At 36.8% G+C, this 261,524-nt stretch overlaps 13 protein-coding genes and 2 long non-coding RNA genes across 16 annotated transcripts; 11 read left to right on the top strand and 4 right to left on the bottom strand.

Moving 5' to 3' along the window:
- The first annotated feature begins 3,768 nt into the window (after positions 1 to 3,768).
- Positions 3,769 to 17,107, top strand: LOC139143540 (tripartite motif-containing protein 2-like). Its single transcript, XM_070713967.1, has 3 exons — positions 3,769 to 4,562; positions 9,652 to 14,569; positions 15,531 to 17,107. The coding sequence occupies exons 1-2, from the start codon at positions 4,228 to 4,230 to the stop codon at positions 11,273 to 11,275; spliced, it is 1,959 nt and encodes a 652-aa protein (XP_070570068.1). The 5' UTR covers positions 3,769 to 4,227; the 3' UTR covers positions 11,276 to 14,569; positions 15,531 to 17,107.
- A 2,611-nt stretch (positions 17,108 to 19,718) lies between these two features.
- Positions 19,719 to 21,524, top strand: LOC139144357 (tripartite motif-containing protein 3-like). The gene has a single exon (XM_070715058.1). It carries the CDS (start codon positions 19,719 to 19,721, stop codon positions 21,522 to 21,524), a length of 1,806 nt encoding a protein of 601 aa, XP_070571159.1.
- Positions 21,525 to 30,866: 9,342 nt separating this feature from the next.
- LOC139144356 (tripartite motif-containing protein 2-like) lies at positions 30,867 to 31,896 on the top strand. The gene is made up of 2 exons (XM_070715057.1): positions 30,867 to 31,196; positions 31,414 to 31,896. The coding sequence occupies exons 1-2, from the start codon at positions 30,867 to 30,869 to the stop codon at positions 31,894 to 31,896; spliced, it is 813 nt and encodes a 270-aa protein (XP_070571158.1).
- A 4,439-nt stretch (positions 31,897 to 36,335) lies between these two features.
- Positions 36,336 to 39,773, top strand: LOC139143539 (tripartite motif-containing protein 2-like). The gene has a single exon (XM_070713965.1). It carries the CDS (start codon positions 36,346 to 36,348, stop codon positions 38,575 to 38,577), a length of 2,232 nt encoding a protein of 743 aa, XP_070570066.1. The 5' UTR covers positions 36,336 to 36,345; the 3' UTR covers positions 38,578 to 39,773.
- Positions 39,774 to 40,938: 1,165 nt separating this feature from the next.
- Positions 40,939 to 44,496, top strand: LOC139144355 (tripartite motif-containing protein 2-like). Its single transcript, XM_070715056.1, has 2 exons — positions 40,939 to 40,943; positions 42,240 to 44,496. The coding sequence occupies exons 1-2, from the start codon at positions 40,939 to 40,941 to the stop codon at positions 44,494 to 44,496; spliced, it is 2,262 nt and encodes a 753-aa protein (XP_070571157.1).
- Positions 44,497 to 61,239: 16,743 nt separating this feature from the next.
- LOC139144354 (E3 ubiquitin-protein ligase TRIM56-like) lies at positions 61,240 to 62,220 on the top strand. The gene has a single exon (XM_070715055.1). It carries the CDS (start codon positions 61,240 to 61,242, stop codon positions 62,218 to 62,220), a length of 981 nt encoding a protein of 326 aa, XP_070571156.1.
- A 15,068-nt stretch (positions 62,221 to 77,288) lies between these two features.
- Positions 77,289 to 77,906, top strand: LOC139144353 (E3 ubiquitin-protein ligase TRIM56-like). The gene has a single exon (XM_070715054.1). It carries the CDS (start codon positions 77,289 to 77,291, stop codon positions 77,904 to 77,906), a length of 618 nt encoding a protein of 205 aa, XP_070571155.1.
- A 170-nt stretch (positions 77,907 to 78,076) lies between these two features.
- LOC139144352 (protein lin-41-like) lies at positions 78,077 to 79,015 on the top strand. The gene has a single exon (XM_070715053.1). It carries the CDS (start codon positions 78,077 to 78,079, stop codon positions 79,013 to 79,015), a length of 939 nt encoding a protein of 312 aa, XP_070571154.1.
- Positions 79,016 to 99,115: 20,100 nt separating this feature from the next.
- Positions 99,116 to 112,921, bottom strand: LOC139143537 (transcription initiation factor TFIID subunit 5-like). Its single transcript, XM_070713964.1, has 18 exons — positions 112,733 to 112,921; positions 111,080 to 111,186; positions 110,577 to 110,655; positions 110,046 to 110,124; positions 109,146 to 109,269; positions 108,107 to 108,225; positions 107,359 to 107,436; positions 106,860 to 106,960; positions 106,246 to 106,337; positions 105,648 to 105,767; positions 104,760 to 104,936; positions 104,045 to 104,151; positions 103,411 to 103,492; positions 102,635 to 102,746; positions 101,779 to 101,892; positions 101,121 to 101,298; positions 100,646 to 100,739; positions 99,116 to 100,338 (listed from the first exon to the last, which is right to left on the bottom strand). The coding sequence occupies exons 1-18, from the start codon at positions 112,895 to 112,897 to the stop codon at positions 100,224 to 100,226; spliced, it is 2,043 nt and encodes a 680-aa protein (XP_070570065.1). The 5' UTR covers positions 112,898 to 112,921; the 3' UTR covers positions 99,116 to 100,223.
- Positions 112,922 to 113,027: 106 nt separating this feature from the next.
- Positions 113,028 to 119,247, top strand: LOC139143538 (uncharacterized). Its single transcript, XR_011554630.1, has 4 exons — positions 113,028 to 113,164; positions 113,271 to 113,297; positions 116,305 to 116,327; positions 118,613 to 119,247. It is a non-coding gene; the product is annotated as an uncharacterized lncRNA (long non-coding RNA).
- A 1,134-nt stretch (positions 119,248 to 120,381) lies between these two features.
- LOC139143534 (protein phosphatase 2C-like domain-containing protein 1) lies at positions 120,382 to 137,040 on the top strand. The gene is made up of 3 exons (XM_070713963.1): positions 120,382 to 120,695; positions 127,491 to 128,701; positions 134,011 to 137,040. The coding sequence occupies exons 2-3, from the start codon at positions 127,513 to 127,515 to the stop codon at positions 135,207 to 135,209; spliced, it is 2,388 nt and encodes a 795-aa protein (XP_070570064.1). The 5' UTR covers positions 120,382 to 120,695; positions 127,491 to 127,512; the 3' UTR covers positions 135,210 to 137,040.
- On the bottom strand, positions 125,712 to 127,245 carry LOC139143535 (uncharacterized). Its single transcript, XR_011554629.1, has 2 exons — positions 126,956 to 127,245; positions 125,712 to 126,634 (listed from the first exon to the last, which is right to left on the bottom strand). It is a non-coding gene; the product is annotated as an uncharacterized lncRNA (long non-coding RNA).
- Positions 137,041 to 140,519: 3,479 nt separating the features above from the next.
- Positions 140,520 to 155,896, bottom strand: LOC139143533 (ras-related protein Rab-5C-like). Of its 2 annotated transcripts, none has more exons than XM_070713962.1 (6): positions 155,765 to 155,896; positions 151,388 to 151,656; positions 150,292 to 150,443; positions 148,320 to 148,446; positions 143,511 to 143,600; positions 140,520 to 142,843 (listed from the first exon to the last, which is right to left on the bottom strand). In XM_070713962.1, the coding sequence occupies exons 2-6, from the start codon at positions 151,545 to 151,547 to the stop codon at positions 142,731 to 142,733; spliced, it is 642 nt and encodes a 213-aa protein (XP_070570063.1). In that variant the 5' UTR covers positions 151,548 to 151,656; positions 155,765 to 155,896; the 3' UTR covers positions 140,520 to 142,730. The 2 variants fall into 2 exon arrangements, with proteins under 2 accessions (XP_070570063.1, XP_070570062.1); XM_070713961.1 differs by lacking the exon at positions 155,765 to 155,896 and adding an exon at positions 155,521 to 155,661 and having other exon boundaries at positions 151,388 to 151,655.
- A 353-nt stretch (positions 155,897 to 156,249) lies between these two features.
- Positions 156,250 to 167,640, top strand: LOC139143532 (EF-hand domain-containing family member B-like). The gene is given in 9 exon segments (XM_070713960.1): positions 156,250 to 156,535; positions 157,241 to 157,447; positions 158,000 to 158,180; positions 159,131 to 159,371; positions 159,684 to 159,990; positions 160,749 to 160,953; positions 160,956 to 161,054; positions 161,646 to 161,827; positions 165,701 to 167,640. Coding segments are annotated over 9 exon segments (1,671 nt in total). The 5' UTR covers positions 156,250 to 156,448; the 3' UTR covers positions 165,863 to 167,640.
- Positions 167,641 to 174,654: 7,014 nt separating this feature from the next.
- Positions 174,655 to 242,202, bottom strand: LOC139143531 (1-phosphatidylinositol 3-phosphate 5-kinase-like). The gene is made up of 43 exons (XM_070713959.1): positions 242,028 to 242,202; positions 240,995 to 241,215; positions 240,045 to 240,367; positions 239,113 to 239,293; positions 238,227 to 238,416; positions 229,917 to 230,037; positions 227,506 to 227,663; positions 226,713 to 226,824; positions 226,415 to 226,559; positions 225,352 to 225,480; positions 224,312 to 224,401; positions 223,927 to 224,038; positions 223,202 to 223,316; positions 221,898 to 222,038; positions 221,361 to 221,465; positions 221,069 to 221,209; positions 220,419 to 220,542; positions 220,002 to 220,096; positions 219,295 to 219,421; positions 217,930 to 218,774; positions 216,994 to 217,094; positions 216,419 to 216,490; positions 215,535 to 215,706; positions 214,913 to 215,091; positions 213,701 to 213,814; positions 213,025 to 213,133; positions 212,388 to 212,502; positions 211,544 to 211,634; positions 210,906 to 210,996; positions 210,205 to 210,463; positions 209,574 to 209,747; positions 208,812 to 208,907; positions 203,898 to 204,066; positions 202,822 to 202,914; positions 202,098 to 202,285; positions 200,602 to 200,796; positions 199,896 to 200,156; positions 199,118 to 199,221; positions 197,160 to 197,288; positions 196,430 to 196,526; positions 195,762 to 195,923; positions 194,908 to 194,982; positions 174,655 to 176,361 (listed from the first exon to the last, which is right to left on the bottom strand). Exons 3-43 carry the CDS (start codon positions 240,252 to 240,254, stop codon positions 176,240 to 176,242), a joined length of 6,309 nt encoding a protein of 2,102 aa, XP_070570060.1. The 5' UTR covers positions 240,255 to 240,367; positions 240,995 to 241,215; positions 242,028 to 242,202; the 3' UTR covers positions 174,655 to 176,239.
- Positions 242,203 to 261,524: the final 19,322 nt, after the last annotated feature.

The raw sequence follows: 261,524 nt of genomic DNA, 5'->3' as shown, positions 1-261,524 counted from the left end.
AGATTCCAAATGTATAATTTTTTCAGCAAGAGTGAAGTATACTTGGTTCATACTGAGTACAAATCAACATAATGCTAGGGTGTTCTTTTGATTTCTAAAGCTATGAGAGGTTCCCCTAGGAACACCTGAATTGTTTTCATTAAAAATGATTGGCTTCAGATGTGTTGAATCTATCACTGATCTCTTTGCCGGATAATTTGTCTCGATAAAAAACAATTATAAAGTGGTATTTTTTAAAAGAGTTTGAAAGAAAGAAAACTATCGTGATTGTGAAAGTCATTTCTCTGAAATGTCAGAAAAGTTAAATGTGGAAACGTACCAATCATTTAGGCAAATTATTGAAAGCTAACAAAGGAAGTGTGAAGACAAAGTGAAAAGGGATTGCCAGTTGCACAGCTTTATATCAAAACTCTGTGATAACATTGATGATTTCGTGAATTGAAAAGGAAATTATAAAATTATTTATCAAGTGTGCAGTATGACCATTTTCTGTAAATAGGAAACGACTTCATCTGTATATAGTTTGCTCTAGATTGTATATCTGTTGTGGTTTGTAATATTTATGAAAAAGATTCTTGAAAACTTGGCTTGCAATGTACAACTTTGGTTTAGGAAGCACCATAATACTGTCATTCTATTATAGCAGAAATTCTTTTCTAGAAATGTGACATAGATTGTGCTCACTTTTGGGTTTTTTTGTTTGTCCTGGATGATTATAAGAACTAACCAACTAACTTGTATATTTATTTTTATTTTTACACTGAAAATAGTATGCTCATGTATATACTATTGTTATGTTGAAATGCTTTGGCTAACAATTTTGACAATTTGTCCAAAAAGATTCTTGTATTTGAAATTCTCAGAATTCAAGAGAATACCTTTTACTGAGCACCATCATTCATTCATAAAACAGAAGTATGTATGGATGGCAGTAATGTCCAAGTAAAATTACAAATTTGGAGCCATATTTACACTACAAAAGCTATCGTAGGATAGTATAATACTGCAGTGTAATTTTGGGAAAGCTATCATGATTAAATTTGCTCAGAATCTTTACAGAATCTGATTTGCTCGCAAATTCAACTCATTGCCATTGAAAGTGCTCACTATGTTTCCGTCCCAGCTTGTGTGAAGAGCTATAAATGTATTTACACTGCTCGTTGCTCTGAGCAAATTTGAATAATAATTGGTTTTCTATGTGCACTGTTTTCAAATTTTTACTCATAATTTTCATTTTGAATTTAGGGACATGAACTGTAAAAAAAATGAATTTATAAGTTGCCAGGGTCAGCTCAACCAGACTCAACATGTTGATTTTCAAATCATGTGACAAAATACAAAGAATGTAAATGAAAAAACTGATTGATCAGTCATCACACAACAAAGATTTGTACAGTAGTGCAAAAATGTTCTTCAAACATTTTTCCCATCCGTCTGACAAAGATTTGTAGTCAAAAGTGCCGAGTTTTCTCCCATTCATTATTGTTTATTTCATTAGAATGTTGAAAAATATTTGTATGAGGAAGGTCAAAGTAATTTGCCACACCAAGGTTTTCAAGTCTGTGACAAATTCAAGGATGTTGTTACTCATTGAAGATTTTATTTACTCTATGTCATATGTGAGGTACAAGAACTGATATATAAATACAATGTACGGGAACATACATGTAAATGCCATTTTCATTATCAGAGTTTTCTTGGCTCATATTTCCTTTTTTTCTTTTCCTCTTTGTTTTTGAGCTGTTTGGTAATTTTCTTTTCATAACTACTGCATTTTAGAAATTCCATGAAGAAAAATCTTGTGACATTGTTCAATGTTTTTCGTTTTCATGAAAACCGGGTCAACATCAGAGCTAAAAGGTTATGTAAGGCCTCTCTAAGCGATATCTCTCATATAAGCCACTAAGATGAAGTAATTAGACAAAGACAAATCTTCTACAAGATGGTCTCTTTTAATCATGAAGTTTTTTTATGAAATTCTCAAATATTTGCTTTTTCTGATGACTTCAGTGTATCATAGAAACTGAGAGATGTCAACCTTGTTCCTGTGTTCCCAAGGTCAATCTTCCAAGGCTGGAGAAAGATTGTTCCATTTTGTGAACAGGGGTGTGCAAGTTACATGCCATCTTGATTTTATTTGTAAATATATGTACAGGTGTGCAATTTTTTTTCCTACACTTAAGAAATGTTTGTACATAGTCACATGCTATTACTTCTGTGAATACCACTTGGCAAGATATTTACTATTTAAACTCTGTTATCATTTATTGAAAAGTACGTGTCAAAAGGACAAATATCACTGAAAATAAACTCTAAGAAGCAAAGTGAAACTAGAGTTGCAAAACATTTTGCTTGTTGTTCCTCTTTATCCAGAATGAGTGATTTCAGCTGTCTACTTATATGGCAGCCATAAAGATTACTCATACCAGAGTGGGTCCCGCTAGTATTGTAATGGCAGCCGCCTGTAACTGTTCCAGATACTGCTATATAATCAATATTTATGAAAGACAAATTACACCTCATGGAGTTTCTGATTAATACTTCAAACAGAGTCAGGTGTAAAGAGTTGAGATAAAGCACAGATGTGTAAATAGCTTCCACATATGTATCAATTTTGAAATATTTTCAATTTGATGGAGACACTCAATGTAAGCATGAAATGCTGGTATTATTCAGAATGTGAAAACTAATTATTTGAAGTATGAATGAAATATGTCACCTGATATCTGTACCTATTATTTCTGACTGATGAACCTCATTGAAAAATTCTCTTATTTATGACAATGCCATCAGTGGAGGCATAGTGCTCTAATTTTCATGGAACTTCTATTCATGATCAATATTTGTCAATGAAGATTTCTATCAGCAAACCAAACACAAACCTAATAAATCTAAGCTGTAAATTATCATTTTTAGACATTTCATTTTGGCTGTACAAATATCATTGACAAATGTGTTTTATTCTGTCCTGGTAGCAGAAGTCAGTTATCGAGTGATGCAGATGCCTGGTACTGGTAGGCATTGACCTGTATGCTCACCCCTGAGTAAATATGGCGCGTTCTATATTCCTGATAGAAACAATTGGAATACCGTATTTTGTGCAGTTAGAGAGGGATGGCAGCATGATGAGGACGATGGAATTCATTTCCTTTGTCCTGCTGGGAAAGTTGTCCATCCCCATGTCTAGCAGAGAGGTTGGTAATTGTACAGTAACTTCTCAAACCCGGTGAGATATCTACCAGTGCTGAGCTCGTCCTCTTCTTAGTTACACCACGTACCATATTTGTGAATCAGCAGATAACAGTAACCATACCACATTCTTGGCACAGTTCCATGCAAGTGGACCAGTTCATTGAGAGCAGAGGGGGTTGGGGGCCACATCAGGTGCCAAGTTGTCATGACAATGACAGCCGTCGACCTTATGGTCATTCTGCCAGTTTTATTAGTTTCACCCAATCAGGTTTGAAAGTCATAAATTTCACAATTGCTGTCTGAAACCACTTCAAACAAGAATCTGAAACACAAGATTCTGAGTTGTAAAGACAAATGTATAGCTTGATTAATTCAAAGCTTTGTTATTCCAATTGACTAATTTGAGATATGTGTTCTTTTGTAAATTAAACAATATATTGTAATAAGCAGCAGTGGATTGCAGTTGATAAAATCAGCCAATCACGGTCAAGATAGGAGAGATCATTTACCCTGCATAATAAAAAAAGTGACAGTTGTATAGTGAAATCCAATTGGCTGAGAGTGTATGCCTCACCAAATCTACTGTATTTCCTGCTAACAGAGAAGACACTGTGGAGTGAAAAGGAATTTTGGAAGTTTTCAGGACGATTGGTGTATATATTTATTTTTCAAGTCAACAGTATCTTTACTATTAGTCTTTTTTGTTGTCTGTCAGTTCTGTCAGATTTTTTTATTGGTAGTATACAAGCAAAAAAGTTTCATGTACATATGTCATTTTCAAACACAGGAAGATTTTTAAAATGTCTTTCCTGTCTTTAGAAAGTTTCATATACTATAGTAGCATCCTGCATGTCATGCATGTGCAGTGTGTACTTTATTACCCGGTATCAGGCATTATATCTTTTGCTAGGGTACTTGAAACATGGGTGTGTAACAGTCGGTAAACAGACCGAGGTCAGAGTTCAACACTTAATATTTACCCATGCCCAGTGTAATATTGGGGGAAAAAAACCAGAGCCATAGCGCCTGGCTGTCATGGCCGCTGGAATATCCACCCAACTGCTGGATGAAATCGGAGAGGATTTCCTGACCTGTACCATTTGTTACAGTCAGTTCCGAACTCCGAAAACCCTGCCGTGTCTCCACACGTTCTGCGAGTACTGTCTGATTCCGCTGGTGGCCAAGAATAAGACCCTCAGGTGCCCAACATGCAGGAAGCCGTTTCAGCTGCACAAGGGCGACGTCTCCCAACTCCAGACCAACTTCTTCATCAACAACCTGATGGATTTGCTGCGGAGGAGGCAGAAGGAGGAGAAGGAAAAGATGACGGAGAAAAGCCTGGAGAACAAAGAAGAGATGACCAACAGAAGGTAATATTAACAACGGAAATATGTCCAGTGGTTAGATAAACATCAAGCGGAATTTGCACACAGTGAACCTCTGCTTTGGCGGTACAAGGTCCACTTTTATCTTTGTCAGCTGCCTGTACAGCGTATCTACTCCACAGATAAATACAGTCTTCTGTTGTCAGTTGACGTACTCAGCTTCAGTGTGGACTCTTATGCTGTATACTGTGATGCACTGTAGTCTAGTATATTGTCTGTATTACCTCGGTTTTGTACCATATGAGGGACAGATAGTAGACAAGGTGTTCTCAATCTTGTCGAGATCACACTACCATTCTTTTATCTTTGTGTACAGGTCTGTGTGCTGTTTCTGGCAGCACCCTCAACCAGGTAACAACACACATGCCTGCACGCATAACAACCATTATAATTGTTTTAAATGATGTACAGTACATGTATGGCTGTGGAGTTTTCTTCTCTCATTTCGTACCGTATTGTTTTAGATATAGGTCATACTTTTGTAATGTTATTATTATCAATAGTTTTGAGGATAGATAGGAAAACTGAGAAAAAACCTGCATGTAGTAAAAAGTACAAGAGTTTGATATAATACTGGTTGGACCTTGGGCCCATAGGGGCTTTTTTGTGGGTCTTAGGTTAAACAAAACGGGAAAGTATTGGTTTAACATTTTGAGATCAATGGCCGTTTTTATACATGTACATACATGTACTATATAAAATGCATGGTTTTCTATGTAGCCAAATTAGTTAATTACTGGCAGTACCATCTCATGAATTCAACATAAATTTAAGTTTTTGAGAAGGACTTTTGGGAAATTTTCCTCAAAGTATGCTGTCATTTTTGTACATGTAAAATACTGACAGCATGCAAGTAATTTAAAGTTTTGTTATAAATAAATACCAACTGCAGTAAAAAGTAAAATATATCAAATGTTTGAATAAAGTCTAACACAGGAAAATTGCCTTCTTTGATGTAATTTAGGCTTTCCACAGTTTGAACGTGACTGGCTTGACCTTAGTACTGAGATGTTGCTGTATTTTATCTACAAGGGTATCTGTGATTATGAAAATTAAATAGAACACTGCATTGTCCAAGGTCAAAGGACAGGATATGGCTTTAAACAGTGGGTTTTCACATGTGACGACAAAATTTCTTCATTTCTCAATGATAAAACAAACAATAGTATTGAATCCTCTTTTGTCTTATTTGACACAAAGAGTGTGCAGCCATGAAATGTCTTTTTTACTATAATAGCAGATTGTCACATAATTATTTCAGTCACTATTTTCAACTTTACATTGAACTGTTTTGGCCCTGTAGTGCAAAAATGAGCAGACACATCTCATGTTTTAGTTTAATTTCAGTTAAATATCATGATTACATTACTCAATCTACAAATAAGAGGTCCATTGATATGCCTTACGAATAGTTGCTTGCTGAAAACAAAATTCAGTATTAAAATTGGAGTTTGAAAAAAATTTCGAAAAAACTTATACCTAGTGCATAGACATGTTGAAAGTGGAATTTAATATCACAAATCTTTCATAGAAACAGTAAGTTTCAGGATTTTGTTTCATGTCAATGAATTACTTATTAATGTAAAGTTCTGGTGAAAAAAAGTTTATCATGAGAAGTTTAAGCAATAGAGAACAATACATTACATGTAATTGGAAAAATTACCATCAGACGTCCAGGCAGGACACTTTCCAAATTTTTCTGTCCAAGCAAGATAATGCTTGCCCTATATCTCACATACTGTACACCACGATACCTTGACTGTGATTTCAGCAAACAAAAAACCAACATTGATTTCCACCTCTACAGTGACCTTGTAACTATAATTTCACCTATCCGGCCAAAAATTTACCATTTTCTGTGTTTGATGGTTAATTATTTGATATTGCTAAATTACAAATCTATCCGCTGGAGTCCTTTGTTTTCCAAAGAGAATTTCATTTGGCTTTAAATTTTTTCCTTTGATTAGAAACATGGAAGCAAAACCCACCACTCATGTTATCAGTAAAGATACACACTTCAACTCACATGACCTTCAAAAACTCATAAAAGGTGGTTTTATGAATCATTGAAGGAAGAATTTACCCTTGGTTTTATTCCATTGACATTGAAATTCCAGAGTTGCATGCCTTTTGTGTTTGCTGAGACTGATTAAAGTTTTATTCTATTTTTTCACTGTGCACTTCTTTGTAAGGTCAAAAATCTTCATATGGCTGCACCCGTATACTCTAGAGAGACAGGGTCTGTGCTCAACAACAGAATGAGTTTGCAGCTGTTCTCACGTCATGAATTATCTTTTTCTCAGTCCTTCAGTTTATATGTACCTGTGTTTAATGTGAAAAATTTTAAACTTTTAAAATGATCAATCGTTTGGTTAACATTGTTGGCATTGTGTGTATCCAATTTAGACAAAGCAGATAATGGTTCCCACCATGTTGTGAACTAATTTTTTTCAGTGTGATTTTAAAGTTTTTTTTCTATTGTTGCTTAATATAGCTATGTCATAAGCTTATATGTAAGTGTATTTAAAATCTTTCTTCAAAATCCCTCAATATTTAGTTTACAATGCTAATCATTGCTCATGCACTCACAGGACATAGCGATGAGTTTTTGTGTCTGTGAGGTTATAGGCTGGTACACTTACTGTTGTCAAACTTGTAACATTGGAATGTGTGGAACACCGTTGTGTTTCTGATTACCAAAGGGCATTCCTCCAGCATGGCACATCATCTCGACATGTCTGCTAGCTTTTAATGGTCCATAAGTATTTTAGTAGCTCACAACCAGTGAATGGAATCTACCCACGAATCTCAATCTAAAGATTACCCTTTAAACTATCTATTAGTTTGCACTTCAAAATTTTGTATAGATAGATATGAAAAAGGGATTTTACAATGATTTTTTAGCTCCCATAGCCATATGTATATATGGCAATGGAAGCTATTCTTATAGGCTAGGAAAATGTCTGTATGTATGTATGTCTGTATGTCTGTATGTCTGTATGTCTGTATGTCTGTCCGTCAACATCAAAAACTCCAAACCGCTGCACATTTCATCTTGATATTTGGTGTGTACATGGATGATGGGCTGTAGATGAGATTTTGTTCAAATGAAATTGTCATTGCCAAAAATATGCAAATTAGTGCCAAAAAAGGCGTTTTCGGTAAAAAATCTCCTTCTTCATAACCGCTGGTCAGACAGCTTTGATATTTGGTATACAGGTCCCTAGCGATAACCCAACTTGGATTTGTTCAAATTGTGATGAAATATGCAAATCTGTATTTTTAAGGAATTTTTTTGTCATTTTTGGTCAAAAATTTATTTCATCAAAACCGCTTGTCTGACAGCTTTGATATTTGGTATACAGGTCCCAAGGGATAGCCCAACTTTGATTTGTTCAAATTGTGATGAAATAAGCAAATCTGTATTTTTAAGGAATTTTTTTGTCATTTTTGGTCAAAAATTATTTCATCAAAACCGCTCGTCTGACAGCTTTGATATTTGGTATACAGGTCCCTAGGGATAGCCCAACTTGGATTTGTTCAAAATGTAATGAAATAAGCCAATCTGTATTTTTAAGGAATTTTTTTGTCATTTTTGGTCAAAAATTTATTTCATCAAAACCGCTCGTCTGACAGCTTTGATATTTGGTATACAGGTCCCTAGGGATAGCCCAACTTGGATTTGTTCAAATTGTGATGAAATAAGCAAATCTGTATTTTTAAGGAATTTTTTTGTCATTTTTGGTCAAAAATTTATTTCATCAAAACCGCTCGTCTGACAGCTTTGATATTTGGTATACAGGTTCCTACAGATAAACTAAATATGATATACAGAATATATGATGAAATCTGCAATTTTGTATTTTTGGTGCAATTTTTGCCAATTTTGGTCAAAAAATGTTTTTCTCAAAAACTACTTGTCTGATGCCTTTGATATTTGGTATACAGGTTCCTGGGGGTTCTCTTAGTGTGATATAGTGAAATTTGATGAAATCTTCAATTTTTGTATTTTTGGGTCAGTTTTTGCCGTTTTTGGTCAAAATATTTGTTTCTCAAAAGTTACTCATGTGATAGCTTTGATATTTGGTATACATTTTTATACATAATTATGATGAAATCATCAATTTTGTATTTTTGCAGCTAATTTTGCCATTTTAGGTCAGGCCATCCCGAAATGAGCTATCAAAGATCTCAACCTTCTTCATCAATACATATGTCACAAAACGTTGCTCTCTTTATAACACAGCAGAGCTCTGTCGACCATTGGGTCGTTTGTTGGCTCCCATAGCCATATGTATATATGTTTACAAGTTTACATTTTATTGAAAATCTCAATAGCCACTGAGCAGATTAGATGAAAAATTAGCATGTAAGTACTTTGGGCTGACCTGAAATGATTGTGCACATCTTGGGTCAGTATCTTGGACTTGCTATTTTTCATGAATTTTTTTGTAATTTTCTCCCATTTTTGGTCAAAAAATCTTCTTCTCTGAAACCACAAGTCTGATTGATTTGAAACTTGGTATGGAAGTGCATAGGAGTGACCTTTCTCAAATCTGGGCAAATCGTTGTGAAATTTGCATATTTGCATTTTTTGGCTATTTTTTTCATTTTTGATCAAAAATTTTTTTTAACTCTGAAACCACACGTCCGATTGAGTTGAAACTTAGTGTAGAGGTTTTTACGGGTGACGTCAGTAAGATTTGATCAAATTCTGGTGAAATTTGTATAATTTTATTTTATTGGGGGAATTGTTTCTATTTGTGATAAAAAATCTTTTAGCTTGATTTTAGCTTGTTTTGATAACTATATGGGAGCGACCAGTGACATTGTCACTATTTTTTCATTTATGGTTACCATTTATTACATTTGTGGTTCGTGTTTTATTACATTTATGGTTGATTTTTGTTACATTTATGGGCGATATTACATTTTTGGGTGCATTTTATTTAATCTGTTAATTGTCTTTTGTCTAGACATACATTGGTATTTACATTACTCTAATTATTCCATGGATATGCCAGAGTGGTAGCATTTTGTGTTATTTATTGAGTATATTTTAATTTATTTTCAGATCGAGAATAGAATATGACTCATGGGATACATCAGAAGACTACCTGGATCTGCTCCAGGTGAAGATGAAGGAATTGAAGATGAAAGAGCAGGAAATCTGCGACAGCATCACTTCGGCGGAGATGATAAAGTCAGACCTTGAGGAGAAACTGAGGGAGGAAGAAGACAAAGTGGAGGACATTGCCGAAGAGGTGATGATGAAAGTGGCAAATGAGAAGGAGAGGGTTTCGGCTGAGCTGAATGCAAATTATGAGCCAAAGGAGAAAATACTGCAGGATTACATTGTGAAGATGGAGAAAGTGCGAAGTGATATCGCGAGTACGTCTAGTTACGTAGAAACGATGATGTGTCACGGTAACACCAATAAGCTGTTGTCGACCCAGCAGGTGACCATGAAGTGTATGGAGCAGTTGATTTCCCTGGATATCAAGCTGCAGACCGGCGAGGACTTGTTGATCTTCAAGGCCAAGGAGGACTTCTCGGAGCTGGGAATGCTGGGATCGTTGAAATCGGATGTGAATGCGTCCAAGTACAAAGTGAGCGTTAAAAACGTGCCCGATCAGCTCATGAAAGGGGAGTCGGTGAACCTTATCATGACAATCAGGAACCCAGAAGGTAAAGTGGTCACGCCCCTCGTGGAAGTTGTAGCAAAGTTACAAACCCCCGACAGACCCGCAGATATCATTCAAGCAGTTGATAACAGAAATGGCACGCAGACTCTGACAGTGTATGGAGAAACCGAAGGCAAGTATAGACTGGAGATCACCATGGCTGGTAAGCCAATCCCCGGGTCACCGTTTAAATTTCCAGTGGTCAAGGGACTGGTCAAGAGATTGGGCACATTCGGCTTTGGGGAAGGTCAGTTCAATGACCCCTGGGGAATTACAATTAACAGGGATGGAAACATCGTCACTGCTGACCGAGGGAACAAGAGAGTGCAGGTGATTGACTGGGATGGGAACTGTCAAAAGATCTTTCAGTTCCGGTCACTTCTCAATAAAGTGTTCTGTCCCTGTGATGTGGCGGTGTCCGATAACCTGCTGTTCAGCCTCGATGTCAACAACAAGCAAGTTATCGTCAGCGACGAAAACGGGCATCGAATCAGATGTTTCGGACAGAATGAACTCAAGAAGCCGAAGGCAATCGCCATCAGCCCTCTCGATGGCTCTGTGTATGTAACGGACAGGGCGTACAACAACTCGTACATACGAATCTACTCACAAGACGGAAGCTTCGCCAGATCCATCAAGTTCAGAGGAAAGCCAACTGACTGCTGCTTCAACAGCGAGGGCATTCTCTACGTTACGGATAAAACGGTCCTCGACTACCAGGGCGTCAAAGTCTTTGACTCCAATTCCAGATATTTACGCAAGATTCGGGATATCGGTAAAGTCCCACTGTTCAACAACCCAAGAGGGGTTGCTGTGGATGAGGACGGATATATTTACGTGTGTGACGAGCACCGAATCATGAAATTAAGCAGCACAGGGGATTTCGTCTGTCGGATCGACAGTCGCAATGATGGACTCTCGTATCCGTCTGGAATCGTTGTCACTCGCACTTCGCCAAAGAAACTGGTTGTTGCTGACAAGGGAAACCACTGCATCAAAGTGTATGTCTTGTAAACGGCCATCTCAGAGAACAAACATTTCTCTCCAACGACAGAAACATGCTGTCTTTGGAAAATATGTCGGCCATGACGACAGCAGATTTAGAATACAAATACAATGTATAGGTGGACAGCAGTGTTGAAAGAGAGCAACTATGTTCAAGAGTGTCCCTAGAAATGTCACAAAAATAGTGGCAACGCCTGTTGTGACAGGAAAATTCGTAGTAGCTTAGTAAAGTTCATATTTAAATGTATCCCCCTTGCACAGGTATGCAAGAACATGCGAACTCCATACCCCCCTGAAGTTGTTGAACTCATTTTCAAAACCTCTGATGTCTTCCCGTCAGACAAATAGTGTAATGTGACTGTAATTATCCATGTTGCAGACATGAAGCCACAAAATCACAGGTTTATTAACCATTTTGTGGCATCAGTAGTCACCCTTATGCCTCTATATATTCTTATTCATTTCCACCATTTGGAATAATGAGTTTATATACCTGTAGCTGTTAACTGAATGTGGCATCAAAGAGTTACTTGCCCCATTACTACCAAAGTTTAACACTTTTTTTACAACCTTTATGTAGCTCCTATTTTCCGGTCACACTTTTTTAGTTAAAATGTATTTTTCACAAGTCACCTAATCATAGCACTTACCACTGCATGATATTTTGTTCTAAATATTCATTTACAAAGTAGAGTTAGAACTAAAAGCCATTGTAAGCACTGAGCTTGCTCAAGCTTCAATCTATTTATTCATTATCTTCTTCAACAACTATGATCACTTGTAAGCTGATATACATTTTCTATCAGATGATGTAGGCTGGGCCCAAGTCAAAATTTCAGTAAAGAGATCTGTAAATTCAATGAAAATGTAAAATATTGATAAAGTTGTGAATGAAGTTTACAGAATCTTCTTTATATGAAGATAATTGCTTGATATTTCTTTTAACATTTCATTGGAATCTGAGATTTCCACCAATTTTTCTGTTTTCAGGTTAACAGTAACTATAGCTAAGCCCCATTAGCTGTATCTTTTTGAGTTTTTTTAATAAGATGGTTTGAAATCAAATGCAACTTATGTTTAAGGAAATGTAACCATATGATGTTTTTCAAAACATTGGTGATGAACACACAACTAAATAATTTTTTTGAGTCACAACTCAAATATGGCCGCTGCAAATTTATGTGTAAACTGCAGAATTTAATCGACCAAATGTGAATCCAAAGGATTAAAATAGTGACATTTTCAAAGACAATGTGGCGTAATAAAGGAACCCATAACATTTCTCTGAAGATTGGATGGCATTTGTTTGGTCAGTAAAATGCAAAAATATACAGCCAATGGGGCTTTAATAGTTTAACTATATTGCATGAGTACATGCACAGATAGTGTTGGTGACATGACAACTTATCATGAATATGCAAATTATCTGGAAGTCCAGGTTATTAAAGGTAAATACATGTATGACAATGTTTACAAATGGTACTTCTCAGATACAGCACTGAAGTCTTACAACTACTTTAATTGTTATAGTTTTGTGTACTTAACATGGCGCTAATAATGACATTTCTGGCTTGCCCTATGTATGCAAATGCAAATACTTTGTCAAGATTTCACAAATCAATGATTGCAGAGAATGCGTTTGATCCCGTTCACAAGTAAAATTTTTTTTTTTGTAGGAAACTACCAAAAAATAAATGTTAACTCAACACTATGTCTTCCATTTACAAAAACACATGATTATAACGTTGTGATGTATGTAAATCCTTTTTTAGAAAAGAACTGGCTGATTTGCTGGACAAACATCAATTAATGCACATTAATATTGTTAAAAGCAAAATGGAAACATTCAAACAGTACTACTCTAAATTGAGTTTTAACACTACATTAACAAGTCTTTCTAATATTAATATGAAATATGGGAATCTTGCAGAATTAATAGTACCACGAGTAACATGAAAAATATTAGATTAACCTTTGTCTCCTACCATGATGTTTCACTTCAGTGATTTCACTTTTCAATTCAGATTGAATCATTAGACAAAAGACTATGTTCATTTGCATGTATGGCTTGTATGATGAGTATGAACTGTTATAGATATTGTCATCTACCTCAATGCTACTAAGTACCCAATGCAATGTAACCCGAGTAATTTCCTACATAAATTTGTTGATAATGCATTTTCTATCCTTTTGCTCTCACATTAGTCAGCATGAAAGGAAAAAATTGAAAAAGATCTTATCATTTGCTTTATCTGATCGGCAAATTTCCAGAACAGCAGAGATGAAAATGCCAAGTTAACCCTTTGAGTGCCAAAGTCGATTTTTATTGCCTTTATACAATATAACGCCACTAACTTCTTTCAGATCTACACAATTTTTTTCTGATTTTTCCCAAATTTTGGTCAAAAAGTGTAGGCCATGAAAATTTACGTCCATTCGGTCCAAAATCATGGACAAAATTACAGAAAAATTCATAGCAATAGGTAAAATGTTGCCCGAATTTTTTTGGAAAAATTACAGTACTCAAAGGGTTAATATATCCTTTTCATACTCTACCTTTCTTCAATGTGTCACATTTCTTATGATCAACAAGTCATATATGCTTCACTTTGTTGGGGTAACCATAAAGTCATTCTGTTTTAATTTCACAGTTTAATAAATGCTGGCAGTTTGGTTCTGTGTGCAATGATTTTACACATTTTCCTCATGTTGGAATTGTTTAAAATTCTCCTCAAGGAAAGAATCAGTAAATGTATGATAGGAAAAAATGGGCAAATGTAGAATCTGCATAGTCTGCATTTGCATAAATATGAACATTAAAGTCGAGGGTCAAAGATCAGTTTAGTTCAACTTAGATATTCTTGCCTGATTATGTGGTATGCATGCCACAACTTATCATGCCTTTCAAAATTAAAAAAAGAACATTGGCTTTTGTCAATTTTTATATTTGACATTTGCAATGAGTTGGAACTTCTAAAAGAGCAATAATCTGTATCAATTATATTTTTTTCCATTTTGTAGAAAAATACATTAGGTATCAAAATTACATGATTGAATAGAATCAGGTCCATAGTTTGATGTTGTGGATAATTGTTGAAGTGCTTTGGTGGCCATTTAGTGATTGCACAGCAGGTACTGAGAATAAACACAGCAGCTTCCCATATGAAACAAGTTATCGAAAGAATATTACTACCAGCAAGTGAGGACAGTTCTTCAAAGCACTGTTTATAGGTGTAACTTTTGATGTATCTTCCAATATTTTTTACCTTTTTGTAAACTGCTGTTTCTCTTTTTGCTCTTAAGGTAGCGGTAAAGGCTAGAGCGTCAGTTATAAACTTCAATAAAACTATTAAAACATGAAAGAAGTCAACATTCTCTGTGGAATAAAAAAACTAGACATTTGGGGTCATAAGCATTGCAGAGTTATAGCCCATTGAAACTTCTGAAAAACTGACCAAATAAGAGGAAGTTGGGGAGTCCTTAGTGTATTAACTATGGTAGAGGTCCCCTAGCTTTTAAAAAAATGTTTGAAAAGGGAAAGTCATTTTTTACTGTTTTTTAGGAAAGTTTGACAAGGCAGTGCTTGCATTCAGAATGCGTGACTGCTATTATAAATGCATTTTTAGATTCTTTGAGTGTCAAAGAGGTGTCAAAAGTGAGATTAACCAAAAAGACTGCTCTTTGACTTCAAAAGAGGGGTGCAAATATGGCTTGTTTCAACAATTTTGACAGAATAACAGTTTTCCTACATAATTTTATACCAATTAAATCCAACCTTTGAAATGAGATATGGACATGGAATTTTTACAGCCTATAACAAGGTTACAGATAAGATTTGTACGGCACAATTTTCCTGTATTTGAAGTACTTTTTGAAAAATCACATTTTGAAATTTGAAAGAATTTTTAATAATTTTTTGATATGTAAACCCATGTAAAATCATAAAAACAAATTTTATTTACAAATCCTGCCGTACAAATCTTACAATTAATAGTGTCAACATATTTATAACTAATTTGGTAATATTAATTTATTATTAAATTGAAAGATGTAAAAAAAATATGAAAAATTAAATTTTAATATTGATTGGTGTCATATTTCAAAATTATGGCTACAACATACAATTTTTATATCTTTGGAGAAAGTATTAACTAAGGAGTTATCCTGAAAATTTGAACTAAATATCTTGATTCTAACACTTGAAACTTGACATTAACTCTGAGAAAAGAATTGGTGCAAAAATAGCCTTTACCGCTACCTTAAGATCATGTCAAAATGGTAGTGTTCAGCTTGTCACCACAGCCTGTATGTGTGAAATGTGCAAAGTAATTGTTGACAACAGAACTTTAGTCCAGACTTGAATTCCTGTGTCAATATTAACCCTTTGAGTGCTGTAATTTTTCCCACCAAAATTTTAGTGCAACATTTTACCAATTTTTATGAATTTTTCTGTAATTTTTTTGATAATTTTGAACCAAATGGTCATTACATTTTATCGGCTACAGTTTCTTATCAAAATTTTGGCAGAAATCTTTAAAAATTTGACTTGCATTTATTTTTTAAAGGCGACAAAAATTGACTTTGGCGATCAAAGGGTTAAATAGCACTGCATGCATTCTATACACAACACCTATTGTATTTGCAAGGCTAATTAATACCACTCTTTAGGAAGACAATTGAAAACAAAATCTGTTTCATAGAACAAAAATAGAGAATCCCCTTGAAGGAATACATACGGAATAATTGAAAGAGTGATGCTATTGGAAGCTGCACATAAAAAACTGGTTTGTGTTGTAGGCATATTTAGTGAGTAGAGTGAGTAGATCAGATCATAGATATGATTCCTAGAACTTAGTCTCTGTACATTTTTACAATAAGCACAGTTCTTTCATAGCAACAAGATTTCATATTTTATAAAAGTTATGCATATAATTGTATTAGCTGCCTGTAACGTGTTTCACCATATTGAAAAAGTACTGTTTCTTGATCATGTGACTTTTTTACAGTCAAAAAATGTATTATTGGTATTTCAAAAGTCATTTACTGCACTGTTGTTTAGATAATTTCTGTATAACATACACCTATCAAAAGATTATATGTAGAATTTTTACAGCATCATTGCACATTTTGAAATGTACCGGTATTGTAGAGAAAGTTCATTTGAACTGATGTAATAGGTGCATGTTTATCCAATTTCAATATGCAATATATTTCATCTAAACTTCGTTTAGCACAAGGTTTACTGTTCGATATTTTAAATGGTTCTGTTCCAGAACAAAAGCATGCGTGGTGTTCTTCTCGACTCAATATGCCCAATAGATCACATGATGGCGGTACAAACAAACCCAAGTGTACAAGCTAGCGCAGATGGAATTATACATATTTCTATGTAGGTTTGACATGTAGGTTTGTTGTACCATAATTGGTACATTCAAATTCTGCGTTTAACCTAAACATATTCTGATGCAACAAAAAGAACTTAATTTCCTGTTCTACAATACATGTAACTAACATTTCACAACAATTTTGAATACCATTTCTTTGACCAAAAAAATAGACGTGATGGAACTGAAATATTTGAACCAGACAGTGATTAAATACAATGTCCAAACAAATGCTGGCCAATCTCTGTTATCTATGCACAGATGGAAATTTATACTCTGTTGTCATTGTACATTTGTCATGGAAATAGAATAAAATATCATGTACAAATAGAATGTGATAAGCCACTAGGAATCATACAATCACTTTAATATGAGTATGAATATTTTGTAGGAAACATGCACAGTAAGTCATATTTTCACCACAAAATTTGAATAAAAAGATTTATTCATACCACAATATCAGTAATAACTCAAAATTTTGTGATGTTGCAGTCAATACACTACATCAATACATCCAAGTATTTCATGTCATGAGAAAATGCACAGAACATTTGTGTCCTATTAGTGGGAAAAGATGGAATTGCAGGGCAATTAATTAACTTAAAGTGTTTAATTGTAAGGGCTTTGGTATCTATCACTTTTTTCATCATTTGATACAATCACCAGGAAAACATTTTGAACAGTTTCATACAAAGACTTTGGCAATTTGCAGAAATTTGTGAATCTCTATCATGTTCCATAAATAGCTATGCCCCAATACCCTAATGTCCTGCATGGAAGTCAAACTTCATCATAGAAAATGCTACATAAGATCAAAATGTGATGGAACATGGATTACTGAATTAGATTTTGGGGTTTTTTCACTCGAGTCCGTAATTGACTTTAAAACTCAACTAACAGCAAACTATCCTAGATTATTAGTCGTGTTGTTGTTGTTGTTGTTGTTGTTATTGTTGACCAATAAAATTCAACGAAGATAATTGTTGTGATTGTTTCAAACACAATGTAGATGTCATAAGAAACGCTACAAGGACACTACACCCGTGACCACTTTACTGTTGATCAAGCCCACGTGATACAGTCAGAAATTCTGCTTGTCTATGAAGAGAGTGTACGTTGGCATAGAGTTACATCGGGTCAAAGAATGAAAGTATCCTTGTTGTAGTGACCTTTCTTCTGACATCTACATTGGGTTTGAAATAAACCACAACAAATGTCTTCGTCGAATTTTATTGGTCAACAATAACAACACGACTAATAAACATAAACAACAATACAAACAACAACAACAACAACCAGATTTCTGGGTTCCTTATAACGGTACCAGAGACACACCGAACTGGACGAGTATAATCTATTGCCGCCAGGAGAGTTTCCTGCCTCTGGAGGGCGTATGTCAAAGTGATACCAATTTAAAATCGTAGCGGTTGAGGGACCGTGGGGTACTATGGCTCTGTGCTGGTTTGTTTGCGAGTTGGTTTATTTGATCCATATGATTTGTTCAAAAGCATCAATAAAGAGTTGTATTTATTTTCATGTTTGTTTGTCAAAAAAGAGCTGTTTTTGTTTATTGGTTCACAAGCATATTAACAAATGATGCTTGCTAAAAATTTCATATACAATCCAACGTATGCCATAAATAGATGCTTTCTTTGCTATAAGCACAGTCGTTTGGTGGGCTATTCAGCTCTGGGACCATTCAACCCATAGACGAGTACACTCGTCTATGGGTGGAATAGTCCCAGAGCTGAACGACTGTGCTATAAGGAGTAAATACTTCTGTGTCCTCCACGTTTTAATGCAAGAACACACTCACTTTACATCCTTGGGTGCACATTGAGGGAGTATCTCTCCGATAAAATGTCGCATGGCATGGATACTACCGAATATAAATAGTAAAGCAGTGGTTCCAATCAACCTCTACAAATCACTCGAGACCGTTTCAGGTCAGAACCCACACCTGGGCGATTCTCTAGAAAGCATGACTCCTCATTGAGTAGGGTACGGTGTCGCAATTGCCAGGTAGCTTTATAGTATTCAACTGGTACAGTTAAATATATTCCATTACCTCTACATGGCCATTCAAGCTATTCCGAATCTCCAAATGACACTTTAAAAATAACCATCTGGAAATGGCTACCAGCTAACCTGAGCTGCGGTGAGTTAAGGCCTGACACGTCAACAGTAACAGGGTATTAGCTTAGAGAATGGTCGGTTTCTTCGACTATTGGGGAGGGGAGTGATCCTTTTCTACTGTGAGGAGGAACAAATGGCTGTCACAAATATATTTTATGATTCATTTATGACATGAATTTTTGAAATAAATAAATGATGTACGCCTTCATTATTGTCTTATTTCCCCAGCCTTTTTAAACTTAGTATATGTAAAGGTTATCACCAAAAATGATAATATGATAAGATTGGCCATCTGCCTAGAGCGGACCTCCAGTTGATATATTTAAATTGGGATTTATACTAATGCCATCATCGCTATACTTTCAAGTGCAGTCTTTGTCTTGAAAAATACAGCAGGTATGAATGTAACACTAACTTGGAGCCATAGATGCGGATTTATTGAAAAGGCCTTTTTGTGAGTGATATTAGTTTCCAAATTAGCAATGTGTGTATCGCAGTGTGGTTTTCGTGTGACTTTTATGCCGTAGCAGGGGCTGCCCGGCACAATACCTTATCACAAGCAACTATACTTGAATGGTATGCTGCATCAATATACAAATTAAGAACACAATCTCAAGTGAAAGAAGAGCTGTCTTACTCTGGGTTTATGGCAATTCAAGTTCACGAACAAACGAACTTTCCTATAATTTTTTTCAAACTTTGAAGTTAACAGCTTCAGGGCAAATTGGAAATTCAATGTACGCACAAACGTCAACTCTATGATCAATTATCTACCACAACTAACTAATTGTACGCTACACATGTATGTAGATATCATGCAAAGTAAGTTATCTTATCTGTTTCTATTTTGATCTCATCTAAGTGAATTAACCTGGAGGGCCTTTATAACATTACATGCTGGTTGACAAGCTTAAACAAGTAACGATAGCACCATGGCAGCTGCAAATTCGAGTGTTGGGAAAGTTCTAGACCAGATCGGAAAGGATTTCCTTTCTTGCGTCATTTGTTTTGAAAGATACACCAATCCCAAAGTCCTGCCATGCTTGCACACATATTGTGAGCAGTGCCTTCTCAATTTGGTGGAGAATCAAGGTGTTTTAAATTGCCCAACTTGTAAAGCGCCATGTCCACTTCCTCTTGGTGGAGTGCAAGCGCTGGAAAGCAATTTTTTCATGGCTGGTCTCATTGAAGAATTCCAGGCAAGAATGAAAGGAAAACTCGCGAAGTGTGAAAGCTGTGAAGAAACTGATGCAGTAATGAGGTGTGTAGAATGCTCGCAATATTTGTGTCAGCCTTGCGTAAAAATCCACAAAGATACTGCAGCGTCAGGATCACACCAAATTCTATCTATTGGTGAGTTTTCGGAACAAGAGTACCCTTGCGCACCAAACCTGACAGACCAGTTACCGTACTGTGACGTGCATCCCGAGAAGGAGATCAAATCCTTTTGTGACACTTGCCAGGTACCTGTCTACATTGATTGTACTATGGATAATCATCGCATACCACAACATGTACACAGAGACTTGCACAATGCAGCGGACGAGTACCTTGGCGACTTGGAAAGAATGCTCAGCCAGTTGGAACTGAAAGAACACGGAGCTCGGAAAATCAGATCAGCCTTCATGCAGGCTCGCACTCTACTGCAGAAAAGAGACTACGAGACTGGAGAGCAATTGAGATCTAGGGCTAAGAAAGTCATGCAGCAGGTCAAACGCGAAGAAGAGACTCTCGCAGATGAATTAAAGAAGCTGTATGACTTTCAATTAAAAGGAGTTGACGCCAATATCAGTGAGATAGAAATGGAGCTAGAGTTGATCAGCAGCACCTCAAGTTACTTGAAGAGGCTTATTTCAAATGAAAATGCTGCTCTGCTGCTTTCTACCAAACAAGAAATCAGTCGACAAATCAGAAAAATACTCTTTTCAGAACCAAGACATCCCTTCCAGCCTGAACTTGTGCTTTTCAAGCCTGCAGAGGGAGATGCAAACTGTGTACTGGGTCAGCTGGCGAGTGATGCGTGTCCTTCTCAGTGCACAGTAGAGAATATCCCTAAGCAGCTTATGAAGGGAGAGACTATTGACTTGGTGATAACAACAAGAAATTCAAGAGGGAAACGGGTGATCACAAGTGGAAAAGTCAGAGTCACTGTAAAGGAACCAGCCGGATTGTCACAAGACGTGAAAGTCCATGATAACAGAGATGGTACGTACAAATTAACATATCGAACAAGCATGGATGGGACATACATAATAACTGTACGGATAAACGACGAACCGATTGTTGATACACCACTGGAAATCCCTGTCATGAAAGGGTTTGCGAAGAGACTAGGCAGAAAGGGCACTGAGAAAGGGGAGTTCTCCGATCCACGAGGTGTTAGTATTAACAGGGATGGTGACATAGTGACGACTGACTATAGGAATAACAGATTGCAAGTACTTGACACAGATGGTAACTGTAAGAAAGTCATAGAATACACACATTTCAGGAATCCTTTCAAACCAATAGATGTTGCTGTTTCAGATGAAAACCACTTATACTATAGTTTAGACGAGGGCAATAAACAGGTAGTTGTCAGTGATATGGATGGAAATTTGAAAGATTGTTTTGGTCAGGGAAAGTTAAGTAATCCAGTGTACATTGCGGTCCACCCACTTACTGGAGATGTGTACGTTGTAGATAGAGTTCTTTTTTCTCAAAAGATAAAGGTTTTTGCAGCGATGGGTCTTATGTAAGTTCATTTTCAATAAAAGATATATTCAGTGCTATTTCTTCGATCGCCATTAGTAGAACAGGCATGATACTCGCTGTCAACAAGAACACCGGAGAAGGTTACATTCAGGTGTTTCACGATCATGGCAAATATTTGAACAGATTTGGTAGAACATGTAAGGAAGGTGATGTACGTGGGGCAGAGAAGGGCATTGTTGTTTACAATGAATATGTCTATGTATGCAACAATAATAGCATTATCAAATATGACTTCCATGGTAACGTCTTGGCTACCATGGGAATCAGTGAGGGCCTAAAATATCCTGGCAGTCTGGCAGTCATTGGTGGAGACCCATTGAAAATAGTTGTTGTTGACAGTGAGAAATGCTGCTTGAAAATGTTTATAGAATGACAACACTTAGCCATCAGGTAAGATGTATCATACATGGAGAACACTTGAGACGACATTTTTGATCACGTGACATGGCAAAACGGCCTGTTTCTTGATGACGAGGCAGTAAGTTGATGTAATGCAGTCTTGTGATTGTGTGAAATGATGCAATTATCTAACTTGTGCCGTTAAATCATTAACCAGTGGTTAGTTCTAAACAACAGGGCAGAAAAGATACAAAGCAACTTGTATTAATTTCCATTGACAGTTGCAGCTCCATCGTGATATGACTTACTGTCAATCTCTTTGATGGCTTTGACTTTTATGAATGTCCTGTCAGTGAAGAATAAGTTACTGTTATCTACTTCAATTCTAGTGTTTTTTCCATTGTATTATAGAGTAAACAATACTTTATTTTTACTTATGATGGAAAACCTTCATTGTTGCACTGGTAATAATGATAGTTTTAAATGAACTGTTAATTATTGATATTTTGATATATTTGTGTTGTAAATATACTAACTTTTGTATACACTGGGAATGCAAAACTTCATTTTCACTTCTTCACGGTGGAGTGCAACATCATGCGATTTGCGATATTCTTTATTTGGACCTATCCATTCAGAGACATGATCATTTGACATCTTTATACTGCTGTAGACATTTTACATTTCTAATTATCGAACGTTGTTGAATTTGACCTGGTGAAGGTAGCCTAAACTCTGTTGGGCTCTATGAGAACAGAAGTATGTAAACCTAAAGTGATATCAACGTCCTTCATCTCCATGGCAATACGGCAGTGTAACCGACGTTAATTTTCCGTGACTTATTCATTAATTTTACGTTTATTCAATATTTTTATTGATTTTCAAAGACAAATGCACTGGCAACTCTTTCATAAAATTAAGACTGGTGATCGTCTTTACTCTGAGTTTAAAAATATTAAAGTCATGAGTTAGTGAACATGGTGTTACGATGCCATAACACAAATTATGTCAGGTCGCCTCAATGATGTTTGTGACTTTTACGACTCAATAGGTGCTAAATATGGGGCTCGATGAAACGGTACCTTTGATTCTCAATCTTTTTCTGACATCTGAAGCATATATTACAGCTTTTTACACGGGTTTATATATCTCGTGGTTTCCAGTTGCTTCTTTTGCGCATGCCATTACGTTTCCATGTTGAGATTTGAGATATGTTTGGAATTTTAGCCTAAATGAATGAATGTAACTTCGAAAATCTTGCAGTGATTTTGTGCTATGTTACTTTCTAGTCTTTGGTCTGTTTGTCAATAACACGATTGGAACTAATTTTCGATAATTGGATTTTCATTTTTTTCAAATTTCTCAAAAATGTTAGGCTATAGCTTAATTTTGCAATATTACAAATTACTCATAAAAACAAGTGTGTAATGTAAAAAGAAAAGCAGATGAGATTACATTTATAGATTAAATCGACATTACTTCACCATCTAATTATCCCAAATTAGTTCCAATCGTGTTTAATGTGCATTGAAATACAAAGCATTCCGCTTGACATTGAAACATCTCGATGTAAAGGGCGCAGTGCTACCATTGACAATATAATTCATTAATCTATACTTTAATTAATCAGTACTCTGTGTTATTACCACCAAGGTTAACCATACATCTACCGCCTTCATTGATCTGCAATTTTTTTAATGCAACACCACTCTCTATCGTTATGTAATGATTTTCGGAGAAATGGAAAAGGGCAATCTTATATAGTATAAATAAGACGATACTGCAGGAAAATCGCGACGTAAAAAAGACAGAACGAAAGAGGAACTGGGGGCTATAGGTGTTTCTGTCCAATCACAGTCTGCGCTTATCAGAATAGGGCAATATGATTATTGTAATTGCATTTTTTAGCAGTTTTGAGAATTTACTATTCAAATAAATCAAATACATTAAAATTTCTAATTGTCGATTTGATCTTATTAAACCGTGTTTGCCTTTCTGTATGTTAAAGAGGACATTTCAATAGAAAATGTTCTTCGTCGATGTTATCTTTCATTGTTCCAATATTGCTAATATATACTGAGAGAGTCCTGTCATTTTGTTCAGATATGATGAGCCAATATTTCGATATTGAACCAAAACTCATATACACAGACGACAGACATCGGTACGACAACAGATCATGAGTTTGAACATGCGAGTTCAAGTTGCAGACATTAATAACACAATCGAAGATATATCGATGGAAATTCCGTTCTTTATAGGGATAATGCAGTGCGGTAATGGGGTAGGATCTCAAAACATGGGGTTATACGAAGAGGTTGAACATTCACAGTACGGTAGTCGGGACATGGCAACGGTGGACTATGGCATGGGAATGGCAGATTACAAATACTTGACACTGATGACAACTGTACCATACTCAATCAGGAACGTTTTTCGAAAAGTAGGATCCTATAGGCGTCTGATTGTACGATCAATCATGAATATATATATATATATATATATATATATATATATATATATATATATATATATATATATATATATATATATATATATATATATATATATATATATATATATATATATATACACACACACACAACTGACATTGAAATTGCTCCACTGCATACTACTCCATCATATGTCCCTGGTCATTTGCAATCTCTCTGGCATTTCTCCAACTTGATACGGGGTGAAAGATTACTGTACAAGGTACTACTAGATGCTTTCGAACATTCAGTTTGCACCGATGGTCACTTTAGTTCGTTCAAGGCTGTGCCAAAAAGAGTATTTCAACTTCAAGAACAAAATTGTCCCTATTCTCGTCAGCTAAACCTTAAGATTTAAATCAGTCAAACAATCTTAGTGCATTCGCTTTTCATTTATATTCAATATTTATACTGATTTTTTAAGACATTGGCGTTACAGGCAATTCTGTCGCTTACGCTTTTGATGTTTCTTTCGTCATAAGCCAGTTAATTTTAATATGGTGAGGACATACTTGAGAAAAATGACGTGCAGCTGAGATACGGTCTATGGCATTTATATTCATTTACCTACTTTATGACTCGCATAGATTGGTGTACCATGAGCTCAGTTCCATCTGAAATAAGATATTTAATCGTAGAGTATGCCTAATGTACATGTGTTTTGTAGGACAGAGTTAATAAAACTCATTTACATAAGGTGATTACAATTTTATTCATTATGGTAAATGCTCATTAGATGGCTTAAAATAAGTGTCGGTTTCTATCGATTGATTCCATCTTGGCACATCTTGCTTTGCCAAGTGAAATGGCTTCCAATGCTCAACATCAGGGTCTATTAATGTCTGTGTGTGATCGAAATTTGAACGATATTTTCTTTAAAAGCACAGACACATGTTACAAATTTTATACTGATTTTAATATTCTATCATTGGCATTATGGTGAATTTTATTCTTAAAAAGTCTTTCAGTTACTGTATTCATCAAAGTATATGGACAACTCTGTTGTCAAGAAAAATGTTCGTTGGCAGTCATGGCTGTTATTTTCGTTGTGCTCTCTGTTCAACTATGGATAGCAGAACATCATTCTATCGGTACTTGAAGATGCATCTGAATGCAATTGCAGTTGAACGGATGAATGACAAGAAATTTCGATTGGTCAGAAGTACGATCCATAGCGTTTAGGGAGCGTTCAGTTTTACGGCCGGGGGGGGGGGGGGGGCCGGCAAAATCTTGTCGCCGTGTTTAAAAAATATAGACCCCCTGCATTTTTTGTGAAAAAAGATGACCCCCCCTTTGTCAGACGAAAAAAATTTAATGACCCCCCCCCCCTGAAAGATAACCAAAACCCATATGTCAATTACCCGCATGGTTTGGATTTGAACTCCGGTACGCGGCGCACTTTATTCGTGTAGCAGAGATGCTAGTGCACAAACTTCTCAGCCACATCCATTGAAACGTCTGTTAATTAGGACGACTGTAAGGCAATTTTTAACTTCATTTCCATAGACAACTCATGTCCATGGACATTGTATAAAGTAAACTTTATTGGAGTGGTTCGCCAAAGGCAGCCCTCCGGTTAAGAGGGTCATGGGCCATTACGTAAAGTCAACTTTATTCTAGTGGGCCACCAAAGGTGGCCCGCCGGTAAAGAGGGTCGATCATGGCTATTGCATAAAGTAGACTTTACTGGACAGGGCCACTGAAGGCACGCGGCCATTACTATTATTCAGTGCATGATCCCAGGGGTCCCTCAATACAAGCCGTTGCTTCAATTGGGAATTTTACTGTAAGATTGCCGTGGGGTATTACATAAAGTCAATTTATTGTAGTGGGCCGCCAGGCGGCCCGCCGGTAAAGAGGGTCGGATCATGGCCATTGCATGAAGTAAACCTAATTGGAGTGGGCCGCCAAAGGCGTCTGCCCATTAAGAGGGTTATGGGTAATACATAATGTATATTTATTGTAGTGGGCCGCCGAAGGCGGCCCGCCGGTAAAGAGGGTCGATCATGGCCATGGCATAAAGTGAACTTTATTGTTGGTATTATGTTTTTGAAAATGTGGTGACCCCCCCCCCCTTTCCTACCAGTGAAAAAGCGATGACCCCCCTTTGCGGATTCCAAAATTACGATGACCCCCCCCCCCCGGATTTTGCCGGCCCCCCGGCCGTAAAAACTGAACGGTCCCTTAAATGTTCAAGTAATTGTTGAGTGATACATGCAATACTTACTATTACAGGGAGATGAGCATCTGCAATCAACAGCGTTCGTGTGGAAATGTAGCCATATAGTAGCAAGTCAAAACTCGGCTATGGCAGCCCACGTACGGGGATGAGCTGTGCTTTGCTCTATTTTGTTGACACATGGACTGGTAAGATGTGGTCATGTTGCATAACAAAATGAGGGTTTTTGTGTTTTTCTGGGTATGTTAGCATTATATTGTTGTACGGAACTTTATACATGTATCATGATGACGACATAGTCATCATAATCACTACGATGTCCTGCCGTATGTGGCAATCTTTAATTCCTTTATGTTCTTTGTAGTGCTTTATTTTCCAGAGCTGAATGCACCAATGTTGATGCAGTTAATCAAGCCAATTTTTTTGAAGCAAACCACCTCTTTCTCTAAGGTCTGTGGTTAAGGGAAAGGTTTAAAAATTACCTTTTTAAATATTTGTCCAAAGAGTATTTCAATAACGTGACAAGCAATCGACATTTTCATATGATAGGCCCAATTTACTCTTTTCACTGAAAACAATTAGGTTCAAGCAAATATTGACAATGAAAGTTTATGACAATTTCTTAAGTACCATTATACTGTTAACTGGTCAGACTTCATCATTATGACGTTTGATTTAATATGTTTGTCACTCAGTGTGACAGAAAACTTGTTAATTAGGTTTTCATCGTCGATCTTTGGTCTTATGATCTTTTTCTAATGCTTATATTTGACTTTCTGCAAAGGAATTTCAGTATTTGGACGTAGATACCAGATAAGAGACCTGTGAACATGAACCACTCTCAAGTCAACCAACATGTGCCTTACAGCAAACAAAACATTTGAAAGTCAGAACTCTGGAAACGTTTGCGTATTTTCATTCAACCAGTACATGTTCCATCATGGCTTCAAACATACTGCGCCGCTGAAAGAATCAAGTGAGCAGAAACAGGTTGTATTTACAACCACCAATTTAAAGTGAAATGAACTATTTTACTGGCATGGTGTGCATCGAAATGCAAGCTATGCACATGTGTGAACTTGCCCTAAATTCTAGTTAAACAGCCCAAGAGAAACTTGGAATAACAAATGCTTTCCCAAGTATAGCTTGTTTTTTCTGTGTCAGTATCAGTTTTTATCACATCTATTCAGAAACTGACGTATAAAAGAATGCCAACGAGCCTTATTCATAAAGTGGGTTTTCAGCTGTTCGTACAAACAGATGAATAACACGAGCATTCCTTTTGTATTTTTTACTAAAGCAGTAACCTAGAGGGCCTATATCACATGACTTTCCGGTTGACAAGAGCTTATCAGTTCACTAGAAAGCAACATGACAGCATCAGCATAAAGTGTTGGGAAAGTTCTTGACCAGATCGGAGAGGATTTTGTGCGTCATTTGTTTAGAAAGATACACCAATCCCAAAGTCCTTCCCTGCTTGCACGCATTTTGTGAGCAGTGCCTACTCACTTTGGTGGGGAAACAAGGTGCTCTAAAATTGCCCAACCTGTAAAGCTTCATGTCGTACACCTTTCATATGCCTATTCCCCCAGCTCACATGACTGATTATGTTGATCGTTGATGACAAATGTAGGCATCTCTGTCGAAATCGAGATCAATGAATTTCTTACTCTGAATTTCTTCAAATGTTATCGCCATGAGTTTGTGGACGTATAGTGTTAGTATGTATATCTCAAAAGATATCAGATCACCAAAGACATTTTTTGATGAATTTTACAACTTGGTGCAAAATATGGGGCTCTATAAGGTCATCTCTTTTGAAGTTACTGTACAATTGATTCTTACTTTTACACTACAAGCTCCAGTTTATGAAGTAGGATTTTTGACAGTTGTTCGTTAAAGATGTGAAGATGCATTTGTTTTACAGTCAGGTTTTTGTGCTGTCGTGCAGTATTATACATGTTATGATGTAATTAAAGCCTAAATGAGTTTAATTTTGGACACTTTTGCTGTAATGTTTTGTACGTGTATCGTCCTAAATTTCATTGTCTTGTAATAGAATCATAGTACAATACGAAATACTCAGAATGTCGACTCATTATAAATATCTGCAACGTACAGTGTCACTTTTGACAAGAGAATTCATTTCTGCATTTAAATAATTCATTTATCCGCTGACAGTACTAGATTGAGCCATACAAAGAGGCTAGATACCTGTAAAAATTCATACCTTTCTCTAATATTTCTGATGCATACTAAAGGGTGTTAACTTTCGTACTAGAATACCCAAGTGAAAACTGATACCCTAGACACGAAGAACCTCTGAAACATGGTTGTGATAACTAGATATCATATCGATCATCCTCATCATGTTAATTGGCTGCCGTAACATGGCTTTTGATAAGTGGTTGATCAAGAGAGGAAATGTTTAAGCTTACTAACTTCAAGGCAAGTGTAGCTCCCATGAAATTACAGAATTAACATTTTATTCCCATTTTTCGACATTTCTCTGTGCTGATGCCACCAAACGAGAGGCAGAGTGACTTTGGTATTACATACAAGAGCGTTGATGGGCAGAGTTTAGGAGTTGGTACGACCTGTAGGGTAGTCAGGACTCGCGATTGAAGAATGAGATTGCAAGATTAGATAGCAATCGGTAATGTTGAATAAGACGATTGACAGCTCATTGCTTTTCCATCACCCAAACTGCTTGAGTACCTCATTCTGCAAAGTTATTTTCCTTGGTTTGGGAACGCCTTTCTCAAGGAAGATTGCATCAGTATAAAAAAGTCACATGACTGGGAAACTCTGATTATACCGGCAAATACGTTTATAGAAACTGCTGCATAAATAACACATCATGAAAAGGATGTTACTCGATGAACACGAAGCCCAGACACGGAGGTAAAACTTTGTTTGGATAAACAGTTTTGGTTGTTATTGTGGTTGACTCGACTGCCCTTTATGAGTAATATATGCTTTATTGTGCTTTTTGGCAACTACTATATTCGATAGCCCAGTGCAAGAGGGCGTATCGCATGTGTTAAAGAATGGAGATACGCCCCTCTTGCACTAGGCCATGTTGTTTATTTATTGACCACTTGGTCGAGAAATAAAGCTTTAAACGCGTACCTGTTATCATATGCCATCCATCATCTAACAGACCGAAATCAAATAACATGGCGAGTTACGGCCGCATTGTATTTCCATACTTATGACAAGCTCGAGAGTTCAAAGGTTGTTACACAACATCGATATCAGCTTTATGACCCATAGACCTACTCCACTCGGTTTTAAGACTATGCCACGTATACAAAGAGATACAATTAACGTAATACTGTTCACACAATATTTGTCTTGAGAGATGTTTGTCTTGAGATTTCATTTGAAAGTAATTTAAATATGGAAAATCCCACGACCTCTGCAGCTCAAAAAGTTCTTATTTACATCCCATCGTCCTTGTGGTAGATTCAACCTTTATTCACCGAAATCGACAAGTTAAACAAAATTTTGCAGTGAAAGCTGTTGGAGAGTTTGATCAATATTTGGGACACTGCTGTTTTTCTCATCAGTTGGAAATACAAGTGAAATATTCTGCACATTTTCATTGAAGCTGATGGCACTGTGAATCTTTGGTTCATCCGTTCATTTTCAATTTTCTTGTCGGGTTCATTGAAAAACATCTCTTCAGTACATTAGCATGAAGTACTTATGAACTGTAACAATGTAAATCACATATTTAGTTCCACAATTTCTCGAACACCAGTAAATGCAAATGAATGTAAGAAGTGAGACGAATGTTAGAAGGTGATTCAGCGAGTCTTTCCCTAATTATACATTATCTCAAAGGAATACCATCTATATATAAGTTCAAACACATATTGGATAGAGTCATTGGTTAAAAAGCAAAAGTTAACTATGCTAACACCCGACTGTAAGTGCTTTTAATGCTAAGCTACTGTCAAATCTGGAACGTGTAGGAAAAAAGAACATGGCGTTCGCTTAAAATGGACCCGTTCAATGTCAAAGAAAAACCATTGACCTCTTAGCTTCAGGGGCATATTGACCCTCATGAAATGATGGTATGATAACTAGTAATCATTGCAATGTTTTCAAAAGATATTTTCTTCTTGTACAAACTTTGATTAGTCCAATTTGCTGCTCACCTAGCTAAGACCGTTTCCTGTCACCAGCATACTGCATATCAATGACAACCTCTTCTATAATTTCCCATTTGTCATCCAGAGGGCCTTTTCATCGAATGAAAGGCTTCATGCCCATGTTGACAAGAAGTAGCCAGATCACTGAACAGCACAATGGCGGCAGCAGCATCAAGTGTTGGGGATGTCCTAGGCCAGATCGGAGAGGATTTCCTTACATGTGTCATTTGCTTCGAAAGATACAGGAAGCCGAAAAGCCTTCCGTGCTTGCACACATTTTGTGAGCAGTGTCTTCTCACTTTGGTGGAGAATCAAGGTGTCTTAAACTGCCCAACTTGTAAAACTTCGTGTCCACTCCCTCATGGTGGAGTGCGGGCACTGAAAAGCAACTTTTTCATTACTGGTCTCATTGAAGATCTCAAGGCCCGACAGAAAGAAGAAAAGAAACCTGCTGAAAAGTGTAATAGCTGTCAAGAAAAAGATGCAGTAATGAGGTGTGTAGAATGCTCCCAATATCTCTGTCAGCCATGTGTAAAAATCCACAAAAACATCGCAGTAAACAAGATCACATCATATCCTACCAATTGGCGAATTATCAGTACCAAAGTCTAAGGACACGGCAAAAATATTAATGACACACGAATCAGTTCACTTTGATGTGCACCTGGACAAGGTGGTTAAATTCTACTGTGACACTTGCCAGGTACCTGTCTGCATTGACTGCACCATCGTTGATCATCGCATACCACAACATGTACATAGAAATTTGAACACTGTAGCAGATGAGTATCTGGCACAGTTGTCAAATATACTAAGCAAAATGGAACTGAAAAATCATGAAGTTGAGTCTAGACACAAAGCCTCAAAGCAGGCTCGTTCTTTGCTTCAAGAAAAAGACAAAGAAGCACAAAAGCAGTTGAAGAATAGGGCAGAAAGCGTTAAGCAGGTCAGACGTGATGAAGAGAAGCTTCGAGATGAATTATGGGAACATTATGACTTTCAATTAAAATATGTTGATACCAATATAAGTGAGATAGAAATGGAGCTTGACATGATCAGCAGCACCTCAAGTTACCTGAAAAAGCTTATGTCCCACGGAAATGCTGCTCAGCTGCTCTTGACAAAGATAGAAACGACGCGGCAAACTGAAAGAATATTGTCTTCTGAATCAGTGCGCCCCTTTTAGGTTGACATTATGGATTTCAAGCCCGCAGAGAAAGATGTGCCTCAGATCTGTGGACAGCTGATATCCCATGTAAACATCTCTCAGTACAGAGTGGAAAACATACCAAAGCAAGTACTAAAAGGAGAAATCATAGATCTTTTGGTATCAGCGAGAGATTCTGATGGGAAAAAAATCAATGTGCATAGAGATATCAGAGGCACTGTAAAGAAACAAGATGGATCGTCTGAAAATATGGAAGTCCATGATGCCAGAGATGGTACATGCAGATTATCAAGTTTTGCTGGCATGGCTGGTCAATACACTATCACTGCAATGGTTAAAGGAGAAGCCATAGAGGGTACACCAATTGAAATTCCAGCCATCACAGACTTTATAAGGGTGCTGGGGAAAAAGGCAATCAGAAAGGGGAGCTCTCTGATCCAAGAGGTGTTAGTATCAACAAAGATGGTGACATAGTGACGGCCGACTATGGTAACAACAGATTACAAGTACTGGACACAGATGGAAACTCAAGAAGGTCATAGAATATACACACTTCAAGAAGCCTTTCAAGCCAGTAGATGTGGATGTTTCAAAGGACGACCACTCATATAGTTTAGACGATGGCAATAAACAGGTAGTTGTCAGTGATATGGATGGAAATTTGAGAGCTTGTTTGGTCAGGGAAAGTTAAGCAATCCTTCACACATGCCATCCATCCACTTACTGGGGATGTGTATATCGTTGATATTGGCGTTTTATCTGAAAAGATAAAGATTTTGAAAAGAATGGATCTCATTTCAGGTCATTTTCAATGACGGATATATTCAGTCTTATTACTTCGATAGCCATCAGTAGAAGGGGCATTATACTCGCTGTCTACAAGAACACAGGAAAAGGTTACATTCAGATGTTTCATGATAAAGGCGAATACTTTAGGAGATTTAGTACAACATGTGCGGAAGATGGTATACGTAGGATGGAGAAGGGAATTGTTGTTGTTTACAATGAATATATTTATGTATGCAACAGTGATAGCATTATCAAATATGACTTTCCATGGTGAAGTTTTGGCTACAATAGCAATCAAAGAAGGGCTAAAATATCCTGTGAGTTTGGCAGTCATCAGTGGAGAACCACTGAAAATAGTTGTTGTTGACAGTGATAATTGCTGCTTGAAAATGTTTGTAGAATGATAACACAAAGTCATAAAGTACGGTGTCTCATAAGTGAAGAACAGCTGCATTGACATTTTTAATCACTGAACATGATGAAACAGTCATGTTTTTGATGATGAAGCAACTTAGTTGGTTTAATTTTCATTTGCATTTATTGGGGATATGTACGTAGCAGATAATGATTGGTAAGAGAGAAACACGTCAATCAACACAGAGGATGGGTCCTTTGTCGAGTCATTTTCAGTGAGGGTTTTCTAAAGTGTGATGTCTTCTATTACAATAGCCAATACAGGCATTGTATTTGTGATCAAGGCTCATACCCAAGAAAGCTACACGCAAATGTTTTGATGAGAATAACTACATATCAAAAGTTTAGTTTAGGTTAGATTAGGATGAAAGAGGCATTACTTTTCACTAAGAGGTTATCTTTGCATGTTATAATGACAATATTATCAAATATGACGTTTATCATGGTAATTTCTTGGCAACAATGGGAATCAGCGAGGACCTGAAGAATCCTGTGGGTCATTGATGCATGGAGTAACCGTTAAATAGTAGTTGTCGACCGTAACAACTGCTGTCTGAAGTTGTTTGTTGAGTAAGAATAGTGACTAGGGAGCACTCTGTCCTTATCTACACATGATAATACTCACTTACTGTGACCTGCAAATATGATTTTTTTTTGTTCAGGACTTCTTTAGGCAGGGTATATTAAGCAGAGGTGTGCACACCCAGAATATTTCTAAATCAATATTGAAGCACAGAGAATCGATGGCCCAGTGCCAGAGGGGCGTATCGCCTGTGTTACAGTATAGGAGATACGCCCCTTTTGCACTGGGCTATCGAATTTTGTAACTTTCCCTCGTTCTTTCACTTTGTATATAGTATTGGCAAATCATCTCGTTTTTTACTTATCTGGTACATTATTTGTGCTATATAAAGATTTATTTTGCATTTTGTTCGAAACAGAACAGTATTGTGTATTAATTACGTCTTCAGCAGTTGATAGTGAGTAGATAAGCATTGTGTGTACTTCTTAATTTGACCGCTTTTTCGTATTGTGTAGCCTTCATTGGTACAATACAGGTTTACCTTTCTCTTCAGTTGCTTTTCATTAATTAAAGAAAATCAACTGGTCGTAATAATTTACCCAACCGCACAAGTCTAATTCGGGTCAGCTTGCAATGTTTTTTCACTGTTTCAAAACTCAGAATGACATTTCAATCAACTAAATATTTGCTCTTGGCGTATGCGTGTCTTTTTGCTGTGTTTGCAGTATGTTATTAATTTGTATTTCTCAACCACTATGGTCTGTATGCTTCATGAAAGGAAAACTTTGCATGAAAAATTCAAATCCCTTTTAACAGTCAACCATGAACTATATTGATGTAGGAAGTATATAGCAATACACCAGCATCTGTAATTCATTAAAATAGCCATTAACTAATAAGCATATATTTCAGATTGTTACAATAAAATGTTTTGCTTTCTTTGTTGTTAACAGGTGGTGATAAAGACCTTTTGCACCATCGTTTTCTCGCATGTTTCATTATTGTGTGCCACATCTGTTGTTAATTTGACATTGTAAATAAGCTATGTATAATTATTAATCATAGCCTTGCTCTCTATTGTGGTGAGGTGCCATGGAAAGAGGGTGAGTGAACCTGACATTGACCAAATGGTTCACAACTCTACTTAGGGTGCCATCATTATCTATATCACTGGCATGTTTATTGACTGTGACTCTGATATCAGACGGGCAAAAAGATGAATACCAGAAAGGTCTTCTAATAATAAAACATTGATAAATATCTGAACTGAAAAAAAGGAACAAAGCAAAAAAAATTTAATACAAACTACACAGTCAAAACAAAAAATGTTCTGGAATAGGGACTAAAATACATGAGTTTAGTAAGCACCTAAGTCAATGACATTGAACAGAATGGCGAGTTATTCGAAACTAAAAGAACACAAAGTGTACCTGTGATAGACAAAACGTGACACTTTTTTCTGAAATTTGATATTTCACTTGAAACATGAGACATGTAGAAAAAAAGACTATTTTAATTTGTATTATCTGTCCCCATTCTAAAATGGCATGGGTTGAAAGACTGACACTTAAAAAGTGATTAAAATCATGATATGAAAAATTAAAATGACTCTTATTCAAAATGTAAGAACTATACTGCCAAACAAAATACTGTTTTGTTAAAGAGTATTCAAAGTACAGTTATAATTTCAGAGAAGTTGACCCAGCCAGAGAGCAGATATTTTCTTTAGAAATCTTGAAATTGGGAGAAAAGGAAAGCAAGGAAATCGGGTAATTTGCATAAATTTAAACTTTTTATGACCCATCTTATGCCTGCTTGACAATCTAAAAGGTGAACCCAACCAATATTTAAATCTTGGATTAATAACTTCCTTATAATTGAATGAATATTTGCATACAACTTATTTTGAGCAAAATACGCCCTGTACTGTAACCTGCAGAGCCCCTTTATATCTAATCCTGACAGTTAAAGTTTATGACATTCTTAAGGTACCATAATATCGTTAACTGGTCAAACTTTATCATTGTACATTTGTATAGTACGTCTGTCACACAGCGTGACAGAAAACTTCTGAATTTAGCTTTTCAATCTTTGATCATATCCTTTTTTTCTGATACTCATATTGAACTTTCTTCAAAGGACTTTCAGTATTCCCTTTTGACGTACATTCCGTATATAAAACCCGTGAACTTGAACATTGTCAAGTCAATCAGCACATGTGTTACAAAAATATTTGAAAGGCACAAGTCAGTAGAATTCAGACAACTGTGACCCTGCCATAGTACGCCAAATGTATATATATGATAAACTTTTTTGCTTACTTTTATTCAACCAGTACATATGCACCACTGCTTCAAATATAACACCACCACAAAAAACAATGAAACAGAAGCAGTTTATTAGAACCATCAAAGCAAAAGAAACTATTCTACTGACATTGTCTGCATAGAAATGCAAGCCTAAGCACAAGTGTGACCCTGCCCTATAAAATCTGGTTGACAAGCAAAGGTTAAACTTTGAATGAAAAATGTTTTCCCAAGTATAGCTTGTTTTTTCTGTGTCTGTATAATCTTTTATCACATCGCGAGGATATCAACGAATGCCAACAAGCCATATTTATAAAGTGGGTTTTTAGCTGTTCGTACTAACATGAATAGTTAACACAAGCATTGCTCTTGTATATTTTGACAAGAGCAGTAACCTAGAGGGCCTGTATCACATGACTTTCCGGTTGACAAGAGATGATCAGTTCACTAGAAAGCAATATGGCAGCTCCAGCATCAAGCGTTGGGAAAGTTCTTGACCAGATCGGAGAGGATTTCCTTTCTTGCGTCATTTGTTTTGAAAGATACACCAATCCCAAAGTCCTGCCATGCTTGCATACATATTGTGAGCAGTGTATTCTCACTTTGGTGGAGAAACAAAGTGTTTTAAATTGCCCAACTTGTAAAACTTCATGTCCACTTCCTCTTGGCGGAGTGCAAGCGCTGAAAAGCAATTTTTTTATTGCTGGTCTCATCGAAGATTTTCAGGCTCGAGCCAAAGGAGATGAGAAACCTGCTGCAAAGTGTGATAGCTGTCAAGAATCAGATGCGGTTATGAGGTGTGTAGAATGTGTTCAACATTTGTGTCAGCCTTGCGTAAAAATCCACAAAAATATCGCAGTAACAAGATCACATCAAGTACTACCAATTGGTGAGTTTGCTGAATCAAAGTCCACCTACACACCAAACATGACGAACAAAGCGGTATACTGTGACGTGCATCCAGACAAGGAGGTCAGATTCTACTGTGACACTTGCCAGGTACCTGTCTGCACTGACTGCACCATCGTTAATCATCGCATACCACAACATGTCCATAAAGACTTGAACAATGCAGCGGATGAGTACCTGGGATACTTAGCAAGAATGCTCAGCCAGTTGGAACGGAAAGAACAAGAAGCCCAGAAGAGTAAAGCAATCACCCTGGAGGCTCGTGCTCTACTACAGAAAAAAGACGAAGAAGCTGGAAAGCAGTTGAGCTTGAGGGTTCAGAAAGTCATGCAGCAGTTAACACATGATGAAGAGAGACTAACAGCTGAGTTAAAGAAACTGTATGACTTACAAATGAAAGAAATGGACACTAATATCAGTGAGATACGAATGGAACTTGAGTCTATAAGCGTTACCTCAAATTACTTGAAAAACTTAATGTCTCATGGAAACGCTGCTCATGTGCTATCTACAAAGCCAGAACTTGATCGACAAATAACAAAATTACTGTCGTCAAAATCAGCGCCCCCCTTTCAGCCAGATATTATGAATTTCAAGCCTTGTGAGGAAGATGTGCAGGGAATGCTGGGGCAGCTTATATCTAATGTGTCTTTCTCCAACTCAACAGTGGATAATATTCCTAAGCAGCTTCTGAAGGGCGAGATTTTTGACCTGCTGATAACACCAAGAGATTCAAGAGGGAAACAAGCCACTACATGTGGAAAAATTAACGTTACTGTAATAAAACCAGACAGATCAATTGAAGACATGAAAATCTATGACAACAAAGATGGTACATACAGAATTACAGGCCGTACAGAAATGGATGGTAACTACACCATAATTGCAACGATTAACGATGAGCCAATTATGGGTACACCAGTGGAAATTCCAGTCATTAAAGGGTTTGTAAAGGTACTAGGGAGAAGGGGTACTGAGAAAGGGGAGTTCTATAATCCAAGAGGTGTTAGTATTAACAGTGATGGAGATATAGTGACGGCCGACTATGGTAACAACAGATTACAAGTACTAGACACAGATGGTAACTCTAAGAAAGTCATAAAATATACACATTTCAAGAATCCTTTCCAGCCAATAGATGTGGCTGTTTCAGAGGAAAACCACTTATACTATAGTTTAGACGAGGGGAATAATCAGGTAGTTGTCAGTGATGTGGATGGAAATTTGATTGATGTTTTGGGCAAGGGAAAGTTGACCACTCCTCTGTATATTGCCATACATCCTATTACTGGGGATGTCTATGTAGCCGATAAAGGTGTGTTGTCTCAGAAGATCAAAATCTTTGCAAAAGATGGCTCTTACACAAAGTCATTTAAAATGAAGGGCGCTCTCAGTCTTATGTCTTGCATTGCTATTAGCAGTTCTGGAATAGTACTTGCTGTAGACACGAACACCATCTCTGATGGCTACATTCAAATGTTTCAGGAGGGTGGGAAGTATCTGAGCAGATTTGGTACAACATCAAAAAAGGGTGACATGAGTATGAATGAACGGGGTATAACTGTATACAAGGAGTATGTCTATGTGTGTGATAATGACGGGATTATAAAATATGACTTACATGGCAATCTTTTGGCAACTATTGGAATCAGAGAGGGCCTAAAATATCCTGTAGGTCTGGCAGTTATTGGTGGAGAACCATTGAAAATAGTTGTTGTGGACGTTTGTAATTGCTGCTTGAAAATGTTTATAGAGTGACAACACTTAGCCACCGAACAAGGTGCCTCATGAGTGTAGAACAGAGCATGGGACATTCTTGATCACTGAATAAAATTTGCCATTTTTCAATGATGGAGAAACCTAGTTGATGCTATGTTTCTCGTAAGTAGTACAAGTGCTAGTTTCATGCAAGTAGTGCTCTATTGAAAATTGTACCTGTATTTGGTAATGTTGTGGTAACAATGAAGCAGAAACAACAGGGCAACTTAAATTCCCATTGACTGGTTCCTTAGTGTTTTGTGACAAAACCAGCTAAATATGAATTGGCCAGAGGTCCATATATCTTTCTTTCATGAATTTGACTTTGTTTGTACCGTCTATTTACTGTCTGTTTTGTGCTGTTTTGTGTCTATGTTTACAACTATTGTCTTACAAATTTTGACCTAGTGTTATTGGATTATGGATTGGTATGATTGCGATTATTTTATATATATTTCCCTTTAATTGTAATGTCCTTTTTGTGAAGTTATTCTTATATTGTATTATTTTAGGAATGATATGATTCTTTTACGTTTAATGTGTCCGTCAAGAGACTTTTATCCTTTGATGTTTTTAACCAACGTGACTATTTTACTTTTAACTACAGCTGTCTACGATTTATTCATCTTCACACATGAAATTTAACTTAGAAAAAGATTTACTATATTTCTGTTAAGCTCAACGACAAAACAAATTGGAAATTTCATTGGCATTAATTGTCCTCATAGTCATAACACGATGATGGTGTTGGAGTCTTTCATGTTCTTATTCCCTAAGCTCACACAACTGATTTTATATTTATGTTGATCACTGATGATAAAGGTAGGTATCTCTCTCAAAATTGTGATCAATGAATTTCTTACTCCAAATTTCTTTAAATGTTACCGTCATGAGCTTGTGGACGAATGATGTTAGTATGTAAATGTCTAAAGATATAAGCTCACCTAGGACATTTTTTGATGTGTTTTACAACTCGGTACAAAATATGGGGCTCCATAAGGTCACTTCTTTTGAAGCAACTGTACAACTTATTCTTACTTTTACACTACAAGCTCCAGTTTATAAAGTAGGATATTTGTCAAGTACTTTGCAAAACATGTGACGATGAATTTGCTTCACAAACATTTTCTTGTGCAGTTGTGCATTATGTATACATGTTATGATGTCATTAAAGACTAAACGAGTTTAACATTGGACACTTTGGCAGTGATTTTTTGTACGTGTGTCGTCCTAAATTTCATTGTCTTTTAACGGAATCATAGTGCAATACGAAATATTCAGCATGTAAACTCATCATAAATGTGCAGTGTCACTGTTGACAAGAGAATTCATTTCTGCATTTAAATTCATCTATCCACGAACAGTACTAAAGCTAGCCATACACATAGGCTCTAAATTCATACACTTCTCCAATATTTTTGATACATACTAAGAGAGTTAACTCTCATACCAGAATGCAAGAGTTAAAACTGATACCCTGGACACTAAGCACCTGTGAAACATGGTTACGTTGTGAAAACTAGATATCATATCGATCATCCTCATCATGTAAATTGGCCGCCATAATCAGGATCTTGATAAATGGTTGATCAAAAAAGGAAATGTTTACTTAACTGCAAAGCATGTGTAGCTCCCATGAAATTACAGAATTAACATTTTCTTCCCTTTTTCGACAATTCTCTGTTCTGATGCCACCAAACGAGAGGAAGAGGGGCTTTCGTATTAGATAAATGATCGTTGATGGGCAGAGTTTAAGAGTTGGTTCGACCCGGGTAGTCAAGACTCGTCATGGAAGACTGAGATTAAAATATTAGAGAGAAATCTGCAATGTTGAATAAGACGATTGACTGCTCATTGCTTCCCCTCACCGCAACTGCTTTGGTATCTCATTCTTTAAAGTTATTTTCCTAGGTTTGGGAACCCTTTCCAAAGTAGGATTGCATCAGTTTACAAAATAAATCCTGGTCATATGACTGGGGAACTCTGGTTATACCGGGAATCACATTTATAAAAACTGCTGGATAAATAACACATCACCATCATGAAAAAACTTGACAAACACGAAGCCCGGACACGAAGGTAAAACATTTGTTTGGATAAGTAGTTTTGGTTGTTATGTTGGTTTGCTCCACTGCGTTATAAGAGTAAGATAGGCTAAATTGTGCCTTTCTTAGCAACTTCTACATGGATGGCCCAGTGAGAGAGGGGCGTATCACCTGAGTTAAAGCATAGGGGAAACGCCCTTCTTGCACTGGGCCATCGAATGTTGTTTGTCTATAAAACACTAGGTTGAGAAATAAGGCTTTCAACGCGTAGCTGCTATCATGTACCATCTATCATCTGACAGGCCGAAATCAAATCATGAGGTGAGTTACGGCCGCATTGTATTTCCACACTGATGACAAGCTCGAGAGTTCAAAAGTTGTTGTGACAGTTTTGGTCGATTCGGTGGTTAACTGTCATTTAAGGGCAAGATATACTATTCATTGTGTGGACTTTTATGCAATTACTACATGATGTTGTTTGTCGTAAATCACTTGGTAGAGAAATAAAGCTTTCAACGCGTACCTGCTATCATGTACCATCCATCAAATATCAAATTATGGGGTTACGGCCGCATTGTATATTTACATACTAATGTCCACCTCGAGAGTTCAAAGGTTGTTACACAATATATGTATCGATATCAACTTTGTGACCCATAGACATACTCCACTCCATTTTAGTTGTAACATTAAAGTGTAAACAGATATAATTAACGGATTCATTCATACGATATTTGCCTCGATAGGGATTTGTCTTCAGACTTCAATTTGCAAGTAATTCAACGATGTATTGTTTAATTTTGTCAAGGGACATACCCCACAGGTTCTGCAGCACAATATCATTTATTTCCAGTAGATTCAACCTTCATTCACTGAAATCGACAAGGCATTAACAAAGTTTGGCAGTGAAAGCTGTCGAAGACTTTTAGCAATATTTGGCACACTGCTGTTTTTCTCATCAGTCGAAAATATATGTCCATTTCCTGTGAAAATATTTTGCACATTTTTTACAGAACCTGATGGCACTGTCAATCTTTGTTCAATCAACTTTGTTCATCCATTCACTTTCAATTTTCTCGTCGGGTTGATTGAAAAACATCTAAGTATACATGTATGAAGTACTTATGAACTGGAACAATGTAATCACACCTTTAGTCTCACAAATGTATATAAGAAGTGAGACGAACGTTGCACGATGATTTAACGAATCTTTGCCTAATAATACATAATCTCAAAGCATCAAGTTCAAATACTAACACCCGACTGTCAGTGTTTTTAAAGCTCAGCTACTGTCAAAGTTGGAAGTTTATGATGAATGTTGAACACGGCATTCTACAGTTGATCCATTTAAAGTGAAAAAGAAACTATTGACCTCGTTGTTAACTACAAAATTAGTTTCAGGAGCATATTGGCCCTCATAAAGTGATGGCCTGACAACTTGCAATTATCATTGCCATGTTTTCAAATGCTGTTTTTCTTTTTAAACAAACTCTGATGTGACCAATATGCTGCTCACTTAGCTAAGACCGTTTCCTGTCATCAGGATACTTCATAACAATTACAACTTCTTCTCGGAGTTGCCACCCGTCACCTAGAGGGCCTTTTCACAAATCAAAGGTGTGATGCCGCGCCCCTGTTGACAAAAACTATCCAGGTCACTGAACAGCATAATGCGGCGGCAGCAGCATCGAGTGTTGGGAAAGTCCTAGACCAGATCGGAGAGGATTTCCTTACCTGTGTTATTTGCTTTGAACGATACAGGAAGCCGAAAAGCCTTCCCTGCCTGCACACATTTTGTGAGCAGTGTCTTCTCACTTTGGTGGAGAATCAAGGTGTCTTAAACTGCCCAACTTGTAAAGCTTCATGTCCACTCCCTCATGGCGGAGTTCGGGCGCTGACAAGCAACTTTTTCATTGCTGGTCTCATCGAAGATTTTCAGGCCCGGTTGAAAGGACAACAGAAACCTGCTGCAAAGTGTGATAGCTGTCAAGAAAAAGATGCATTTATGAGGTGTGTAGAATGCTCTCAATATCTCTGTCAGCCATGCGTAAAAATCCATAAAAACATAGCAGTAACAAGATCACATCAGATCCTACCAATTGGCGAACTATCAGCACCGAAGTCCAACAGCACGGTAAAAACGACAAACAAAGCAGTTCACTGTGAAGTGCACCCTGATAAGGTGGTAAAATTCTACTGTGACACTTGCCAGGTACCTGTCTGCACCGACTGCACCATCGTTAATCATCGCATACCACAACATGTACACAGAGATTTGAACACTGCAGCAGAAGAGTATCAGGCCAGGATGACAAAAATGCTAAGCAAAGTGGAACTGAAAAATCATGAAGCTGAGTCCAGACACAAAGCCTCAACGCAGGCTCGTTCTCTGCTCCAAGAGAGAAACAAAGAAGCTGGCAAGCAGTTGAAGAATAGGACAGAAATTGTCAAGCGGCAGGTCAGACATGATGAAGAGAAGCTTAGAGCTGGATTACGGAAACACTATGACTTCGAAGCAAAAAATGTTGACGCCAAAATCAGTGAGATAGAAATGGAGCTTGAGACAATAAGCAGCACCACAAGTTACTTGAAAAAGCTCATGTCCCACGGAAATGCTGCTCAGCTGCTCTCTACAAAGCAAGAAATGACTCAGCGAATTGAAAGAATACTGTCTTCTGAATTAGGGCGTCCCTTTCAGGCTGACATTGTGCATTTCAAGCCTGCAGAGAAAGATGTGCATCAGAAGTTGGGGCAGCTGATGTCCGATGTACACATCTCTCAGTGCAAAGTGGAAAACATACCAAAGCAAGTACTAAAGGGAGAGGTCATACACCTGTTGGTAACAACAAGAGATTCCAAAGGGAAAAAAATCAAGGTGCATGGAGATATCAGAGGCACCGTAAAGAAACCAGATGGATCATCAGAAAATATGAAAGTCCGTGATGCCAGAGATGGAACATACAGATTGTCAACTTCTGCTGGCATGGCTGGCGGATACACTATCACTGCAATGATAAATGGTGAGGTCATAGAGGGTACACCAATTGAAATTCCAGTAATCACAGGCTTTATAAAGGTTCTGGGGAAAAAAGGTAATCAGAAAGGGGAATTCTTTGATCCAAGAGGTGTTAGTATTAACAGGGATGGAGACATAGTGACGGCCGACTATAGGAATAACAGATTGCAAGTATTGGATACAGATGGCAACTGTAAGAAAGTTATAAAATATACACATTTCGAGAATCCATTCCAGCCAATAGATGTGGCTGTTTCAGAGGAAAACAACTTATACTATAGTTTAGACAATGGCAATAATCAGGTAGTTGTCAGTGATATGGAAGGAAATTTGAAAGATTGTTTTGGTCACGGAAAGTTAAGTAATCCTGCATACATTGCCATCCATCCACTTAGTGGGGATCTGTACATAGCAGATAAAGGTTGGTCAGAGAGAATCAAAATCTTCACAAAGGATGGGTCCTATGTCAAGTCATTTTCAATGAAGGGTTCTCTAACTTTGATGTCTTCTGTAACAATAAGCAATACAGGTATTGTATTTGTGGTCAATGCTAATACCTCAGAAGGCTACATTCAGATGTTTGATGAGCATAACAAGTACTTATGTAAATTTGGAAAAGCATCTCAAAAGCTTGGTTTAAGTAAGGGTGAAAGAGGCATTACTTTTCACAAAGAATTTATCTATACATGTGATAATGACAATATCATCAAATATGACGTTCATGGTAATGTCTTGGCAACCATGGTTATCAGAGAGGGCCTGAAGTATCCTGCGGGTCTGGCAGTCATTGATGGAGTACCCATTAAAATAATAGTTGCTGACCGTGACAACTGCTGTCTGAAGCTGTTTGTCGAGTAAGACTAGTATACGGAGCACACTGTCCTTAAAGGTATACTGTCCCATGTTCCAATTCTGCCAAAGTTACCATGGAAAGAAAAAATCATGATTTTAAGTGGGTGGCCGGTTTTTAAAAACAGCGCCCTCACATGGGCATTTTGAATACCTAGGAACGCCCCTTTGACCATATATGGGCATATTTAGATTACAGGTGACTGTATACCTTTAATTACATATAATAATACTCACATACTGTACTCTGACCTGTAAATATGTATTGTTTTTTGTTGAGGACTTTTTAGGGGAGGGATATTATGCAGAGGTGTGTATGCCTACCACATTTCTAAATAAATACTGAAGCATGGAGAATATCTGTAACTTTAATACACTTGTGCTTTTACTTCATACACAGTGCTGGCAAATATCATGTTTGATGTATCTGGTACATTATTTGTGCCGTTAAGAGCTATTTGGTATTTCATGTGTAATAAAATAGTGTTGTGTATTACTATATTACGTCTTAAGCAGTTGTTAGTGATAGATAAGCATTATATGTACCCTCTAAAGTTTGACCGTTCAGTTTTTACGGCCGGGGGGGGGGGGGCCGGCAAAATCCAGGGGGGGGTCATCATAATTTTGGAATCCGCAAAGGGGGGGGGGTCATCGCTTTTTCACTGGTAGGAAAGGGGGGGTCACCACATTTTCAAAAACATAATACCAACAATAAAGTTCACTTTATGCCATGGCCATGATCGACCCTCTTTACCGGCGGGCCGCCTTCGGCGGCCCACTACAATAAATATACATTATGTATTACCCATGACCCTCTTAACGGGCAGACACCTTTGGCGGCCCACTCCAATTAGGTTACTTCATGCAATGGCCATGATTGACCTGCGGTGGCCCACTACAATAAATTGACTTTATGTAATACCACACGGCAATCTTACCGTAAAATTCCCAATTGAAGCCGCGGCTTGTATTAGAAACATTTTTGAGGGACCCTGGGATCACGCACTGAATAATGGTAATGGCCGCGCGCCTTCAGCGGCCCTGTCCAGTAAAGTCTACTTTATGCAATAGCCATGATTGACCCTCTTTACCGGCGTGCCACCTTTGGTGGCCCACTAGAATAAAGTTGACTTTACGTAAAGTAAAGTAAAGTAAGCCTTTATTGAAATCGTATCCCAGTTGGGATCTTGATCATAAAGTACAATAAAGGTTTTGCAAAAAACAACAATGAAAGAGTATATGTAATATATATATAATATAAATATCTATACATGAGGTCAACATATTAAAGGTTCATAAATAGTTTACTTTGTCTTTTTCATTTTGTCTTGTCTGAGTTTAAAACATGTATGTATGTACGTAATGGCCCATGACCCTCTTAACCAAAGGGCTGCCTTTGGCGAACCACTCCAATAAAGTTTACTTTATACAATGTCCATGGACATGAGTTGTCTATGGAAATGAAGTTAAAAATTGCCTTACAGTCGTCCTAATTAACAGACGTTTCAATGGATGTGGCTGAGAAGTTTGTGCACTGGCATCGAATAAAGTGCGCCGCGTACCGGAGTTCAAATCCAATTCATGCGGGTAAATTTGACATATGGGTTTTGTTATTTTTCAGGGGGGGGGTCATCAATTTTTTTTCGTCTGACAAAGGGGGGGTCATCTTTTTTTCACAAAAAATGCAGGGGGGGTCTGTATTTTTTTGAACACCGGCGACAAGATTTTGCCGGCCCCCCCCCCCAGGCCGTAAAACTGAACCACTCCCTAAGTTTGACCTCTTGTTCAAATGCTATGTAGCCTTCATTGTACATTACAGTTATATTCTTCCCTTTGTAGTTTAAAGTAGTTTAAAGAAAATTAACTTGTTATAATAACTTACCAAGCCCCATAAGTCAAATTTGGGTAAGCTTGCAAATGTTGTTTGACTGTTGCAAAACTAGGAATAACACTTCAATCAATATTAAATATTTGACCTGGTGTATATGTCTTTTTGCTGTATTTGTAGTGTGTTGTTAATTGTATTTCTCCACAGATATAGTCTATATACTTCATGAAAGGAATATTTACATGAAAATAGAAACTCCCCTTTTCCAGTAACCATTATGTTCTATATTGATGTGAGTCAGTAAGCGATATAGCAATACACAGTAATTACCTAATATATGTCTGATTGTTACAATAAAATAAGCTTTCTTTATCTGTTGTTAATAGGTTGTGTTGAAGCATTTTTTTCCCTGTCTTTTTTAGCATGTTTCAATATTGTTAGCCATAATAAAATCTGTTATTTTGACATTATAAATAAGCTTTGTATCATTATTAATAAGTTATGTACTATATTAATCATAGTCTTGATCTCCTTTCTAGTGTGTTTTCATGGAAAGAGGGTCAGTGAACCTGACATTGACCAAATGGTTAACACCTGTACTAACGGTGCCATCATTATCCACATGACTGGCATGTTTATCAACTCTGACATCAGACAGACAGACAAAATGATAAATTTCATATAAACATTATCATAATGCTAAATTCATAAATATCTGGAACTGAAAAAAGAAACAAACTTAAAGAACTTTAATACTAGCTATGCAGGGAAAAAAAACATTTCAGGAATGGGGACCTTAAAATACATGATAAGCAACTGGCTCGATGATATTTGACCAAACGGCCAGTTACCTGGAACAAAATAACACACTGTACCTGTAATAGACAAAATGGTTCACAGATGTATTTTGTGTACCATCACCTCATTTCACAGAGGTGTTTATCAACTCTGATATCAGAGAGATCAAGATGATATATATTTATTTGGCATAAGACCACATTCATAGATATCTTGAACTGAAAGAACTCAAAGTGAAAGGATTTTACTGCCATGGCATTGGAAATTGGACACCTAATCAGCAAATTACCCAGCTGTATTGCCAGCCGTATAGTGAATTCACTTGGTAATTAGTGAGCGACCTTGTTAACTTGTCAGCGATATCATTTTTCATTTCAGTCAGCTGCAGGCACTTCATAGATGTGGGAGCATATTGCCATAAAGCTTACCTGGATTTGAATAATTCAGAGTAGGGGTGGCTACTTATATAAGGAATTTATTGAAATTTGCAATTTAGATGCATGGGAAGTTAAAAAACATAGAACATTGATAAAAAAGTTAACTTTTCGAACTGGAACAAATATCACCGACTTCAAGCTTGGCAGAGACTGACAGCTGCCAAGAAAAAAAAAACATCCTTCACAGCAGGACTATACACACTGCATGTCAATCATGTTTTTTGTGTTGTTTTAGATTTTGAATGTACAGTCAATCTGATACATTTACGCTGGTCAATGCATATAAGTATGCATTAGTTCTACTCAGGATTAAAAAGCACATACTGTGTGTTCAACAGACTCTGTATGCCCATGAGATCTCGTCAAAAGCGTCAGCTGGCAGCCACTTACAGACGAGTAAAAAATAAATATAAAATATATATCTATTAAAAGACAAAATTGAAAAAAAAACTTCATAAAAGAAACATACGACAGAAAGATTAAAAATCACACAGACAAGACCGCAAAGATGTTTGTTTTGTAAAGTTTCATTGAATTTGACTAGAATTGAAATAGTACTATTACATTGTATTATTCACCATAGTCTGTATTCCTGTTAGTTAGGGGTAGGTCTTTGTGATATTTAGAGACTTTGTGCAAACTCTGCTATGTTGCCATGGAAACAGTCTAAGTACCTGGCACAGACCAAACAGTTGATTGCTGTACTTTGTGAACTGTCATGGCATCTGACAGGTATGTTTATCCACGCTGATATCGGCCAGGTCAGATCATAAATGTCTGTTTGGAATGATACCACCGGTAAATACCTTGAAGTGAAAGAACACAAAGTGAAAGAATTGAATTACAAGCTACACAGGTAAAAAACCTCTTCAAGAGTGAGAAAAATACTCGATTTTGTTAAGCAGCTTACACATTGATATTGGGCAAGAATGGACAAGTACCAATATTTCAGCTTGCTTTGTTGTATTTTTACCACTTACTAAAGCCACACAGGATAGCTACACTGCACAGGAAATTTTTCCTGTCGACATTTTGGTATTATGAAAAACAGAGGGCTGCTACAAGCCCCATTAGTTATGTGGATTACATTCTCCAAATGTTTGTGTTGAATTTGTATAAAGCATCTATACAATTTCCATAGATTTTAAATATTAACATTTCTATGACAATTTAAATTTGTAAAATATTGATATGAAATAATTTGTCACATTTTGACAAAAACTTTATTTATAATTGATTTGTGAGAAATATAGCATCTACAACCGTGCCTTTCGGATTTGTAGTGTTTTATACAAAGTCTGCCATGTTGCCATAGAAGCAAAGTCTTGGAGTCTGGGACAGACCAACAGTTGATTGCTGTACTTTGTGAACCATCATGGCATCTAACAGGCATGTTTATCAACACTGATATGAGACAGGCCAGATCATCAATGTGTTTAGAATAATGGACTGAAGTTATACAGGCAACACTGGTAAAACACAAAAAACAGATCGTTGACAATGACATTGTACCCGAAATGCATCAAAACCTTTCGTGTCTTTGTTCGCTTTGATGGTCTAATGCTCAGTGAAGGTGGAGTGATGCCCAAAGTAGTACTAACTGTTGTTTTGCTGAGTTCAGTTTTAGAATGCTGAGCAGCCTTCACATGCTGGTTACTCGAAGGCAACTTGGAGCAAAGGTGAGGAATACAAAGGTCAGACAGGCCAGATCATAAATGTCTATTTGGCATAATGCTAGATGTATACAAACCTGGAACTGAAAGAATTATTATGTAAGCATCACTGATAAAAACACCAAAAACAAGTCACTGACAGTGACATAGTCACCAGTTGCAATTGGAAAGTTGTCAGTAAAAGTAACAAAATTGAAGTCAATATGATGCACATGAAAAGAGAAATGAGCCGGGGTACCAAAGACCAATCTGTAACTGATGCATATTGGTTTGTACTGTAGACCTGAGTCTGAAAGGCATAGGGTTATGTCCTTTTTCATAGTAGGATAGAATTATAGGCATGCCATGTACTGGCTCTTGCAATGTCAAAATTCCACTAATCGGCAAGAAACTGCACTATCATGTTTGAGAAATGGCTATTTACATAAAAAGGTCAGAACACTAGATATACACCAAAAATACCCCATGTTCATTACAGAAGAGAATTACCATAGTCAGATATTGATACTGCTAAATGTCATTGACTGTGACTGACGACTTAGATTTTGACTACTAAACAATATTTGAGTTGCAATTACAATATGGCCGCCTAAAATATATGTGAAAGTGCTCGAATTTAATCCACAAAATCCAAAGGATTAAAATAGTGACATTTTGAAAGACGATATAGCCTCAAAAAGAAATCCATAACATTTCTCCCACGATTGGAAGGCATATTTTTGTCAGTAACAGTCAATGGGGTTTTAATAGGTGTAATTATTGAATAAATACATGCACAGATAGTATTGGTGGCATGACAGCTTTTCATGAATATGCAAATTATCCGGAAGTCCAGGTTATTCACAGAAATTGATATATGTATGACAATAGTTACAAATGGCGCTTCTCAGATACAACACTTATGGCTCTGAAATCTTACGACTTTAATTGTTACAGTTTTTTTGTACTTAACACGGCGCTAATAATTACATTTCTTGCTTGCATTATTTATGTAAATGCAAAAACTGTGTCAAGATTTCACAAATAAATGATTTCAGAGAATGCGTAAAACTTTTTGTAGGAAACTGCCACAAAATAAATGCTAACTCAACACTATGTCTTCCATTTACAAGAACTTGATTATAACGTTGTGATGTATGGTAAATCCTTTTTGAGAAAAATACTGGCTGATTTGCTGGACAAATATCAATTAATGTACACTAATATTGTTAAAAGCAAAATGGAAACATTCAAACTGTATTACTCTAAATGGAGATTTAACACTACATTATCAAGTCTTTCTAATAAATGAAATATGGTAATAGAGGAAAGGTGCAGAATTAAGTAACATGACAAATGTAAGGTCACCCTTGGTCTCCTACAATGACGTTTCACTTCAGTGATTTCACTTTGCAATTCATGATCGAATCATTTTCTTATATGACGAGTATGAACTTTTATAGATAGAGTCATCTACCTCAATATTAAGTACAGAATACAACCAAACTGCCTAGTAATTTCCTACATAAATTTGTTGGTAACACATTTTCTGTCATTATGCTCTCATATTAGTCAGCATGAAAGGAGAACATTGAAAAAGCTCCTTATTCTTTCCTTTATCTTATCGGCAAATTTCCAGAAACGCAGTGACGAAAATATCCTGTGAAAATATCATTTCCATGCGCCAGCTTCCTCTAAATGGTTCTGTAAATGGTTCTGTTCCAGAACTAAAGGACACGTGCTGTTCTACTCGAATCACAAAATCTGGGTTTAATCTAAACATATTATCATACAACAAAAAGAACTGAATCTCCTGTTCAACAATACATGAAATAAGCATTTCACAACAATTTTGAATATAGCATTTCTTTGGCCAAAATATAGACATGATGGAACCGAAGTATGAACCAGACTGTGATTAAATACCATTTCCAAACAAATGCTGGCCAATCTCTGTTATCTACGAAAGAAGAAATTTATGTCTGTTGTCATCTTCTCCTTCTTATTATGAAAAGAGAATAAAATTTCATGTACAGATAGAATGTGATAAGCCACTGGGATTCATGCTATCACTTTAATATGAGTATGAACATTTTTTAGGAAACAGGCACAGTAAGTCATATTTTCACCACACAATTTGAATAAAAAGATTTATTCACAATACAATATTAGTAAGAACTACCCAAAATGATGCGATGTTGCAGTCGATACACTTCATCAATACGTCCAAGTGTTTCATGTCATGAGAAAATGCACAGAACATTGGTGTCCTATAAGTGGGAAAAGATGCATTTACAGGATAATTAAAGTTCTTTAATCAACCCTAAAGCTAATTGTTAGGGCTTTCATATCCATCACCTATTTCACCACTTGTCAGAATCACCTGGAAAATTTTTTTGACAGTTTCAGACAAAGATTTTGGCAAGTTGCAAAATATTTTACTCTGATCTCTCTTGTATTTCTTTAAAAAGTTATAGCCTTTCATAATCCTATGAACGTCAAACGGCAGCATAAAAATGTTAGATTAGATCTTTGAAATGTCACAGCCATGCCCCAATACCCTAATGTCCTGTACTGAAGTCAAGAAGCAACATAGAAACTGCTAAATTAGATACAAAATGTGATGGCATGCTGAATGAATTTTTTTCTTTATACAAAGTGGCTTTCAAGTTCAATTGAAGCAAATAATTCTACGTTAGACAATTTCATTTGCATGTTTAATTTTCCCATGTGATGAGTTATGGGGATTTTTTCCGCCCTTTTAACGATGATCAGACTGGTCCCCTGTCACTCTGTGCTCAATGGACCACAAGTACAATGGAAAAACTGGAAGAGTATAGTCGATCGCCGACATGAGAGTTGGTCTAGCTCTAGAGGGCGTATGCCAAAGTGATGGTCTCCTGCCCCATTTCTACCGCTGGCTGCATGCACTGCTCACGAGTGTTGCGCCAGCAGTGTTAGAGAGGGGGCAGGGAACCAGACTAAAGTGATATCAATTTTAATACATCGTAGTCATGGAGCCAAGGCTCTTTGTTTGTTTGTTTTGGAGTTGGTTTATTTTATACTACATATGATTTGTTCAATATATAAAAAATATCAATAAAGAGTAGTATTGTTGTTTATGATTGTTTGTCAATGAACAACTGTTCTTGTTGTGTGTGTGTTTTTGTTTGTTTTTAAGTGTATTCTACAAATAACACTTTCTAAAATTTATAGGATAATCCCATGTATGCAGTATAGCAGACCCATATTTTGCTATAAGCAGTATTAAAGCACTACTGGTTCCACCACTCTTTCTACATACACAGTCTAATACGCACCATTGAGTGCGTACTATAGCAAGGGTTCAAGCCTATTTGGGGGGGGGGGTGAGAGTAAATGCCCCCGGAGCTATCCAATTGGAATTTTCCAAAATGTAAATCTGTATATTTGTGTAAATTACCAGAATCGTACCTAAAATCGATCCCCTAGCACTTTGGAAGCGTGTACCCGATAGAATATGTCGCATACGGCACGGATTTAATCCGTAATAGGCTAAACGATAAGATAGTAAAGCACTGGGTCCAATCAACCAATCAATCAACAAACTTGTTAAGGTCAGCACCCATACTCTGAGCACTGGCGACTTCCTAGGATGCGTGGTTCCGGATTGAGTGTGGCATGGTGTCGCAATTGCCAGGTGGCTTATAGTTTTCAGCTTGTACAGGCAAATATATTTTATTAGCTCTTCATGGCCATTCTAGATTTTATGGTTTTCCAAGGACGTTGTTAAAATAGCCATCTAGAAGTAGCTACGAGCTAACCTACGGTGTTCTGTGAATAAGAAGGCTTGGAAAGTCAACTGCACAGGCTATTAGCTTACAGACTTGTCAGTTTCTCCGAACGCGGGGAGAAATGTCACCTTTTTTACTGGAGAAGGAACAATTCGAAGTCACAAAATAAATCCATGGTTCATATGTGAAACGCATTTTGAGTATAGAAATAAATGATGTACCCCTTCATTGTTATCTTATTTCCCTAGGACTTTAAAAGTATATATAAAGTACATATAAAGGTAATCACAAAAAATGTTAATATGATAACATTGTTAATATGATAACATTGTTATCTGTGTGTAGAAATTCGGACTTCAGTCTTTGGAACACAGCTCACAGCGGACTGTTTCGGATTAAGTTGAGATCGGTACGTTCCAAAGCACCGACTGGGCAATTTTCGAAAATGCTGGTTTAGGGGCCCGTTTTACCACTGCTATCAGTGCTAAATCAATATTTTAGCATCGGTGGAATGAGATATCGTCCAATCAGAATGGCGCATGATAGCATGATATAATATAAATAATCGTAGAGTATGCCTAAAATTCATATATTACTCTGGTTGCATATGTGTCTTTTAGGGCAGAATTAATAAAAACTCATTTTCATGAGGTGATAATACTATCATACATTATGATAACTGCTCATTAGATTGCTTTAAACAAATTTCTGTGTCTGTTTTCTTATATAAAAAAACCTTCAAAAAACTTCAAAAAACCTTCAATCAATTCATTCCATTTCGCCACAACTTGCTTTGCCAAGTACCATTGCTGCTAATGCTCAACATCAGGGTCTATGAATGTCTATGTGTGCACGAAATTTGAGCGATATTTTCTTGATTAGCGTAGACACAAGTTACAAATTTCATACTGTTGATTGTAATATTTTATAATTGGCGTTATGGTGAATTTTATCCTCGGAACGTCTTTTAGTTACTTATAAAGTGCTTTGAGGCTGATTAGCGCCCTCTGTTGCCAAGAAAATGCTTGCTGGCACTGTCATGGCTATTGTTTTCGTAGTGCTGCTTGTTCATCATATCAACTACTGATGACAGCGGAAAATAATGCTATCGGTACTTGAAGTTGCATCTGAATACAACTTTAATTTAATTGAGTTCAATGACAAGAAATTTCGATGGTCAGAACTACTAATCCATGGTGTTTCATTATTCAAGTGAGTGTCGAGTGATAAATGCGATACTTTTAAATGCCCACCAGGTTAACAAACCATTGACAGTAGCGGGAGAACTACTCTCTATGAATACACAGATTAGGAAAGACAAACACATTGGTTTCTTTGGTACACAAAGGATAAGTTCTTTATTATATGCCGAGCTTCATTAACCAAAACTTTAGTTACAATGGAAACTTTCCCCCATTCTAGACCTTAAAGTACATACTACAAAGGTCTAGAAAAAATCAACTAAATAACACTACAACTCTTGTTTAAAGGTAAAGGAATAAAGTGAAGATACATATTTTACCGACAAAAATCGCACTATTCAAGTAAAATTGGGTCAGGGAGGGTGGGTGGTGAAAATGTACTGCAGATGATCAAGCTGTAAATGTCAGCGCTAGCTATGCTGAAGCTGCAACTGATGTGAGGGACTCTACCCAATGCTTAAATAGACAAATTTGGCAAAAGTCACATTTGCTTAGGCAAAACCTCTATTAGGATCAAAACCCAAGCTGTAAAAATGCCTTAACAAAAGACAGCGTACAGGCAAATAAACGTATACAGAGTAAGCGATTAGCACTATAAATTTAACAAGCAGGAGATAAACACTCCCTTGATTACAATAATCAGATAAACACTATAAGCGAATTAATATACAGCTGTGTTGGCAAAAAAGACAACACACCTGTGACATTTAAAGTCCTATAAAAAATGATACTGTTCATTATCACGGGGAGATAAAGGAGCATCTTCAAAAATCAGCAAACATTAATCAAGCGTTCGTGTGGAAATGTAGCCATAATAGCAAGTCATAGGCTAGCCTGTGGCAGCCCACGTACGGGGCTGAGCTGTGCTTTGCTTTATTTTTGTTGACACATGTACTGGTAAGATACGGTCACGTTGCATTAAACAAAAGAGTGCCTGAGGAGAGTTCTAGATATGTTAGCCTTATATTGTTGTAAAGAACTTTATATATGTATCATGATGATGATGACATCATTATCATAAGCATCACGGTCTTCTGCCGTATGTGGCAATCTTTAATTCCTTTATGTTCTTTATAGTGCTTTATTTTCCAGAGAATGTACCGATGTTGATGCAGTTGGTCAAGTCAACTTTGTTCTTTAAATGGCTCTGTTCCAGAACAAAAGGACGCGTGGTGTTCTATGCGAATCACAAAATCTGGGTTTAATCTAAACATATTATGATACAATAAAAATAACTTAATTTCCTGTTCAACAATACATGAAATAAGCATTTCACAACAATTTTGAATAGCATTTGTTTGGCTAAAATTAGAAATATTAACCAGACTGTGATTAAATACAAGTGCCAAACAAATGCTGGCCAATCTCTGTTATCTATGCAAGGAGAAATATATGCTCTTTTGTCATCTTCTCCTTCTTATTATGAAAAGAGAATAAAATTTCATGTACAGATAGAATGTGATAAGCCACTGGGATTCATGCTATCACTTTAATATGAGTATGAACATTTTTTAGGAAACAGGCACAGTAAGTCATATTTTCACCACACAATTTGAATAAAAAGATTCATTCACAATGAGTAAGAACTCCCAAAATGATGTGATGTTGCAGTGGATACACTTCATGAATACGTCCAAGTGTTTCATGTCATGAGAAAATGCACAGAACATTGGTGTCCTATAAGTGGGAAAAGATGGATTTACAGGGCAATTAAGGTTCTTTAATCAACTCTAAAAGCTAATTGTTATGGCTTTGGTATCCATCACTTGTTTCACCACTTGTCAGAATCACCAGGTAAATTTGTTGGACAGTTTTAGACAAAGATTTTGGCAAGTTGTAAAAATATTTTACTTTGATCTCTCTTAATTTTTCTTTAAAAAGTTATAGCCTTTCATAGTCCTATGAATGTCAAACGACAGCATAAAAATGTTAGATTAGATCTTTGAAATGTCACAGCCATGCCCCAATACCCTAATGTCCTGTATTGAAGTCAAGTAGGAACATAGAAACTGCTAGATTAGATACAAAATGTGATAGCATGCTGAATGAATTTTTTCTTTATAGCAAGTGGCTTTCAAATTCAATTGAAGCAAATAATTCTACGTTAGACAATGTCATTTGCATGTTTAATTTTCCCATATGATGAGTTATGGGATTTTTTCCGCCCTTTTAACGATGATCAGACTGGTCTCCTGTCACTCTGTGCTTGCAATGGACCACAAGTACAACGGAAAAACTGGAAGAGTATAGTCGATCGCCGACAGGAGAGTTGGTCTAGCTCTAGAGGGCGTATGCCAAAGTGATGGTCTCCTGCCCCATTTCTACCGCTGGCTGCATGCACTGCTCACGAGTGTTGCGCCAGCAGTGTTAGAGAGGGGCAGGGAACCAGACTAAAATGATATCAATTTTAATACATCGTAGTCATGGAGCCAAGGCTCTTTGTTTGTTTGCGAGTTGGTTCATTTTATACAACATATGATTTGTTCAATATATAAAATATATCATTAAAGAGTAGTATTGTTATTCATGTTTGTTTGTCAAGGAACAGCTGTTCTTGTTGTGTGTGTGTGTTTTTTGTTTATTTTTGAGTGTATTCTGCAAATAACACTTTCTAAAATTTGTTGGACAGTTCCATGTATGCAGTATAGCAGACCCATATTTTGCTATAAGCAGTAAGCACTACTGGTTCCACCACTCTTTCCACATACACAGTCTAATACGCACCATTGGGTGCGTACTATACCAGGGGCTAAAGCCTGCCGGGGTGAAAGCAGGTCCCCCGAGCTATCCAATTGGAATTTTCCAAAATGTAAATCTGTATATTTGTGTAAATTACCAGAATCGTACCTAAAATCGATCCCCTAGCACTTTGGAAGCGTGTACCCGATAGAATATGTCGCATACGGCACGGATTTAATCCGTAATAGGCTAAACGATAAGATAGTAAAGCACTGGGTCCAATCAACCCATCAATCAACAAACTTGTTAAGGTCGGCACCCATACTCTGAGCACTGGCGACTTCCTAGAGAGCGTGGTTCCGGATTGAGTATGGCATGGTGTCGCAATTGCCAGGTGGCTTATAGTTTTCAGCTTGTACAGGCAAATATATTTTATTAGCTCTTCATGGCCATTCTAGATTTTATGGTTTTCCAAGGACGTTGTTAAAATAGCCATCTAGAAGTAGCTATGAGCTAACCTACGGTGTCCTGTGAATAAGAAGGCTTGGAAAGTCAACTGTACAGGCTATTAGCTTAGAGACTGTCGGTTTCTTGAACGCGGGGAGGAAATCCACCTTTTTTACTGGAGAAGGAACTATTCAAAGTCAAAAAATAAATCCATGGTTCATTTGTGAAAGGAATTTTGAGTATAGAAATAAATGATGTACGTTTTCATTGTTATCTTCTTTCCCTAGGACTTAAAAGTATATATAAAGTACATATAACGGTAATCACAAAAAATGTTAATATGATAACATTGTTAATATGATAACATTGTTATCTGTGTGTAGAAATTCGGACTTCAGTCTTTGGAACACAGCTCACAGCGGACTGTTTCGGATTAAGTTGAGATCGGTACGTTCCAAAGCACCGACTGGGCAATTTTCGAAAATGCTGGTTTAGGGGCCCGTTTTACCACTGCTATCAGTGCTAAATCAATATTTTAGCATCGGTGGAATGAGATATCGTCCAATCAGAATGGCGCATGATAGCATGATATAATATAAATAATCGTAGAGTATGCCTAAAATTCATATATTACTCTGGTTACATATGTGTCTTTTAGGCAGAATTACAAACTTAAGCTTATTTACATGTCTTGGTTAAAATATCATACACTATGATTATGCTTATTAGATTGCTTTAAACAAGTGTCGGTGTCTGTTTTCTTATATAAAAAAAACCTTCAAAAAACTTCAAAAAACTTTTAATCGATTCATTCAATTTCGGCACATATTGCTTTGCCAAGTACCATGGCTGCCAATGCTCAACATCAGGGTCTATGAATGTCTATGTGTGCACGAAATTTGAGCGATATTTTCTTGATTAGCGTAGACACAAGTTACAAATTTCATACTGTTGATTGTAATATTTTATAATTGGCGTTATGGTTAATTTTATTCTCAAAACGTCTTTTAGATACTTTATCCACAAAGTATGAAGTACTTTGAGACTGATTAGCGCCCTCTGTTGCCCAGATAAATGTTTGCTGGCACTGTCATGGCTATTTTTTCTTAGTGCTGCTTGTTCATTATATCAAGTACTATCAGCGGAAAATAATGCTATCGGTATGGCATCTGAATACAACTTCAATTTAATTGAGTTCAATAACAAGAAATTTCGATTGATCAGAACTATTAATCCATGGTGTTTCATTATTCAAGTGAGTGTCGAGTGATAAATGCGATACTTTTAAATGCCCACCAGGTTAACAAACCATTGACAGTAGCGGGAGAACTACTCTCTATGAATACACAGATTAGGAAAGACAAACACATTGGTTTCTTTGGTACACAAAGGATAAGTTCTTTATTATATGCCGAGCTTCATTAACCAAAACTTTAGTTACAATGGAAACTTTCCCCCATTCTAGACCTTAAAGTACATACTACAAAGGTCTAGAAAAAATCAACTAAATAACACTACAACTCTTGTTTAAAGGTAAAGGAATAAAGTGAAGATACATATTTTACCGACAAAAATCGCACTATTCAAGTAAAATTGGGTCAGGGAGGTGGTGGTGAAAATGTACTGCAGATGATCAAGCTGTAAATGTCAGCGCTAGCTATGCTGAAGCTGCAACTGATGTGAGGGACTCTACCCAATGCTTAAATAGACAAATTTGGCAAAAGTCACATTTGCTTAGGCAAAACCTCTATTAGGATCAAAACCCAAGCTGTAAAAATGCCTTAACAAAAGACAGCGTACAGGCAAATAAACGTATACAGAGTAAGCGATTAGCACTATAAATTTAACAAGCAGGAGATAAACACTCCCTTGATTACAATAATCAGATAAACACTATAAGCGAATTAATATACAGCTGTGTGGGCAAAAAAGACAACACACCTGTGACATTTAAAGTCCTATAAAAAATGATACTGTTCATTATCACAGGGAAATGAAGGAGCATGTTCAAACATCAGCAAGCATTAATCAAGCGTTCGCGTTAAAAAGTGGCCGTAACAGCAAGTCATAGCCAGGCTGTGGCAGCCCACGTCCGGTACTGAGCTGTGCTTTGCTTTATCTTTGTTGACACATGTACTGGTAAGATACGGTCACGTTGCATTAAACAAAAGAGTGCCTGAGGAGAGTTCTAGATATGTTAGCCTTATATTGTTGTAAAGAACTTTATATATGTATCATGATGATGATGACATCATTATCATAAGCATCACGGTCTTCTGCCGTATGTGGCAATCTTTAATTCCTTTATGTTCTTTATAGTGCTTTATTTTCCAGAGAATGTACCGATGTTGATGCAGTTGGTCAAGTCAACTTTGTTGAGGTAAAGAACCTCTTTAAGGTCTGTGGTGAGGGAAAGGTTTAAAAATCACCTTTTTTAATATTTGTTCCAAGATTATTTCAATAACGTACCAAGAAATCGACATTTTCATACGATAGGCCAAATTCACTGAAAGCAATTAGGTTAGATCAAATATGGACAGTGAAAGTTTATGACATTCTTAAGGTACAATAATACTGTTAACTGGTCAATCTTTGTCATTTTGACATTTAATACAATATGTATGTCACTCTGTGTGACAGAAAAACGTGTTAATTATGATTTTCATCGTCTGTTTTTGGTCTTATCCTGGTTCCTGATACTCATATTTTTCTTTCTGCGAAGGATTTTTAAGTAGTTTAACGTTCCTACCGGATTAAAGACCTGTGAACTTGAACACTGTCAAGTCAACCAACATGTGCGTTACAGCAAACAAAATATTTGAAAGTCAAGTCAGTAGAAGTCTGGAAACATTTGGTTATTTTCATTTAACCAGTACATGTTTTATCATGGCCTCAAACATATTGCGCCACTGAAACAATCAAGTGCGCAGAAGCAGGTTCCTTTTAGAAACATTAAAGTGAAAGAAACTATTTTACTGGTTTGTGTATCGAAATGCAAGCTATGCACATGTGTAACATTCCCATAAAGTCTAGTTAAACAGCCTAAGAGAAACTTGGAATAACGAATGCTTTCCCAAGTATAGCTTATTTTTTTCTGTGTCTGTATCAGTTTTTAACATATCTGTTCATTAGATTCTTAGAAACTGAAGTAAACGCGAATGCCAGATAGCCCTATTTATAAAGTGGGTCTTCAGCTGTTTGTATTAAAGGGCCATTATTTGTAACTTTTGACCATTTTTTACCTCGGAAAATTCCATGTTGGAGGCTCATATTTGTTGCAAAATGTTGTTTTACGAAGAAACAACATGATTAGTGATGTTATAGCCACATAAAACTGCTAATTTTTGTTCAAACGTGTTGCCCTTCTGAGCTCGTTTGTTGACGTCTGGCATGCTCAGCGTGCTGGGGAGAACGCAGATATGGTGACCCCGCGATCACGCGAGATGTACAAGTTCACGTTTATTGCGGGATCAAAACAACATCGCGTCGTGGATTGCCAGACATCTGGCTACGCAACGTGCTCGGACAATGGACTACGACGTAAGTACCGGGCAAAAGTAATGAATATTTATTTTGAAATTGCTGTAAATGGCTCGCGCAGGTGCAGAAGAACGCCTACGTTGTAACCCTCGTGTCAACAGAGTTGGTATTTCTGTCCGGACAAAAATTGAAATTTTCGTTGTAAAATCACATGTTATTTAGTTGTAGGGCACGTAATGTTTCCGAATAATATGCGATTCTCTGTTATTTGACAGGCTATTCAACATGAGCCAGTGATTATTTCGATCAAAACTAACGGAAAAATCGCCAGAAGATACAGCTAATGGAAGTTTAATAGGAATGCTTTCCTTTTGTATTTTTTGACAAGAGCAGTAACTTAGAGGGCCTATATCACATGACGTTCTGATTCACAAGATCAGTTCACTAGACAGCAACATGGCAGCTGCAGCAGCATCAAGCGTTGGAAAAGTCCTAGACCAGATCGGAGAGGATTTCCTTTCTTGCGTGATTTGTTTTGAAAGATACACCAATCCCAAAGTCCTGCCATGCTTGCACACATTTTGTGAGCAGTGTCTACTCACTTTGGTGGAGAAACAAGGTGTTTTGAATTGCCCAACTTGTAAAACTTCATGTCCACTTCCCCTTGGTGGAGTGCAAGCGCTGAAAAGCAATTTTTTCATTGCTGGTCTCATCGAAGATTTTCAGGCTCGAGCCAAAGGAGATGAGAAACCTGCCGCAAAGTGTGATAGCTGTCAAGAATCAGATGCGGTTATGAGGTGTGTAGAATGTGTTCAACATTTGTGTCAGCCTTGCGTAAAAATCCACAAAAATATCGCAGTAACAAGATCACATCAAATACTACCAATTGGTGAGTTTGCTGAATCAAAGTCCACCTACACACCAAACATGAAAAACAAAGCCGTATACTGTGATGTGCACTCTGACAAAGAGGTCAGATTCTACTGTGACACTTGCCAGGTACCCGTCTGTACTGACTGCACCATCGTAAATCATCGCATACCACAACATGTACACAGAGATTTGAAAACTGCAGCAGACGAGTACCTGGGATACTTAGCAAGAATGCTCTGCCAGTTGGAACGGAAAGAACACGAAGCCCAGAAAAATAAAGCAGCCTCCCTGGAAGCTCGTACTCTGCTAAAGGAAAAAGACAAAGAAGCTGGAAAGCAATTGGGCTTTAGGGTTCAGAAAGTCATACAGCAGTTAACACATGATGAAGAGAGACTAACAGCTGAGTTAAAGAAACTGTATGACTTACAAATGAAAGCAATGGACACTAATATCAGTGAGATACGAATGGAGCTTGAATCTCATAAGCGTTACCTCAAATTACTTGAAAAACCTTCTGTCTCATGGAAATGCTGCTCAAGTGCTATCTACAAAGCCAGTAATTGATCGACAAATAACAAAATTACTGTCATCAAAATCGGCGTCCCTCTTTCAACCAGACAGTATGCATTTCAAACCCTGTCAGGAAGGTGTGCACGGAATACTGGGGCAGCTGATGTCTAATGTGTCTTTCTCCAACTCTACAGTAGATAATATTCCTAAGCAGCTTATGAAGGGCGAGGTTTTTGATCTGCTGATAACACCAAGAGATTCAAGAGGGAAAAAGCCACTTCATGTGGAAAAATCAAAGTCACTGTAATAAAACCGGACAGATCAATTGAAAACGTGAAAGTCCATGACACAAAAAGATGGTACATACAGAATTACAGGCCGTACAGAAATGGATGGTAACTACACCATAATCGCAACGATTAATGATGAGCCATTATGGGTACACCTGTGGAAATTCCAGTCATTAAAGGTTTGTAAAGGTACTAGGGGGAAGGGGGACTGAGAATGGAGAGTTCTCTTATCTAGGTGGTGTTAGTGTTAACATTGACGGAGACATAGTGACGGCCGATTATGGTAATAACAGATTGCAAGTACTGGACACAGATGGTAACTGTAAGAAAATAATAGAATATACACATTTCAAGAACCCTTTCAAGCCAATAGATGTGGCAGTTTCGGATGAAAACCACTTATACTATAGTTTAGACGATGGCAATAATCAGGTAGTTGTCAGTGATATGGATGGAAATTTGATTCATATTTTTGGTAAGGGAAAGTTGACCACTCCTAAGTATATTGCGATACATCCTCTTACTATGGATGTCTATGTTGCTGATCCCGCAAGGTTGTCTGAGAAGATCAAAATCTTTGCAAATGATGGTTCTTACATAAAGTCATTCAAAATTAAGGGCATGCATAGTATTTTGTCCTGTATTGCTATTAGCAGTTCTGGAATAGTACTTGCTGTAGACGGAAACACCATCTCTGGTGGCTTCATTCAAATGTTTCAGGATGGTGGGAAGTATCTGAGCAGATTTGGTACAACATCAAAAAATTTGACGGGAGTATGAATCAAAGGGGTATAACTGTGTACAAGGAATATGTATATGTGTGTGATAATGACGCGATTATAAAATATGACTTACATGGTAACCTTTTGGCAACTATTGGAATCAGAGAGGGCCTAAAATATCCTATAGGCCTGGCAGTTATCGTGGAGAACCATTGAAAATAGTTGTTGTGGACAGTCAGAATTGCTGTTTGAAAATGTTTATAGAGTGACAACACTTACCACAAGGTGCCTCATAAGTTTAGAGCAATGGATCGGACATTCTGGATCACTGAACAAACTTTGCAATTTTAAAAAATGGAGAAACATACTTTGATGTTGTTTTCTCGTTAATAGCAAAATTGCAGTTTCGTGCAAATGGTGTTATGTCGATAATTGTGCCTGTAATTGGTAAATATTGTGGTAAAAACCAAGCAGAAACAACAAGACATTCCCATTGACTGGTTCCCTAGAATTCTGTGACAAAAACAGCTACATATGAGTTGTATATATTCCCTTTGTTTGATGTTTATTAATGTTCTTTTTTTGTGAGAAATAAGTATAATGTAAGTATTGTTTAGGAATGATATGATTTTTTTACGTTTGACCCGTTGCGTCGAGAGACTTGTATCCTTTGATGTTTTTAACCAACGTGACTATTTTACTTTTGATTCAATTTTATTAAATTTAACTTGATTTCTGTTCAGCTCTATGAAAAGATTAGAAAATTCAATGAAATCAATGGTCCTCATAGTCATAACATTATGACGGTGTTTGAGCCTTTGATATGCCTATCCCCAATTAGCTCATTCATTTTTAAGACTGATTAAATATATATGTTGATTCTCAATGATAAATGTAGGCATTGCTCTTAAAATTGAGATCAATGAATTTCTTACTCTGAAGTTCTTTAAATTTTACCGTCATGACTTGATTGACATATGGTGTTATTATGTAAATCGCAAAAGATATCAGATCACCTAAGATATTTTTGTGAGTCGCTCATTTCATTCCCTTGGAAGCATCTGTACAATCGATCCTTACTTTTATCATGTATATAGTTACATGCATTAAATTTTGCTTTACAATCAGTCTCTTTTGCAGTTGTGCATTATGTATACATGTTATGATGCAATTAAACCTAAATAAGTGTAACTGAGGTCATTTTGCAGCGATTTTTGTATACGTGTATCTTCCTAAATTCCATTGTCCTGCTACTGAATCATAGTTCAGTACAAATTATTCAGCTTGTCAACGCAACATATATATTTACAACACAGTGTTACTGTTGACAAGGGAATTCATTTCTGTATTTAAATTCGTTTATCCAAAGCTATCCACACACAGGGGCTCCTTCTATGCTTGTCTGAATCCAGTTCTTCAATATTTTCTGATACATACTCTATACCCTGTACAATAAGTACCTGTGAAACATGGTTGTGAAAATAGGATGTCATATCGATCATCCTCATCGCGTAAATTGGCCGCCATAACCAGGATTTTGACAAGTGCTTGATCAGGATAGAAGATATTACTTACCTTCAAAGCACATGTAGCTCCAACAGAATGAAAATTTTCTTCCAATTACGCGTCGTTCCTCTGTTCTGATGCCACTAACAAGAGACAGAGTGGCCAGGGTATTAGATACACGATCATGAATGGGCAGGGTTTAAGAATTTGTTCGACCTGGATATCAAGGATCACGATCGGAGAATGAGATCGCTTTTCCCTAACTCTGGATGTTTGGGTACCTCATTCTATGAAGGTATTTTCCTAAGTTTGGGAACCCCTTTCCCTCATAGGATTGCATCAGTATTATAAATCCTGGTAACACAACAGGGCAACTCTGGTTATACCGGGAAACGCAGTTGTAGAAACCGCTAAAATAATACATCATGCAAAACGAAATTACATGTTAAACACGAAGCCCGGGCACGAAGGAATAAAAACTCTTTAAGTAGACAATTTTGGTTGTTATGGTGGGAGTAAGATATGCTCAACTTTTCCACTATTTTGCAACTACTACATGATGTCGTTTGTCTAAAAATCACCAGGTTAAGAAATAAAGCTTTCAACAGGGCGAAATCCAATCATGGGATTAACGGCTGCATTGCATTTCCTTATTAACTACGACGAGAGTTCAAGGGTTGTTACACTATATTATATATATATATATATATATATATATATATATATATATATATATATATATATATACACGTATACTTGAGATGTACAGATAGCTCCCAGTGTTGTTCGTAACGTGGTAAGGTAATAGCGGATGAATAAAATTGCACACGTCTACTGATCTGCTTGTATGTATATTTTCTGTTTATTCTGTTGGTAATTTTGTTACAACGTTTCGTTCCAAAAGTAGGACTTCATCAGGTTGAAGATGTCTACAAGGGAGAATACAGACAAATAGAGAACAGTGTAAGGATAGTGTTGATCCTAATTAAATGCTAAACGGACTTTATAGGCTGAGTAAATTAGAAAGTTACAAAGGATATAGAATATGACAATTCTTACCGTTTATGTGTGGCGCAGATGGAAGTGGCAATTCAAAATTGGCGGTAATGGTTATTTATATTGCCTGTCCGAGGGCGCTGTGAGCAATTGTTATTTAAATTACTTTTAGCTAAGAATGTTGAGGCCGTTTGGTGACAACAAAATCAACAAAATCATAACAAACGCAATAGAAGAAGAATACAAAGAGGGGAATTTAACCAAAGAAACAAAAGATGATTTAATCTGCACCAACCCAACCTCTGGCAAATTTTACATTTTACCCAAAATACACAAACCTGGTATACCTTTCCGTCCGATAATCTCCACTATAATCACCCTACTCAAAAGATTTCAGAGTTTGTAGATCAATTTCTTCAACCACTTGTTTCCGAGCTTCCATCCCACATCAAAGATACAACTCACTTTCTACAGAGACTCAAAAACCTAGGGAAAGTTCCAAAAGGTAGTACCTTGGCCACATTTGATGTAACATCCCTCTACTCTAACATTCCTATCGATGAAGGAATCAAAGCATGTGAAATTGCCCTGGAAAACCGCAAAGAAAAGAACCCGCCAACAAAAACCATAATCAAATTCCTCACCCTCATTTTGCATAACAATAATTTCAACTTCAATGGTCAACATTATTTACAAATATTCGGCACAGCGATGGGTCAAAAGATGGCCCCAAGTTATGCAAATATTTTCATTGGCCAACTGGAATCAAAAATTTTAGCACAAACACCTCACAAACCACTTGACTGGGCTAGATTCATTGATGATGTCAATTCCATCTGGTCATGTGACCGATCAATAATTACCGCGTTCTTTACATTTATCAACGACATTCACCCTACAATCAAATTCACTATGACCGTCTCTAACACTTCTGTCCCCTTTCTTGATGTTACACAGCACGTGGACCCAGATGGTAACATAGCAACAGACCTTTACAAAAAGCCGACCGACACCAATCAATAAAATAATCGCAATCATACCAATCCATAATCCAATAACACTAGGTCAAAATTTGTAAGACAATAGTTGTAAACATAGACACAAAACAGCACAGAACAGACAGTAAATAGACGGCACACAAACAAAGTCAAATTCATGAAAGAAAGATATATGGACCTCTGGCCAAAAGACCAAGAAGTGATGTCAGGTGTTTCGAAAATAGTAAGCGCATCCTGCCCCACATGTGGCACCCGCCATATATCAATCTATAAGTCAGATAGGTAGTGGTCGCTAACTAAGGCCCAATGTCACCGATGCCATCAGTGATCATTTGTCGAAGAGAGATATTGTATTTATCTACCAGCTTGCGATACCTGCCAAAAAAGCGTTTGAATGTAGAGACAAGTCTTGCTCTGGTGTAACCTTGTTTTAATAGTTTGTAAGAGAGATGGCCATGTCTCTCTACAAAATCACCATATGAACTGCATGCTCTAGCATATCGAATAAGCTGGGAAATGTATACCCCATAAGCTGGTGAGAGTGGAATATTACTTATGAGGTGTGGAAAATTGATGATACTAAAGTTGAAATCATCTCTCTTGTCATATAGCCTAGTAGAAAGGTGACCATTAGAGTCAAATTTAAGTAAAATGTCCAGATATGAAGCAGAAAAGGCGGTTTCTGTAGTTTCCTTAATCTCCAATATTTGCTATTCACTTCTTCTCACCCTAGGCATACAAAAACAGGCATTCCATACGGCCTGGCGTTGCGTATCTGCCGCATCTGCTCCAAAAAGGACTGGCGGGATGTTCGCTTAAATGAGCTGAAAGCATCACTCGTTAAACGTGGCTATCCCGAAAATCTCGTAGATGATCAAATACATCGCGCCAAACAAATATCCCGAGACACCCTACTACAGTATAAATCAAAACAAGACCAGTCACGCATACCATTAGTAACAACGTTTATCCACACCACCCAACATCAAACAAATTGTCAATTCCCACTTCGATATCTTACACAAATCAACTCGCTGCAAAACTGCCATTCCAAATCTACTAATAATAGCTCATAGACGAAGCCATAATCTACGAGACCTCTTGGTCCATAGCGACATACAACAGTCAAAACTTCCAGCAGGTTTCTACAAATGCGGTTCAAACAGAGGTTGCAACATCTGCAAGTACTCCACTAATGCCATGGAATTCAAAAGTCACGTAACAAACTCCGTTTACACCATCAAACATAACATTACTTGCAAATCCAAAAACCTGGTCTATCTAATCACATGCAACAGATGCAATAAACAGTATGTTGGAGAAACTAAAACAGAATTTCGCCTCAGGTTCAATAACCATCTATCAACCATAAGACTCAAAACTAACACTCCCGTCGCGATTCATTTCAACGAAAATCAACACACCATTCACGACGTTTCAATAATAGGGATTATCAAAATAAATAAACAAGATGACATGTTTCGCAAGAAAATAGAATCCATCTGGATTTCAAAACTGGGTACATTGTCACCAAACGGCCTCAACATTCTTAGCTAAAAGTAATTTAAATAACAATTGCTCACAGCGCCCTCGGACAGGCACTATAAATAACCATTACCGCCAATTTTGAATTGCCACTTTCCATCTGCGCCACACATAAACGGTAAGAATTGTCATATTCTATATCCTTTGTAACTTTCTAATTTACTCAGCCTATAAAGTCCGTTTAGCATTTAATTAGGATCAACACTATCCTTACACTGTTCTCTATTTGTCTGTATTCTCCCTTGTAGACATCTTCAACCTGATGAAGTCCTACTTTTAGGACGAAACGTTGTAACAAAATTACCAACAGAATAAACAGAAATATACATACAAGCAGATCAGTAGACGTGTGCAATTTTATTCATCCGCTATTTAATACCAAACCACGCTACGAACAACACTGGGAGCTATCTGTACATATCAAGTATACGTATTCATTCCGATAGTCCTTAAACTCCGGCATTGTAACCAGTGTAAATCTGTTGTTCTGTTTATTGGTAAAAGATGCGCTACTCACCACGTACAGACTCTTAACAATCTCAAGAGATCTGCAGAACGACTCATATCCTTTACATCACATAGTGGAACTTTACGCCTCTATAAACGTAAAAGTGTGGTTCCAAAGGGACTACAAATCAAGCTGAAACCGAATCTGCCAAGAAGCTCGACAGCTTTTCACGAGAAATGGCATAGAGAAATACACAAGACAACAATCACTCTACAAAATATGTTGATCAAGGAATGCAGACGTCCAGCAGCCGATTACTACAAAAATGTCGACGACATCATCTCAACACTGAAAGAACGATGTCAACCAGATGCTTTGTCCACTATCGCTTTTACTTCAAGCCCATTGCTGGTAAATCTTCTTTTTGACTTATCTGGTACATTATTTGTGCTATTAAGAGCTATTCTGTATTTCATTTGTAATGGAATGGTATTGTGTATTACTTGCGTCTTAACCCTTTGAGCGCCAAAGTCAGTTTTTGTTGCCTTTATAAAGTCAATTTTTTCAGAGTTTTGACAATATTTTGACAAAAAACTTTAGACAACGAAATTTGAAATCCTTTTGGTCCAAAATTATCAAGAAATATAATACAGAAACATTCATAAAAAATAGCAAAATATTGAACTAAAATTTTCGTGGGAAAAAATTATAGCACTCAAAGGGTTAAGCAGTTGTGAGTAGATAAGTATTACATGTGACCTCTAAATTTGACCTCTTATTCACAATACTGTGCAACCTTCAATTGTGCATTACATATATATGTTTTCCTTCATTATTTTTCATTGAATAAAGAAACTCAACTGGTCGTATAATTTAACCAACCCCTTAAAGTACAAGATATGAACTGAAAATGCTCATGTGTTTCAGTATGTATTCCTTCAGTATATACTGCAGTTGTCTGTGAATTTAAATTTTTGCCATGTTTTGCAAACTGGGTCAAATACATCCAGGTATATCCAGAATTAGGAAAGTTATGAAATATTCAAATTAGGAATTGGTTGGAATAAAAGTGCTGTATCATTGTATTTTCAATGTACACAGCAATTTTCGTCCACTTTTGTCAAGTCAATCAAGATACATGACTCTAATTGGAAAGTTCATTATATATGCAATTAGCAATTAACTTTCATGTCACACCCTTATGTCTTTTACGGGTGATAAATCCTTGTGTGATCAATATTTGTAGCTAATGTCATCTATTTCTGTGCAGCTGTTCTCAGTATATGTCCGGGTTTTTTTATAAAATCATTAATATATGCAAATGAAATACGCAAGCAGCACCCGCCAAAAACTAATCAGTTCTTGCCATTCGCAAACTGAATCTATGTACCAAATTTAATTCTGATCTAATAAGCCGTTTTTGAGATGTCGTGCCAACAGACAGACAGACAGACAGACAGACAGACATCACTGTGACATTAGCTCACGTGTGAACATGTGAGCTAAAAAGTCAGGTGAGCTTGCAATGTTTCTTAACTGTTGCAAAACTCGGAATGACACTTCAATCAAGACTAAATATTTGATCTTGGTGTATATTTGTCTTTTTGCCGTATTTGCAGCGTGTTATGAATTGTATTTCTCCACAGCTATAGTTTACATACTTCATGAAAGATAAAATTTCCATTAAATATAAACTCTTTTCCAGTAACCATGTTTCTATTGATGTGAGTCAGTGAGTGATGTAGCAATACACAGTCATTACCTAATAAGCAATGTATATCTGATTGTTACAATAAAATAAGGTTTTTATCTGTTGTTAACAGGTGAAATTGAAGCACTTCTTTCACTGTCTTTTTTAGCATTTTTCAATATTGTTGGCCACAATAAAATCTGTCTGTTATTTTGACATAAACATAAGCTTTGTATCATTATTAACAAGTTATGTACAATATTAATCATAGTCTTGATCTCTATTCTGGTGTGTTTTCATGGAAAGAGGGTCAGTGAACCTGACATTGACAAATGATTCACACCTGTACTTAGGGTGCCATCATTATCTACATGACTGGCATGTTTATCAACTCTGATACCAGACAGGCAAAATGATTAATAGCTGATTAACTTTGTAATGATGCTAAATTCATAAATATCTGGAAATGAATAAAAGAGAGAAAGTCACAGACAGACAGACAGACAGACGCACACATACACACATACTGTTTGTTCAACAGATTCTGTATGCCCATGAGATCACATGATGGCAGTATGAAAAACTCAGAGTGTACAAACGCATATGGAAATATTTCTATGTGCGTTTGGGCATGCGACTTTGTTTATAGTGTGGTTCATTTGAATTCCGAGCTTAACCCACTGATGTACAACATAAATAAAACCTGACGAGAGCTTTTTATGATGGCTGTCAGTCTGTGACAAGCTTCAAGTTACTGACAATTATTGCAATGCCAAGTAAACCTTCCCAATTTTGAGGCAGAAAGCCTTAGGGTCGGCTTTGTAACTGTCGCCAAGACACTAAATTACATCAAACTATTACGACCACCGAGTGGAGGGAAATAATGTTCGGTTTTATGATACTCTGTGAACTGTAGGTCTTGTACGTATGCATGTGTAAAAGCTGTAGGATTTGGAATGGCATCACTGAAATATTGTTTGACTATTGATTTATGTCCTTTTACATACTGTTAATTTGATTTTTTTAAATAGAACTATTACATTGTATTATTCACCATAGTCTGTATCCCTGTTAGTGAGGGCACTTGGTCATTATTTGCAGACTTTGTGCAAACACTGCTATGTTGCCATGGAAACATTCTAAGTACCTAGCACAGACCAAACAATTCATAGCTGAACTTTGTGAACTGTCAAGGCATCAAGGTGGCACGTTTATTGGCTCTGATATTACACAGGCAAGATAATAAATGTCTGTTTGGAATAATGGCACATTCATAAATACCTGGAACTGAAAGAACACAAAGTGAAAGGACTTAAATACTAGCAACACCAGTAAAAACACAAAAACTCTTCAAGAATGAGAGAATACATGATTTTGATAAGCAACTGACACATTGACAATAGGCAGAGGTGGCCAGGTTCCAATGTGTGAGCTTGCTTTGTTGTATTTTTGTTCCAGTTACTAAAGCACACAGGTCAGCCACACTGCAGAGTCAAGTAATCAGGACATGTTGGTATTATATACAACCCTTTTCAGAATTAGAGCGCGAAGCCACTGCAGTGAACTGCAATAAAACTGCTTACACTAATTAGTTTCAGCTGTAGCCGTGGCCACTTTGGTGTTGAACAAGGCTACTTGATAAAGACCAAAAAGTCTGCTTGTACAAGGGCAAAACTAGCTCTGTCTGAGGCTCGTGTTGTAAATGAGAGTTTACGATTGGCACCCTGTGTTCAAGATTAAGATACAATGTAACATTACCATGCACTGGTCCATGTACAAATCTTTTTATTTCAACTTCCCCAGACAAACTGTCGGCATGGGACATACAATGTTGTCGACTTTGCCAGCTGGCTACAGCTGAAACTAATTAGTGTGAGCAGTTTTATTGCAGTTCACTGCAGTGGCTTCGCGCTCTAATTCTGAAAAGGGTAGTAAATACAGAGGAGTATATTACCACTAGCCCCATCAATTACATAGATTTACATTCTCAAAATTTTGTCCAAATGTTTATATCACATATCTATGCATTGTCCACAGATTAAAATCTTAGTTTCTAAATGACCATGACAGTGTTTTTTAATTTCATTAGTATGTAGTTGGTCACATATCCTGACATAAACTTTGTTTATTAATTGATTTGTATTAAAGAAATGTAGCTTTGAAACATCTACAACCATGCTTTCATTATTTGCAATGTTTTATGCAAACTCTTTTGTGTTGCCATAGAAACAAACTGTGAGTGCCTGGCCAAACAGTTCATATCTTTACTTTGTGAACTTTCAAGGCATTTAGCAGGTACGTTTATCAGCTCTCATATCAGACGGGCTCAGATAATAAATGTCTGTTTGGAATTTTGCCACTTCAGAAATACCTGGAAAAGAAAAGAGCACAAAGTGAAAGACTTTTAATACAAGCAACACATGTAAAAACAACAAAATCAATGCTTACAAATAAGACCTTGTAAACAACGCAAATTTACGATAAGTAAATGACACCTTGACATTGAACAGAATGGCCAGGTACAGATTGCAACTGGCACAGACCAAACAGTTCATAGCTGTACTTTGTGAACTGCTGAGGCATGTAGCTTGCTCTTTCATTGTCAAACAGGTCAGCTACACAGCAATCTGGAAGTTATCTTGCTAGTAGAGATATTGGCATGAACATTTACTTAAATTACTTTTCCAAAAAGGTTTGTGCTGTGTTTGCAACAGGTATGTATGCACTCTTAACATCTGAGATTCCAAATAGCTATGACAATGTATATTTTTAATTATCATTAGAAAATGGTTTGTCACTTTAATATAGAGTACTACAAAAAATAGACACTTGGCACAGCATGATTCAACAGAGTACCATGGAAATATCAATTGAACAAGAGCATAATTAGGTGTTATTACACGAAGTTTGGGCGATACCGCGTCTCATTCGAGTAATGTGTCCGTATTTTGACTCGTTGCTGCGCAACTCGTCAAAATGCGGACACATCACTCGAATACGACGCGGTATCGCCCAAACTTCGTGTAATAACCCCTTTATCATACATGCATGCTTTGGTTACGACTGTTTTCCTACGGACGTTCCGAAATTAGCGACGAAATCAACTGAAATCGACCTTGCTTTCTACTCGCTGTACTCACAAAAAATTGGTTGCTAAGGAGTGATGACAACCGTATCACTTCTTGATATTATTCCGCTGTTGGGCCATTCCACTTCAAGGGAGGGTTTATGGCACACTTTTAAAGCCAACAAATTAAACATTAAGATGTCGACACAGCTTTTCACAATTTGAAGACGATTTATTTCAAGGTGGATGTAAAACATAGACTGGAGTGTGTAAACTGAGTGTGTTTTCGTGTTTTGAAACATCACCTCATCCCTTCGCGAAAGTTATTAGGCCCGCCAAAATCGGATCAAAATACTCGCGCCGCGCCAGCGTTCGATTTCAAACTCGATCGAGTATGAACAGATGATAGAGTTAGAGCAAGCAGCTCTGCGACATCTATGAATGCACAGTGGATTTAATAGCCGTACCAGTCAGTTTATCTCCAAGAATTATACATGTCCCCAGACGTCAAATATGCCGAATTTACCATCTTAGAAAGGAATTTGTGAGCGGATTAGGGAAAACATGAAGTGAGTACACTGTAAGCTGTAGCGTCGTAACTCGATCGTGATTTTGTTGCTGTACAAATAAAACATTTCAAAGGTATTTACATCGTCTGCTCGTATATTTTCGTTACTGGCTTGCCTAAATAGAACTAAACTTCTTTTAACAACCTAAACGAAAGTTTGACTTTCCCTAGTATCTTACATTGTATCCGAAACCCGCACCGGACACGATGAAGCCCTGGGAACCCCACTGACTGTTACAAATCGGATAATATGTGCACCTTGTCTGTCGCGAGTCATTGTGATCACTATCCTCCTTAGTTTACACAGGGTTTCAATAGGAATATCAACTGATGTCGCTAGCTTTGTATAGGTTTGTGTAGGAATGGAATGTTTTTTAGATAGCAATATGTGTAGGAACCAGAATGAAAGTAGTTCAAAAGCATTCTTTTCCCATATTTAGACAAGGTGTACCTGTGCATAATATATATCAGAGATATCTTGATGTTTGCAAATTGAAAGTCTGTTTTGCAAAGTGCACTTATCATTATGAAATCTGCAACTCATATGAAAAGCATAACAAATTCCTGATTCTTGTCTGTTTTCTCTATGAGAATTCAGTATAAGAAAGCAACATGCACTAATATTCCCTTCGTATCACAGGTTTTCAAATAAAAAGGTATTTTTTTCATGAGTAAACGTCTTTTCAGACACTGTGCACATCAGATTTGGCTAACAACCTGTAAAAATGGCTCTCTATTGCTTCATGACAGAAGCAATTGGATGACTGGCAACAGTATAATTACCAAATAAAGTAATAATTTGCTGATGTTCTGTCTTTGATATCAGTGCCATTTATGTACAAATTCTGGACATCTCATCTGGCTATGCATAGAAAGTTATATATATATATATATATATATATATATATATATATATATATATATATATATATATATATATATATATATATATATATATAATTTATATTTCACCTTTTGTTATATCTTTGTCGCCGGGGGTCACCCCGGTTTTGAAAGTTGGAATAGTGGGTCAACCTCTTTTCAAAGGTTGGAATGGGAGGAGGGGTGTCAGCTACTTTTTGACGTCCGCCAAAAGTTATCCACCTCCCCCCCCCGGCTGTATAAACTGACCAGTCCCTAATTATACGTTATCTTAGGCCAAAAAGAAAAAAATAAATTGTTCATCGGAATCGCCGCTTCTACTTTTCTCGATTTGATTTTTTTTTATTTTGGCAAATTCATACTTCTGCATTGCAAATACTGTACCGCCGCTGACGGGGCCTTACACTTTGTCGGGTTTCGCGGGCATATGGGATTCTGAATCAGAATTCCGACATGTCTTCACTGAGCTCTGTCAACACGTTGTTGTCTGAATTTTGCAAATCATGACACAAACTTGATATTTGGCTGAAATTTCTCCATTTTTGTCAAGGTCAGTACACCATGACGTTTAATTTGATCGCTAGCATTCAGCAACAAAGTCTGAGGGACCGCGGTTACCTTTTGCCTAAAATAAACAAAAAATTCGCTTACCAGCTTCAACAGATTCAAAACATGTTGATAGAGTCTAAAGTTGGAAATGATAAGCTCACAAACACTCGAATGTCCGTGCTTTCGATGCTCAGCTATTGTTAGCTGCAATAATTGTAGCCTACAGACCGGCTCTACACAGCCAACACTACCGAAAAAGCTAGCGCACCGCCCATGAGCTACAATTATTGCAGCTGAGCTACCACAGGCGCCCGTGAGTTGGGTAGTCTGCTAGATCGATCGATTTTCTGCTCAATCAATCGATGCCATAATCGATCTGTCGCCACTACAACCTAGGTTAGGTTAAGGTTGCAGTGGTGGGCAGATCCAGTATGGCACCCATGGATCGAGCAGAAAATCGATTGATCTAGGAGACTACCCAACTCACGGCCTGGTGGTGTCAATGTCTGGAGAAATGGGTATCCATGCGTGTTTCTAAAATCACGGGGAAGGGAGTGATTTTTTTCCCTATCACGGGTCCGTAGAATCAAGAAAAAGAGACTTTTCAAAAACCTGGCCTAGAAGGGTTTGAAATATCCCGGGGAACACCTATCAGACACTATGCGTTACTTATGCTTTGATCAGGTTTAAAACTGGGATTCGAAATTTAATGAATTTTATGAGTTTGACACTCCTTTTCCAAAGTTAACAGTTTCTTTCAAACTCTGGTGTGTTAGGCTAATATATGTGAAAACAATATCATAATTCAGCATTGACCCGACTCTAAGATTTTGTAAGTAAGGGGCTATTTTTTAGTCGTATTTTCGCTCATATTTCTCAAAATAAGAGGGTCTTTTTCGTTGAAAATCCCAGATGAGGGTATCTTGAAAGTTTGTGGAACGAGCATGGATGCCCATGGTCTCTGAGAGTGTCACGACCGGGACTCACGGGCGCCTATGTAAGCTACTGTCAAAGCTGGAACGTGTAGGACGAATGTACATTTAAGAACATGGCATTCCACAAAGGATCAATTTAAAGTGAAAGAGAACTATGACCTCGTACTTATTACAAAGTTAGTTTCAGGAACATATTGGCCCTTATGAAATGATGGTCTGATAACTCTATAACAATCATTGCCATCTTTTCAAAAGATATTTTTCTCTTTGTACAAACTTTGATACTTTGATATGACCAATATGCCGCTCACCGTTTCCTGTCATCAGCATACTGCATATCAATGACAACCTCAGACTTCTAGGATTCCCCACTAGTCACCTAGAGGGCCCTTTCATCGAATGAAAGGCTCTATGCCGCGCCCCTGTTGACAAGAAGTAGCCAAGTCACTCAACAGCAAAATGGCGGCAGCAACATCAAGTGTTAGGAAAGTCCTAGACCAGATAGGAGAGGATTTCCTCACATGTGTCATTTGCTTTGAAAGATACAGGAAGCCGAAAAGCCTGCCCTGCTTGCACACATTTTGTGAGCAGTGTCTTCTCACTTTGGTGGAGAATCAAGGTGTCTTAAATTGCCCAACTTGTAAAGCTTCATGTCCACTTCCTCATGGCGGAGTGCGGGCGCTAACAAGCAACTTTTTCATTGCTGGTCTCATTGAAGATCTCAAGGCCGAGTGAAAGGAAAAGAAAACCTGCTGCAAAGTGTGATAGCTGTCAAGAAAAAGATGCATTTATGAGGTGTGTAGAATGCTCTCAATATCTCTGTCAGCCATGCGTAAAAATCCACAAAAACATAGCAGTAACAAAATCACATCATATCCTACCAATTGGCGAATTATCAGCACCGAAGTCCAACAACACGGTAAAAAATGACAAACAAAGCAGTTCACTGTGATGTGCACCCGGATAAGGTAGTCAAATTCTATTGTGACACTTGCCAGGTACCTGTCTGCACCGACTGCACCATCGTTAATCATCGCATACCACAGCATGTACACATAGATTTGAACACTGCAGCAGACGAGTATCTGGCCAAGATGTCAAAAATGCTAAGCAAAGTTGAACTGAAATATAATGAAGTTGAGTCTAAACATAAAGCATCAATGCAGACTCGTACTCTCCTCCGAGAAAAAGACAAAGAAGCTAGAACACAGTTGAGGAAAAGGAAAGAAATCGTCAAGCAGCAGGTCAGACATGATGAAGAGAAGCTTAGAGCTGAATTACGGGAGCACTATGACTTCCAAGTAAAACATTTTGACACCAATATCAGTGAGATAGAAATGGAGCTTGAGACAATCAGCAGCACCTCAAGTTACTTGAAAAAGCTTATGTCCCATGGAAATGCTGCTCAGCTGCTCTCCACAAAGCAAGAAATGACTCGACAAATTGAAAAAATACTGTCTTCTAAAGCACCGCGTCCCTATCTGGCTGAGAATTTACAGTTCAAGCCCGGAGAGAAAGATATGCATCAGATGTGGGGCAGCTGATATATAATGCACACATCTCTCGGTGCAAAGTGGAAAACATACCAAAGCAAGTACTAAAGGGAGAAGTCATAGACCTATTGGTAACAACAAGAGATTCCACAGGGAAAAAAATCAAGGTGCATGGAGATATCAGAGGCACTGTAAAGAAACCAGATGGGTCGTCTGAAAATATGGAAGTCCATGATACCAGAGATGGTACATACAGATTATCAAGTTTTGCTGGCATGGGTGGCCAATACACTATCACTGCAATGGTTAATGGAGAGGCCATAGAGGGTACACCAATTGAAATTACAGCCATCACAGGCTTTATAAAGGTGCTTGGGAAAAAAGGCAATCAGAAAGGGGAGCTCTTGTGTCCAAGAGGTGTTAGTATTAACAGTGATGGAGACATAGTGACGGCCGACTTTGGTAACAACAGATTACAAGTACTGGACACAGATGGTAACTCTAAGAAGGTCATAGAATATACACACTTCAAGAATCCTTTCCAGCCAATAGACGTGGCGGTTTCAGAGAGAAACCCCTTATACTATAGTTTAGATGCTGGCAATAATCAGGTAGTTGTCAGTGATATGAATGGAACTTTGATAGATTGTTTTGGTCAGGGAGAGTTAAGCAATCCTTCATACATTGCCATCCATCCACTTTCCGAGGATGTGTATATCGCTGACGAAAAGAAAAAGATAAAAGTTCTTGGAAAGAATGGGTCTTATGTCAGGTCATTTTCACTAAAGGATATACTCAGTATTATTTCTTCAATAGCCATCAGTAGAACAGGAATGATATTCGCTGTCAACAAGAATACCAAAGAAGGTTACATTCAGATGTTTCACAGTCATGGCAAATATTTGGGCAGATTTGGTAGAACATCTATTGAAGGTGACTTAGCAAAGAGAGACAAGGGAATTGTTGTTTACAATGAATATGTCTATGTATGCAACAATAATAGCGTTATCAAATATGACTTCGATGGTAACGTCTTTGCAACCATAACAATCGGAGAGGGGCTAAAATATCCTGTGAGTTTGGCAGTCATCGGTGGAAAGCCAGTGAAAATAGTCGTTGTGGACAGTCAGAATTGTTGCTTGAAAATGTTTATAGAATGACAAAAATAAGTCATGAAGTAAGGTGTCTCATAAGTGGCGAACAGTTGAGACGACATTTTTAATCACTGACTATGATGAAATGGGTCTGTTTTCAATGACGGAGAAACTGAATGTAACCTTCTTTGGTATTCTTTCATTTGCATTACGGAGGATGTGTACACAGCAGATAATGATTAGTCAGAGAATCACAATCTTCAGAAAGGATGGGCCCTGTGTTGCATCATTTTCAATGAAGGGTGCTCTAAACTGTTGTCTTGCATTACGGAGGATGTGTACACAGCAGATAATGATTAGTCAGAGAATCACAATCTTCAGAAAGGATGGGCCCTATGTTGCATCATTTTCAATGAAGGGTGCTCTAAACTGGTGTCTTCTATTGTATTTGTGGTCAATGCTAATACCCCAGAAGGCTACATTCAGATATTTGATGAGTATAACTTGTACTTAATATGTAAATTCAGAAAAATCCCAAAAACTTAGTTTAAGCAAGATTGAAAGAGATGACTTTTCACAGAGTTTATCTATGTTTGCCATAATGATAATATTATCAAATATGATGTTCATTGTCTTACTAATTTATGACCTAGTGTTATTGGATTATGGATTGGTATGATTGCGATTATTTTTCATGGTAATGTCTTGGCAACCATGGGAATCAGAGAGGGCTTGAAGTATTGTGTGGGGCTGGCAGTCATTGATGGGGTACCATTAAAATTGTAATTATCGACCTTGACAACTGCTGTCTGAAATTGTTTGTTGAGTAAGATTGTCAGGAAGGAGTATGCTGTCCTTAAGTAAATATAATAATAATCTCATACTGTGACGTGTAAAATGTATTGGTTTTTGTTCAGGACTCCTAATAAGGGAGGGGATAGTAAGCAAGGTGGTACTCCTACCATATTTCTTAATCAATACTGAATATTTGTAACTTGCACTTGCGTTTTTACTTCAAGCCCATTGCTGGTAAATCTTCTTTTTGACTTATCTGGTACATTATTTGTGCTATTAAGAGCTATTCTGTATTTCATTTGTAACGGAATGGTATTGTGTATTACTTGCGTCTTAACCCTTTGAGCGCCAAAGTCAGTTTTTGTTGCCTTTGACAAAATTTTGATAAAAAACATTAGCCAATGAAATTTGAAATCCTTTTGGTCCAAAAGTATCGAGAAATATAAAACAGAAACATTCATAAAAATTGGTAAAATGTTGCACTAAAATTTTGGTGGGAAAAAAATTACAGCAGTCAAACGGTTAAGCAGTTGTGAGTAGATAAACATTAGATGTGACCTCTAAATTTGACCTCTTATTCACAATACTGTGCAAGCTTCAATTGTGCATTACAGATATATGTTTCCCTTCATTATTTTTCATTGAATACAGAAACTCAACTGGTCGTATAATTTAACCAACCCATAAAGTACAAGATATGAACTGAAAATGCTCATGTGTTTCAACATGTATTCCTTCAGTATATATTGCAGTTGTCTGTGGATTTAAATTTTTGCCATGTTTTGCAAACCTGGGTCAAATACATCCAGGTATATCCAGAATTAGGAAAGTTATTAAAAATTCAAATTAGGAATTGGCTAAAGTAAAATGCATAATGACTTTCAATGGTATTTTCGATTTACATAGCAATTTTTGTCAACTTTCGTCGTCAATCAAGATACATGACCCTAATTAGGAAAGTTCATTAAATATGCAAATTAGGAATAAGCTGCAGTAAAAATGCTTAATGACTTTCAATAGTGTTGTATAATAATATATTCCATGTAAACAGCAAGTTTCATCAACTTTGATCGAGTCAATCAAAATACATTACCCTAATTAGGAAAGCTCATTAAATAAGCACATTAGAAATTAGCTGTGGTAAAAATCCAAAATGACTTTCAATAATGTTGTATCATAGCATCTCCTATGTACATAGCAAGTTTCATCAAATTTGGTCAAGGCAATCAAGATATATATCCTTAATCAGGAAAGTTCATTAAATATGCAAATTGGTGACTGGCTGAAATAAAAGTGTTTAATGTCTCTCAACAATGTTGTATCATAGTATTCTCCATGAACATAGCAAGTTTGGTCAAGTTTGGTCAAGGCAATCAAGATATATACCCCAATTATGAAAGTTCATCAAATATGCAAATTAGGAATTGGCTGAAGTTAGAATGATTAATGACTTTCAGTAATGTTAAATCATAGTATCTTCCATATACATACCAAGTTTCGTCAATTTTGATTAAGTCAATTTAGATATATCCCCCTAATTAGGAAAGTTCATCAAATATGCAAATTAGCAATTAACTTTCATGTTGCACCTATATGTCTTTCATGGCGGATAAATCCTTGTGTGATCAACATTTGTAGCAAATCTCATCCAATTCTGTGCGGCCGTTCTCATTCTATGCCTGTTTTTCTAAAATCATTAATTATGCAAATGAGCATGAAATACGCAAGTCACACCCACCGAAAACTAATCACTTCTTGCCATTGGCAAACTGAATCCATGTACCAAATTAATTCTGATCTGATAAGCCATTTTTGAGATATCGTGCCAACAGACATACAGACATCACTGTGACATTAGCTCACATGTGAACATGTGAGCTAAAAAGACAGGTGAGCTTGCAATGTATTTTAACTGTTGCAAAACTCCGTCTGACACTTCAATCAAGACTAAATATTTAATCTTGGAGTACATTTGTCTTTTTGCTGTGTTTGTATATTGATGTGAGTCAGTGAGTGATATGGAAATACACAGTAATTACCTAATAAGCATGTATATCTGATTGTTATAATACAATAAGCTTTCTTTATCTGTTGTTAACAGGTGGTGTTGAAGCATTTTGTCACTGTCTTTTGCAGCATGTTTCAATGTTGTTTGCCATGATAAAGTCAGTTACTTTGACATAATAAAAAAGCTTTGTATCATTATTAGTAAGTTATGTACCATATCAATCATAGTATTGATCTCTTTTCTAGTGTGTTGTCATGGAAAGAGGGTCAGTGAACCTGACATTGACCAGATGGTTCACACCTGTACTTAGGGTGCCATCATTATCCATATGACTGGCATGTTTATCAACTTTGATATCAGACATGCAAAATGATTAAAAGCTGATAAACTTTGTAATAATGCTAAATTCATAAATATCTGGAACTGAAAAAAGAAACAAAGTGACAGAATTTTAATACAGTTACGCAGGTAAAACAAAAAAAAATTAAGGAATAGGGACTTAAAAAATACATGATTTTGATTAGCAACTGACTCAATGACATTGAACAGAATGCCAGTTACCTGGAACTCAAAAGAACACAAAGTGCACCTGTGATGGACAAATGGTTCACAGTTGTATTTTGCGTACCATAACCTCACTTCATAGAGATGTTTTTCAACTCTGATATCAGAGAGATCAAGATAATAATAGACATTTGTTTGGCATAAAACCACCTTTGTAGATATCTTGAAATGAAAAAAAAACAAATTGAAAGAATTTTAACACAGTCAAGGCAGAGAAAAATACAAGAAATGAAAAGGAAACTAAAGAAATACAAGATTTTGATAAGCAAACGATACATTAACATTGGAAAGATCAGTAAGGTGCCGCGTTTTGAACCTTCATTGACAGAATTCTTGTGCTACATATAAAGGAATTTATTGCAAGTTGCCATCTAGATGGTTGAGAAGTTTAAAAACAGAGAAAATTGATAAAAAGGTTCACTATTGGAACTTTGCAGCTGCCAAGAAAAAAACCACCCTTCACGGCAGGACTACATACACTGCATGTCAATCATTTTTTGTGTTGTGGTAGGTTTTGAATGTACACTCAATCTGACACATTTAATCTGGTCTGTGCATAAAAGTGTGCATTAGTTCTACTCCGGAATGAAAAGCACATACTGTGTGTTCAACAGACTCTGTTTGCCCATGAGATCATGTGATGATAGTACAAACAAACCCACAGTGTATAAACGCATATGGACATATTTCTATGTGCATTTGGGCATGTGACTTTGTTTATACTGTGGTTCATTTGAATTCCGAGTTTAACTCACTGATGTACAACATAAGTAAAACCATATGAGAGCTTTTTATGATGGCTGTCAGTCTCTGACAAGTTTCAAGTTACTGACAATTATTGCAATGCCAAGTAAACCTTCCCAATTTTGAGGCAGTAATCCTTAAGATCAACTTAGTAACTGACACCAAGACACTAAATAAGTTCAAACTACTACGACCACTGAGTGGAGTGAAATACTGTTTGGTTTTATGACACTCTTTTAACTGTAGGTCGTGTACGGATGTATGTATGAAAGCGCTAGGATTTGGAATGGTATCACTGAAATATTGTTTGACTGTCATTTGCGTGTCCTTCAAAACACTGTTAATTTGACATTTTTAAATAGTACTATTACATTGTCATATTCACCATAGTCTGTATCCCTGTTAGTGGGGGCACTTGGTCATTTTTGGAGACTTTGTGCAAACACTGCTATGTTGCCATGGAAACATTCTCAGTACCTGGCACAGACCAGAATATTCAAAGCTGAACTTTGTGAACTGTTAGGGCATCAAACAGGCATGTTTATCAGCTCTGATATCAGACAGGCCAGATCGTAAATGCATGCTAGCACCGACAAATACCTGGAACTGAAAGAACACAAAGTGAAAGGACTTAAATACTAGCAACACCAGTAAAAACACAAAAACTCTTCAAGAATGAGAGAATACATGATTTTGATAAGCAACTGACACATTGACAATAGGCAGAGGTGGCCAGGTTCCAATGTGTGAGCTTGCTTTGTTGTATTTTTGTACCACTTACTAAAGCACACAGGTCAGCCACACTGCACAGGCAAGTAATCTTGCCTGTGGACATTTTGGTATTATGAAAAACAGAGGAGTACCACTAGCCCTGTCAGTTATGTGGATATCTTCTCCAAATGTTTGTGTCATGTTTGTATCACGTATCTATGCACTGTCGACAGACTGAAAATCTTACAAATTTCTAAATGACTATGACAATGTTTAAATTATCATTAGTGTACAGTTTGTCACATATCTTGACATAAACTTTGTTTATATTTGTTTGTAAGAAATGTAGCTTCAAAACATCTACAACCACTCACCACTCCTTCATCAATTGCTATGTTTTATGCAAACTCTGCTTTGTTGCCATAGAAACAAAGTATGAGTGCCTTGCACAGCCCCAAAATTTTATAGCTGTACTTTGTGAACTGCTGAGGCATATAGCAGGCACGTTAATCGGCTCTAATGTCAGACAGCCAGATTATGTCGCTCTCTTTGGAACAAAGTCACATTCAAAATTTACCATTGGTAAAGAAAGAGCACAAAGTGAAAGAATTTTAATACAAGCAACACATGTAAAAACACCAAAATCAATGCAACAAATAAGACCTTTTAAACAACGCAAATTTATGATAAGCAAATGACACATTGACATCGGACAGAATGGCCAGCTACAGAGTTTACAGCTTGCTCTCTCATTGTCAAACAGGTCAGCTGCACTGCACTGGGGAAGTAATCTTGCAAGTAGAGATATTATGAAAACCAGAGAGCATAAGAAAGTAGAAAGTTATCGCCAAACAAAATAATAGTTTTGTTCTATAGCATTTAAAGAATATGATGTGAAAATTTCTGAAAATTTGACATAGCCAGAGTGGAGTTAAATTCTTTAGAATCTTGAAATAGGGAGAAAAGAGGAGCCAGGAAATGAGTGATTTGCATACATTAACTCTTCTTTATCATGCAACTTACGACTGCTTGAGAAGTTAAAGGTGAACCCAACCAATATTTTAATCTTGGGTAAAAAAATTAAATGAAATTGAATAAATATTTGCAAAAAAAGTGATTTTTTAGCAAAATACGCTGTGTTTAGTGCAGCAACCCCTTAAAAATACATGATTTTCATGGGCAAATGACACATTGACATCAGCCAGAACAGCAAGGTAATGAGTTTTGAGCTTCCTTTGACAGAATTCATGTGCCACATACTACGGAAATTATTGCAAATTGCTATCAAGATTGTTGGCACATTTTAAAACATACTTGAAATTGCTAAAAGTTCACTTGGAACTGCAACAATTATCAGAGACTTAAAACCTGACACCGACTGGTGGTTGCCAAGAAAAAAAAACACACCCCTCACAGCAGGACTGGACATACACTGTATGTCAATCGTGAATTTTTTGTGTTGTGGTAGTTTTTGATTGTACACTTAATCTGTTACCTTCATTCATTCTAGTCTGTGCATATAAAGTGTACGTTAGGGACTATTCAGAATTTACTTCCAGGGGAGGCTGAAGGATTTTTTATTTTCTAGGTGATTTTTTCCACGCCCCGTAGTAAATTATGAAAAAAATCTATGCCCCCACCCTAACTTTCCTAGTTTTTTTTCATGGCCCCCCTAATATATACATGCATGCTTACACACTAAGACATATCCAGTCTAACAAGTTGCAGGAACTGTAGTGGACATTTAATCGATGATATAACAAAACATTTCAGGGTTATGTGACTATAAAAAGAATGTTTTGCAGGGACTGCAAGTGGCACACTTTTGGAAAGGCTAGCAATAAACATATCTGGTTGTAAATTTCTGAAGAAAAGTTAATTACTATACATGAATACTTCTTTTGTTATGTCTCACTGATACATATGATGCACACAAAGACAAGCACAGAAGTAAGTTGGAAATGGTGAACAGAAAATCAGAGGAGCAGATAATTGGCAAAGTGATATACCGGTATATCCAGATATTCTGGTAAGTGAGATGTACATACACAAGTTCAGCATACATTTTCATATGATGATGCTACTAAACTTACAGACTCACAGTGAAAGTTTAAACATTAGCATAGAGAAAGATAGATAGAGTGGCAACGGGTATTGTTTAAGGCGTGAAGCGGTTACGTAACCCATCCATGTTCGCCTCGCCTCAGGTTGCTCTCGCCTCTCTTTTCCGAAGAGTGCCGACCATGAATCCTTCGGTAATTTTCGGATTTTCGCCAATTGTTAAGCGAAAGTATGTTCGGCAAAGTTTGTGTTGTTGTTGTCGTGTGGTGCTGAGCAGAATTGACGTGCTGGCGAAAACGGGAGTGTTTTGAGCTTCAGGAAAATGAGTTTTACCGTTTTAAAAATTCCTCTCATATTTTTATGAATATATAATGAGTGTATTTGAACCAAATTTGAAAGTCTTTTATCGATACTGTCTGGTTTTACTCAATGGTTTACGGTCAGTCATACCGTCTTTTACACGTGCGTCAAGGAAGGACATGTTTATGAAACTGCTGGCGTGTTATGTTTTGATTGGCGTGAAGCAGTGTTTCTGGCCTGAGAGCTCACAAAGTAACTATGGTTGCTACGCGATTGGCAGTACGATGCCATCTCGTCGTATTTTTCGCATAATCTCGTGTAATTATCAACCACAAACAAAGCCTCCAAAAAGTTCAACACCTTTGAAGCTCATTTTAATATGAAAAGCCAATAGTCTACCGAGACGACCATGGAACAAAAGGCATGCAAGTGTTGCCACTCTGGTGAAAGCCAACTAGTTTTTACTTTTCTCTTTTCTTCAAATTTGGTTGCCATAAAACCAAGTAGCTGCCACTGAAAGCAGCAATGCTGAGGAATATTTTAGAACATTTCTTGAACAAAACACCTCATCCATAACATGAATTAATGTTATTCTGCTCATTCCATTCACAATCCAATGTTCATATTAAAATGCAGATAACCCTGTGTAAGTCAAAGTTCACATTTTGTCAGCAGTTTTTTTCAACTATGCCTTGATTATTTGAAATGTTTTATGCAAACTGTTATGTTGCCCTAGTAACAAAGTGTGAGTGCCTGGCATGGATAAAACAGTTGACAGCTGTACTTTTTGAACTGTCAAGGCACCCAGAGGGCACAAATTTGATAGATCTCTTGACTGCTTGGAATAATGCCACATTCATAAATACCTGGAAGAGAGGGAACACAAAGTGAAAGAATTTTTATATAAACTACACAGGTATAAACACCAAAAACAATACCCACTTGTAATTGGGATTTTGTTAGAGGAATTAACTAAATTGAAATAAGATGATGCAAATGTAAAAAGTAATAAGTGTGCCAAACACCTGTTTGTGAATGATGCCATATTGGATTGGGTTGTAAACAAGTAGACATTACCATGAATGGCATAAGGTAATGTCTTTTTACCAAGTTCAAGAGAATTACTATGTCATGTGCGTGCTCTTGAAATGTCAAAATTTAATTAATCTGCATGAAACTGGTCCAGGCATATGGCTTTTGACATAAAAAATCAGAAGGCCAGATATGAGCCAAAAATGCTCCTGTGTTCAGTACAGAAGAGACCTACTATTATTAGCTTTTAACACTGCTAAATGACTTTCTTGACTGTTAAATGTTTGTATGATAAACATCTGCAGCACGTTTCATCAGATTTTAATAGTGCAGCGATTAAGGATATAGATCACTAATTAAAAACATTCTTTCCATGTTCAGATGCCTGACTTTACTGCAGAAAAAAAAGCATCAATGACACTTGGCTCACATTTAGTTCGATGTGGCAGGCCAGAGTGATACTTAATTAAGTTTATATATTAATAGCCCTGAAAACAAGCATACCAAGTTTCAAAGCAATCCGACCAGCAATTTCAGAGAAAATGACTTTTGACCAAAATGGGGAAAATTGCCCCAAAATTACAAATATGAAATTTTCACCTCAATTTGAAGATACTCAACTAAGGTTGCCACTAGGTGTATGCATACCAAATTTCAAAGCAATCAGAACATTCAATTCAGAGAAAATTAATTTTTGACCAAAAATGAGAAAAATTGCTCCAAAAATGCAAATATCAAAATTTCACCACAATTTTGACAAATCAAACAGAAGACAACCCTAGGATCACCAAAATTGTAACAACTAAGCTCGATTATTGAACCATTCTTTTGAGATTGGGGATTTGGCCGAGCGGTTTTGTCTTTGGCTTCTCAGCTAGGTGACTGGGTGCCGTATGTTGTGAGTTCGAACCCGATTGAAACCACTTTATCAATAGTATGAAGTTTTACAGCATATGTATGTCATAGTGAATTCTCCTTGTACCAAGTTTGAAAGGAATTCGCTCTGGCATGTCTATGGTATCTGCATGGACGGATAGATAGAACCCAATTAACGTCGTCTGGAGGGACTAACAATGCCTACTAATGAGACTTTATAAACAATGCAAGATTATGATCAGAGAATAACACATTGGCATCAGACTGAGTGGTCAGGTACAGAGTTTAAAGCTTGTTTTGTCATAGTTGAACATGTAAGCCCCACTGCACTGGCAAGTAATCTTGCTAGTAGAGATATTAATATTATGCAAAACAGAGAGATGGCAAAAGTATAATGTAAATTACATTCTTAAGTTTGTGTTGTGTTTGTATCAGGTATGCATACTAATCCGTGACAAATTGCGTCCACCCCTTCAGATGTCGTGATTCTTGATATATCATATTCTAAAACACTTGTTTTGACATTTTCGATTTGAAATTTCGATGATCTAAGTCGTGACAATGCCCCGGTCCTCAAACGTTCACAGTGAATAAAACAGAAGGCAGATGCAAGACATCCTTCTTTTTATATGTATCAACACAACAGCACCAGATTTTACATCAAATAAGTGAAAACGTCGTTTTAGCGTGACCAATCGCGTCCAGGTGATGTGTCATCTTTCAGCTATTCTGGGCTATCATCGTGCCAACTATATCATTGGGCACATTGCTTTTATTCCTTCTGGCCTATACAAATTTAATATTCAATAAGGTCAACTCTTAATCGGTTCTTGCATGTGAGTTTGACCCAGAGTTTGACCCAAAGCGCCCTCTATCGTTAGTTTGATGGAAACGGGGCAGAATACATGGCCATCATGTTGCTAAAAAGGCTTTGCTACAGCATCCACTTGTCGTACACAAGGGCGTTACATTAATCTTTCATTTTTTCAAATTTTACTCCTATAATCGGGTCACTGATGTTATATATAAACAAATTATTTTATGAATGTCACATTATGACCATCAAGATTTTAAAAAACTAAAATTTTCGCTAGTTATAAAATGTACCAGTCAAGCTCGAGCACGGTAATGAGATCACCCAGCACGTGCGGCCGGTCGCAGCTGTTTACCGGCTTTCATTAGCCACACCTGCATACTGGTGTGCGGGATACAGGGTAGCTGTACGTATCCACGGAGTTTTTGTGCGGTCGGTGTTTAGTTTCCACAGTTTTTATATGCTTGCTAGCTACTAGAATGCGAAAACAGCGAAAGAAAACACTCATAAACGAAACAGCACTGCTAAACACACTGTAAACAAATGTCAGTACGACGGGTGTCTACTAAGAAGTGTACGGCCGCATATACAACGTAGCTCTGCATGGCAGGGCTGTGTGTTACCGGCGTTATACGGCCTCCCACCATTTTGAATCCAAAACTTGCATTGATCTACTTTTTCGAGCACACCCACCTCGCCAAGGTACACGATGTGCTTAGCTGCGCTTGTAAATTTACGCAGAGCCCAATTTTCTCTCTATATGCGAGGAAAGCGTTTGTATCCGCCGCTAGCTCTGCATGGCAAGGCTGTGTGTTACCGCGGCGTTATACGGCCTCCCTGTGGTGGGAGGCTGTATAACGCCGGTAACACACAGCCCTGCCATGCAGAGCTAATCCGCCGCCATTGTTAATCTGATTCAACCCATGAGCACTCGGGCGAAAACTAGCCATGCAAACAAAAGAGCATCGCGATATCGAACTTCGAAAGTTAACGTTCATCGAGGAGTGCAACCAGAGAAAATTATGAAATATGTAACAATTCTGATGAGAAAAAACGAAAAATATTTACAGGATCGAAAATGTTCATCGTCGATAGTAAATAGCCAGTGGTGATTAAAAATAATGTTAATTACAAACTGTTACATCGCAATGTTCTTTTGTTTGCAAGGCTGGTTTTCGCACGAGCTTGGCCAGATCTTTAAGGTTGCGAAATCTCCTATATATATCGGAAAATATTTACCGCGATTAGACAATCTATAATAACGTCCATTTTTCGAAGTTGGGGTCGAACTGAGGAAGTCGTGCTTGCTCAGATCTGTAAAGTGATGAAATCTTCGATTAGCTTACGCGATATTGAAAATCCAGTATCGTCTATCGCTGTAATGAATGTATTTCGTGGAGACCAACCAAAACTTCAGATGATGTCCGATCGGTCCTCTGTCCAAGCCCCTATCGTCAAGTAAAAATTTATTAAGCCTACATGTAAAGAATGTATTTCGTGCAAGGCCCTCCCGGAAACTCCCGATGATATCTGATCGGCCCTTTCGACGAAGTCCCGCTAGTAATGTGTATAAAAGTTTCGTGTGGACATTTAATGAAAAAAATGCTTTAAATGTGAAAATGTATTTCTTGCATGAATAAATTTAATAATGTAAAACATGCAGGATTCTTGACTACCGGCCATGGATGCTAATTTTGAACTAAGAGTCGGACAGAGGTAGTCGGGTGGTCAGATCTGTTAGGGAGCATTCGTTTTTTACAGGGAGGGGGTCGGTGGAAATCAAGGGGGTTGACTTTTACGAAACCGTTTTTTAGGGGGGTCAAATTTTGCAATCAATGATTGGAAGGGGTCAAATTTTACAAAGGTTTGTATGGAGTGATGGAAAAAATTTGACTTTGGAATTTCACAGAAATGTTGCTTGGTCCTCCATACATAATCTATGAGTAGTCTATGAGAAGCTATGAATAATTTCTTTTAAATACAAAACTAGCTAAATCTGTGTTTTTATAGACTCTTGATTATTGACATTAACGTTCTTGATTAGACTAGGGCGATTACAAGTTCATGTGTGTGTGTGTGTGATATAACCGAGGTTATGTTGGTATTGTCGGTTATGTGGTAGTGTGTCGGGGCCGGCAAGGCTGGCATTCCAATGATGAAGGAATGTAAAGATGACTGGAAACAGCGAGTACTATATCATCTAATAGGCTACTTTATTTACTAAGCTCTAAGCTACGCACATAGAGGGATGCTAAGCTGGAGACTGGCTTGAGTACATGTGGCCTAAGAGAGACATACTTGCCCTCATGAATAGTAATGACAGCTCATGAATAATAATCACCTGACACTACGTCACATTCCTCCCTCTTTATTTTGATGGAGACAGGGAGTCTACATCACCAGTACGGCAAAATAATTCAGAAAATCAGCGAAAATCAAAATGAAATAATACAATGCTTCAAAATTGACAGAGCATTCACATTTTAAATTTTTCTAACAAATTTTATTTTAAAGTGGTCATAATGCGCATGTTTTCAGATGACAGGAAAAAATACATATTAATTTGTTGTTTTTTTTTGCCTTTTCTGCCAGATTGATTATGCATATCAGAATGAATGGGACACAAAAGTATTACCGGTAGCATCAATACACAATGTGTAAGCCTATCCACATTTCTCCTAGCCTCATACACACTGAGATCACTTCTTTAACTACAGCAAATTTCTTGTGTACACAATATTTCAACAATCTGACACCATAGCATTGATGCAGTGCCACATGATCTTCTGGATGCACATACAGGATTATTGGATTATTGTATAGATCAGAAATTCTGGGCAAATGTTGAATTGATGTTTTTTTCCTCCCCCCTAAAAGCTTGAGGTATTTTTATCTGCCCCCCCCCCTAATTTTTCTTGGGGAAAATGGGTGGCCCGCCCCTGAAAATCCTCCGCCCCCTGGAAGTAAAATTATGAACAGTCCCTTAGTTCTTCTCCGAATAAAAGCAGATATGGTGTGTTCAACAGACTTTGCATACCGAAGAGAGCACATGATGGCCGTACAAACAAATTTGAACATACACAAATATTTCTATGCATCCTGGCCACCTGCATGGTAAAAACGGAAATTGTCTGTTATAATACAGCAAAATACAGGTAAATAGACCCTGCTCTTGGCACAAGCTAGCAAATTAAGTCAAAGTCAGGTTTTACATAGCCCTTTCAATTTTCAAGCAGTAAGCCTTAGGGCCAGCTTAGTAACTGTCACCAAGACACTACATAACTTCAAACTACAACCACTCAGTGGCATGAACTGCTTTTCAGCTGTATGATATTCTGTGAACTGGATGTCTTGAAAAGATGCATGTATTACAGTTGTAAGATTTGGAATGGCGTGAATGAAATATCGTTTGACTGTTTATTTGAGTGCTGTTGTAGTTACTATTAATTTGACATTTTTTAAATAAAATTACATTGTATTCTTCACCATTGTCTGTATTCATATTAGTGATGGATGGGGCACTTGGTCATTATTTTCAGACTTTGTGCAAACTCTGCTATGTTGCAATGGGAACACTTAAGTACCTGGCATACACCAAACAGTTCATAGCTGAACTTTGTGAACTGTTCAGGCATCTAGCAAGTATTTTTATCGGCTCTGATATCAGACAGGCAAGGTCACAAATATCTGTTTAAAATGATACCACCTGTAAATACCTGGAAATGAGAGAACACAAAGTGAAAGAAGTTGAATATAGCAGATACAGGCAACACAGGTAAAAGCACAAAAAAGTTCAAGAATGAGAAAATACATGATTTTGACAGGCAGCTTATACATTAATTGACATCGGGCAGAACTGGCAAGGTACCAAATTAAATGTGTGCGATTGCTTTGTTGTATTTTTGTACCACTTACTAAAGCCACACAGTTCATCTACACTGCGCCTGCAAGTAATCTTACATTTTGGTATTTATGAACAAACAGAGGGGTGCCATAAGCCCTGTCATGTAGATTACATTCTCTGAATGTTTGTGTCACGTTTGACTCATGTATCTATCCTTGTCAACATGTTGAAAATATTACGATTTCTCAATGACTATGAAAATGTTTTCATTAGTATACAGTTTGTCACATATTTTGACATACTTTGTTTACAGTTGATTGTAAGAAATATAGCTTAAAACATCTACAACTATGCCTAGATTATTTGAAATGTTTTATGCAAACTCTGCTATGTTGCTGTAGAAACAAACTGTGAGTGCCTGGCACGGACCAAACAGTTCATAGCTGTACTTAATGAACTGTCAAGGCATCCAGAAGGCACTTTGATAGATGTCTTGACCGCTTGGAGTAATGCCACATTCATAAATACCTGGAAGAGAAAGAACACAAAGTGAAAGAATTTTAATACAAGCAACACAGGTATAAACACCAAAAACAAGTCATTGACTGACAATGACAGTACCTGCTTGTAATTGGGAATGTGTTAGAGGAATTAACTAAATTGAAGTCAATATGATGCACATCATGCCACATGTGCCACATGTGGGGCACCTGACATCACTTCTTGGTCTTTTGGCCAGAGGTCCATATATCTTTCTTTCATGAATTTGACTTTGTTTGTACCGTCTATTTACTGTCTGTTCTGTGCTGTTTTGTGTCTATGTTTACAACTATTGTCTTACAAATTTTGACCTACTGTTATTGGATTATGGATTGGTATGATTGCGATTATTTATGTAAAAGGAAGGGTGCCAAACACCTGTCTGTGACTGATGCCCATATTGGATTGGATTGTAAACAAGTAGACATTAGAATGAATGGCATGAGGTAATGTCTTTTTACCAAGTTCAAGAGAATTACTATGTCATGTGCATGCTGCTCTTGAAATGTCAAAATTCAGTTAATCTGCATGAAACTGGTCCAGGCATGTCTCAGTAATGGCTTTTGACATAAAAAATCAGAAGGCCAGATATGAGCCAATAAACATCTGCAGCACGTTAAGGATATAGATCACTAATTACAAACATTCTTTCCATGTTCAGATGCCTGACTTTACTACAGAAAACAAAGCATCAATGACACTTGGCTCACATTTAGTTTGATGTGGCAGGCCAGAGTGATACTTAATTAAGTTTAGCCCTGAGAACAAGCATACCAAGACTTTTTGACCAAAATGGGAACAATTGCCCCAAAAATACAAATATGAAATTTTCACCACAATTTGACAACTAAGGTTGCCACTATAGGTACATGCATACCAAGTTTCAAAGCAATCAGAACATTCAATTCGGAGAAAATTAATTTTTGACCAAAATGAGAAAAATTGCTCCAATACAAATATCAAAATTTCACCACAATTTTGACAAATCAAACAGAAGACAACCCTAGGATCACCAAAATTGTAACAACTAAGCTCAATTATTGAACCAATCTTTTTGAGATTGGGGATTTGGCCGAGCGGTTTTGTCTGTGGCTTTTCAGCTAGGTTACTGGGTGCCATACGTTGTGAGTTTGAACCCGATTGAAACCACTTTATCAATAGTATGAAGTTTTACAGCATATGTATCATAATGAATTTTCCATGTACCAAGTTTGAAAGGAATTTGCTCAGGCATGTCTGCAATATCTGCATGGACGGATAGATGGAACCTAATTAACTTCGTCTGTAGGGACTAACAGTGCATGCCCACAGATAAGACCCAGAATACAATGCAAGATTACGAACAGCAAATGACACATTGACATCGAACAGAATGGTCAGGTACAGAGTTTGCTCTGTCATAGTTGAACATGAAAGCCCCACTGCACTGGCAAGTAATCTTGCTAGTAGAGATATTAATATTATGCAAAACAGAGCGAAAAAAGTATAATGTAAATTGCATTCTTAAGTTTATGTTGTGTTTGTTTCAGGTATATATGCAATCTCAACAGACTCAACGTCTTAAGATTCCAATGGCTATAACAATGTATAATTTTACTTATCATTAGAAAATGGTTTGTCACTTTAAAGAGGCACTCCCAGTTGGTAACATTTTTAAAACACATTCTTTTAATGCCAACGGTCAATATTTGACGTGGTGACTGCGCACGGATCGTGAGATATCGATAAAAACATGTCCTCAAAAAAGTTAAAAAGTTTGAATTCCTGTGGCCCACATAAATTCAGCTTCCGAAAATCGACCGTTCGGCACTGGGGCCATTGTCAACTAAGCTAGGGAGTACGAGTCTACGCTGATGCTGCTATACGCCATAGTACCTCTCGCATCACAGTCGCTTGGTGGGCTGTTCAGCTTTGGGACTATTCGCCCCATAGACGAGTGTACAGAAGCAAGGGTTGTTTCTCGCTTCTGTACACTCGTCTATGGGGCGAATAGTCCCAGAGCTGAATAGCCCACCAAGGGACTGTGCTCGCATCAGTGATCGGTCATGCCCCGTGACGCGCGGGAGAAAGTCGAGTCTCACTGACTCGGCACAAAAACGAAAAAGCTTTGCTGATTCCACCAGAATTTGCATACGTGACAAGTATAGCCGCTGGGAAAACTATTGGGAGTGCCTCGGCATTCTTACCCATTGATAATCGAAGCATTGGTGGGCTGTGACTCAATTCTGGTCGCACACAGATTAACCCTTTCTACAGGAAAACCGTCTAAACATTTAGAGTACATTTGACTTGAAAAAAACCAACATTTCATCATGGAAACACTCTGGATAATCGTGGTTGGCACACCTAAATATAACACATCTTTGCCATGCTAAGAGCACACTACACAGATAGTCGACTCGAGTCAACAATTCAATGCAATACAGTGGCAATGGACATTCAACATTTTGAAACTGAACATGGGAAAAACTACCTTGACGCGGTAGGAGATGATATCAGTGATATAAATCTGAACTGTACATTTTCTTGACGATATTCAAATTGGAAACATTGTTATGAAACGGAACTTAGTTTCGGCCAACAGGCTGTCTCAGCACTGGCTGATGACAAAATGTAGTCATCAGAGGCAGCTAATATTTTACACATAAAAAACTGATATCTATGTGGTATTGGTTAAAAATATAATACAACTGATTGAGAATAATGAAAACGACAAAAACTACGGAGAACTTTTAAAAAAACTTACCTGAGGTAAAGGCATAATGCTGTTACTTCTTCACTGTGGGAGGTAAACTAATTTATTATGGATTCCCTAGAATATCGTCAATCAGCATAACAGTACATCAAGGGGGATTTCGGGTCATAATCAGAAACGATTGTAAAACTTTGGGATGTGAAAAATACGTTCGGGAAATGACATGTTTTTATCTATATCTCACGATCCGTGTGCAGTTGCCACGTCAAATATCGACCGTTGGCATTAAAAATACCGCCAATGGCACTTGGACATAATGACCGTCTAGTATTATCGGCATTTATCAACAACCCCACTCACTGTGAATTAGACAGACCACAAAGTCAATGTGCAACATATAGCTGAAAGACTATTTTTCACATTGCGATTTTAAGCCCATTTTTATGAGAAAAGAGACATGTATATGTATACGGAGAAAAAAGCAGAAGACATATCTGTAAATGGTTTGTTGAGTGACAATCACGTATGCATCTCTTGAAAAATTTTGTGGTTATAAGGTATAACAGTAGTGTAAGAATAATGAGGTTAGAATAAGTGTAGTAAAGCTAAGTTGACAGTAATTAAGATTACGAAATTATACACTAAGCTAAGGAAATCTGAATGAAATAAATGTTGAAAGTAGTAACTGAAGCTAAGATAGGAATGAACTGAGTTACTGCAAGGGGGCAAGATGATCTAGTACATGTAGGGCAGCAAAGTCATGGTCATCTTTTTGTCTAATACCTTGTGTAAGTTCATGAACTTTACATAAATCTTGCTATAGATTTGTTGCTAAGGCCAAAGAAATTAAATTCTTTGTTTTGCGTCCACTCTGAATGCGAAAAGGTACGCGTCTAAGCGGCTGAAAAACACACACAAGAAAATTAACACAATGTAATTTGATTGCAGCAAATAAAAAATTTTAACAAAATTTTAGTTCAGAAAAGCTAAGCAGTTGTGTCCTAAAATTTTCTATTCAAATACACTGTGTGTGTTTTTTTATGAAAACATAAAAAACCTAAGCGGGCGGGGACGCAAAACAAAGAATTTAATTACTTTGGCCTTATGGCCAATAACTGTGTTTCAGATCATTTGAGAGCAATCCATCCATGACAGGATTAAATTGTAATATAGCTTCTATTTAAAGAAGAGAAACTTCTCAAATAATTTTTTGTTCCCTGTAATTTCCTGTGAGAACACAAGGACAGATGCTCAGGACAGATGCTAGTGCTAGCTTCATATCTAACCTTAAACTTGTAACTTCATTGTGTAACCTGTTCACCCCTAATTCCATCTAAACAGGTCCACACTCACCATTGATAACAATGGGTTTGGGCCATACCATGGTGGTGAAAGGGTTAAGAGACTGTAACATGTGAGGTCGTGGATACTTAATCTCTGGAATGTCAAAGTCTGTATATTGACTCAAGGATGTTTACTTTACAAATGCCTAGGGTCATCTCAAATGTGAGAATCTAAAGTATGAAATATGTTTCTTTTATCGCTTTTGATGCCCAAAAGAGCGTGGAAATATCTGATACTGCCATTCAGTGCATCCTCCATGTTTCTAGCATTCATCTAACACACATTTCTGTTCCATAACTCATAATACAGTCCAAAATGCAGGATTGGTGTACCTTCCAAAAATACACATATGGAAGGCCCCTAAAATCAATTAGTTGAAAAAGGGGGTCAACAATTTCCCATATCTATCTAACCGCTGATCCGTTTGGCACCATTTTTCGGAATCGGAACCTTGACATTAGTCTAAACATCTGTACCAAATATCAACGCAGTCTGTTTAGCAGTTTTCCACTTTTTGTCGTTTACGGAAAATTTTCAATGGACGACATCCCACTCAACCCCTATAACATAATGATCTACGGTCATTATGTTAAAAAAATGTGTTTTAAAAATGTTACCAAGTGGGAGTGCCACTTTAATATACAGTACTACAAGGAATAGACACATGGTACAGCATCCTTCAATAGAGTGTCATGGAAATATGAATTGAGTAAGAGCATAATTGACTTGCTGTTTTGTTCTGCAATGTGCAATTACCTGTACATTCGGACGATAATCAGATTGTGGAAAGAGAGGCAAGTCTGCTTTGTTATATTCTGTTTGCAATGTTTGTCTGCTTTAGTTCTTTTTCACCTTGACTTTGTGATCTAAAAACAAATTATTAACACAGAAGGGCAATTCACTCTATCAGCCCTGTTCTTCCATTTTCCCTGCAAGCTGACAATCCAACTGCAATTGCAAACAACAAGAATGGACTATAGTCAGGAAATTACACAGTTGAAGACATCAGTGTCACTACCAAAGCACTAACTCTCTACTTACTTTTCCTGGTAGTTCACTTTACACATGGTCGACCTTCTCCACTTACTTTTCCTGGTGGTTGCATTTGGTTGACTTTGTATCTGTCACACTGATCTGCCGTCACTCTATTGAATCTCCAACACTTCATACTTGCGGTAATCACTTGTTGAGACTTTCGCCAAAACTCAAAATTATTTCTAAACCAAGTCAGCATGATTCAAAGTAAGAAGCTGTGACAGCAAGTTTGTTTTGAAATGCCACTAAGTATGATATGATAAGTATGATTCTTCGTGTATTATGAAGATTGTTTAAATCAAAAGTGCTGTCATTTTGAAAGGTAGCCCCCCTTATTGATTCTTTTCTGACATAGCACTGTGATGTGACTAGTTTTAGAATCTTTCACATATCTTGAGGTTAACAGATAGGTTCATGTACCAATGCACGAATTGTACTCAATCTCATCTTTCAAGAAAAGCAGGGATCATCGGTATCATGATTTCAATAGGAAAATCAGCTGCTGTTGTTAGCTTCACTGTCACCTCTATGATCAGAGTAAGAGACATTTTTCGAATCTCGCACTGGCTTGTGTAGGAATGGCATGTTTGTAGAGAGCAATGCAGAGACCAGAATGAATGAAGTTCAGAAATGCACGCTATTGCCCATATTTAGACCATTAAAGTGTGATTCAGTGTGATATGGCAAATTAATGCACAAATATAACAGTGCTTCTTTCCATAGGGTTACACAGGAATGTGGCTTGAGGTATATGATAATTACTCTTTTGGCTTGAAACCCATCATGTCACAAACTTATTTCTTGACATAAACTTGGTTTATTATTACTATGTAAAAAATAGTTTTTCAAAATTCAACAAATATGCTTTCTTACTGCATTATTTGTTACATAAAAAAGGAGCTTTTGAACAAAAGTGCTGAACATGCTGGTCTAAGAATCCTGGGACCATCACTACTGTCTTCAAATATGGCTACGTTGGTAAAACAAGTACAACCACAGCAAAGTTTCATGGCTTGCCATCCTATTAGCAAAAACACTGGAAATAGTGTCAGACCAGTGTGCCTTCTTAGCCATATTGACATGCCCCTCTGAATCCAGAAAAGACAATTTTATATATTGGATTTACTGGTACAGAGCTGATGCACAGAAATGTCCAGAAATTCTAAAATTGACTTGAAGACTGCAAGTACAAAGACACACTGAGGCTGACATGTTACAACACAGTACATACAAGAAATGACTGTAACCTCGTGAGCCAGAAAAAATAATCTTCAAGAAGACTGACACACTTCATGTTTACAGTATAACCAGGTGGCTCGTCCGGTGATCATAACAAAGAATAGCATTGATATACCATCACTAGAGTTCATTTGAAATTGATTTCAATGCAACTTTGCATAACATTTTGCACAGCAGGATGGGATTGCCAAAGCAGACTTAAAGATTCCTTTTACATTCAAATGTCAAAGATGAAAAATTTGAGGGTTCCTCTATTCTCTCATGATTTGGAATCAAAACTTTTTATTGTCAGTGAATAATAAATAAAGCCAGAATGATGACTTTCCCATTGAAGTCAACTGTCTACCATTTAGAGTTTAGGTAACACTTTTGAAAATCAATGTCTTAAACCATAAAGGCGGCACATGCACTCAATTGTCAACTTTGATGTGGTCAAATTCACAAACCTGGAACTAGGAGTAATGGTTTAACCTGTTTATCCCTCACTTTACCCCAGGCCAATTTTCTGTAAACAGGTCCACAATCACATTGATAACAATGGGTTGAGGCCAAACCATGAAAGTGACAGAGTTAAAGACACAGCTTGTCAAAGTAGTTACTGACTGCAAAAGTTAGTAGGTCTAGGAGTTAATAAATCTCTCGAGACATAACTGTGAACCATGCAGTAGTGTGCTACGCTGAATATGCACCAGCTGCTAGGAGAAGATTCTTTCGTGTGAAGTGGACGTGAAGAACTGGAGTAGACTTAGTTGGATAGGAGTCCAGTAGGTAGTTGGTATTTTCTGACCTGTAAAACACAAACAAGATGGAATCTTTTAGAATTCATGAGTAATTTGATGTCATTTTATTTCCTTTATGGAGATAACACAGGGATGGCAGCCATTTTGAATTTCAAATATCGATAAACATTCTCTAGTACCAAAATTTGCAAAGTAACCCCTGATTTTTATTGTCGATTTTGAAAGAGAATGGTTGAAAGTTTGATGAGGAAAGTTTGAGCAAATTTTTCGAGGCACAAACTGCCTTAAAACAGTATAAATGTAAATTTTTCAAAACTTCAGTTACAGTAGAGGTGACATCCGGTATTTACTTACAGTGTAATGTGAGTTGAATTGGTGATTTCATCAGTGTCCACTTCACCAAATGCCTTATTGACGTCCCATAACTTAACTGTGTTATCTATCCCACCTGTGAATCATCAAAGATTACAATCACGAAAACTTAGACTGAACTGAAAACAGTACTTAAGATGATGGATTTTAATTTCACATTGAATTCTCACTTCACAAAACTTAAACTACCTATATGGCACACTGACATCTGGAAGACCAACTGCTTGAGGGCGCTGTCACGACCCAACTGACATCAAACCTTAGGCAGACCATTGTAATACTAGTATTATCAGCAATCAATTGAGGACCGACGTTTTGGATATCAATAGCTTTTATTGAAAGAAATTGATACAACAAACAATTTTATGAGCAAAGTTACATATCCCATGCTGTGAAAGGATTACTGTATGTGCTATTACAAATGACAGAGTTTTCCATTGCCTGTACGTTTTCTCACCTGATGCCAACACAGTGCCATCTCTGCTGAAAGACAGAGAGTACACAGTGTCTGTGTGTCCTTTTAACCTTCCAATGAGAGTGCCATGTCCTATATCCCATAATAGTATTGTCTTGTCTACCCCAGCTGTTGCTATGTGTTTACCGTCTGGTGAGAAAGCTATTGAGTGAATTGGTCCCTGTTGGTAGAAATTAATATATGCATGAGATGGGCAGCCATTCATGACTGTTACCTGCCATGTTCAGAATTCTAAATTCAATGATTGTACACATTTTGCAGCTTACATTATTTATCCCAATTTCAGTCTGGAGGTGTCCAACTCCATTACAGAAAAGACGGTTGTGCTTCTTCAAAACCTTTGAAGTAGTTGTCAAAATTATCAGTAATGAATGAATACATTTTCTGTACACTGTGGCTGTAAAGCAGTGATCACATCTAAAGAAACTATGACATAGCAAGATTATGTGGCATATTCATTGTTGATAACATACACACTGCACTGAAGTGTCAGCTCTTGCGACACCTACATAGATACCTTCTATCTTTCCTCTGTTTGAAAACTACACCAGCTCCATACAGCTGACAGAGGGCTGAAACAATGAAAAACATTGAGATACCATAATGACAAAGATATTTGTTCAGCTAGGCTATGACATACCTTGTGTCCTGTAAGAACCCTGACACAGTTGCCAGTATGTACATCCCAGAGTCTGCATGTCCTGTCACTTGAACCAGTTGCTACATAATTTGAATAGGGGTGAAACCTCACACACTGAAATAAAAATAAATAATCAAGTTGAACATAAGAAAATAATATACATGTCAGTTGTATATGAATTTTAATCTTACATAAATAAGCTACTCCATAAACTTTCACAAGAAGGACAGAATTGATCTTCCGGATACATTATTTTCCATTGTCTCTTTCTGTTACTTTGTTGTTAGGTAGAGCAAAATCCTAGGGGTAACAGATTATGACACTCTGATTGATGGATGGCTTATCTTTTTGTAAAATTACGGTATTGTTAAGGCTTTGTCATGGATAATATCACCAACACTTAGATTGCAACAAAACATTTCAAATACAGACAGTCACCTTCAGCTTCATATGTTGGTTCATGAGAAAATTGGGCATTTTCAAAGTTTTCATTGTATGTTACCCTGTATCTAATCATAGACCCATAAGGTCTATGATCTAATAAAGACACTTGTATATCAAACACGTTTTGGCCCAGAGTGGACCCCAACCATCTCGAGAACCACATGTCCTTACTAAAACCTAACATTTGAATTAATAAATACACTTTCATAACCTGTTGCCCACCTTTCCATGAGTGGACTGAACAAAAACAAATTATTGTAAACTAAAACCATAACTATGAACTTCCTTACAAAAGGAGCCAGTCAGATCAAATGCACCATTGAATCTTTTCTACAGGTATGTGATACACTTTTTTTCCCCCTAAATGTTGGGATTAGAGTGACGCAATTCACTTGTGTTATCGTTTACTTACATCTACATCAGAGAGATGCCCTGAGAATATCCTGAGAGGCTGGTGGTTTTCTGTTGCCCAAAGTCTGGCTGTTTTGTCATGTCCAGCTGACACAAAGTAATATCCATATGGGCTGTGCAAGTTTAACGAAGAGGTACAGTATGAACAAAAATACATATGATAGAACCAAAGTCACGCTGACATATTTCTAGTAGAGAAATATGTCAATCTTTACAATCTTCAAATGGGCAAATGTGATATAAGATTGAGGTAAAACAAAGAAAACCAATTTTTAAACCACAGACATTGAAAGCTAGTTTTTTTCAGGCCTGACAATTCAAAGTTTGATCCATCCAACCCCATTCCCCATCCCTGAAACACTTTGCCACAAACCTACTCTTAGTGTAGTTGTTGAATCAAAACACAGGGAAAAGGGGTGAACAGCTAGATAAGTGATCATCAGGCAAATGCAGCCCAAGTTTAGAGTGTAGACCCACTATCATCACAACAATAATGTGGCATTGGGAACATGGCAGTGCATGCGATTCATTTTCAAGAAGCAGGTACATCTTTATGTTCTTCTTCTTTATGTTCCTACTGGATCAGAGACTAACTTCTATTTGATGATGTTTATGACACATTCTCTCCTCGGTGCTCTTGTCATCAGAGTTGTTCAGACACAATTTAAATGCATTCACTTCTGTACATACTGAAGTAATTTGCAGCAAACACATTTCTGGTATGTGATTAAATATAAGTTGTCAGTTCACGGATACAAGACACAGAAGCTAACTTACGCAAACTGTGCATCCCATACTGGATAGTTATGGCCTTTGTAACACACTAAATTCACATACATTTGGAGACTCCATAACCGAACTGCAAATTAAAAATAAAAAAGTTATGTTTTTATTCAGAGGAACCTGGTGAGAAATGTCATGATACAATACCTTTTGTAATATTTAAACAAATTCTTCATATTCTCACACAGAATATTCTCACACCAAAACATTTTAGAGCACTACATGCGATAATTAAAATGGTGAAAATTAATTCAATCTTCAATGATATGCTTTGCACTGCCCTACTTTTCACCATAGTATGTTTAAACATACAGGGCAGGGGGTGGAGTAATGCTTTGAAATGCAACAGCTGATTGGCTGACAGTGCTGTAAACTGGTCTGTGTCAGCCAATCAATTTACGGTTCACTTTGCATTTCAAAACAATCAACATATGGTTAAAATTTTATATTGATAGTCTCTGTACAATGAGATGTGCGCATATAAAACCTACAAACAAATTATGCATAATAAATGCAGCTATCTCTTGACCCTGTTCTTGTTTGTACAGACCAAAACAGGCCTGAGAAGACGATGAGAATAGGGAAAAGTTTGAAAGGTGAGGGATTAAACATTGCTAGTTTTTCCTACCTGTTCCATCTTCTGAGCATGACAGTAACATACTTCTGTCTGGACTAAAGCTTGTAGCATTCACAGGTCCACTATGGCCTAGTAATGTTCTACTATCAGTTGCACTTCTGTTCATTACAAAAATAAATGACATAAACATTTTTATCATACTCAATTTTTTTTATGTTTTACAAAATTTACTGTCTAGATTTTAACAATACTGTGTTTGGCTCCAGTAGATATTTGACAAATTTGGCTGCATTGACCGGTGATCTTCATGAAAGGCCAATAAATAATAATAGGTTTGTTTCTCATACTGGGTCTTCTGCATTGATGCTGCAAAATGGTTTTCGGTTTTATTTTCATTTTTTTTATCCCATGAACTGAGATCCACTTTCTGACATTAAAATGAATCAGAAATGTTTACACACAATGGTAATTCTCACATCTGGCAAATGCTGGTGTGATAATTTCACCGTTCACAACTATGTTGTGTGCATGTGATCCTACAGATAATAAATGTAATAATTACTGTGGATGCGTAAAACTGCCATTTTCTTACATTTTAGTTTTTCAAGTGAACATGAAGAAATAAAGGTTGATGGGGCTAGTCTAGATCAATACACATGATGATGAGACGCAAAATCTTTCCTGTTTGAGGCATAATGCTGATATGAAACAAAAATACCTAAAGTGACCTTGAACATACGATTGTAACTCTATTCTTTTGTTCTACCTGTCATCCATGATTCTCTCCAAGACATCATCTGCATCCTTATCAATGGCCATCAACTCATCTGCTTCTTTGACACATCGTAACTTTTTGGGCGTCAGCGGCCACACACGGACTTGGGAATCTGCAAAGCCTACAGCCATTAGACTTGAATCTTCAGAAACCTCCACACTGGATACTCTGTGAAAAATAATATGGGATATGATTGGAATTGTGTGAGTAACACTGATGTTGGAGTGTTCTCATGTATCTTGTGATAGAAGTTTGACATTTCTCACAGAGATACTGGATCACACAATGACAGAGATTTATTATATGAACACAAGTATATGCATGGCATAACATTTGCATTAGTCTTTTTTCTCCTGGGGAATACAGTATGCAATTTAAGATGAATTTAATTTCTAGTATGCTCATTTTGTTGACAAAAAACACTTAGTATCAATATATCATCTGTTGAATGGCCACAAATAGTCTGAGTGTGGAAAATTTTGCTTTGGAAACATCAAAACTGTACTTATTTATTGGGAACAGTTGAATTTCAAAATTCTCATATTTTTGAAGGCATCACAAGCTCATAATTAACAGAACTTGGCCAAAATTAGGAATACAATATAACCTCTTTCTCTAGAATAGTGCTAGAAGTATTTCAAACAAATTTCCAAACTCTACTGAGCCCTTGATGTAAACCACTGGAAAACTGTACACTGATGAAGGTTTGATGTGGCACATCTTTTACTTCTAGAACAAACGCTTGAATGTTTCTCTGAAGAAGGATCTCAACAAAAAAGTTGAGCTTGTTCCTTTTTCATGTTTGAATACTGGACAGTGAAAGATTTCACAACATACAATTATGAATGGTAAACTGGCATATAATGTAAACGAACTCACCCATGATTTGTATTTAGGAATGTATAGAAGCAAATAGATGGCATATTATCAGACCCAACTTTGACTCTTTTCATTGTTTCTCTCAATGCAAGTGCCTTCTCCATTTTGTCGATGTCCCGTCTGAAATGAAAGATGAAACGTTAAACAAGAAATTGGTCAAGAAAATATTGGGTCAGCTCTGAAAATGTGCACAATGTTCCATGGTGACTTAACCCTTTCATCACCATGGTTTGGCCCAAAACCCATTGTTATCAAATGGTGATTGTTGATTTATTGGGGAACTGGGGTGATCAGGTGAGAAATTGCAATGGTCTCCGGACTATATTATATACCATGATGGCATATTTCAGAGTTATTATAAATTTTGACATGATATGATGAGTTACATATTACCTATGGAAATGTTAAATAACTGGACATCTTTCTTATCTTCACTTCACGAAAGTTTCTTTACAGTTGATCAGATCGTCATATCTCTTACATGGTGTAAGATAACATGTACAACTTCAATGGTGAAAATTAGACAGAGCAGTAAATTGTTTTCAGATTTTTAGAAATGTATTGCGAGGTCTGACTGGTATGCATAAATATTACTTACAATTCTGGCAGTGGTATTCTATTTTGTGGCGGTGCATTTGGATCAGGTTTGTTCTTTTTGCCCATCTGTGAATCTTTCTTCACTTTCTTTTTCTGTAAAATAAGAATGATAGTGGAGGAAAAATCAAAGCTATTTTAACTGTAATGAAAATGCATGATTTCTTAATGAGAGCTACTTTCATCACATTTGTACCACTGAAATTAAACACAAAGATGTAAATTGAATTTTGAAATTGGAAAGTTTGTTGATATTTCTTGAAGACAATTGTGTACATACATTTTTACAAGTGAGAGACTGGTTGTACAAAATGATTAAATGTATATACCCGGTATGTCATTGCTGGAGTGTTGGGCTGTGTGTGAGGTGTAGAGTGTTACACTGTGGTACACTTATAAACACGTTGTGATGAATGTGAGTACAATCTGGTGTATGATATTATGTTGTATTGTTTGGCAGTACATTGTCGTGTCCTACAGGGCTTTGTAAAACAAAAGTACTTTATAACATGATGCGGTATTGTTGTCTTGAACAACTTATGTGAGTATATGTAATTGTTTATTTGCTGAGCCACAGAATGAGAGATTAGTTTCATCCCTAGAAAATGAAGATATTACCTTTGGTTTATCATCACCTTCTCCAACATCATCGTCTTCTTCAATTGGCAGATTGATGTCTGGTTCTTTCAGCAATCCATAAAACACCTTGGTTTTGTTAGCTGAGAAGCAAAATGATAGACAAGTTACAGTGTGATAATTTTAAATGGATACATTCTCATAGAAAACATAGGTAAATGGGCAAGACTGAACAAGACTGCACCCATACTGATTAATTTTACTATTCAACATAATCCTACGAGGTCCAGTTGTTTGAAACAGCTATGGGAGGGCCCCCTAAGTAAACTCTATTGCTTTCATAATGACAATTTGGTTCAGTGTTCTTACAGTGCACCGTGATTTGTTTGCTGTCCCTGGTATGTAACACTCATACACAAAAATCAAATTCACTGCATATATAATGATGTAACAGCATTTGCACATTCAGGAACACTTCACTGGATGAATGACATTACATCATTACGCTAGACTTTCAACAAGTGTTTGGCAGATGTCTCACCTTCCCTCCTGGCAGCACCAGTCATAGCACCGGCAGTAGCGTCTATTTGCTGTTTACTTCTTGGTAAACCGTCAAACACTGTCAAGTAATAAACATAGTATGATTGGTATCAAAGCTCTTGGCTGTGATTTATTGAATTTATCTTTGAGAGAAATGTTTTATCACATATACCTTCCACTGTGACTACTTTCTGCCTGCTTGTTATATCTAATGCTCAATTTCCTGAATAATAGTATTAATTGCAACATGTGAATGAACATCATTCAAGGATGTAAATCAACCAATTATGAATCATAGTCATGGAGAATATTCATTGTCATAAAATTGTATATTATGTAGTTTGTAAACAACTTCTACATGAGCAGTGGACCACAAAATAGATTGAGCAAGAAACAGGTTACAAAGTACTTGTGGTCTGCAAAGAATGTATTGTAATAACTAAATGGTGCGTTGACTGAAAATAGTTTTTCAAACTTCTTATTTAGAAAATTTTTGTCAATTTACAAATAGCACAAAAGATTTAATATGCCTACATAAGTTCAAAGGTACTCTATTCAATCAATGTCACAGACAAGTTAACATACAGTGAAACAGGCTGAATTCTATCAAGACTCTTCGGCAACCTAGATTTTATTGTATACATGTAAACCTGTTCACTTTTACATTGTTGGGTTGCATCTCGCAATAGGGCAAACCAGGATAAAAAGATTCAATACACTATTGTGTAAATTTGGTGAGTTTGACCTACCATCAATGTATAGGTGTTCTTGTAGGATGTCCAATAGAATGCTCTGCTGTTTGTCTTGTAAATGTCTTTTTAAAAGTTGATAAGAATCCCTGGACATCTTGATGGTGAATTTGCTGGATCTGTCAAGTTCATCAAGAAATTGATATTATTGTACTAGCAAAGAATGCAGCATTTCTGCCTTATATTTACAGACATAATTTTGTTATTCCAATATTGAAATTTTGTGGGCTGCTGGCCATGAGAGAAGTTAGTTATTTTATCATTAGTTTTATTTCAATATGTCAACAAAAGAGTGATGTTGATGTATTCACACTTTAAAATGTCATTCATACATGCTTACTGCCTATATGCGTGTTGGTGTAAATGTATGTTTAGGTAATTATAAGTATATTTAGTCTTTAGGTATTATATTATATTATATTAATTTTTCTTGTTTTTGTCTTCTGCCAATGTACACAAAATTTCGTGTAACTATTACATGACAAATAAAGAATGAATGAATGAATGAATGAATAGCTTCAGTATTACATGGTAACATAGACAATACTCTAATTGTATATTGTAAGCATGTCCACACACTTGGCACAGCTGATGGAAGACATTATTCAATGAGATTCTGAAGGATTGTAAAGTCCTGCAGCATTGGTGAATGTACATCTATGTGTAAGAGGTGTTCCATATGCCTTTATGCGCTTTAATGAAATACCACTCTGCAGGAATAAAATGACTAAAACAGCCACTGTTTTTTTGTCTATGAAGAATTTTTTTTTTGTAGTAATGCATTTTACGAACAAGAACCGAGAGTCACTTCACTCATAGAGTCTTTAACTTTCATTAACGTGATATTGTCAATCATTCAGGTTGTGTGTCAGCTGTTTCTATAGGAATACGGTACTATTTTGAGGTTATTTTGAACACCAAAGAAGGCCAACAAGTTGACTTGACACCCTAGTCTAAGACTGATGAGGTCAATCATGAGAAAATCTGACCTTCATTGGCCTAAAAACTCTTAAACAAATGGGTAACTTTTCCTTTTTACCTGAAGTTTATCATGAGTTCATTGCTTTTCATGTGTTCTTTCTTGGTCACTGTGGATAACTTAACCAGGTCTTCTTGGTGGTACTCTTCTTGAATTCCATGGAACTTATCAAAGAATGACTGAGCTGTAAAAAGAAATCCAAAAATAAAATTCGCTGACTTCAAGAACTAGCCACAGGTTTAATCTGAATCAATCTATGTACATATAACCTCTCTTTCTAGGGGCTGTTAAAGATGGTGGGGCCTTTGGCTAGCATGAAATGTGACTCTACCCCTGAAGACTCCCTAGGTCACTAGTTGTTAATGCTTTATGCTTTCCTGTCCACTGATCTTTACCCTTGGTAATATAATTGAATATTCAGTGAACTTTCAGTTCAAACTACCTTCTACAATACAATCAGCAGATATTTCATCCAACTAATGTCAAATAATGTAAATGTCCATTTTCAAATTATCAAAAGTTTATGATCAAGGTTCAGATCCGTCTGCTTTGACTTTGAACTTGAACTTGCAATATATTTGGCCCTGTCTTGGATACAGGAAATTGTTTTACTGGGCTTCACATTGGCTAGAATACAATAAGTTGAATGTAGAAAGTTCTCATTTTCAGGTGGCTGGGGTGTGGCGCCCTCTTGTGGTGGCTGAATGCTTTCTTGTGAAAATCATACGCGACAAATATTTTTCAAATAGAATGGAAAAAATGCACAAATTTCCACTGAAAGCATACTAAACACAGTCTACACTACTAAATTCAGTCTACACTAAACAAGACATTGGGTGAAAATTTTCGAGGGCAAACTCTGTATTCATATCAAATGAAAGCGTGAACACTGATACCAACCACATCAGGATTAATCAGAAGAATAGACAATAACTACACAATATTAAATGACTGGCTTACCTTCTGTTTCATGTCCATTATAAACCAATTCCAAATACATATGTACAAATACCGGGTACAGAATCTGTGCAAGCTCACTCTGTCAAAAGTGTCAAGGAAAGTGTTCAAGTTTAGTAGTAGGGTTTCATATTACTGGGAGATTCAAGCATACGCTAAATGTTATGAAGTAGAACTAGTGTTTACAAAACCATCATACCACAGTTTCTTTGATGTGAATGCAGACGTACAATGTTTTACAAACACAAGTCACACTTTATCCTCTAACTGAATAGCATACGTGACATGTTATTTTAATTTGAACGCTTTCTGTCTTTGTTTATAAAATTGTGCAAATTTACCACTTTTTGTCATCATGCCACCTTCTATTTAATATATTATGCGACAGTTGCATTTGAGTCTCAGCAGACAACATGAAACAATTTCATATCTCATTTTTCAATGCAGTGTTCCTTTTTTATTCATTTTTGGTACCGTTTTGTATTTTGTATTCTTCACAGCAGTATTTTGTTATTCCCATTGGTGCATACACACCTTGTATCTGTCCAATGCTGACTCGACAAACGAAATGACATTGTTGTAGTACTCTTCATACTTTGATGGATCACCTTCACTGTGAATACAACAGACATTGGGAGAACAAGATGAACACCAGGAAAAACAGTGATGACAACACTGGCCATCTGACTGGTACTTCCTTTCACAGTAGCATGGATGGAAATGTTGGATGGCGACAAAAGTACAAATGTGTCTTTTTTAATTACTTTGCAAACATTTGCTTAGCTACTTCAGTAGCTCTTTAGGAAATGAATTTACAGTATTTGGACTTGAGGTGCAGGATTTAATAACTGCATTGCTGGATGTAGACTTGTATGGCTCTGTGGATTCTGCCTAAAGATTTGTATGATAAATAGCTTGATAGTTTTGGTTGAAGTTGCAAATTTTCTAAACTGAAAACCGTCGCTTGAGGGCGCTCTCTATGCCCTCACATTGTGGCTGCTAAAAACTGATAAATCTTGTAATATGAATGGACTTACCTAGAATATGCTGACAGCACTGAAGAAACATCTTGTTCTGTATTAGATGGTTCAACATCTTCTGTGGCACTTATGTTGGCCTCCTGACGCAGCAAAGTTTCAGTACCCTAATGTACCAAATCAAAATTTCATGAAATGCATGTTACCACAATCTGTGACTATGTGACTGGTGGTTTCATTCAGGTTGAAAATTTCCATTGTCGCGTTGGGGGTGGGGATAGGGTACCGTCCAGGAAAACCAAGATATAAACTGTGCACTTTTCTTCAATACATCTACCAAATGAAAGGCACCAATGATTTTTTGCATTCCTGAACTAAGTTTTTTTGCATTCCTGAACTAAATTGTGATCATCCAGTGTTGCTGTCAAGATGGCCAAAGATATAGAAATGACAACATTAATTTGTAACTGCTTTACATGTCAGTCCTAACAAGTGGCAGTATCTCTTGCCATGATTCTCCAAGAAGTTTTGTAATTCTTTTCATCAAATAATTGTTTAATGACATAAGGATCTGTTTTTCTCCAATGCTTGTAAAACATTTTTGAACAGTGTTGCTCTGTGAGGCTTTGGGAATCGTTAAAATGCCATTATTTTTATATTTTGATGAGGAAAAATGACATCCTCCATTGTACACATATAATTTGAACACAGACACTGGAGTTTCACTTAGCCGTGCGTACAGGTCTGTGTGTTCCCGGTGTTATACGGCCTCCACCACAGCCCTGCAACGGTCCATAGAGATAACTGGGGACTCTGCAGCGAGATTCAAAATGGCAATCTCCATTGGTAAACAACTTGTCGAGAACGTTGTGTTTCAGAAAACGAGCGGTTTTGGACATTAGGAGAAGTTAATCGCATCTTTTCTGGGGTCGGTTAGGAGGTAAAGGTAGGCAAGGAAAGGATTTTGCCCAGATAGAGCAGAATTTCGGCCAAAAAGACTGTTTTTTCGTTGCGGTCCGGATCCGGACCGCAGAGTCTCCAGTTATCTCCATGGACCGTTGCAGGGTGGTGGTGGAGGCCGTATAACGCCGGGAACACACAGACCTGTACGCAGGGCTAGAGTTTCACTGTGCTTTGTATAAAACTTGAATGTGTTATAACAGTTAAGGATGGAAAGACTCTTCCGCAGGACCGCTTCTGAAGAAAGGAATTCACATTTATTTCCCCTTTCTGCAAGAGGATGTTGGTTGGCTGTAATATCAATGATTCATTGGTGCTGTTCCACAACCAGCGACAAAGAGGGTGTGAATTACTGGGGACGAAACGAACTGGGGTAGAGGTGCATCCTCTCGAGTTGCTGCGAAAACGAGCCCTGCCACTCCTTGACGTGTTCTGCTCCAATGACCAAGCTACCCGAGTGGCAGAGGCTACGGATTCGCAGCAACCTCTGGAGGTGACCTGCTCCCGAACAGAGCAAGATGCTGCACTGCCGTTACACTTGTCATGAAATTGTACGGAAACTTCCTTGTTATTTAGCTTAATAATCCATGAATAATCTATGTAAAGTTCTAAAATCGAATATCAGGTGCACCGTGGCGTTACTCACATTCACAGCCAAACATTTTGAATTGAACCGCGAAATGTAAAACAAATGTATGGTGTACGGTGATATATAAAGTATATACTTTATATTGTATCGCTAGTTTTTCGTACCTTTAGATTGTTTTTCTTTAGAAACTGCAGAACGGCCATAAGGGTTTGTTTATCCATTGATTTTTCATCAGTTTCGGGCGTCTTATGGGCTGTTGGAGCTGTGACTTCCATTTTCACAACTCTAGCTCCCGGCGTTTGCTGATGTCCTTCAGTGTTGTCCGCCATATTTGTTGTTCTATGATCGGATAAATAAATTGGCCCTGTTCGGAAATCACTGTACTTTGTTTCCAAAGTTTAATACTCATTAATTTTTCTCTAGGATTATTTACCTTTATCTCAGAGATAGAAAAGATGTCGATGACATATATACTAATCACAAAACTAGATTGAAAGAACGTGCGTGTTAATATATTGTGGAAAGAGGTTGTATTAGGTCAAGATTGGTTCAACATACGGGTATTTGGCCTCTTTCATGTCGTCCATTTTGCCACAGTGAGTACGACCAAATACAGTGTTGAGTAAATCCGTAAATATCTTCCGTTCTTCCTCATCATCTGATATTCTTACTAATAAAAATACTTTCTTTTGTTTCTTGCAGTTACCTATCTGAAACATGAGGGCAAAGGTAAGTGTGTTTAGGTGTAAAATATATATGAAATTATTAGTGGTGTCGTTTCACTTCACATGCTCTCTCGTTTCCCAGGTAAACACATAGTAAGAGATCGTCAGTCGTCAAACTTAAAACCACAGTTTGCCAAGGTAAAGTAAACCGCATTCAAACCAAATGCAGCCTTTAGATTGGAGACTCACTTGTAATTTTTCGCATGCCATGAATATCCTTGTCGTTGCTCAAGGGAATGTGCAAGTCGAGAGAGTGAAAAAGTAAATCTAGTAGTCCCACCGATTTAGTTATAAGTGTTCTAACTTTTACCGTAGAGGGTTTTAAGTGCACGCTTTGCAACAAACTTGGTGATCGTCTCGACTTTTTCAAATAATTCACCTACAAGTATCTGGTAAGAGACTATCGAGGGTACGGCAATGTCTTCATTCACATAGGAAGGCAGTTTGCATTCCAAAACCGTGGGAACTGTTACATAGTACATACTTGGTCTAATTCAAGTTTGACAAGGAAGATTGAGAAAGTCAACTATCATTGGCATCCATACACCATAGTTGTAAGTGTTTTAGTGTACTTGACTATGAACCAACGTTATGCTTTAGAGGAAACTAAAAAAGTACAAGAGAATTTTGGATTTCTTTAGGATGTACCTCAACGCACAAGAGGTAAGGTGGCAGGGGGTTCATACAAGGACACGAGGCAGCAAGGCACACTGAAAGAGAACGGGGATTTCCTCTCTGATCAGAATTTCTCCCGGTATTGAGACTCCTTTGACAGAATAGTTCAGTTGTAAAAAAAGTTCACCATTGCTCTTGCATATTTTCACATTTATTCAATAATAGTGCTGTCCTCTGTAGAAAGGATAGATGGCAAATTGTCACTTCCACGAAATATGTATTTCTGCCATGGGGATCAACTCCATTGGTACTTTATGTCAAAGTCGTGTCAATCATTAACATTTTTAACAGTTACCACATCTAGGACAAATACTCCCATTTGGGAATTCTTCATATAAGAAAAAGACTAATCATGATAGTCGTATCAAAATACATGTAATATTTCTAGGTCTCCCGATTGAGAAATTTTCCTCCTTTTGGTCTAGTGTGCCTCGCTGTGAGGGAACTTTGTAATACAGTTTACCCAGAAGTACATAATACTAACTCAAAGGGAAACTGTTGTCGGAACTGCGCCTGTGCGAGTTTGTTTACACACAATGTATTTCGTGCACAATATCTAGATGCACCTCATCGTAGCTGAACCATTTAAATTATACAATGTAGATTATAACAAACATGTTTTAACTTTCATCAATCACCATCGCAGGGCTCGACATAAGCGCTAGCCCACTAGCCCGAGGCTAGTAAATTTTCAAGAGGACTAGTAAAAATGTCTTCGGAGGTAGTCCTGCAGACTAGTGCAATTTTCAAGTTCCGTAGCTGTCCAGGAAAGTTTATCGCTACAAAACTAAATGGACGCCGGGCCACTCATTCGATAAGAATGAACCAAGCCTCGATCATTTTATATAAAAATAAACTAACTTTTACCCAAACAAATTGGACAGTGAAACAGTGAAGCAAACTTTATTGATCACCAACTTAAAATGAAACAGTTTACCTGCTACGGAGAATCAAATTGTACTGTACATGCCAGTAACATGGCCCCGGGAAACATGGCTCAATGCAACGCTGAGCATCAAACGGAATTGTCTGCACGTCGTGTATTTTGGTTTGCTTGAAGCTCATCACTTCGCCTAAAAACATGAGCAACCCCACAATTTCGTTCAAACACTGTATCCTTGCCTTTCAAAGAAGATTTTTCTCAAGATTTCTTCAGGGGCATTCCCAAACAACACCTCCGATAGTTCGTAGCCAGCTTGACCCTGCTTTAGAATGCCTCCACATGCTGACCTCCATATATAGTCAAGACCCCTAGCTTAATTGAAGCTGATCTTAAAAAGAGCCATCTAGCTTGCCAAAACAGTGCTATGGCAAGTTGCTACTGCTTGTACAGGTGAGGGAATTCCTCACAGATAATAACTTGGTGCTAGCAACTTATTGTTTTGCCATTTTAGTGGAAAAGTGTAAATTATTGGGGCAATAATACTGAAGTGACCCTTAAAACAGTAGTGAATAAACAACGTATGAAATGGGTGTATCAGACTGTTGTATCCAATCACTTCTGGGAGTCATTGGTTATTTTTGTGCTAATCACATTTTGTTACCAGTAACTGGCAAAAACTCATAAAAGACACAAGCACATGAAATGGTAAAATGCAACATTTTTACTATTAAAAACAAAATTTTTCACAAACCATTATTACAAATGAGAGGTCCTCCCCACAAGCTGGTCAATTTTAAAATGTGATATATGTCAAAAATATGAAGGCACTCCACAGGAACACTTGTGAATGGCTGTATGAATTTCAGTTCTGGAGAAACAAATCTGTCCCCACCATGAACAAACATGTTCTTTGCAAATTAGTGGTGCACTACCTGAGCTATAAAGGATTTTCCAACAAATTCATCCCTACCTCTGATTTTATTCTTGATGGCAATAGGCTATTTTCATGACCTCTCCTCCTACACAGGACATTTCATTCAGGTTATTTTTGTGGTTTATATATGATTCAAAGTTAAACATTTTGCAGTAAGCAAATGTGCTAGTCTTGCATGAAAGTTAGTTATTGGGTTTAAAAACCTTTGCGACAAAAATTATGAGAATGGTCATATATACACCTCTTTACAACATGAGAGCAACATTTGGCTTTGCTTGAGCAGGACTAGTAGATTTCATTTAGGACTACTAAAAATGAACTGCTACTAGTCCTTCGGGCTAGTGGATGATTTGATCTTACGTCGAGCCCTGCATCGTACCTTGGATACAGTGTGTACATTGGGTCATATGGGTCCCATACAACCTTTGAGCATGGTTCTGACGACTCTATCCCTTTAACCCAGAATTATGAATTGTTATGTGTTCCTATAATTATCATAACTTCTTTTATTGCTTTCAGTGGAGGAAGAAGCGTATGCGAAGGTGAGTTTTGACATATAACCTTTACAAGTATTCTTCAAGTTACTTGAACATGTAATGTGCCACTGTGAACATATAAAAGCAATCTGGGACAATTTGTGGCCTTTGTCTTGCTCAGTGGTAGGGTGACAACATCAATATGAGAATTCACTGAAAATTGCCTCTGTGATGGATTGTAATAAAGGATTGTTTAGAGCAGTGCTTCATTGAGAATGGGGGGTGCCCCTCTCGCCCAACACATACATACATACACACACACACACACACACATTTACTGGCAACTTTTGTATAACTATCATCAGGAAGTTTTCATTTCTGGACAGCCCCTTATATTGGTGTTTGGCAAGCAGAGAATGACTAAAGTAGAATGTGCCTTGGGGACAGAAATATGAACTAGCAAACGTAAATTGCTTTGGTTAACCTCTTGTTTAGTGCTCATTCTGAAGGTCCATGGAGTAACTCAACTTTTCACTTGCTTATTTTTGTTGTAATCAAAAATTTAATTTTTCCACATAGCGTTGACTTTAGGATTGAGGCCATTTAAAATTTCAAGTCTGTAAATATTGGATAATTCCAAATTTGTCTCTTTTGTGCAAAATTTTGCACAGTGACCCCAAATTTTTATTCTTGATTTTTAAATTTGAAATCTTATTATTGATGGTGAATAATTTAGTTCCCTTATGGAATTTGAGCAAAAGTTAAAGCGCAGTGGTCGTCGCGCTGCGCGTGCGTGATTTTTTTGTTGATAAACATACATTTTTGTAAACATAATAAGTCTTCTCAACTTCAATAGGAGTGAGATGGGAGCAGTCCCCCACTTTGTTAAGGCCTTTGTAAGACTCAACATCATGCAATAGTAAAATATTAAGATCGGAAACGAACTTCAGTGGTGTATTTCTATCTATAAACTCGTGTAGAGCTACGAACATTGGGACACTACACTCAGCACATTATGTCGCTGAGTTTACTGCACGCAGACACAGTGAACAAAAAGCTTTGATCGCGCGCGATCATGTTGGTTGTACACAATGCTATGTACAGTACAGTGAAAATACATAACTAAAATGATCAACATTGCCTATATATGTAGACCAGCAACAAGCACAATGCCTAACACAAAAACTACACTCAAGACCATGATCGGCAAGCCAGAGCAGGACACGGGAGATGTTGTTGGGAGACGGTCACCGCGTTGACGTACACGGATATAGAGAATCCGGTCCCACAACGTACCGGCCCGCGACGACTTGGCCCACAACCAACTGTTGATCACCATGTCTTACTTCTCCTAGTATTACGTGGTAAGAAATAGTAAAATGACAGGAAACAATAGACAAAACGAGAGGGTTTTCGCGGCATTTGGCAGGAAAATTGCACGGCTACACCGTGCATAGACGTATCGAGAGATCCTGTGCCCCGGGTCCTGTGCACGGTCATGGCAGTGATCCAACCGCTAGCTGGTGTAGGCCTACCGGTGATGGGCAAACTTCGTTGTTGTACCTCCTGATTGCCGGGTAGGTCTGAATCCTCTTTCAAGTGAGATAACCCCCACATAACAAGAAGACCTATGAAAGGTCCTTCGCTTGACTTGATACCCGTACTTTGCACCCCCAAACGGGGTAAACTTTGTAGTTGAGTTGGATTCTCCACAGCCGAGTGTAGCGCGCCATATACCCAGTTTGACACGGACGTTCGTACAGACCACGGAACGGAACAGATGCAGAGATGCTTCTTGCTGCAGCAGGCATTGCTCTGCCAGCTGTAGATTTCTGTAGTTTGGGTTGTTGTCTTTGTACTCCCGTCGGGCCTCTTGAAATGAAAGCTCTCGTCCTTGCTAGCGATGTCGAAAACTAGAGCCCGGTCGTTGATAGTCTGTCGGCATATACATGCGTACATGCGTACGTCTAGCTCTATGGCTCGAGCGATAACAGTAGCCGAGCCTCATTCAACTGATTCAAGAAAATCATGAGCAAATGTGATCTCAATCCAGCGTGCAATTATTGTTCAATATTCAGCAGATATTTAACTTAGATTAATTGACCTTTTATCGCGTGTTACATTTGGTTAGTTGGTATGCTTGGTATGACAGATCAGCCGCCATTTTAACAAGCGGCAATATCGCAAACATTACAATCAACCCGTAACATGTGCGGCGTTCTTGGATTTGTTTACAACAGAGGGGGACCCCCTCAGGAGGATGCGCAGCGCGACGACCACTGCGCTTTAAGGTCTGTCAATTTCAAGGGTAGAATGTGCATGCTTACGATAAATATATTTGTTTTACTCAGACTGAAGCGAAAAAGGCGAAAGATGAGGGCAAGGTCGAAGTAGATCTGCCATACATCCACACGGCTATACATCAGTGGTGGAACCTCCCTCCAGTGAAATAATGAATAATGGAGATGTAACAGAAGATCCAGACTGCTGTACTCTGCACAACAGTTTACAACATGGGACCATGACAGAGGATTCTGTGATTCCATCAAGCCAACTATGAACATTTAGCTATCATCCACTGTATGCAGACCACTGTTCTGAGATCCCCATTCACAGGCTAGGAAAGAAGCTGCAGGAACGTCATCTTGGGTCCACTTAGATGGTTTCACAAGCCGGACAACTTGAACTTGTGCAAGGACATGTTCATGTAAACACTGATTTGAAGTCTACCGATCTTAGACCAGTGAACATTCAGACTGTTGTTGCAAACTTCTCGCTCATTTGAGATGCGTCGCATCCTGGACTATCAACTGTGAAGTGAATCCTGTCACTTTTGACCTACCATTTCAGATATTGCTTGAGGTGTGAATTCCATTAGTGATGTATAGATCACTGTCTTTATTTTCCAACTTGAAAGTTTTTTCCATCTTTATGAAGAGAGTGAATGTGTAAATGGACTTATTAAAGACACGTTCAGGTGTAAAAACTAGTTTCCTGGTGCATGACATCTGTGTGAAAGAAGTGTGTTTTGGATACGTCTTTCCCTCTTTTGTCAGTAATTGTGAGCAGATTTGCATGTTGCTGAAAAAGCTCAATGCAACCATGGTATTATGTACCATTTCATGTCAATTTCCCCATGTCTTTTGAATTTATCATCCTGAAGTTTCCACTAGTTTGCATCCCAATACTTTATCAAAGGCCATATGTGCTGAACATGGTTGTAAATTTGAATAATCAAGTGCTGCATACTGCAAATAATACAATTTGTGTTACATTAGTACTTTCAGTTCAGAATATCCTCCAAACACCCTCTCCCCACCCCTTACTTGAGCATCCCGTCCCATAGTAATAAAATGTTTCAACAGTTTGACTTTCAAAGGCTCCACAGAGGAAGCCCAACCAATATTGTTGATGGCCAATTTTCATTCTGTCCATGTCTTACCTGAGTATTTTCTCCATGATGTGTGGTTGCACAAATTCTCCCCATTTAAAACAATCTCCCCCACCCCCCCCCCCCCCCCCCCCAACAAATGTGTGCTGTTCCACTTTACATCAAGACCTTTATCCTGACATGCACGAAGTATTGAAGTATGGACCAGGAGAAAGAACAGTGCTGCTCTTTGAGTGCCATGCAGGTGGGCATTGTGTAGAACCTCTGATATAACATTCTTGCTAATAATATTGGGTTGATCTGATTTTTTGACCAGAACAGAGATGTCGAGAATGACATCTGTACGGATCCTCAACTTGGTTCCTAAAACACCAAACCTATGAGACACTGAGTTGTCCAAGTAAGAATACGTACCCACCCCAATGGTGGGAAAAAACAAAAGGGAACTAATGTCGACTATTGAGGGCGCTGTAAATACTGGTCCATGTATCCAGTACCCTATTTGGCGGGTCTTCGGTGCTGTCAGTGGAGAGTTCTCCTGTGGGAATCTTTATTTCTGCGGACAATTTAGATTTTACACAAGTATTTAAAGTACTAAATGATTTAAACCGTAAAGTAATAAATACAATACAAGTGAAGCTTATGCCTTAAGTAGCTTTATTCTGCAAAATGATTTTCTTACAGTACAGTATAGTATTAACGGGGGGCGTGTTACTATGTATTGTAACAGCCTCGAAAAGCCGCTGGACCCCCATGCCTAGCCCTGTTGTTGTGAGATTTGATCGTCGACAGCCTTGATTATCATAGTTTACTCATTTACAAAGTGGTTGTTTTGTTTGTTTGAGAAGACAGCTGCCATAGGAGCCCGGTGAACAGAATCATGGCTATTTGTAGGCACTATGCGAAGTTGACCAGCGTTACATTGTTATGACAGTCTACGTGAGAAAAACGGAAGAGGAGATTGTCAGACGGTTTGATTGGTTGGCAACGGTGTGTACACAACGTGCAGACACAGGTCTAACACCTATTCACTTTCGTCAAAGGTGAGTTTCTTCCTTCTTATTCCAGCGCTTCGCAAACGACCTGCCCTTGTCAAACACAAGGACCATTATAAATTTGTGTAACAGCTAAGTTTCGAACAAAGTCCAGACGTTGTCCTTTCGTAAAAAGAGCTTGTCAAACTGCGTCTCGTTAATCCGCTACTAGTCACATTACATAATATCGAGTAAAGACGTCTTTGTCGTGTAAATAGATCAATTTTTATTGTTTTTAATAGTTTCACTTTGTTGACCGTTAGCCAAGAGAAACGCTTGACAAGTATACTTTTTTGTTTTCGAGTAAGGGTCCCTGATTTCATTGTCCCGTCGACAAGTGCAGTAATTTTGATTAATTTTTGATAGCCCCAGTGTTTGGTCTCTATTTGTCTCTAATGACCACAAACTGTGCTTGTCCTGTCACTCTGGAATTTTCAGTGAGGGGCCACATTTTGAGGATTTTACTGGGCTACAAACGATACCCATCGGTTTTAAACTGGCCCGTTGTTTGTTGTAGTACGTGTGAAAGACAGAAACACACCGCCATTACACGGTAAAGTAATTTTCAGTGCTCAACAATACGTAGGACCGTAGGTTAATAACTCCCCCTTCTCGCACAATTAATTATTCAGAAGCCTGAGAAAGGTTCCATTGTTGCCCTGCTCCTTGCATTTTATGGAGGAGATATCACTCGAGAGGTCCAGCCGATTAAAAATTAATTGCCTTCCAAATTCACAATCAACAGGTGGTCTGATGAAATCCAAGACTGCAAATCACCTGATTGAATAAAAAAACTACAAGAAGTGTTTCAGCCCTGACAATTTGGAGTCAACAGCTCGTAGTAACTTCAATGGTGGTTGTTTTTTTATCATCGAGTGTCGTGTCAAAGTGCAAAATACTACTACTAGTATATCCACCCAGTACAGGTTACACAGCATATGTTCAACTGACTATGACCAATAAAAAACTTGGAACCCTCCACAAAAATGTTCTAATCTGAGATGACAGATTTATGATTTCGCCCCAGTTTCTGGGAACCACAAGTCATGGGCATTGCTTTTCACAGTGATTCCAGATACAAGCCTTGAGTAACTGACTGTCGAGTTACCCAGTGTACAAGTACAAAAACTATAACAGTATTTCTGCATCAGTATGATATATGGTAAAATTGATTTAAAATTATCAAATTATATAATAGGAAAGACAAAATGTTTTGTCATTTTTTAAGAACCGTTCATTAATATTTTTTAAAAAGTTCAACTTTTCTGTCTCAAACATTTCTAGCTTAAAAGAGTATCCATATTACAGACAATATAACCTTGTCATCCAAAGAGGAATGAATGGATTTATGCCCTGTTATTGATCACACTGTCACGAAGTATTTGATAATTGTCAATAACTGTAATACTTGCCCCAAATTTATCACCAAAATGACCTCACAAATCGTCCTTTTGTCATAAGAAAAAGTAAAGAATCAAAAAGGGGAATTATAGCATCTTCATGTCTTCATGTCTTCTAAGTTCTTGACAGATATAGTAGCTCCAATATGTTGGCTGGATACTGTAACCCGACTGTTCTGTATAGAGCACATTGATCTGTGAAGACAATGTGAAATGAGCATTGATTTGAATATTTATGCACTACAGTGAATAAGTCCTACGCAATGTGCTTGTAGTTGAAATATGGCAAGTTTCATGGAGGATCAAAGAAATACGATCAAAAAGAAATTTTTGTTAACTTTGTTTCTTGTCGCCAGAACAGTGAATAGACTGTGATATTTAGCTCAGATTAAGATGTCTTATCATACTTTCACAACTATGGAGGTCTTGCTTTGGCTTTTAATCTCAGTTGGAATTTTCCAATGAAAAGTTAATCTGAAAATCAGATTTATTCATTGTTATGAAGTAAAAGGGATTTATTTTGTACAAAATATATAAACATTTGACATGAGTGTTTTGGGTTGGTGTTGCATTCACATAAACTGGTGAACTGTACAAAATACATTTTTCCTGATTAGATACAGGATTTTACTGATTGTGAAATGAGTCATTTCACAGACAAACCAAGACAGGTACATCACAGAAGCATGGAAGAGCGGACAAAACATCTTTTTGTGTAGCAGTTTGACATAAAGAGTTGTAATAGGCTAACAAGAGCCAGTATACATATGTAGCAATTTAATGGCCAACATGTCTGCATGTTGCCTAGCAACCGCTTTTGTTAGCCATGTCATTACTGTAAGACAGCTTCAAGGCACATTTTGGGCCACATAAAGGAAATATTTAGTTTACTCAAATGGAACTTCAACTTTTCTGACGCATATTATTATTCACACAAATAAAATTTTGAGACAAACTTTTCAACAAATCTAATTGTTAAAGCTTAATATTATTATTGCGTGAATTATACATCTTGGGCAACCAAATAAAAACAGATTTTGTATAGAGGGACAGTAATTTGATATAAAACAGCAATGAAATGGTAATCCAATCACACGTTGCTTCTAATGAAATTTGCTTTGCTCAGGCAGACTGTTTATCTATGTATTATAAGGAAAACCGTGATTCTTTGTCGCGTTGTAATAATATTTGCTGAGTCTGTTCAGGTGGGTAACCTTTTGTCATTGTATTGACTGACCTTTGATTTCAAAGTAAATTCCACAGTAGTTAAAAATCACATAGTAGTCATGATCATTTTCTTTCAATATTCCAGATATAGTGTTTCAGATTTTATGTAAAATCTTGTGCTGAAAACTTTCAGTTTGGCCTGTGCAACACAACAGGCAGACATTTTTTGTGGTTAGAGGTACAAATCAATGCAAATATAATATATATAATAAACTATTACACTAGTTTTTCTAGCATACTCTATACTGGTTGTATGAATACTGGTGTCAAGTTAACCATAACACTATGCTTTTCAAGGTTTCCCCTGAAATTTAAATTTCAGAATAAATAATACATATATCAGATTAAATCTGATATGTGTATTGATATAAGATTTTCAAGTTTACATTTATAAATTGGCAGTGGAGGTTTTACATGTAACACAGACTTCAAGATTAAGGCTTAAGCTCGAAATCTCACAATTTTTTTTCCTGTCCAGTCCAGTACTTGTATGGACAGAGATTAATTTTAGAGCTTGTTGATGAAATGACTTGTACATGTTTTGTTTTTAGGAAAGTTATATTTTATTTCCCCCATTGAGCTAAGAAACAGAATGGTGGTTGTTTCTAATTTCAGTGGCCATTTTTAATCTCAATACGAGGAAATATCAGGTAATTTACGTCTTCATTTCTTAATATAAATGTCAACCATGACTATTGATTTCACGTTTTGATTATGAAAGATAATTGTTTAAGATTTCCTTTAGCATGATAAAAAGCATCGTTTCTTGAACTCATGCGACAATCTGCGACTGCCCTCAGAGCATGGCTGTTATGTATTCACTATTGTTTGGTATCAGGGTCAGGAATTTACATATGTACCAGGGAATGAGGTAAGGGGTAGTTACACAGGGAACAGGGTAAAGTATAGAAAATCATTCTACCACTGCCATTCCAATATGAAATGACTGCTTTAGTCTTGACATGAAAAAATTTCCACGGTAACCAATAGAATTCATGGGTTTGGCTATCCATGTGCTATGACCATCTTATTGTCACAAAACTAATTATACGGTAAATTGTCAAATACAAGGATAAGACAGTCAATAATCTGCGGCATTTATGCACACACAGCCTTCCATGATTCTGAACAATGGCACATTTCGGCAAGTGTTAGATACAGTTGTGAAAACGTTTCATTCTGCCACGGATATGACCCACACGGGCAGGCATGCAATTGTTTGCACAAAAATCATCTTCAAGTATCATGTCTTGTTGAGTGCTGTAGCTGAAAATGGCAGTTACAACTGGCTTGCTCATTGGACAAAAGTTGTCACCTGACTTCTTTGCATAATATCTCTCACAAAAACATTGAATAATAATCCACACTGCAAAAATACAACTTGAATCATACACTGTAAAATGAATATTGACAGCAAATTATTTCAGACCCTATTGGATACATATTTCAGGAGGGAATATCTTAATCTGCTGCTTGCTGTCAAAGTAAAACCACTCTTACAATGTTAATAATTCCTGGTTAACCTTTGAAATTTCAGAGCTATAGTCATTTACAATCTTCAAGGGACGAAGTAATTATCTTTTAACATCACTTTGGGTAGCTCTTACTTCATTGTGAGGTAATATTGATTAGTTTAAGTCTAACAACAGAAATGTAATGAGTAATGGGTAATAAAGGTGTCAATTCAATTTCCACTGCGTTACATACAATCATTGTGACGGCACAGGAATAGCATTGAATCTTCCAAGTTGAATTACAGTCTTACGGTAGTTGGCACCTTGAAAATGAGAGACTTTCACCTTCGCTCAAACTTTCTGTCCCTTATGAAATCAAGAATAAAAATCAGGGGTCACCAAGCAAAATTTGAAACTGGAGAAGCAAATTACCTGACATTCACAGATTCTTAAAATTCAAAATGGCCGCCATCCATCTGTTTGGGAAAATTTGTTCGATGTTCACAAAGTTAAGCCAGTTAAAACCTGATTTACTCCATGGGCTTCAAAGTGACCCCCATACGTGGTGTACCACAAATAGTATTGTAAAAGTTTGAGTGTCCGAATATCTGTCCCTGAGGGGCATTCTAGGGTTCTACCTTAACCTTTTGAGCTCTGTAATTTTTCCTGCCAAAATTGGTACAACATTTTACCAATTTTTGTGAATTTTTCTCTAATTTGTTTGATAATTTTGGACTAAATGGACATTACATTTCATTTGCTCCAGCTTTTTATCAAAATTTTGGCAAAACCATGAAAAAATTGGCTGGGGTATAGAAGAGGCAACAAAAATTGACTTTGGCGCTCAAAGGGTTAATACCTAGAGTTTTGACACAAACCAATTCTTCCACTTTTGAAATGAACCAATAATATTGAGATGGTATTTTCTGAGAACTTTGACTCCATTTTGAGAAACAAAACTTTTATTTTTGTACAAAGAGAACTTTTTGCCAAAGGTCACCTCTCGAAAAGTAAAACTTTTAAGTCAAAGTTCATTGATCAATCTTTTGATTGTCATCCCTAACATTTGGTACACACCAGATACTAATATCAGTAATCACCCAAGAGAGACATCCAGCCAGGTGATGTTGTATTGAATCTGTGAAGCAGAAAAAGGGCAGAGTTTTGATTGTTGATGAGCAACCCACAAGTCACTTTGCCATGTCAGAAGAAAATTCCTTCCACAAAATCAACCTTACTAATCTCCACAAGATGGTTACTTTGGCCCTCACAAGCAAATAAATTCACCGTTTATGAAAAAAAAAACTTGCAATGGGATAATCCTACTCGACCACCAATTCCAATGGTGGTGCTCTTTATCCAACGGCAGATGATGGATTTCACTGTTTGTGAAAATATTTTTACTGAATTTGAACGGCGAATACGAACAACTGTAAATATTTAGCTGTTTGTACTAGATGAATGCTACTATTTGACATCAAAGTTTTTTCAGTGTTTCTTCTTTTTGTGATAAATCCAGAAAAAATTGTCTATTGAACAGAACAAATGTGACTTACCAGTTGCAGCGTACATGTACATGTATTCTCAAAATAATCGAAAAATGAAAACTAACGGCTGTTGAAAGTCTTTGAACTCTGTTTGGTTTGGTTGTCATAAACAATGTACAATACAGCTCGGAAGCTAAGTACCTATCAGAGGGCACACCGTTTCAAACCATGGTATTAGGTATCCCCCTAGAGATCAAATTATTCCAGCACAAACAATGCACGGCAAGTAAATAAGTATTTTGAGCCTCAGAGGTATGGAAACCCCTTCTTAAAAAGTGTTTGTCTTTCCTTAGAAGGTCTGAGTAGACTGTGTACAGTACCTGAAGAGAAAATAAAAAAAACTTGGAAAGATTTCAGTGTAGGATAAGAATGTTGTTTGTCCGTGGGCGATTTCAAAGTTCAGTGGAGTGATATCAGGGGTATTTTAAAGCAATCGACACTCGGGTCTCAAGAGTTCTGAAATTTTGTTTTTCACATTTGCTATCAAGCCAGTTGAGTATCTCCTCTAAGTTACAATGACTTGTGATTTCTTAAATGTGTAAGTGAGCAAACTTATCTGGTTTAATAAATGATACAGAAAAAATGAAATACTTGTTCTTGTTGTGTTTCATGCAGTCGTAATTTAAGGAATGTATTCTTACCATAGTGTCAGCACAAAGCTTCTTGTCTCTCTGTACCGGAGCAGCTTACCTGAAAAAGAAACTTTGGATATTGTACTGACGATAAATGTGCCAAAAAGGTTATCAGACATACTGGTAATAGGTCTCCAGAAGAAAGAACAACAGAAATGAAGCAAATAGATTTGTTTTAAAATGTGCAGCCGAGTGGGAGATTCATCAAGTGGATCAATGGGAGTGGCTTTTTGACAGACAGGCTGTGTGGAAACCCAATCAATGCCCACATGCATAATTTAGGACTTTCTCATTGCTATCGTCAGAGGGGTTGTCAGTGTGACTAAGACAAAGGGGCTACACATTGAATAGATTAAAACTCAGAAAAAAACAGTTCTCATTGCTCCATTTTTTTGGAAAAATTATTATCCTTTACTTGAAATAGATTTAGGAATAAAAGATTTCTGTGAAACGAGCTAGATTTCATTATTTTTGCGTGTGGACCAATAAAAAGGTGCATTGCTATGTCACCTTTTGTGACAGTGGTTTGTATGTTTATTTGCAGGTTGCTATATCATAAATAAAAGATGAGTGATACCGACTCTTCAGTGTCAGGCCGTGTTACCAGGCCACAGACGTACCAGCATGACCGGTATGAATACCGTGGAAGGGCAGAAACACCACAGACGGAAATAATGGAAAGCTCACAGCCGGAAATCTCAATCCTGTGCAAGCAGTGTGACATTGACATTGATGTGAGGGCCTTAACCGAGCACAGGACTTACCACAGGGCCCTGGAACTGTTTGACTACAAGGGGACCAACGGCCCAAGCAGTTTGAAAGACTTATTGAAAAGAAGAAGACAAATCATGAAGAAGTTGAACAAAACTACCGATTCTGACAACCCCTTGCCGATAAAAATGCTACAGAAATACAACGATGCGTTTGAAATATTGAAGGCCTACATGGAAGACACTTATGAAGAATTCCGTCAGATCCGGGAGAGCATGATCATCGATTCGGAAGGACTCAGTCTGAGCTGCAGTCCACATTGTGTACATGCTGTGGGAATATGCTCCGATGGGAATGAGCGCTGGAAATCCACGATGGAAGACACCAGGGTATTCCAGGACTATTTCGGGAATGACTCAAACAAGTGTTTCTTCGGAATTTACGACGGCCACCACGGAAGGTTCGCCGCGGAAGTTTCGGCGAATGATCTCCATCACTGCTTGCTGCATGAAATGACAAAGTTTGACCCTGATACGTCTTGTGTGTGCACGCTGAACATGGTTGAGAAAAACGACCTGTCTGAATATAAGCTGGATCGTCCCCAGCCGCGTATCAGAAAAGACAGCATCAGGCATGTCCTGCATGAAGAAAGCACCAACATCATCCAACAGATAATGCATACCTGTGAAGAAAACTTGCAGAAACTCTCTACTACCGGACCGGACGGTCCAAAGAAATCGGGCCGCAAGAAACGGCCAAAGGACCCCTTCTCCGAGAAAATGGGACATGCCTTCCGAAAGTCCTACCGTAAGACTGATGAGATACTGACTCTGGGACAGGACGAGAAATCGCGAGTGCGATGGAGCGGGTGTTCGGCTCTGACCTGTGTGATCCAGAACACGAAGATGACGGTAGACGAGGAGTGTTGTGAATACGACACTGAAAGCACAGAAGATCAAGAGAACAGCGATGGAAGCCCCGACAAGAAGTCAAAACAAGTCAAACAACCAGAAGAAAAAGGAATCATACATATCGCTAATGCAGGTAATATTCTTTCATTTCATCCCTATCTTGACCAAGCCATGGTACAGCCCTGTAATTTTCAATGGTATGGTTGAATCTATGCACAGAGAATGGGGCTGAACAGGTTTAAAACAGGGTCTTTATCAGCATTGCAGGCAGTCAGAATCTCAGGCAGTTACTTACTTGGAGTTACATTAAAGGCATTGTTTACTATACACTTTACGTCTTAGTCACCGAGTACACAGTGTTAAACATAGCACAGCAAACATTCCATTTAGCAGTGGAAATACAGACATGCAGTGTTCTCAAAGCAAAGCAACTCAACTGGAGCAGATTGAAATACCTTTAGTTTCAAATACTGGTAATTTCAAATTTATCAAAAGGAGATAAAATATATCTTGCAGCTATGAATTAAATATTTCATATAAATTAGACCTTATCAGTAACCAGGGAGGATATCTGGCTGTTATGTTGATTGTGTAAACTCAGCTGCATTGCTGTAAATGGCCAATATGAAACTAACAGAAGGTCCAAAGCTCATATCCAAACCATAACAATATTTCTTAGGCTGTATTCAGTGTCATTTACTGTATTTTTTTAAAATTTAATTATTACTGTACAGTCCTTTCATTTGGGTGATAGTAACTGGTCCAAAAAAACAGCTGTGTGTAAATATTGGTCATATCAGAGTTCATGTGATTTATCAATCACAAGGTGGGCTGTGATACAATATTCAGATTATAAAAAAGGTTTCCCAACTGTCCAATCATAGCAAGAATCCTGGCAAACTATGAAAGAATGGTGCATTTTTTCAGAGCAGTCTGCCATTAATAATCATCTAATTATTTTGAGGCAAAAGCACAAAACCCTAGTGACTTGGAAAAAATTTCATGCCAATAAACAAACAGCATATAGAATTTTCAAAGTGGATTTCATTCACTTGGCTGGTCGGCCAAATTTGTGCTGCCTATAGGGATAAGTTGTGAACACTTGATATTTTATTTTGAAAATGGAATTACACACTGTACAGTATGTCTCTGCCTGGTCTTTGCTTTCTGTAACATGATTGGTTGGATTTTGTACACCGTGTAGCAAGGAGTATGTAGCAGACCAATGTCTGGTAGCATTGCAGAATTTGATGAAAACACTCAATGCACACAGGAGAAATATTTACATCAAGCTATCAACCCAAGAATTCAAATTTTTTTCGCTCAGTTGAAATTGATCCATTAAAAACCATCCTTTATCCAGCAAATATGACAGGGTCAATGCTAAATATGTCCAGTGTTAGTTTACAAAGCATTCACCATAGCTGTTGCTACAGGTGTCCGTCATGTGCAGAGATAAAAAGTGGAGGCGTATCGAGAAATGCCTCTTATTGAGTACAGAAACCTTACAACTATACCATTTATTAGGGGATATCAGACAATCTTTGGTTGCTATGCAACAGACAACAGCTTTCCTTTTAGCTTAATTGACTTACTTTGTATTAATCAATTTTGCGTTATTAAACGCTATTTCCGGCATTTTGTTCGCAAGACGCATTTCAATTGTAGTGAAATATTTTTATTCATAACTTTATTAAGAGCTTTACAGAAGAAACTCTTTATAAGCTGCGTTTTTGATTGTTGTCTGACAAACTGGTATCCAACATGCATCGCCGATTGTCTGGCACCACTGTGTGTGTAATTCCTAAGGGTATGCTAGATCCTACATGCTAACAACCTAAGGAATTTTCCCGGGTATAATAGTATTGGAAATAAACTAGTAATCCGGTACAATTAATTTGTACTACTTTCAAATAGCAACTGTTTCTGATACAAACCGTTAGAAAATGCCAGAAAGCAATAAACTGACACAAAATTACAGTAGTTAACTTTCTGAACAAGTGTTTGCGACAAAGTCAATTCAAAATTATAGGTTCAGAAATCAGAAAACCTGCATATATTTTTTTTTGAATATCAGTCCAGGAGTTACTAGCTGAGCAACAGCCATGTTCTTGTGAAGTGAGAGAAAATGAGAAGGATTCAGTGAGAACACAATTTTAAATAGCAGCTAGAATTTTTTTCTCACCCATAACTGTTGACAAAACTGACACCCTATCCCATACCCCATTATCTGGTATCCACAACATTGTTTCTGGCCGTTAAGCCAAATATTGGCTGTCACCGTCATTAACTTCAATAAAACGGCTTTTCTTATCTTTGCCATTGTTTAGAAAACACTTGAGGTTCTTGTTAGTGTATAAAATGACCCTGCACCTGTTTCCTTTGATGGTTCCTAACTTAACCCATTGACCTTAATGGTTTGGCCCTATTATTTCATTTTTTGCAGAAAAGGTAGACCTCTACACTGGTAAAATGGGGTGAAATTTTGAGCTGCTTCATTCTTTACTTGTCACTATACTTCATGTGAAACTCGATCATTGTTGCTTAGTTTGGAATAACATTTCATCCCAATTTTAAGGGTTGAAATTTCCGTACAGGTGTATCATTGATCAGCCATCTTTTAAAATTAAGACATGCTTTGAAAATAGCAGCATTCAAGTCAACTCTTTAATCTTTGCTCACTGAACTTTGTGTCGACTGTTGATCTCAGGCAGTATTTTATACTTCATAAAAAGCGCCAATCTTTGTTTGATAAGAATAATCACTTCTCGACAGGAACAATGAAAACATAATTAAGAAACGTCTGCATGTGCCACCATTTTGAAATTTAATATCTTCTGACAAGCTGTTAACATCCGGGAAGTGATATGTAAATTCAGTGGGTATTGCCTGTGCCCAGGATGGATCAACAGGTGGTTGTACATACCATTCTTCACACGGTAGACAAAAATGAGTGAAAAAAAAGTTAGTACAGAGTCCTATGTTTTGAATCATTAAATCTTTTTCTGAATTTCTCAGTAGAGGCTATACACAAAACAAGAATTGCAATCAATTTAAAATTTCAGAAATCAGCGAATTTTAAGTAATTGCATCTCAATCTTCAAAATTTGAATGGTCAGCTTCTGATTTTCCCTTCCCACAAGTTATTTCTGGAGCTGGGATAAAAGGTGTATCCGGTAGGATTTTTCTTATTTCCGGGCTCCTTTTCCATAATGACTTCCGAATCAGTACAGTGATGTAGGACGTCATTCCGATGAAACACAAGGACAATGGCGAGACACCTGGCATTTTGTAGTGAATAATTCAGGGATCTACCCTGTACACAGATGCATGTACATTTCAGTGATCTAAACCTAGTCATTAAAAAATACTGGGGGTCAAAAGAATATGAAAAAAGCAAAGGGTACAGCAAAATAAAATTTGTCAATTATGTGACAGTTTAGAAATCTTTAAAATCTTGACTTATGCTTTGCTTGTACCCGTATGTGCTATTGGAATCATGTCAAGTGGCTGCTTATTTTTAACTATCAGATTTAACTTCATTGGAAGTCTTTAATTTTTCTTAACAATGACGATTTAATACATGTAACAACCAATTGAAATCAATAAAAGTCTCAATGGCTGGCCTCTTACATGCATAGACATGTCTGGTGTAGTTACTTTGCTCTGGGTACTTTTGCTGTGGTGTCCGTACCTGGTATTTGTTTGAGTAACACTGTTTTTTATAGCCATGTGTCACATGGTAATCATGAAGCCTGAGCAGAGGATTGACGTCATGTCTACATCTGATTGCCGAATACCTTTAACTCCGTTCATGGTGTGATTTACATCTGTTCCATCGTTGAAGTGGGATTTTGTGAGTTACGGATTAGGGAATGAAATGGAATACTGTCTTTGTTTGCGTCTGTTGCTCATGGAATTTGATCCAGATACAGCGCAGATATAATTGATACATATGTCTGCTAGAAATTTAAATCATGATTCGGTATCATTTTGAAATATTAAGAAGCATTGTATTGTGGATTTGATGTATTGCTGGTTACAATAATAGGAAATAAACCAGACAATTACAAAAAATGATAAATCGAGACAGAGAGCATTTAGAGTTAGGGACAGAGTACATAGCTAAAAGCCTCCCTAGGAAGACAGTTTTAGTTCGAGGCCCCCTAGGAAAATGTGTTCAGTTTTTGTCCAAAGGTTTATGTGTACTAAACATCACTCATGCCTACAAAAAATCTGTAGAGAAGGTTTCAAAACACAAAATTGCTGATGAAGTTTTCAAAACACAAAATTGCTGATGAAGTCTTTTTACAAGTGTGTTTGGTTCAAATGTCTACCAATCTAAGCAAATTCGTAGTTGTAAGATTCTGCCAAGTGGATTGCCAAACTAAAATCTAAAATTACGTTTGTTGATTCATTACTCATATAAATAATGTATATAATACTCTTTATTTGACTTCTAATTGATTTATATTTAGTCTGATACATAAGACATTTCTGGAAAATATTAACTTCCACATCTCTGCAGGATATCTCTCATTCTATAGTACAGGCTTCCTTTTTTTTCTAGCCAACTTGTCACGATTCTTTCAAGGACATCTCAAAATTCATCTTTTCAAGAGTACTGGTACATTATCATAATAAGTTGATTTTTTCATGGTTACTTCTGATGTGTATTCCTAAGATTCTGTATCAGAAAGAGAATTTTGTGCTTTTTGCAAAATGAACATGATAATAACAACAAGTGTATATATACTAGTGTCAGATACAATGATATACATGGCTGTCAACAGACATAGACTGAAATAAAGGTTCTTTTGTACAGTAACACTGACCACAAGTATGCGGGTAACTTGTGGTTTTTCTGAAATCTTTGAGTCAAGTTAGGAGTTTCTTGAAATTTCTTTGAGTCAGCCCTTTACCAGTATACATAAAGTTTTCTTGTATCTGAGAGAACCTTCTTGAATTGTTGATGTGTCAAGTTACCCCACCACTGTATGATCGATCAGAAAGCAGTATATAAAGCTGACCTGACATGGATAGGAGGAATAGATTTCACAAGTGTGATATTAACACGGCGGCAAAGGCATTTATGCTTTTAACTAGTGGTGATAAATTGCAACCAACAGTATTTGTAATGCACTAGAAAAATACCGCTGTAGAGTTTGTGTTATTTTCACTCTCACACACAACGCACTGTTCACCCCTAATTTCTGGTAAACAGGCCCACACTCACCATTGATAACAATGGGTTTGGGCCAAACCACGGTGATGAAAAGGTATATTCAATATTCATGAGTGTTGTTCACATCGTCAGTAAGGTTTTGCCAAACAGACACAAATATGATGCCTTCTGTATAATTTACTTTGAAAATTATAATTTGCCACCACACATGTTTTTTTAAATTTTCCTAAATATTGTTTCTGTCTGATCTCCTACAGGTAATATTCATGGTGTGTTATGTCGCGATGGCAGGGCGTATAGACTAACAAGGGACCATACCCCAAACAATCACAATGAAAATATGAGAGTACTCAAGACAGGTGCTTCCATTGCTGAGAGTGACAAAGGGTCAAGGGTCAATGGTGTGTTGGATACCACGCGTGGCATTGGCAACCATGGCGATCCACATCTCAAGAAGGCTGTCATTTGTGAGCCGTACGCTACAAGTGTTGTTATTGACCAGTATGCAGAGTTTTTGATTTTGGCAAATAACGGGATCTGGGAGGTGTTTTCCGAGGACGAAGCCGTCAGTCTCATGAAGGAAGCCATGACCAACCCGGATAAGCCACCGTCCACCGGTGTCCGGAAAGATTTGGAAGTGTTATGGTCAAGAGAGCGCAGTCAGGTAACAACAATGTCACCGTCCATTTACTCCCAGTTTGCCATGGAAACCGACCTGCGACCTCTGAGCGAGAAGTCACAACAATATGCCGCAAGTCCAGAAGACGAACTCACAGAGGCGTTTTTCATGCGAGACACTGACCTGACATCACCGGCGAGGAGGACACCAAGCATACTGCCCTCACAGTCCAGAGCCGGAATACTGGAAGAAATCAGAGAATCTCCCGAGCACCGGATGGCACCAATAGATAGGGTTGGTCACGCCAAAAGTGATGATGCCAATGAAGAGATGGAACAAAGAGAGGGAAAAGAAAATAACGTTGAAACAAAGGATGTAGACGATCATGAAACGAGCAATCCTGAAAAACTAGGCAGTGACAATAATCAGAATGGAGCTGGAGAGGACAGCAAACTTCCACTGGAAGGTGGAGATATTCCATTGGTTTTACGCAGTGCCAGTAGCTTATATTCAGGCGGAAGCCGTCGCAGCCGACAAAGTCGCGAACCACTTCCTGACGACCTCCAGACAGAAGTCGGCAGTCAGGTGTCGTTCGGCTCTTTGGATGACGATGAAGATGATGACGGGCATGAGGCGGACATTGAGACTCTGACGGAAATCCACTCCGCGTACGTGCAGTCGCGATTGTCCGAGCAACCGCCGACCAAGCACGAGTTGTACTGTCAGCTTGCCAAGGGTATGAGTGAAAAGCTGGTGCATGCAGCCCTGTTAGCAGGATCCAAAGACAATATTACAGCTATGGTGATACTTCTGCCTGGAAGTAAATTGAAATTCTAGCCACTTGCAGGAATTCTTCCGGAAAAGCATACTTTGACAACTCTGGAAAAGAGATGTGAAATACTATACATCCAAATCAGTTTGGAGCAAAAGACCAGGGTGATACATATAATTATTTATAGGTTAGAAACGCTTCAAGTTAAGGCACATGAACAAGTTCCATGATATATGACAAGGTATTTTGATGCTGAGTTTAACATTTTGTTCTATTTTACAATGACATATGATTCTAAACTTTTTTAGATTGTAAATTTGTGTTTAGACTTTGAACCGATACTAAAAAATATTCCAAAAGGAATTTGGAAAGTTTGTGAAGAGCCTTTTTTTTAATAGCCAGTCACAGTGATATAAAATTATGTATTTCAATTTTAATGATACATTGTTAAGATTCTTGAAATTAATGGCTTTAGGGGACTTTGAATGAGAGAGATGTCAATGCATGATCTTTCTTGGCCTTGGAGGAAATTAAAACAAAAGATGTCATTGGTTGATTCCTCGACATCTTGTGACAGACATGGATATGACTTCAGGTACAATCCTGAGCATGCATGGTGTATCAGATTTTGTCCTGGTGTACAATGTGACAAAACATGGACTTAATGCAGATTGTTGTGGAAGTCAACCAGTCTTGCCATCTTGTCTAGATTTTGCATGTGACATTTAATTCATAAGTAAATCAATACTCTTGTTCAGTCCTGGCATCAGAAGTATTAGAGATTGCACCTTTTATGGTACTTAACATCGGTACAATGCAATGCGTTTCAATAAACAAGGTTGAACCCACATACAGCGTGGAAGACTTTGCCGTAGCAGAAAATGGAAGGTAAAAATTGGGCATTTTTTCCGTTATAGAAATGAACAGATAATTCCACAAAATAGGTTATGGTCTCTTTGCACGTATGTATTGGTACTGACATACTGTTAGCACATTTGGGTAAGCGCAAATGGCCACATGCCAGATAAATGTCATATCAAATTAAATTAAGAAAGATTATATTTAACACACATGAATTGTTTGTATATCTTACTTTTGCACAGAACTTTAATGGAAGCCAGAACTTGTTGTCAACACTCCTAAAGTGGCATGTCACATCAGAAAGAGTAATAATATATGTGCATATTATGGTCTAGGTGTGAACGTTGACGTCATATGGCCTGTGACTTTCCAAAAGTGTTTGAGTCAGTCATTAATTATGGAATTTTAGATGCAATTCCAAATCTGACAATTCTTGTCCAACTGATAGATACTACTTTTAAAATCACATCGTCATAGTCATTTTTTTGAAAATTTTGCTTCCTGTTCTAGATTTGCAATTTTCAAAAACTGTTCAAAAAACTTAATTTTTGATACTTAAATTGTGACCAACTTCTTTCAAGTTGTATAAACTGCTAAACTATACAGGGTCGATGAACCGATGTATGATATTGTAAGATTTATAGTGGAGTTCCTGTAGCATTTTGATGATATCAGATCATGCAGGGAAGAGATATGGATGCTGGTAGCTTGTTGGATGTAGAGTAGTTACTATGCCAGCTATGAAGATATTTTGTGTACGTAGAATGAAGGGAAATTACATGGTGTATGTAAGTTACAAATGGTTGATACATATCAGAATATGCCATTTTAATGCTTAGAAGAGAGAGATCTGTACACTTGAGTACACTTTTACCATGACATCGCTGCAATCTCATTTACAATAATTGTGCCAATAATGTGTGTTTGTTAGAAATGACCAATATTGAATTCAATTGTCAACTTTTCATGAACCAATTAGAAAATTCTGTCTCCCAACCAAAACAGATGTCATAATTGTGTCAAACTTGTTTCAAAAGTTTTAAATTAGTTTCAAAAGTTTTAAATTAACATTGCATGTAGCGTAGAGGATTTTCTGGTTTTAAAAGTTTGAATGTCAATTCAGTGTAAAACCTTGCCACTGTTACTGCTGTGTATACCTGGAAACCAATTTGAAAGTAGATTTTCGGATTTCAGCAATCATCAATATAAACATGTAGATTTTGCTCAAGGCATGTGCACCAGAACAAGTAGTTTTAATGTGTTTAAAATCTGGATTGAAAATTGAATTTTGAGTCAGTGTTGAACGTACTTTGGCAAGACTTATAAAGACTAGGCTAACAGATTTACATGTTGACTTTATAACATTCAATATACGTCATCATAGGGGGTATGTTTCTATTTACATTGCTGTGAAAGACCCCCTAGGAACACAGATTGCCGTCCTTAAGAAGATAAATAGCTCATTATTTTTCTGGTTAGCCAGTGCATACTGCTGAAGTTACATTACAAATCAGTTGGTTTTCATGAGTAAAGTAATTTTTAAACAGAGTTAATGTTTCTCTGATGCTAATGTGTGAGTTTTGTAAATTTAATTTGATTTATTTTTACTCAGTGGTTGGATGCCTATTTCCTTAACTCACAGTGCAACAGCTAAAATTCTTTGTTTCTCATTCAACAGACAGGACAGTAGCGAGCTCATATATCTCACATGTACATGTAAATTTTAAGCTGCTGAATTTGTTGTAGATAAGTTTCTAATGTATTTGTTGTGTGTGTAATAGCAGTGTTTATGTTATTGAAGTGTACAAGTTGATTTGATGAAGTTTACACAAATCTGTCCAGTTTTCTTTTTTAAGAATTGCAAAAATCATGAGAAAATTTGTTCATAAGCTTCAAAATTTCTATGAAATCAAGAATATAGAAATGATATGAAATTTGAGTGGCAAATAAATTTGTTGAAATATTTTTAAACTGTTTCTTTGATCTGTGACTTTAATATGCAATAACAGGGTAGACTGAAATGTTCAGTCATGTGAGGGCGCTCTGCAACTGAGTAGGTCAGAGGTCCCAGAGGGCTATGGCTAGACTCTCCACAGTCGCTGTGCCTTGTTTTGTGCGCGCCCACGGTGGGCCTGCATTCGAAGGCAGCTGTGCAGCTGTGAGCACGCGCTGCCAGACACAGCGACTGTCTGTTTTTGCAAGTATATGAATATTCATAAGGGTAGTGACGTCAAAAGAAACACCTATCTAACTGGGCGGAGAGAATATATTCTAGTAGCTGGTAAACTTATATATGCGTTATGTTTTTATTTTTCATTTTTAATTTTATATGGCTATGGTACTTGCCATTTTTTTTTTATTAACGGGTGTGTGGAGTTCTATAAAGTACCCGGATCAGGCAGAAATCCGACCGGTCGCTTGCAAGAACGTCCAGACCCTGGGATTCGCGTCGCGTCTCTGAAGGGCGCGCGCGTGTTCCAACAGCATGAACAGGGAAGACCGCGGAATCGCAGGGTCTCTGCCAGACTAGGCTATGGCCTGCACGTACAAGACTGAAATTTTCAATGTATTAACAGAGAAGCTGCTGAGGCATATACGATGTTCTAGCTGGAAAGCTTGCTGTGGTCATTGAGTTCCAGCAAAACAATTCAGAACTACACTGTTGTACCTCATGGAGTTCTGGCTGAAATTGTACTGCGGTCTCCAAGGTGATATGCAATTGCTATACGTCTGTCAAACTTGACACAGTTTGTGCTTAAACCTGTATGCTCAAAAAAGAATTATTTCCATATAATTTGTATATCAGATACTCATGACAAAATATTTGTAGAGGTAGAGGTATAAGTGGGACACTTCTAATTAGGGTACCACAGACTTTATACAGCTCAATCATTATGCTCCCATTTTCCTGTAGCTACAGCGACATAGCTTGTGGTTTCCTCAATGTGCATGTGTCATGGGAAATACTAGTTATAGTTTCCCATCTATACAAATACATTCGGCAAACCTTAAAGTGACATTGCACAGCTACTTAATTTGTAACATTTATGGTTGGCAAATCACATTTGTATGGTATGTGTTCAAAGACCTAACAGTTCCAGAATTATCAAGATCAATGCAAGATAAAAAAAACCAAAACATATGGGATATCTATTTAGTCCTAAAAAGTTTATGACGGACTGATTTTGTCACTAAAATTCTAAAATTTTCCAACGTGTTGAGAAGTTTCTTAGGTATAAAATGCATGATTCATTTTCCAGAGACAAAGCATGATGAAGGATGATATCAATACTGTATGCCCCGGCACACAGTATTCAAGAAGACTCAAACAAAACCGTTACAGAAACTACACATCTGTTCTTGTTGAATACAATTTGAATGTCTGCATTCATGAATCATATTTTACTCAAAGTGGTACACGGCAATCTATGCATGGGTATGTTTACAGCTGCTTCACCAAATTTCCCAGTGGTAACTCCAGAGGGCGCTCTACAAATCAAGTGCCAGTGTGGAGCTTAGGTGTATTTGCTGTGAACTAAAAACACGAGCAGAAGTGCAGTAACAAATTAGATTTCCCTTCTTCAAAGGAACGTCACACTGAACCTGTTATTTTATTTGTACTTCTTCGCTAGTGTTAAATTTGAAATGCGTTTTTTACCATCGAGATCAATTCACACCTGAGCCATATGCCACATACAAGATATGAGATACGAATGAGAAATCACAGAATGATTTCAATTCAACAGTAAGCATGATCTTGTTAAATTAACTACTTCAAAGAGTACAGACTCTTGCATCTACTATACCAGTAAGTTTTGTCATCACATCAAATGCTATGTATCACATGGCAATTCTGTCAGTAAGGGAAAAGCTTTTAGGACTCTCAGATGGCATATTGATGTTGATGAGCATTTTTCATGCTACTCCCCTGGTCAATGAGACCACTAAAACCAGACATAAGGCAGATATGTGGATACATTGATGCTGATGTAAAAGATAATTCTGCAACTTGAAACTAGTTAATGTCATACTAGATTAGCTTGTCATGCTACTCTGGAAATTTTCAGATTTTGTCTAACCATAGTGCTTCCTTTCAAAGGGACCCTTCCATTATCATAGTTTGGCCCAAGCCCATCATGTTAAGTGTGGACCTGTTAATAGTGGAATGAGCAGGTTAACTGCTTGAAAAGAGGGAAGCTAACCTTGCCCAATCAAAATGTCTACCAGAAGTATCATTGGCCTGACATAGTTCTACTTCGTTTCTGGCAGATATTCTGAGGAATTTTGTAGTGAACATTACTACATACCATGCACCAGCTAGAGTTTCCCATTTGTATACAAGAAAATTCTGACAGTTGGCCAGATGTGCTGCTCAAAATGACATGCATGCTGTTGGTAATACACTCTGATGAGTAAAGCCTGCACCATGATTGCTTACTGTTTACCCTTACTAGTTTCAGGTACAGCAAAATACTGGTTTTACAAGAATGGCACATAAGAAACACGCACACATATTCTTTACCAGAGGCTTTATTTTGTCTGTTGTATACAGTCAGGAGCAGTTATTATAAAAACATCATCACATGCAACAGACACCATTGCAAAGAAAGGCCAACTGAGGGACTGGTACAAAATGGGTCAGAAAACTGTCCCCAAACTACTGCACTTCATAGCACTAAAATAAGCTTGTATCTCTGGCCATGGAGATTGGTCACCTGCTCATGGTAGTCATGTTTGTTTCTTTGTGTTGTGAAGCCTGGCTTTCCAGCTTTGTTAAAACTTGTCTCTTAACAGATTTGTTTTGCTTGATCGTTGTTGATGTGCTAAAAATCTTTGCACAAAAAACGCATGGTGGATACTGCTACTTTTGAGGGGAAATTCTTTGATAGCCATTGATTCATATTTTATAATTCCATATCTGGCCTTACACTGCGTCTGGCTCACCTAGAACTCAAAGATTCATGACTTAACAGCTTCAACTTCTTGGTCCTGGGGTAAAATTTCTCACCAGATTCACTCCTGTATCTACATCCACTTTCTGTCTGTATTTTCAACATTGCAAATACATGTACATCACACATTGCTGCACTAAGTAACTGACACACCCAATGCAAGTTACAAATTTCACGCCTCTAACGCATTTTCCACAAACCTAACCTCGTTTTAAATTTACATGTATTGAAAAAAATGAGTTTGCATAAGCTTTAAAAAAGCGAAGCACGTGATATCAGAAAGGACAGGATGTCAGTAGTTTGGGGCAGTACCTTTGTGATTTTGACATACAAGAATATTGCATATAGCTTACAAGTTTGATGTGTCTACAAAAACATGGGTCATAAAACAACAAATATAGATTCTTTTTCTTTATTAATTCACATGTCACTTGAGAGTTCACTAACTGCATTCTTGTTCATTACTAAAGGTCCGATGCTCAGAAAGATCCCCTCACCCCCCATTTATTTTGGTATAGCCCATATTTTCTACATAAAAGTACACTAAACTGAAAGTATACACGTTGGGGTTAACACACTCTCTGAAAGAACTGATGATCTCTGTTTAATGTAAACTGGAATTACTCTGGGAAGGAAATTTCGGGGGCAAAAGGCCACACAATGTTTATTTGATGAAAATACCGTGCATGACTGAGTAATGTTAAATTTCATGATTAATTTTTAATCAAAGAAATACATTCTCTTAAAAACAATTAGTTTCTTTCTATTGTGTTCACAGACCACTGATCTGGCAATTTTTGTAATGGCTAACTGAACGAAAACAAGGAGAAAGACCCCTTCAAAATTCACCATGTCTGTCACTAAGGCTTTTCAATGAGAACACAACGTTAGAATATAACACCAAATATATATTTGGTGCCTTTATAAGAAACAAAAAAAAAGACTATATTATTCTGTACAATACTGTCCATATTCTCATAATTTCCAAGTTTACATTTTCATATTAGTTTTTATAGTGAAAAGTGAGTGAGCTAGAGGGCTTTGTACATTGAACTCTTTTGGATACACAACAGCTTAACTTCTAGTTAGAAGACTCCCTAGGCTATAGGAATTTAAGACCATCCAATACATATTCAAATATACAAGTCAAAGAAATTCTGCTGAGGAGTGCCACACTATATACTGTCACCGCTTAACAGAATTCTTTCCTCGGAAACAACTCCCTTTTTCTATCTTCAGGAACTTTGTCACACAGCTCATCATAGTCGTAAAATGTCTCCCTTGTCCCGAAGCTACTGTAAAATATTTAAGTTGCAGTTTACGTAAATGGACTTTAGCAGATATTTAAGCACTGGATAGTCATCGGTTACAAAGTCCCAACCAAAGATTTGAGATAAGGTGCACTATGTGTACTTGGGGAAAGTAAATCTTGAAAGAATTAAATTAAATTTGTGTAACTGAAACAAAAGCATTTATTTGGCAATGGGATTTCTACTGGTCACTGTGTTTACGTATACTACCCTTGAATTCTAACTACTATATACAAGTGGAGTGCCAATAGCCAGGATTTCTTTTTATTCTCAATTCGTCTCTCAGTTATATTGACTATCAGCAACCTCAGTAAATTATAATATTTTCCCATGAACCTTACGCAAGCTACTTGTGTTCTTTTTTTCCATTACTTGCGATGGGAATAAATGGAAAATAAGGAATATTCCAGGATACTGTCAATTGTTACATCGTAGCTAGTATTTTTGTGTAAAATGTATCAGCTCAGGACTTGCAACATCCTCCAGAATGTGATTGGTTACCCTCTTGTCTACTATCTGTTATTCTGTGTGCTCCTGGTTCCCTGGCTCCAGGCTCATTTTTGGGGAGCTTCTTGGCTGTGGAGTGAAAGGCGGAGAGAGAACAGTTTAGTTCAAGACTGTAAAGTCATGTGGTATCTCAGGATTGAAAATGATTTGTCTGTACTGTGTGAACACTGAACGAGGTCAAGTAAATCTTTCCTGTGAACAGAAATTTGAAGAGGAGTTTGAGAAAGTATCACTTGGGTGCTTCACAGCACATTATGAATAAATAAGACACTTTTGTTATTTACCCGTGAATTTTAAACATCAGAGTTTGATGACACATTTTGTTGAGCGTCATCTGATGATAACTTTCAGGCTAAAAATGGCCTCATTACATTACAAGAAGACATTACCAGAATTGAAATATCCAATTTTACAAATCAAGAAGGTTTATGGGTAACATACTGTATTTTAAGATTAACAGAGCAGAAATTCTTGTTTGACAAATGAATGTACCTGGAGCAAAATCATATATATCCTTAAAACACTGCATGAGAATGTGTAGCAGGCTAAAGTTCATGGAAGAGATCGATATCTGGAGATTCTATTGACATAATAATATCCATATACACATAAATGCAGCAAATATGTATCTTTTTTAACACTCTTGTCATTGGCACGTATTTCATCTATATGAACTGAATGATTGATGAACATGTCAATAGACATACCATCATATTACATCAGAATATCAACTCACCTATCGCCAAAAAGATATCATTTACATTCATTGCTGTTTTCGCTGATGTTTCCATAAACAATAAACTGTTATCTTCAGCATACGCTTGTGCTTCTATAAAAGACAGGAGAACAACATGTACCATGATTATATCAGACAAAACATTTTTTTTAAATCCACACAACTTTTCCAAACATGCTTCTTCATTGATCCCAAATCTTGAAAACTCAGGATGGGAAAATAACTCCATGGTTACTTAGGGCCAAATTGTAGCTGGGCCAGGGCCAATTGCTCTGGTTTCAGAGCTGCAATCTAGGTGGGAACTACATTTTAAGCATGTTGTGAAGAAACGACACCCTAGACCAATCTGAAAAAATGTCCCTGATCTTTTTTGGGAAGTTCATACACAGAAGAAACACTGATGATGTGACTGAGGTTCACCAATGCTAACTATAGGCATCTCTGAGATATCTGCGTGAACGGACGGACGGACGGACGGATGCACGGACATGACCAAACCTATAAGTCACCCCGGACGGTGTCGTGGGACTAAAAACTTGGCCAGTCTCAAACTTTTTAAATAACTACAAGTTTTACTCTGATATATGTAGTATTAAATGTACTTGCTTAACCCCTTTTCTGATAGACAGTATCAGTTGCTCATCTGCAAAGTCATTTAAAAGCAGTACTGAGCCAAACTATATGTGTTTTCACCCACTTGGCGTAGAATGTTATAGCTGCTTTAGTCCGTAAAAATCATGTTTACAGTATCTGTGTTTTCAAGGGCCTTCAAATGTTCACTTTTTGTTATAATGCATCATATGTTGAGAGTTTTACCTAAAGTGAACTGATGGTGGACAATGAACATGGCAAGATAAGGGTTAATTGTGATACACTAAAGACCTCTGTGAGAGGAGATAATGGCCACCATTCACCACTTAATTTTCAGGGGTCAGTAAATCATCTTCAGATCTACTTGCCCATAGGCTAGCAGCTAAATGTTATCACAAACCTAGTCTCAGTTTCCACTAGTCTCTTGGTCAACATTTTTGTCAGCTGCTGAATAATTGCACAGTCTCATGGGTGAAGAGAAGCAGAAAACCACTAGCCCTAATTATTGCCACAAACCCCACAAGCTTATGCTAATAGGATTTGCTCACCCCAATTGGGGTGGGATAAATGCAGACACATTCCCTCATTACTCCTACTGTTTCAGGCAATCTTACCAGATTACATGACTCTAAAGGTGGGTTTACACGTGTATTTTTTTAAACCTGAGGGAATCTGATTAGTCATTCTGTAAATATTCCTTATCAGCGATCTAAGCGATCTCACGTTTACATGTCATACACAAGGTATGAATTTAGTTCGGGTCAAGCGCCCTCAGCGATATCTGGGCTAGAGAACAATCGCTTGCTTGCAATGGCGGACAAACACATCGTGCAGCTGCTGTCTACGCTCTTTTTGTGTTCTGTCAACCAATCGAGACGCCTTTGGCGAAGAAATTACTAGGAAAGAATATTGTTGGCCTCGCCCCGTCTGATGTCGGTGTCTATTTCATGTTAAGATCAGACTCTTATACGGAAAATTGAGACAGTCAAAGTTCCGGCCAATGCTACACTTGACTAGTAACACTGGATGTATATTTCCATGTTCACGAATACACCGCAGAATGAGGCAATTGAATCAGTCGGCAGAGCATTAAATCAGGAAAAATCATCAAACAATTACATAATCAAGTAACCACCAACGAAATACATGATAGCTCTGCTAGAAATAATCTTAATAAACAACACATTTGAATTCAACGATGAATTCTACCGGCAAATATGGGGATGCTCTTATACGGAAATAATCTCGATGGGGTTGTTCGCCAGAAATAGCAGATATTACATTTCACGAGACAGAAATGAGAATAATACTGAAATGCAAACAACAAATACCGACCTGGCTGAGGTTCAGGGACGATGTTTTTTTCTGATTTTCATCGGAACACAACACGAACTCAATGAATTCATATCAAACATCAACAAAATGCATCCTACTTTCAAATTTTCGTTTGAAAGCTCCTCTGAAGAAATCACATATTTAGCCCTGACTATCTACAAAGGTCGTCGATGCAACAAAGAGAATATTCTCGACATCAAGACACACACAAAACCAACAGATACTTTCCAGTTCTTACAAAGAAACTCATGCCATCCGGCAGCAACATTCAAAGGTCTGATCAAAGATGAAACATTACGATACATCAGAACACGTAACAACGAAACGAATTTTACACAGAAAGTCACACAATTTAGTGAAAAAAAATTAGTGAAAAATTACAAGACCGACAATATAAAAAAATGAAATAGAACGCATTATCAGAGAGACAGACCATAAAAGTAGGAAAAGACTGCTTGAACAACAGAAAGAAAGAAATGACGCCACCAACAATACAGTAGTCTTCATAACAACGTATAGCCCGTACATCGACACAACAAAAATCAAGCAAGCCCTGACATAAAACTGGAGTGAACTTGAAAAAGACGAAAAAATAAAAAAAAAACTGTTCCAAAACCAACTAATAATCGCATATAGAAGGAACAGAAATATAGGCGACACACTTATAAGCGCCAGACTTCACAAAAACTATAAGCTTAATAGCTCAAACTCAGGTTCACACGAACCCACACAAACACAACAAGATCAAACAGTAGACATTCTACCTTCCCTACCAAACGTAAATGGAACAACATATTACCAAATAAATACAATCAACCATTCAACACGTCTTAACAATCACAAATTTTAAGCAACTGATGAAGAAAACTCTGTTTTCGAAACGTAGTGCCAAAGGATCGTAGTGTCACAGTAGTCTCTCCGCTCCATTGCGGATTAACACAAGACACGTAGATTACGGGTACGTCTCGCCATGGCTAAGCAACATTTTACATAAAACAGCCAAACATGATATACACTTATATTATACACAATATCATACACAAAACGCAAACAACCCAAATATGAACGATGTGTGGAGTTGCTTTCCCTTTACTACCTACAACTCATCGTAAAATGGCATCGTTTTTCTAGCTCTGCCACCACGACGGTTGTTGTCGGACACGGACTTGAACTGAGCTCGCAACCGTTTGATTTTTTTGTGGCATTGTTCCGCTGTCCTCTCGAGTCCCTTCTCCCTGGCCTTGGCAGCGACGACTTCATACACTTGCCGATCCCTCGACGTGCCGTCCATCATACGGATGACGTTTTCGTCTCTCCAGATTGAAATTAGTAGCCTGATCTCTTCCTGTGACAAATTGTTGCCGCGATCGCGAGAGCTTCTTACTTGAACACCGTCCATTGTGGTAATGGCCGAACCGAAGACAGGATATAGTTCGGCGTTTAGTTCGGTGTTCTGGTCACACGTGTAAATAGGCCATTGTTTAGTACGGAGCACCGAACCTGGACCAGCCCTCCGACACCGAATTAATTTAGTTCTTTGTTAGTTCGGTGTTGTCTGTTTACACGTCCAACTGACACAGGTTTAAATTTATTCCGGTGTCAACTCCGGACTTAACTCACACGTGTAAACCCCCTAAATTTCCCTCCTCCTCCCCAAAAGCCCCCCCCCCCCCCTCCAGTTTCATTTTAAGTAATCAAGAGAACCCTAATCTTCAAAAGCATGTATGATATCGGTGGGATTGGAGGGACACACCCCTGTTAGGTATTTTGATACTTTGTCTCCAATTACACAAACTACTGTACTGTAAATGTGTTGTATGACCTGGTTTACAATACTGACAAACAGATGATATGAAGAGATTCTGCCAAAAGCATGGCGGTTTGCATAATGTACATAAACATGGTGATACAGATTACTAGATGCAACAATGTGAGATCTGACCACTGAATCTGTCTCTTCCTATTGGATTACCCTATATAACACATTTTTATCTGTCATTTTCAAATATTTACAAATATACATCAAGTAAACAAAATGAACAATGGTGTTCTGCTGATTTCACTGCCCTATACTGTATTTCATTTTACTACTGGTTTCAAACCTCAAAACTCAACATTATGAAAAGTGACATCATTTTTAAACATTATTACCAATCACACATACTGAAAGCAAAACTTCGAAAATATGTCTCTATTTTTGTTGCACTTCTGGATTAAATGTGACTTAATTGTCACTATTGCATGTACATCTCAACTATTTTTGGAAGATTTTGTTTGCAACTGAGCAAGAAGCCTGAGACCAACATTTCAAAGACTTTTTCAGCATTCTCTTCTACATGATCTTTAGTGTTACTACACTGAGGAAAGTTGTACTCAATAGCAAGCCATAAATGAAAGCAAAATGAACTTTCACCGGGGCTTACATCTGCAAGCAACAGATTATCAATAGTTTTCTACGGCTGCATTTTTCAATCTGCCCACAGGCTATTCTGCAGAATAACTCATCCAGTGGGTTTCAAGATGCCAGGATACATGTGACTACAGTAACTAGGTTTACAGATACACCAGCGACCTTTATCATAAACCCACGCCTGATTTAATTTATACAGTGAGGCTGGGCCTCTCAGTGACCACACAGTTACCAATTATACTCTTCCAAGAATTTTGATGATTGTAGTTACCGATGACAGTTTAGTCATTTCCTGCATCAAGCGGGAAATGTAGAGATAAAAAATACAGAGGTGTACCAATTACAAGACACAACAGCCTGCCTAACATGTTGAATCTGGTGCTGTTTGTTACCAATCACATCAATTTCTAAAATATTATTTCATATTTGTTTACGTACTGATCTGAGACTGAAGCTCTGTGAATAGTAAATACCTACCTCATATTCCACCATCCTTTTATTCGCAAGATCTGATTTATTTCCAGCCAATGCTATAACTATATTTGGGCTGGCCTGCCTTTGTAACTCCTTCACCCATGTCTTCGCACGTGCAAATGTGTCCTGTCCAGAAAAGATGAATAGTGTCAAAAACACGGCGTGGTCACAAACATCGAACCAATTTATGTGCTTTCATTATAACATTTCTGAGAACCATAATGGCAATGCCCATTCAATCTGCTTTTGTTTGCAACCTTACATGTAAAACCCTACTTCCTGAACCAATAATTTCACTGTTTGTCCAGTGAAAAATAATTGGACACTTTGCAAAGCCAAACAAAAGAATCTACTGAAAGAACTTAGTTTATATATATATTAAAACTTTACATGAATACTTGTACACAAATACACAAGACTAGTAGTTGTTTATTTTGCTTTCAGTGTTACAACACAGACTGCTGTGGGTCACTGTGTAAAGTGCCAAAGCAGTGCATACACCACAAACAATTGTGAGCATTCAGGAAGAAAGAATGATGTAAAGACTGACGTTAATGCTGTATTGCTCTATTCAAAAGCTGACGCTTTTTTTGCTTCATTGTACCACTGGAATCAGTGATTTCCACATTCCACTGGCCATGAAGTAATATGTGATGATGGGAGATCTATATCAATAGAGATCATGTTTACCGGTAATGGGCATAACCTATTTGTAGTTGATGAACTTCTATCTGGGATGCATTTGGACAGTTTCATGTGACATTTCACATCAACACTGACAAGATGTCATCAGAAAAGCTCACACATTATCATTTGTCACTGATTTGTAAACTGAAGCATTACAAAAACAATTTCAAACATTCAAATTTATCTTTAATGAGACATCCATAAAGATGATTCCACTGTATTTTACATTAATTTTTGAATATTTGATCAAATTTTTAAAACCCCAAATAAACATTACGAGTCTATTATGATCAAAATAAGATATAAGATGATATTTCATGTGATTCCTTCACTGCCAGTCTTCCTCAACATTTCATTTGAGAGAAACAATCAGGTAATATGCCCCCGTCTTGTTCAAGTCCACATTCAGAAATACAGTAGGTAGTTCATGGCAACTTAAGTGCCTTCTTTGCCATGACGCCTAACATGCTGGGAAATTCCTAGTACATGGGAAAAGGTGATCACAGGAGTACTTCAGACGGTAACGCCATGACTGGAATACGTAATGGCATTAAAGTGATTGTATCTAGTGTGAACATGTGTTCTTTTTAATGTCTGGCCAAACATTTTGAGGTTTCCTGTATGAGTTAATTCTGATGTGCTTTGAATTCACAGTCCTTAGACTAACAGCATTTTTATACAATTGACTGCAATCCGTCTCACGGCCTTCTATATTTTCTTTCCCAGTGAAATGCCCTCTTGATCGTTTGGAAACAAAATTTCACTCAGCAAGCATTTTATATCTTTCACTTCATAGGGTGTCTGTGTACACCTAATCATATCTTCTATGTATTGGTACGAAACCTAACCTTGCATGCAAAGATAAACTACGCAATGGGGTACAGGGGGTTTGTATAAATTACATAAAGAGAAGGGAAGTTTGGAAGAGCCAGTTAATTCATTCATCACTCAATTTACTTCATTATACCAAATCTCTGATAACATCCATATGGGAACATCTTGAAAGGTCTATGGGAAATCCCAATCTCGAAAATGTCATGTGTCATATTATGTGACACTTTAGCACTGAGCATTATTATATCAAGGGTACGACACTAAGAGAGTTAAGTGAGCACAAAATAGCACAATAATTAACACAGAATTTTCATTTGTGTGAGTCAGAATTACTGATTTAATACTGTAATTTCAATTTATCTTTAGTATCAACAATATCCTAGGTATCAATTCCACAATTACAACATTTCCATAAATGATGATATAAATGTTAAGTGTTATTTTCCTCACCTGATTTGTAACATCATAAACAACAATAGCAGCTTGTGCTCCCCTGTAATACATGGGTGCTAGGCTGTGATACCGTTCTTGGCCCGCTGTATCCCAAATTTCAAATTTTACTGTCGTGTCATCCAGACATACTGTCTGTGTTAAAAATGCCGCTGCAGACAAAAAACTGATGTAAATTTACAGATAGTTAGCCAACTTGTATACAATTAAATCATTTTGTGACCAAGAGGTACAAGGATGCTTCAACGACTAAACACGCTCATTCACAATTTACAAAGTACACATGCAAATCAAGTACTTTGTACTTTCTGTCTGGGTGAATAGTTCAGGGGACCAGGAGAACAGGATGGATCGATGAGGGTATGAAGTAAGAATCATTGTTTTTTTCTGGCAAGCATCCATGAATATACCTATGAAACTCAAGATCTCCACATTACATGATACACTTTCTGATCTGTATAGATTGAAGCATAACATTTTGCTAATTCAAGCTGTTCTCTAGTACACTTTGCACATATACCCATACAGAACATGGTAACTTTATAATGCTCTAACAAGGTCAGACGGATGTGGTGTAACGGTGATAATCATCTGTAATTTGGATGACCTCTAGAATGAAATATTTGGTGCTGATGCTATTATTTCTGCCAAAAAAAGACTAGTTCATGATGTGCAAATTTCATAATTTCACTCATATTTTCAATGTTCCCCTTTTACACTTTCATTTTGCACAATTGAAAAAGTTTTTGTGCAGCAAATTTACAATGGCACAGCTGAATTACATCTTCCTATGGCCTGGGTTGAGGCAGGGAGCTAACATGACCAGTTTGGGAATCTGTAACCCATTCATAAAAGTTGAGAAAAGAAGACAAAGTTATGCCTTTCAGTTGTACCAAAAAGACAACTTACAACCCAATTTGTGGTCAATTTTAAATAATCCATGCGGGTTAGCACTACAGTCAATACCTTGTCAATGAAATTCTGAGTGACACTCCCGACTGTGAAGTGAAAGAGCCTGGAGTATCATGAGGCTCACTGTTACATGTATCATATAGAAACTTACAATAAATTAAATAATTTGATCTCCAACACTCACCTCCGATCGTACTTTCCTGGTATTCATGGAATTGTCCTTTCACAAATCGAAGTACTAAACTTGACTTTCCAACGGCTGATTCTCCTAGTAGAACCAATTTAAATTGGCATATTTTCCCCTGTGTGCCGTTAGGCCGTTGGACATTGCCTCTTCCAGACATTACCAGACCTTGTGTTCACCAGTGCTAACAACTCCTCTTGTCTTTCACTATTCTAGCAAGTCAAGTTGGCTATCTTCAGTTACACTTGATTCAGTTTGCAAGATTCATCTGCAAGAAGAAGGAAAGTTCCACAATTAATGTCTTATCTTGTATACATACACAAAGGTACTCTCTTGAAGTTTCCATATATTGCTTGACCTTCAAAATTTTCTTCAAAACACGTTCAGTCGATTCAAATAATTATACATCCACTTTTTTCATGTAAAATGTTTGTGATTGGTCTTTTCTGAATGAAAATACTTGTTATACAAATTACTTGAAGACTAAACAAACTTATCATGAACATTCGTAAGTTAGAAATAAATTTGCCAGGTTGTGATTTACAACAGTAAAGTATACATACATTTACATGCAACAAGAGTCTGCCAGTAAGAGACTCATATATGAATACTACCTGGTTTCTATTCTATAGACCATAACCCATTACATCAGTCATACAATATACGATATCCTTTGATATCCTGATTTCAATGAAAATACTAATCACTAGTCACCAACTAACTATTTGTTATTGCCTCCAGACTTGAACGACTGCAAGATCTCTGCATTTACGGCTAGTGGCTAATATCACACTCCCCAGTTCCCAAAGGTTGAGACCAGAGAGAAACATCTATTCCTCGTTCAGTTGTGATGTGATGGATTCAAAAGGTACGAGCAGAATGTGAAATGAACTACCAGCAAGGTCTACAGGGTGATCTAAAATGAGTAACCAGGGTTGCATGGATTGCGGTAGTTGATGTAAAATAAATACATGCAATAAATTCTCACGTCAACACCTTTTACCGATACATAATGAAAATTTGTCCAACCAAGACCTAATGACCTGGCAAAGCAGTAAATCTTACACTGACGCACATGTACCAATAAATTAGTTATTACTTCAAAGTTAACAAATCTTGCTTACACGAAAACAACAATAGCTCTATTTTCTCCACGGCAGTCTCCTTTCTGTGAGATGTATAATATATATTACACTGACACTCAGCATCTTGGAATTTTTGTAATCCATTTCCCATTATGCTATATCACATCCATATCAACAGAGTGCAATAAGGTATAAGTGGTAATATGCCTGCAGGACAATGACTGTACTGTATTTCAACACTAAAGTAGAGTTACTAAAGGTCAACATTATTGATTTGTACACAAGAAGGAATTAAATTTTGTTCTCTTTATCCCACTGTCTGGGCCAATGTAACAGGCAAGGGTTACTGAAACAGAAATACTGCAAGGATAAACAATAATCCAAAGTTACTATTTTGTCTTTGTAGAAAGTGTATGACAGACCTAAACAGCCAAGCACTGAAGAATTACCCTGAACTTTCATGAACTCTTAAGTCTCAACTCAATAGTTGGTGCAAACCAATCATCTATTGACACTTAAGCCACAGTTTAATTCTAATTATACCGACTAAGTCTCAATCACCTCAGTAAATTATTCATAATATACCGACTGAGTGAATTGGAGAGATTGTCTGACTGGTGCTGGTGGTAGTAAATGAGTAAAGGCATTGAAGGGATAACATCCTGTTCCGGCCAGAGAGGGACACCACGCTCTTTTTCTCCTTGTCAACAAGGTCATTTCAATGCATTTATTTGAACAATGCTGTCCCTTACTGATGACTCACGCTCATACTGCTTGGTATCAGTCTTTAGCATCTACTCCTCGTCTATAACAGTAGTTCCACCTGACAGAACAGATTGAATTTTTCTGATATGATTACAGGTAAAACTGGAGTACGGGTTAATAGATAATATATGAAATTGGACGATGATGTCATGGCATGGCTCTGACATTACCATGTAGGGCACATAGTTGAAATAGTAAGACATCCAGGTAAGAAAGACATTTGAATATACAATCAAATAAATGTCAATCATAATACTTCTGCTGTCAGTAGGAGAAAATATTGGCAATTGAAACGTCCAGAAAAACAAAGTCAACAGCAGGAAACAGCCAAAATACAATGAACAATCAATATTTTCATAAAGCCTTGCCTACAATGCATAATAACACCATAACATTGATTTGGGATTACTCCAGTCCTTTTTGAGACATGCATACAGTATACACAGTGCACATGTCATGCAATAAATTTTAAGGTGAAGTACATTTTCAAATTTCTCTTCAAACAGATATCAAATGTGAAGTTTCCTTCTTACAGAACGACAATACCCTTTATCCAAACTGCTGTATTTGAAATTTAAGGTAGTTCAGGTAGTCTTTGAAGAAAGTATCAACGAAACTTTGCATATAAAACATTGCATTTTTTTCATGGAAGAAAGGCATACAACAACTGTTCAATAACTTTAATTGTTGAGATCTCTTAACAGGGTTGATCTGCAACAAAATACCTTGTCATGTACTCTTTGTTGGTTTGGTTTAAGCATAATATAGATGTATTTGGTATATGACCAAATGAATAACTACTACAAGTACAAATCCGATTAAGCTACTGGTAACAACTAGTCCTCCTAATTGTTACCATAAAATGATAGCAATTTCATACGGTGAATAAACGATGAATTCTCATTCACTTGCCTTCAAATGAAACATGATTATTGGAATTTTATACCCAATTTTCTCATTTTAAAGCATGTGACTTGATTTGCTTAAACGCAGCATTAATCATGAGACATTTTTTAATTACACTGACACTTTAAAAAGAGAATAGCCCTTACAGAATTTAATACATAAACATAACAGTTATCTGCTAGAAGAATTTCACTGTAGTTATACACATAACTGTCAAGTGTGAAAGGTCATGTTTATCAAGGTCACAAGCATAGGTGTTCAGTGACATCCTGCATGTTAAATGTATGGCTAATTTTGACATTACTGAGAATGCATTAATATGTATAGGTTGAAACCTGGGTGGGATCCCCCAAAAATCTTCAAAAGGGATTGAGAATTATGATAAAATAGCAAAGACAGACTATCTCAGTGGCATAACTTACTGCACACCTAACCTCTGGTACAAATGTCCTCTTGATGGATTTTTTCTAACTAACAAAGCACAATGAAAACAGAGAAATGACTATATAATAACCATGAATATCTTGATAGAAGATATGATTTCAATATGGTCTCATGTTCCCTTGCTTCTAAAAATAATAATTTGTCAGGTGTGATGGCCCAGGTGATATTGGCGCCACATTACGTCACAGTTAAAGCATGTAAACAAGCCATCTTGTGACAGGATCAATGGCCACTGTACAGATTCCGGACCTCCTCATTCACAAGTACTACAACTTATCACAGTCTTCTATACAATCAAATGGTACAGAGTTGTATATCCTCGGGCATTTGTAAAGCAGTTGCTGCTTAATTTTTCCTGCTAGGATTGAGTACGTATGTCATGGTTTTCGAGAAATGACTGTGAACAGACAATCATGTGTCGTCACGTAACAGTCATTATTAAAAAAAGCATCGTCATGTGATTCAATTTGAAGGATTTTCTTGTGGCATACCTTCAAATGATTAAAAACTGGGTCGAAAGTTATTGCTTATTCCTGAGATTTTATGTATTACAATGTCACTTAGAATAATAATTTACATAAAGTTGTAAATCATCACGTTAAAGATACCCTACAAACCCGTGACTCCCTTCACTAAACAATAAGCGTCACGTCACCAACTTTCGATTGCTACAAATGAGGAATGGGCGAGTCCGTACTGAATAGACGTCAATACAACTTAAGAATGGAGATGTGCCAAGGGCTTCTTAAATGTTCAAAACTGCTTCGTGGCCAAAGCAAAAGTCTGGATAGCATAGACCCCGAATAAAACGTAAAGAAACTGACCAGGAAGGCAGCCATTTTGAAACGACTGTGTCAGAAAGGGACTCTTCAACTTCTAAATGCGACGATTTTGACGAATGCAAAACAAACCCAACGAAGAACTTGTACTTACATATATCAATGAGCTGTAAATTCCTTTGTATAATTTTTGAATCTTGAAAATATTCGGTTGTTATAGTTTGTTTCCTATCAATTACTACTACGTCGTACCACCCTCTCACTGCGACCGCAGAACACCTCCCTTCAACAGCCACAAGGACAGTATATCAGTCCGCCATAGCGTCGACGGTAGTCACAGGGACGAATAACTGACGGTTACTTGAATTTGAAAACATTTCAGAAGAAAACATACTTCCAACGGAGCTTTGGAAATCTATAAACTTATAAGAATGGTGATACACTCTTGAATAGTAATGTACTATGTGATAATCTGCCGGGGGAAGAACACATCTAAGCCCCTGATTTTGTGTTTCCTTTTGATGGCACCCGTAGGATGTCTAAAGATAACGTCATCGGTAGTTTTAAACTCTCGCGGCCAGCGAGAAACTGAGATCTGAACGTGGTTGAACATATATGACCTATTGACCTTTGCAATAATTTTAACGGACCACAATCAAAGGTAATGAATAAGAGAATCTCTCATTCTGTGCCGCCAAATTTTACAAAAAAGAATGAATTCAATTTAGATAAGGATAATAAAAGAATCTGATTAGGTTGTGGAAGTTCTAGCTAGGGTGTTTCAGTATTGTATTGATGTCAATAAAAAATGATTATCGAACGAGGCTACTGAGACATCTTAGCAACCATAAACAAAATAGGTCCAGGTGCGTGTGATGTGAAAGGGACTCCCCACCACGACGGGAAAACAGTAGACTGTCGGACCTGTTGCTCCGTACGTTACCTTAAGGTGTGATTTGGAATTCACGGACCGGTGTAATTTTAGTTTAGCTTGTACGCTTTTTCACAAAGGAGATCATAAAGTTAGAGGTACTGGGACACTCACAAAATCAAAACTTTTTAAAACTGAACTTTGTTCGAAAATGGAAACAGTTCAGCTCGTCACGAAGGGTATTCCTGTCCAGAGCAATGCCGGAAAGTACACCGACAGAAACTTAGATATCGATGCGGTAAGTTTACAGTTCATTTGTCTAAATCGTAGATTAACGTTTGTGATCCGGCCCAACCTAAATGGCTTTCCTTTATCAAATGTTGATTCTCCATTCATTCACACCGGTAGCCTGGATTGGCATAATACGTTTGTTTTGTCTCGCTTTATCTCCGTGGTCGAAATCAGTCACTGATGTTCATATCACTCAATCACAACATTCTCGAGTGTTACTCTACACATAGCATGAAAAGGAATCTTATAATTTAATAGAAGAAGTGATATCGAAAGTTTTTGGTGAATCAACGGAAAGAAGATACAACAAGTTGACAAAACCCAGCTAAGGTGACCTAATATGAATGGAGAGAACAACATTTTTGTTTTGTTATTTTGTAGTAGCATGGAGGTCTCGGTCCCTAGGTCTCTGCTACCTCCATCATCCATGGTAGTAGCTCTTTTATCTGATAAGATGATGAGACCTACAGTGACTACACTTATATTTTGTTGATCGATGTCATATCGGGGATTTGTATGCGTACTATAGTATATGGCATATTTGATTTTGTTCAACTTTATTCACTTCTCACATTTTATCTTCAATACACAGTGTACCATGCCGGATAAACGATACGGTGTTTGATGAGTATTAATAAAGAATTAAGAAAGTTCTCTTTTATACAGTCTTTGATAGTCCATGTATGAAAATTGTCTTCACTTCATTCATTAGGCTGGGAAGCTGATGAGTGTGAAGGGAGACAGTGCAAAAGATTGCTTGTTACATGACCAAAGAGCACCAACCCCTGATACAGTCAAGAAATTCAAGAACTTCTTTGAGCCCGAACCAAGTGCAGCACGGGTGTTTTATGGAAGAGCAAATGATCCAGACATCGCTTCCACAATAGTCCATGGAGTTAGCACCAGGCCATCAGATTCAGTAAGTTGAATTGCTAGCTCCACTAGAAAACCTCAGTGAAAATTACTAATTCTAGGCAATGGTTATAAATGTTTATGTGTATGTATAGGGATGATTGATGATATGATAAGAATGATATGATGATGATGATCAGTGAAGATGATGACCATATTAAATGAGATAATTATGATAATATCACAGTTTAAACTTCAAAACAGATAGTGCAATGAAGGTGATGATGATTACAATATGATGGTGGTAGTCAAAATAATAGAGGTGCTGATGTCAAGAAATGATTTACATAAAAATGGACCCAGTACTCTGTGAACTGTTAAATACATCAAATTATTATCCTGGTAAATTTGATTATAATGAGGACTATAATATAGCACTAAACATACTCATCCATTGTGAATGTGTAAGTGCACCAATTAGAGAAATTCGAAAATACTGAAATTAATAACTTTATGTTTCAAAAATAATACCACGGTCCAAGTCTTCATTTGAAAGCTTGCTAACAATAGAAGGCCATGCAAATATCATATCAATAATTCTTTATTATTTTGCTGACAGGCTGGTAATCTGGCAAATCCACACCCAAAGACACTATACCAGCAACGCATGTTTGACAAGAAGGAAATGTTGTACGCCAGCAAGCAGCAGGCTCCCCTTGGCAAATCTTATGATCAAAGCCCAGGCTTTCCTGATAATCTTGATGTCGCCAATGTACGCTTTGGAATAAAGAATGTATTTGGTGAGTGACATTTTCCATACAACTGAGGCAAGGCAGACTGTGCATTATTGCGCGCATGCAATCATTGTAATATTAATAAGGGTAACAATTTGAAAAACATGTTTTAAGGAAATATATTGTACTTTGTGAAAAGATTAATTGTGTGAGCTACGTATTTGACTTGCATAATTAAATGGTTAAAGCTCAAAGTGGTGTCATCTATCATGCAAATACTAGTAGTCTGTCAATTCAGGCAACTAACACATACTGAACCGTTTCTAACTGCCAAGAATTTCAACAAAACAAATAGTACAAGGTCTGTTTGCTGTACATCACAAACAGGCTTTTGCCGATGGCGATAACTCACTAGAAGATTGTTCTAAATGTTATTGACCATTAGGTATATACCTTCAAAAAGTGTTCAACCCAGTTCTTGATGTAACAACTGCTCTAATCTGTAAAATTGATGATTATATCACCTTTACGACTTATGTCTTTCTTGAATATACTGGATGGGTGGTCACAAGTGTAACATAATCTGGTTTTCTTGTATAACATATCGTAAATTTACATAGATAAAAAAAAGTAATGATATCTTTCCATAAGTTGCTACATTTAATTTGAAGATATCACTTTTGATTCATACATTGGCTACGACCAATCATGTTTAGCCACAGCACTGTTAGTGTCCAAGCATTTTAATACTGAAGTAAAAAATCACACAAAGAGAAAAAGCACAACTGTGACTTAAAATTCTTATTTAACATTTGAAAAATTCAGTATGAAAAGAATTCTGACTTATGCAACATCTCCTCACTGTACCTCTGTTTATCCCCTTTCTTGAATGAGTAAAATGAGTTCATTCTCTCCGAACTTTTTCGTGTTGATCAACGTCAATTGAAAGTAATAATAGTAAATTGGCAACAATATAGGCAAATCTAAATGGAGCTACATTGTGTTGTCTGTTCCAGATGGAAGTGCTGGTGAGCTGGTTTCACCGGACAAGACCTACGAACAAGTGATGACAGAAGGAAATGAGGGTCATGACCTCTACATAGTCACTCATAATGATTATGATGTCGGTGAAAAAAAGGACAGGAAGTATGACTGGTCTCGGTATGCTAAGGACAGTCGATTTGGTGTTCCAACTCCACATGATAACGACGGCAGACACGTGAAGAAAACACTGAAATGGTTGCATGATGCTCAAGCGTAAGTCAATTTCTCAAGTAGATCCCTTTTTTGCATGCTGTCGTTGATTGCAATTTGTCAAATTTTTGCTCATGCAATTGAGATTGTTTGCCACCTAAAATTACTTTTACAAGAGGGAGAGACAGACAGAGAGACACAGAGAGAGAGGCAGAGAGAGGGGGAGAGGGAATGAGAGATGGCTATATCAGATAGAGATGGACAGAAAGTTTAAATTCAAAAAAGGAAAAATTGCAAATAGTAAAAGTAATTATTTTCTGCATGGTATTCATGTTGACAATATATAGTATTAAGAAAACAACTTTTGCCTTTCAGTGAAAAAGCAGCCAAGATAGTTTCAAAGCGAGTTGATGACTTCCGTGAACGCACACAACCACAGCTAGGTCAGGTCCACGACCCAATCAAGGATACCCTACTTGTGCCGCCTGATCATACTTATGGTATAATGCTCAGACCAGACGAATACGGAGCAGGAGATCTCTTACATGGCCGAGTGCCTGGTCAGTATCTACGAGGAAAAGACAGGGAGAGGGGCGTCATCGCCGCCATCAGACAACATCTCAAAAAAGCCAATTTCCACAACTTTAATGACCTCAAGGCAGCCTTTCAACACTATGATAAGGTTGGTACTTTGTGAACACTTTTCTTTAACTCTCACATTTTTTTCTGTGAAAAAATGGTAGATTGTGTTTTTTTGTCTCCTGGAGTTGTGATTCTCTATTATACAAATATTAGGAATTGATTCATGTACAATGTATCAAAAAAGCTGTTTGAGTGTATGTGCATGTTTAAAAAGATTGGTTCGTAGAACAATCTGGCATCCACTTACACAATGTAGAAGAGAGTGAATGGTTAACTTGTTCAAAAGGAATTACGAACAGAATTTTTTAATTGGATATACTAAGTGCTTACTGGTTTGGTGGAATGTGTCAGATTGACAGTGAAGTTGGTGATTATAGCTGACAGAGAATATACGTGTATTTGCTGTACAGTAAACTGCTGAATGTGTTGACAAACTAATATATGCAAAATTTAATAGTACCTCATCCAATCTGCATCCAAGGTTAGTTTTAAATACAGCTCTGTATCCAATACGCTGAATCACCAAAAATAATGTAAACAAATAAATCCGCAGTTTCGCCTATAAATAAAGTGTAATGCTTTTGCTTATGTTGGCAATTATAATTTGATTTTTTGAATATTGATGAATTTGTCTCTGTACAAGACAATTGAGATATGAATATCCCTGTCTATATCTATTACAAAATTGTCTTAAAAGCTAAGACTCATACAATATAATAGTGTTGTAACTTTCACTACTCAGCGATTGAGTCTTAAAAGGGAAATGATATTGACATTTCCATGTCACTTTCCTTACAGAATGGAGATGGTAAAATCGATATAAATGAACTCCGAGAATGTTGTGTGCAGTTCAACCTCCCCGTGGAAACTGAACTTCTAGAACTTTTGCTCTACGCTTGCGACAGCAACAAGGACGGGTACATTGACTACGCGGAATTTGCCAATTTTCTCAACTGGAAAGACAAGATGAACCAGGGAGTGGAGAGCAAGCTGGATGGAGATGTTGACGTGCTACAGAAAAACAGATCGACAGAGCTATTGGAGAGCACAGGACATCAGCGTCCATGATCAATGCTACAGTTGGTGGGTCGGTGTCATCAAAAGGTACAAATTTCTGCAGTCAAGTCTGAAGTCATGATCAGAGATTTGAAAACAGCTTATTGTCATTTTTGTCATGAAAAAAACAGACAACCGCATTTTTAAAAGTAATAACTTAAGATTCTGTAAAAACTGTGGAAGGTTGCCACTACAAGATTAGCATATTTTCAAACCTTATAAACTTTGGACATAGTGTAGTATTTTGGTATTTTCAGATGTTTTATTGATAATAGCAGTGAAAGCTTTCAGGAATCATCAAAAAAGTGTCACAGTATAGTTGTAAATCAAGAGTCTGTTGACAACTTCTGCATTTTATTCTATAGACAAACGGAAAAGTTGTGTGTATGTTAAACTTTCTGGCCATAAAGTTACATTTTATGTATTGCATTCAACACACAGAGTGTAAAAACTGCACGTACATAAAAGTGATTCACTATTTTAACGTTAAGAGAGCGCCATTGAATCAAATGAGCGAATTTTTTACTGCATATTATAGTAGGAAGCTTTGCATGATGTGATTTTTTTGAAAAAAAATATAATTAAAACGAATCGTATCACAGCAGTAAAAGAACTTTGAAATTTTTTTACTTCACTAAGGTTTCCGATGTTATGGTGTACCGACAATTCGCAGTGATCTGCCAGCACCAAGATACCGCCGGATATCTGATCGTACAAATTACGGTGATGAATCAGACGCTTACGGCCTGGTGAATCCATCCATGTACAGCAATAGAGGTGTTTATGAGAAAGACTTCTTCCAACCAAGGAGAAAAGATGAAGTAAGTGGCACACTTCTTTTAACCCTTTGAGCGCCAAAGTCCATTTTTGTCGCCTTTATAAAATATAACTAAATTAATTTTTGTTCAGATTTTTCCAAAAATTGTTATCAACAAATCAGTCAATGAAAAGTGATATCTATTTGGTCCAAAATTATCAAAAAATTACAGAAAACATAGGGCCAAAGTCCCTGAAGCTACTATAGACATGGATACAAAATTAAGTATTTCCTTACTGTATGAAATTATCTCATTAAGGTCATCCTACGGACAAGTAAACTAAATATTAAAGCTGTCTGACCAGCGTTTTGAAAGAACAAGCAACTCAACAGTTGACAGAGCTCTGTTGAGTTATGTAGAGAATAACCTTTTGTGACACATGTATTGATGAAGAAGGTGGATATCTTTGATTAACATTGTGAGTTCTGTTTAATAAGTTGAGACTGTACATACTCAGAGAAAGCACACTGAAGAGACAAAGGTTTGAAACTTAAGAAGTTCAAGGTCATCAAAGCATTATAAGGAATCATGTTACACTTTCATTGCACTGTTTACACAGATTGCATAATTGCTATAAATAGCACATGAGGAATCTTTATACAGCCCAGCTTTACCATAAAAACCCTATCACTTTGACCACTCTTTTAATTGACCACTCTATTTTTTTCCTCAAAAAGTAATTTTATTTTATCCTTACCAAGTCAACCATAAATGGAAATTAGAACTTTCTCTATCTCTATCTCTATCTCTATTGACTATTTTGAGCAATTTCTTTTAGATAACATACAGGGCACAATAAATGACGGTTCAGAATATGTAAAGTTGGGATTCAGGAAAGTTGCCTTTACATGTTTTAATCCTCCAAGATGGTAAGCATTTCACTATGAACTGTCAAAAAAAGTTGAACTTTCTGATAATTCTACACTAAAATTATTTTGGCTTTGATGATTTCCTAATTAATTCAATTATTTAAAATCATATTAATTATTTTTTTTGGGTGAATTGATAGGGTTTATACAGTACAAGAATTACATACAATGTAAGTCAAATTTTGACCAAAATGACAAAAAAATTCCTTAAAAATACAGATTTGCATATTTCATCACAATTTGAACAAGTCTAAGTTGGGTTACCCCTAGGGACCTGTATACCATATAACAAAGCTGTCTGACCAGCGGTTATGAAGAAGAAGATTTTTTACCAAAAACACCTTTTTTGGCATTAATTGCCTATTTTTCGACAATATCAAAAAATTAAAAAAAATAGTTTCTCAAAATGGTATTTTTCATCTACACAACAAATATCAAATCAGTAAGTACTGCGGTTCTCAAGATATTTGAGTGGACGGACGCCTCACAAACGGACATACATACATACATACATACATACATACAGACTGACGCCGGACGCCGGACGGATACCCATCCCAATAGCTTCTATAGACTATAGTCTATAGTAGCTAAAAAACCACAAAAATTGGTAAAATGTTGTTCTAAGATTTTGGAGGGAAAAACTACAGCACTCAAAAGGTTAACATCTCTTGTGGCTTTTATAAAATATATCATCACATTTGAAAAAAAACTTCAAAAATATTCAGACTGGGATTCCTACAGAAAATCTTGTAATGCAAAATAGTGTCATAATATAATATATTTCCATCAAACTTTGCGATGCTTCAAATATGGCATAAGAACGTTCTGTATTTATTACAGTAGAAACCATCAACTCAGTCTAAAGAAATTCTGACATTGTACATCTGTTTCAAATAATTCATAAAACTAACAACAGATTTTGTCCAATGTGTAAAATGCGTAAATTGGCACAACAAGATATCAAATGGGAAGGAGTGATTTGAAAAGTGTAATTACCTATGGCACCTGTACAAAATACATCACAAAGAAAAGATACCTTTACTGAGCACATTCACTACCCATAATTGGTGCTGTGATTAATGAATTAAAGTATTAATTGCCATGACTTATTTTAAAGCACATCACCTTCATATGGTAGTATGCATATTGCTTTAACCCTTTGAGTGCTATAATTTTTCCCTGCAAAATTTTAGTGCAACATATTGTAAATTTTTATGTATTTTTCTGATCTGTATTTTTTTTTATAATTGTTGACTGAATTGACATGATTTCCTATTGGCTTCACTTTTTATCAATATTTCTGAAAAAATATGGAAAAAAAATAATTTGGGTTTTATTAGCTCCGCTGTCAGCGACGCGGAGCTTATCAAATAGGTTGATTTTCCGTCGTCGTCCGTCATCGTCGTCCGTCAACAATTGCCTTCTCCTCTGAAACCGCAAGTCCGATTGCTTTGAAATTGTATGTGCAGTTCACTTGGGGTGACCTCACTTGAGTTTGTTCAAATCGTGGTGAAATTTGCATATTTGTATTTTTGGGGCATTTTTTGGTGTTTTTGGTAAAAAAATCTTCTTCTCTGAAACCGCTTGTCCGATTGCTTTGAAATTTGATATGCAGTTGACTTAGGGTGACTTCAGTCAGATTTGTTCAAATCGTGGTGAAATTTGCATATTTGTATTTTTAAGGCAATTTTTGTCATTTTTGGTAAAAAGATCTTTAAAAATCTTCTTCTTCATAACTACCAGTCGATAGCTTTGATATTTGGTACATATGTCCCTAGGGATGATCTTTTTCAGATTTGTTCAAATTGTGGAGAAATATGCAAATTTGCATTTTTAAGGCAATTTTTGCCATTTTTAGTCAAAAAATGTATTTCTCAAAAAGTACTGGTCTGATAGTTTTGAAATTTGGTATACAGGTTTCTACAGATGAACTAAGTAATATATATTGAATCTCTGATGAAATCTGTAATTTTGTAATTTTGGGGCAATTTTTGCCATTTTTGGTCAAAAAATGTGTATTTTCAAAACTACTCATCTGATAGCTTTGAAACTTGGTATACAGGTTCCTGCAGATAAACTGAATGATATTTATTGAAATTATGATGAAATCTTTAATTTTGTATTTTTGGGGCAATTTTTGCCATTTTTGGTCAAAAAATGTGTATTTCCAAAACTTGTCATCTGATAGCATTGCAATTTGGTATACAGGTTCCTACAGATCACCTTAATGATATTTATTGAAATTATCATGAAATCTGCAATTTTGTAATTTTGTGGCAATTTTTGCCATTTTTGGTCAAAAAATGTGTATTTCCAAAACTACTCATCTTATAGCTTTAAAATTTGGTATTCAGGTTTCTATAGATGAACTTAAAAGTATTATTGAAATTATGATGAAATCTGCAATTTTGAATTTTTGGGGCAATTTTTTTCCATTTTTGGTCAAAAAATGTGTTTCTCAAAAAGTACTGGTCTAACTGCTTTGAAATATGGTATACAGGTTTCTATAGATGAACCAAATTTAATCTTTCGAAATTATGATGAAATCTGCAATTTTTGTTTTTTAGGCAATTGTAGCCATTTTTGGTCAAAAAATTTTACTCTCAAAAAACTACTCATCAGATAGCTTTGGTTGACATGTTCTTACGGATGATCTGATGTGTTATATTCAAAGTATGATGAAATCTTCAATTGTGTATTTTTGCAGCTATTTTAGCCACTTTTTCTGGCCACTGCATTGAGCTATCAAAGATTTCCACCATATTCATCAACATGTATCAAAACTAGCTATTCTCTACATAAACACAGCGGAGCTATATCGGCCGCTAGGTCGCTTGTTTCACAAAGGTGACAAAAAATGACTTGGCACTCAAAGGGTTAATCTCAGCAATTGTGACATAGTAGATTATCTTCTGAACTAGACACCTTAAGAACTTTCCTGTATGGGAGTATTTCCTCACTATCTGTACTAACGATGTGAAACGTTTCTTTTTCCCCCAACCAGATAAGGACAATCTTCACCAGACTGGGTGTTCAAATGGAAGACGACACTTTTGACAAAATTTGGGAAGCGGCAGCGTCGCGAAACGAGAGAGGACACGTCAGCGTTGAAAGCTTCCGACATGTACTGGACGAAGTCCAAGCACAGCAACTTGCCCAGTCGTAATTCCAAAACAATTTAACCCAAACAGCATTAATACACAACTAAAAAAAAAGGCAAAGAGTAAACTCTCATTGCCTTTGTGATATTTGACAAAATATCCACAAAAAACACTACGATGAAAAGTTTTTGTTTGTTCGCCACTACGTATTGACAGTATTGAAAATTTTTTAAAAGTTGATGTGAACAGCTGTTGTTAATCAACTCTTTACAATTTTACTATGCAGTGGTCTGTTAAACCATATCTTCTCTTCCTTACGTGAAAACTTTCCAAATCTTTCTCAAGAAGTGCTGTGAATCTGGTAAGTTTTCAGACACATTGTGCTATGCATTCTGTCATGAAACTTTTCAAACTCATGTGTTGGAGGCTTGTCATTCCTCTTTTTGTTACAGAGGTTAAAAGTTTTTTAACTTTTTCAACTGTTCTAACTTTTTCCACTTGTTTCAAATGTACAGTCATTATTTCAAGTTCTTTATTCATCAATATTGGTAATTCCATAGTTCTGTATTATAAAAAAGCAATGTAGACAAAATAAGTAATGTAAACAATTAAAAAGCAGAAAATGGTGGTTTCAAAGCAGAATTTTTTGTGTGATTTCTGCTACAGGTGACACTTTTGTCAAATATTCAAGATGAAATATAAAGTGTGTATTTTTTTGATGATGATTTTTCCGTCCACACCAATGATAGTATTGTGCCAGCAAAACGTGTGTTTCCCTGTGTCCAGTATTCTAATGGATGATGCTTTAACAACTACTTCCGAGATGCAGATTGTTCCTTCGTCTTCGCAACTGAAATCAAGGCTCCAAAAATACGTGAGAGCCATACTTGTGTAGGTGAATCAGGACATTCGCTGTACATATCCAGGTCCTTTGTACGTGATTCCAACAGTTGCCGATTCGCTGATCAGGTCAATTTTGAACATGAATCGGCCAATCATATTCACAGGGCATGACATGTACTTACATCATCAGACTAGACTAGGTTATCAAAATACCATCTATCTAAGCTCAGAAAAATGTGATATTGAGCTTTAAAAGAGAAAACCAATTCGTTGGATATTCAGTGGTGTGAATGTTTCTCTGTCTGGAATACTATTCAACGTCTACGCCATGGAGATGATGAATCACTTTCACTTCCATTCAATGGATTTATCCCGGTCTCTCTCTAATGACAAAGTAGAGGTGCCAACAGGAAACGATTGTGAAAGTGCTGAAAATGATTAGTGCATTGATCCAATCTTTTGGATGCAGCCTTGAGTTCTATTAAACTTCGCCACAAGTACTCCGTAACAACCATATTTCATAAAAAAACATTATAATATCACATATATGTATTGGTTTTTGTCTGTTTCACTCCAAGTTCAAAGGTATTGCCCAAGGGGAAGCAATCTGCGACATGGTATTACAGGAAATATTGCAGTATATTTCCATTGTCTTCTCTGATGCACCAATCTATGCAGTTTTTGTGAAATTAATTTTTGTTTTACATTAAAACCCCAGGCATCCAATGTTCAAGTGCTTAAAAATTACAACTGTGGGCGTGCTTGCATATCAGAACAACTTTGCGATGACTCACTAAGTTTGCAGTACCATTGTTGCTTGTTTATTTATTCTGCGCAATTCATGACATTGCAATAAAAATAGGTTGGTTTATCACCTTTATACAGACACATTGCTTGGAGTAAAAACTTGAAGACTCTGTAAATACAATTGCAACATGCAAAAAGCGTGTAAGAAATTTTTGTCTTAAAATAAAAACAACGTATTATTTACATTACAGAAGTCGTATGACTGTGTATGCTTGTACAATAGACTTGGTAGCTTTTAAAGTTAGCCACTCTATTCCCAGCCCTTGTGGTATCATACAGACTTTGAAATAAATATAAATTGACAGTTTTGCTCAAAAAATACCTATGATTATCTAATTCAGTGTTATCCCTTTCAGACCTGATTTTCTGGTAACATATGCAAATTAACCCTTTCACCACCATGGTTTGGTCCAAATCCATTGTTACCAATGGTGAATGTGGACCAGTTTACAGAGAATCAGGGGTGAACAGGTTACAATGCCTATCAGCTGCGACTTCTTGCATCCTTTTCATGATTTTAACTTTCAAACTAACTTCATTTACATGTTATTACTGAAGGATGTATATACGGAACTGCATGTGAAAGTTTGAGAGAGGGAAAAGGTGTCCCTATCAAATATTACTGCCTCCATGCAAATATGCCAAAGAAAGAGAACACAGGGCTTAGGGACCGTCTCAGATTATCGCAGAAGTTCAAAAAGCGAAATTCATTCGTTTAGGGGGGGGGGAGGGGGTTTGACCTCCGTTCAATTAGTGAACTTCACTTTCGCACTTTTATTTTGTGATCACAAGTTTTCGTGTGTTTATTTTAAATTAAAGAAAAACTGCACACTCATGCCAAAAAATTTGTAACTGTTTCCATCTCGTTTGTGCCCCAAACACAATTTACCGATAGTAACATTGTATCCTAAACCTTTCATTCATCAAATTATACAAAGACAAAAAGTATCAATTTTTAAAATGTGCTATTTATAAGCGTCCGCTCTAACCACATTGTCTTTATTGTCACTTGTTATGCACCTGGTCATAGTCGTTTTAATACGATTGAACATGCCTCGGCCCCCTTGTCAAAGTTTCTCGCTTATTTATCACCCCTACCAAGTACAAATTGCGTGTTCACAAAGACAAAGAACAGCACAAGAGATACAAAAAGGGAAAGTGAAATGAAACTTTTATGCGGTAAAATGCCCAAATCTGATCGATTACTTTAATTGTAATGTCACAGTGGCAAGGGAAATACGTCTTTAGTATATAGCTATAGCAAAATCCAACATTGTACTCTCAGGCAGTCATGAACATTTCGCACTTTTGAAGTTTCGTTTAGGGGGAGGGGGGAGGGGGTTTTGATCTAAACGAAGGGATTTCGTTTCTTGAACTTCTGCGACAATCTGAGACGGTCCCTTACATTGGAATCCGTTCAGAAACACCATTTTGTCATCCATCAAAACACATGGCACTGAATGCCTTCCACTTTGATGTTGTATTCTCTGTTTTCTTTGTAATATGACCAGTTTTTGAAATTGTAGGAAATGAAGCGAAACCCATTAAATTCCGTTGCTTGTCACAAATGAAATGAAGAATTAAAATCATTAATGGAAACATACACAGCCCTAACCCATGTGGAGTGATGGCAAAGAATGGAAAAGTTACACTACCAGATTTCTCTCAATTAGCTCATCCCAAGATAGGGAGATATTTTTTCAGTATCTAGTTTCCATTTTAAAAAACTAAAAACTAAAAACAATTTTGAGTTTGAAACACAGGCTGGTAATGGGTGTCAATGAGCTCTGCAGTAGTAATGTACTGGCGCTGAACACTGATCAAGTCATACTGAATGTCCCTGCATCTATAATGAACATTATTACTAAGTTATGAAGCAAAACTGCCAATTGTCACATTCAATAGAGAAAACATGAAAAATTTCTTAAACATCTTCACTCATTATTTATGAAAAACAATTTATACAAACAAGTTCTTTTTGCTTTTACACAGTGTGAACAAATAGAAGTAATGAGATGCAACTTTTATCTTAAATTGTTTTTGGAAAACAGATGTACAAACAACTTATATAGCTTGAAAAAAGCTAAAAGTCCAAACACCAAAACATTTAATGTTTGACAGAAAAAAGTACACTAACTTTTCCAGTAAGTATGGAACTGTGTTTATGCTAAATCAGAGCATCATTTCAAAGATTTACATTTGATGTCAGGATTATGACATTGTTGTAGTGGAAAGAGCTCGAAAAAGGGACTAAGAGGAAAGCATCTGTCAGATGTCATCAATTCCAGGAGTTCATTTGAATGATTGATAAACTGCAGTTATGATGAAAGATAATCTGAAATCGGACCCCAACAGTTTATGTCAAATTGACAACTTCCTATCATATATGGTGTCCGCTGTCTGCTGCCATTTGAACGACATGCATGGTCTGTTGCAATTCCTGGAAAGGTTTTTGAACAAAGCAATAGAATAGCTGTCAAGACTAATTTAATTTTGCTGGTTTACAGTTGAAATGTTTTCATACCAGCCAAATTATGAAATGGTAACTGAAAGACAATCTTACAGGGAAGTCAAAATATCATACTAAGTGATGAGTTGGACCACAATAAGGGTTATTATGACTGAAAGATGTGGAAACCCAGTGATTTTATCAAACATTTTCATCATGTAAACTACGAAAACAAACGCAAAATTGTAGAATGCAGTAGGATTCTGAGATAGTTATTCCCTTGATATTCACCCAACAGATCTTACCTTAGCCCCAAACGATGGCTGGCAAATGTCCAGATGGTAGCTGTTCAGGGTATACTGCCCTGATATTGTTTATACTGAACCAGTCATACCTACTCTTTTATTCATGTTGATTTACCAGCCTTTGAATAAAAATTCTTAAACTGAGTCAAGATAGTCATTGCTCGATCCTTTTGGTTGTTTTTCTCACTTTTCCAAAACAAATTATGGTCACAGAATCCCTACACTCCTGCCACTGGTGGTTATAGGCATCACACACAGTAAAATATCAGAAACACTATTTTAACCTTCCTCTTGCTTGCATTTGGAACTAACAGTGAAGACAGTACAGAGAAACCAATGATGGTCAAATAAGTCCAGATTCTCTCACACAATCTGGGTTTTGACTTACAACTCATGCTCGTTGAATAGTAGATGATCAAAGTAATACTTATATATAATCCCCCGTATTCCGAACGAGTGTGGCTGCGTCGCGGACGAGTGATTCCCCGTGTAGCGGCCGTATCCCTCCGAGCCGTAGGCGAGGGGGGATACGGCCACTACACGGGGAATCACGAGTCAGCGACGCAGACACACGAGTGAGGAATACGGGGAGATTAATATTTATCACATGCATAGGCCCAGTTTTCCGTGAATAAACCTTCCAGGAATGATAATTACTGGGGAAAAATGAGAGGGAGTATTTTACAAGAATTCATACGCTTGTGTTATGCGGTCGTGGCTGGGTCACAGCTGACTTGACTGCGGTCAGCTCAACATGTCGGGGCTGCTCCTATGGATAATTAGCGTCTCTCGTAGGGCTTTTTCAGTGCGAATCAAGCGGAAATAGGAAAGACTATGGATTTTTAATGCAAGGTATTTATTTGGTACTTACTATAACATCAATTTTAGTGAAAATTCATTCATAAAATTATTGGACGTACAAGCGGGACGTCGCGACACTCAGCCGCGGCTGGCGAGAACGGGTTATTTTTGTCAATATTCGAACATCATTCAAATAATTCTTCTTTGCAAAGTTTGTATGAAATTTTCAAAATTAACAATTATTATGTTTTACGAAATTGTCAATTGTATGTTTAATATTTTACGAATAAAATGAGCGTGTTTAAATATAATGAAGAACAGTGTTCGGCTCTGACTCAGTCGGTAAGACTACATACACAACGAGTCTTAATCCTAGCTCAGACGCGAGACGACGGAAGTTCAACAACAAGGTACAATACAGGAAACGTGATGCACAATACATATGTATGGACAAAACAATAGCTTGCACCTTTAAATGCACTGATAACATTGTGAACTCGTCGCTCTTGAAAAATACAATAGCGTTTCTTCTGATGAGTCTCAAGTCCGGAGTATCGTCACTGCTGTCAGAAATAATGTAAGCTCTTTGCTTCATCGGCTCACCCGCGCCCCGGGAGCTCGACATGTTGACTGCCGCGGCAGCATTGATCGTGATGTTGAACTTGAAACCTGTCAATGTTGCTTCAGAAAACATTCTTACTGCTGTAGGGTGATTGGTACGTGTCTTGGGTTTTCTGCTTTGCTTATTATGTTGTTTGATGGACACCGAGAAGGGCAATTGACGAGGTAGACAACACAAAATGCCGGTAACATACCGTTATTTGTCAGCTGTACAAAACGTTTCAATCGAAATCAACGACGACGAAACACAAATTCATAAAAATTCTAGTATCGACGGTATTTTGTGTTCTACACATATATTGTAATACTCCATATTTCCTTATGTTTCATTACCTCCCACTTTTGCATTTCAGGGATTTGAAAATAAGTTCTGAACTGAACAGCTGATTTTTTGTTTACGTTTTAAAAGTAGTCCGGGTCCCATATCAACCACATGTGGAATATGGATTCATCGTAGTCATATACCTATAGTGTGATGTCACACTATAGGGATAACTGGGTCTATGTATGTGATATATATATTTATCACATGAACTGGCCCGTATCTCCACCTGTGTGACGTACACCAGCACAGATAAGAAATCCATATTACCCCTGTTGTACGTCATCAACCGGAACTTTTTTCCTGAAACACAGAATTTTGACAAAAAGGTAACCCGGCGCGATAAATCCAGATATGGAAACAGAGAAGGCATGTCCAACGAAATTCCAAGTCGCTAAAGCTTTAGCTATTCCCAAGAATCTGGGACGAATATACCTAACAGCAAGAATCGAATGAGGATATCATCGATCATTTGGCTCAGTAATGTCACTGCTCCAGTCGTAAGGCTCAATGTGGACGTCGTCGTACCTGGCGATCGCCAAGCGACGTCGTACCTGGCGATCCCGGTTGGCGATAAACCCTAAAGATACACCTCAACGAAAGTTCAACTTAATAAATGAGTACCGTATAATCTTCGGGAAAGCGACATAGAAGGCACAAGCATAAAGTCATTCGACGAACAACGATAAATTTCCTTCATCACACAAATTATTCCGTCGTTTCTCGATCGAGATCAAACCTGCAACGGAAGGCTGTAGTAAAGACATATATATACACTCTGCAGTGCAGCGCTGTAGAATCCGATTTATTTTGAAAGTTGACTCGGACAACACTCACTGTACAACAGAACAGAGTTCCCATCAAGTAACAAAATTGAGATGCATACACCTACGGGCGATACGTGTCACAGCAAACATCAAAGTCCATAAAACGAAAACATTGATTGACGACTGAGATGGCCACCGGCGCGGCGGAGACCGGTGACGTGCAGTGCCAACAAAAACAAGCGTACACTCTGTGTGTCATCGATCTGAATCTTTCGGGCTCGCTATAAGGTCGTAAACTTGTGATATTTTAAAAGCCACAGCATATCTAAGTATGATAACTACTGTTTCGATAGTGCCATTGTATTAACTTCATAAATGTAATTGTAAATATTCTAAATAACTCAAAATACTATGCCTATCCGTCGGTAGCACGGTACGGTGAAAGCTATGATGGCAGACTTGCCTTGGTATCGCTCCAGCGCGAGACAATGATTGACACGCGCACGTGACCGAATCCGGATGTCTGATTGGTGGAGATACCTTTCGCTGTAGCGAAATTTCAGCTTAATCGGATTTATGAATGAAAGTATACCTGTAAACATTTGCACATCTCCTGGGTGACGGGCCGCTTTACTCGTTAAATGAAAGTAATCCGCGTAAATGAAACACAAAATCGCGATATATAAAAATCATGCAATTTGTTAAAATAATTTTGATCCATCCACATCAAAGAAAAATAAGAAGACTGTTCATGTGATAAATATATAATCCCATGGAATTTTTCTCTGTTTGACGTCATCGTATACTCGTGTTTTTCGCGGAGCCGCACAACTTCTCGCCTTCGGCTCGAAGTTGTACGGCTCCGCGAAAAACACTCGTATACGATGACGTCAAACAGAGAAAAATACCATGGGATTATATATAACTATTTGTCCAATTACTGATCATGTATCAATTTATCCAAGAATGGAGGAAATAACATCATAAGGAGAACGTGACCAGAGTATTACACTGCAGTAATTGCAAACTGTACAATATCTAGCTATTGCTGAGGTTATGAAAACCTATTTCACGTCTTTTACAACTTTGCCCAAGGCAAGAAACACCATTTGCATTTGCATCAAAGCTTAAAGCTTCAATATATTATATATTAATTACAATTCAAAAATTCACATAAATATTGAGAACTTTTCAGTAAGTACAACTTTTGTTTTTGATTTTGAAAATCAAAGAAAACTGAAAATTTGGAGGCAATTATTGGCTATGGATAATTTCAGTTATCTGTGGAGGGATGATAGCTAGTCTACTAGCAGTTCACTCACTGCAATGATTGGGTTATCTGTTTCACATTAACTTGATCACCCACATTTGTTTTGACATTTGGTATGATCTTGGAATGGAGGTACTGCTGGTCTGTATGTCTGAAATGGCTGCTGCAAAATTTTTCTGATGTACACGTGATCTAACAGAACAAAAATCTTTTTAAAAAGTTAATACATACTTTACATATCATATACCGTTATCAAATAAAAATTTCAGCCTGTCTGCCAGATATCTCATGAAGTTTAAAATAGTCAATAATTGGCAATACTTGACATAAACAGACCACACAAAATAAAAGACAAAAAAGTGATTTACAAGCATTCTTACAAAATACAGATATAAACAGAAAGCTGGTGCATAAATGTATGCATACAAAATAAAATATTCCTGTAACATATCTTAAAAATATATGAACTACTCAAAGCTTTTTAGAAGTAAAGATTCACATCTTACAGACAATCAGGCAACAATACATGAATTTAAAGTACTGTACAAGATAAAATAATGGACATTCTAGGCCGTCCGGCATCAGGCCATTTCCAAATACAGGACTGGTAGCAAATTTCAAGGGGGAGGGAGCAAGGGGTAGATTTTTCTTGTGTTTTCATTTTTTTTCTTTGACTCACAGGGGACTTATAAAACACTGAACGTTTCTACATTCAAGGTGTCTATAATGTTCATAACAAACAATATACGATAACAATAACATTTGTTGGATAAAAATATTCAAAACATGTGCTGGTCTGTCATATATGTCAACTTTTGAACAAAGTGAAGGGATTAAACAAAGAGTGGACATGTCATGACTGGAAAACAACAAATCTGAAATGAGAATTATTTTGCAGTTCTGTTGATGTTACATAAGTTCACCATATGGTATACCACGGCCATTCATTTTTATCCAATCGTTCCATTTTCAAAACACATTCTGGCATGCCTTACAGACATGTCTAATGTTACAAGAGTCTTCTGTAGACTGATAATTTTGAAACATTTGAAACAACAACCAACCTCACACTGAGTTTAGACAATTAACTACTTGAGTGCAGATAAACAGTAAATCTAAAATTTGGGTTTTTTCCCTCCATAACCTCTTTCTGAATTGTGTCAACCTTATTGCTTGTAGAATAACACAATTTCAAAGAAAAAATTAAAATCTTTGTTGTCTCCTCCCCACACATTGAGCATCCACTGCTGATTCACTTTTTCCACACAAACGGTTTACTGTTGTGATTACGGTACTAGAAAACGGCAAGCACAATAATGCAATCTGCATTATAACAAAAACACTAGCTTCAGGAAAATTTATACATTATAGAAAACAGTTTTACGATATTTTCAAGTCTAATAAAAACAATGTGATAAGTAAATAATGAATTATTGACAAACACTTTGAGACATTTTCAGACGAAACAAAACAACATGGTAAGTATATCACAGATGAGATATTCCTGTAAGTAATATTCATATGGCATAATTTGCATTAATGCAAATTGGCCCATTCCCAGACCATTCCCAGACCATTCTGGGAAGTTTCTGAAGTTAAAAAGTAACACTGCATATTACATCTAAGACTGTCTGTCTCAATATGATAGTGTGACACGCACAGAAATCTTACCTTACTTGTCCGTATTTTACTAAAATATGACCAACTGTACAAATATCTTTACAATAGCCCAGGCACAGTACTGGTAGACTGTTTTTTTATATGCGTCGGTAAAAAGAACAATAAAGAACTTCCCTAACACTAATTCTAAGTCTAATACATTCCTTGTTTGGTGGGTGTTTTTAAAATAACACAACTCCAAAGATTACAAGGTTTACTAATTTTGTACACTTAAGTTAGAAACACAACAATTTACAATAAACATGGTGATTTTCAGCTGTTCAACTTCACCTGTTGACCAAAAAAAAAACCATATGGTGGCGATGAAGAAATGTTGATTGCTATGCAGACCTATGATTCCACGCAAAGTTAACCTCTACCCTTTGACCCCTACCCCCTACTGTTAGGTCAAATCAACATTTACTGGTTGTAAGTATTGTCGTAAATAAAGTGAATGAGGATGATGAGTTCAGTCACTCTGAAAGTACATCAAACAGTACAAAAGTCACCTTTGTCTTCTTGAGATCGCAGAGGCAAGTAAGACCTCATCTTGACCATATTGCCTGTTTGCTTACATCAAAAATATATTGCACACTTGTCAGCATTCCACGTCTCTTCCCAAACTGGTCCACCTATCCGGCACCATCAGGAAGTACTTATCCATGGCTTCCAGAAATCTTGTTCGGTACAGTTCCGGGGAGACTACGGTTGGCATTTTACCTTTTGACAGAAAAATACAGAATAGATTAGAGTGTAATAGACTTACAGAAATAATAGCATCAATGGACACTTTGCTCACATTTAGTTTGATGTAGCAGGCCGGAATGAATGTCCATACAACATTTAATAGCTTCTATGGCTCATAGCTTGTAATATTCATAATGCCAAGAGCATTTGAACACATTTTGATGCATAGACCATCAAATACCAATGCAAGGTATGTAATGGTTGGCAACTGTTGCAATGGATAAACACATATACAACACCATGCAGCCTGGTACATCAACATCAGTAGTGCAATCTACCATACCAAGGTAAAGATGTCCTCGTGTAACATTGTAACATTGAATTAGTGTAAACAATATCGGGTAATTAATTAAGCAGTAATATTTAAGAAAACAACTTATTATTGGTTTGGTCTTTGGTTGTGTTTCTGTAAAAATATCACCAACATGTAAAATTCTGACTCACAGCTATTGACAAAATGTCAACAAAATACAACTATAAAAACTTTCACCAAAATTTAAATAAATCTAACGAAAGTCACCTTAAAGAACCAACATACCAAATTTCAACCAAATCTCGCCTGTGCTTACAGAGTTTTTGATAGCAATTTGTAGGATTTTCCCTTTTTTTTTCGCTTATTTGCTTATTTTTGACACTGACATGTTCATTTGAAAAAATCACGTCTCCACCTCAGGGTGCACCTGTACACTAAATACTAAGATGGTAGGTGCTGCAGTTTTGGAGTTTTTGATATGGACGGACATACATACATACATACATACATACATACATACAAATGCTGCTGACTTACCAATTAAGCTGATTTTGGTATTACATATATCAAACGTGAGCTAAAATATTTTGAAAAGAGCCACTGGGGATTTAAGGCTTGTCTGTTGACATTAATATCAAATCAGTGGATCTCATTTAACATTTTATGATTTTTACACTGGTGACACTGTTCTGTTAGCCCTAAAGATCTTAAAATCATTCATTCTGCGCTGAAATAATCAGTAACTCCATTATTAACAAGTGATCACTCTCTATAATTGAGAGGATCGGTAAGAAAAGTACACAAACCTGTGCATTAAATGCTGTTAACTATTACCAATATAATAGTTATATCATTCTGTCAAGAACTTAGAGAGTTATCAATTTCAGGCAAAGCATACTGGGTATCAAGATCTACACCAGTGGAACAACATTTACCTTTATATTTGGTATCATGACACAAAGTTCCTATGTACCGTATACACATAGCAGGGCAGGAAGTTCATGGGAAAAAAACTTTTGACACCTGGGTGGAAGCTTTAAAGAGTTGCCTGAACAAAATAGTATCTACCTTGACAACAATGCCTGGAATGCCTAACCTCTGACCTCAATACAACAAAATGGAAATTACTTCCACCAATGTCCATCAGGCACGTAATGCTAAAATGTCATTTGTCCGGCCAAAAATTTACCTGCCAAGCAACCAATTGAGTTTCCTACACTGCATATTGACCACATACACAAAAATACAGAACTTGCTGATTGCATTGGCAGTCATGGTGTCGTTTCCAGATATTATCAAGCATACCCTGTCGGTGCCAGAAGTAACCAAAAATAGTTCTTTTTGAAATATGTTACCCTTACTTCCATTTCACTCTTGTCAGGTGGAACTACGGCCCAGTTATGATACAGTAATGATTGATATGTTTTGGAGTGACATATGATTGAAAATGCCAGGTGAAATCTAAAAGACTACAGAACAGAAAGAACAGACTACATAGCAAAAACTTTATTATTTGCGAGTGAAAGTATTTCTAATGGGGAACAGGGCATTAGAGCATTTTTAAAGTTCCTAATGTGTTAATGTCCAACCTTTTGGTAGAGCACTATGATATTCACCTTCATAAAGTTTTAATCATATCAAAAATCAAATTCTTGATGGAAGTATGTTACAACATTTTGACTTCACTTTGGACATAAAGTGCATTATAATTCATATTACTGGTCAATAGATTTAAGGATCAAGGAAGCAAGCCATCAAAACTCCCTATGTTAGTGACCATATGTTCAGTAGAGATGAATGTGACACAATAACTACAGTATCATTAACATCATATTAAGGGGTCTTCTTTCTGTAATTTCTCATTACCTGTTCCGAGTTAGCTGGGTGGCACACCTGCAGAATGGCAGCTGTTTCTGAATGTAAAGTTTTGGAAGAAATCGGTGAAGATTTCCTGTGTTGTTCCATCTGTCTGGAGCAGTTCAAGTCTCCTAAAACTTTACTGTGTCTACACACATTCTGCGAGCAGTGTTTGGTCAAACTGGTTGGGAATAGTGAGTTACTAAACTGTCCTGAATGTCGACAGCAGTATCAGCTTTCTGCTGGGGGAGTGGCAGCGATAAAGGGCAACTTCTTTATGAGGAACCTGATTGAGATATTCAAGCAACGAATGGAGTCTATGCAGGGAGCTGAGATCAAGTGTGAAGGCTGCGAAGAAAATACAGCCTCTCAGAAGTGTATAGAGTGTGAACATTATCTTTGCAACAGCTGTGTCAAGGTGCATAGAAATCTGTCTATTTCCCAGACACATCAACTAATGACCATCGGAGAATATGAAACAGAAAAGTTGACAAGCCCAGTTACAACACAGGCTGTGGAATATTGCGATGTTCATCCCAAGAATGAAGTCAAATTCTACTGTGAAAGCTGTCAGGTATCTGTCTGTTCCTGACTGTACCATAGTCAAACACCGAATACCAGAACATGTACACAGAGACTTGAAAGAAGCAGCAGATGAGTATCGCATTGAATTGAAAGCCATGGTTGACAAACTGAAAGTGAAAGAACAGGAAGTTGAGATGAGAAAAACCCAGGCCAAGCAGGTACACAGTGATCTTACAGAGCAGTGCAGCATGGAAGAACAAAAGGTGAGATTGAAAGCTGAAGAAATAAACCAGAAAATAAAGAGAGAAGAGCAGAGACTGATAGATGAATTGAAAAATAATTACAAAATGAAAATTAAAACGGCAGCCATTGATGTTGATGAGTTGGAGCTAAGGCATACCAACATTAAGAGTGTATTCAGTTACTTAGAGGCCCTGATGCACCATGGGAATGCCTCTCAAATTCTCTCCGCCAAAGGTGATGCAAGCAATCGTATCAATGAGTTAATTGCCATGGAAACTAAAGCAATGGCAGATCATGAGGAGCTTGCATTTACTCCAAGTGTTGAGTTCAGTGAGCATGGAATTCTGGGAGTTCTGAGATCTGAAGTGTGTATTTCAAAGTGTACCGTTGAAAATATTCCAAAGCAACTCATCAAAGGTGACTCTGCAGACTTGATAATTACAACCAGAGATTCAACAGGGACTCAAGTCATACCGAAACAACAGGTGACAGCTAAGATACAAAAACCTGATGCTTCATTGCAAGAGATTGATGTATCTGACAACGGAGATGGTACACACAAACTCACAGTGTCTGCACAACTGGATGGTGAATATCAAGTTACCATGACAATAGGAGATCAACTAATACCAGGCTGTCCTTTCACCATACCTGTCATCAAAGGATTGTTGAAGACCATCGGTGAAGAAGGAAGTGCTGAGGGACAGTTCAAGTTCCCCCATGGCGTGGCCATTAATAGGCAAAGAGACATTGTCACAGCAGACTGGGGGAACAATAGGTTACAGATATCAAACAGAGAGGGAGGGTTCAAGAAAACCCTGGAATTTACACAGTTTGAGAATCCTTTCAGACCATGTGACATAGCTATTTCAAGTGATAATACATACTATAGTTTAGATGATAACAATAATCAAGTAGTTGTCAGTGATGAGGATGGAAATGTCATCAGATGCTTTGGGCAAAATGAGTTGAAAGATCCACATGGTATTGTCATTAGCCCAGTAGATGGAAATGTCTATGTGACAGAAAGAGGGAACCACTGTGTCAGGGTCTACACAGAACATGGTGAATACCTCAGATCATTTGGGTCATTTGGCAAAGGTCAAGGGAAATTCAGTAAGCCCTGGGGTGTAGTCGTGGGAAGTACTGGAATGGCATTTGTAGCAGACTACCATAACCATTGTATCCAGGTATTCAGTGCGCATGAGAAGTATTTGTATTCCTTTGATTGTCAGGGCGAGGATGGTGAGACGAGAAAACCAAAGGGAATAACAATGGAAAATGACAAGTACATCTATGTCACCTGTGATAACCCCAGCAGTGTGCTGAAGTTTGAGAGTTGTGGCAAGTTTGTTGTTGTATTGAGAGCGACAAGGAAGGGTTTTACAAACCAACAGGCATTGCATTGACAGATGGTGCCTGGCAGGGTAGTTGTGGTTGATTGGGGCAATCACTGTGTCAAAGTGTTTACACAGTAATGTCAAATCATCAGTAAAAGATTGTATTCAGGTTACTAATATTGGTGAAATCTCATAATATACACTCACTGATTTCATTCAAATCTTTTGATATGAGTATATGATCACAAAATAGTAAAAGTATTGCCATTTTTTATGATTATTGCAAATGTTGTAGACAGCAGTGAGTGGACAAGAAATGCAATAAGAAAATGAGTGTTCCTACCTTCCTTTTTTGAGTCACATAGTATTTACAAAAGATTTAGACAGTCATCATCTTCTCAATATGTTATTAAAACCATTTTAAACTTGGGATTTTCTTTGTCTTGTACAGAGTGTTTTCATTTAATACCTGATTTTTAAATTGTCATCGTATCAGTTTTTGTATTTCTCTTCTTTTGAAGGCTTATAACAAAATAATAATAATAAAGTATAGAAATTTGTAAGGGTTATTTATGCTACTCTCATTACTTTATGATAAATTTAAACCTGAAAGGTGTATTCAGCTGATTAACGATTGAAAAGTTGTAATTTCAATGTAGTGTATATTCTAAAACTTTCCTTTGTAAATGACTATTTGAAAAAAAACAAGTGTGTTGCTGACTGACCAATGGAAATGCATACAGATATACTACATTGTAAAAGTGCTAAAAACCTGCCGAAAGAAGTCCGTATTTTTGTGAGTTTGTTTGTTGCAAGGAGAGTATATTGTCCTCTCACCAAAAAATCTGGACAGACCACTTTTTGAATTCATTTTTAATCATGGCTTTTTGTATCAAGTCTTTTGAAAAGAAAATGACAATATTCAACCTGGCCAGTAGTGACTTCATTTTATAAACAAGTCAATGATATTGGCAGTCACTGCTACATGTGGATGATTTTTTCCTAAACATTTTCTGTTGGGAGCATGATCTGTGTTATATCTTTTAGAAAGAACGTAGAACTTATTTCTTGTATGAGGAACATCACCAACTGTGCACATGATTGACATTTCATCTTGTAAAATGAAACTGCCATTGCTAAAATATTACCGGTCACACAAATTTCCCAATTGTGAAAACTTGATGATTGCTTTCAAGAATTACAGTGTTTCATAAGACTCAGTCATTAGTGCACTGAAAACCCTTTTATGCTATTTCAAATTGCATTAAGAAAAATGGGTTATCAATTTAATAATGATAGCTAATATCCGTTTGTATTTCAAGTACTTTTTGTATCCCTTTACCACAAGATTTCATCCTGCACTATGTATAATGTAAACAACATGGGGGTGACAGACACAATACAGAATTCCTAGAATATCAATGCTTCATGTTCTTGTTAAATTTATGATTCCTACATTGAGAATGGTAGCTTTTATCAATGATGATGATGAAAATATCTGTTTTGTATAGTGTTGCAATATTTCAAATTTAAAACACCATGTAAATGAGTATGAATTGCCGGCACTGAGCTGAGAGCTTGACATCAAATATTCAAGTATTGTCAGACAAGAACCTTTGAGTTTCTAAGTGCATTTACAAAGTACAAAAATACTGTCAAGGACAGTGTGCTCACATTCAGTTTGAATTGGTCCATTCAAGAAATATTTAAACCAGAAAACAAGAATGACAAAAGCAAATAAGGTCTGCAACTTAGGTACTGGAGGTCATCTTTAGCAGGGCTCGAAATTAACATTTTATCCTGGTAGTCATTTTGACCACCACATTTTAAATTTGGTGGTCATTTTAAGGAAACTGGTAGTCAATATTTTTTTTTGAACTGAATCATATTAATTATCAGGATTTTTGTATTCATGAAAAGAGAGGTCAATGTTATGGTGGGAGTCTTTGAACATGGCTGTACCCAAAATGTACATGTCTGTACAGTGGATAAAAAAAATAATACCTATGTTGGATAAAATAACTGATTTTGCCAACAACTTCTCATCTACTGACTCGTGCTTTATTGGAACCCAAATAACATGCAAACAGGTGGCACAATTCGTTCATGTTGTCTATCTTGCAATCATACTTTATACTTGCCAGAGTTCCAAAGTGATCGCTGCGTTGTCTAATGTTTTGTAATGATAAGTAGAAGGATTTTAAATTGTTTTTTCTGTTGCGAGAAATTATGAAATAATATTTAGTTTATTGGCACCTGTGAAGGCCCTGCGCCACAAAAAGGAACGAAACGTTATGTGTATCAATTTCTTCAAGGCCGATTGCAATGTTGTATTGGTGAAACGGTACCCTCGCCATCAGACAAACCGGCAACCACTGAAATACTAAATTTTTCATTGGTGGTCAAAATGACCACCAGTTACAGAATTTGGAGGTCAAGCGTGGAAATATGGTGGTCATTTGACGCAAGACAACCACTAATTTCGAGCCCTGTCTTTAGGAACATGCATATCAACTTCTATAGCAATGGGACAAGCAGATCCTACATACATAAGCAAATGTCAACAAAAAAATTAGCCAGAGAAGCTTAGGAAAAAGAAAAGGTGGGAGAATGGGGAAAAATAAAGAGTGGGAAAAAATGTACAAGGGATCTGGTAAAAAGTAATGCTACTTCATCAATCTTCTAGCCCCTACCCCCTCCTGAATACCACCCCTTGGTTGACCATGTTTACATAAGACAAGCTGGCAGGAAATGTATTTACAACCTTGGGGATGTTTTAATTAATGATATGAGTGCTATCATTCAAATGTAAACAGCACTTAAATTAGTTACAGACAGTGAAACTCCTTCCACTGTGGAGGGATTACGACATCTGGAATTATCCTGGATCCAAATTTCTCATCAGTCTTGTGTGTCTTACATGCAAAAGTTGCAAAAATCGGTTCGCAATGAAAATTTACCTCAGCTTTGTTTTCTGGATCAACTTTACTACAAATTGATACCAAATATGACAAAATTATGTTCACAGCCTTCCAAACTGTCTCACAACACATCCTGGGTTTGTGTAGGTCATTTAAGGTCACAAACTGAGAAAATTACCTAAAATATGAAAGTTTGGGGGTTTCCAAACACCTTGAGCAGAAAATTTATCTATTAACATCCTACAAAGCTATCAGACAAGTAATTTTGAGAACAAGTTTTCTTCACCAAAAATGACAAAATTGTCTTAAAAATACAAATTTGTATATTTCAGGACAACTTCCACATAATAACTATTGTCATCCCTGGACATCTGTACACCAAATACAAAGCTGTCTGTCCAGGGGCTTTGAAAAGACAATATTTTTTAAGATTTTTTGACAAAAACTGACAAAAATTGCCCAAAAACAGTAATATTTGCAATGTTGTCGTTATCTCAACATTACAAGGGTAACATCCTTGTAAACATCCAATCAGAGAAGAAGAAATTTTACTAATTAAATGAGAAAAATAACCAAGAAATTCAGCAAAAATACAAAATTCAAGATATCTTCAAAATATTCACAAAACTGATTTTGATCAACCTTAGGAACCTGTACATCAAATATCAAAGCTATCAGCTTAGTAGTTTTTGATTAAAAAATTTTTGACCAAAAATTTGGAAAATTACCCCAGAATTACAAATATGAAAATTTCAATTCAATTTGTATAAACTTGACTGAGGTCATCCTGAGGAACATGTATACCAACTTTCAAAGCAATCAGATGAGTGGTTTCAGAGAAAAAGATTTTTTGACTAAAAACTGAAAAAATTACCCCAAAAATAGAAACATGCAAATTTCATCCAAATTTTTAACACCTACTTTAGAATACCTAAAGGAACCTGCACACCAAGTTTCAACCCTATCTGACCAACGGTTACAGAGTTTTAGCAATTTGCAGGGTTTTTCCTTTTTCCCCTCATTTGCATATTTTTGACACTGACAAGTTCATTTGAACAAATTCACATCTCCACCCCTAGGTGCACCTATACACCAAATACTAAGACAGTAGGTGCTGCAGTTTAGGTGTTTTTGATTTGGACGGACATACATACATACATACATACATACATACATACATACATACATACATACATACATACATACATACATACATATCGGTACATACATACATACATACATACATACATACATACGTACATACATACATACAGACATGCAAATCAGATGCAAATGAACTGATTCAGCTTATACGATAACCTCACATTGGTATACCAAATGTGAGCTAATAAAAAATTGAATTATGTATTGGAATTTCTATTGTTTACTTACAGGATTCAATTATGATTACACTGTACTATACTTCATACAAAATATACAGCATCATCATGTACTTTGATAGTTTCTTCTGTATTTCTTTACACTATCATTTTATCAAATGATGTGATGATTCTGATGAACTCAACTTTAACAAGATTTAAAATACTGTTTGGCAATCTTTTTCTCACCTTTCCGTCTCATTTTCCTGTAGACTGGTCATTGCAAATGAAAAGAGTTGGGCTGCATTACAACTGAATGATGGAAGGGTTCAATGTGAAAGCTTGGATTGTTGATCCCTTTTTACATTTCAGTATATAAAGATAAAATGAGAAATATAACTACTGTAAAGGATTTTGATTGATACTAAATAGTATCCAGGGACAACTTAATAAAGTCGAACCTGTCTTAGTGGTCACCCTAACAGAGCAGTCACCTAATGGTCACCTAGTGGCAGTCCTGTAAACTTTACATGTTAAAGGTCCTCTATGGAACAGACATCTCTCTTAATATTTGGTCAATGGTCACGTGGTACAAAACCTGAGTATAATGGTCAGCATATCTGACTGTGAATGACCTCTGCCAAAAAACGCTTTGAATGAAAAGAAATGAATCTATTTTCATTGACTTTATATCTGCATTACAATTCTTTCAGAGATGAAATGCAAACGAACAACTTCTGTCAATTTTGTCGCTAATTTCAAAGTGTCGCTAGGAAAACAGTCATAACTAAGGTATGCATGTATGATTGAACTTTATTATGATTGATGTTGTCTGCTCCTAAATTCACCACTTGGTACACCACCCACACCCCACCAAAAGTACTGTCCCCTCTGCTCTGTGTCAGTTCTCTGTCAATCATTTGTTTGAAAAAAGATGTCACAAGAGCAAAGAGCAAAAAAACTTATCTCCTTTCCAGTATTGCCACAGCAGTCCTCTATAGAAAGACCATCTTCATATATTGGTCACTTTTCTTGGTGCCTTGTGTGACTACTATACACAGGTCTGACTATAATTAATTGTTCTAAAAAGTCACAGCATTATTGTGCGTTCACAATGACGGAGCTTCAGGATCTTACTGTTGATTGGCTTTTGTTTGTCGACATTCAAATATGTCTTGTTTCAGATTTCTTATTTCAGAACATTTCAAAGTTTATAAATACATTGTACAGTTTTCATTCCATTTCTATCACTGAAATATTAATGGTAGCTGAAAGATAATATTCATCTGATCATTTTTCATGATTTTCGTGGGAGTGAAAACTTTTCTGAGCAACGTTTTTGATGTAATGTGAAGTTCAATAAATAATGGAAATCAACACTTTCTAGTCATAAGTATCTCACTGAATTATTGTAAATGAATATCATTCTTTTTTGCTTCCGTTCACAATACATGTAAACTGTTAAATTATAAAACGATTATCAAACGTCTGCCTTCTCGCATTTAACTAGTGTTTTGATGTAATACATACACTTTTATTGATTTTGCTGAAGCATGTATCCAAGCAATGTTTGGATTCTGTCCTGTCATGCTTCAGAACCCTCGATGTCGATAAATGCTATTTTGAAATTGGGAAAAATCATGGATATATATGCAATTATTAGAAAATGTTCAACACCAATGGTTTGGTTAGGATCTGTGAAAGTATACCGGTACTGGTACATCAAATTGTGCGTGGCAACTGTAAAACACACTAAACTATGCATACCATTTATGTTTTGAACACACTCTCTCACAGCTCCCTGCTGGCTATGCACTGGTGTAACCTGGCTCAGCACAAGCTGGCATGGCTGGCTCAGCAAGCTGGCTGAGCTGTACCAGCTCACCAAAGCTAGGCTACACCATTTCTCAAGTGTCTATGGCTACACAAGCCATAGTGCGTAGCCAGCGAGGGACTGTGAGCGATTCTAAATGCTGTCAACCCTACAACTTCAATACCCAGACTGCTTTGCTAAATTTTTAATTCTGTTATGCTGTTATTATAAAATGATCATCCTCTTTACTTCAAAGGATCTAAAAGAATATCGTACCAATGAAATTCTGTTACAAGAAGTCATAGCTTTTGGTATGCACATGCAAAATATAAATATCAAATACATGTCCAAACATATTAATATTATACAGACCCTGAAGATCCTTTCAGCACAAAAGTGCCCAAGTATCAAAAATATAGATCATAAAAGCATGAAATTTGATGGTGATACGAATATCAAATTTCTATTTAATTTTAACCCTGTTGTCATATTTCACTGTTTTGAGGTTCAACTATGCCAATACCAGTCAGGTAACAATACAGGTAGTTTGAGTATCTTCATTGACCCTTGATTAATTGCTTAATATGTAAAACCTAGATGATTGCAGCTGCCAAATTGATTGCATTGCCAGAAACTGGAACAGCCATTCTTTGTCAGTATCATAATGGAAGACTGAGATCACAGAAATCATTGAATTTTTTTTAACAGTGTTTTCGCTAAAAGCCAGCAGCCGGCGAAAATAGCTGCCTGGCAAGTCAAAAAAGCATGTGACCTGCCGGCTGGTGTCACACTAGTAAAGTACTATATGTCGCATTTTCACTGAAGCCTTGCCCATATGTCTGAAATAACAGAGAAAACGACGTTAAACTTGCCAAAATGTCCCGATAAAACTCGTACGTCGTACTTCCGTAAACACATACAATCTAGAAATGCTTTACGTACTACGCCCAATCAGATTAAGCGTTCTTACTCACTCTTCCCAATGCATGGAAATTTACATAGGACAAGATCTCACCACGACGTAATCATTGCAGTGATTGGCCGATTTTGTTTCGCGCCCTCTAGCATGTTCTGAGTGAATTTTCTCAAACAACAAACGCAATGGCGGCATCTGAAGGACGAGTGCGAGCGATCGGAAGTGCCAAAAAGAAATCTAACGATATTCAGCAGTACTTTACGAAAAAACAAAAATTAGACAAAGGTAAACGTAAGTGAATCATGCGTTCTTAAAATGTAACTAGCGAATTTTTGTATTTGCTGATTGTACCGGGTATAATGTCGAGCCGATGCCATCAACATCGTGATCGTGCCGGACGATGCACGAACGATCAACAAATTTCGTTCACTCCGACGGCGTTGTTTTAAGGCTGTCGTAAAACGAATTTTCATAAACTTGTCATGTGCTCGGCATTCTGTTTTATTTCCTGTACTTTATCGCCAGTAAAATACAATTTTATGGTGCTGGCAACAACAAAATAAACGGTAGCATATTTTAGAAGTTCTAACGTGAGAAATGTCAAAGAGTAAAACTGCCAATTGGTGTTCAAGTGAGGCGTACGTTGAAAGATTTAGTACAGTCAACAGTTTGTTTATGCATGGACGTTACGTCCATGGTTTATGTCAGCATATGTTTTCATTTTGTTTGTAATATGTTCTTTTTTTTTTCGTTTCAATATTGGTGATGATTACTGATAAAGGTACACAAAAAATGAGAAATGAGATGCTAAAAACCTTACTTTTCATACAATTTAACAACATCTTTGGTAATAAATTGTAAAGAAAATCAGGTGCTCAAGTGTCACCAAATAAGCACAATCAAACATAGTCACACAAAAAATCGCCAGCGTTTGGGAGGGGGGATACCCCTCTCCCAAACCCTCCCCCCGCTCGGCCGCTTCGCTCCCTTGCTCTTCTTCAGCCGCCTGTTATTTTATTTCTGCCGCCTGAAATAAAACTTAGAGATAACCCTGTTTAACCTTGTGTTAATTTTTTCCAACTTGGCTTGTCACACAGTACTACAGGTATCACAAAATGCACTTTAATTTGTACGATCAGAGTCCAGAATAAAGTTTGGCATGTCTCCCGTGTGTAGAGAAACTCCTAGATTTGTAACATAATGTCCCAAAGAACGTTACAGCAAGGTTGTTTTTTTACCTGCTACTTTGTTTTGTTTTGGTCATGCTTGATTGGGAGAGAAAAGAGCAGTATATTAAATTTGTCAACTATTGTATAGCCAAACATATAGAATAGTTTACAGGAAAATAGAAATTGTGACATGCAATTTAACATACAAAAATGTATCGATTTTTTTTCAACAGACACAACAAAAGAAATTTATATGTTCACAGTTTACTGAGGATAACCACCTAAGTTGGTCATTGCTTGTCTTTCAAAAAGATGACATTTGTAGTACCAGCAAAACTTAATGGCCATTTAGTCTCAAATTTGATGCCTTGACTACAATGTCTCAACGTACTTCTACTATGTAGAATAAAATGATAAATTTTTTTTGTGTTTAATCTCCAGATTGAAATGAAGAACAGAAAAAGTTATTACTGGTCGATAGCTACTCTGTGGAACAGATCAGAGGGACGAGGATTTTTTCTACTACTGTCTGATTAATTACCTGCCAGATCTGCCAAGTTACCAAGAGGGGAACTGAACCAAAGCCTAGTTTCACGTACTTATCATGACTAAAATCAATGCATATCCCCTGACTTGTCAGAACAATTGCATATTTTGTCATATGCAACGCTACAAAAATGTGCTTGATACAAATATACTATTCTACAAACGACCCTGACCTCAGATTTACATTATATCATGAAATAGATGAGGTGATCAAAGAATCAGGTTATCGAAACTCCCTATCTTAGTGTACCATATTCATACAGAATTTCTTTAGTTCATTAACTTTACTACTGGTGGTTTTTATGACGTCAAACTGAAGTATTTGCAATATCATGTTGGGGGAGCCCTTATTTGGCTACTGCTCTGTACCAGTCTGTAGTTGCTTCACTGGCACACCTCTGCATAATGGCTGTTGCTCATGGACGAAAAATTTTGGATGAAATTGGTGACAACTTTCTGCAGTGTACCATCTGTAAGAAGCAGTTCAAGTCTCCTAAAATTCTACCATGTCTACACACATTTTGTGAGCAGTGTTTGGTCAAACTGTTCAGAAGAAACATTTCTGACCTGTCCACAATGTCGACAGCAATATCAGCTTCCTGTTGGAGGAGTGCCAGCGATAAAATCCAACTTCTTTATGAACAATCTGATTGAGATATTCAAGGAAAATCTGGAATTTATGCAGGGAACTGAGATACGATGTGGGTCTTGTCAAAAAACAGCTACTCACAGGTGTGTGCAGTGTAAACATTATCTATGTGATGGCTGTCTTATGGTACACAGAAGTTTACCAGTCACAACGAATCATCAACTTATGACCATTGAACAATATAAAACAGCAAGGTCATCCGGTCTAGATACAGTTCAAGCAGTGGAATATTGCAGTGACCATACTGAGACTAAATTGATTTCTACTGTGAAACCTGTCAGGTACCTGTCTGTTCAAACTGTACCATAGTTAAACATCGCATACCAAATCATAATCACAGAGACTTGAAAGAGGCAGCAAATGAGTATCTCACAGAGTTGAAAACCATGATTAAGGACCTTAAGGTAGCTAAATACCTTTTAGACACTTTCAGATTTTTATTTTTTTCTCAATTGAACACGTCCCAAACCCCAATAAAGTATACATTTTCTGAAAGCCCTGATATAGAGCTATCCGACCAAGCACAGTACACGGTCATTATTTGCATAAGAGTCACGTGACAAGCGTTTTGCTGAAGCTTCAAAAAAATGGTTTTTCCCGCCTTATGCAAACACGCTGCAAGATTTCCGGTTGGAATTTCTTCATTGACAAGCTTGACAATATCCTTTAAAAGTGTGTCTGCAATTTTTTCCCAGAGGCTCCATTCAAATTATATGGCGTGATAATTAAAATTCCTTGAAAAGCACCTTCATCTAAAACCTTTAAGAGCGCATTAAAAAAAAAACAAAGGCATATAAAGAAAATCCCAGACACGGTTTTGAAGGATATTGTCAAGGCTTGTCAATGAAGAAATTCCAACCGGAAATCTTGCAGCGTGTTCGCATAAGGCGGGAAAAACCGGTTTTTGGAAGGTTCAGCAAAACGCTTGTCACGTGACTCTTATGCAAATAATGACCGTGTACTGTGCTTGGTCGGATAGCTCTATATCAGGGCTTTCAGAAAATGTATACTTTATTGGGGTTTGGGACGTGTTCAATTGAGAAAAAAATAAAAATCTGAAAGTGTCTAAAAGGTATGTAGCTACCTTAAAGACAAAGAGGATGACACTGTAAAAAAAAAACTCCTGGCCAAGCGGATACACAGTGATCTCACAGAACATTGCAGCAGAGAAGAAAAGAAGGTGAAAATGAAAGCAGAAGAAATCATTAAGAAAATAAGGAGAGAAGAGCAGAGACTAGTCGATGAACTGAAAAACAACTACAAAATAAAAACAAAAAGAGCTGCCAATGACATTAATCAGCTGGAATTGCAACATGGTAACATAACAAGTGTACGCAGTTACATAGAAACACTGATACATTATGGTAATGCTGCTCAAATTCTTTACACAAAGAGTGATGCCGGAAACGTATCAAGCAACTTATTACCGCGGAAACTGAAATAAAAAAAAGACTATGAAGAAGTCATATTTACACCAGGCGCAGATTTCAATGAGCAGGGAATTCTGGGAGTTCTGAGATCTGATGTAGCTCCCCTGAAGTGCACAGTTGCTAATATTCCAAAGCAACTTTTCAAAGGTGACTCTGCAGACCTGCTGATTACAACCAGAGATTCCTTGGGAAATCTAGTCATTCCAAAACAACAGCTGACAGCTATGGTACGAAAACCTGATGCATCGCGGGAAGAAATCGATGTAGCAGATAATGGAGATGGGACACATACAGTAACTGTTTTCGGACAAACTGATGGTAAATATCAATTACCGTGACAATAGGAAACCAACGAATACGAGGCTCACCTTTTGTTATACCTGTCATTAAAGGATTGGTAAAGATCATTGGCAGTGAGGAAGAGTTAACGGAAAATTCAAGTTCCCCCATGGAGTGGCAATAAACAAAAACAGAGACATTGTCACAGCGGATCCAGAAAATTGCAGGTTACAGATAATCACCAGAGAGGGCACATTTAAAAAAACCTTGACATTCAAACAGTTTGGGCAGGTTTTCAGACCGTGGGATATTGCTGTATCAAGTGATAATACATACTATAGTTTAGATAACAACAATCATCAAGTGGTGTAAGTGATGAAAATGGACATGTCACAAGACACTTTGGACAACAGGAGTTGAAAAATCCATACTGTATTGGGATAAGCCCCGTAGATGGCAATAACTTTGTAACAGATCAGGGTGGGCATTGTGTCAGAGTTTACACCAAAGATGGTAAATATCTTGGGTCATTTGGATCACGAGGTGAAGGTCCAGGGGAATTTAATTGTCCTTGGGGTGTCGTCATAACAAGTACTGGGACGATATTTGTTGCAGACCACCATAACCAACGTATTCAGGTCTTCAATGCTCAGACACAGTATCTGTATGCCTTCGATTGTCAGTGTGAAAATGGCATGTTAAGAAACCCTAGGAAAATATCAATTGAAAATGATAAATATGTCTATGTCACTACTGATAGCAACCATTGTGTACTCAAGTTTGAGTGTGGTGGTAAGTTTGTTTGTCATGTCGATACTGACAAGGATGGGCTAGATGACCCAATCGGTATAGCACTGACAGATGATGTACCGTGCAGGGTGGTTGTAGCTGATAGGAACAACCACTGCATCAAAGTGTTTGTGCAGTGAAACAGAACAATCAACATTGTTTGGGACTGATTGTGTTTGTTAGCGATATTGACTAATCCCAAGATGGATTGCTTGTGACACGCCATTCTTACACTGTCAAATTTCAAGTAGTAACTTTTAATGCTGCAGTATGTGCATGTTGTACCATGTTTAAAAGTGACAAATGAATGAGTTTGCCAAATACTGCATCTTGTATTTGTAACTATCAGCGTCTCTCTGATGTCAAGTCAGTTGTGATCCCTTCTCGCTTCTACATTCATGAACTAAACTAAATGATATTTGGCCCTCATGGAGATATTATCCAGGGCAAACTTATATAAAGTTTTCGATGAAGTAGTGAATAACTCACACTGGATCACCATCTTTGTAAACTGGGCTATTTTTGCCTGTGTACAGGTACTTAGGGGGTCTAACTTTAGTTCCTTTTTATAATCACATTAATATTCAAGTATTTGTTCAAACATTTTCTGCATTAAAATATTCCAACTTTGTACCAAAATATTCCCTCTTTGCCCAATTTTCCTACAGCATTGATGATATCTGGGAGATAATGTTCAATTCAACTTCTCGTACGTTTATACGGTATCTTTGGTGACTTAAAATTTCTTTCTGAATAAATATTAATGTGATAAGGGGGAATCAATATGACAATTATAAGGTTAGATAGTTTTGGGTAGAAACTGAGATTGTGGCTGAAATATTGAGACCAAAAGTTGTGTTGTATAAATGAATAAAACATAATTTTTGCTACAATTTTTGTTATTGTACACTGATGAATCGAAGTAAACATTTATATGACACTGATGTAGTCTCACATGTGCTTTCTTGTACATGCATAACAGACTGATATACATACATATACACACAGACAATAAAGCCCCTAACAGTAGCATTGTCACACTGGGGTGCTTCACAGTTTCGCCCAGCACCCAATGAATATTTTTAAAATCCCCTGCCAAATTTTTGTTTTGGTAAAAAATGAAATGATAGGTCTTTCTATGTAAAACTGATGTCAGTGTGTGTCCAAAAGTTATGCATAGGATGACCTTAGGAGAATTGCAAGTGCTATCTACCTGTACAAATGCAAACATGTTAGAGTTTATTTGAATTTCTTTTGTTAGTGCTATACACCAGAGAAAAAGAATGTTCAAGGGCGTGCTCAATGCCTTAGTGAGAGAACTTCCCCTTTAACATGTCCAATCCCTCGTTAGGTATACCGTATTGGTCACAACCACAATCTCATGAACCAGTATGAAATGAGAATAATTGATAGACAACGTACGTAGCTAAATTAATAATACTCAGAATAAACTCTACATCAATTTCTCAGCCTATCTGACAGAGTAAGTTTATTGCAGTTCGAAATTACACTGATTTTACAATAACTGGAGATAATGTGTGATGATTCGGTTACATTGTGGCACATCAATTAATAATTGAATTTTGGAGAAAAACTCGGAATAAAACATGTCATCAGCTGATCAGCATCTATTGCATTTTATTACAGTACCAGTACATGTAGGGAACATACATTTGTTACATGTATAAGCAAGCAAACTTTCTAAGATCAAATAGTCTGTGTCCAGTAGAAATAATAACATAGCAGTGAACTTTGTGATAGGCACCAGTCAAACTCGTAAAAGATGAAAACTAATTACTTCAAACAATAAAGATGTGTGTTTCAAGGAAGAAAACTACTGTAGTGGATCGGGACAGCAATGACGTTAGGAGAGCAGAGACGTCATATACAGGACTGTTCTATTTGGAAACAGGGGACATGGACAGTTAATGAATGAAAAGTATCAGAAAAACATGTTCTTATTCTCACAAATGGGCCACAACTTCACACATCAATTGATCTAGCCATGCTAACACTGATTTTAGAATTCTTTCTTTGAGTTTAATAAGGTAGGGGCTTAAACATGAATGTATGTCATTTTCAAAAATAACCTAAAAATGGGGAGGGACTTATACTTGATCATGGGTTAAACTGGGATGAGTATGGAATAGAAGTACACCAACAATAGGGATTTATATAAGTCAAAGGAAGAAAGGATTAAAAATGGACAACAGTGACAAATGACAGTTTTTCAGGAATATTTTTATTACAAATTTTTAAAAAGAAAAGCATGACCATAAAAAAATTATTTCTCTGGGTAGACAGGCAATTTAATCATACAAGTTACATTATTGCGCCATAATAGTTTGATCAAAAAGTTGACATGAACTGTTTGCACTGTGCCTTAAAGTTTATAATCAATGTTACTTTCACAAGCACAACAAATTTTTTTGTGACACTGTGTGTTTTGTAAAATGTTTGTCATCCTTACCTTGTCCTCCTAGGATGCCGGATGACTTTACCACCATCTCCAGTTTCTTGTCCCATGTAAACGTACGAATGTAATCTGGAATAAAGCAGACATTAGAAATTGGCGTCATTATTCTTGATTCTTGCTAAATCAAACAAAATTTGACCCCTTAGGTCAGTTGTAAAAATTCCTTGCTTGACAACATACAGTGAATGGTGAACAGACTGAGGGTGCATGTCTATCAATCCTTCATTTGTAAAGCTGTCAACAGTGCACAAAATTAACTTTGACATGTTGTGTGCATGTCTAAAATATTAAGTCTTTATTTCCTTCACCTATCACTAGGAAATTCTTTTGAATATTAATTATCAGGCTAAAGCTAATTAATTATCAAAGTATCTGACAGACTTAATATCATTCAACATGCATGCTTATTTTGTTTAAATGTTTCTTTTTTTTTTCTTTTAACCAGTCACATTTTGCACATTCACAAATGCAACACAGTATCCTCTTTTGAGAGAATTATAGTGATCAGGACACTTGATGGCTATTGAAGGCAGTAGACGTTTCATCCGTGATTCATCTCCACATTGTGCGAACTTGACATCCTGCCACCATGTGCAATGTACGTTACAATAGCAAAAATACAAGGAAGAGACACATTGCCATAGCAACAACTGGTTACAATTGTGACATTATTTTTATACCTTGTCATCAGCTTGTTTGTGTACCAAGTTACATTAGGTATTTTGAGAGTGATAGTGCAAAGGGGTGACCTTACCCAAGTTAATGCTCAAAGTTTGATAACTACATTTTTGCACATTGTTACTTCCTACAGTGTTTATCAAAGATCAGGTTCACCTGGTTTGACTTACCAATGATTCCCACCACCAGTTCTTTCCTACTTTCATCAATCCCCACCAGCAGTGAATAATCCATGACTAAATGATCGGATAAGAACTGGGAATCTTTGTAAATGGCCATGGTCAATGCTGTCTTAGAGTGGGTACGGATGTACAAAGGGGAATCCATAACATCTGCAAAACAAATAAAAAGTCAGTCACGGGGAGGAATGTTAAACAGAAGGAAACAAGATATACATATGTTAACCTTTAATCCCTACTTCCATGTATGTTGGTCCAATACTTCCTTCAGAACAATTGGGTTGTACCACAAAGTGGGGGAAAAAAGGGGTGGATCTGGTGTAAATAAACATACATGTATTAATGAATTTCCAGTATGGGATGTTCACAATCTGAATTTGTCATGACAAGTATGACAGCCTGTCAACTAGAATGGCAATATGGAGTATCCAAAATATGAACTAACCTTTCGGTGTATTGTATCACAGTTGATAAATTTGTTACATTTATCAGGAAATTCAGTACATGCTCGATTTGGATTCCAACTCACAACTTCCAGCGCCTATCCACCTCTCTTTGATATTGACAATTGACATAAAAAGATTACCAAGACAGAGAGTACACGCTAGCTTTGAACAAACATGAAAGAAAAGTAAGTCGTGTCCTCAGAATCAACTCACATTTCAGTAAATTTTCATCCATCAACACCAAATCCTCTGTTTCTTCACCTGACACCTTGACATGGCGATTTCTCATCGACCCCTTCAGGTCAAATACCTAGAGAAAGAACAATTATTACATTAATTTTAAATTTCATTACCACTTGATATGACAAGCATGCAACTGGACAAAAATTTCAGGAGGAAATTTAACAACTTTGGGGAGATAGCTAAGGATGTTCTTAGGGCAGAGGACTCCCCTGAAACACATACAGGTTGGTAGGAGACTATGCAACGATGACCAAACCAAGCCATGCAGACCTGATTACAGATGAACTTTAACACAAGGTTACATACAGCAGTTTCCATCAACCAAAGTTATGAAATGTTCTTTGCATCCCATATCAAACATAAGAATTTGGCAAAACCAAGATGGGCAGTGCCCACTTAAAGGTATAACTGTCACCTGTTCCAATTTTGCCACAGTTACCATGGAAAGAGAAAATCTAACCAATCACAGATTTTAAGCAGGTGGCCGCTTTTTAAAAACAGCGCCCTCACATGGGCATTTTGAATACCAAGGAACGCCCGTTTGACCATATATGGGCATATTTAGATTACAGGTGACTGTATACCTTTAATGATGTCCTGATTTGATTGCAAAACTAATACTTTCATTACTTATTCAACATTGATATTTCATAAAAAGTGATATGGTTTAGGGTCAATAATGTATCTTTTAAATCATTACCTGAGCCATTTTCCTGTCATAGAAGAGGTTTTCCATCACCAGCAGATCTTGTTTCATAGTGTTATTGGTTTGAGAGTTCCGGAACCCAACTCTGTACACACCAAGTATTTTAGCCAGAGCAGTTGGCCTCTGAGATACAAACAGGATGATAAAGAAAAGTGTTTTAATTTCTAAGATCATGTAGATCCGTGGGCGTGAACTCTGAGAAGGAATCTGATTGTCAATGTCAATGTAATCAGGGCACAGAAGAGGAAATGCAACAAGGCCATTTCCTATGTAACACTGATTATGCCATTTCCTTGCCCTATATGTGTGTGCCAGTGTGTGTTAGGCAAAGACAGTGTGAGCAGTCTGGCATGACCGAAAGATACTGGGTCCATACTAGGCTGGGAAGCAATTCAGATTATCTTAAGGGTATCTTTGTATTCATTCACATGAAACTGGAAAGGTACCTTAAAATAAACATGTTTCCAACCATGATGAGGATGTCCAAGTGTGCCATGAGTTTAAATTTCAAAATAAATTTGATAAATTACATATATCTGAATTCTTTTATTTTTTTTTGGCCATATCTTACATATGAAGATTGGCGATGTCTTTTAAATTTGTGAAAAATGTTTGTTGCCATAGAAAAAAACTAATGCATTGGATCATATTTCCTGGTCAGCCTTAGATACTTTAAATCAGTATTCCAAAGGCTATCGTATATTTCACAGTATTATTCAGTATTATGTCAAATTACATTTGTGGTTGTCTTCAACATCTCTGCATTAATTTTTATGGACTGTATCAGGGTAGGTGGTCTGTAATACTGAATAAAAGAATTCATAAAGTGTAACATATGGGCATATGGGACAGGTTATGCCTCATTTGTTTTAAAACCAACTTCTGACCTGATGATGATACATGTATTTGAACTGAGTGGGATAAAGGTATGGGCAGATGGGTCAAATCATTTGATGTACATAGAACATATGGGGTATAAACATGGGATGAAAACAATGTCTGGATTGCTGAGTTGGGTATACTTCATCAGGTGGTAAAATACACACAGAGTATGAAGGATACAATAGGGAAACATAAAAGCTTGATGGGTTCAGCACCGAGCATACCTGCACCTGGAGGTATGCTCTAAATTAAGATAGATGGGTATTTTACCTGCATTTCAAAGGCTGGTTGGACGTAGTGGAAATAATGCGGAGGAAATGGGTAAAATGGGTATCCTTATGTATATTTCAAAGGCTGTTGGGATGTACTAGGAGTAATTTAATGTGAAGCAAACAGGTTTAATGGGTATCTTTACCTGCATTTCAAAGGCTGTTTGGGCATAGTGGAAAAAAAAGGTTAAAGTTCCATAAGCTGTATTGTTTGGCTACTTTTCAGAACTTTTGTTTTGTGGTTTCCCTACACTTTCTGCAGTGAATCCCTGAATTGTAATTTAATGCCAAGTATTTAGCATATCAACACAACCTGTATGAGTATAATCCCCATTGTTATTGTTGAAAATTGTATTCAAGTTCGGACTAGAATTCATTTGTAAACAATAAACAATGGTCACTACACACATGCAAGCTGTGTGGACAAAAGAATACTCGAAATTTCAGCATGACAAACGTATTAGGGTCTGACATGTAGTTGATATACAGAACCAGAATACTTATAAAGTTGCCACAAGTTACAGCTTATGTCCCTTTAAATGGGTATTTTACTTACATTTCAAAGGCAGTTTGGATGTACTGGAAATAATGTGAAGCAAACAGGTTTAATGGGTATCTTTACCTGCATTTCAAAGGCTGTTTGGGCAAAGTGGAAATAATGGGTTATATGGATATTTTTACTTGCATTTCATAGGCTGTTTGGATGAAATAATATGTAGCAAACGGGTTAATGGGTATCTTTTACCTGCATTTCAAACGCTGTTTGGATATTACGGAAATGGGTTAAATTGTTTTCTTTACCTGCATTTCAAAGGCTGTTTGGATGTAATGGAAATAGTGTGGAGCAAACTCAGTGAAAGACTGCACCTCCAGACGAGACATTTGCTTCAATATGAAACGATCATCTGTCAAAGAGAGTAAACAGAAATGTTTCTACTAAGTAAATACCATGGAATGAATGCATTTGATGAAAAGTAATTGAAAAATGGGAGTTAATGGCATGAACATTCATGGTTAATATATACTCTCCTTTTCAAAGAATATACTCTTAACACATGAACAATTAGAATGTGAAAGTTGAAAGCACTGTCATCACGTGCCTTCTTAGCCAAGCTGACATGCCACTGACTCAAGAAACATCTGTTGGATTCTGGGAAATTTTACATATTACATGCACTGGTATAACACTGATGCACAGAAACTTCCATAAATTCCTATATTGATGCGAAGAGTTTGTGAGTTAGACGGCAAACTGCCAAAGAGTTTGCGAGTTAGACAGCAAACTGACTGTCATAGGACACATGTATGCTTTGTTGCTTTTTACTGGTAGTTGAATGTGAGTAAATACTTTACATATGTCACTTTCTGCATCAGCATAACCCTTAACATAATATTAAGATGGCAGATTACTGTAAAATTTTTAATCATATTATTTTCTTTATTACAATTGGTAACACAGGAATAATATTCATTAATTTGCAGAGGAAAAAATAATTTTAATGAATGGAGACATTTGAATTAGAACACTCTCTCTCTCTCTCTCTGACTGAGAAACAACAATACAGGGAAGTCAACTCACCGGCAGTCTTGCAGAATGTGGAGCCTGACTTCCCACCTCTTGCAACCCAAGGAATGCAGTGGGCTAGAGAACGGATGTATGCTTCCTCTCCGTACGGAAAGACAGTCTTCCGTAAGAGCCGGAACTGCTCAGCAAAGTAGACCCGGCAATAGTACTTGGCAGTGTGATCAGAGAACTGAAGTTCAATGTGAGGGTTTGGTGGATGGTGAGTGCTCTTCTCTTCTTTGTGGAATAAACTGAAGTCTGTCTCATCTGAGAAAGCTGAAAACAGAGAACCAAAACAGAAACTGAATTACTGCATGCTTGCTGAAAGATCTGTGACTGTATTTGTCACAATAAAACCAATTTGACAGCAAAGGATGCACACTAAGCAATAAAATGAAAATTTTAAATCATTACATTTGAGTATCAATTTAACCCTTTCAACACCATGGTTCAGCCCAAACCTATTGTATTTGGACCTCTTTACTTAGAATTTAGGGGTGGAAGGATTAGGGTAGCGGTCATTTTGTCCAATTCTCTGCGAAAAGTGAAACAATATCAGGTTGAAAATATACTCTTATTTGAAATTCTGTAATGTGTAGCGATTGTTAAAATATGAAAAATTGGGGCTGTAAATAGGAAGCAACGCATTTTGAAAGTCACTGGAAAGATTTCACTTCACGACAGAAAAACAGATCAGAAGGCTACAACCAGGCTACCCTACCTTTCTTCTCCTTGCTGCTGTCTTCCAAAGGTGAATCAATTTCATCTTCTACTTTGTAATAAACCCTATCTGCACCTCTGAGTTCATTACTCTCATTGTTTGCAGGTGGCTTGGGTTTGCTGTAGGTGTACGTGTAGGCCGGTGTGTTTGATAGGCTACCTTTGAGAAATGCCAGCACTTTACTACCTCGGCGGCCTGGAGAATAAAAGAACACTGTCAGTATGTACATTATCTGTAATGTCACATCTTTTGTGTTAATTATGGATTACAAATTGTAACCCAGGCAAGTTTTTTCAGATTTTCACCAAAATTTTGATCAAAAACTAAAGCCTATAAAAAGTGATTTCCATTTGGTCCAAAATTATCAAAAAAATTAGGGAAGAGATTATAAAAATTTATAAAATGTTGCACTAAATTTTGGAGGGAAAATAACTAAAGCACTTGCAGCACTGTGTAAAGTGTACTAATGAGTGTTGTTAGGTATGCATATCCAGACATAATAAGTCATTGTAAATGGAGAATATTCATATATTCTAGAATGCACACTTTATTGCTGTGATAGCACATTATTTGTGCTGATTATTTTTGTCAATGGCAGACCTGTTTCAGTTTGCTTGATTTCTATGAAAATGAAAAGTTTTTAGCAGAATTATTTTAATTGCAAAACTGGGTAGGGATGGAAATAATTGATGGAATTCTAAAATGCTGATGTTCAGTATCTCTCTGATATTTGCGGAATGTGATATGAAGAGTGTCTGTGCCTTTAACTTTGCATTCTGTGCCATGCTGTTTATACTGAATTCAGCATCCTGTGGAAGACACTCTTACATCTATAATACAAGCAATAATATTTCTGAATTTTCTATCAAACACAATCAAAAGATGGTGAAAGTGAAAATGACAAAACCTACATCAAGTACATTATCATAGAGAATCAGTTTTATACCTTGTAGCCAATTAAACAACTATGACCATGAACGCAATAATTTGATCAGATGTTGTATCACATTTCTCCTGATGACATACATGTACATTTTGTAACAATGTACAAGATATGTGTGGTCGAAAATGACATATATAATCCTGTATTAAAAGTGCAATTCTCATTCTAATAAAGTGTTAAGCCCTTCCATGGAATACCCGGTATAATCTCATTTCATCAGCATTTTACTTCAAATCATGACTACAGAATTAAATACTACATTCTCTGAGTGAAAGGTATTATAATTCTCCATTGTTAAAGCATTACACTTGTGACAGACAATGTACAGAATGTTCATCTCTGGTTATCATGGTTGCAGATACTATTTTAAGCTTCATCGTAGTATCACTCTTGTAAGTTGAGAACTTTTATTGTTTCATTCCTGTTTCTTTGTTTATGCATTAAACGATATAATGAACAGAAATGTGTTCAATAAAATGTGGGGGGATGTAAAATTATGAAATTTTGATTTGCTTTTAAATACTATAAAAATCACACGACATAGAGTTGGTACCTAATGATGGCTTTTGATCCAGAGATCTTTCCAGTGTAGCTGTATTCTTCAATATTGATGGTTTCTGTGACTTTGGTTTGACTTGTGGGCTGTTACTGGCTGAACTGGATGCTGATGAGGCAGTCATTTCAAAGTAATTCTTCATACTCTGCTTAAATTCACCCAATTTTTCATCATAAGTCTGACAGCTAGATACAGAACAAAGAGATTGCATTCATTTTGTCGATCAATTCCAAAAATAAATGTAGCTTCCACAGTATTGTAGTTGTAATTTGGAGCTAAAAACTCAAGAATTTACAAGTTGCATGCTCAGTTTAGTCAAAGATGATTTGAGAAAAACAATGATTATAAATCTAAAAGATTCTTGTCATTTGTGAATTGAAAAAGGCATTTATTTGAAATTTTCTAGGCATTTCTGAGCATTTCTCAGTGATCATAATCTACAAGAGAGACTGGAATCTCGATAGTGTGAAAGAATCTCATAAATGAGTTGAAAATGAGTTGAAAGCAGCACAAAAACACTTCACAACTGTATTGAAAGGTTGTCATTTTCAAAAATTGATGAACTGGTACTCTTCAATAGTATTTTTTCACATGGCAAACTGGTCGTTGACATTGTTTAACCAGCAAAAAACAGCAGCAAAGAAACTGCTGTTGACAAATGTGCTCGGAATGGATGGAACTCTTTTTAAGTCTTTGGCTTTGGAGACAGACTTGCTCTCACCTGATAGCGTAGGCAATGATGGAGCTAGGTTCTGTATCGATCACTGGAATGGGTATCCTTGCTGGCGGCAAGGTGTAATGCTCATCCGGAGAACTGCATATAAAATACAAAAGGTACATTAGCTGCAATTGTCCCAAATTTTGCTGTCAGCCATCAGTTATATTACCTGCAGGCCTTTTCTGCATAGAGTTAACTTGACAGCAAATAGGATTCTACAAAAATTTAGGGTACCCTACTCTTGATTAAAGTCATCTTTGTAAAATATATTCCAGTAACTTTTTTTTCAGATTTTTGCCAAAATTTTGATAAAAACTGTAGCAAATAAAATATGATGTCTATTTGGTGCAAAATTATCCAAAATAAATTACAGAAAAATTCGCTGTTGTACTAAAATTTTGATGGGGAAAAATTACAGCACTCAAAAGGTTAAAATTGAAGTGTCTGACAATTCAGTTTTTGCAACTTTACTGCAACAAGAGTTTGTGTTAAAAAACAAAGACATGCATGGATATGTGTACTATTCTCTCACTCTGCCACACTTAGCTATATCCTCCAAAAGAGATGCTACCTGTGCTGGTTGGCTGGATCAAAAATTGATGTAGCACATTTACGTTGTAAAAGTAAACAATTTTTGTACATTACACCTACTATCAACTTTTGTAAAATGAAATACAAGTATGCAAAAAGTTGTATTGAACTCACATCTTTTGCATGCTTCTGTGAAAATCAATGCCTTTACAGCATTTTTACGATTTAGATTTGTACAAAATCAGTGGGTGATACATTGTATTCTGAGGGAAGGTAGATGCAGTACATCTGAAACACACACACTTGTTGTCTGTCTAGTTTTTTCTACAGATGTGGACTGCATGTAATAGTAGGTCATGAAGGTTGAGTTTTTCTGGTGGGTTTCCACATGAAAAGCAGCCGAAGCCAGGAAACTTTAGAATTACATTCTTCCAAGTCATGGACATAGCATATTACAGTTACTGTCTCTTTCAAAAAACCAGCAACTTGAGATCTCTAGTGTTTTACAGATAGCTACAAAGTCTAGCTAGAGGGCAGTCTTTACTCACAATGGTCCCACTAACGGTGTGTACATTGGTCCCGACAGAAAATTAGCTATCAAGTTTTTCATAGTGGCAGATCTCCGGTCAGTTTGCTTGGAAGTAGATGAGTCATCAGAATTGGTGATTGCTGACTCTGGGCCTTCACTGGACGCATTGCTACTTGCTGGGGCTGAAACTGAACAGATCACGTACAGGCAAAACAACAGTTTATTTCTGAACACTCTGATAAAGTAGAAGTACTGTCTGCAATGCTGTAGTATTTTCTTCTACTTAAAAAGTATGCGCCTCAAAAGTGAAAGACTTGAACTTTTGCTAAAACTTTCCTTGAGAAATCTTTTAACCATTCACTTTCAAAATCATGAATAATCGGGGGTCACCGTTCAAATTTTGGTACTAGAGAAACAAACAACTCAAGATTTACCAATATGTTAAGATTCAAAATGCCACCATCCTATTGTTAACTCTATGTAGAAAATAAAATTTTCAATTTCGAAAACTTTGAAAACTTTGAAAAAGCTTTGAAATGAACACCACACAAGTAGTATATCAGAAAAGAATTGTGAAAGTTTGAGAGTCAAAATATCTGTTCCTGAGGCGTGTTTTACCTTAACTGTGGAATATATTTTTGTGTTTGTTTAATACCAATGAGAAATATTTTGAATGTTTCTATGTACACTTTCCGCTGTTACAATTATTATTTCGGAATGGTTCCTGGTACATTTGTACACAAGGAAGTATTTTTTGCATGTTTATGTTACTGAGGAATAATTGAAAATATCGACAAACATTACAGTTTCAATGATTTCTTTCACATATGTACATACGGAAGTGATTTGTCAAGCTTATGGTGGAGTTGCCCGTAACACAATGACTTTTGTTCAAAAATCATCTTTTTGCAAGGGTTCATTAAATTTTAATTTATTTTATTAAACCAAGATTATAATATTAGTTTGGTTCACCTTTTAGGATATGACCAACAGTTGTAAGTCCGGTAAGAAAGAAGTGTAAATTTGTGCAAATTTATCCAAATCACCAGATTTTCTGTCTACTTTTTTCTCATGCTTTCAACATTTAAAAAAACTTCAACTCCATTCTGACAGGGTCAAAATTTGTGAAATATTCATATTATCTACTTTAAATACTATATAAGATAACAATTTTGTTTGGCAATAAAGTTCTTAGATTTTAAATAACAGTCATTTCAATTGTGCTTATCATGATTTTAATCACTTTTTTGAATGTTTGTCTGCCATTCCCCTGCCATTTAAAAATGAGAATAGATAACGTAAAATAAAAATTGTCATTTTATTTTCTACCGATATATAGTCTTGTTTCAAATGAGATATTAAGTAGTATCAAGTTTTTGATTTAAATTGATTTTTATCATTAATACCAAAATTGAAGTTTTCTACCCCTAATATGTACCCTTCACCCTTTGAGTAAACTACTGCTAACATACTAAACTCTCAATTCCCTACCTTTTGAAAATATATAGTATGAGGAGCTGTTCATGTCATCTTTGATAAGAAATATGCTTTGAAAAAAGTGTATTGATAAAGTGTAGCGCTACCTAAGGATGTACGATCGGAAAAAGTAAAGTAATGTCAATTTTTTCAAATGGGGATTTTTGAATACCTACATATGTGAATAGTCCAAAACTGGGAAAAAAAGATGGGGTCACCGCACTTGTTTTTTTACAAAATGACATTAAAAATTCACGGTTTTTCACAAAATCACTAAAAATCAATAAAACAGGTCATCATTTTCATATTTATATCATGATTGCATTTTTCACGTTTACACTGTAAAAGAATAAAGAAATTATAAACCTAAGCTACTTTGAAGATTTTACTTACATTAAAATTGAGTTAAAAAGTCATCATATTTATTTTTTAACCAAAATTGCAACAAATGTGCCCCAAATTTTAGGAATGGGAGAGGGTAATTTATCAATTATTGATAGTTTCTACTAATGTCAATTTTCTCAAACTTTGCCAATAATAGCTCTTTTTGTGAATTTTTCAAAACCACATTTTGTTTAGTAGGTCACCGAGCTCGATTTTTCACAATTTTGCTAAAACTAACTAGGATTTACAGGTTCTGGCGATAAACCATGCTCTCCCGGGTTTGTCGCACGGAGGGCGCTCTTCAAATGCTGCTGACCTGCCTGCAGTGGCTACCTGCAGTGGCCTTGTACGTCCGGTCCAGGCATGGTCATGATTCAAGCCTACCTGTAAACTTTAATGTGAGGGAAATGACAGAACAAAGTAAAGACTTTTAGGTTCCTCTACTTTTTAGAGTCTATATATTAATACAGAATACAAAAATCACGTAATATTTGTTGCCTTGACGCTTATCGGTGGGATTAGGTTGACTTCGCTGCAGGCTAAGGGACTGGTCAGTTTCTTCAGCCTGGGGGGGGGGCGGTGGATTCATGGGGGGGGGGGGGGGGGGGGGGGGGGTCACCCTGTTTTTGACTTGGTGATAGGGGGGGTCACCATGTTTTGAAATACCCAATGGGGGGGTCAGTGTGTTTTTGAATTTTGACACAGCTCATCATTGCCTAAAATGCTAGTGTCAGCCACAAATTTCATCATTCAGTTGTATTTTTCGGCGCGCCCTTTGGGCGCGTAACTTTAATAATCAGTCATATTTTTCAGCACGCCCAACTTTAACATATCAAGCATACATACATCAGAGATATCTGTATGTTCAATATTTTTCAGCGTGCTCTTCAAGCTCATTACTTTAATATATCAGACATTTTTCAGCATGCCCTGGTGCATGACTTTAATATACGAGGCATATATATCAGAGATATCAGGATGTTTCATATTTTTCAGCGCGCCCTTTGGGCGCCATACTTTAATAAATCAGAGATATCTTGATGTTTGCAAAGTGAAAGTGTACATTATGAAATCTGCATTTCATATGAAAAGGATGACAAATTCCTGATACTTTTCTGTTCACTCTATGAGAATTCAGTATGAGAAAGCAACATGCACAAATATTTCACTATATATATTTGATACAGTGACTTATTTTAGAGATAGAAAAATGACAAGATATCTTTCCTTCTCATTGATGCAATTATTTTCCTTTGTGTCACAGGTTTTCTGTAGAAAAATGCTTTTTTATGAACAAAATAACAGTTAAAGAAGGCAGTTTTTGTCATTATTAGCTGTGCTTTTATGGTTTCAATGTTACAAGAAAAGGTCCTCTGAGACACTGTACACATCAGATTTGGCTAAAAAAGCTCTCTATGGCTCCTCAGGAGATTTAATTGGATGGTTGGCAAGTCTTAACACCCATCAAAGTTTTTGATTCACTGCTTTTTCCTCTTTGATATTAATGATTGACATCCATTTCTGTACAACAGTTCAGGACATCTGGTTAAGCATAGAAAGTGTGAAATACATTCACAGCTCATTCAAAATGTACTGTATTCAAACTTTAAGATTGACACTTTGAAATTCCTATCTTACAACTGACATGTTAACAATTTCATTAAAACATAGAATGACTATTTAAAATATAAATATATATGTAAAATGATATATACGTATATATATATATATATATATATATATATATATATATATATATATATATATATATATATATATATATATATATATATATATATATATATATAAAATTTATGTCCACCTTTTCTTTTACCTATGTCGCGCGCCGGGGGGGGGGGGGGGGGGGGGGGGGGGGGGGGGGGGGGGGGGGGGGGGGGGGGGGGGGGGGGGGGGGGGTCACCCTGTTTTCGAAATTTGGAATAGGGGGGGGTCACCCTGTTTTCAAAATTTGGAATAGGGGGTCAGCACTTTTTGACGTCGGTAAAAATAATCCACCGGCCCCCCCCCCAGGCCGAAGAAACTGACCAGTCCCTAAGTAAGTTGTCACACACTACGTGGAGCCAGGAGCCGAGGCCGTTAAATTGGCGTTTCTCCAATACACGATGACAATCGTAAAGGCAAGCCTGCAACTGACACAAGTGTCAAGATTTTCGGCTAGTTCACTCAAATCGACAATGCGACGGCCATTCTTCCACTCTCCGGTAGGAATACTAGCGACACTATCATTGGAATTATAACCACGACCTGCTCTTGTATAGCGAATCAGACGTCACACTTAAGACAGGCTACGGGCATTTTTTTTTCTCTTTGCTGAATTCTCGTACCTTCCAGCGTGTTTTGAGGGCACGCTGAACATTTTCTCGGCGCGATTTTTCTTTACCTGCAGACGACATTTTGTACAACGCAAAACGTTCGGAACGTCACTATGCGCGCCGTGGTTACTGTGGATACATTTCTGCGCGGAAATCGGCGCAGTACTCTTATATTTTTTCCGATCGTACATCCTTAAGCATGCAAAGATCACACAGACTGACTGCCTCTCTCATCATATATATCAACAGTCTACTTATAAAGTCTGAAGCAAGCACCTCAAATGAAAAGTTTGCTGACACTGGCTGAAGACAAAGCTGTTATCTTGTTTATTTAGGAAGAGAAGAATCTGTCACCAGATGTACAGACAAGGAAATGCAAATTACGCTGAAGAAAAATGGAAGCTCTAACACCAAAGCTCAGGATGTACATGATTGTGTTTTCATATGTTTTCTCGATAGTCTAAAGGAGTTCTGCTTCTGCTTATTCAAATGATCTAGAATGAAATCAGTATTGACATCTGATGAAAATTATAGTAAACAGTTTATATATATTGTGATCTTTGCAACTATTTGGCAAGCATGAATACTCATTTCAACTGAAATAATTTGCTTTGACAGTGGTGTGACCTATGACCTGACCAGGTAATCTGAAAACACATCACACATCTCAGATGATTACAACAGATATGGGTGTGGTAACACAGTGAGATGCTCATGACATCACACATTTGACAACTTACATTGCTTGATAAAGCTAGGCTTATCTTCCAGGGATCTAACCCGCCTGTGACCCAGTTTAGCGAGAGCTTTATGGCTGCCTTGCAGGAACCGCTTTTCTGAGAAGGCAAGAGGATGCAGCAAGCAAAAGTGAAGAAGCTCCAAGCAGTAAAGTAAGGAACATGGAATAGACAAAGAAGCTTGAGAGTTACCATGAGAGATGTCATGAAAGCAATTTTGAGCAAACTGAATTTCCTCAGTGAAAACTGCTGCTAGTTGACCGTTTTCAGTTGTAGAGTATTTGCACAGAGCAGGAAATATGCTGAAACAGAATTAATGCTACTCCTTGCACATGAAGTATACCGGTACAGCATGTAGTTTGTGAGCACAAGTTTTCATGGTCACACGGGTGAAAGTTGAAGTTCACAGCACTGTTGCATTGCAGAAAATGAGAACCTAGATACCAAGATATCAGTGAACCGTGGAGCACATGTCTTAATGCAGTTATTAAATCAACAGCTATATACAGGTATATACAATGTAAATGTAAACATCTATGTACTAGTATCATTGCTGAATTGCTATATGAAGATTTCAATATGATTTTCACACTTATTTAACTTATGCAGTATACATCTTTACAATCAGCCGAGTGAAGCAAGTGGGGATTAATCAATGTATCCCTGAAGCAGTTTTATCTTGCTGGAATGGTGGTGCATCAAAACATATTCGTCTGAATAATTTCACAGACAGATCAAAGTGGATGAAAGTTTACAAATATTTACTTTTTTCTTCTGAAGGTGCTTCGCAGATGTCATATTCTTCTAAGATGTCAGACAAGCCAGGCTGTTTCACCTCTTCAGTCTTAGCAGGGACTTCTGTCATAATGGCCTGCTGGGTACCTGGAGAAACGCCATGTTCTGTTGAAGGTTGGGGAGCTTCCCTTTGTAATTTTGTACCTAATGTTAAACAAAATTGTCATGTTTTTCATTCTGATGACCAAAACTCTTGATACTATTGGTGGCACTGATTATTTTTGTGAACAGTAACTACAAAAGATTTAAAAAAATCTGATATTTTACCTCTTGTTTACAAAACATCTAACGATAACAGATTTTTTTATTATAAATTTTAATTTTTCCCCATCCAGTTAATACAGGGATGGCGGCCATTTTAAAATTTCAAATATTGGTAAACATTAGGTAATTTGTTTCTCCAGTACCAGAATTTGCACAGTGGCTCCTGATTTTTATTCTCAATTTGGTAAAAGTAAGATTGAAAGATTTCCTCTGTGGGGACTAAAAACTCCTTGAATCTTAAAGGTTATCTTGTCTAATTTGACGATGCTGGCATAAAAGATGAACACATGAAAGATGAAATATCATACTGCTAACAACTGACTGTATTGGTGCTTACCAGGTATTTGCTGGTTGTTCACTTGGGGACTCCAACTTGATGACCTCTGCAAAGTCTGTCCATTGGGCCCTGCTGTCTTTTGATGTACTGTTGCCACGTGAACTGCTGCCTTGGTAACATTCTCTGAGGGAACGGTGGTTTGACTGGCACTCTCTCCAACTTCTGTGACTTCCATTTGGGCTACATCGATGACAGCTGGTTCACTGTCAGCTGTTTGACAGGCTGTGGACTGTATCTCTGTCACTGTTGATGGTGTTGGCTGGAAGAGAGCAGAAACAGATAAGACAGTCTTAACCACTGAAATGTTATGTCATATGTTTTTTGCAGATTTGTGCATCATTGGAAAATTAAAATGTTTAAGAATGATTGAGCAACCTGTATTATCTCATACCTTTTGTAAAACCTGAAAATATCAGATTAGTTTTTGTTATTGTGTCTTAGGCACAGAGGTGTTTAGTTTCTTTTACTATAAATGGCAGGGAGATCAGCATGGATGATGATGATGATGATGATGATGATGATGATGATGATGGTGATGATGATAATGAAAGAGGATGATGATAATGGTCACAGGTAAAATTGCACAATGGTAAATAAGTATTTAATGAGTTTCACTGATGATGCCCACCTTGACAGTGACTTTTATGACAACAATGACAACTTGTTGAAAGTTGCCAAGTTCATTACCAAGTGTATCCTACCTCATTTGTGACTGGGCCATCTGTTTCATCCTCATTCTTGGTGTTCTTGTTTTTCTTGGCATTCCTCTCCTGTTGAATCAGTTCCAACAACCTGTGTGGCACATACACAACACAAAGATGACACCACAGGGGGAAAATATTGTAAAATAAAACTCATATTAACCGGGTATAGGGAAAGTGATGTTTGAATATAAACCCACCAAAACTGAACATACTATGCCCCCCACCTAGCATGCTACAAGTCCCAATATGACTTGAAAAGGCACCTGTTAAAACCTACAAAATCTAACTATGTTTAAAATTAATCAAAACATATTCGTACATGGGAACTTTCAATAGGAGCTTGCATTTTTGCTCTCTGTATTTGGCCGTTGGTTGGACAGTAGCTCCAAACACCAAATGCGAAGAGAAAACTGGATAGCTAAGGTAGTCATACTTATCTTACTTCTAATTGTTCCTTTATCATGGCTTGAGAGTTGACAAACTTGCCCATAGTAATCACAATGCATAACAGAAAATTATACAAGATAGGTAAGTTCAATATCTTGGGGGTAGTTACCTACATAATGGCACAATAAAGCCTTGTGTATTATTGTAGAGGGCAATAACTGTTCATATTGACTTGATGAAAGTCCTACCTCTCATTCCATAGTGCAATAACTTCACATACTGACTTCTTGATGTGGAACATATCGCTCAGAAAATTGTAAATGGCATCATGCATTTCAGCTGTGAAAAGAAGTTTACATCGACTATAAACACCAGTAAAACTGCATTTAAACCCCAAAAAGTTTTATCAAATATTGTAAGGTGTTATGTTCTTTGCGTTTGTTAATTTCTAAGACTGAATTTTTCTGGTTTGCTTGATGAAGTTGAGAGGGATGTAAAGTACAAGAATTAACAGAAAGCGTGTCCTCCTTCGTGGATGATGAATTTTCCCTAGCAAGATAGCCTGCCAAAATTAGTGAACAGCTGGTTAACATATGGGATACATATCCAGTTGAAAATAGACACACAGCATGGTGAAATGGATCAGAGCCAAAATACTTTTAATTCTCAGTACCTTAAATAAAATTATGAAACCAAAGTGAGTCATAAAAGTAACAGGCGGTCAACTAGATTTTCAATATGGCAGATTTCTACACGTAAAACACATCAGACTACAGAAGCCAAAGTAAAATTTTAGGTTGTACAGGAATTTAATGCCAGAAATGCCTAAAAAGATGACAAGATGAATGAGTTTAGCTAGTTTTACAATCAAACAGAACATTTTTCTATGACAGCGATTAAGTTGTGTTTAAAGTATTTATGAAAACACTATCTCAATCTCTTACTGCGGTAAGAACTGGCTTTTAACCAATGATGCATTTCAATATCATGTAGTTTGACCCCTAAAGCAAGACAAAAGTTATTTAAGGTAGCAAGAATTTCATCATTACAAGTTTTTTTCTAGTCAAGTAGACAGAGTCCAACAAAAGTTACCTGGATAGTCTGTTCTGTATTGGTTTTCAGGGTTATTGGCATAGGGTTCTAACTCTTCCGTCGTCAGGGACATCTGTACATTTTCAAGCATCTCTCTGAAGTGTATTTGGTCCAGCTATAGAGCAAAAAGGGAAAAATTTCATTCCAGAGCTACAAGATATTAAAGAATTTGACAGCAAAACTAATGAGTGGAAAGAACTGAAGCTGATCAGTGGAGGGTGTGAGGGCGATTGAGGATAGCAAAGTGAAAAACATGGGCATTACTTTGTGTGCTGTGATAACACTCTGACATCTGTATCATGATAAAGTGTTTCTCTGGGTTGTCCACAATGCAACACATGATTTCAAAATTCATTCTCCACTTCAATTGATACTTGAGTCATTCTGTTTGTTACACAACTGCAATAATAACCACACTTCAAAAATGAAAACAAATTTTTCTAATTAGCTTTAATTGCAATTCATATTTTACATGCAATATCTGTACATCAACAGACCCACATAAACATGGAAATAGACATTTATTGAATCGTAACATTGATAAAACAAAGCTGTGATTACTTCTACGTTTTGTTTGAACATCTGTGTGATATGCAGTAAAAGTCACTGAAAGAGAAATAAGGCTATTTTTTGATACCTGCTGTTGTGTGATGAAATCTTTAAGTTTCCTGGCCCTTGCTTGGCTTGACGATTCACTCTTCAGTGTCATAATCCTCTCCAATATGTCACTGTACACTTTATGACCACTACAATGAGAGTTTGGTATTTTATTAGGAATATGGGCAATACTGTTGGTATGAAAAAATACAAGTATCCACAGATGGCGATACATGTAGTTGATAAAATTTATCACTTAAAATATCATGTAATTTTCGAGTTTCAATGAGTTCTATAAGATTCCTTTTACTTTCATGAACATTACGCAATCATATATACACATCTGTGGAAGAGTTGCCAATAGAGCATACATGTAGTAACAACTAGAGTCATGTGAAACATAATTTTACTGCATTCACAGTTGGTCATTTCTTGACCCCTACATGACCTCACATCCTGGGATTGTCATGAGAATGAATATACCGGTATACACCACTTTAAGAGAACATGTCACACAATTTCCAACCAGACTCACTCAATTCACTACAATTGCTACTGTTACTTATTGCCTGATGAAAATTTACATTGTATGACAGAATACTACATAACATCAAAAATAGCTGGATAAAGGTCATGCAGGGGTCATTGAAATGACCTACAGACCATGGAGTGGAGTACAGAGTTGGATGGTTTGATAATAAAATTCTGTTACCTACCCCACTGACAGGCGTTTGACATCTCTCATGTATTCTTTCCAACATTTGAATGTCTTCTTGAACTGGATTGTGATTGGTGGCAATGCGACCTCCAACAATGTGATACGACTGAACCTGTAAACAATGTGGCAGAAATGTTGAAGAATAAACGCGGCATTTTTAGTCTGAAATTAAATTGTCTTAATAAAAACCTGAGATAATTGAATCACAAAGAAAACAAGTCATTGACAATGACACAGTCCCCACTTGTACTTTAATTACAAGTCCTCTGAGAGGAAAAAGTCCTCTTCATTAATTAGGTCTGTGATGAAAAATACTGCGATACAGATGGGGCTTAATGGTCAAAAATGAGTTCCATGGTGGTGAAAACATGAAACCAATGTAAGCCGCCATACTAATTACAAAAGGTCATCAAAATGAATCAATTAGTACTTAATCAACAGGATGCTGCCAAACATTTTTGCATCCTATCCTAACACTGACAGATCATCACCGGTAAAGTTTGATGCAGTACAATTTGTTTAGACCTGCCTGAGTTATGGCTAAGGCCATGAAAAAATTGTAACAAAATGGCCGCCATGCGGCCATATTGGATTGTATCACAAAACAAATCAATGTGGATATGCATGACATAGGTCAATGTCTTTGTACAAACTTTGAATAAAATCGGTTGAGACGTGCCTGAGTTATGGCTCCATACATGAAAAATTGTAACAAAATGGCCGCCATGCGGCCATATTGGATCGTATCACAAAACAAATCAATGTGGATATGCATGACATAGGTCAATGTCCTTGTACCAACTTTGAATAAAATCGGTTGAAACGTGCATGATTTATGGCTCCGTACATGAAAAAATTGAAACAAAATGGCCGCCATGCGGCCATATTGGATCACATCGTGAAACAAATTGACGTGCATATGTATGATATAGGTCAATGTCCTTGTACCAACTTTGAATAAAATCGGTTGAGATGTGCCTGAGTTATGGCTCTGTACATGAAAAAATCGTAACAAAATGGCCGCCTGGCGGCCATATTGGATCGTATCAGAAAACAAATCGATGTGCATATGCTGCCAGATTTTTGTTGAATAAAGGTGGTTTGATATTACACAAGACTCCTGAAATATTTACAAGTGCATCGCATCTTAAATCGAAAAATACTTTGTGAAAACACTCCGTAAGCAAGAGTGGATTTTATGAAAGCTTACTTGAATGAGGCCAGCATGTTCTGATAACCAAAGTACTGATAGTGATCTTGATGCAAGGAGTGTGGACAAGGTTCCAGACTTGCACGGCGGCCATAGTTGTCACCATAGAAACGTAGTTCCAGGTACTTGGCAAATGACAGGGACCAGCTATCCTGGGTCATCGGAACAACCGGAGTCACCTGTGATAACAAGGCACAGTGAAGGCAGTCAAACCATAATTTTGAAGTGATGTTTATGAAGACAGCCATATTGATGATACTGGTGTAGGTGGATAGAGACAGCTTTTTGCACTAACTACTGGTAAGCTAGGGAGTCTTTAGGGTAAGGGTTAGGGAGAGAGCACATTGTAGATACAGACTCCATGAAAAACCCTTTCAGTTCAATCAATGGTAAAGATTTGTGTCCCAAAATTTTCACTTGTGCTATGAGGACTTGTTTCTATCTCAGAAAATTAAAAATATGATGGAATAATTATTGAATTTTATAAAGCTGGCCATTTTCTTCAACATTTTTGGGCAAAATATAAGTGCAAGTAATTTACAAAAAAGTTACAAGATCTCAAAATTGTCAAACTTTCTATCTCACCTGTCAGTACCAACATCTACATGACTATATCACTGACCTGTTTACACTTTTTACACCAGCTCCACATCAAAATGCTGTCCTGGTAGCCTGGTATTGGTGACTCCAGTTTACGAAGCGAGATCTGAATCAAAGCACCACAGTGCACAAACTTTCTGACGTGATCAATCATGGACACATCACAGGCCGAGTTAGGACAATTGTATGATAACCTGGAAAGAGTCATACAAAAAAATTGTTCAAATTTGTACTATTTGGTTACAGATTGTGTGCTCTACGTATTTTGAAACTTCTGACAATTTCGAATAATTTCTGAACTTTTGTCACATGAAGCAAGTGATGATCTCATAGTCTGGTTTCTATACAAATTTTGCTCTTTATCAAGGTATAGCTGACTTTTCCTTCTTTTTGGAAAATTTTCGTTATATTTGAAACTATTTTTGATCCATCTAGTTCTTATTTTCAAGCTGTAGACTGGCACAATAAAAAAGTACAATTTCCAATTCTTTGTATCTTAAATACGATTTGCCACCTAAGTGAGTCATCAAAGTCTCATGCAGTTGAACTTATTGTCAATATGGTGGATTTCTACAGGTAAAACACAGAAGATTACAGGAGTCAAAGTAAACTTTTAGGTTATACAGGAATTGCACACCAGGAATGGCTAAAAAGTCAAAAAGATGGATGAGTTTAGCTAGTTTCACAAAGAACACAACTTTTTGCAATGAAGACAGTTACATTTATGTTAAAAGTCTTTACTAGATCACTATCTCAAACTCTTGCTGCGGTGAGAAGTGAACTTTTTACCCACAATGCATTTCAATATCATGTAGTTTGCCCCACTAACACAAGACAAAGGCTATTTAAAGGTAAGAAGAATGCAGAACAAGACATTCAGCTATCAAATGTTAAAATAAAAGTTACCTGAAGCAGTATCTTTCCAGAAAAGCTCCTAAAGTGAAATCATTGCGTCCATAGAAATCCATGGTAACAACCCTGTACAGATAAAGATTAATGGTTAAAATGCAAAAAAAATCAAAATCCTCCTTTAGGTTTCAAGGCAATTATTTTCAAAGTGGGCTGATATGGGACAAATATTCAAAGATTTGTCCTGCTATTGACAAAGACAGAAAGTTCATATGAAAATGGGCACTAAAAGTTGCCATACCAGTGGTAAGGACAAATCACATAGGGATCAATGAACATGGAGCTCTACAGTCGTATAAGCCGTAACAGTAATTTTTAACCTATTTTCTAGAAATTAAAATTTTATGATTTCCTAGAAAAATAGCTGAGAAGTCTGATGATTTTGCAACATGAGAAAAATCTGCAGGTGTATTAAAATAAATACTTCAAAGCAAAGAAGTTACTGCAATTATTCATACACAAAGAATAAAGAATAAAGTTTACATAAAGTAATGTATGAAACCATATTGCTCAAATTTCAACCCTGAATCAGAAGGTTTTGAACACTTTCTATAACATCTGTTGTTCCTTACCAAGGATACACACAGGGATTTGGTGAAATGCTGGATTTGGTAGAGTAGCTGCCAAACAGAACTTTGATGTGTTGATGTAAGTATGGATCCAGGCAGTCCATCTAAAAGACAAAACCCAACATAAGTCTGAGAAAAACAATGACTCCAGCTGCTGTGAATTGACATTTTTTCTAAACTCTGCTATTTAGGCCTTTTGCTCCTTGAGGTCAGGCATGCAATGATAGGGCTGAATTTGGTTCAAAGTTTGTTAAATTTTTGATAAACTCAAAAAAAAATCAAGTACCCTTCCACAAGTTATTTTCCATTTTATTACTCACTTGTTTAAGCCCCGTTTGGGTGTTTCTTTTTGAAATATCAAACTGCACTTACTATTGACAGGGATTTTAACATGAATTTCCAAACAAAGACATTCAATTTGATGAAAAGAGAAAGAATTTGGTCTCTGATAGTTTTCCTACAATGATACATTAATTTCAATACCTCTGACATTCAACTTGAATGGTTATATTGAATATAATAGGCTATTGACTGGGCAAAAACGACACTTTTATGCAAATTACTCACTTATAACCCTGCCCTGTTATGTTCAACAGTTGGATCTGCACTCTACCTTGAAATTAATAATCTACACTTGCAAGTACGCTGTCATTTAAATCTATTCCATTTCACAGCCTTATCTCTTCTTTCACAAAAATTTTAAAGACGTCATCATAACTCAATGCTTTGCAGAAATTTCTGGTGATAGTCTCTGCTACGTGCGTAATCTCTATACAGCTGCAATTCATACAAGGTGATATGTTCAGCTAACATCCTCTATCTCCTTGATGAAATATATCAATTCATTTTATTTTCAATTGTATTTTTTTCAGAGATGAGTAGTGATCTGGAATGTAGCGGTCATTTTTTTTCACGTTGAAGAGGATTGAAAAGACTGACCTTTCTCTGATAATAATGCACATCAGAGGCATCTACTTCATCGATGCCATCATTTGTATTGCTGACTCCATTGTGTCCATTGCAGGTTTTTGTAGGGTCTACATTTTCCTTGTCAAAGCAGTGTAACTTCATGCGTCCTCCCCTAGCCCTGAAATCAGCAAGCAGTGACCGGGTACTGTCCTCGCTGATTGGCTGTGTCAACCTCTTCATGACAAACCTGTGTGTGTTATCAATTGTAACTGTGGTAGGATTGTATTTGTGTCCATGATAAACGCCATACTCCTTGTTAAATCCATTTTCCATTACAGACTTTTTTGATGAAGGGCCATCTATCTTGACTTCATCCCGCTCTTCAAGCTTCTCTGACCAGTATATTTCCTTGGGGAAAAAATGCCTGACCTGGCAAGTCCGTCCTTGTGGAGTCATCAAGTATGGTATTTTGTAAACCAAGAAGGGCGAACATGACAGATGCACGGTTTCTAACGCCTTCACAAATCTGTGTCTTTCCTCTGCACCATCACTGAGAACGTCATTCAGTTCCTTTTCATTTTCCTGCCTTGAACTTGGCAATTTGACAGAATCCCCTTCTGTGATTGGCCCCGCGCTAGAGAACTGCCCTAGGTCTGGCAATGTGCCAGAATCTTCTTCAGTTGTTGTTTCAGATGGCTCCGTTTCTTGAGTTTTCTGCGAGTCACTGTCAAAGTCACTTGCCTTGCCATCAGTAAGTAGATTTTCCATGCTGCCAGTCTTTGAGGACTTCCCATCAGTCAGTTCTTGCATGTCAAAGAATTCCCGATCGTCAAACTCAGCACTTACAGGTGAATTTGAACTTCCATCGAAGTGCACTAGTTTTGAAAAAAAACCAAATATTATGGCCCTTTCTTTACTTGTCTGTGAAGCGTGACATATTTGTATGTTTTTTTACTTCATTCACAAAAAAGGCAGTAACTTTCTGAATCACGAACAATGGTGTATCTTCAGACCAACCAACCAACCAACCACTATTTTCAAGTAAAATACACAGGCTTTTCTGGAAGTCTATGACACATTCATCAATCCTGCATGAATTTGATAAGAACTTGTGTGTGATCCAATAATGAGAAAACATGAATTTAAATTTTATTGATGGACTAAAAACAGTAATCACTAATACAAGGCGATCAAATGCTTTGGACTTTATTATATTTCTTCACAGTAATCTTACAAATTCAAGTGAATGACTTTGTTAGTTTCTCAACTCAATTTTCACTGCATCCAAATACAACAGTAATTTCATTGTCGGGTATTAAATATTGTTTTGCAAACTCATTTATGATCACATTGAAGACATCTATTGCCCGGAGTAGCTAGGATATCTACACTTACTTTCATCAACAGTTTCTTTGTCTGACTCAGATACTGACGGAGGCAAGGCATGTTCATCCATGAGATAGGACATCTCTAGTCTGGAATTGTAGGCTGTGTAGACCATAAACTGCATCACTTTCTTCACCTATGGAGATTACATGCATGTAACTTCAACTCCTAAGGTAGAATGCACCTCAGTGACAAATATTCAGACTCGAAAATTTTTACAATTCTTTTCTGATCTACCACTTGTAGGGGCTCATTTTAAAGCTTACGGACGAAGTGAAGATTTTACCAGCTTAGTTTTGTGAAATTCAAAAATTTAATTTTTCCCCATAGTCTTACACAGGGATGGCAGCCATTTTTGAATTTGAACTATCAGTGAATATTAGGTACCGTAATTTGTTTCTCTAGAACCAAAAATTGCACAGTGACCCAGATTTTTTTCTTGATCTGTTTAGAGAATGGTTAAGAGTTTCGATGGAAGAAATGTTTAATGTCTTTTAATTTTGAGGCATGTACAACCTTAACGGGAAATAAATGCCAGCAACATTTTTTAGTGTTCATGTCACCTTCAAATAGAATGAGCCTTTCAGGGACATTTATCAAACACTACAATTATTAAAACTATACTTTGCTGGTCTGCAGCTTGTATGGACCAATTTTTAAGCCTGTGGCATAATTTAAGTTTTCACTGTCTTGGTTTTTTTGAATATAGAAAATACCTTGGCCAACTCCCTTTGTGAGCCACCTCTCAGGATAACAGAACAACCAAGGTGAGTGGCACAGCCTTCAAAGAACATCAAAGTCTTGGTACAACCTACAAATATAAGGAAAAGGGGTATATTTAGAAAACTTGGTACATCATTTGAAAATGAACACAGTGTCACAGGTTTTTCTGCTTCTTAGGCGTACAGTGTGTGTAGAAAGCTGTCAGTCCCTTTTATTATGTTGTAGAACTATTCTGATAACATTTGAAATGCCAAACTGCAGAGGTGATGCTGATAACACTCTCAAAAAAATTACTAGTATGCATCACAAAGGACTTCTCTGAGATAAAGTGATATCTATTCTGAGATCATAGTTAAAATTCAATGTTTGAACAGCACTGCCATAGTTAAAAACTTTGCTTATATACTCACCATCTTCCATTTTGAAACTCTGTAATCGGAAACAATGACACAAGCCAAGTCTTGGTTTGGCCACTTGCTCTACAGATGGTATGAGATCCGCCTGTGTGCACCGAGATACTCTCTCCATCACTTGCTGTAAAAAGTTAGCAAGATCGATAGTCAACGGACTCTGACTGCTAGAAAATGCCGGATGATCAAATTCATTACTATTTACATGTAATCTATTTCACCAGACCTTAAAGCAAGTTTGCTTTTGAATTATATGATAAATTCATATCACACTTCACATACCATGGTTGGATCCACTGATAGAGAATGCATGAGGGTTTACATAGACTGGTGTGAAAATATCGTCATCATAATATTCTCTCACATTCTGCTGACATTTCTATACCACATTAAATGTACATGTGACTGTATTTTTTCTTCATTTCACATTTTACAACCTGTCTACTGACATCATCCTTAGTTTGCAAGCTGTACTTTTAAAGATGCCAATCCCACACCCTGTCTATAGATACATGTAGCAACAAACCTCGTAAGATACAACCATACAGAACGGCATACACAGATTTTGAGAGAAGTAGACACAAACTTCAATGGTTCAAAATTATTTGTGGCATCACATCTACATATACTGTGGTAAGGTTGACACTCACTGGTTTGACGTTCAAAACCACTGTGATTCCAGCATGGTGCAAGAAATCCTGCGCTAGCCTTGCTACACTCTTCTCCACAAGTAATATCTCTGGTTGTACGTTAGCAATTTTGGCCACACAGTTCTTCAGAAACTCATGTTCCTGACGAAACCAAAAGATTGGGAAAAAATTAACAAATTCAATATGACGTAATATGTTCACTAACTTTTTTAGGCAGTCACAGGTTGCCATCAAATACATGAAATGCCACTAGATAACCCTAAAACTGAATTTGACCCAAATACAAACTAACCTGGAGTACCAATGGGTCCAGAGAAGACATTTTATTCTCAACTCTCTGGTATTCAATAGCTGAGGTCAGCAGCAGTATCTTGGGATTCATGATGTATGTATCCATCTGAAAAATCACATGACATGTTCATTGTAAAAGTAAAATTCAAGATTTGCATAAGGCAAAACTGTCAGAACACTGTCTCAGAGACTCCTCACAAATACATGAGAAGTTTTCTATGATCTACTCAATCCTTTCACCGCCATGGTTTGGCCTAAACCCATTATTATCAATGGTGATTGTGGACCCATACAGGGAATAGGGGATGAAAAGGTTAACTAAACAATTTTCTGTATTTCTTACTTATTCTCTACAGATTTCCCACAAATTTGGAATTTCCAAGTTTGGCTGTTCTTAATGTGATCAAAATTTACAATTTCAATCCTGAACCCAACTTCATTTACCAAGTATTGGGTACTATAATGCAATTATTATAACATTTTTGGTACTACCTCTTACCTTCTTGTAGTATCTTATTTGATCAAAATTGACACATACCTTTTTGTGAGCTACATTCTTAGTACAGACAACACCATTCACCATACAGCTGTCAGTCTTGTGTCCACCTGGTACCTTCTTGAACTGCACATATTGCCTGATGTCCATGTCATCATCGTCATGACGCACATCTGGTTTCACCTGTGGACGAACCAATCAGAGTTCCACGAAGTAAAGTTTAATGAATTTTACATACGATAAAGATACTGATCCCAAAATTATTATTACCATGATTTTAAGTTTCTCAAGGTTGCTACAGTCTATACTGACAGTAAATTATCCAGAAAAGATGAGAATAGGGTGATATGTCCATCTTATTTTGAATTGTCCTGCCTACAGCTTTAACTACTTATAATTAAACATTAATTAACACTTTGGAAATCTCAAACAGAGTAATTTAAGAACATTTGAACTTTGCATTATTTCTGGTTCTGCCTTTTTTGGGGTTGACATACAAATATCACTTTGCCCAAATGTATAAAGACAACTGAGCTTCTTTGCACTTGCTGGTACTGGGTCATTTATTCTGTTGGGTACAATCAGAATGTTTCAATCCTCCATGCTAGCCACCATGCTGTTAGAGTATATCTCAAAACATTTTTTTTCTAGGGTCTATTACTATGTTAGGCCTGTAGCCACCAATAAATTAAACGATAGCCATGATTAAAGTAGAGAGCACCTCAGGAACAGGTATTTAGACTCAAATTTTTAGAATTCTTTTCAGATCTACCACTTGTGGGGGATCATTTTAAACTTCTTGAAGTAAGAAAATTTTCACAATCTCAGTGTTTTGAAAATTGAAAATTGTGTATTTCCCAATAGTTTTAACACAGAGATGGCCACCATTTTGAATTTCAAATATGGTAAATGTCAGGTAATTTGTTTCTCTAGTACCAAACTTTGCACGGTGAACCCTGATTTTTATTCTGCGTTTGGTGAGAGAATGGTTAAGTTTCACTGAGGAAAGTTGAGCAAAAGTTTAAGTCTTTCACTTTTGAGGCGCACATAACCTTAAAGGAATACAGTCACCTGTAATCTAAATATGCCCATATATGGTCAAAGGGGCGTTCCTTGGTATTCAAAATGCCCATGTGAGGGCGCTGTTTTTAAAAGGCAGTCACCCGCTTTGTGATTGGTGAGATTTTTCTTTCCATGGTAACTGTGGCACAATTGCAACAGGTGACAGTATACCTTTAATACGACAAAAGTCACTTCTTCTCTCCTGACGCATGGAACAAGGATATCCATCTGGGTTTATCTTACACATACAGTTTCCCTAAATATCAAGCCATGACTGTACCTACCAATTCACTAATTCTCCTGACCAATGGAAGAATGGTGTCCATCCAGGCCAATGATAAGCCTTCAACTCTCAGCTGTTGCTCCAACAACGCCATCATGTGATTGTAATGAGCGGAACTGTCAGGTGCAAGGCAGAACCAAGACATCATTTGTTATTTAAATTACATATACCAGTAGTACGTGATGTACTTCAGATGTGGAAATGTTCAAGCTATGTTTATTTCCCATAATACGTTTTGATATGTTATAATATGATATTATCACATATCAAAACATATTTACATCAGAATTTTTATACATTCACATGACAGCAGTTCTGAAATCAGATTTTACATGATTGCCTTTCCTTTGAAATAATTTCAAGTAATTTATATGTAACGGATAACAATGGTTAATTGTCGCCTTGAATTTTGTTTCATCTAGTTAAATTCTAGACTAATATACATATCAAAACATATTTACATCAAAACTTTTATTCATTCATATGACAAGTTATGAAATCAGATTTGAATGATTGCCTTTCCTTTGAAATAATTTCAATCATTAATTTACATGTAACAGATAACAATGGTTAATTGTCACCTTGAACATTGTTTCATTCAGTTGAATTCTGGTATCTATACCAAAGGAGACTCCAGTATGGTAACCTTACAAACAACATTTCACATTAAGATAATCATTAAGTCGACAGTAAAGTGCGTAATGGCACTTTGTCATAATACCGTACCTTAATCTCTCCATGGCTAACCGTTCACCATTCTCTTCTCTGAGGTGGTCAGTACACTGCCAACCCTGGGGCATCTCTTTAGCATCTGCCACAGTCACCACAGACAATGCACCTGATGGATTGGTCAAGATGAAATGAAAGACAAATTTAAAACTTGGGAATGCTTGGTAAGAAAGATCTTGTACGTCTGAGTATGAATGTCAAACTTTATTCACAAAGATGAAAAAGTCAGATTTATTAAAGAGGTTTTAGATTGTAGAAACCATCCAGGATAAACAGACACTGCAACAGAAAACGGAACATTGCTGTTTACCATACATTCAGCATAAATCTCAAATAATCTCTTGCTGGCTTCTGTTTATTTGACATGTACGGTGTAATTTACCTTTGAAATCATCTACTCCGCTAGACATTGTGGAATCTTGATGGAAGTACAAGTCCCATGATCCTCCACTGTCTCGGTTACTGTCACGCACTGCTTACAGGATAAAAATTGATTTTGTTCAATACAAGGATTGTGACAGTGTCTGAGGGAAGTGGAATAATTCATCTTTGAGTGCTGAGAGTTAGCAAGACTGCACAGTGCTAGATATCTGAGTGTAAATAATGAAAGGATGATACGTGGCAATTTCAAGGACAGGGACATGCACGGTGCAAGAAGGTTGAAAGTTTGTCATAAGAAGATATAAGTATGGGACATGCTTCAAGTTAGAAAATGACACAGGTGAAAAAAATACATATAACAGGTAATGAGTAATTGACAAGACAACTTTGTCAGCAGCTGTTGATGGTTATTTAAATGATTAAGTGGTCATGTGTTATTCACTGAAATGCATGTTTCTCAATCCTGTGAATGACATGGACAACCAAGGAATATTTGAAAAACGATGACAGCTGATAGAGATCTGAACTAAGATGGACATTGAACATCAGCCATGAAGTCAAACATTAAACATCACGTAATAATTGAAATAAACACAGGAAGAGCTAAACAAAATGGCAGACTATTAAAAAATTTAAAACTATACATTTTCTTCAAAGCAGAAAAACATAATTGACTTTTGTTTATTACACTCATTGCTATATATACATACAGCAAATGGGAGCTAAGTAATAGAAACAGATGAGGCTGCAAATTTGTCATGAAAGATTAACACCATTTATTATAGTTTCAGATATGGCAAATCTGCACTTATGACTGAAACAACAGGACTATAAGTTGCAATATCTGTTTGGCTGGGAAAAGGTTTCATACCTTCCCATTGTTGTATACTGTATAGAAAATGGGAGCTAAACAGAAAACTGCTCATTTGTTATGAGAGATCAGCTTAACTATATCCGATTATTTTTTAAATGGCGTATATATAATCTTGTCTAAATAAAAAACTTGTACATTCCAATAACTGTCAAATGTAAAAGAATTACATTGTCGTGATGTTTTCTTGGGTCTGTAGTTAACAGTGGCTTGTTGTATGTCCAGAGAAAACTGGGACGTTTCACTTTCTTTTGTTGTTATTGATGACTCACTGCCAAGCCGCTCTCTCAGTGGTTTATCTGGAATGAAATGGACGTGGTAGGATGATTTAGCCCCGTTTTTGCTACCATGGTTTGGCCCCAACACATTGTTATCAATGGTGATTGTGGACCTGTTTACAGGGAATTGGGGGTGAACAGGTTTAACCTGTGCCTAGAGATTGTGTGATTGCTTGAAGAGTGTTAAATTGAAATTAGGGTTAAAAGTTTGGGATTTTTTGAGAAAAGTGATGATTTTCATGTGTTAGTAAGGTTTGAATGCAGGGTTACATCATACTCTTGGTTAGAGAAGGGTACTTTGATGCCCTAGTGTGGCCAAGATATGTTAACCCGATTAGTAAATGACTGGCGAAGTTTGAAAATGTGTTAGACAAAAGCTGTCACTCTGAAAAATCAATCCTTTTGCACTTTCTCTCATGTTTCATTGTGGTAACATCATGTTGGAAAGAAATCATACAGAAAATATCAAATAATATGCTTTTCATGAATTACTGGTGTTTTCTGATCTCTTTCAAACTCACATCCATCAGTTTGTTGTACAGAATAGGGAAACCAAATTATTGAGGGGTGCCGGTTCAAATTATGATGAAAATCCCATCCTACAGAATGGATCACATACCAAACAGAAGAAGAACCATGTCATATCACTAATCTTCTTTTCCAATCCGTATGCTCAAAAATGCGGTTTGTAGTTTCACAGAAAACCAAGTCATCGTGTGCACAAGGAACAAACATTTGTATGCTAGAATTTCTGAACCCACATCCTTGCCTTAAAAACCCTGGTAGGATAGAATCCCCTGTGATGATATTGAATCGTATGCCTGCCCCATGTCCTTATTCTCTGCTGTGAAAAAATCTGAAAAAACTGAAACAAAAACTCTTTCTTCATTATGTATCAACTTCAGTAGATTCGCCTAGAGCTACTCAAACTACACCACTGGCAGATAAAACCTACCATCCAACTCATCCTCTGCTGAACTTTCACCTTTCTCCTGCAGGTCAATTTCTTGGAACCACTTGGGTTCCCAATAGTCTCCCTGTGAAGGTGTCTCTTCATCTGACTCTGCAAAGTCAAGGTTTTCCATCTCCTCCCTGGCAATCTATGTATAGGGTAAAACAACATCTGTTGAAATTCACTGATAAATCTTTTATTACCAAAATCACTTAAGACCCTGAACTTGCTGTGAAGCTGTCAATGCGTAATCTTCATTGCAAAATACAATTGTCAGGGACAGATCATTTTTTGTACTTGCCTTTCCCGGTCTGTAGAGGGCGTACTCATCTCTGAACATTTGATCAGTTCCAAGAACACTTTCAAGAAGTTTAGCATCCATTAATGCTTGGCCTATGGCTATACCTTGGTATCTGCATAGAGAAAATAAAAATATTGACATTGTTTGAAACTGCGCTGTCTCATCACCTGTAATTTTCATTTTTGAAAGGCACATGTCATCAATGAATGAACTAAAACTTTAATGGTATGAAAGAATTTGAGTTTGCTGTGCCATTAAGCCATGAGCACAAACACACAGAATCTTGTAAGCAATATTCTATATATATACTAAGATATACCATATAGTAAGAACTCAACAAATTCATATAATCTCTTGGAAACAAAAGACCAACTTAATTTTAATAGTGGAGTGACCTTTGCAAAAGTGTGGCATTTGGGTGTTGGTTATTCATTACTTCCTTCTTGAATCATGAAATGAGATCAATGGTGCTGAACTCTGCAAGCTTCTTCACATGTGCAAACTACAAGGACATGTATTACATGGTGTAGAATGAAAAATTGTGAGAGTAGAAGCATTACTCTTGATTTTGAACATCTATAGACACAGCCCATAGTATGGGTACGTGAAACACTGCCAGCTACTTCATGTAAAATTCCAGAATGACCTGCCGTAACCAGTGTATTAAAAATATTAGTATAAGCAACTGGATGAGGTATCATTTTAACAGAGAGTAAACAGACATGTGAGAAAGACGTGACGGCTATGTAGAACTTCAAAAATACAGAAGCATGTCTTGGGTGTATTTTCTGACCTATTAGCTGCTTTGTCTTTGTGTATCAGCCAGTCAACCAACTCACTGCCAACGACACATTCAATGTAGGTACGTAATCGATATCGATGACTTTGAAACTGGATTCCGTTGTTAGGATTTCGGATCTGTAGCCAGATTTCCCTCAGTTGGGCAGAGTCCTATGCATGAAGCAAAAAAAAAAATAATAGTAAATGGACAATAGTTGATTTTTTCTGGTAAAACTTCAAAATCTGCTCTGCCACTGGTGTAATGAAAACTTACTGTCCATTTCAAGACACAAATATTCCGCAAAATTAATAAATGCAATCAAGGGTTCATTATTTGTATACTAATTTACATTTACTTTGGGGGAATTTCAATCTTTGAATTTGTGTTTTAATCTTCAAGGTACAGTATCCTCTCAATACTCTTTAAAATTAGGAAATAATACGTGAACACACATGTATAAAATCTACTGGTGAAAGCTGATAGTATAGCTCTATTTGTCATAATTTTTGATGTCATTTCCTGTTGTTTTTGTTCCCTTCATAAAATACAGTTCCCTGTCCAGCTCGACTGAGCTCGACTTGTCAACACAGCATGTGTATGTGTGACATTCAATATTGCCTAACTTATCAACACAGCATATGATTGTGTAATATTCAATGTTGCCTAACTTATTAACAAGAAATGTGTATGTGTAATATTCAATGTTGCCTAACTTGTCAACACAGCATGTGTAATATTCAATGTTATTCTGCACAAATTTGAAAAAGTCACAACGAGAATTTACTTTTCAATGGTAACACTGCATATTGTATGGGCACACTATTCATTTTATTGGGAAGACTAGTACTTTAGATTCCAACATACTTTAGAGAGAAGCATAAGATGAACTTTTTTAAACAAAATACATAAAGTACATATATTATCAAAAATTACTGTTCAGCTATTTTCCCTTCGTGACCTTTGAACAAAACGCTAGTGGTAGTATGTATACCGTATGTTTTATCCTACAGAACAATACTTGTTTTGTTTGTGAACTTTGGCATCTGTTCATAAAACACAAGGCATGTGTACATACAGGTAAATTGCCTATACTTACAAAGTGACCAGATGTCATAGCAACAACATTGTGAAATACTGATTTCTTTTTCTAGATACAGAAAAATGCACACATACACAAATATGCTGGAAAAAACACTGTAGGGTTTTCTTTTCTTTGGTAAAACTGCAAAATACTCTTTAATACTGTAGGTGCATGCAAAACAATATCACAATATGTCATCATCCTAGGGGTACTTTCCTCTGTTGCTTTGTTACCAAAGGGTCACAAGCAAACTACTCAAATTGGGAATATTGGAATCACCACACTTCAAGAATGCCTTCATATTTACATCCTTTTTGATGCAATACCATCCTTGCAATATTTGACAGTATTAACAAAAACACCTACCCTGAGTTTATAATTGACTCAACTATACGTGAGACTATTTGCTTGTGTCTGTTCACACTCTTTCAACTTCAGTCAAACTTTGAACCATTATTTAAAATGAAATGGTTACGTCATGCAGTACATTGTTTATATAGTTTTGGTGTTTTGCTCATCAACTGAGAAACTTGCTTTGATCAATCAAAAATTTCTGCTTGGAAAATATTAATTAAATACAGAAACAATGCAATAACCACATTTATTTGATTTTGTTCCTTTGCTGGCTGATACTTAATCAACATGAATGTCTGACATGATGTTTGCTTATATATCAGTGACGTCGACTGCTAATACTTCAATGACGGAAATCAACCATCTAAAATAATTTACACAGGTACTTCCTTTGACCTTTATAAATAATGTCAACAGACTGCGACAACTATATGCATGATCAAAATGTTAATTGGTGGTGGTCCAACACTTTATAGCAACACAAACACTTTGTAGTACATGTTTTTCAAATCTCTCATTTCTTGTTTTAAGAATTTGTTGAAAATTTTTTTCAAATCTCTCATTTCTTGTTTTAAGAATTTGTTGAAAATTTGAAATTCATACTTTTGCTATTATCAGCACTGTGAAAACACATGTAGGTACCGGTATATCAACAAACTTAGAATTTAAGTTTCTGATTCAAGTAAGCTTCACTGGGTTTCTTAAATATGTTTAACCCTCTGAGTGCTGTAATTTTTTCCCGTCAAAAATTAAGTGTAACATTTTACGAATTTTTATGAATTTTTTCTGGAATTTTTAGATAATTTTGGACAAAATGGACATCACTTTTCAATAGCTACAGCTTTTGATCAAAATTTTGGGAAAAATCTGAAAAATAATTGTCTGGATCTGACTTTTGCACTTTGACTGTTGGTTTATCAGATTTTGGAAACAGGGTACTCTTTTGGGTGGGTTACACAGGCTACCAAAGATAGACAGTTTTACTCACCTGTATCAACATTTTCCTTTCAGCTTCAGTTGACTGTTTATTTCTCTGATAGTCCACCATTGGTGTTATAGCTATTTCAAATGGATTGTTGGGTGACTCCACACTGGCTGCACTGTGACTTCTGTCAACATAAAAAAGGAGAAAAAACATGTACAATTTTGTAAATTATCTTAGTTTTTATTTCTTATCAAACCTCTCTGTATTTTTGAAAATATCTGATTGTCAGTAAAAATGTTGAGGAGGAATGTCAAGTGTGAGGCAACGATTTTCATTCTGTGCAAAGGCAAGTACATGGCTATGACTATACATCACTGATATCTTAGTAGATGCTGAAGAGCACTTTTCACTCCCTCCGCCCAAACCACCAGCATTTGGCTAAAATCCATTGTTATCAATGGTGATTGTGGGCCTGTTTATGTTCATATGGTACACACAATCTTCACGTATAACTGTACTGTTGTACCAGATTGAAAGAAATCAACATTTATGAACACTTACACAATCCCAAAATACAAACATGAATATTATCTATCAGTCTAATAAGATATGATTACTGAAACAGATTTTTTATCAGGTTTCACAAATTTCCATCATGTACTGATGGTTTGTATCTGTTTTCATTTTGTCAGATATTTTTTAACCATATATATTTGTACCACAGGCTTGACATTAAACAAATGATCGACTTCCTATTATGAAGACATTGTGGAGGAACTGTTGTATCATGGGTAAGGAATTCAGTTACACAATGTTTAGTGCCTGCGACCATTATTTAAGAATGATTATGATCAATATACTGATGCATTATGGGAATGTCAATAAACTCCTTCCAACAAGGGAGGAGGTGCCAATAGATATGCATCCCTAAATTACCATGGAAACCAAATCATCATTTGCTTCATGTTTCACAAAATAAGAATGAATCCTGGGAAAACCTGTGATGACAATCTTAATCTTTCTCTGTTTCTAGTTGCAAAGATAGTCAAGAGTAAGTTTCCTTAGGTGATGGTAGATATTGTACTTCAAACAGGAAAAGCACAATTAAGATACAGTAAAAACTAAAGATATGTAAATCTGATGCATTGTGGGAAAAAATTGATGAAGGGCAAAAAGGTCTCTTCTGGACGATACACACGTAACAATCTAAGGTCAAATCAACAGTTTCTACCAAATCACCACTGTGACAATATTTGATACTTAACTAAACCTCATTTCTCTAATCATCATACCTGCTCATTAAAGGCCTGGCAGAGACCATTGATAGCAGAGGCTGCGTGTGAAGATAGTATGAGTAAGCCATTTTCCATGTAGCAATTGATAAATAAGTGGAAATTACAGCAGGAGATATGACCAACAGACTATGAACTACAGCAACAGTTGGCTGGGTCGCGATAGGTTTAAAATTCACAGAATTTGAAAAGTCCTTCAGGCCAGCTGACATCTCTATCCCAGGTGATAATTTATTCATGGTCAGTTGTGGACTGGCTGTGATTTTATTCAAACAGTTTCAAGACAATAGAAGTGAATGTACAACTGTGACTGATAACATGGGTTAATGCGATCAGATAGATTCAACAAGAAACGTTTAGAGCTCTATCAATGATAACATACTGCCCTGTTATTGCTCAGCTGAAGGGAGATAGGTAAGTGATTGGGAACCAATGTAATATTCATTCTATCCTCTACACGTGATAACAGCCTGCAGGTGTTATTGCTAATATTTGGGAAGCTGGGGAAACAATTGTGAGCCAAGGTAAATTCAAGGGCCGCACTTGCAGCGCTTTCGAAGCTGTATCCAATCGGTTGGCAGAATCGTACCGTTATAATGAAATAATACAATAAACTCCCTAAGTTGCTGTGAATAGTGACAATCGACCAATCAGATATAACCTTGCAAACACGCTGCGAGTCAGCCGAAATTCAAACCGTCATCTAAATATAACAACAGCTTTGATTTCAAGAGGATAAGCCTTGTTTGTTTGGAACTGTTACTAAATACCTTAGTATGGTGTAACAATGGACCCATATCTATGTCTGTATTCAGGCTACTGGCTACAGGGAAGCTACGGCAAGATATTTGACGCAGATTACAGAATTACATTCAGTAGCAAGTGGGTATTGGTATTACATGATCAGTAGTTGAGATTATTTATTTGTTGCAGACACTTGTGCATTTTTTATACAGGGCATTGTGTTGTCAATGTCACAGTCATGATTGTTTTGTTCATGATGTCATCAGTATAAGCAACACCAAGTTTGCTGTGTTGCTATTTGTAATAACAGCATTACACCAGCATGGATAGGGTGTTAACTTTTATTCAATCGTAGACAGTACATGAAGAAGCAATTAAATATTCAGATTAGATTGTTATAATCCACATTACATCAAAGAAAAGATCGTAGTTGCCAGTCATCTTGTTCAGGGTCTATGCTTGAATCGACCAAACTCCCATGAAATCGTGCTGTCTTGCCAGTAAAGCAACCTCAGTACACAACCCCTCCCAAAAAATACAATGGAATGTGCCAAAAGAGTTTGATGGACAAGTTGACAGAAGTAAAGTGTTTACAGAAGTGACATCATCTGCTCTAGATTTTGCCTATCATCCTAACACCTCTACCGTTACTAATTGTACTTCTAGGGATAAAAAAAAATTATATTGTAAATAGTGGAATTAGTTATTGGTTGGTTATCATGTCATTTGATCAGGAAGGTCAAAAACTTATGTTGTAAATGGTGGAATTAGTTATGTTGGTTATCATGTCATTTGATCAGGAAGGTCAAAAAGGTCACGTTGGAGTGTCTGTATGTGGGTGTTGATATGTCTAATATATATGACTGTATGTAATCTTGTCATAAATACTGATAATTATCTTCTTTCAAGGATGTAGCATATTAAAAGGATCGTTTAGGCTTTCTGAAAAGTAACAAGTCATGGCTATTTATATGTGCTGTCTGTCTATAGAGGGCGCTGCTATTTTTTCAGAGTTTTGAAAATATATTCCTTGTCGCAGGACACTGCATGAATTTTAGATATTTGTGTATGTATGTGTCTGTGTGTGTGTGTGTGTGTGTGTCTACGTGTACTAAAATGAGAACACATCAAATATATTCAGTAAGTATTACTAGAGTTTCACACATTTATGCGATCATCAGATAGGTAGATCTTTTCTTATATTTGCTTGATATGCCCATAGATAGGTATCAAGTTGGGTCAAACCATTTATGGTGATTTGTTATGAGGAAGTTTAACAAGTAAAATTTGTTTCCGTTTCGGCAATTGGGGACCAATTAAGAATGCTTGTTTAACATGCTTGACTTATCTTCATGAATTATGAATAGCTTCTCTAGGCAAAGATTTCTTAGACACATTGGCGAAAATATATATATTATATGTACATAAAAAAAATATATATATATATATATTATATGTACATAAAAAAAAAATATATATATATATATATATATATAAAAAAATATATATATATATTATATATACATAAAAAAATATATATATATATTATATATACATAAAAATATATATATATATATATATATATATATATATATATATATATATATATATATATATATATATATATATATATATATATATATATATATATATATATATATATATATATATTGTGTGTCTCTGTGTGTCTCTGTGTAAAAAAGTAGATAAGTTCCTGTTTTAAAAAGTTCTACACAGACATTGGACCCTGAAAAGAGCTTACTACACAGAATGCCCTCACAGCGCAGGTGAATTGCTTACCTTAACTTCAAAAGGGAAGCAATGAAGGCTATTATTGTTCCACAACAAACAGAAGGTCATTCTTTGTTTACCTACGTCACAGTCTAGTGCCTACAACAAGGACACCCTGGCAGATAGGAGAGATACGGTTGAAAGTGAAAATTGATAATATTTTTCGAGGAAAATTATTTGCCAATAATACTTTTGGTTACACAAGGCTGGTCATAAGACAAAATTCATATCAGTGTTCAGTAGCTTTGATAACCTTGCATTGATGACCTTTTGGGTATTTGCTTGTAATTTATTTGTGTACAAAGACTGATTTACCAGCTTGTCTAAACATGAACAGCTTAGGGAGTTCTGTTAATGATTTAGCACACCCTTGTACTCTGGGGTTGAGAGGAATGCCGACATGATGGCCGCAGCCTTCGAAAGCCAGCTTCAACCTGAAATCAGTGACGATTTCCTGCTTTGTACTGTCTGCCTAAAGCAGTTTCAGACTCCCAAAGTTCTGCCATGTCTGCACACATTCTGTGAGCAGTGCCTTGCCACCACTGTGGCTGAGCTAGGAACTCTGAAATGCCCCCAGTGCAAACAGCAACATCGGCTTCCGGATGAAGGGGTGTCGGCATTGAAAAGCGACTTCTTCATGGACAACCTGATCGAGCAGATTGACCAGCAACACGAGTCCAGCAGTGTCGTGGACACAGAGTGTGGTGCAGACACAGAGAGTGGTGCGGACACACCGGTGGAGTGTCAAGGTTGTCTGGAAAACACGGCCACTCACTGGTGCAAGGACTGCGATAACTACCTTTGCGAAGACAGGTGTTTAAAAGTGCACGGTAAAATACCTGTAACAGAGTCACACCAACTCATCACCATTGAAGAATATAAAGTGACAAAGTCCAAAACTGACACAGCTATGAACCCTGCCAAGCCCTGCAGCATTCATCCCAGCAGTGAAATGACTTTTTACTGCGAAACTTGCAGGAAACCTGTTTGTGGTGACTGCCGAGAGGCTGAACATGCCTCGCCAGAACATGTTCTCACAAACATGACGGAGGCGGCCGACGGGTTTATGAAACGCGTGAAAGCCATGATTGAAGAGCTGAAAGTGAAGGAATGGGAGGCTGAGAGAGCCACAGTCTTGGCCAGGCAGGTACATATGGATCTTCTGTCCCAGCAAATTACGGAGGAACAGAAGGTGAGGATGAAAGCTGAAGACGTGATCAACCTAGTGAGACAGGAAGAGCAGCGATTAATTGACGAGGTCAGCAAATGTTACGAGGTCAGCATTAAAACGTCACATGCGGAAAAAGAGGAGTTGGAGTCTAGACAGAGCAACATCAGAAGCACGCTGCAATATCTGGAGATGATGATGGGCCATGGCGATGATCATCATGTTCTTTTGACAAGAGAGGAAATAGAGCACTGCTTCCAAGGCTTGGTCACCACGGAGACCAAACCCAAGATGCACCGTGACATGGTGGAATTCAAAGAAAAAGAGTTCACTGGACTCGGAATTCTGGGAGACTTGGTGAGACCTTTTGAGTTGGACATCATGACAAGCTCAAGGTTGTCAACTGCAAGTCAAGGCAAAGATGAGCCGTCAGTTCAACCAATCACACCCAAAGAGTCCTCCGCCACAGCAGGCAGCCTCCCAGACAATATGGATGCCCCAGTGAAGAAAGAAGACCCACCTGTGAAACGTGTAGTGTCATCAAAAGATAAAGTAACCCGAGCACAGAAAGCTAGTTCGGCACAAGAATATGAAGAAGTGACTATTCATAGGATGGCCAGTGCAAAAAGACCTTTAACATCTTTGGAGTACGCTGTGACTGAAGATGTACGAGCCAAAGATCAGCAAAACCAATCAATATATGCTGAAATAAGTGAAGTTAGTGAAGACAAAGGTATGCGGGCTTCTATAAGGAGAGGCAGTGAAAACGACCGCCAATATCAAGTTGACATGCCAACAAAAAATCAGCACGTACAACGTCCTTCTGTTCTCAGACGAGTGGCCAAGACTATTGGAAACCGGGGACCTGCCGAGGGACAGTTTAACAGACCAGCTGGAGTGGCCATTGACAACGACAAAGACATCGTCACTGCTGACAGCAACAACAACAGACTGCAAATAACTACCATAGATGGCATCGTGAAGAAGATTTTGAAATTCACCAAATTTCGAAAGCCGTTCATACCCATCGCCATAGCGATAGCAAAGGATAATACTTACTACAGTTTGGATGACGGAAACAAGCAAGTTGTCGTCAGTAACAAGAAAGGACGCGTCATCAAGCGGTTTGGACAAAACGAGCTCAAAGATCCCTATGGGATTGCCATCAGCCCCTTGACCAAAAATGTCTACGTCACGGATAAAGGTGATAACTGTGTCCGGATTTACAAACCTAACGGACAGTATCTGAAGTCACTTGGATCACAAGGAAGTAGCCAGGAACAATTCAGCTGGCCAAGGGGCATCACAGTAGCTGGTAACGGAGTCGTGTTCATTACCGACTATAGAAACAGTCGCATCCAGGTTTACACTGCGAGCGACCAGTACCTGTACTCATTCGAGTACAGGAGCGGAGACGGCATGCAGCAATGCCCCATGGGAATAGCCTCCGACAACACATATCTGTACATCAGTGACAATCAGAGCATCCAGAAATTTGATCTGAGTGGTCGGGTCATCTGCCGGATCGACTGTGACGAGGACAGGATGAACAGCCCCGCGGGCTTGACCCTGACGGATGACGACCCATGCAAGGTGGTCGTAGCAGACATGGGCAACCACTGCATTAAAATATTTACACAGCAAAAGCCAAAAGCATAAAGACATGAACCAGGACACAAATGGACACGCTATCAGCAACGACGGCATAGATCACAATGTTACAGAGAGATGCAAAATTTTTGCACAGAAAAATTTAGTCAGATTTGTAGCGGTAAAGGATCATTTTCTTTAGAGATAGAATTGGCACTTAAACAGCATGTTTTAATAGAGTACGGTACGTCTCAAAGTTATCTCTCATTTTGTCCTAGAAATGGAAACTACACAGATTACATCATGCAAATTCAAGAATCAAAGCCAAGAAATTTCTTACAATTCTAGCATGTTGTTTTTTTGAAGGAATGACAGTTTTTCAAAGGTGACTTTGAGTGTTGAAGAACCTGACTGAGCATGCCGCATTTTTGTATAATAGTCACTGGATAAAATTCGATGCTGGTCTGTGGATCGCAGTCCGTGTGTGGATCAACACATTCTGAATATAGTGTCAAGCTGTGTATCTAAATATCCATATAAAATCACAAAACAAAACTCATATAGTATGCCTACAAGGTAAGCCAGTGTTACTCAATCAAGCCTCCTTAACTTTAACCATTTTTGACCACCACATTTTGGCATACCTTCATTTCCTTCTGTAAATTTGGATATTCATACAAGGAAATAGGCTCACAGGAATAGGACTCATAAAAAACACACAATTTAGGTATTCAGCATTTATTGCGCAATTTAAAACAGACCAAGTAATAAAATACTTTGCCTATATGTGTGGCAAATGTTTGATGTTCAAAGAATGCTGTGATTTATGAGTGAATTAGGGAGAAGTGTGCAGGTATGTGTTTAACCCTTTGAGCACAAAAGTCAATTTTTGTTGCCTTTACAGAATTTACCTCGGTCAAATTTTTTCAGATTTTTGCCGAAATTTTGATAAAGAACTGTTGCCAAGGAAATGCGATTTCTATTTGGTCCAAAATTATCACAAAAATTACAGAAAAATTCATAAAATTTTGCAAAATGTTGCATTAAAATTTTAATGGGAGAAATGACAGCTCTAAAAGGGTTAAAATTTCTTGTAAATTACACAGTCCCACTATGCTGGAAGAAAAGGTCAAAATCCTCTCTTGTATAGTTGTAAAATAAAATGTTTTGCTTATTATTAAACTAAACAGTCTTGCATTTGACTTCATTGACATGATCAATATTTTAATTTGAATCCTTTCATGGCAGAGGTATTGTTGGAGCAAAACAGTTGACAGTGACATACAGTTATACCGTTGATTTATAAAACCTGTTCTGTGAGTCAGCAAAAGTTTACTCATCATCGAGTTCACCAGGGCTTGCCGCAATCTAACCATTGTTCTGTTATGTCATGATATCGGATCATTTATTGGCTACAAATTGCACCAGCTATCGATATATAACTACATGGGCAGTCAGCCAGACTGGTGACAGAAAAATGTGTTGACGTTGCGTTGTCAGCTGTGGTAGTGGAAAAGGGCGCCCTCTATAGATAGGTTTGGGTGAGAAATTAAGTATGACCAGCATAGCATATCCCTAGTTACTCACTGTATTAAAATGGTATTTTAAAAGATTTAGGCATTGGTACTTTTCTCTTCAAGTCATGGGTGTTATTCAGTGATGTTCTATTTTTAAAAAATTCTGGTACATTTTACTATGGTTTCGGTAAATATGTTCGATTCAAATTAACTATACTGTATACAAATGTTTCACAGAGCAATTTGTCAAAAAAAGGCCTACATGTATTACCTTGTTCTGACAAAGTCATCTTCCTTGTAGAGCAGTCCCGCTCTCTTCCTAATAGACGGTGTGTACACTCCATCGGCTGACATTTCTTCAACACGACTCAGATCCTCATGAAGCGCTCGAAAGTTACCATCTGCTGACTGGGCATAGCTGAGCACCACTTTGCAGCAGTATGTACACACTCTCAAATTACCTACGGATAAATAACACAGAATTTCTGTAATTGCTGTGTGCCAACAAAACTCAAATTCATCTAATGACAATTGTTGATACGTCTGACATAAGACAAGCATGTGTCTAGTAACATGTTGAGTAAGAATGTTACATGACGACTGCTTATCCCCCTGTTTCAATTTTTCTGGCTGATTACAGCACAATGGTTAAAGACCTTTGAAGATTTTTCACTATTTTTGTTTTTAATGTCAACAGCAGTTTCTTGTTCTACATGCCAAAGCATGATGAGATACACAGTTTTCAACTAGTCAACGCAGTCTGTACATGTGTAGACTGCATCATCATTGTTGACAAGTGAATTCTATTCTGAACTCGGATTCAAATGTACACAATGACAATGTATTCTATATATGCTTCATTGGCAAGCTAAAAGACAGCATGTGACATCATACCTTGGGGAGTAGAATAAGAATGTGCCATTGATATATGAAACAAAATAGTTAAAAAAATTTAAAAAGTAACAGCTAGTGCCAATGGAGCAAACAATTCAGACATTTGTTTCTAGACCAGCATCAATGTAAGTCCAGCCATCCTTCATTCTATATACTGTCATTCCTTTCAAGTGCATAACATTCATCCCTCTACTCAACAACTCACTTGTAAATTCACCGGCCAGAGCTAAACACATTTGGTTTGCAATGTATGGCTTACTCACCAGAGTATCCCATGAACTTTCCAGGCACCTCCTGGTTACAGCATCTGTTACAGAAAATCTGGCCACACACTCTGCAGTGGTGCCTTCTTCTGAACGTTGTAAATTTATCACCGCAGTCGTAGCACTCTTTGCAATTGCTGTCTGGCATCCAGTACTGCTTGAAATCACTGTCTCTGTACACCTGTGCAGAATACAAATATGACACCATCAATTTCAACCAGAAGTTTTACAACTGATCTGACCGTCCTACTAATGTGACTGTCTCTGTTGCTGACATTGTTCAAAATTAGGAAAAAACAGAATTGAACCAAGCTTGCTCAGATTTCCTCTTCATCAAATATCTTCAGGTGGAATGTACTTTGGAGACATTGGAGACAGCTATTTGGACTCTCAAATTTCTACAACACTTTTTCTAGTCTACCATTTATCAGAGCTCATTTTGAAGCCCATGAAGTAATTGTATCATCTTATTTTGTTGAAAATCAGAAATTTAATTTTTCTTTTTGGTGGCCATTTTGAATTTCAAATGTCTGTAAACATTTGGTAATTTGTTTCTCTAGTAGCACCAAATTTTGCTCGGTGACCCCTGATTTTATTCTTGGTTTCAACAAGGATCCGAATGGTTTTAAATTTCCCTGTGGAATGTCTGAGCAAAAGCTTAAGTCTTTCAGTTTTGAAGTGTGTACTACCAATTCAGTCAAATAACATGGAGAAAGTACTTCTATATTTTGTCGTAGCTCTGTATTTACGACAAGTACTTGATGAACTTTTCAATACCAAGATACCGTTGGGTACCTCCTGTTTTACTGGCGATAGATGTGTCAATGATGTTAGGGTTACTGTTCCTGATACCTCCTTTGTGCATAAAATTGCAGCACATGGATCTGAAAATGTGAAAAGGCATGCATAATTGACACCCAAGGAAAACTTACTTGACTTTTGGCATCGATGAGACTACTAAGTCTCTTCAAAACTGTAGTCAGAGTCCTGCTTGGCTGATTTTCTCTAGGTATGTTACCAGGACTACCGTTACTAGGGTTACGTCTCCTTACATTTCCACTGGTATCGAACTGTAAATGTTTGGGTCGCTGCGGAACTGCCTCTTCTTGGTTGGTTGATGATGTTGGTGTAGTGGGTGACATCGCCCTCTGTTGTTGACTTTGTGAGAATGGCCTCAGTCTCTTTTTAATCACTGGTGATGTTTCTTCTTCTGAGCTGCCTGAAACCACATTGTGAAGCAGGACAGTCTTTGGTCCTGTTGGCAGTCAAATGATAAACATTCAGTGATTACAACAAAGCTGATGCTGAATGAGAATTTCACTAGGGGGACATTTTTTCAAAAGGATCATGCACGATAGTGATGAACATTAGAAAGGATTATCAGTTTCAGCCACTCAAACACTTCATGACAAAGTTAATATGTTAGTTAGTAAGTTAGTGTGAACTTTGTGTAGTGAGGTGTATTGGGTAAAGATTGGAAGGAAAATTATGACAATAAGTGTTATGCTGCTTTTGAGAAACCATTGGTCATCTTCTTGGTCTGTCAGAACCATTGTGGCATTTTGACCTGATAACTTGAGAATTACAAAAACTTGAATCATGACATCCATGCAAATGCACAAGTAAGCTAAGGGTAAGTAATATGGTGTGTGCCCACTAACAAGAAGCAATATTTAAACTCTGACACAATCTAGTGAAAACAGCAAAGTGGCATATCATTGATATACTGTTGATATCTCTGGTATATGCTTCATCTTGAAGCAAGCATGAAAAGAACATCAATATTTGACTTATTCACACTTGCTCAAATCGATACAAAAAACTCCAACACACTATCTCACACAAAAGAATTAACTAAAAGATTCATGTTTGTGGTATTCACTTGCCTTTCTTTATTGGTGGTGGATCATCCCTTTTCTTGAAAATGTTTGTGAATGAGAACAAATTCGGACTCTTGATTTCCGGTGAGAGGGGCTTGAATCTTGTCAGTTGGTGTGACTTATCGGCGTTCATGTCAGGTTTCAGATGTGTTTGTCCACTTTTGCCAGTTGCCATATTCGTTTACACAAATGATGATCTTCGTGTGGTCGAAGACAGTTTTCCCTGCAGAAAATGGAAACAAGGAAAGAACTTACAATGGCTAAATCTCCAAATTTACACAAATTACTACTTGCAAATCAACAACATTATTCATGATGGCATTAGTGTTGTTGTACAGATGCTTGCCACCCCATCATGTCTCCACACTTCAATTCCCAGACTCACATGCTTTGTAAGAAAGCACCTTTGTTATGCTTTAAAAATTACCAACCAATCTAAAACCCCATTTCCGATGACATTTTGTACTTTCAGCTGACATGATAGCGTCGAAACAGGTGTATAACAATCACTGACACAGTCATCCTTGACAGTAGACAGGAAAACCTCCACTGCTGTAATTGATGAGAATGTCAAGACAAAATATAACCTGTTTGATTGATTCATCAATGTGTTTCTTCTATATAAAGTCACATTTCTTTTGTGAAATTGTAATTTTGAAGGAAGAAATATGAATTTCAAGGTTTCGCAAGTCTCAAAATTCCTGCCTTGACAAGCACACTAGTATTATCAGCAAATGCTGGACATGAGTATACAACTGTAAAATTTGAGTTTTATTTCAAAATTGAGCCATAACAACACAATGATCATTGTTATGACTCTTAAATCAAGGACATGATTAAGAGAACCAATTAATCGATTAAATGTAAGCAAACTAACAGCCTCATCCCCGGGTCACTATGTCTTTTGGGGAAAATGCACCACAATAAAGTAAACTTCATGATCACTTTTACGATGCCAAATGTCGAAGTTAACCTGCGAAAGAATCGCGCCCCACGGTTTACCCGCATGCAATATATCTAACAATTCACATTCACCGATTACAGTAAACCTTGGGTTTGCACAAAGGGGAACTGTAGTTTGCAGTATCTCGTGCCGTCCTTTTCTTGGTCTTTTCACAAAATGTACAGAACAACATCCCTTTTGCAGCGATTTGGCACGACAGAGAAAGGGATGTCTCGTGATATATACGTGCTGCTATAGTGCTGTCCCCGCCGGGGGCGTACTTTGCTACTTAGGAAATGAACGAGAACGAGAGCAAGGATTTTGAAGAGAAAATGTCCTTGAAGTTGCTTACAACGAACTGCAAATAACGAGATGAAGGCCTGTGTTCCAGTCGGCTACGCCGTGTTGCCATAAAAATGTCTTACCTGATGAGTGTCTTCGAACAGTGGGTACTTTGTGTCTGTGTCACGATCCACATCGAGAGTATTTACATTTCGGTAGTGGCTCCATGTAACATGTAACAAGATGGCGTCTTCATTAATATTAACGATCATCATTAATATTCATAAGCTCATTAATACTCATTAATATAATGATTGTACAGTACATAATGATGTACTATCGCTATTGCATTCTTATTATGCGTAATATACCCGTGATTTACTGTTACTCACTGTATTTACTGTTATTAGCTGTTAATACTGATAATTACTGTTATTATGAGTGATAATATGTACATACCCGTGAATTACTGTTACCCACTGTATTTACTGTTCATTGCTGTTAATACTGTTAATTACTGTTATTATGAGTGATAATATGTATATACCCGTGAATTACTGTTACTCACTGTATTTACTGTTCATAGCTGTTAATACTGTCAATTACTGTTATTATCAGTGATAATATGTATATACCGTGAATTACTGTTACTCACTGTATCTACTGTTCATAGCTGTTAATACTGTCAATTACTGTTATTATCAGTGATAATATGTATATACCCGTGAATTACTGTTACTCACTGTATCTACTGTTCATTGCTGTTAATACTGTTAATTACTGTTATTATGAGTGATAATATGTATATACCCGTGAATTACTGTTACTCACTGTATCTACTGTTCATAGCTGTTAATACTGTTAATTACTGTGATTATCAGTGATAATATGTATATACCCGTGAATTACTGTTACTCACTGTATCTACTGTTCATTGCTGTTAATACTGTTAATTACTGTTATTATGAGTGATAATATGTATATACCCGTGAATTACTGTTACTCACTGTATCTACTGTTCATAGCTGTTAATACTGTTAATTACTGTGATTATCAGTGATAATATGTATATACCCGTGAATTACTGTTACTCACTGTATCTACTGTTCATAGCTGTTAATACTGTTAATTACTGTTATTATCAGTGATAATATGTATATACCCGTGAATTACTGTTACCTACTGTATCTACTGTTCATAGCTGTTAATACTGTTAATTACTGTTATTATGAGTGATAATATGTATATACCCGTGAATTACTGTTACTCACTGTATCTACTGTTGATAGCTGTTAATACTGTTAATTACTGTTATTATGAGTGATAATATGTATATACCCGTGAATTACTGTTACTCACTGTATCTACTGTTGATAGCTGTTAATACTGTTAATTACTGTTATTATCAGTGATAATATGTATATACCCGTGAATTACTGTTACCTACTGTATTTACTGTTCATAGCTGTTAATACTGTTAATAACTGTTATTATGAGTGATAATATGTATATACCAGTGAATTACTGTTACTCACTGTATCTACTGTTCATAGCTGTTAATACTGTTAATTACTGTTATTATGAGTGATAATATGTATATACCCGTGAATTACTGTTACTCACTGTATCTACTGTTCATAGCTGTTAATACTGTTAATTACTGTTATTATGAGTGATAATATGTATATACCCGTGAATTACTGTTACCTACTGTATCTACTGTTCATAGCTGTTAATACTGTTAATTAGTGTTATTATCAGTGATATATGTATATACCCGTGATTACTGTTACCTACTGTATCTACTGTTCATAGCTGTTAATACTGTTAATTACTGTTATTATCAGTGATAATATGTATATACCCGTGAAATACTGTTACTCACTGTATCTACTGTTCATAGCTGTTAATACTGTTAATTACTGTTATTATGAGTGATAATATGTATATACCCGTGAATTACTGTTACTCACTGTATCTACTGTTGATAGCTGTTAATACTGTTAATTACTGTTATTATGAGTGATAATATGTATATACGTACCCCGTGAATTACTGTTACCTACTGTATCTACTGTTCATAGCTGTTAATACTGTTAATTACTGTTATTATGAGTGATAATATGTATATACCCGTGAATTACTGTTACTCACTGTATCTACTGTTCATAGCTGTTAATACTGTTAATTACTGTTATTATGAGTGATAATATGTATATACCCGTGAATTACTGTTACTCACTGTATCTACTGTTCATAGCTGTTAATACTGTTAATAACTGTTATTATGAGTGATAATATGTATATACCCGTGAATTACTGTTACCTACTGTATCTACTGTTCATAGCTGTTAATACTGTTAATTACTGTTATTATGAGTGATAATATGTATATACCCGTGAATTACTGTTACTCACTGTATTTACTGTTAATACTGTTAATTACTGTTATTATCAGTGATAATATGTATATACCCGTGAATTACTGTTACTCACTGTATCTACTGTTCATAGCTGTTAATACTGTTAATAACTGTTATTATGAGTGATAATGTATATACCCGTGAAATACTGTTATCACTGTATCTACTGTTCATAGCTGTTAATACTGTTAATAACTGTTATTATGAGTGATAATATGTATATACCCGTGAATTACTGTTACCTACTGTATCTACTGTTCATAGCTGTTAATACTGTTCATTACTGTTATTATGAGTGATAATATGTATATACCCGTGAATTACTGTTACTCACTGTATCTACTGTTCATAGCTGTTAATACTGTTAATTACTGTTATTATGAGTGATAATATGTATATACCCGTGAATTACTGTTACCTACTGTATCTACTGTTCATAGCTGTTAATACTGTTAATAACTGTTATTATGTGTGATAATATGTATATACCCGTGAATTACTGTTACTCACTGTATCTACTGTTCATAGCTGTTAATACTGTTAATTACTGTTATTATGAGTGATAATATGTATATACCCGTGAATTACTGTTACTCACTGTATCTACTGTTCATAGCTGTTAATACTGTTAATTACTGTTATTATCAGTGATAATATGTATATACCCGTGAATTACTGTTACTCACTGTATCTACTGTTCATAGCTGTTAATACTGTTAATTACTGTTATTATGAGTGATAATATGTATATACCCGTGAATTACTGTTACTCACTGTATTTACTGTTCATAGCTGTTAATACTGTTAATTACTGTTATTATGAGTGATAATATGTATATACCCGTGAATTACTGTTACTCACTGTATCTACTGTTGATAGCTGTTAATACTGTTAATTACTGTTATTATGAGTGATAATATGTATATACCCGTGAATTACTGTTACTCACTGTATCTACTGTTGATAGCTGTTAATACTGTTAATTACTGTTATTATGAGTGATAATATGTATATACCCGTGAATTACTGTTACTCACTGTATCTACTGTTCATAGCTGTTAATACTGTTAATTACTGTTATTATCAGTGATAATATGTTATACCCGTGAATTACTGTTACTCACTGTATCTACTGTTCATAGCTGTTAATACTGTTAATTACTGTTATTATGAGTGATAATATGTATATACCCGTGAATTACTGTTACTCACTGTATCTTACTGTTGATAGCTGTTAATACTGTTAATTACTGTTATTATGAGTGATAATATGTATATACCCGTGAATTACTGTTACTCACTGTATCTACTGTTGATAGCTGTTAATACTGTTAATTACTGTTATTATGAGTGATAATATGTATATACCCGTGAATTACTGTTACTCACTGTATTTACTGTTCATAGCTGTTAATACTGTTAATTACTGTTATTATCAGTGATAATATGTATATACCCGTGAATTACTGTTACTCACTGTATCTACTGTTCATAGCTGTTAATACTGTTAATTACTGTTATTATGAGTGATAATATGTATATACCCGTGAATTACTGTTACTCACTGTATCTACTGTTGATAGCTGTTAATACTGTTAATTACTGTTATTATGAGTGATAATATGTATATACCCGTGAATTACTGTTACCTACTGTATCTACTGTTCATAGCTGTTAATACTGTTAATAACTGTTATTATGAGTGATAATATGTATATACCCGTGAATAACTGTTACTCACTGTATCTACTGTTCATAGCTGTTAATACTGTTAATTACTGTTATTATGAGTGATAATATGTATATACCCGTGAATTACTGTTACTCACTGTATCTACTGTTGATAGCTGTTAATACTGTTAATTACTGTTATTATGAGTGATAATATGTATATACCCGTGAATTACTGTTACTCACTGTATCTACTGTTCATAGCTGTTAATACTGTTATTTACTGTTATTATGAGTGATAATATGTATATACCCGTGAATTACTGTTACCTACTGTATCTACTGTTCATAGCTGTTAATACTGTTAATTACTGTTATTATGAGTGATAATATGTATATACCCGTGAATTACTGTTACTCACTGTATTTACTGTTAATACTGTTTAATTACTGTTATTATGAGTGATAATATGTATATACCCGTGAAATACTGTTACTCACTGTATCTACTGTTCATAGCTGTTAATACTGTTAATAACTGTTATTATGAGTGATAATATGTATATACCCGTGAATTACTGTTACTCACTGTATCTACTGTTCATAGCTGTTAATACTGTTAATTACTGTTATTATGAGTGATAATATGTATATACCCGTGAATTACTGTTACTCACTGTATCTACTGTTCATAGCTGTTAAAACTGTTAATTACTGTTATTATGAGTGATAATATGTATATACCCGTGAATTACTGTTACTCACTGTATCTACTGTCATAGCTGTTAATACTGTTAATTACTCTTATTATGAGTGACAATATGTATATACCCGTGAATTACTGTTACTCACTGTATCTACTGTTCATAGCTGTTAATACTGTTAATTACTGTTATTATGAGTGATAATATGTATATACCCTGTGAATTACTGTTACTCACTGTATCTACTGTTCATAGCTGTTAATACTGTTATTACTGTTATTATGAGTGATAATATGTATATACCCGTGAATTACTGTTACCTACTGTATCTACTGTTCATAGCTGTTAATACTGTTAATTACTGTTATTATGAGTGATAATTTGTATATACCCATGAATTACTGTTACTCACTGTATTTACTGTTCATTGCCGTTAATACTGTTAATTACTGTTATTATGAGTGATAATATGTATAACCCCTGAAATACTGTTACCTACTGTATCTACTGTTCATAGCTGTTAATACTGTTAATTACTGTTATTATGAGTGATAATATGTATATACCTGTGATTTACTGTTACCTACTGTATCTACTGTTTATTGCTGTTAATACTGTTAATTACAGTTATTATGATTGATAATATGTATATACGCGTGAATTACTGTTACTCACTGTATTTACTGTTCATTGCTGTTAATACTGTTAATTACTGTTATTATGAGTGATAATATGTATATAGCCGTTAATTACTGTTACTCACTGTATCTACTGTTCATAGCTGTTAATACTGTTAATTACTCTTATTATGAGTGATAATATGTATATACCCGTGAATTACTGTTACCTACTGTATCTACTGTTCATAGCTGTTAATACTGTTAATTACTGTTATTATGAGTCATAATATGTATATACCCGTGAATTACTGTTACCTACTGTATCTACTGTTCATAGCTGTTAATACTGTTAATTACTGTTATTATGAGTGATAATATGTATATACCTGTGAATTAATGTTACTCACTGTATCTACTGTTCATTGCTGTTAATACTGTTAATTACTGTTATTATGAGTGATAATATGTATATACCCGTGAATTACTGTTACCTACTGTATCTACTGTTTATAGCTGTTAATACTGTTTATTACTGTTAATAAGGAATTGTGTGTTAACACAAATCTAGTTTGTAAGTCCACGGAGCTAGGCCGCGTGCAGAACAAACATGTCCCGAAGTCACTTTGCCTTGCTGAAATACGATGGTATCAACCGGGAACCGAACGCACAACGCACGGCACCCAATCACCTAGCGCAGAGGACAACAGACAAACCGCTCGACTAAATCCCCAATCGTAAAAAAAGATTGGTTCAATAACCGAGCTAAGGATGTTACAATTTTGACTGCGCCCTCTCCACTCGCCGTAGAGTTCGTGAAGCACTGACGTAGACAGCTCATTACCTGCTTTCCAGCTTTCCATTTTGCTTACGTAGTCATCTTAATACTGGCATGGGGGTCTCTCCGTCCACTGTGTTTGACTGGACGGAGATTTGGGCCGTTCATTGCATGTACCCCCACTCAAGAAGGTGGTCTCCACCGGCTGGTGGAACCACTTTCACTTTCGGCTTTCCAAAGGTCTCCAAACACAACTTTGCAACCCAAACCTTTGCCAAGGAAGCAGACTGGCGGAGACCCACACCCAATCTTTGAGATATTTTGTGCTTAGTTTTTGCTCGACATTGTATTTTCCTTAGTGAGGTTATCACTGCTTTGTATTTGTCCACTGTTGCTAATTAAATTCCTTGAATGCCTTATCCTGTGTAGCGGTGTGTGCTTACAAATTATGAGTGACAATATTTATATATCCGTCAATTACTGTTACCTACTGTATCAAGTGTTAATAGCTGTTAATACTGTTCATTACTGTTATTATGAGTGATATGTATACACCCGTGAATTACTGTTACTCACTGTATTTACTGTTCATTGCTGTTAATACTGTTAATTACTGTTATTATGAGTGATAATATGTATATACCCGTGAATTACTGTTACCTACTGTATCTACTGTTTACAGCTTTTAGTACTGTTTATTACTGTTATTATCAGTGATAATATGTATATACCCGTGAATTACTGTTACCTACTGTATCTAGTGTTCATAGCTGTTAATACTGTTAATTACTGTTATTATCAGTGATAATATGTATATATCCGTGAATTACTGTTACCCACTGTATCTACTGTTCATAGCTTTTAGTACTGTTTATTACTGTTATTATCAGTGGTAATATGTATATACCTGTGAATTACTGTTACCTACTGTATACACTATTCATAGCTGTTAATACCATGTATTATTGTTATTATCAGTAAATATATGTATCTACCCGTGAATTACTGTTATCTACTGCATCTTCTGTTGATAGCTGTTAATACTATTTGTTACAGTTATTATCAATGATAATGTGTATATACCCATGAATTGCTGTTACTCACTGTATTTACTGTTCATAGCTGTTAATACTGTTTAATACTGTTATTATCAGAGATAATATGCATATACCCGTGAATTAATGTTACCTACTGTATCTACTGTTCATAGCTGTTAATACTGTTAAATACTGTTATTATATCAGTGAAAATATGAATAATATACCCGTGAATTACTGTTACCTACTGTATTTACTGTTCATAGCTGTTAATACTGTTAATTACTGTTATTATGAGTGATAATATGTATATACCCGTGAATTACTGTTACCTACTGCATCTACTGTTCAGAGCTGTTAATACAGTTTATTACTGTTTTTATCAGTGATAATATGTATATATCCGTGAATTACTGTTACATACCGTATCTACTGTTCATAGCTGTTAATAATACTGTTTATTAATGATATAATTTGTGATGATACCGGTATGTATATACCTATGAATTACTGTTACCTAATGTATCTTGCTCATTGCTGTTAATAGTTTAATTCTGTTATTATCAGTGAATAGATGTATATACCTGTGAATTATTGTTACCAACTGATCTACTGTTCGTAGCTGTCGATACTGTTTATTACTGTTATTATCAGTGATAATATGTTTATAGCCGTAAATTACTGTTACCCCCTATAGATTTATTGTTATAACTGTTATTAATGTTATTATTGTGTGTTGTCATAATTCAAGTGTTAAATCATATGTATATCATGATATCATACATAAAGGATTATTCTTTCACATTCTTTATTTCATTTTTTTGTGATTTGAGCAATTGAGAAAATTACTACCATGTCACCAGCCTTCGATTAATAGTGTATTTGTGTATCAGCTATCGAACGGTCAATTTTCGGTTTCTGTAACACACGAGTAAGATTATCAAATAATAGCGAATAGTAACCTTACCGAAGATGATTCCTTGTCAGATAAAATTAGGACGTAAAACAATGGCTGATATGTCCATCAATGAGACATAGAAGTAACAAAGTAGGCACAACTTTTGTCACTATATTACAGTTTACGGACAAGACCACATACTAACTTTCTTAGACTTTTTACCCCATGGTGAAGAGGTAAAAGATATCATACTACGCATTTGCTCTACAATCGGGCCAATCCTTGATTTACCAGCTGATCTCCGTGTATTGTAGAGCAAGGCGTGCAGTGTTTCATCCATCCAGAGGGATTCCCCTCTGTTGATATGTCGGCATTTGTCAGGGGAGCGAGGCCCTCCCCATGAAATGGTGGATTCAAGTCACACCTTACAGATACAAGTATAACACATGAACTGGTGAAATCACCCCCGAATGTTCTGGTAAAGGGGAAAATCCCCCGATGATGGATGACACATTTTACGTGCTGCAGTATATGCTTCTTTGACAACATCATTCCAACCCGATATTGAATGAATGCACTTTTGGTTTTCTTGAATGGAATACATCATCACTTGCCTTGGTAAACGCATTACACATTCAGCTGATAAAGATGACGTTGAAAGCAGTTTGAATGTACTAATCACATCATCAGCATTGAAGGGTATATAAGCAACCCCTTTCCACCTGGCCTGCGGACAGGTGCCACAGGAACGACTGTTACAGGAAAAATTCATCGTTGATCCGATGTAAAAACTCATTGACATTGAAAGTGCACTATGTGCAGGTTTTGTACAGAGACAAGTCAAGCTACGAGTTCGTTGAATGGGCTTCACTTTTGTACCTACATATATATCTGAACTCGTACCTGAGTGTGACCAAGCAGCAATCGAAAGAATTATAAAAACTTGCTGAAGGAAACTAATTCTCGACTTAATGTTACATGCATTTAGGAAAGCATTCACATCAACCTGTGCATTAGAGTATGGGGTACCTGCATCACGTATTATTGAATGAATTTGACCAAGATTTTAACTAAATGCATCGAAATTTTCTAAGCATTCTGTTGGAATTTAAACTCACAGTATTGAAAATTTAATAAAGTTGCACGTTAACTCCGCTCCTATGATTCTTGGATAATTACACGTTTTTGGTGTTATCGAAACCTTCTCCAGAGTATGAAAGTGCCACCATTCAGGCTACAAATGTTATTTGATAAACCCTCTTTGTGCTCATTGCCCACACATCCAAACATTTTTTCTATTAGAACTTTGACAGGTCAGAGGTCACAAAGGAAGGTAAAGTCATAGGCTTAATGTTTTAAATTCATTGGTAAAGAGCCTAGCCACTTCTCTTGCAGAAGACAGATATCAGCCACAAAGAAAATGTTCTTCATATACAAGCGATGGGTTGGGTCATCAACAATTAGGCATACAATATTTCATTAACATCATTATGCATTGTCATTTTTAAAGGGCTACCATACAAAACATAATCTGGTCAGAACTGTAAACACACACACATATACACATACACACACATACATACATACATATATACATACATACATACATACATACATACATACATACATACATACATACATACACTCTTTACAAGTTACAGTGCTCGATGTAGCAGAGCGTTTCTATATATATATATATATATATATATATATATATATATATATATATATATATATGTTTATTGATGTCCTCTTGGAAAATTACGGATTACAGATTTAATTACTCTGTACTTGAAGTATTCTGTTTATATATATATATATATATATATATATATATATATATATATATATATATATACAAACATACCTTACAACCTTTCATTGCAAACAGATTATACATATATGAAACACAGGCATTTCTACGGTAACACTTTGCGGTAAAAGGGGCTCGGACAACGCTACATAAAATATTAGTCGCATCACTGTTTTGTCAATCATGATCTGGTTATTAAACCGGCGTCACCGCGGCCCTCTCGTGAAATATCGAACTCACAGACATGCTTACTACTGCGTATTTCAATCGGCGACGACGACCTCGCCAAAACCCTACGTTGAAATTAGCTATTAGCTATGATATCGCAGCGCCGTACTTCATTGTACTTGTGGCGTGTATCGAACGCGCTCGGGTCATTGGGGTCATCGCCACCAAACGGATATCACAGCTACGTTGAAATGTGCGTTTCTAAACAAAATATACATTCCACATACACTGATTTCCGTTATTTCTGTATATTTCCACCCGCCGGTCGGATTATAATGGGTGATTATGGCTTTGCTATAATCATTGTTAACGTCTGGGAGGACACGGGGAAAAGGGTTTAGACCTTGACATGTGTGGGTCACCATGCGCCACCTAGTCTCGGTTACCCAGACTCCTCTGCGCTACCGGCGAGAAGAGAGCAGAGGAGTCTGGGTAACCGAGACTATGGGTCACCATGCGCCACCTACTACCACTGGCTGGATGCACATGACGTAACCTTATCTACCAACTGCCCCCTTACCGTTATCTTCACAATTTGCATCACCCTCTCCACGTCACTATCCATGCGCATATCAGTATGAGCAAAGCCATAGCTCGTCCATTTCAACTTCTGCCACGCTCAAGTTCACACCACAAAATTCCCGCCCACCCTCCGCAAAAGAAAAAATAAATAAATAAATAAAGCCTCGCTGCAGGCTAGCAGCTCACAATAAAAGATATTGTACGTCTATATACTGCTTACTCTATACAATAAAGTTCCAGGGGGGTACTGTCATGGGTCTGCTGTGGGCGACCGGTAACACGTTGCCCGATGCACGGTACCCAGAGATACCCGGCCCAAAATGAACCAACGATTTTTATGAGCACGCTTCACGACCAGTCGTACGACCGTTATCAGTCGTGAACTGCTGCCAATGGCTATGAGCCTTGTGTGAAAAGATCATGTTTAAAAATACCCGGATGTAGGATTGATACTGACCGAAAAAAAAAATTATTCATATGTCCAGCTTCTCTGCATCCCGGAGTTGTACGGATAGATCGAGATGAATAGATCGTTGGGTCATTGCGATGCACATGGGTTGAACTAAAGTACTTCTTAAAAGTTTTGCAATCACTAGCGTCGTGGGTTCGTGGCGATAAATGTCGGGAGAAAATAAAATATGCTAAATCATATTTAAACAACATGTAGAGCTTCTCTGTATCCCTTTGTCGTACGGTAGCTCGTGGGGTTATTGCTGTGCACATGGATAGAAATAAAGGTTTTTTTCAAAATTTTTCCTTCGACACCTGTCGTTTGGTCGTGGCCATGCATGTCAGGACATAATAAGGTAGTTTCTCAAAGTTATTCTTTAGCACTGGTCGTGCGGTCGTGGCCATGCAAACTGAGAGAAAATAAAAGTAGTTTTTCAAAGTTTTTCATTCACCACCGGTCGTGGGGTCGTGGCCATGCATGTCGGGAGAAAATAAAGTATTTTTCAAAGTTTTTCCTTTATCCCTGGTCGTGGGGTCGTGGCCAAGGTTGTCGGGAGAAAATAAAGTTTTTCAAAGTTTTCCAATTACGACCAGTCGTGGAGTCGTGGCCATGGACATGGACAGGAAATGAAATACATTTTCAAAGTTTTTCATTCACGACCGGTCGTGGGGTCGTGGCGATGGACATGGACAGGAAATGAAATATATTTTCAAAGTTTTTCATTCACGACCGGTCATGGGGTCGTGGCGATGCATGTTGGGAGAAAATAAAGTAGTTTTTCAAAGTTTTTCCTTCGAAACCGGTCGTGGGGTCGTTGCGATGGACATGGACAGGAAATGAAATATATTTTCAAAGTTTTTCATTCACGACCGGTCGTGGGGTCGTGGCGATGCATGTTGGGAGAAAATAAAGTAGTTTTTCAAAGTTTTTCCTTTATCCCTGGTCGTGGGGTCGTGGCCAAGGTTGTCGGGAGAAAATAAAGTTTTTCAAAGTTTTCCAATTACGACCAGTCGTGGAGTCGTGGCCATGCAAACTGAGAGAAAACAAAGTTTTTTTCAATTTTTTTCTTTCGCGGCCGGTCGTGGGGTCGTGGCCATGCAAACTGAGAGAAAAGAATGTAGTTTTCAAAGTTTTTCAATTTCCACCGGTCGTTTGGTCGTGGCCAAGGTTGGCGGGAGAAAATAAAGAAGTTTTTCAAAGTTTTTCTATTACGACCGGTCGTGGGGTCGTGGCCATGCAAACTGAGAGAAACGAATGTATTTTTCAAAGTTTTTTAAGTACCACCGGTCGTTTGGTCGTCGCCTAGGTTGTCGGGAGAAAATAAAGTATTTTTTCAAAGTTTCCAATTACGACCGGTCGTGGAGTCGTGGCCATGCATGTTGGGAGAAAATAAAGTAGTTTTTCAAAGTTTTTCCTTCGAAACCGGTCGTGGGGTCGTGGCGATGCATGTTGGGAGAAAATAAAGTAGTTTTTCAAAGTTTTTCCTTCGAAACCGGTCGTGGGGTCGTGGCCATGGACATGGATAGGAAATGAAATATATTTTCAAAGTTTTTCATTCACGACCGGTCGTGCGGTCGTGGTCATGCTCATGGAGAGAAGATGAAGTATATTTTCAAAGTTTTTTCTTCAGAGCCGGTCGTGGGGTCGTGGCCATGGACACTGAGAGAAAATGAAGCATATTTTCGAAGTTTTTCCTTCACGACCGGTCGTGGAGTCGTGGCGATGCATGTCGGGAGAAAATAAAGTATTTTTTCCAAGTTTTTCCCTTCAGAACCGGTCGTGGGGTCGTGGCCATGGACACTGAGAGAAAGTAAAGTATATTTTCAAAGGTTTCCTTCGAAATCGGTCGTGGGGTCGTGGCTGTAAAGTGTTAAATTTTTCTCCGACATTTTGATCCACGGCCGGTCGTAAGGTCGTGGCTCATACGCAGAGATTGTTTGATTTATTGTCGTACTTTGGACACAAATATTTAACATTTTCACTTTATGGAGAAAAAGACAAATGTACACGTCGACAAATACACGTATTTTCTGTTCCGTGTGTTCACAGTCCGTCTACCATGGCATGAGTAGAGGGACTGTGTTATGTTGCGTTCCGTGAACTTGACCTGCTGACCTTCGGACCTCTGACCAACATGGCGCCTTGCAGTGGAGTTTTGAATGTCCCGTGTAGGTATACATTGTCATCGTTTGTTGTCTTATTATATCATAGCAATAGCGAATGCATAACAGACAAACACCAGAATCACGATGCTTTGATTAGGATGCCACCCAACCGCCTATAAACGGCGTAAAATACTTGACACCGACTCTTCTTTTATATCCGACACTTCGGTGACAGGAGGTGATTGCAAGCGATACGTGTTCGGCACAACGTGGTTTTTGGAAGTCATTTGCTCACTGCAACGGGTAGAGTTTTTGCAGGAACTGTAATGATGCGGCTATTGAAGACTATTTCTTGCCCCATTGTGATAGAGCAAGGCTGTTGTCGAATCAGATGTTGTCAGCTCTCGAGGAGTTTCTCCCCTATGTTCCCAAAACCCTATGTTCCCATACGCGACACATCCCATATATGTTCCGACACATAGCGTCAAAATGTTTAAAATCCTATCGGAAAGTCCATGTTAAGAGGGAAGGTGTACATTTCTACTCAGTTTAAGTATTTTCCGTTCTATAATATAAATGTACAGTAAATACTCAATTAGAGCGGTCTGTACCCAAACCATAGTGTTCAGATATTTACATCCAAAAGAGGTGTGATTATACTTAGGCTAATCACAGAAATGGATTTCACGATGTAAACAGGGTGGAATATGTTACCGATTTCAAAACAGACAATGCACGTCCACTGCATCAGATTGTGCCCGTTGTGAAAATCAAACCCAGAAATAGGCTGAAATTAATTCAACACATGATTGATATATGTTCAGAAGTTACTTTTAAATTTCTTTGCGTGTAGTTCTGAACGTTTTTAAAGACACACATTTCTCGTGACTGGTTTCTCCAAATGTAGAAATTATTGCTATTGGGATTTTTGATGTGGATTTGATTTTGGTCGTTGCTCTTCCATTTTTATTTGAGAACAACCCGTCAATGTGGATAGCCAAGATATTGAGATGTGTGAGTACGATATTCTTGACGATATTATACGTAAAATTAATTAAATTTAACAAAGGGGAACCATACAATAGACAGGGAGAACATTCAAGTAATTCTCGTGATAATGTTTCAATGTAAAGCTTCCCAAACGCAAGTAAAATATTCATACATTTCCAAGGATTTTATAATAGATGCATATTTGACATAAGCTTACAGGTGATATTCAGTTTCTTCCTTTCTTCCTTTATGACAAAACAATTGAACGTGTTTAAAGTCCCTGTATACTCCCCGACACTGTATTTTCAAAAATACTTTCAAAAATCCTTGCAGTAAATGTTTATGTGCTTTAATTGCCCGATCTGATACTGGGCCCGATTAACAAAGCAAAAAATATCTAGAACTTGCAACTTGAAGAAACGGTAACTGCATGTTCGGCTGTGTGGCTTTGATAAAAACGATTGTTTTTGCGATTAATATATCCCTCTGCGAAAAATAACACAACGCAATCGAAAGGGAAAACAGAAAAAAACAAGGTCCTTTCAGTAACTGTCAACGTATCAACATACAAAATATAATGTAGAATACGTATCGTGGTAAAATATCTTAATTGAACAAATGTTTCCTTGATACTTACTAGTACCACTTTTCAGTTAGTAGCTCACAGATGCAACTGGCAAAATAACGGATAAAGAGTATAGGCCCTAATTGCTTCTCATTTTTTTCATTATTCTAATCTGGATGAGAAGGGTGTCCCTATGACACGAACATGTTGAGGTGATATGTGGATTCTACTGTATTACTATACAATCAAATGCAGTGTGGTCTTTATTTCGCAAATAAATATGACACAGTAATCGCTTTGTCAAGGTCCAACTCCCATTATTTTACGAAAGAGTAGATCATAAAAATATGGATCATCAGGAATGGATCAAATCTTTATTCCGGTGCAAACTTGTACGATTTTTCGTCCATTGTACCATGACTCTCTTGAATTGGAGAACACCAACCAGCGGCACGAATTGAACACCGGCGTCTACAGTAACATTTATAACTTTTTTACATATTTACCTATTACACAGTAAATAGGACTTGACAACCGGAAAACTAGTTCCTGCAGTGTAATAAAGGGAAAGTGGCTTCACACATCAGCCATCTCGTCTTGTATGTGCTTTGGTGTGTTTAGTGTCTGAGTTGTGTTTAGGCTGTTAGTGTGGAAATGAACAAGCGATTCGTTAATTTTCAAATTAGCCATGGCGAGACGTGGGCGTAGTCAGATGTGTCCTTGACAACGGTGACTCTTTTTTTATCCCCACGTTTCGAAACCAGAGCGGTCTCTTCCTCAGTCGCCTAAGATATGTGCATATCTTTTTTGTTTTATGTCATGTCGATATTGTTGATCTCCTGTGCTTCTAGCAGTGAAGCCAGAATGCTTATGTTTGGATCGTAATGTGTTCGTTCGTTCATTGACTTGTTTCTGATGCAATGGACTTTAGCCTTAATCAGTGTGTCGCTGATGTTCGTATTTCTTTTGTAAGCGATGATAGGTTGTTTAGGAAACAAATTCCTTAATGTTTCGTCCTTTCCTATGTGATCCCAGTTTTCACACAGAGCTAGTTTGATAGCTTGTGTCTTTATGTATGGGCTATATCTTGTTGTGAACACAAGTGTGTTTTTCGTTCTGTTTTTTGTTCGCTGGTGTTGTAATTGCGTAATTCTGGTGGCGAACTTTGTTTGTGATGTAATTCTAGAGATTTCATCCTGTTTGTAGCCACGTTCGACTAATCTTGCATTGAATGACTTGAATTTAGCACTAAAATCATTCTCATTGTTGCAAGTTCTGATGTACCTTAGTGTTTCGCCTTTGTAATAAAGGGAAAGTGGCTTCACACATCAGCCATCTCGTCTTGTATGTGCTTTGGTGTGTTTAGTGTCTGAGTTGTGTTTAGGCTGTTAGTGTGGAAATTAACAAGTGAGTCGTTAATTTTCAAAATAGCCATGGCGAGACGTGGGCGTAGTCAGATGTGTCCTTGACAACGGTGACTCTTTTTTTATCCCCATGTTTCGAAACCAGAGCGGTCTCTTCCTCAGTCGCCTAAGATATGTGCATATCTTTTTTGTTTTATGTCATGTCGATATTGTTGATCTCCTGTGCTTCTAGCAGTGAAGCCAGAATGCTTATGTTTGGATCGTAATGTGTTCGTTCGTTTGTGGAGGGACCGTGGTTCGTTCATTGACTTGTTTCTGATGCAATGGACTTTAGCCTTAAACAGTGTGTCGCTGATGTTCGTATTTCTTTTGTAAGCGATGATCGGTTGTTTAGGAAATAAATTCCTTAATGTTTCGTCCTTTTCTATGTGATCCCAGTTTTCACACAGAGCTAGTTTGATAGCTTGTGTCTTTATGTATGGGCTATATCTTGTTGTGAACACAAGTGTGTTTGTCGTTCTGTTTCTTGTTCGCTGGTGTTGTAATTGCGTAATTCTGGTGGCGAACTTTGTTTGTGATGTAATTCTAGAGATTTCATCCTGTTTGTAGCCACGTTCGACTAATCTTGCATTGAATGATTTGACTTTAGCACTAACATCATTCTCATTGTTGCAAGTTCTGATGTACCTTAGTGTTTCGCCTTTGATCAGGCCTTTAGTAGATTTTGGATGGCATGATGTTCTATGTAGGATTTGAAACGTAACTGTGGTTTTCGTGTGCGTTCTTATGTCCAGTATTTTCTCACTGTTACGTCGTTGACCTGTGCGTTCTTATGTCCAGTATTTTCTCACTGTTACGTCGTTGACCTTTGTATACCACAAGATCGAGGCGATGCATGTTGGGAGAAAATAAAGTAGTTTTTCAAAGTTTTTCCTTTATCACTCATAATAACAGTAATTAACAGTATTAACAGCTATGAACAGTAGATACAGTAGGTAACAGTAATTCACGGGTATATACATATTATCACTCATAATAACAGTAATTAACAGTATTAACAGCTATGAACAGTAGATACAGTAGTAACAGTAATTCACGGGTATATACATATTGTCACTCATAATAACAGTAATTAACAGTATTAACAGCTATGAACAGTAGATACAGTGAGTAACAGTAATTCACGGGTATATACATATTATCACTCATAATAACAGTAATTAACAGTATTAACAGCTATGAACAGTAGATACAGTGAGTAACAGTAATTCACGGGTATATACATATTATCACTCATAATAACAGTAATTAACAGTATTAAAAGCTATGAACAGTAGATACAGTGAGTAACAGTAATTCACGGGTATATACATATTATCACTCATAATAACAGTTATTAACAGTATTAACAGCTATGAACAGTAGATACAGTAGGTAACAGTAATTCACGGGTATATACATATTATCACTCATAATAACAGTAATTAACAGTATTAACAGCTATGAACAGTAAATACAGTGAGTAACAGTATTTCACGGGTATATACATATTATCACTCATAATAAAAGTAATTAACAGTATTAACAGCTATGAACAGTAGATACAGTAGGTAACAGTAATTCACGGGTATATACATATTATCACTCATAATAACAGTAATTAACAGTATTAACAGCAATGAACAGTAAATACAGTGAGTAACAGTAATTCACGGGTATATACATATTATCACTCATAATAACAGTAATTAACAGTATTAACAGCTATTAACAGTAGATACAGTAGGTAACAGTAATTCACGGGTATATACATATTATCACTCATAATAACAGTAATTAACAGTATTAACAGCTATGAACAGTAGATACAGTGAGTAACAGTAATTCACGGGTATATACATATTATCACTCATAATAACAGTAATTAACAGTATTAACAGCTATGAACAGTAGATACAGTGAGTAACAGTAATTCACGGGTATATACATATTATCACACATAATAACAGTTATTAACAGTATTAACAGCTATGAACAGAAGATACAGTAGGTAACAGTAATTCACGGGTATATACATATTATCACTCATAATAACAGTAATTAACAGTATTAACAGCTATTAACAGTATGAACAGCTATGAACAGTAGATACAGTGAGTAACAGTAATTCACGGGTATATACATATTATCACTCATAATAACAGTAATTAACAGTATTAACAGCTATGAACAGTAGATACAGTGAGTAACAGTAATTCACGGGTATATACATATTATCACTCATAATAACAGTTATTAACAGTATAACCAGCTATGAACAGTAGATACAGTAGGTAACAGTAATTCACGGGTATATACATATTATCACTCATAATAACAGTTATTAACAGTATTAACAGCTATGAACAGTAGATACAGTGAGTAACAGTAATTCACGGGTATATACATATTATCACTCATAATAACAGTAATTAACAGTATTAACAGCTATGAACAGTAGATACAGTGAGTAACAGTAATTCACGGGTATATACATATTATCACTCATAATAACAGTAATTAACAGTATTAACAGCTATGAACAGTAGATACAGTGAGTAACAGTAATTCACGGGTATATACATATTATCACTCATAATAACAGTAATTAACAGTATTAACAGCTATGAACAGTAGATACAGTGAGTAACAGTAATTCACGGGTATATACATATTATCACACATAATAACAGTAATTAACAGTATTAACAGCTATGAACAGTAGATACAGTAGGTAACAGTAATTCACGGGTATATACATATTATCACTCATAATAACAGTAATTAACAGTATTAACAGCTATGAACAGTAGATACAGTGAGTAACAGTAATTCACGGGTATATACATATTATCACTCATAATAACAGTAATTAACAGTATTAACAGCTATGAACAGTAGATACAGTGAGTAACAGTAATTCACGGGTATATACATATTATCACTGATAATAACAGTAATTAACAGTATTAACAGCTATGAACAGTAGATACAGTAGTAACAGTAATTCAGGGTATATACATATTATCACTCATAATAACAGTAATTAACAGTATTAACAGCTATGAACAGTAGATACAGTGAGTAACAGTAATTCACGG

Source organism: Ptychodera flava, chromosome 11 (assembly GCF_041260155.1).
Source record: "Ptychodera flava strain L36383 chromosome 11, AS_Pfla_20210202, whole genome shotgun sequence".
NCBI classification, from domain to species: domain Eukaryota; kingdom Metazoa; phylum Hemichordata; class Enteropneusta; family Ptychoderidae; genus Ptychodera; species Ptychodera flava.
The sequence above is the reverse complement of the archived record's forward strand: the minus strand, read 5'-3'. Positions and strand labels throughout refer to the sequence as shown.

What these genes read in the sequence shown, in the direction of transcription:
- LOC139144354 (XM_070715055.1), top strand. Translation starts at nt 61,240, where the DNA reads ATGGCAGCTGCAGCAGCATCAAGCGTTGGAAAAGTCCTAGACCAGATC.
- LOC139144352 (XM_070715053.1), top strand. Translation starts at nt 78,077, where the DNA reads ATGGAAGTCCATGATACCAGAGATGGTACATACAGATTATCAAGTTTT.
- LOC139144357 (XM_070715058.1), top strand. Translation starts at nt 19,719, where the DNA reads ATGGCAGCTGCAAATTCGAGTGTTGGGAAAGTTCTAGACCAGATCGGA.
- LOC139143537 (XM_070713964.1), bottom strand. Translation starts at nt 112,897, where the DNA reads ATGGCGGACAACACTGAAGGACATCAGCAAACGCCGGGAGCTAGAGTT. An exon ending in GAACTCATGATAAACTTCAG is followed by an intron (nt 108,226 to 109,145) that starts GTAAAAAGGAAA and finishes TGAACTTGACAG; the next exon opens with ATCCAGCAAATTCACCATCA. An exon ending in GGCATCTCTCTGATGTAGAT is followed by an intron (nt 101,893 to 102,634) that starts GTAAGTAAACGA and finishes TTTTTATTTCAG; the next exon opens with TGTGTGAGGTTTCACCCCTA.
- LOC139143533 (XM_070713962.1), bottom strand. Translation starts at nt 151,547, where the DNA reads ATGTCTGGAAGAGGCAATGTCCAACGGCCTAACGGCACACAGGGGAAA. An exon ending in TTTATGATGTTACAAATCAG is followed by an intron (nt 148,447 to 150,291) that starts GTGAGGAAAATA and finishes TTTTCTGGACAG; the next exon opens with GACACATTTGCACGTGCGAA. An exon ending in TGATATCTTTTTGGCGATAG is followed by an intron (nt 142,844 to 143,510) that starts GTGAGTTGATAT and finishes TTCACTCCACAG; the next exon opens with CCAAGAAGCTCCCCAAAAAT.
- LOC139143539 (XM_070713965.1), top strand. Translation starts at nt 36,346, where the DNA reads ATGATCAGTTCACTAGAAAGCAATATGGCAGCTCCAGCATCAAGCGTT.
- LOC139143540 (XM_070713967.1), top strand. Translation starts at nt 4,228, where the DNA reads ATGGCCGCTGGAATATCCACCCAACTGCTGGATGAAATCGGAGAGGAT. An exon ending in GAAGAGATGACCAACAGAAG is followed by an intron (nt 4,563 to 9,651) that starts GTAATATTAACA and finishes ATTTATTTTCAG; the next exon opens with ATCGAGAATAGAATATGACT.
- LOC139144353 (XM_070715054.1), top strand. Translation starts at nt 77,289, where the DNA reads ATGACAAACAAAGCAGTTCACTGTGATGTGCACCCGGATAAGGTAGTC.
- LOC139143534 (XM_070713963.1), top strand. Translation starts at nt 127,513, where the DNA reads ATGAGTGATACCGACTCTTCAGTGTCAGGCCGTGTTACCAGGCCACAG. An exon ending in CATACATATCGCTAATGCAG is followed by an intron (nt 128,702 to 134,010) that starts GTAATATTCTTT and finishes GATCTCCTACAG; the next exon opens with GTAATATTCATGGTGTGTTA.
- LOC139143531 (XM_070713959.1), bottom strand. Translation starts at nt 240,254, where the DNA reads ATGTCACCCACTACACCAACATCATCAACCAACCAAGAAGAGGCAGTT. An exon ending in CACAAAGGGAGTTGGCCAAG is followed by an intron (nt 219,422 to 220,001) that starts GTATTTTCTATA and finishes TAATCTCCATAG; the next exon opens with GTGAAGAAAGTGATGCAGTT. An exon ending in GCCTAGCTTTATCAAGCAAT is followed by an intron (nt 204,067 to 208,811) that starts GTAAGTTGTCAA and finishes TGATCTGTTCAG; the next exon opens with TTTCAGCCCCAGCAAGTAGC.
- LOC139144356 (XM_070715057.1), top strand. Translation starts at nt 30,867, where the DNA reads ATGGCGGCAGCAGCATCAAGTGTTGGGGATGTCCTAGGCCAGATCGGA. An exon ending in GCTGTCAAGAAAAAGATGCA is followed by an intron (nt 31,197 to 31,413) that starts GTAATGAGGTGT and finishes GACACTTGCCAG; the next exon opens with GTACCTGTCTGCATTGACTG.